The sequence below is a fragment of the Thamnophis sirtalis genome, unplaced genomic scaffold (assembly GCF_051295495.1).
Source record: "Thamnophis sirtalis isolate CommonGarterSnake01/CBP01778 unplaced genomic scaffold, rThaSir2_p1.2 scaffold_10, whole genome shotgun sequence".
In the NCBI taxonomy this organism is placed as follows: Eukaryota; Metazoa; Chordata; class Lepidosauria; order Squamata; family Natricidae; genus Thamnophis; species Thamnophis sirtalis.
Window position 1 is genome coordinate 11,672,903 of NW_028261390.1, and position 209,563 is coordinate 11,882,465.

General features: G+C 41.6%; 2 protein-coding genes across 4 annotated transcripts; one reads left to right on the forward strand and one right to left on the reverse strand.

The window, feature by feature from the left end:
• The first annotated feature begins 3,344 nt into the window (after positions 1–3,344).
• PTPN13 (protein tyrosine phosphatase non-receptor type 13) lies at positions 3,345–184,555 on the forward strand. Of its 3 annotated transcripts, none has more exons than XM_087724069.1 (47): positions 3,345–3,595; positions 52,854–52,973; positions 73,062–73,231; positions 76,650–76,715; positions 80,399–80,584; positions 84,696–84,789; positions 86,729–87,283; positions 93,382–93,477; positions 96,290–96,392; positions 108,228–108,447; positions 110,133–110,207; positions 112,337–112,511; positions 113,569–113,722; positions 115,291–115,429; positions 118,503–118,655; positions 120,007–120,189; positions 121,122–121,284; positions 127,476–127,899; positions 129,857–129,954; positions 132,163–132,258; positions 134,469–134,576; positions 137,338–137,469; positions 140,197–140,642; positions 142,948–143,085; positions 147,808–147,901; positions 149,027–149,112; positions 151,274–151,436; positions 152,500–152,714; positions 153,939–154,037; positions 154,574–154,926; positions 155,803–155,977; positions 159,266–159,424; positions 160,806–160,977; positions 161,399–161,609; positions 163,434–163,504; positions 163,815–163,870; positions 166,657–166,780; positions 168,638–168,769; positions 169,844–169,923; positions 171,560–171,615; positions 173,274–173,380; positions 175,066–175,214; positions 177,196–177,286; positions 178,726–179,063; positions 181,511–181,726; positions 182,634–182,696; positions 183,674–184,555. In XM_087724069.1, the coding sequence occupies exons 2-47, from the start codon at positions 52,859–52,861 to the stop codon at positions 183,752–183,754; spliced, it is 7,380 nt and encodes a 2,459-aa protein (XP_087580195.1). In that variant the 5' UTR covers positions 3,345–3,595; positions 52,854–52,858; the 3' UTR covers positions 183,755–184,555. The 3 variants fall into 3 exon arrangements, with proteins under 3 accessions (XP_087580195.1, XP_087580196.1, XP_087580197.1); XM_087724070.1 differs by having other exon boundaries at positions 171,563–171,615; XM_087724071.1 differs by having other exon boundaries at positions 142,948–143,070.
• Positions 184,556–186,822: 2,267 nt separating this feature from the next.
• On the reverse strand, positions 186,823–198,985 carry CUNH4orf36 (chromosome unknown C4orf36 homolog). The gene is made up of 4 exons (XM_087723767.1): positions 198,490–198,985; positions 194,466–194,592; positions 190,883–191,040; positions 186,823–187,801 (listed from the first exon to the last, which is right to left on the reverse strand). Exons 2-4 carry the CDS (start codon positions 194,528–194,530, stop codon positions 187,659–187,661), a joined length of 366 nt encoding a protein of 121 aa, XP_087579893.1. The 5' UTR covers positions 194,531–194,592; positions 198,490–198,985; the 3' UTR covers positions 186,823–187,658.
• Between the last annotated feature and the right edge of the window lie 10,578 nt (positions 198,986–209,563).

Genomic DNA, 209,563 nt, shown 5'->3' on the forward strand with positions numbered 1-209,563 from the left:
ATGTATACTATTACATAGCCAATATCATATTGTATTAATTAATAATTACATCAGTTCATCTTGCCATCAACTCCCGGGGGGGGGGGGGGAACTAAACCAATTATTGGCTCTTCTGCTCTCCATACACCACTTTCTTCTGCCTCTCTCATCCCCCTCCTTACCTCCTTTCTTCCCTCCATCATCCTTTTCTACTCTACTTCCCCTTCCTTTCTCCTTCTCCTCTCTCCTCATTCCACTCCTCCTTATTCTCATCTTCCCCCCTTACCCTCTCTCCTATCCCTCTCTTCCTATCTTTCTTCTCTCCTCTGCTTCCCACTCTTCCTCTCATTCACTTGGTGTATTTCAGCTTCTGAGCAAACTCCATTCTACGTTGATGGTATTTATGCTTCCATATCAATATACTTAACATATTTTAGTTTTAAAGAAAAAATAAGAGAAGACAGTATACATGTGCAATCATATTACTTTAAAATCTCAAGTTCCATTTCTAGATGTGGCTGTGTATTTTGCACTACAATTCTGAATTCTGAAACTGCATTCCCTTTTCTTGGAAATTTCAATGAATTCCAAATAAAGACATTTGTCAGGACACCAAACAAGGATACTTAAGGAATCTGGATCCTAGATGATTTTCCTACTGGTGGCAAATCCGTTCCTTGATCCAGACCACAATTTTAGAATGATCTGGATATAAACACAAACACATAGACACCCACCATAAACTGGCAAGAGTGAACTTTGTGGCTGCAAACACAGAAGAAACTAGACAATGAATTCTCCATTTTTGATGCTTGATACGGATATAGAGTCTAGTTTCTAGGAATCCAGAACAGTGCTCTCCTTTCTATGTGGATGAGGATGTAAGCAAATGTTTGTTAGGGAACCATATTCAATGGAAGAATTATTTTGCGTTCTGAATGTCTCCACTGAAAAAGAATTAAAACTGGCAATAGTGCTCTTACCAACATCTAGGGAAATATCCAGCAGTAGAGATTAGCAAATATCATAATCTGATCAGCTGGTCCTTCAATGATCATTTGCTCCGTTACCACATATTTTAAGGGTCTGTAGGTATTAAAAAACAGAAAAACCAACTAAACTCAAAATGTTTGTGAACCCATCAGTCAACAAACCATGTTTAAATAAATCACAGTTTAGCGTGGTCTGTGAACTGATTCACTAGTTGAGTTCACATGTACAGTAGACCAGAATGTTAAATGACAGCTTATTTTTAAAAAACCCATAATGTTTTGTTTTGTGCAACATGTTACACCATTTTGAGAAAGACATGCTAAAAACAAACAGCTATGGCATCATGTAATATATAAACCAGACTCTGTGATTTAAATTTGCTCTAATCTTTTCAAGGCCAGACCCTTTCATGCTAAATGCTTGCCATTTTTAATTTTACAAGTTAAATCAAATGAAAACAATACAACACCCCTCACACCACCTTTCAATCAACTCATGGACATATATACCAGTTTGTAGGTGCTGGCCTAGAAACCAGGAGACTTTTAAGACATGAAAGTCATCTGGGTAACTTTGGGCCAGGCACTCTCTCAGTCCAACCCACCTTGCAGGGATGTTGAAGGGAAAATGGGAGGAATATTGTATGTGTTTCCTCTCAAAAGTTATTTATAAGAATAATAAAGGTGGGATAAAAAAAGGCTAATGTAAGCAAAATAAAATAAACTGAGATTGTGAAACTTGTATTAAATATTATAAGCGGAAAAGAATAAAAACGGTCACCAAGAAAGGTGGATATAAAAAAATGACCTTGTTTATGCAAAGTTGCTTAGAGGAAGGAAGGAAAGATGGAGGAAAGAAAGAAGGAAGGAAGGAGAAAGAAAAGAAAGGAAGGAGGAAAGGAAGGAGAAAGAAGAGAAAGGAAGGAGGAAAGGAAGGAGAAAGAAGAGGAAGGAAGGGGAAAGAAGAGAAAGGAAGGAGGAAAGGAAGGTGAAAGAAGAGGAAAGAAGGGGAAAGAGGAAGGAAGGAAGGAAGGAGAAGAGGAAGGGGAAAGAAGAGAAAGGAGGAAAGGAAGGAGAAAGAAAAGAAAGGAAGGAAGGAGAAAGAAGAGGAAAGGAAGGAGAAAGAAGAGGAAGGGGAAAGAAGAGAAAGGAAGGAGGAAAGGAAGGAGAAAGAAGAGAAAGGAAGGAGGAAAGGAAGGTGAAAGAAGAGAAAGGAAGGAGGAAAGGAAGGAGAAAGAAGAGAAAGGAAGGAGGAAAGGAAGGTGAAAGAAGAGGAAAGAAGGGGAAAGAGGAAGGAAGGAAGGAAGGAGAAGAGGAAGGGGAAAGAAGAGAAAGGAGGAAAGGAAGGAGAAAGAAAAGAAAGGAAGGAAGGGGAAAGAAGAGGAAAGGAAGGAGAAAGAAGAGGAAGGAAGGGGAAAGAAGAGAAAGGAAGGAGGAAAGGAAGGAGAAAGAAGAGAAAGGAAGGAGGAAAGGAAGGTGAAAGAAGAGGAAAGAAGGAGAAAGAGGAAGGAAGGAAGGAGAAGAGGAAGGGGAAAGAAGAGAAAGGAGGAAAGGAAGGAGAAAGAAGAGAAAGGAAGGAAGGAGAAAGAAGAGGAAGGAAGGGGAAAGAAGAGAAAGGAAGGAGGAAAGGAAGGAGAAAGAAGAGGAAGGAAAGAAGGAAGGAAGAGCCCCCTTTCTTCTCCCTGTAACCCCATAGGGGGAAAAAGGAGCACAATTTTCTGCAGGTTTCCTTGGAACTACACCTCATACATGTTTTAAAAACTTTCAAATAACTTTGTCCCGGATTGGAATGCAGCTGGTTGTTTTTTTCCTCTCCTTCCCGCCTGCTTTATTTTGGGGGGACTCCATGCCTCAGAGTTACGGATGCCCTTTTCGCCTTTTGAGCCGCTGGACCTTTTCTGAGGGCGGCCTCAAAAATAAAATAAAAATAAAATCCCAACGTTGAAGCCGAAGCCGGCGGAGGCCAAGCTTCGCGCGTAATCCGAGGAGGCCGAGGGGTTTCTCTCCCCCCTTCGCCCCACACACACACCCTCTCCTCCCGGAGGCCGAGGAGGCTGCCGTGGGCGCGGCAGGAGCCAGCAGGGCAGGCCTTGCGGTTGGCTTAGTAACCCAAGAGCGACTCGGCTTGCCAGGGCCCCAGCGCGGGGCGGGCCAAGCGGGAGAAGGGCTGCTGCCGGCGAGCCTGTGTCAGCAGCTTCCCCGCTGCCAGGGAGGCTGCGCCGGTCCCAGCACTCCAAGAAGCCGCGCTCGGAGCCAGCTAAGGCGGAGAGCCCAAAAGCCGCCCGGTCCCGGCTGCGGGGAGGGCGAAGGGGGCGGGGGGAAGTGTCTCTTGTCTCGGACCTTCTCCGCCTGCTTGGTTGTTCTTGAAAGGAGCCCGGCTTGCAAGGAAGGGAGGCTGGGCGCGGGGGAAGCGGTTGCTGCTTCTTCCAAGCCGGGCGAGGGGGCGTCGGAGCAGCCGCCGGGAGATGTTGCCGCCGCCCCCGCTGCCGTCGTCGCCCCTGCCCCTCTGCTCCCGGCACTCGCGCCCGGTTTCCACCTAAGCTCTTCGCCTGACTCGCGGGGAGCGTTCCCACATTCTTCCCACCACCACGCGCGTTCCCGGCACAGGATCCGTCTCCCGGCTGGTAAGTGCGCCCTTCGCCGGGTGGGAAGCATTGCGGAGGGGCGGTTAGGAAGGGGTCGCTTCCCTTTGTGCGCAAAGTTGCGGGTCGGGGTAGGGGCAGAGGGGATGTGGACCGCGTTTGGTGGCCGGGGGGGGGGGGACGACTTCGATGGGCGCAGAAGCCCTGGCGCTGCTTGCTTGGCTTGCAAGAGGTTTGCGAGCTTTTCAAAGTTTCATGAAAAGTTGACTTTGGGTTTTTAACCGATCCGACGGATAGATGATCTTCATAGGAACGGCTTGTTCATATTGTGGTGAAAAAGCAAAATATATATATATATATATATATATATATATATATATATATATATATATATATATATATATATATATATATATATATATATATATATATATATATATATATATATATATATATATATATATATATATATATATATATATATATATATATATGTTGTGATTTGATGTTAATGCCTTAATTTTACTTCCGTTTTAAATGGCTTCTATCAAATTTTAGTAATCATTTGTTTCTGGAACTTCGCACTTTGATGGTGCTAATCAGTAAAGACTCAGTGGCAATGCTTTATTGTACTGTAACAGAGAGAGAGGGAATCGGAAGCCCACGCTTCAATTTCTTGTCTTTCCTCTCTTCTTCTTTCCTCTCCCCCCCCCCTCCACTGTTTTTCTATTTACTTTGCATTTTATAATACTTTATAATTCAATTTAAAAAATTGGGAAAGTTTCCCAGGGGTTGAATTTTTCCCCCTGTCTCCTCACCCCTCTCCTAGTTGGGATTGCTGTGCATGAATTCCCAACACAGAGAGAGAGAGGGAGGGAGGGAGGGAGGGAGGGAGGGAGAGAGAGAGAGAGAGAGAGAGAGAGAGAGAGAGAGAGAGAGAGAGAGAGAGAGAGAGACCCCTCCTATTTTATTTTTTGAAAAAGCTATTGGAAATGAGAAGAGATGGGTGGTGGGGTTTTTTTTGGTAAAGCATAAAACTGGAGCTGTCTTCAGACAGGTTGGACCTACGGTGTAAGTCCTCATCTGGAGAACATCAAGACTTAAGGGGAAAGTTGCAACGTACAGGGGTGCCAAGTTGTACTTTAAATGGGATGGGCTCTTCTCCGCCATGGGAAAACCATCTCATAAGGGCGTTTTGTTGTTTTGACAAGGTGAAATGCACTGCTGTGCTGACCTGCCCAGGGTGAATGTGTGAATGCGTAATTCTGTCTCCCGGCTGTCCTAAGGGTTTCAGAGGTCAAGGTAGGGAGAAAAGCACTGCCTGCCCTCTGCTTGGCATATAAAGGCTGGTTATGTGCCTGTAAATTGCAAATAAAATGGTTTTGCTATGCTGTAAGGAAGCTTTGGTTAAGATGAAAGTAAGACAGAGGTAAGGATGAAATTTCAAGGCACTTTCCTTTTAATTTCCTGATCCGCTTTTTTTTGGGGGGGGGTGTGTGATCATCCCTTCATGCATTCAAATGGTTGTGGAAAGTGGTGTCTCCATAGAACAATGTGAGAGAAGAAAAATCCTAACTGTTTTGCTGCTGTTGTTGTTGTTGTTGTGGCTTTTGACTCTTTCCTGTGCAAAAGCCTCAGGACTCTGGGGGCAACAGCTTTGCAAAGCAGCAAATGCAGAAAACATTTGGAAAGAGACTTTGAACAGTGGTGGGTTTCTGGAGGTACGTCGCGGTACGGGCGTACCGGTGGTAACTAGGAGCAGCGGCCACCGTACCGGAATGGTGGCTCGTTTGGCCCACCCGCCTGCCCGCGTTCCTTACCCGTTTTTGATGCAAACGGGCCAATTGTGCACACACGCACAGCGTGCGGCGCCTGCACGACCTCTGCCGAGCAGCTGGGTGTCACAGGGCAGTGGTGTGTGCATGCGTGCACAGCGCGTGTGCCCGACAAGGATGACCAGCCCCATGCACAGCATACTGGCTGCGACGGGATCCGGAACCCACTACTGGACTTGAACATGTGCAGTTCAGTTCTTGGGAGAGATCAAGATGTCCCAACTTCTGTTGGGAGAATGGAGTCTCAAGTCGTTGACATGTGATGCTTCATTCCACTGAGTAATCTTGTTGAAGTTGGTTAAGAAAGGGAGAAAGAGGAGAATAAAGCAGGGATAATAGTAAGAGTAGTAAGAGCAGGGAGGGAATAAAACTTATTGAAGATAATACTCTATGCTTTGTTTGATATTTCTCTAATTCCAGTCAACACCTCCACAAAGCCACACCAGAATCTTTCCCGCATTGGTGTAGGTGTCATTCTCTTTAAATTAAATATTTAAAATAACAAAGGCAGTTTTCACAAGAAAACTGCCAAGAGCTTCTCTCTTTACTGGTTTGGTTTGTTGGGCATAAAAAAGAGATAACCGGTTTTCTGTGCTGGGTGGATCTCAAGCATCCAAACTCTCAGCTGTAGCTCTTTGGGGAGTAAATACGATGCTTTTCTCCTGTGGTTGAAATAGGATATGCATGTTGCTTGCATCATAATGAACTTTATTGGAGGGAGAAGGAGATAATTTCCAAGTGGAATTTTGACCATTTGTATCTGGAAAAAATCCAAGGTGTGCTTGTTGCAACATGGAGAGGATCCATATTGTCCCAATCAGACTCACATATAGAGATCTCAATTGAATTGATTTATTCAAATAAAGAGCCGTATTATATGTGAACTGGGATGCGGTGGCTAAGATGCTGAGCTTGCCGATCGAAAGGTTGGTGGTTTGAATCCCTAGCGCCGTGTAACAGGGTGAGCTCCTGTTACTTGTCCCAGCTTCTGCCAACCTAGCAGTTGGAAAGCATGCAAAAATGCAAGTAGAAAAATAGGGACCACCTTTAGTGCAAGTAGAAAAATAGGGACCACCTTTGGTGGGAAGGTAACAGCCTTCCGTGCGCCTTCAGCGTCTAATCATGCCAACCACATGACCATGGAGACGTCTTCGGATACTGCTGGCTCTTCGGCTTTGAAACGGAGATGAGCACCGCCCCCTAGAGTCGGGAATGACTAGCACATATGTGCGAGGGGAACCTTTACCTATTATATGTGATTTTTAAATTCTGACTACACACGGAATATATTGTTTTAATATAAAAATCCCAATAGGTTGTTTTGTGTAATATGTGGTCTAAGGTATTGATTTATATCTTTTATTTATTATTGACATTCAAATAATAAGTGTGTTTTGTATTCTATCTGTGAAGCTCTGCAAATACAGGCAGTCCTCAATGTACGACCACAATTGAGCCCAAAATTTATGTTGTTAAGTGAGAAATTTGTTAAGTGAGTTTTCCCCCTTTTTTCCCCCACATTTGTTAAGTGAATCACTGCAGTTGTTAAATTAGTAACACAGTTGATAAGTGAATCTGGTTTCTCCATTTTCTTTGCTTGTCAGAAGGTTGCAAAAGGAGATCACATGACTCCGGGACACCGTCATAAATAAGAGTCAGTAGTCAAGCATCCAAATTGAAATCCTATGACCATAGGGATGCTGCAATGGTCGTAAGTGTGAAACATGGTCATAAGTCACTTTTTTCAGTGCTGTTGTAACTTCGAAAGGTCACTAAATGAACTGCTGTAAATCAAGGATTACCTGAACTCATATGTGTTCATATTTAACATTGTGCCCAGCTCATTATCTTTTAGATCAGTGTTTCTCAACCTTGGCAACTTGAAGATGTCCGGACTTCAACTCCCAGAATTCCCCAGCCAGCATTCGCTGGCTGGAGAATTCTGGGAGTTGAAGTCCGGACATCTTCAAGTTGCCAAGGTTTGAGAAATACTGTTTTAGATCATTCGTGCCTTTTAAGTCAGAGCTGCAAAAATAGTGACTCATTTTTCTTACTTTAATTCAAGGAACTAAATTCATATCTTAAATATCTGCAAACCTGAAGCCTTCCATTTCATTCCTTAATTTGCTCCCAAGGTCTCAGAAATCTTGATTCCCAACCATATCCTTTGCTAGTTGCCGAGAGAGTAAAAGCAGCATAAGGAAATTTTCCAGTCTTTCTTTGGTTCTAGAATCAGCATCCTAATTTTCTCTTTTCCCCTTAAACTTTCTGGAGTAGAATTTTGGAGCCTGCTACTCAAAGCTTTTTACATGCAATCTACTGCACATTCCTGGCAATAGGAACACGGCATTTGATATACTCTTTCCTAACTCTTCCCCTACTCACCTTTGCAGGTTGTATAAAACTAACATTGATTTACCATATAAAATATTACAGTTTTGGAAAGCGTAGTAAAAGCATGTTATGAGCCAGGGTAAAGGCTGTGAAATGGTCCAGTCCATAATGATGATGATTCTGTTCATTTCCATTTCACCGTGATCTAAATACTGAGAAAAATCTTATGATCTGCTAGTAGTGGGAAAGATTGCCAAGGACTTTAGCATTATAGTAAGCTGCTTTATCTTAGGTGAGATCATCGGTCCATCTGTCCTGACATGGATTGTCTTCCCATTGCCTACCTGCTGAGATGGGCCGTAAGACAAATTCAGAATAAACTCATGTGGCACATGAAAGTGTTTCCCTTTTCCTTCAACAGTGCACTAAAAATTGATCCCAGTCTTGTCCTGCCTGAATTGCCTTCCTGCAGCAAGAAACAGTTCATTCGCTTTCTCTTTTTTTTCCCCCATGTATAAAAAAATGTGGAAGAAATAACGGTGGTTCAGGAGAATTTAAAGGTTTGCCTCTTGAAAGCATTTGAGTAGAGTGGGGAGAAGCTGAACATGGCATTAGAATCTGATCAATAGATTAGATTCTGTAAGACCTCCAAATATAAAATGGTTGTTCAGCTGTAATAATAAGCCACATAACTAAGACGTAGGGACGCGGTGGCTAAGACGCTGAACTTGTTGATCAGAAGATCGGCAGTTCATCGGTTCGAATCCCTAGCGCCGCGTAACGGAGTGAGCTCCCGTTACTTGTCCCAGCTTCTGCCAACCTAGCAGTTTGAAAGCATGTAAAAATGCAAGTAGAAAAATAGGAACCACCTTTGGTGGAAAGGTAACAGCGTTCCCTGCACCTTCGGTGTTTAGTCATGCCGGCCACATGGCCACGGAGAATCTTCTTTGAAATTATTGGAAGCAAATTAAATCAAAAGACCCTTAACGACAGATTGAAAGCTGGCGTAGTTTGAGAAAGTAACTTCAAAAGAGATTGATTCTTTCTGCCGGCATTTTGCTCCATCTAGAATTTATCAGGACGAACTTATGTCAGGGGTGTCAAACTCAGGGCCCAGATCCGGTCCGCCGGGCGCTTAAATCTGGCCCGCGGGGCTACCCTAGAAACAGCCAAGGACTGGCCCACAGTACCTCTGCCAGCAAAAACGGAGCTTGGAAGGCCATGCGCGACCCTCCCAGGCTCCTTTTTTTAGCTGCGATGGCCTCCTGCCGCCCTCTGCCAGTGAAAATAGAGCTCAAAACACGTCTTTTCTTTCACTGTAGGAATTAAATGCATGCAAGAAAATTAGAGTTAATGCATTACCACTAATGAATTATGCTTCAAATATTCACTGCATTTTTCCGAATATACCTGCTTGGGATTTACTAACAGTCTTCGTAGACTGGAAGCCTTTCATTTTCATGGCCAATTAGTTCAGTTGATTGTATTTCTTAACACAAGCTCGGCTCCATTTGTGTTTACCTGCTGAAAATACTCTTCTGTGAATTTGACTGACGAAGAGGACTCTGGTTCCTGTCACATTAAACCTGTTAATCTTTCTGGTATCCTGAGGCGCCTTAGTAGGGATTTCAATTTAACTTCCTAAGTCTTTCATGCATTCCACGACTATCCTAGTATTATACAGATGTTGCACAAGGTATGATGCCAGTTCCTAAACAAATGAGAAGTTGTCCTATTCAACTCCATTTATTTTTTTCCTAGAAAGGAAACAATAGCACGTCACAAGCCTACCTGTGTCACAAATATAGTTACTTCCAGTCTTAGAGAATGAGTAATAGGAGAATTGGGGGTTGGCGGCGTTGCTAGCAAATAGACCCTATGAGCTCTGAGCTCACTTTGAAGTAATCCAGTTGAGGTGAACTGACTTATTTACATATAAATGAGTGTCATAAAGCCTCTTGGTCAAAGGTGCAAGTAATCCAGTATTTTAGCCAGGCATTTGGAAACCCACAGGACTTAAGATGCAATTTGCCATTTGTTGTAAGAGGCCAACTGTTATATAGCTCAAGAAGGACGACCACGAAGTTTTTATCAGTAAGCTTTCAACATATACTTCCTTTGATGCACAAAATTCTCTTTCAGGCATTACTTTCCTCTAAAGGAAGACCGTCCCGAATAGAATAGAATAGAATTGTCACTGCCCCTTCATTTAGTAACCAAGAAAGAAACCACTCAACTCCATGTTTCAGAATTAAGTGTACTTTTACTGATTACAAACGATGAGAAGCAAAGCAAAGCTGAATCTGAATAAAAAGGTGCGAAAGCAATAGATATCAATACATGATTCATTCCCCTCCCCTTGGTGCCCCAGTCCATAGTCCAATCATAATTCATCCAACTGTCGGGTGGGAGATATCTTCAAAAATCATCATCAGGGTGGAATGCTGGACAGTTGGCCTTGGCGGGAAACTCCCTTCCTTCCATATGCGCAAAGAGACGGTGAGAATAACTCCCAATAAACAGTCCTCCAGTACAGAATGATTCCCACCCCAAATACCATGCCCTCCCTCCCCGTTTCAATGGCAGCCAAAAAGCAGCAGCAAAGCAGAGGGTGGCAAGAATAGAGTAGAATAGAATAGAATAGAATTCTTTATTGGCCAAGTTTGATTGGACACACAAGGAATTTGTCTTTGGTGCATATGCTCTCAGTGTAGCAGGGGTGGGTTCCTGCCAGCCGGTTTTGCGCGCAAATTTTTTTGCTCCGTGCATGGGCGCATTTGCACCTTAAAAAGTCTGCACATGCGCATAACATTAGAAAAAGGGGAAAAAATTACATTTTTCCAATGAAGATTGTTCTGCGCATGTGCAGAACAGAAAATCAAGATGACGCCGCTGAGCATAGAACCGGTTTAGGTGCGTGTCCGGCTGAGTTATTACCTACTTGGCCGAACTGGTAAGAACCCACCTCTGCAGTGTACCTAAGGAGAATAAAATACGTTCATCAAGAATAAAAAGATACAACGCTTAGTGATAGGCAAGATTACTAATAAGCTATCAAATCCTACTAGGAAACGAATAAAAACAATATAAATTGAAAGATACAAACAACACGGTTATAGTCATAAGTGGGGAGAGATAGGCACTAGGAAGGAAGAGAAAAATAATTCATTTGAAATGTAATTCTTTTAATAGCAAATGCTAAAAAAATTATTCAAGGAGATAAAAGTTGCAAGCAATTTTTGCAAAGTTGCAGCACTTTGCAGAGTCTAACATGCCTTGATGAAGCATTGGTGTCACACAGGTTTTAGAGCAGAGAGGTTGTGATTTGGGGCACAATTATACCCATAGTTGTTCTCATGCTTACCTGTAGAAGACAAAAGTGGTGCTTTAAAATCAAACATGGCTAGGGAGATTATGCTGCAGGTCCCTTACAACTTTTACATTCCAAATGATCATATTAAGGGGAGGGTCTCCTCCAGAGGAACGTAAAACCAGCCAGCCCTCTTCAATCAAAAAGTGTGAAGAAGTCAATGCAGTTGTCTGTGGTGTGGTATTGAGCAAGCCACATTGTTATTCAGGCAAGCAGATGAAAGTTTTAAAAATCCACTCTGACTAAGGTAGTGTTTCTCAACCTTGGTAACTTGAAGATGTCTGGACTTCAACTCCCAGAATTCCCCAGCCAGCGAATGCTGGCTGGGGAATTCTGGGAGTTGAAGTCCGGACATCTTCAAGTTGCCAAGGTTGAGAAACACTGGACTAAGGGAATGCGATGGGGATGAGCCACTATTTCGGATCTAGTTCCGCTTGATAAACCTGATGTAAAAATAATAATAAAAAAAGGTACACCCCACAGAGCTTAAGGAGGATTATTTTGAATGCATAAATAACAGTTAGAGGTAGTTCTTGACTTACAACAGTTCATTTAGTGACCATTCAAAGCTACAATAGTACTGAAAAAAGTGGCACGTGACCAGGAGTGGGATTGAAAAATGTTAGCTGCCCAGTTGCTGGGTGGGTGTGGCCATGGTGGGCGTGGCCTACTCTGCCTCCTGCACCACAGGGAGGGGGTGTTTTTGCCCTCCCCAGGCTTTGGAGGCTTTCCTTGAGCCTCCTGGAGGGCGAAAACAGTATCCCCTGTGCTCCAGAGGCCTGAAACAGGCCAATTTCAGGGAGGCCCGTTTTTCGCCCACCCAGAGCCTCTACGGCCTTGCACTTACCAGGCATGATAAACAGGCCGCATGGAGACTACTGGGAGGGGTGGGCATGGCCAGCCAGTCCATGAAATTACCGGTCCGGTGAACCAAATGTAAAATTAACATCCGGTTCGCCCGAACTGGTCCAAACCAGCTGAATCCCACACCTGCACATGACCATTGTTCATACTTACAACTGCTGCGGCATCCCCATGATCACATGACCAAAATTCAGACCTTTGGCAACTGACTCATATTTATGACGGTTGCAGTGTCCCGGGAAAATGTGATCCCCTTTTTTCGACCTTCTGAGAAGCAAAGCCAATGGGGAAGCCAGATTCCCTTAACAAGCAGGTTACCAACTTAGCAACTGCAGTGATTCACTTAACAACTGTGGCAAGAAAGGTCGTAAAATGGGGCAAAACTGGCTTAACAAGTGTCTCACCTAGGAACAGAAATTTTGGGCTCAAATGTGGTCATAAGCCGAGGACTACCTGTATTGCTTGCTCTTAGAATCTGTAAAGGAAAAAAAGAAAGAAAATGTGTCTTCAAACACTCTTCTTTTTTAAAAAGGAATATTTCGGGGAAAGGGTTCATGGATGGTTAAGAAATAACGTTTATCCCGCCTGATAATGTGAGAATGTCGCAGCTTAGATTGTAGCTTTACTTAAGAATAGGGTCCAAATGCTATGCTGCAATATTTTTTGATTCAGAAGGGAGATGGGAGACCTGTCAATTTGAATGGTCAAGTCTATGAATCTATGAGTTTAATATTCTTTATTTTGATTTGTTCCGTGGAGCAAGCAAGTACGATGACAGAGAAAGTATGTCTCTTGGGTACCACTAGGTGACATTGTTTCCCTAGGAGGACTAGGTCATGCCCACCTTAAGAGACTTAGTGTGACAGGCACAGATTTTGGGAAGCAACCATTCCCACCAATAATCTAGTCCTGTGTTCTGTAAAGCTTTAAAGACAAACCAGCATCTTGGATTGCATCCAGAGACTGACTGGTAGCGAGTACATAAAATAGCTGTCCTATATGGATGAACTCTGGTGTACTCCATATTGTTCACACTGCTGCATTCTAGACCAAACGAGGTTTCCAAATGTTTTTGAAGGGCATCCTTATGTAGAGCACATTGTAGTTGTGAGAAATGACTGCGGCATGGGTGACTGTGATCAGAGCCTCCCAATAAAGTATTTAGGATGGCCAGAAAATGACTTGAGCAAGAGTCATTAGTCCAAAAAGGGGACAAGTGACCCACCAATTCTGCCTGGGGAAGTTCTATCCCAGGGGTCAGCAAACTGAGGCTCTGGAGCTGCATGTGGCTCTTTTCATTCCTCTGCTGCGGCTCCCTATCATCAGTCAATGCCGCAATTTTGAGAGGAGCTTCCGGTTGGGAAGGGGGAGCACAGCGCACCAGGAGGAGACTCTATGGCAAGGACCAGGTTTTCTGGTCAGCTCCACAATTGATAGGGCTTTTGGTTAGGATAGGTAGAGGAAAAAGGATGCCGTGCTAGGAGGGGAATCTATGGTGGGGGAACTGGACTTTCGGATGGCTCCAGAATTGAATGGGGGGGGGCTTCCGGTTGGGACCTTTGTGGCTCTTTGGGTGTTTAAGGTTGCCGACCCCTGGTCTATCCCATCTAGCGTTAAACATAGATGCTCCCCAATACGAGGGAACTTCAAGTCCACAGCTCCCCAGTCTTGCCAATCTTGAGTTGTAACCTAGTTTCCCCCTTCTGGACCTTTACCACTTCTGGGTATTGGATAATAAAACTAATGGCATCACTTGTATAGTCGGTGGCAGAGATTTATAATTAAATATCATTTGCCTACTGATGATATCTTACTCCCTGATTGCAAATGACCTTAGCCAGTGATTTTATGCAGATGTTTAATAGAAGTAGGGAAAAAGTTGAACCTCAAGGCACTCCATACATCAGGGATCTAGGATTGGATGTTTCCTCCAACTGGTACTAGCCATGACAACAACCACTGCAAAAATGTGCTACCCAACTCCCAACCCCTCCGATACTTTGTCCAGAAGAATACCAGAGTCAGTAATACTAAAAATGCTGATATATCCGTGAGGACAAGAGTGGATAAATCACCCCCATCCCAAGTTCCGTAAAGCAATAGCAATAGAACTTAGACTTATATACCGCTATATAGTGCTTTTACAGCCCTCTCTAAGCGGTTTACAGAGTTATCCTCTTGCCCCCCAACAATCTGGGTCCTCATTTTACCCACCTCGGAAGGATGGAAGGCTGCATCAACCTTGAGCCTGGTGAGATTTGAACTGCCGAACTGCAGCTAGCAGTCAGCTGAAGTAGCCTGCAGTACTGCACTCTAACCACTGCGCCACCTTGGCTACATAATAATACTAAAAATGCTGATATACCCTTGAGGACAAAGGTGGAGAAATCATCCCAGTCCCAAGTTCCGTAAAGGTCATTCACAAGTGCAGTCAACGTGGTCTTGATATTATGACCTACTGGAAACCTCTGGTTTCATTCTTTCCTAATTCATCTCATATTATATAGTTTTCTGTTGATAATCTTTTTTTGGGGGTGAGTTTTTAATTGAAGGTTTAAAGCAATTTTGGCGAAATAACAGTTTTTCAGTGGAATGTCATCAGCTTTGTGTAACTCTGCAATAAAGAATATTTACACTATCTCTAATCCGACTCTTTGTGTATCTGTCTCTACCTATCTACCTACCTACCTACATAATAACTTACCTCCCTCTTCTATCTATTAAATTATCTGAGTGTATTAGTTAGTCACAGTCATATTTTTCAGCATTCTTTGTCTTATTCATAGCTCATTTGGAGCACAGGTTCTCAAAATTTTGGACTCAGATCTTTAACACATGCTTCATTATTCCTACACCTTCTTATCCCTTGGGAGATACACCTAAACTCATACTTGCAAGGCATTAAAACCACTCCTAACAAGAGTTTCATCTCTGCCATCATCTATAAACAGTTGGCCAGTTTACTGGTTCTACAGGTATGGCAGCTGTAGTTTTCACCTCACCCATCACCCAAATTTCTTGTTTCTGTTCCCATTCATATTATGTTAATTTATTGCATATCATTACATATGTTGCCTAATGATATGGGAAGGAGTAAGGACCTGCGCATAATGGGAAAGTTCTGGATGTAAGCTCCTGGCACAATTGCTTGTCTCTTTCCCTCTTCTCTGTATTAAGTTGGGGAAAAAATAGTTTTATATAGTTTTATCCTATCTTATCATTACCACAGTCCCTCTGTCAGGGAGATGAGTGGTTTCTAAATCTGATAAATACATAGTATTTCAGAAATAACATTTGATTTCTTGGTAAGATTTTTATTATTCCTTTCTTTTAAAAAAATATTTTCATTGTAATATCATCAGAGAATTAAGATGTACGTGGAGATCAGTATATGAACAGATCAAGTAGCAAATGAAACCTTACAGCCACAACTAGTAGCTAGTAGCTAATTAAAGCCACATTACTGGGATTGTTGCCTTAAATAGTTAGACATCAGCTTGGCAATCTAATTTTTACCATGTGTCTTACTTTTGGGTTGGCCAAAAGTTTTTTTGTTGACCCCTGAAGGTAAGCAGATGTTCAACCTCAGGTGGAGCAAACCAGCGAGAACAGGCAATTAAGGAGATGGACAACCAAGTGGAGAAGAATCTTAGTCATCCTGAGATGAGAAGTTCAGTTCATAATGGAGCCTACCTCATTGCCTTCTTACATTGATCTCTTCCAGTAAGGAAACAGCAATTCAGTTAGTTCTCGACTTACATCAGTTCATTTAGTGAACCATTCAAAGTTGCAACAACAGCGAAAAAAGTGACTCACGACTGTTTTTCACACTTACAACCCTTGTAGCATTCCCCATGATCATATGCTCAAAATTCAGATGCTTGGCAATTGACACCAACTATGACCATTGCCAGTGGTGGGTTTCCAAAATTTTTGGAACCTCTTCTGTAGGTGTGGCCTGCTTTCCGGGTCCACTGGTGGAACCTCTTCTAACCTGTTCCTTAGATTTGATGAACTGGTTTAGTTTAGTTTAGTTTAGTTTAGTTTTATTTGTCTTGTATGCCGCCCACTCCTGAAGGACTCCAGGCGGCTCACAATAGACAAGGGAAGGGGGAACACTAGACAAAGACAACACTTTAAAAACAAAACCGCAACATTCACAATTTCCGCGGGGCTGGATGTCTCACAGGCCCCCCGGCCTGCTGGAGCAGCCAGGACTTGGTGGCTTTGCGGAAAGCCGGGAGGGTCGTAAGGGTCCGGATCTCGACAGGGAGATCATTCCAGAGGGCTGGAGCTGCAACAGAGAAGGCTCTCCCCTGGTTCGGTTCTACCGAATAGGTGCGAACTGGTAGGAACCCACCTCTGACCATTGCTATCTCCTGGGGTCATGTGGTTACCTTCCGACAAGCAAAGTCAATGGGGAAGCCAGGTTCACTTTAACAACCTTGTTACTAACTTATCAACTGTGGCGATTCACTTAACAGCTGTGGCAAGAAAGGTTGCAAAATGGGGCAAACTCATTCAACAACAAAATATTTGGGGCTCATTTGTGGTCGTAAGTTGAAGATTTGCCTGTACTAATGTCCGTCCATCTCTGGCTAAACAAGGTAGCCCAATAGGATGGTACAACAAACACACATTTTTTAATCTCTAATTCAGTAGTAAAATTTGACACTTTTATTTTCGAAAAATTAGATAGGTCCCAATGGAAACAAGGCTTACCACCAAACTACATTATATTCCTAACAATTAGGAAACATGCAATTTTAGAATAAATGGAAGGGGGTCTTATCCAGGGGGGTATAATTTGGATGAAATGAAGAAAGTCTTATAGGCCTGAAGTGGGGTAATATGATCTGGTCTTTCAAAAGTGATTCACACGCTGTTACTGTTTTAAAACCTGCTTCTGGAAGACTTGATAAATGAGAGAACTAAGAGCATGTCTGAACACGTTCAGCATTAGTGTGAAACTGTCCTGTTTGAAAAGGCATTCTGGATGGCTGGTCTGCCCTTTTATACAGCATAGGTGAACTGCTTATGAGCTGTACACTGAAAATAGATGCAAAGTTTAACTAGAAAAGATTTCCCCGGTTTTTTTTTCCCTTGTTAAAAAAAATCTTTTCAAAGTCTCTTTAAGGTGAGGGGGGGAGGTTGGACGATTTCACACAGCACAAAGTTCTACGTTGAATTTTTTTCTCTTGGCTCGCAGAAAATCATGATGCAGTGATTGAAGAAATTATCAAAGCATGAGCTGGCAAAATTTCTATACTATTATTGAATGTCCCATATATTAATTACCGTGTTTCCCCGAAAATAAGACAGGGTCTTATTTTCTTTTGACCCCCGAAATAAGCGCTTGGCCCTATTTTTGGTGAGGTCTTATTATTTTTGAGGTGCAGGAGCCCCCCTAACCTCGACCCGTTGATCCAGCTGATCCAGAGTGGGCTGGACGTTCTGTCCCTGTTTCTGGCACATTCTTGCCAGCCCTAACGTCACTGGGCCTGCTGCTCTTTTTGCGGCCGCCAGTAAGAGAAGGGGCGCGTTAGCTAGAGTTTGCATGAGCGGCCTCCGCGAAGCCGTTCCGTGTGGATGGCGAGTGCATGTGGGGCACGTGGGGCATGTTCCCCCCATCCCCCCCAGGAAATGGTGGGGACCGGCTGCGCATGTGGTTAAATATTTTAGGGGAGGGCTTATTTTCAGGGGAGGGCTTATTTTAGCGCATGAACTCAAAAGCCCAATTGGGCTTATTATCCGGAAAGGTCTTATTTTTGGGAAAACAGGGTAATAAAAAAAGAAGCAAGCAGGCTCACTGGTGTGGAAGCTAACTCAGAAACTAGGACAAAGCTCCTGGTATGGATTTCTCGTGTAGCCTAGGGAAGCTTTGCATCCAATACCACACTGCAACAATTTTGTGTGGGGATTAGGGAAATGTTTGCTTAGAAGGGCTGCTTTTATATCCAAAGCCCAACAGCCATTCATCGCTGCCAATCACATTTCCCATCACGTGGGAAATACACGGGGAACTAGAAGGCTTCAGTTCGCTGTATATTTTTTCCTATTTGAAAGTAGAACACATCTATCATTTTTCATAAACTTGGACAAGGAATAATGGATAGAAAACTGATCAAGGAGAGATTCAACCTGGAAATAAGGAGGGACTTTTTGACAGTGAGAACAATCAACGAATGGATCAGAAGTTGTTGGAGCCTCAACATTGGAAGCTTTCAAGAAGGGACTGGACTGGCATCTGTCAGAAATAGTGCAGGGTCTCTTCCAACTCTGTTAATCTGGTTACTATCTGTGAAATGCCTCTCGTTGGGGTGGGGGCCCTGTGGCTGTGCCTCATGAAAGCACTGCTCTCAAATATAGGTAGTCCTTGACTTACAACCACAATTGAGCCCAAAATTTCTGTTGCTAAGTGAGACATGACACGTTGTTAAGTGAATCACAACAGTTGTTAAGTTAGTCACATATTTGTTAAGTGAATCTGACTTCCCCGTTGGTTTTGCTCGTCAGAAAGTATCAAGGGGTGATTAGATGACCCCAGGATACTTCAGCTGTCATAAATATGAGTCAGGTACCAAGTGTCTAATTTTTGATCATGTGATATTATAGATGCTGGTCATAAGTGTGAAAAATGGTTATAGGTTCACTTTTTAAAGTGCAGTTGTCACTTCAAACGGTAACTAAATGACCTGTTGTAAATTGAGGACTACCCATACTATAGATTAGTCAGTAAGGGGTTTGTTTTAAAACAAAAATTAGACTGAAAAAGTGCGTTGAATTCTGTTGCCCTCTTGGCTTCTGTTCTGTTTTGATCATGTTTTGGTTCTTAACAAGAAATACGTTGCTATTTTAAGAACTGATGAATAATTCTGATTTTGTGCCAGAAATTGAACAAAAGTCCTTTTGGTGAGCATCTTAAGTTTATAGGCAGTGTGTGCGGTGTTGTATCCCATTGTAAAAAGAAACATTCCAAGAGATTTTTTAGAAAAGAGACATTTTATTTAAAATGACAGTTGTTGCATCATAGGTTCAGTTGCATTATGAATAGTTTTATCCCTGAATTTATTTAGGTGATTAAAGCCTGGTGCCACAGGAACTCCAATGGACACCAAGAGGGTTGATTTTGGCATATTTTAATAGGTTGGGTTTTCTAGAGAAATTTCCTAATAATTTCCCTCTTCGCAGTTATGATAGGACTGCCATAGAAAAACCTCCTGGTAGGAATTTTCTCATGAGATCTAACAACAGGGCTAGTTTTACAAATAGCGAATGAAATATATGGAGCTAAGAAAAGGGAAAGCTAAGGAAAGTGCTATGAAAATACTAGCTTTTCTGAAGGAGGTGGCTTAAATTCTCCTCTAGATGAGGGCAGAAGAACAGCGGGAGCCTGTTCCTGATGTGCACATGCGCAGAGCTGCCAGGACAAGGGAACAGTCAAGGAACAAGGGACAACTTGGGAGTAAAGACACAGGTGGACGGTGAAAGGCCCCTCCCATAGGGGAGTTTGCAGGAGGGGAGTTTGCAGGAGACAATTAGTTCAATTCAATAGGGTGAAGATCTGTTCCTGACTTCTGGCCAAGTAATTGCTGCTACAGCGTGGCGTTTGGACGATATGGGCCTGGCAACTCTCCAAGCCTGATAAAGGTTATGAAATCTCATGAAAGACAGTTGGCTGGGACTTTGCTGGAGAGGAATTCCCTTTAACTTAAATAAAAGAGGTTTTATCTGGACAAGGAGTCTCCATGATCTTGGGAAGCCCAATTGGCTTGCTTTAGTGATTATTGCAAAGCTGTTGGAATCTGTGCAATTTATGTGTTTAAGTCTTTTCTAATGGTAACAGATGCTAAGGAACATTTTCCAAGAGTGGATGGATTCCTCCTCCCCCTCAATAATGGGCAATCTGATGAGTCTGGTTGTTTTGTATAGGTAAGGATTCTGAGAGTAGTGCCACATAAGTGTGTTTTTGTCCCAAGCAAATTGCTTTTTAGCTTGTTTTAATAATTTCCAACATTTTAAATAACGTTGTTTGAACTTCATTTATTTTTAATATTTGTACTGCGTTAACTTGGCAAAGATATATTAGTGAAATAAACAGATGCAAGAAAAAGTTATATAAAAAAGTTATATAATGGCAGCAGTATAATAAAATGATAGCAATAGCAATAGCAGTTAGACTTATATACCGCTTCATAGGGCTTTCAGCCCTTTCTAAGTGGTTTACAGTCAATAGGCAGCCTATTGCCCTCAACAATCTGGGCCCTCATTTCACCCACCTCGGAAGGATGGAAGGCTGAGTCAACCTTGAGCCGGTGAGATTAGAACTGCTGAACTGCAGATAACGGTCAGCTGAAGTTGCCTGCAGTACTGCACCCTAACCACTGCGCCACCTCGGCTCTATATAACAATGATATATAACAATGGAAAAATACTGTGGGGATAAGACATCCCTAACACCCCTCGGGGAGGGGTGTTTTGTTAAGAAACAGCCTGTTGTGCCTTAAAATGGCTTCTACTGTACTGCCGTAAAATGGCTTCTACTGTAGAGTGCAGTGGAGTTGCCATGGTAACAACTTCACAGTACTCCACAAAGGGGCTCCCTCCGGTAAAGGGAAAAATCCAACATTAGAAATTATAAATAAATAAATACCGGGGCAACACCAGGTTATCGGCTAGTATATAATGAAACAAGGGAGAAGAATTTTCATATAATATTAATATAAAAGTAGTTCAGCCATTTAACAAATTGTCATCAAGACCACATTTTCTTTTTTTTAACATTATGTTTTATTTGATTTTTAGCAAATTGTATTTCTAATATATTATGGGATCCAGGAAATGTCATTAGAGGGAGATCTCTGATACCTTTGGCCAAACATTTTGCTTTCAAAGTCTTATTTTGGGGATGGTTGTCCCCATTCCATCACATCACAGCTCGGTACACAACTCTCGTGGCTGTATGCTGTTGGAGCCGTTTGAGTGTGCAACATCATCATCATCAACAACAACAACAACAATAAAATCTCTACTGGAGCCACAGTTCTTATTCCCACTGGGGAAATAGGTTAAACAGTTCTGTGCTTGCCTATTCTTGTGCTTGGAAAAAGATGCATGTATGAACCTTTCAGACTGCAGGAGGTGACCTAGCAGTTGAATGGCTATGATACTTTGAGGAAACATTATTTGACTTAGCCTATGATCACCAAGATTATAGGCACGGTGCTGTGCAACTCCTTATTTCTGTAGTGGAACTTGTTCCCATCTATTAATTCCACACTTCTCTTGGAGGCTTTCCCTTCCTTACTACCAGATCTCTTCGGTATGCAAGAGGAGGAACACAGGTGTCCTTCACTGACAAAGGTATGGCAGAAATACGAAGATGAAACAATCCAGGTGATTGATAGACAGGAGGATGAAATGAGATAAAAATGAGGATGCCCTGTATGTAGTTAATTACATGAATGGCATTTTCTTTGCACACATGTAACAGTGTGCAGGTGGGCATTGTTTAGCTGAGGCAATAGAAAAAGGAAAGGCTCTGAGTTGCAAAATTAGAATAGCAGAGTTGGAAGGGACCTTGGAGGTCTTCTAGTTCAACCCCCTGGGAAAGAGTAGAGCAAGGATCGTTGTTCCTTTTTTCCCCATGGTATTCCTGAAGGAGCTGAACAGTTCCAGAAAAAGATGTCAGTCAGTCTGATTACAAGGATCCGTGTGACAGATGTGTCTAAAAATGCTGAATTTCTGTGTAGGGTGTATCTGAAATGTCTATAAATAACATCTTTTGAGGTATCTGTGAAAATGGTCTCTTCATCTAAGTCTTCCCTGAATGCCAAAATAGTTTTGTTTTCAGCTTGTTTGTACTGTTTTAATGTGCTAGTTTCATTTTAGTTATTTATGGTGAATCACTTTGAAATTTCCAAATAGCATGTAACTTGTATATAACATATATTGTAATGATTTCCCTTTAGGGTAAAACTTTAGAATAATATTATGCGTTTTTCTTGATAAGCATTTTATTCTTGAAAAAAACATGGAAATTGGAAAGAAAATGAAAGAAGCACTAAAATGAATACTGGAATAATGGAGTTGCCTGTGATGAAATGGGCAACAAATAAATAAATTAATAAATGATAATTAATAATTAATAAATAAATTCATCTAACCCAGTCTTTTCCAACCAAAGATATATAGACTTCAACTCTCAAAAGTTCACACCAACGTGGCCAATGCTGAAGACTATGGGAATTGAAGTCTATGCAGCTGGAGACAACTCAAATCGAAGGCTAATTCATTCAACCTTTATTGTTTATAGTTGATAATTGCCCTAATTTTATTTAAACATGTTTAATGAAGAACACTCTACCATTTCCTCAATCTGCTTCAAAGCTTATCAGCGCTTATAATTAGGAAATTGCTTCTAAAGTTTAGCTAAAATTTGTCCCTGAATTTTTTACTTGAAGAACAACAAATTTGCTCCATTCTCTTATTTTTTCATCACATTATTTGAAAACAGTTATTTCTCTTCTTAATCTTTTAATCTTAGACAACAAGACTTTTGTTGTTTTAGACCAAATAAATTCAACCTTTTCATTAAGCTTTGGCTTCCTGACATTCTAAATACAAATTCTTGACAATTCTGCTCTCTGGATGTGACCGCATGTACAAGGAATTCTGTAGTCTTCCCTGTTAAGGATGTACACATGTTTAAAGTTTGAAAATAGATTTATGCATGTAAAGGGTTCTCTGCCCGGTTGATGGGTGGGCATGGCCATGGTGGGCATGGCCTAACCAGCCTTCTGCACCATGGTGGGTGGGGCTATCGAGCCTCCGGGAGGGCGAAAACAACCTCCCCAGGCACCGGAGGCCCTCAATTTCCCGCCTTCCCGAATTTCTGGTAGGACCGTTATTCACCCTCCCCGAGGCTCCGTGCGTGTCCTGCACTTACCTGCATCCAAAACGGGCCGTGTGGGGACTCCTGGGAGGGGAGAGTGGGGTGGGCGGGGCCAGCCAGGAGTAAGATTTGGGGTTTCTCCAAACTACACAGAATCTTAGCTAGAGGTTCTCTTGAACCCCTGCAAACCCCCAGCAGCCTTCCTCCTGATGCATGTCCTATTCACCTAGCCCTGGTATCTGGATCATGGGGAAGGGGGCAGTGGCATTTTGTACAAATTCCAAAACTGTGTTGTCCACAGCCAACACATGTCTGATTTTAAAAATGCTAACTAGAGTTAGGTGTAGCTCGGACTTGGATGGATAGAAGATGATGGGAAAAAAATCTTAGGCTTAGATTGGAAGTAAAAAATTCAATTCCTGAAGAAACGAATGGCAAATCACTTACGTATTGTTGCCATGAAAACAAGAGGTTTACATCAATAACCAGGGTTTCAGCCCAAGGATTAACCCAAGAGCACCACAAATATATCCAGTTAAGCCAAGTGCCTTACTCAACTAATTCCCCCATCCCATGTTGTGCAAACTACTTTTACTCACGTTTCATTAATGTCTGTTATTGAGGTCAACTGCTAGGGAGATCTTACAAAAACATGGTTTCTCTAGACATTGTGTCCTCACAATTTTTGTTTCCCCACACCCTCTCACTTGCTCCCGGGGAGGAAAGCTAGAGCAAATCTAGACAGAATACTAAAAAGCAGAGACATCACCCTGCCAACAAAAGTGTGTAGAGTCAAGGCGATGGTTTTTCCAGTTGCAATGTATGGATGTGAAGGTTGGACCATAATAAAGACTGAGCGCCAAAGAATGGAGGCCTTTGAACTATGGTGCTGGAGAAGACTCCTGTGAGTCCCTTGGACTGCAAGACGATCAAACTGCTCAGTTCTAGAAGAGATCAACCCTGGCTGCTCTTTAGGAGGCCAGATCCTGAAGAGGAAACTCCAATATTTTGACCATCTAATGAGAAGGAAGGACTCACTGGAGAAGAGCCTAATACTGGGAAAAATTGAGGGCAAAAGAAGAAGGGGACAACAGAGAATGAGGTGGCTGGATGGAGTCACCAAAGCAGTCAGCGTGAGCTTAAATGGACTCTAGAGGATGGTAGAGCACAGGAAGGTCTGGAGGAATGTTGTCCATGGGGTCACAATGGGTCAGACATGACTTTGCAACTAACAATAACAACAAACACCCTCTCACATGGCCACACATGGCCAATTTGTCTGAAGAACCATTTTTTTCCTCTAGAAAGAAAATAACCTCGGATATCGATATCTGCAAGAATTGAAAACAGGGCCTCTGATTAACCAAATGAGTCATCCAAGTTCTTATGGTTCTGGCATACAAAAGTAAATTGTTTAACTGGGAGAAGGAGTGGCGAAGTTGATTGTGTCATACAAACAAGGCAGTATTTCCCCACCCAATGATGCATCAATCCGTCTCTCGAAGCTGCAGAGATGAGCTTCCTCCATTGGGAGGTTTTGTGTTTGATGTGATCATGGGTAAGAAATCTCTACAAATGGTGACATAGGCCGTTGTTGATCAAAGAGAGTGAATCAGACTTGACAGGGTTGTACCAGGAAATAATTCTGAGGGTTTTTCCTGGGCAAAGTTCTAAAAATGAAATCTTTATTTTTCTATTGAAATGAGTCTATTGACAACCTGTTTGTAGGTCCAGATTCTAATTTTACTCGAGCATGTTGTTACTTGAGCTTATGGTTGAGTCTGCATCTCAGAAGCATGGTGCAGATTGTGTATCGTTTGTGTTCGGAACCTTTGAGGTACTGTGCAAAATCAAAGCTGCCTTTGTATTCTCTCTCATATTTTAGCATAAACCTAGTTGTTAGTGAGATTTTTGTTTTATTTTATGCTGCTGGGTTGTTTTAAAAATAATGATTAATAATGTAACCCAGTTATTGTCAAATCATCTTGTCTTGCTAGTTTTATTTGGTGTGTCAGAATTAAATGCAAGACCCTTGGTATGCAGAATTGGGCCTTGCCTGTGAACTATTTGTTGTTGCTGTTAGTTGCGAAGTCGTGTCCGACCCATCGCGACCCCATGGACAACGTTCCTCCAGGTTTTCCTGTCCTTTCCTCTACCATCCTCTGGAGTCCATTTAAGCTCCCGTCTACTGCTTCAGTGACTCCCATCCAGCCACCACATTCTCTGTCGTCCCCTTCTTCTTTTGTCCTCAGTCTTTCCCAGCATTTGGTTCTTCTCCATTGAGTCCTTCCTTCATATTAGGTGGTCAAAGTATTTGAATTTCATCTTCAGGATCTGGCCTTCTAAAGAGCAGTCAGGGTTGATCTCCTCTAGGACTGACCGGTTTGATCACCTTGCAGTCCAAGGGATTCGCAGGAGTCTTCTCCAGCACCATAGTTCAAAGGTCTCAATTCTTTGCCGCTCAGCTGTGAACTATGCCTCTTCCCAAAACATTGCACTGTTTGTATAGAAAGCATGGAACTGCATGGTATCCTCTTGATGATAAGATAATGTCATTTCAGGAGCACAAAAAAGACTTAACAGAAATAACAGATCTATTGCTTTACAAGTAACTTTCTAAAAATCTTCCAATTCCTGTTATATTTGGTTGTAGCTTATGATTCTCAAACTGTGGTGTGCGGACCATTGGGGTGCCCACAATGTCATCACAGGCAGTCTGTGAAGGTTTGAAGAAATGTTATGATTTGGATTTTGAGTTAAGCCTTGGGGGGGTCCATGACCATGGCATCAAGAGGCTTTTAAAGGGAGGGTCGGAGTGAGGAAGAGGTTGAGAACCACTATAATATGGCATTATGGGAATTCTGTGTCTTCTACCATTTGCGGGAGCTAAAAATGATGGTGTCTTAAGCATCTGCAAGGTGGACCAGATGAAGGTGGAGCCAAACACAAAGTAATTATCATCAAAATAAGCACAGTCTGGATATATGAGGGACTTTTAATTAAGAAAGTCAATGCATATTATTAAGAAAAACCATTAACATATACATCTCTTCCTTATTTTTCCAGTATACCTTTGTCATTTTGCCTTTAACTTCATTCTCCTCAACTTTCTGGAGGCATGTAAAGGAGAAATTGCTGAAACACCAGTACTTGGGAACTGTCTATCCACTGCTTATCACTCATCTTTAGATCTTGTTCTCCTCACCTACATCTTAATTTCACTTATGTCAAACCTGACCCAGCAATCATGAATTGCCATTGAGTGAGAAGTATCTAAGACCACTGTAGAACAAAACTGGAAACTTGATGATTGGTCCAAAGGCAGAGTTTGGTCAATTCTGGGTTACAACATACCCCGTGGTGGGCTGCAACCGGTTTACGAACCGGTTCAGTGATTGTGCTCTTCGTAAGCACCTAACGCGCTTGTGAGCAGCGTTCAAAATACAGCAATTCGAAGCTCAGCTGCTTACTTTCTAAGGCAACCCCTGGAAGTAGAACAGCAGAGGCGTGGAAATCAGCTGTGTTGCGCGAATCAGCTGAGCCAGAAAGAAGGAAATATAGGACAAGATAGGCTGGGTGCAGCTGAACGTCAGAACTACCGGTTTCCTTGAACCGGTCCAAATTGGCATCAGCCTACCACTGAATATACCTTCTCTCTGCTGTTTTACTATGATACATCTTCTAATTTACTCAAATAATTGCATCAAAAGCTTAAGTTACCGCATTATTCTCATAGTATACAACAGGGGTGGGTTTCTCGCCCCGTTCCAACCGGTTCGGTTGGAACGGGGCTGGCGGCGTCCTCGTGCACGCGCACGGTGCACGCATGCGTACTAGCGTCTGTGCGACGCTCCAGCTGCTCCTGGATGATCGCGCAGGCGCTGTATGCGTCCTGCGCATGCGTGGAAGCACAGAACTCGTCAAAACCGGGTAAGGACTGCGGGCGGGTGGGTGCGCCCTTTGCCGTTCCCGGAAGTTACTTACTTCCGGGTTCGGCGACCAACCGGTTCGCAGGGACCGCTGCGAACCGGTTGAAACCCAACCCTGGTATACAAATAGCATTGGTGATTTTAAAAATGAAAGAAAGTTCACCCTTCATTTGGCATTGTTGAATGTTTCCTCAGCAATCAATTTGAGGCCCAGGCTTTTTAAAAAAAAAGTAGAACGCTGTTATTTTAATTAGAATGCCTCTTGGGATAATCTACTTAAGAATGTGCATGAAAACGATAGTGGGGCAAAATCAGAAGACTTTGAGCAGCTTCCCAAAATTTTGCTTTAAAAGACAGTCTGTGGAAACTGATAATTTCTATACAATCCAAGCAACCCAATATTTGCTGTATTTAAGGATATGAATGAATACAATTGTCCAAAATTAATGTTCTAATCTAAATCACTGAATGCTATGTTGCTCTATTGATGCGCCTGACCTTTACCATTTTCGTCCTTAATAATGAATGTGAAGATAATTTGTTTATAAAAGAGTGATCGATGGGCAATCTTGAGTGCTGAATTCATCAACTACAAAGAATTGCCTCTTACTCGGTATCTTTGGTGCTAGATAATTGTGTCCTCCATACATCTACATCTACCTAAGGTTTAACTCAGGGAGCAGCATCGCAGAGACAATCCAGATTATATAAATTGCGTACGCTGAATGATTGTCCGTGGCAAGGTTATCGGTTTCATATTTTCTCTCTTTGGTTCATTCAACTTTGTCATTCAACTTTAGCTGTCAAATATGATCTGATTCCATAGTACCCTTAAACAAATTGGCTGATGGCTGATGATTCATTGTGGTGTGAAATGCCAAGTTCGGTGTGATTCTTTGTGGAAACCTTAGATCCAGTCCCAGTCTTCAGTGCATTAAGGATTGGCAAGAATTCTCAGAAATACTATCTGTTCCATGTTCAGGTCTGTCTACGCCGGCAAGTGTGAATGATATGATGGTGTCAGGTAGAAGAATTTAGATTTGCTATGCACTGTAGAACATTTTGGGGAACAAGCTGAACCAGTACAGGGGAAGATGGATTTCTCTTGTACTGAAACACAACCAGATTGCTGGCAGATAACATCAAAAAGGTAGCAGAGTAGCTTTTTATAAAGTCTGTGAATCTCCCTCCCACAAAGCATTCAGCAGATAATTGAAAATACTTTTATTCCATCAAGACTTCAGGCCTAATTAAGGGTCATTGGCATCTATCTGGAGAGAGGGAGAGATGTATGTATTATAATAATATATTATTATAATTTTTAATGTGTTCTTACTTGCCCAGAGTCTTCTACTGTGTAGGTTGTAAACTGTAAGATTAATAAACAAAAGCACAAATAATTGGTTTCTGAGAATGAGCATCCAGTTTGAAAAGCTATAGATATTTCAGGAAATACAAGTAGTCCTTGACAACGACACGACGTGCGATCTTGGAGCTCCAAGATCGCAGTCGATGGTTTTGCCGCTGGACGGTTCTTTTGGACCTAAACCATCCCGAAGAGATGGTGATAGGGTGATAGGGTGATGGTGAAGAGTACATCCTGCTGATCTCAGGGACACCGCAAAGTCCCTGATTGATCCAGGAGAATCTCTTTTTGCCGGCGACAGAAGCGTAGCCATTGAAGCTGCTGAAGTTGGGACAGCTCCGGAATGGGAGGAAAACAGAAAGAGAAAGTGTGTCCATCTTTTGAGGAAATCTTCTTATTATAAAAGAGACTACTCTCAAAAAAATTAAAGCTAAATTAAATTTGAAAACAGAAGAGAACAAGCGGTGAAATTAAGCTACATTAGACAGTGTGTTATCCTTTTTTAAAAAAATTTCTTTTATGGATGGAACTTTTTAAAATGGTTCCTATTCTTTAAATTGAATGAATTAGTTTTTCTTCTACTTTTTATATTCTTTTTTTTATACCTATGGATTAAAATCTTTTTTCCTTATTTTTATAATGCTGGATTGGATGGGTTTTTTTCTCCATTTAAGAATTTTGTTTTCTTTAAGCCTGGAATATAAAGACGATATAAAAGGAATACAAAGAGAGCTGTAATAACAGAGGGAAAGGAAGTAACACTGCCACTTGGAGGCTGGAGGCTTGGAAGGCTTGGAAATATTGTCTTTTCTTTTTTCTCTTTGATCATTTGACTTTGCATTTCAAGGTTCCGCAGCTTGTTTACAGAGAGTGATAGTGAGAAGAGCATGGGTTGTTTATACAGGTGCTCTTTGGGGACTTTATTGGCAGCTGGAGTAGAGTGAAAACAAAGCTTTGTCTTGAAAGATTATAAATAAACTTGCTTTAAATTTAATAAAAAGTTTTGAATGCTAGAGTGGCAGTGTTTACAAGTTGGAAGAATGGTGCAACGTGAAAAAGAAACCTTAACATTGCAAAAGATTATGTTTGAAATTCAAAAAATATTAGAAGTAACAGAGAAAACTGAGAAGAGATTGGAGAACATAGATCGTACAACAGTAAAATTTGATGGAAAAATTGAGGATGTTCATCAAATGAAGAAAGTGGAGGTCAAAGTTCTAAAAACTGAAGGAAAAAATAGACAAAGAGACAAGAAAATTGTTGATACTGACAGTGAACTGAGCATGGTTGAAAATGGAAAGAGTGGAATATGGAAAGGGGAGATAGATGGACTGGAGCTCTACCCCAGATTTCAAAGTATAGAAGAAGAAAAGAGAGAAGAATTGATGGAACTAAGAGAAATTTTGTCAGAAGCACTACCACGTTTCCCTGAAAATATGACCTGTTCTGAAACTAATGCCTTGCCATATTTTTTGCGTGGGCAAAAATATAAACCCACCCCTGAAAATAAGCCCCCTGGGCACCCCCCCTCCGGCCAGGCAGCACACCGCTCACCGACCTAGCAGTATCCCGAAGGCGCCAAGGCACGGGAGCCGGGGGGAAGGGACTCACATTGCTTGTTGCCTTTGGGGTACCGCTAGGTTGGGGAGTACGTTTTGCCTGGCCGGAGGGGGAGAGTTGTCCAGGGGGCTCCCTGCAGGGCCAGGGCGGCGGCGGTGCTGAGCTCCGAACATAATTTCTTCTCTGGCTTCCAAACTCCAAAACTCAGCTGCCGAGTCTTCCAGAAGCGGCTGCTCTAGGAGTGCACTCTATGGTTGTGGGCTGGCTGCTGGAGGACTCTCTGTCCAGAAGACTCTTTGTCCGGCAGCCAGCCCACAACCATAGAGCACACTCCTAGAGCGGCCGCTGCTGGAAGACTTGGCAGCCGAGTTTTGGAGTTTGGAAGCCAGAGAAGAAGTTATGCGTGGTGCAGGCGCCCTGGCGCTGCAGGGAGAGCTGAGCCAGGGCATGGTGAGGCTGGGAGACATGCTTGCTGTGGACGGAACAGGCGCTCGCGCAACCCCCTTCTCCAACCAGGCAGAGCTCCATGCACTGACCTAGGGGGTATCCGTAATGTGCCAAGTCACAGGAACTGGGGAGGCAGAACGCCACATGCCTTGATGCCTTAGGGATACCCCCTAGGTCAGTGAATGGTGCTCTGCCCGGCTGGAGAGGGGGTTTGCCTGGTAGCTGCTCATGAGAGTGGTCACCTCATTGCTGCTTCGCCCCTGAGGCTGTACCCGGCTCTTCGGGAGCCAGTTCACAAGGGAGCAGCTGCCTGGTAACCCCAAAACAATAAGCCCTCCCCCTATAATAAGCCCAAGGCCATATTTTGTGGGGCAAAAGAAAATAAGACCTTGTCTTATTTTCGGGGAAACACGGTAGTGATAACCAAAGATAAGCTGATCGAAGAAGCAGATGGAGGGTTTCAAGCTTATACAAGATATGCAATAAGCAATAAGTTGCGAAGAGAAGTCCATACAAAACTTACTAAGGAAATAACCAGAATACTAATGCCACAAATGGCAAGAGACATAAGACTGCACTATTACTGGAAAGACACAGGTTGATGTAATGAAAGCTTATAATAAAAAATTAAGTCAAATTTAGTTAAATTTGGAGCATTATGCATAAAATGAAGTGATAATGGATAGTTAAATAATTGATTGATAAATGATAATAATGCATATATATGTATTGGTTTGATAAGAGGAAATTTGATATAAATTGCAAATTGGTGACTACGAAAGGAGGTTTAGAAACTCTGTTATTAAATATAACCAGTTTTTATTTAGAACATGTTATAAAGATGTAATGTTACTGGATGATATTGGGAAGAGCTAATGGAATGCCATTATGTGGTTTTGCTTTAAATCCGGAATATTTTATATAAAAGGACGTAAAAACAATTATGGTCAAATGAAGGTTGAGGTATGATGATAGTAATATATATATATAAATATATTTGATTTAAAATATATGATTTGATATGTGAATTGTAGGTGATGACTATGGAAGGGATGCACGGAAGTTTTTGTAACCAATCGACACACTTTCTACAATTTGTAATGGAAGATGGTTTTGTGTTTTTTGTGTATGTGTTTTGTCTGTTTGTGTTTATTCAAAAATAAAAAAACTTTATAAAAAAAGTAGTCCTTGACTTACAACAGTTCATTTAGCGACCGTTCAAAGTTACAATGACAATGACAAAAGGGACTTATAGTCATTTTTCATAGTTACAACCTTTGCAGCATCCCCATGATCATGTGATCAAAATTCAGATACTTGGCGACTGGTTCATACTTATGACCGTTGCTGTGTCCCAAGGTCATGGGCCTTTTGCAACCTTCTGACAAGCAAAGCCAATGGGGAAGCCAGATTCACTTAATAACCAGGTTACTAACTTATCAACTGCAGTGATTCACTTAACAAATGTGGCAAGGAAGGTCATTGGGCAAATCTCACTTAAGAAACAACATCAAATTTGGGCTCAATTGACTTCATAAGCCAAGGACTACCTGTACTGTAAGGGATAAGCCTAATATTGCAAATGGGTTGCTTGTCATTGTTGAGACACAAAACGGCTCTTTAAAAGACTCATTCCAACAGCATTTGAAAAAATATTTCTGGAATAAGAGGACCTCACTAAAAATAGAGTGGAAATAAATGAACAATTGTCTCAGTGAATTACTCTAGGGAAGTTAGATCTTTTAAAATTATTTTTCAGGGAAACAATGAAGTCGTTTCAGCCCCATCAAGCTTTTAACGTTGCGCTCTTATTTTATTTTTTTCTCTTCTGCTTAATTTTTCTGCCTGGAAAATTCCTCCATCATGCCATGTCTCATTTTTTATTTTTCTGTGCATTTCCTTAAATGTTTTTAATTTGGGGAGGCAGAAAAGTATCCCTTCTGTTAGCAATTTGCTAACACAATAAAATGGCAAAATGGCAAGGCCAGATAATTAAAATAAATCTAGCCAAGATCTGCAGAATTAAACTGGATTTTTACCAAGCGTAAAAGAATATCAGAAAATGTGCGTAAACGATATCATCAGCCCTTCTGATGAGGAGACCATTCCTCATGAAGACAGTAGATTCTCTAAAATTGGCAACCACAAATTATGAGCGAGGTTTCTCAAATGGGAAGGAAATACACACCAATTTCTTAATTTTGAACATCCCTTAGTTTGCTGTTTGATGCCTGCTTCCCTCACTCACCAGTGCAAAAAAGAAAAATTCCAATAATGCTTTGATTTACTCTGTTTTGCCTGTAAGATGGTTTACTTACAGATTGAAGAAATGTGAATCCTTTTAACATTGTATTGTATTCTCATGTATCTAATTTGCTCTCCTTTCAATATTTTTTGGGGGGGGAGGGGGGGCGTACCTATATTCTCAGTGATGTGCCTAAGGAAAAAATGCAAATACATATCTTGGGCTATACAGCATATTTTTTCTCCTGTTGTGTTGTGGAAATGCTAACCCTGGCTAAGATTCTTTTTCACTGAGATAGAAAGTTCATAGCCCCTTCCAGATTTTAACATTAAGGCATATGAAATCTAATTTCTAGTCCAGATAAAGGTTTGCCTGTCCAGTTGTCTCTAGAGCATGGTGCTCTTCTTCATTTCATTGTCCAAAGGCAATTTCTGTGGTCACATGGTCAGCATGGCTATATGCCAAAGGCGCAGAGAACCGTGTTGCCTTCCCACCAAAGTGGAACCTATTCATCTACTCACATTTGCATGCTTTCGAACTAGTAGGTGGGCAGGAGCTGGAGCAAGTAATGGGAACTCACCCTGTTGTGCAGAACGTGGGTCTCAAACTGAGGCTGTCAGCTCTCCATTTGACAAGTTTGGCGTCTTTAACCAATGAGCCGTCGATAGGAAATGTAGCACAGAATAATTAAAAAGAGTACCAGATTCTTTCACCTTGTAGTATGTCTACATCTAGATTAAGGAGTAAGTAGCAAACAGTGACTTTTATAATTGGTTAACAAGAAATTTGCCTCTGTATGTGTGTGAGAAGTCTTCACCCTTAAACCTGGGAATTAAACCAGTTTAAATACAGAAGGATTTACAGCTGATTCTGCCCATGAGGTTGCTACAACAGTCATAATTGTGAAAAACTGCCATAGGTTACTTTTTTTCAGCACTGTTGTAACTTCAAACAGTCACTAAACAAATGATTGTAAGTCAAGGACTACCTGTATGTTTGGTTTCATAATGCCGAAGAATTTTGTTTTGCAGGAAAAAGTTCATTTTTGTCTGAGTTGTGGTTAACCTAATCTCTCTTCCCGTTGCACCAGTGGTGGGATTCAGCCAGTTCGCACCTACTCGCGAGAACCGGTTGTTAACTTTCTAAGCAGTTCGGAGAAGCGGTTGTTGGAAGAAATCTCCTTTTGGTTTTTTCCCTCCACTTTACAGTCCTGTAAAGAACGCAGGAAGGAAACATTCTGGTGTTGTTTCTAGCCTAATCTTTATTACCCTGCTTACGGAAACTGCCTCTCCAGTTAACCCTTGTTACATTGTAACAGCTAAGGCGAAGCGCCCATCGACCTGAGTGATGTTGAGTTGGCCACGCCCACCCATTCACATGACCACTGATCCCCACTTACCCAGCTGGTCATCAGGGCAGAGAACCGGTTGTTAAATTATTTGAATCCCACCACTGCGTTGCACCCTGATGAGTGGTAACTGGGCAATTTACTCACAGGGCTTTCTGCCAAGTATCTGTCTCCCCATGGCTCTTTCCCTCCAAATTGACATAGCCATTTCAACCCTAGTAACCAGATACAGATTAACAGAGTAGTTTGAGAAACTTAGAAAGAAATAATTTTATCCTTCTTTATTTTTACCCCTACCCCTGTAGCCGGACGATTGTTCAGCTATGCTCCTGCATGTATAATGCATTCCTTTGTCCAGAGTTTCTAATAATATGAAAGGGTTTGCCGTCTATACACTGTGAAGTATTCCATAAACTCTGATTTCTGGGTCAGCAATTCCCATGGCAGATACGACCTCCACTTTTGAGGAGTTGCCTTATTTCTCCTCCATGTATGTTCTTTCTTCCCCGTTACTAAAACTGTGAAGTATATTCTGCAGTTCTGGTGTTTTGAAGTATAGAAATATTGTGAATACATGCATGGAGTTGGGAAGAAGGTATCCCCCCCCCCCCAGGATATTTTATTTAATCAGTAAAAACAGGAAGGAGGAAGAAGGAGAATCAACATCCGTCTGCCTTCTTTCTTCGCCTTAGATACAATTGCTGGTGTTAAGCCCTGAGGGATAAGAAAATAAATGTATATTTATTTTAATTGGGCATTTCTAAACCATGTTTGAAAGTCAAATGAAAAAATATATCTGGTGCTACAAGTCACCAAAGATGGCTATATTGATGTGCTGGAAGCTGTGAGATGTTCTTTAGCATCTGTTCTTTCCTTTCAGTTGGTGGGAAATTGCTCTGAGAAAAGGTGTATTGTTAACGTTCATGAAATGGAAACCTTCAATAAGTACTCATCAGTGTGCCTTAAGCAATGCGCCGTAATTGAATGTTGGATCGCCTAAGGAGTCCCTCCAATTGAACTTCACCACAAAAAAGCAAGTTGCTTATGGTAATGACTATGTTGACATGAATATTGTGGATTCCTGGGTGGAAAAACTCTTCCTATTGATGAACTAGGAAGAGCCAAGAACAAAGTATGATCGCAATCAACTAGTGTCACAGGAGAAAGGTTGAGGACAATTGGTGGATCACTTAGAGCAGGGGTGGGTTTCTCGCCCCGTTCCAACCGGTTCGGTTGGAACGGGGCTGGCGGCGTCCTCGTGCACGCGTGCAGTGTACGCATGCGTACTAGCGCCTGTGCGATGCTCCAGCTGCTCCTGGTGGATTGCGCAGATGCTGTATGCGTTCTGCGCATGCATGGAAGCGCAGAACTGGTCAAAACCGGGTAAGAAACACGGGTGGGCGGGTGGATCCTTCGGCGTTCCCGGAAGTTACTTATTTCCGGGTTCGCCGACCAACCGGTTCACGGGGACCGCCGCGAACCGCCTGAAACCCACCTCTGACTTAGAGAGAAAAATTGCTGCCCCATTTGGCATTTCATAGGAATGAATGGATCCCATTTTTGATGTTCTTCATTATTGGACAAGTTGTGCAACGTGAGTCCTTCAAATGCTGCTTGCAGAAACGAATGCTGCAAAAATTGGACTTTGCCGATAATTGCCATCACATCACGAAAATGAAACTAAGGAATTACTTTACAGCATCAGGACAGCTGATGAAACATGGCCATATAATTATATATAATAATAATCCAGAAACAAAGTCATAGACTGTAGAATATCATCACAAAGCTTCATGTGCAAAAGATTATTGTTATTATGTGCAGGTAATCTATTTTTAGATTCACAGTCTTAAGACCTATGGAAACTTAATAATTCAAAGATCAAAGATTTATTAAGGTAGTGTCTTAAGACTATAAAGCAGTTCCAAGCAGGGTGGAGATTTTTGTAAAATTAGAATGCTCTGTTCTGATAAATTCAATATTTCTAGATATTAAGGAAGTCCTTTAGGTGTCACTCCAAGGGCTTCAATCATGATTGGTATAAAAATAGATTTCTTTTTTCATAAATGTTCAACTTTGATCTGCAAGTCCATATTATTATTACATATAGACAAGGCTGTGAAATCACAGCTGCCAGTTCTTTAGTTGCTATTTGCTTTCATATGCACTCAAGAACCTAGATGTCCCATTATATTAGTATAATATGTACAGATCCAAGTAATGGGGCTTTTTGTAATTAGCAAATGAAATGTCAATGCATAGATTATCTAACTGCTGTCCAAGATAATGTGTGCCAATAACCACTGGGACCACCAAGGCTGGTTATGCCGTAATATTTAAAATTTGATTTTCAAATCTTGATCTTTTCTGATCATCTCCAATACTTTTTCTTCTATTCTACTATATCCGCTGGTATTGCCGCATTAATTATCCCAGGGGTGGGTTTCTCGCCCCGTTCCAACCGGTTCGGTTGGAACGAGGCCGGCGGCGTCCTCGCGCACGTGTGCGGCGTCCTCGCGTGCGCACGCAGCGCGTGCATGCATACTAGCATCTGCACGATGCTCCAGCTGCTCCTGGAGGATCGCGCAGGCGCTGTATGCGTTCTGCGCATGCGTGGAAGCGCAGAATTCGTAAAAACCGGGTAAGGAGCAGGAGCGGGTGTGCGGGCGCGCGCGGGCGCGGGGGGGGCTTCGCCGTTCCCGGAAGTTACTTACTTCCGGGTTCGGCGACCAACCGGATCGCAGGGACCGGTGCGAACCGGTTGAAACCCACCCCTGAATTATCCACACTTTCTTCTTTTCAACCATAGTTAAATCTGGTTTGTTATGAGCCAAGACTTTATGAAACTATATTTGGAAATCCCACAATATTTGAAACTGCTCATTTTCAACTGCTTTTTCAACTCCTATGTTCCTACCAATTTTTCATTATTGACCTATGATCATTGTAGTGATGTTCCAATGAATCATATTAGCAACTATTAACATCATTGTTCCTAGTCAGTTTATGTGATATTCTTGCATGAGCTGAGTATCTGATCTAGTGTTTCATCTGCTGGTTTGCACAATTTGCACAATTTACTATGGTTGGTCGCATTATCAACCCAATGATGGTGATGATGATGATGATGATGGTGGTGATGACGACGATTCAAAAAATTCAAAACCCAGGCTTTGGCAGGAATCATCATGGTTATAGTTTTTGGACACAAATAGTGTTATTCATGTAGATCCGGTGAAGCTGGCATCACTGTCTTATTATCAGAATACCAGCTTGCAAAACTCACAGTTTTGAAACAACTATTAAGCAGAGTTGTCACCCAGAAGGTCATTGTGTTGTTGGATCTCGTCCCATCTGCCAAAAGATCCAGACATGGTACCATCCAATTTTTACTTTTACCCAAAATTGGAGGAATAACTTCATCAGTATCTGCTGGTGGAGGGAAGCAAGATTAGGCTTGAAGCGCAGAAGGAAAAGTGACTACCAAGGCAGTGGTCAGATAAGAGAAACTTGAGCCCAGGTCAAGAAAACAACATGAGAAAGTATCTCAGATAAGCCCTTCCCTAGTTCATAAGAAATTAAAGTGAGGGACAGGAGTTTTGCATGATTCTGTTACTATAACTAATAAAACTAATCTTTATCTAGCAGGCCTGCCAAACTGGCGGCCCATGGGCCAGATACGTCATGCGTAGGCCACACCCACCCTGGCAAAAAAATGTCACAATACTTCACGATCCAACCCATGACGCGATTGAGTTTGACTCCGTGTTATATAGCATTGATTTCTTAGTCTGATCTAACTTGTTGGCCAGACACTGTCTGACTCAAATGAAGAGGTGGAAATGTTAGGGCCTGATTAAGATTGTTAATTATATCTTCAGTTAAAAGTGTGGAAGTTGTGATAGCTTTAAGAAGCTTACCCATTGTTGGCAGAAGCATGTAATGAATAGTGGTGCTTATGTGGAGAAATAAATACAGGTAACAAAAGAGATTCCCAAAGATTATTTTTCTTTTTTGTTGGTTAAAATATCTCTTTATTTAAATTAAGTTCCGGAGGTGGAGGCACTCCATTTCCTTCAGCACTTGTAAAGATTAAAATCCATTTCACACAACCTAATTTACAAAAAAACATATTAAGCAGTTCAAATATTTTAAGGTGATAAAACATAGAGAATATATAAACCAGTGACTTTAAGCAATAAAGGAGTACCATCAGAAGTTGTAACATGGTAAGAAGTAACCAAAAGGTATTATTTTCTAGCAAAATTTAGCAAAATTCTGAAATTGAGATTATGGCATAAACCGGCTATAAGTCTGTTGTAATATAGTTCCTTGTGTAGGCGTAGCGGTCACCCATGGCCCAGTGGATAACGGGGCATGCAGAGCCACGCTGAACCACACAGGAGAAAACAAACTCCTAAAACTCCATAACATCCTGATAGTTCATAACATAACATCCTGAGATGTGCCCTACCAATGACGCCCAGGATTTGACCATATATAGACAGAACTTCCCTGAGCAGTAGATTAGAAATTGTAGTTTTACAGGCTGTTTTTAAGCACATGCTATTGCTCCTCCTGCCTTTGTCCTATCTCAATAAAAGGGGCTCTCAGACCCCCAATCTGGGTCGCTCCATCCCGAGAAAGATCGTGTCCTGTCTTTTCTCCACATTGGCCTCATGGACGACCCACGGGAACATCACATTTGGTAGCAGAGGATGGTTACGTTACATAAGTCTCAGGGGTTATTGGTACACTGAATGCCATCTCCCAAAACCTTTCATGGCACATTGAAAATACGGCAAGAAGTAACAAAAGATAAGATGACATGGGTGGTTCAGTGGTTAGGACACTTGACTGATCAGTTGGAAAGCCGACAGTCTGAGTATGAGACCCGAGTACCACGCAACAGAGTAAGCTCCTGTTCTTGCCTCAGTTCCTGCCAACTAGCAGTTCAAAAGCAAAGAAATGCGAATAGATAAATAAGTACCACTTCGGTGGAAAGATGATAACTTCCCATATGTTCATGCTGATGATGGAAACATCTCTCAGACAACACGGGTCCCTCGGCTGAGAATTGGAGATGAACACCACCCCCTCGAGTCAGTCACAACGGGGCAAGGCAAATCTACCTTTTAACAAAAGTCACGCAAACAAGATATTTCCAGCATGGAGAATGTTGGCATAGGTTCTGCAGATTGGATGCCATGAGAGTATATATTCCATTCATGCTCGGCACAAAAAGAGGGCAGCTTTTCAAGAAACAGTTTGGAGAACTGCATAAAAGTTGTTTATGGTTGAACTTCTCTTTCCGATGTCCTCCTTTGAGAAAACCTATTTCTTTTATGTATAATACATTACTCTTCCTTCTGCCAGTGAGTGACCCACTTGCATTCAGGGATATGATTTACATTGCTATATACACTACATAACCAGCTAAATTATAAATATCAGATTTTTTTTAATATTCTTTCTCAGTAATATATAATCTAGACATCAGCCATGGGCACTAGTATAGTCCCAGGAACTCGTTTTGATGCCCACGAGGATTTCTATCTTCCTGACTATAATTTTTTAAATTAAAATAATGGGAAATTCATATACCAGTCTCTTGTACATTCTTTATGAACTAGTATACTGGACACCTGAGCTCTGCCCTTACCTCATTCTTAATGAGAGCCGAGGTGGCACAGTGGTTAGAGTGCAGTACTGCAGGCCACTTCAGCTGACTGCTATCTGCAATTCAGCGGTTCAAATCTCACCGGCTCAAGGTTGACTCAGCCTTCCATCCTTCCGAGGTGGGTGAAATGAGGACCCAGACTGTGGGGGCAATATGCTGACTCTGTAAACCTCTTAGAGAGGGCTGAAAGCCCTATGAAGCGGTATATAAATCTATCTGCTATTGCTATTGCTATCTGCTATTAATAAATAAAAAATATTAGATGGTTGGTTGTCTATGCAGATTGTCAATCATTCAGGTCATGGTTGTCTGCTGTTGTGTGCTGTTCTGTTCATAACAGTGGTTTAGTAGGTTTATTAATATTTCCAAGTAATTCCCTTCACCAAAAACCTAGAACTGTTCCAATGTAAAGGTAAAGGCTCCCTTTGCATATAAGTGCTAGGCGTTCCTGACTCTAGGGGGCGGTGCTCATCTCCGTTTCAAAGCCGAAGAGCCAGTGCTATCCGAAGACATCTCTGTGGTCATGTGGCCGGCATGACTAAATGGAATGCACACGGAATGCTGTTTTGGAAGCTTTTCCAATTATGTCCAGCCAAAAGCAGGCCAATGGTTGTCCGCAGAGCAATGGCCCATGAGTCCACAAGGCACTTGAAAGTTTCCCAAGCAAGAAAAGTCCGCCAGGCAAAATTAAAACCACAACAGAAGAGGGTTCACAAGGCAAGAAAAGTCCAGAATTCACAAGGGACGATCCAAATCAAGTACGGTGTCAATCCAACAACCAGGAAATACGCAGCTAGGAAATGAACACATTCCCAGCATCATGTCGCTCTGTCTGCTGTGCTAAATAGCCAGCTTCTGGTGCAGCCCATCAAGAAGGACAAAGCTGCCTTCTGGCAAGCCTCCTCTTTATGTTCTCTTTAATCCCTTCAAATAATGTTCTCATTTTCATTTTTTTTGTCCTTTCCCACAAAATTCTTTGAACCTCTAATAAGTATCTTTTGTATAGTCAATATAGGAAAGTTATCCAGGCCATTCTTTCGTTTGTTATTTCCATTTTAATTATGAAGAGATCAACTTTTTTTCAATTGTATGTCTGGTATAGCATCTTTTTCATTCTTGTAGTCTGTCATTTTTAATTCCACTTTCAAATCGGTCTCAATCTTGTTCAGTAAAACCAGTTCTTATTCCATAACTTATTTTAAACATAGTCTGTCTCTAATGACAGGCATCCTTAAAGTTAATTTCTAAGTCCATTGTCCACAAATAACTTTCATTACAAGCAATATTAAACTCCATTCCGTACTAGTAAGTCAAATTTAAGTGATGCTCTTCTTTAATTGATATCTTTAATTGCTTCTGGTTCCCTCTAGTGTCCAACCTTCAAAGTCCCATTGTATTTTTTTTTTTTTAAGAATTCCAAACATCAGCATTTCCTCGGGAGAATTAATTTCAAAATCTTATTTCAAATCCATCTGGACCAGAGGTGGTATTCAGCAGGTTCTGACCAGTTCTGGAGAACCAATAGCAGAAATTTTGAGTAGTTCAAAGAACCGGTAAATACCACCTCTGACTGGCCCCACCCCCATTTATTGTCTGCCTCCCGAGTCCCAGCTGATAGGGAGGGAATGGGGATTTTGCAGTATCCTTCCCCTGCCACGCCCACCAAGCCATGTGACGCCCACCAAGCCATGCCCACAGAACCAGTAGTAAAAAAATTGGAATCCCACCACTGATCTGGGCCCTTAGTCCATTTGTAACTTTCCAAAATCAACATTCTAATCACCCTTTTGCTGTTTATTTTTTTTTTAAGAATTTGTAAGTCCTTAAACTTGTATTTAAAACTTATTTCATTAAGAATTGACCTTTGGTGTACTAGTTAAAGTACTGTCTTAGAAACCAGGAGACTGTAAGTTCTAGTCCCACTTGAAAACTGATTGGATGACTTTCGGCTGGTCACTCACTCTCTCTCTTTTTATGAATTTGCTCTTTCATTTATGCATAAATCTACACCTAAAGTTATATTCTACTATATTTAAAAACAGTTCTTACTTAATACATAAGAATTTCTCTCTTTTTTAATATCGCTGCATATCTCATACACACACACACAATGGAACTCACCAGTGAGATTGGGGAAGAAACAGTAAATTGGACTCAGCTGAACAAAACAATGAGAAGATCAAAGGTGCTTTTTCAAGAGACAACTGGACTTTCTGGTTTTCTTTGAAGACGTTTCACTTCTCAACCAAGCTCTGACTTGGATGAGAAGTGAAGTGTCTTCAAAGAAAAACCAGAAAGTCCAGTTGCCTCTTGAAAAAGCATCTTTGGGACAACCATGACCTGGATGACTGAGAATCTCCATAAACAATGAGAAGACAAGTATCAAATATCGGAGAATTTTGGAAATCTAGAAACAAGACTATTATTCTGTCTTTGTACTTATATGTGAAGTACTTTTTCTAACTCATGTTCTTAAATGCTTATGGTTTTTAACTTCATGAAATTATGACCGAATCTTTTGAATTGGGTTGAAGAACCCCAAAGTGCATTAGAAGATAAGATCTCTTTTAAGTTAACCTCAACTCCTGGTGTTTTCAACCACACATCCATCACATTTCCTTGGCAGACATATAGAACTGGTTTGGCATTGCCATATTATGAGATGGTTTTCCAGCTTCACCATCTAATCTACCCCTGGGGGGGGGGGTCTTCTATCCAAGGAGTAAAAGCATTTAACCCTTCTTAGCTTCTAAACCAAGTGCTGTCATTTGTTGACCCTCTTCTTTGGAGTTGGCTTAGGGCTGTTTTTGCCCATTTTTTGCAAAGAACATTTAGAAAGCAATTGTAGGTAGCCCTTGACCACAGTTGAGCCCAGAATTTCTGCTGCTAAGCAAAACAGTTGTTAAGTGAGTGTTGACCAGTTTTACAACTTTTCTTGCAACCGTTGTTCAGTGAATCGCTGCAGTTGTAAGTACTAACTGTACGTTAGTAACATGGTTGTTAAGTGAATCTGGCTGCCCTATTGATTTTGTTGGTCAGAAGGTCACAAAAAGTGTTCACAAGACACTGCAACTGTCATAAATAGGAGCCAGTTACCAAGAGTCTGAATTTTGATCATATGAGCATGGGAATGCTGTAGTGGTTGAAAGTGTGAAAAATTGTCATAAGTCATGTTTTTTCCAGTGCTGTTGTAACTTCAGTTACTAAATGAATGATTGTAAGATGAAGACTACCTGTTTACCGTAGTTTTCGGAGTATAAGACGCAGTAGAGTGTAAGACGCACCAAGGTTTTGAAGAGGCAAATTTAAAAAAAACCTCCCAAAAACGGCCCATTTTTTTACGAAAATGAGCCCGTTTTTTTAAAGGCATGAATAGCCTTTAGGAGGCTTGTAGAGTGCTCTTGGGAAATGAGGCAAAAATGAGCAAAAAAGGCCCATTTCTTGTGAAAATGGACCCATTTTTTGTCAAAAAAATGCACGCATAGCCTTTAGGAGGCTTATAGAGTGCTTCTGGAGGGCTGGGGGGCAAAATTGAGCAAAAAATGGCCCATTTTTTTGCTCATTTCTGCCCTTCCCAGCCCCCAGGAGCACTCTGGAAGCCTCCTACAGGCTCTGCATGGCCATTTGGGTGAAGGGGACAGGGTTTTGGGAGGCCAAAAATGCTGTATTCAGTGTATAAGACGCACCCAAATTTTCAGTCTCTTTTTTGAAGGAAAAAGGTGTGTCTTGTACTCTGAAAAATACAGTATATGCAGTTTTAACTCAACTGTAGCTTTTTTTCCATTTATATTGTGGGTGAAAATATGGTGTGTGCTACTATCTCCTTGATGCCTTCTTCCCAAGTCAGTATATGCTACTATAGGCTTTTCATGTCTCTATGCTAACTATAGAACACTAGTAGTATAAGAACTCTGGAATGTTTTTCTCTTGGTGCCAGTATGATAGGCATCAGAGAGAAGGGTGATTAGAGTTCTTCGTGAGACATTTCTTTGGTGAACCCTTGGGCTATTTGCAGATACCACGATGCCTTTAAAATCTTCTTACGAAATTGTCACTAATGAGGATGAAAATTTCAGATATGTCTGCAGGATTACTCTCCCAAGCTAGTTGCAACTTGCAAGAATGAGCTGTTCCGTCTAAGATAATTTTATACGTGCCGTGTTGAAAGGACGCGTTGATAGCTTGGGTTCCCTTGCAGAAAGGGAGAGCCGATGCCACAATCTTAATTCCGTCTGGCATTATTATAACCCGTGTTGTTTTAAAAGACATGTGGATTCTTGACACAAAGCTGCCTTTTGCCCCAAAACCTCAGTTGGATTTCTAGGATCTCTGTTAATTGATAAGGGCAACCTTTTCCAGGATCTGTCCTTCAGAAAAATCTCAGTTCTTAATTAACCAGAAAAAAAGGGGAAAAGTCTTTTGAATGGGGCCGAAAGATCTTAAGTCTGCGGTCTCTGTAAGTGTTTCGACAGGTTAAATGGGAAGGAAAGTCCATTCTTATTGTTCTGTTAAGAACCATTTATAAGAATCCATAATTTAATGTTGTCAGGTAGAAGTGAGTCAAGGCCAGGCACTTAATCTTCCTTGGAGGCATACAGCATTTTTTTCCCCCTAGGAAGCTGATTCATCATAGGTCATCTGTGGGATACACAGAGACCATTCAGGGAAATATCTGATCAGGAACAGCAATCGGTTTTTGACTGGGAGGCACATTCCGAATTCTGAGGTCATGCCAATTATCCAAAATGGCTGCCATAGAGAAGGTGGGACTTTACAAAAAAAGTTATCAACAAAGCAACTATTCTCGATTTCTCTTTAATTTCTCCGTAAAAATAGGACAAGCTGAATACATTGACATATAGGAGAAATACACCAAGGGGAGGAGGAGTGGGATAGAAGGAAGAGGGGTAGAGAGGGCGGGAGAGAGGATGGGAGGGAGGGTGAGAAGGAAGGGAGGGAGTGGACTGGGAGAGAGGAGTGGTAGAGGGGGAGGGGAAGTAGGGTAGAGGGGAATGATGGAGGGAAGATAGTAAGTTGGAGGGGAGGGGCGGAAGAAAGAGGTGTATGGAGAGCGGAAGAGGTATATTGGGTTTCTATTTGAGTTTGAGTTTTATTTTATTTATATTTCTGGGGGTATTGCTGACAAGAGGAACTGCTGTGATTATTGTTTAATGTTGTATGGCCCCGGTTATGCACAGTATATATGTGACTGTATGAAAATGAAAGTGGAAAATGGAAAAAATAAAAACATTTTAACGGGGAATCACTTCAAAAAAAAATAAAAATCAAAGCAACTATTGACTAGAACAGTGTTTTTCAACCTTGGCAACTTGAAGATGTCTGGACTTCAAGTCCCAGAATTCCCCAGCCAGCGAATGCTGGCTGGGGAATTCTGGGAGTTGAAGTCCAGACATCTTCAAGTTGCCAAGGTTGAGAAACACTGGACTAGAAGAGAGACATCTCTCCCAATTTGTCAGCATCCCCTGTTGCTTATCCAGATGCTTTCTACCATCCTTATTTTTCCTGAGCAAGTAGGGTTTTAAAAAAAAGCCTCTGGTTTACAGTTCACTACCTTTTGAAGAATGGACGCAGTGGTTCAATGGCTAAGACGCTGAGCTTGTCAATCAGAAAGGTCGGCAGTTCGGCGATTCGAATCCCTAGTGCCGTATAACAGAGTGAGCTCCCATTACTTGTCCCAGCTTCTGCCAACCTAGCAGTTCGAAAGCATGTAAGGATGCAAATACAAAAATAGGGACCATCTTTGGTGGGAAGGTAACAGTGTTCCGTGTGCCTTCGGTGTTTAGTCATGCCGGCCACATGACCCCAGAGACGTTTTCGGACAGCGCTGGCTCTTCGGCTTTGAAACTGGAATGAGCACCGCCCCCTAGAGTCAGGAATGACTAGCACATATGTGCGAGGGGAACCTTTACCTTTACCTATCTTTTGAAGAGTATTGTATTTGGGATGCTTATAAATATATAAGAAAATAATAGTTATTCTGGGCTTAGCAACCATTCGAAACTCCAACAGACCTACTAGAGGGTGCTTAAAAACCTGGATTCAAAGTTCTGATGGTCAGGGCCTCCCCCATGGTCACTCAGTTTGGACACTCAGAATGAGGCTGTGTTTGTAGCCGTTTGCAGCATCCCACAGTCACATGACCATGTTTTAAAATGGTTTTTGATGAAAACTGGCATTTGGCAAAAATATTCGGCCATAGGAAATCTTTGGTTTGCTTAACAATCATGGATTCAGTTAATAACCAACACAGACAAAAATGTTCATGTGAGAAAGCTGCTTCATGACCGCCATGAGTTTACGTCATGATGGGTGTAACTCAAGGACTCTATGTAATTTATTTAAAATAGAGATGGAATAAAGAGTATGATGGACACTATATTTTTTAGATACAGTGGCAGCATGTTGTCAGTTCCAACTCTGTTTTTCAGATCTAAGTGTCTTCCCATTGACCGTCCTAACCAGACACATAAATATTTATTTATTAATTTTATTTGCCACCCATCTCCTACCTAGAGGCAACTTATACAACACGTCTGATGAAATAAGAAACGGCTCATAAAAATTTGCCTTTCAATCATGTTAGTTAGTCTGAAATGTGCTAACCAGACTCCTGTTTTTTTGCTACCCTAAAGCTTTCTTCATTAGTTTGAGTAAATGACATTAGTTTGAGTAAATCCATGAAATATATAATGACAGTACCAAAGGACACTGGGCCTTCTAATTTAAATTTCAGTATTTTACAAAAAAATAGTTTCTTGTTAAACAGTATTGTGATTTTGAATTGTCAATGACATACAATCGGTGAGAAACGAAGTGAAATCATTATTTTTGTTGTCTTGTCCAGAAATCCTCACATCTAGAGAGGTGAACAGATGGGAGAAAGCTAGTTTAGAATATTTTAAATGCTTGTGGCATATTAAACAAAGCTTTGTTACATGGGTGAATCAAGCTTCTTTGGTTCAAAACTCAGTTATGCGCAGAATCAAGAATTAAATATTACTAAACAAGCAAGACATCCTTGTCATAATTATTTATTGACCAGGGGGGGAAAAAGCAGTTATTAACGGTAGTAAAGAAATGGTAATAACTCTTCAGGTCATCCATTTATTTGAAAAAGAGCTACTGGTGATTATGAGTCTGAGAAATTCTGCTCATCACTTTTATTAATTATCATTTTTATCATTGATTCTATTCCATATCATTTAAAAAATGAAGGTTGTAAGGAGCAGATAATGCATCTAAAAGAACAAGTTGTATGGAGAAGACTAGTTAGATGGCCTATTTTTACACTGAAATCAAAGAATCCATCTCTTAATATAAAGTACATGAATCCAGAATTGTAATTATTTAAGGACCATTCTTGTAAACAGAGATTACAGTACAATACAAATCTTTATTACACTCAAAGCTGTGCGTAAGAGGGATATACTACAAACAATTAATTTGAAGAGTATTTCACTTGTTAGTCAAGTAATTTTTATTACAATAGCTTTAGTTAGTTAACTTTGTTTTTATTTTTAATATTTTTATCCCATTTTATAGATTTTGTACGTGGTTTTTATAATGTTTTTATTCAGTTTTATAGTTTTTAAACATGTTTTTTAACTTTGTGCACTAGCTTTTAAAATTATTAATTGTCTTAATAGATCTCTTAATGCTGGTTGATGATGGTAATAAAGATTTGTATTACAGGGATTAAGCATTCTTCACATCTTTATCTATCAGGCCTGAGCAAGGAAAAGTGCTGAATCCATCCTCTGAAGAAGGGTGTGTTCCAAATTCTCTCTTTTTTTTTCCCTCTTAAAAAAGTTTGATTGCCATTTGTGCAATGGGAGATTGGTTTGGTTTCACACCATACATCAGAGAAACAAGTTCAGCTGGTTGAATCTGGGAAGGGAAGAAGAAGAGGTGTGGCTTGTGGAGGAGAAAAAAAAATCCATTGTGAAATCAGTTTGGTGTGAAAGATTGAATGGTGTGAATCAGTTTGGTGTGAAAGCAGAAAACATGGTGAATTTTGACAGGCAAAAGTTGAGCCATTAATTGGAGTGACCTCACTAATAACATTTAAGCCTTTCAGGGAGAGAATAGGGCATTCAAAGTCTGTTTACATAATACACAATTTAAGATTAAGGAAACTAGCTAATCTACTATATAAGAATAAGTCAACATACTCATCTAAATGCATGAGGTCTGCAGTCCTCTTTGATTGATTTTTTAAAATTCCAGTGGACTCTAGATTCAATCTAGGTGTCAAACTCAATTTCATTGAAGGTCGCATCATGGTTGTGTTTGGCCTGAGAAGGTCGGGGGTGGGCGTGGCCATCTTAGTGTCACTCATCTCTGGGGTACCTGTGGTGGCCAAGTGTTAAGAAAGGACTTCCCTGAGACCCTCCCTCACTCTCATTATAATATTCCTTCCTTCCTTCCTTCCTTCCTTCCTTCCTTCCTTCCTTCCTTCCCTCCCTCTTCTTTCTCCTTTCTTTTTCCTCCCCCTTTCATTATTTTCCTTCCTTCCTCTCTTCCCATCTTCTTTTTCTTTGTCCTTCCTCTTTCCCTTTCTCCTTTCCTGTCCCTTCTTGTATGCTCAAATGCAAAAGGGGAAACGTTTCTTATTTTGTTTTTAGTTTGTTTTGAAAGCCCTCTACCTGCAAAAACAGAGCCTGGGGGCCACACGTGCCCCCAGTACCCCATTTTTGGCCATTATGGCCTCCTGTAACCCTCTACCAGCAAAAACAGGGTCAGGGGGCCATGTGTGACCACCTTGTTTTTGACTGCAACGGCCTTTTGCAGCCTTCTGCCAGCAAAAATGCAGCTTGGGGGGGGACATGGGGGAGCCACCGCAGGCCAGTCCTTTGTTGCTTCCAAACAGGCCCCTTGGGCCAGACCTAAGTACCTCATGGGTTGGATCCGGCCTACGGGCCTTGAGTTTCACACCCCTAATTTAAACTTTGGCTACAAGAGAAAGCGAGAGAAAGGTAGAATTGTGAGAAGGAATTCTAACTTCTAATCTGCCACAGTCAGGAGGCAACAGATCAGGGATCTTAGTGTGAGCATGATGTTTGACCAACGATGAATGGATTTCTTTCGTTACTCCCATGGTAGGTCAGGTCTAGATTAGGGACCAGTGTATGAGTTCAATTTTGAACCCTCCACTCATTACGAAACCAGCAATCCAGTGGCTTTTGGTATAACTAAGGGAAAGATAACAAGGTGGTCATAGCCAGTTTTAAATTTTAGATTGGAGAACATCTTTCAAAATTGAAAGACCAATGGCACAATGAGATTTTTATTTCTTTTGGGGTTGCTTTCAAGAGCAGAACTCCGTGGACAGCATAAATATGAGTGACTGTCGGCTCGCTTTTAGTTCCTTATAGTCCCCCTCAGTGGTGGTATTTGACTGGTTCGCTTGAACCGGTAGTGGAAATCACGTGCCCACCCACCTCGGTTCTATGTCGTCCTATTTAGGCACAGTTTCAAGCTGTGCACGCTCAAATTTGCAAACAGGTAAGCAAAGTACCTCATTTTTCAGAGTATAAGACGTACCAAGATTTTGAAGAGGTAAATTTTTTTAAAAAAGTTTTTGCACTCTGCAGGCCTCCCAAACCCTCTGCACGCCTCATTTTTTGTGAAAAATGGGGCATGCAGAAAGTTTGAGAGGCCTGCAAAGTGCTCCTGAGGGCTGCCCACCCCAAAAATAAGCAGAAAACGATTTATTTTTAGCTTGTTTTTGCCTTCCCCAGCCCCCAGCACTTTGCTGGCCACCCAAAGCCTATGTACATCCATTTTTGCGAAGGGGTTGGGGTTTCGGGAGGCCAAAAATGCTGTATTCAGTGTATAAGACAAACCCAGATTTTAACCCTCTTTTTTGGGGGGGGTGTGCATCTTATACTCTGAAAAATATGGTAAGTGAATACCGCCCCTGGTCCCCCTTCTTTGTACTCTTTCTAAAGCCATATAAGAGCCGAGGTGGCGCAGTGGTTAGGGTGCAGTACTGCAGGCCACTTCAGCTGACTGTTATCTGCAGTTCAGCAGTTCTAATCTCACCGGCTCAAGGTTGACTCAGCCTTCCATCCTTCAGAGGTGGGTGAAAAGAGGACCCAGACTATGGGGGCGATATGCTGACTCTGTAAACCGCTTAGAGCGGGCTGAAAGCCCTATGAAGCGGTATATAAGTCTAACTGCTATTGCTATATATTTCATATTTTTGGGAACTAAACTAAACTACATTTGCTATGAATTGTGTAAAAACAATAAATGTCCTCTTTGGAAATAAGTAACCATGAATGCTTTTTAGCCCGGGTAAAACCCACGTGATCATAATATATTTTTTGAGCAACAAATCCAGTTACTGGCATCGTCGGTTCTTCTGGAATTCCACAAGATTTGGAAGTCCCCACGACGATCATCCTGCTTTAATCATTTCCTCATGTGCCACATGTCCTACTGTAAACTACTTATCCAGCAATAATTAGCTTTGGGAAGGAATTCCTGCTGACACCAGCAAAATCTTTCTTCCTCTGGCTAATAACAGTTTGGGTAGCATACACATTTCTGAAAGGATTACAGTGGATGGGGAAAGAAGTAAATGGACCCAACATGCCTTGGTCATAATCTTGTTCCTTTCCTTTCCACCGCATCCTTTTAAAAAGTGCACGTGAAACGTTCACATACAATTAATATTGCATACAGTTTGGACCCGCTGACATTTTTCTAGGAATCATTTCATTACCTTTCTTACAGTAGGGCATTCAGCCTTTTTTTCCTGGATTTTTCTCTTTGGTTTGACTTCCCCTGATTCACTTGCCTTTCAGGTCCCTTATAATAATTCCACGGGCTATCCAAATGTCAGCTAATTTCTGGAATCCCGAAACCATGTTATGAAATTACAGCATCACAGTGCCTGTCTTTGTTTAAATATCCTGGAAGGAGTGGGGAAATTCTTGTATCTATGGGGCATAAATTCATGTAGGGGGAATAGAATACAATTTCATGACCTATTTGTGGATTTGACAATGATGAGGTTGTGCTTTGGAGATCAGAAATGGCATGACTGCAATATTCTGAGGAACATTATAAAGATAACACACTCTTCTCATTGCGCAGTCTGATTGATTTAGGAGCGCAAGAATGGGATCATACTATCCTCCTCCTCTCCATCATCATAATTTTCAAGTCACTTTTGCTCTTCAGTTTTCCAGTGTTTTCCTTGTTTTTATCCAATAGCATCTGTAATAGCTGAGATTGTATTCTACTATCTGTAAGGTAAAGGTAAAGGTTCCCCTCGCACATATGTGTTAGTCATTCCCAACTCTAGGGGGTGGTGCTCATCTCCGTTTCAAAGCCGAAGAGCCAGCGCTGTCCAAAGACGTCTCTGTGGTTATGTGGCCAGCGTGACTAAACGTCGAAGGCGCACAGAACGCTGTTACCTTCCCACCAAAGGTGGTCCCTATTTTTCTACTTGCATTTTTACATGCTTTTGAACTGCTAGGTCGGCAGATGCTGGGACAAGTAATGGGAGCTCACCCTGTTATGCGGGCGCTAGGGATTCGAACCGCTGAATTGTCACCTGATCAACAAGCTCAGCGTCTTAGCTACTGAGCCACTGGATCCCATTCATTCATTCATTTATTTAGGTACCTACTATCTGTATGTATTGCTTTTCTTGAATTCACTATCAGAGCAAATAAAACATTGTCAAAGTAAATTTATGGATTAAAAGGAAAGGTTCTTAAGTGGCACTGTCAACTTGATGTTTTATCTCCCAGACATCTGTACCACTACATAGTTCTTTCTGCAGGTCTACATCTGTGACACACAATTCTTGGCAGTTCATATTGATGGGATTACAACCAAGTATGAAACTGCTTCAGGCATTTTTAAGTGAGCTTGAATTTTTAAACAGAAGCTTTTACTTGTATTTTGTTACATGAGCTTAACCTTTTATGTTGAGAAATACCAGAATAGTAGGACCAGCCCCAGATTCAGACAGATTAGATAGAAGCCTCTCACTCCCACACTTGTGCAAAAAAAACCAGAAAGGTACCTTCAAGTTGTATCAGTTTTTACAAAAGCCACTGTGATAACATTTTCACTGTTATGTGTCATTTTTAGAATATTCGAATCCTCTCAGTATTTGATGGTTACAGGCAGGTGCGAAATCCAGCAGGTTCTGACAGGTTCTGGAGAACCGGTAGTGGAAATTTTGAGTATTTTGGAGAACCGGTAGCAGAAATTTTGAGTAGTTTCTTCAACATATAACTACAAAAATACATTTGCAAGAATGTACATAATGCTTGATGATAGAAAATGATGTACAGGTGATCTTCAGGTATGACCATTCATTCAATGACCTTTCAAACTTATGATAGTAAGTTGCAACAACGTGCCCACGGTATCATGAGTGTGACCCATATCCTACTACTGGTTTCAAATATACATAACACATGCAGTGAATATTGAAATTAGCAGCTTACTCAAGGTCAAGGAGGTAACATCAGACAAGGAATGTAAACCAAACAGAGTCTCTGAAAAATGAAGCTTGCCTGAATGGCTTTGCTTTTAACAGGAACATGCAGAAGAATAGTCACAATCCAGTCCAAATGTCAAGAGCCACGTCAGGGTTGTTGGCCAGTGCAGAGATCAGAATTTCACAAGCAGAAGCCTCACAAACGTCACATAAGACCCAGAGATCAGATGGTTGATTCCAAGGAAGAATCATGGATCAGGTCTACCTCTTAAATCCGGCTGCACATTTGTGATAATTGTAATATTATAGTTTTTGAACTTACGTGAGAGCTTTGATGGGAGAAAGACCAAAATATATATGTAATGATTTGTTATAAATTTAGAGTAGAGAGAGTTTAGAGTAGTTTATTTATCTGCCGCCCTTTTCCCTAGGGGGACTCAGGGCGGCTTACAATTCGAAAGGAGGGGAAAACAAACAGATTAATACATAAGACAGTACATCATTAAAAGCACAACATTCATACAATTCGGGCGGGTTACGGTCTTTAACCCCAGGCCTGACGTGATAGCCAGGTTTTAAGGGCTGTGCGGAAGGTCTGGAGGGTGGTGAGGGTACGAATCTCCACGGGGAGATCGTTCCATAGGGTCGGAGCTGCCACCGAGAAGGCTCTCCTCCGCGTGGTTGCCAGTCGACATTGACCGGCAGATGGAACTCGGAGGAGGCCTAATCTATGGGATCTAATTGGTCAAGTGGAGGTAATTGGCAGTAGGCGGTCTCTCAAGTATTTAACGTGGAAGCAAGGCAAGTTGGCGTTATAGTTGTGTCCATCATAATGACTGTTGCCTTAGAATAAAATTTGTCCCACATTTAGTACAAATACTAAATGAAAAGAAAGTACTGAAGCCTTCTTGAACAAGGGTTGTCTTGTTTTGCTTTCTCAGATAAAATGCATGTGTCATTAGCTGAAGCCCTGGAAGTTCGGGGTGGACCGCTACAGGAAGAAGAAATATGGGCTGTGCTGAATCAAAGTGCTGAAAGCCTTCAAGAGTTACTCCGAAAAGGTAAGGCCTAGATTTTAGCTTCAAGGTGTGTGTGTTGTAGTAAAACAACATAGGGTGGAAAATAATACAAGGCTTCCCCAAAAAACACAAGGCAGAGTCCTGGTCCCGATAAAACCCCTTTTATTAAACGAATGTGAATTCCTCCCATTCGCATTCAGTAAGGCTTGGCAAACAGTCTTTCAAAGGAATATTTATGACTATGGACTTCATCTACCTTGGAAAGCTGCCATGTAAATATTTTCCAAATAAGGTGCTGTACAAGAAAATACTGGGCACACAGTCTCTGAGATTCACAAACAGATCTTCACACTCCTGAAACAAATCTAATGACCGAACAAATTGTTTCTTGCAAAAGTCCACTCCCCTTTCGCTCCTCTTTTATTTCCTCTGGGAGGGGCCATTCACCGTCCACCTATGGCTTTACTCCCAAGTCAATCCTGATTTCTGAGTTGTTCTTTCCTTCTGTCAGCTCTGTGCAGGCTCCAGCTGTTCCTCTGCCTCACTGCTGTCTAGCTCCATAGTCACCTGATCACTGCCAGACAGCCTTGGTCCCGTCGCTGCCTCCGATTCAGAACCCTCATCTGAGTCTTCCGCAGCCTTCAGGACTGGCCCATGTTCCTCCTCAAAGTCCTCAGTATCTGACTCTGTTGCCAGCTCCACTGGTGGGCCACAACACTCTGTATTAACCAGGATTTGGAATAGAACACATTCCTCTGAACCATGTTGATACCATTCTTTCTGATTATCTGAGACCTTGTTTTGGCTTTACCTTCATTGATTCCTACCACACATGGTCGCTTAATTAAATAGGTAATGTTTAAGAGAGATGTTTGGATAATCATTTAGGAGATAGGTTCATTTAACCTACCACTGTTTGAAGATCTGAATATATTAGGGATAACATGGAGGTCAAAGGATGAACTACTGGTAGTAGCTTTTAGTTTCAGCATTTTAAAAAGGTGCATTGCGGGGGGGGGGGAAATGAGGTTGTGCATTCCCATCTAAAGCCTTTGGAAATCTGACACACTGATGACATGTTTTGGAACTGTTTCAAGAAGCCAAGCCTGAGGCAACCACACCTTCTTTATTTAAACTTTGTAATGTAAACTGAAGTCTCAGCGGTCAAACTCTCCTTTCTGTCTTTCCCACCTGCCCAAAACTGAAAACCCCAAACCTTTATCATCGTCTGTCTGAATGTAGAGGTGAAACATCGAGGAATCTGTTCCTTATGCATATAAACACAACTGTGAACAAATAACAGAACAGAATAGAATAGAATTCATTATTTTGTATTTGTATTTTATTATTTGTATGCCGCCCTTCCCCGGGAGGACTCAGGGCGGCGAACAATTCAAGGGGGAAAAAAGGGGAAACATAAAAAGACAAAATACAAATAATAAAAGTAGACAACAGTCGCACAACCATACATGTCGAGAGGGGAGGGAACTCATCACCCCCAGGCCTGCCGGCAAAGCCAGGTTTTAACGGCTTTTCGGAAGGCCTGGAGAGAGGTGAGGGTCTGAGTCCCTGCGGGGAGTTCATTCCAGAGGGCCGGAGCTGCCACAGAGAAGGCCCTCCCCCAGGTAATAGCCAGGTGGCATTGGCTCGTAGATGGCACCCGGAGGAGGCCAACCCTGTGAGATCTAATGGGTCTGTGGGAGGTAATTGGCAGCAGGCGGTCTCTCAAGTACCCAGATCCAATACCATGAAGGGCTTTATAAGTTACGACTAGCACCTTGAAGCGTATCCGGAGACTGATCGGTAACCAGTGCAGCTCGCGGAGGATAGGAGTAACGTGGGTGTACCGAGGTGCACCCACAATCGCTCGCGCGGCTGCGTTCTGGACGAGTTGAAGTCTCCGAATACTCTTCAAGGGCTGCCCCATGTAGAGCGCATTGCAGTAGTAATGGCCAAGTGTAATTGGATACACTAGGAATTTGTCTCCGGTGCATAAGCTCTCAGTGTACATAACAAACATGTATTTTGCTTTGTGTACTGAGCATACAAAATTAATTCCTAGTTGAACGTTTTATTCCTCATTTTTTGGTTAATTTTATGCTAATTTCTCTATTAAAAGTTGGCATTGTGCCAGCTACTGTACCTGCTTTGAAAAGAAAGAAATATTTAGAAATATTTCTCTAGGTTGTAGAGAGGAGAGGTAGAGTAATAATACTGTACAACACGGGGGTCCCCAACCTTTCCGGCCTGGCGGGGGCGGGGGAGTAGGGAAAGGGGGAATGGTTCTGTTACCTGATATTTCTTCAGAAATTCCCCCTCTGATAAGATCCAGCAGGGATAACATCCTCCAAATCCTCTCAATTAAGCCATGTCATTTTAAGCAGTTGGTGAGGTGCCATCCCTGTTAAATTCAGACTTTGCTTGCCTTTCATAAAACCCTGAACGCCTGTTTTTTTCCCAGGCACTGGGTCAATTTTTGTGAATGATTTTTGTGAATGCGAAGGTGGCGCAGTGGGTAAATGCAGCACTGCAGGCTACTTCAGCTGACTGCAGTTCTGCAGTTTGGCTGTTCAAATCTCACTGGCTCAGGGTTGACTCAGCCTTCCATCCTTCCGAGGTGGGTAAAATGAGGACCCGGATTGTTGTTGGGGGCAATATGCTGACTCTATAAACCGCTTAGAGAGGGCTGAAAGCCCTATGAAGCGGTATATAAGTCTAACTGCTATTGCTATTGTTATCCAACATTTTCTTAAAAACTGCCAATGTTGGAGCATTCACAACTTCTGGAGGCAAGTTGTTCCACCGATTAATTGTTCTAACTGTCAGGAAATTTATTCTTATTTCTAGGTTGCTTCTCTCCTTGATTAGTTTCCACCCATTGCTTCTTGTCCTGCCCTCAGGTGCTTTGGAGAATAGCATGACCCCTCTTGTTTGTGGCAGCCCCTGAGATACTGGAACACTGCTATCATGTCTCCCCTAGTCCTTCTTTTCATTAAACTAGACATACCCAGTTCCTGCAACCATTCTTCATATGTTTTAGCCTCAAATCCCCTAATCAGCTTTGTTGCTCTTCTCTGCACTCTTTATAGAGTCTCAACATCTTTTACATTGTGGCAACCAAAACTGGATGCAGTATTCCAAGTGTGGCCTTACCAAGGCATTATTAACATTATACGTTTTTAATTGAATCACCATCCGATTGGATTGTTTTGTGGGTTGTTTTGATTGCTGAATTGCCTCTAATATAATTGTTTTATGCCTTAATATACAGTATATTTGAATAAGGTATTTTTTAAATAATGTTATTTCTGTTTTAACCGTATGCCATCCTGAATTGGAAATCAAAAGGCTGGCTATATCCAGTAAATAGACTAAATAAATAAATAGCCAAGTGCACATTAAAGCTATCTTTCTCTAGGAGAACTTCATGCAATTTTGATTTGATTTTGGCTCAAGCTTTGGCTCAAGCTTCCTAAGTCAGAGGTGAAATCCAGCAGGTTTTGACAGGTTCTGGAGAACCGGTAGTGGAAATTTTGAGTAGTTCGGAGAACTGGCAAATGCCACCTCTGGCTGACCCCAGAGTGCGAATGGAGATTTTGCAGTATCCTTCCCCGGGAGTGGGGTGGGAATGGAGATTTTGCAGTATCATTTCCCCTGCCACGCCCACGAAGCCATGTCCACCAATTGTCATCATGCCCAACAAGCCACGCCCACAGAACCCGTAGTAAAAAAAATGAATTTCACCACTGTCCTAAGTCCAGAATTTTCAGTATGCAAAGCAGTATTAGATTGACAGGAATGCCTCTTCAGTAGATATGCCAAGATTTAATATGTAGTGTAGATGAGTAAATTCACAGTATATACTACAAATCTTTCCTTAAAACTTCAAAATGACTCTCAGAGAGGTTCTTTTCATCATGGTTTGGGCATTTATACCTGGAAATTTCTATCAGACGTCATTATTTGTAGCAAATAAGAGTATGAGCCAACTTCTTCACAAGTTTCTGAGACCTGCTCTTGAGTTAATAAAACAGTTGCTTATTACTCTCTTCAAAGATCCAAGAGATAAGAATAAAGCCAGCCCTGGCTTTTGCTGTAGTTCTCAGGCAACACCTCACAAAACTGAGATTTTGACATATTTGATGTTCATAATTATAGATGTGGCTTCTTGCCCAGTATTGATGGTTTATGTCAAATTAGATTGATTTGTCTCTTTTTCACTGAGATGAAACTAGAAGTTTCGAGTCTTTTGCTGTTAACAGGAAAACAGTTTTCATGCATGATTGAGTGAAGCAAAATCAGTTGTGCGTTTTAGAAATAATAAAAGTAGGCCTATAATTCTTTTTAAATGAGAAAGTGTCTCAGGCATTGATTTTTTTTTTTCATCCTGGTTGCTGCTCAGCCATGAACCTCTTAAGGTATTTTGGCCATTCAGCTTCTATTCTTTCACCTATAAATGAGATTTCTTGGTAGCTGTTTGGAATGAGATCTTAAATCACCTTTTTCAGCCAGGTGTTTTCCAATTATGATGAAGAATTCCAGTTCTCATAAGGGTTGGAAATGGCTAGAAATTCTCAACTGTGATAAACATCCAGTCAGTTTTAATTCTTTAGTATATTTGGAGATTGGGCAATCTGCCTTAACCTGTGGACAGGCATCATTAGTTCGTAAAGAATTATTTTTGGTGGCGCGGTGGTTAGAATGCAGTATTGCAGGCTACTTCTGCTGACTGCCGGCTGCCAGCAATTGCAGTTCAATTCTCACCGGCTCAAGGGTGACTCAGCCTTCCATCCTTCCGAGGCGGGTAAAATGAGGACCTAGATTGTTGGAGGCATTAGGTTGACTCTGTAAACTTCTTAGAGAGGTGTGTGAAGCACTGTGAAACGGAATATAAGTCTAAGTGCTATTGCTATTATTAATTATAAGGGCGCCTTTAGGGACAGTTGGCGACTTCAAAATGGCGGGCTCAACTGGGTAGTCAAAACCCCACTCCTCTTTACATCCATGTGATGTTACGAAAGACTGTACATCTGGTCTTGGGAAGTGGGAAGCGAGCTGTGCAATGTTAAAGGAGAGGGAATGGCAGTTGTGAAAAAGTAAAAAGTGTGAGAAAGGAACTCAATCTGTCCCTGACATGTTTCTGTTGGGCCTAACAAGGAACAGAAGGCCTCTTGACAGGCTTTCAAGGTTCTATCAAAATACAGATAATCCTTGATTTATGACCATAACTGGGAGGGGAGCTTCCACCATTAAGCGATGCAGTTGGGTTGATCTGAAATGCCTTTCCTAGGCCAATCTTCGTGTTCCATTTGTAAGTCGCTGCTTTAGCACTTGTCATTCAAAGCATGTAGACTTCATCTTTTACTCTTTGTGCTACATGGAGTTGCAAGCTGAATCTTGCATTCTTCCACCATCTGAGGTCACAAGCAACAGGTCTTTCCAGGTCTTTTGCATGTAATGAGTTTCTGTATATGTAGAAGACTGGCCTTCCCTTTTCATGGAATTTTTAATCATTTCTAAAGTGGATAAGTAAAACATGTTGAAGCTGGTTACTTTGCAAAATGGTATCAGTCTCTAAAGTTTGTAAGGTCTTTTGCAAGATCAGATGGGTATCAAGCCTCAGTCACAGTCCTTTATTCATAGTGAACAAGAAAACCCAATTAAACTGAGACAGTTAAGCCTAAGGTAACAATCATCTAACCCAGGGGTATCCAACTTGATTTCATTGAGGGCCGCATCAGGGTTGGGTTTGACCTCTGGGAGGCTGGGGTGGGCATGGCCAGCTTGACATCCTCAGGGGCACCTGTGGTGGCCTGAGCGTTCTGCCAGTGAAAATGGGCTCCTGAGCTCTGTTTTCGGCTGTGACAGCCTCCTGCAATTCCCTGCCCATGAAAACGGAGCTCAGGAGGGCCGCACAGAGCTCTGCCAAGCTCCGTTTTCACTGGCAGAGGCACCACAGGCTGGTCCTTTGCTGTTTCCATGGCGGCCCTATGGGCCAGATCTAAGCATCCCATGGGCTGGATGCGGCCCATGGGCCTTGGGTTTGAAACCCCTGTCCTAACCCAATCTGGTGCTTCATGGGTGCTGAATTTCAGCCCCCTTTATTCAAACATAATCCTGGCTGGAGTTAATGGAGTTTGATATAGCACGTCTAGAAGCATCAATCAGATTGGAGAATGCTGCCATAACTCTTCGTTTGAAAGTAAGCCTCATGGATCTCATGAGAATGTATTCTGGGGTAAGCAATGCTTTGTAAACCTTTTTTTTTTCAAATGGTAACTGGATTTTCTTGGGTTTGTTTTCCTTTGAAAACATTTCACTTCTCATCCAAGCAGCTTCTTCAGTTATGAACTTGGATGAGAAGCAAAACGTTATGAACCGAAGAAGCTCCTTGGATGCGGGGCGAAACATTTTCAAGGAAAAAAACCAAGAAAGTCCAGTTACCTTTTGGAAAAAGCATCTTTGGGACAACTATGTCCTGGATGATTGATAATCTCCATAGAAAAGGCCTTGCAAAGTAAATATAGTGCCTCATCTGCATGTTGCTTGCTACATGGAGCTAAGTAAGTGTGGATCTGATCAGTTCTTTGGAAAGAAGATCAGCAGAAATCCTAAATAAAGTTAGAGTAAAGGCATAATAATTAATATGTTCATAAGAACATGCAGTGAGTGCAGTGTTCAGGAATTAATAGTGCTCAGGGGTGAGTTGCTACTGGCATTACTGCCGGTTCGGTGCGCAAAAAAGTTTGCGCAGTGGACACCTAAAATAGTCATTAGAAAAGGGGAAAAAATTACATTTCTGCAATGGAGATTGTTCTGCCCATGTGCAGAACCAAAATTCAAGATGGCGCCGCCGACAATAAAACCGGTTCAGGTCCGTGGGCGGCCAAGTTACTACCTACTCGGCCGGACTGGGCCAAACCGGTAGGAACCCACCTCTGATAGTGCTGGAAAGATTACAGAAGATGCTTGATTAAGTAGCATTAATACAATAATCTATTTATAATGTTACATAGGAGGTAAAAATAATCTTATGTCAGCCACTAGTAACCATCAACAGATCTTTTAGGAATCCAAAATCTTCCTCTGTTCATTATGCAAGTATATAATTGTTGGTATGAACAAGACAGTCAAATTATATTGCATATCACAAACTGTATATTTTGGTGACTTTTTGAATGATAGCGAATCAGTGCGTAATCATTACAGTTGAACTTTTGTCAATTAGATAAAAGGTACTACGCCACCCCACCCCACCCCCGTCTAATGAAAGAGAAGATTCTGCCCTATACATTTACACCAGGGGTGAAATGCTACCAGTTCGGACCAATTCGCCCGAACCGATAGTAAAAATGCTACTGGTTCGCCCAAACCGGTAGTAAAAAAAAAAATTAACCATTTCGGGTGAACCAATTTTTCTAACTATCAGCTGTGAAACACGATTTATAGTAGCTAGAAAGCAGAATTTCCTGCTTTATAGCTAATGTAAATCGCGTGGCACAACAGATCCCCCCCCCATTGCTGTTCGCTTACCTTTGCAGGCGCTCAGTAGCAGGCTCCGCCCACCCGCCCGGACGTCATCACGTCCATTTTTGACACTCTTTGCATGTGCGTGCACTAACATTGCTACTGAATAGGTATCAAAGGTAAGTGAATTTCACCCCTGACTTACACATCTAGTAGAACAGAGAGATCTGGGCAACCAAGTCCTAATTAAGGAGTGAGAAAGAATAATAAAATTGAGTTGGTCAAGTTTTATTCAGGTTTGGTTTTTTAGTTCAAATGATCTAGTTTGGATTGTTTCAGAGTTTATTTCTTTGGGACGAGTCCAACCTCAGTAAACAATCTAGCATATTTAAATGTGTATGAAGACACAATTAGCTTTAGCACTGGGCAGATGGTGAATTACCCTTGGCCATAAGGAAGCTAACAATAGTGGCATTATTTTGGTATATAAATTGTATTAGCAATTCTCTCGATTAAAAATACATTGAGAAAATAGTTAAATTAAACCAAACTTATTGAAAACTTTTCAGTCAAGCAAGCCAAATTAAAGTTTTATTTCTATAAGCCATAAAGTTAGCAATCTGGGTTCTATCAGTATTTCTGATGAATAGATATGTAAAGATACCGTATTTTTCGGAGTATAAGATGCACCAGAGTATAAGACGCACCAAGGTTTTGAAAAGGCAAATTAAAAAAAAGGTTTTGCACTTCACAAACCTCCCCAAAATGGTCCGTTTTTCATGAAAATGGGCCCATTTCCCCCCCCCCCCAAAAGGGCATGAGTAGCCTTTAAGGGGCTTGTAGAATTCTCCGGGGGGGGAGCAAAAATGAGCAAAAAACGGCCCGTTTTTCACTCATTTCTGCCCTCCCCTGCGCCTAGAAGCAGTCTGAAAGCCTCCTAAAAGCTATGCACGGCCATTTTGGTGAAGGGGGCAGGGGTTCGGGAGGCAAAAAATGCTGTATTCAGTGAATAAGAGGCACCCAGATTTTCAGCCACTTTTTTGAGGGAAAAAGGTGCGAAAAATACGGTAGATATGAAGGGGGGAAAGAAAGACATGAATGTATGAAAATATATGATGAAAACTATTGGAGAATACTGTCTCAGAGGGCTCAAGTGGAAAATTAGTCTAGAATCATAAATATAAGAAGGTTGACACCCCACTCCAATGCCTTTGAACCATATTAAGTGTTCCTCAGGCAAAAGTTGCCAATCTGAGGAGATTCCTGTACAATAGGCATAGAACAATAAAGCAACAAATCCAGCATATCCAATGGGTAGGGGCTATTTTGAGGTTTTCTGCTAGGAAACCTGTTACCCAATTAGATATTTGTTGCAACTACAGTTTTTTTTTTCCACCTCCCCACCTACTCAGCCTCCGTTAATAGAGAGAACAGCTAAGGATTGTAGTCTAATGATCTGATGAACTCTCTCTCTCTGTGTGTGTGTTTTGATTATGTGCCTTCAAATTGGTGTCAAATTGGTGTCAATTTTTAGTACCCAGGCAATTTTCTCCAGGATAAATACTGTATGTACTTAAGCTACAGTAAATGAATTTATTTATAAATGCCACAACCTTTCTCATCATTATTAATTGCACTATCAAGTCATTTCAATAGTAAACATAATCCTCCTCCTCCTCCTCCTCCTCCTCCTCCTCCTCCTCCTCCTTCTTCTTCCCCTCCTCTTCCTCCTCCTCTTCTTCTTCTTCCTCCTTTTCTTCCTCTCCTCCTCTTCCTCCTCCTCCTCCTCTTCTTCCTCCTCCTCCTCTTCCTCTCCTCCTCTTCCTCTTCTCTTCCTCCTCCTCTTCCTCTCCTCCTCTTCCTCTCCTCCTCTTCCTCTTCTCTTCCTCCTCTTCCTCTCCTCCTCTTCTTCTTCCTGCTCCTCCTCTTCCTCTTCTCCTCTTCCTCTTCTCATCCTCCTCCTCTTCCTCTTCCTCTTCCTCCTCTTCTTCTTCTTCCTCCTCCTCTTCCTCTCCTCCTCTTCCTCTCCTCCTCAAGAGGAGTTTTTTCCCCGGCAGAATAGCAATTCAGAATAGCAGCGTATTGCTTTTATAAGAGACTATTTAAAAAAAAAAAAACCAATAGAAGCCACGCTGCCAGTTTTGCTTTCTGCCACTCCACACTTATGTTCTTTTGACCAGGTGGCACAGCTCTGGATACAGGTCATCAATTTGCCAAAAAATGATACAGAACTTTTTTTTTCTTTTTGGAAAGGCTTGAACATTGATCAACATTAGAGGAGGGGAGAGAGAAAAGGAATTGTGACTTCTCCCTCTTCAAGATGAGATCTTTCTGAGAGAGTGGGAGTCTCTTCCTGGAGGCAGGAGGGTTGGGTTTTTTTATTTTTATTTTTAGGATTGGGAGGATTCAAACGGCGAAGTCATTCGGCTTGACCCCAGACACTTCTGAGGGTGTGGTGAGGCAAGGTAGAAAAAAAGAAAAGAAAAAAGCAGATGGCTTTTCAGACATATTACAAAAGAAACGTCCCAAGCTTCATTAGCTGAGTTAAAAAGTACCGTCTTGTCTGTAACTGTAATAGGGAAAAGGAACCGTGGGTGGTTCTTTGAAGAGAGATTTCTTTTGGGGGGGGGAACAGGAAATGGAGGAGGAGACGAGAATCTGGCAAGAAAAGACCAATGCAGGGCCAGGAACATAAACTATGGTTATGGCAACTTGCAAATCATTCCTTTGCTTGAGATTGCTTATTAATATATTAGGCCAGAATGGATTTGCTGATGGGAGATTGTAGTTGGAACATAACCTACTGAAGACCGTTTTTATTTATTTAGTTAAGTTAAAAATTGGAGAAGATCCCTTGTGTGCTCCCTCCCTCCCTCCCCCCTCTCTCACACACACAGACACACAGAAACACACACACACACACACACACACGCTAAAGCAAGGAAGTTTCTGGGATACTTATATTGTCCAAGACTCATTTTGTGTAGCCTGTAGAGATTTCTGAGAACTTGAAAAAAGTCAGTGGTAAGCACCCTTCATACAAATGAGTAAGAAATAGGTGTTTTTAAGTGCTTCGCCATATCGAAGGGACACCGATGATGCCCACAGAAGGCTTTATCCAAGTTTGTTCTCTTATATGGTAACTTTTTTATATGGTAACTCCGCATAACGGAGCGAGCTCCCGTTACTTGTCCCAGCTTCTGCCAACCTAGCAGTTCGGAAGCATGCAAAAATGCAAGTAGAAAAATAGGGACCACCTTTGGTGGGAAGGTAACAGCGTTCCGTGCGCCTTCGACGTTTAGTCATGCTGGCCACACGACCCCGGAGGCGTCTTCGGCTGGCTCTACGGCTTTGAAATGGAGACGAGCACCGCCCCCTAGAGCCGGGAACGACTAGCACATATGTGCGAGGGGAACCTTTACCTTTATGATAACTTTCTATATACGAGAGTTATGCAATGTTCACTTCGCTGATTATGCCTTGATTTCATGCAAGTCTCCTGTCTCAGACTCCGTATGAGTGAATTATGAAAGAGTTGGTTTTCATGCTACTTCCCCCGCCTTGTCTTTCACATTTTTCCTATTAAGATTCTTTGTAGTTGTTTCTCAAGAAACTTGGCACTCGGTTGTGTTTATTTGGCTGATTTTAGTTTGGCAAAGAGAAGAAACCTCACAGTGCAACTGCTGGATCTCTGAATCCCCAAAAGCTTTTGTCGTCTTTGTTGTTTCTGCCAGGTGTATTTAAAAAATAATAATAATCCATGTCTGTATGCAGTTTTTCGTAACCTTTAAAATGTTTTCCTCCAGTATGTCTTGCAGACACTGGTTTTCTATACCCTTTTCTTTTTAGATGAGTGGCCTAGATCTGATCAAAGGGCTAGGATGCCATTTTTCAGCACAGGTTTTTTTTTTTAAAAAGTTTTATTGTTTTAATTAAACAAAAACACAAAAAAAAGAATCATCCTTTGTTACATCTTGTAGTAAGCGTGTTGATTGGTAACAAATACATTTCGTGCGTTTCTTGCACAATCATTACATATACTTCAATTCAAATTGAATTGTACATTTTAAAATTTATGTATTTTACTATCACTGTACCACAGTTCTCGTTTGGTTACAGTTATTTAAATGTGCTTTTATCTAAAATGATTTGTATTTAAAGACACAGCCACCTACTGGCATGCATTCGCAATCTCAATAAACCTCCAATGACTTTACACCTTTATAACATATTCTAAAACAAAGTCAGTTAGTAGGATATCTAAGCATTCCCTCCCGTTTCCCCCCCAAAAAACTCACAAATTAAAGCTTATGTCCAATTTGCTTTTACTGGTACAACACACCTGTATATATCATTAAACATTATCCATTAACATTTCCTTGTATTTATTGTAGTTAACTAAAAATTATTTACTATTTATATCACCTCTCCTCTCATCAGGCCAACACAGTTTTTTTTTTATTAAAAAGTTTTTTTTAATTTTTAATTTAAAACAAATACAACATCTTTCTTTACATGCTATAGAAAGTATATCAGTTGGTTACAAATAGACTTTCGTGCATCTCTTCCACAGTCAACAAACATAATTCATGTTAACTCGAGCATTTTAACTCAAATATTCATACATATCACCATCATCATATATCCGTTTTCATTTGACGTGGATGTGAGGGCGATATGGCTGCGACATCTGTCACCCCATTGATCGCCAGGGTTGATTCGGCTGATCTGGCTGCCTAGGCGGGTGTCCCCTTCCTCCCTCACCGCTCCATGTGCGTCCCTCCCGAAGCTGCGCGCTCAGTGGAAGAGGACGACCATCCCAGATAGAAGGAGTGTACCGATCTTCGGTCAAGGGTATACGATAGCTGCGCTCCCCTGCTAGAACCTCCAAACAAGCTCAAGGCCAACACAGTTTTGATATATGCTTACGGAGGGGCAGAATACAGAAGAGTTTAGCTTATTTTGTGGCCTCCCTTTGTTGCTTCACAATCATCTCCACACTTGCTGAGTTGACTTGGGTCCAAACCATCCTCAAATTTGAAGAGATGTTTACAGTGGAAAACAGAATCACGTTAACATACTTTGTGGATTTACTTAGATGCCCGTTTTACAAAATATCATCCCAAAGGCCTTGAATTCTATAACCTTTCCATCTTTGCTTGTTTGAGACAACAAAGGGACTTTGTTAGTATTTATGTGTGAGTGTATGTGTGTGTGAGTGAGTGTGTGTTGACAATAATTGAATCAAGCAGGTATAGACTTTACTGTAGTGGGCCCATTTGAAATTTGGAAGCATGTTGTTGGTACAAGTATTCCTTGACTTACAACCCCAACTGAGCTCCCGTGACTTGTCCCAGCTTCTGCCAACCTAGAGGTTTGAAAGCATATTAAAAATGCAAGTAGAAAAATAGGAACCACCTTTGGTGGGAAGGTGGGAAGCCTTTCGTGCAGCTTCGGCGTTTAGTCATGCCGGCCACACGACCACGGAGACGTCTTTGGACAGTGCTGGCTCTTTGGCTTTGAAACGGAGCTGAGCACCGCCCCCCCCTAGAGTCGGGAACAACTAGCACCTATGTGCAAAGGGAACCTTTTACCTTTACCTTAAATAGAAATAAAATGGAAAAAAAATCAAATTATATATTAGGTTGGGTTCAATGTGTGAGGGCGCTGGAAAGTTATTTTTGGTAGCCCCTGTATAAAACTGATTGGATTTCAGGAGTAGGTTTTAATTTATTAGATTTTGTTATGGATGCGTCTTCTGATGATTAGAACTGTCCTGAAAAGACAGCCTGGGCCATAAAAACTAGCCAAATATATAGACAGTCCTGAGTTTGCCAAAATATATATGGGGATTTGAGACTCTTTGATTCCCTTTGGCCTTTATTTTAATGTTTTAAATTATACTTTCATGTGGTGTTAGAAATATCAAATGTGTAGCAAGTCCTTTCAGGTGAAAATAACAGTTTAAAAACGCCACTCTTATTTGTATACTTTTTTCCATCTTTCCTACAGTTTGGCATCCTATTCGACATAGGCTACTTCCCTAGGACAGCAAAAAATTAAGTTGCACAACAGTAGTTTGAACCTTTCTGTGCACCTCCATGAAGTGATGTGGTTTTACCGTTAAATCAGCATCCTGTTGTGCAATACTCCTTTTTCCTTTTTCAGTCCATCACCATCAGACAGCAAATTGACTCACATCAGTGTTCTGATTTAGGTTAATTGATTTAAAAGCATTAACTGACCTCCAACAGAGGGGGAACAAAAGTTATTTTTATAAACGTTTTTGGAAAAAATATAAAGGTCAGCAGTAAAAGTGCTATTCCCTTTTTCCTCAGATACAGGAACATGGTTATTATCAAGCAGGCTGCAAGTACAACTTTTGCAATATATAGAAGTGGACAATTAATTATCACAGAGACATACCATACCTAAAACCAAGGTTGACTCAGCCTTCCATCCTTCTGAGGTGGATAAAATGAGGACCCAGATTGTTGGGGGCCATATGCTGACTCTGTAAACTGCTTAGAGAGGGCTGTAAAAGCAATATATAAGTCTAAGTGCTATTGCTAAATACTATAAGAGAACATAAAAACAGCAGAGAAATTGACAGCTCCCCCAAGATAAATTACGTGATCTTAGAGGTCTTTATAAAGTTTTTACTTCGTGGCAGAAATTAGAAGTTGCCTAGTGGGTATTGGTGTTGTTGTTAGTTGCGTCCAACCCATCGCGATCCCTTGGATACTACTAAGCTGTATCCATTATCATTTCATTATTGTTATTATAGTTAATTAATTGTTAGCAAATAAACATTTGATAGCAATCTAAAACAATCTAAGAGTTACAAAATTCCTACTTATTAATCACCAAAATCAACTAATTTTTTATTATCAACTTTCATCGTCAACCTGTATCTTTCCAGTAACAAAATAATCTTATCTCTCTTGCCAATTGTGGGGTCAGTCTTCTTTTTATCTCCTTTATAAGGTTTTTATAGACTTCTCTCCGCACGTTGTTGCTTAAAGGATATCTCAGGTAATCACGTTGCCCACCAGCTGCTACTAAAATTAGCTTGTCTTTGGTTATCAATCTTGCTTCTGATAAAAATTCTCTTCTTAAGTCCATCATCATTACTATTTTTTCTTCTTCTGTGTCCTGGAATCTGGAGTAGAGGTCCAATTCGTTGAATTCCCTTTTCCATATTCCCTTCTTTCCACTTTCACCCACATTTGCTCCATTAATAAATTCATCTATTGTCTTATCTTTATCTTCTATATCTTCATTCTCCCCTTTAATTTTGGGGGCTTCAACCCATCATCTTTTGCTGTGAGGAAGACTAGTCTTTCCAACTTCTTCTCAATTCTCCCATATCCTTCCAATAGATTTTGAATTCCACCCAAGATATTTTGGAATTTTAAGGTTTCCTCATCTGAATATTGATCTATGTTTTCAAAACAGAAGAAAGAAAGAAAAAAACTAATAGTCACTGCCACTCTAGCCTTCCAGGCCTCTTTTATTTTTTATTTTAGATTGACTTGAACACAAATTCTTTTATGCTCTTCAAAGGAGAAGGGTTCTGTTCCCCCACTTCTTTCCCCTGCCAAAATAGTTCTCAAAGGCACCTGTGAAAACAATTCCTGCCCTTGGCTCTTTATCAGTTTCTGTAAACAAGTTGCAAACCCTTCAGCTACAAAGTCAGTGAAGTCAAAGAAGGAAAGAAAATAGATACGTTGTTTCAAAAACCCCAGCCTCTGACCTCTGAGTCACAGTGTACTACTTTTCACTTTCTAATATTTATCTCTGGCTTATAGGAAACAAAGTTCTTTAGATTTCTTTTAGTGAAAGTAGTAGGAAGAATTGTTAAAATAAGAAGGAAGGTTTTAATCCAGAAGTCAAAAAATAAAGCAACAAAAATCAGAAGAAAAAAAAATCAATCCGTTCACTTTAAGAGGAGAAATGAGAAATGTTGCGAGCACTTCAATCCACAAAGAATAGTTACAAAGGAAAAAAAGCTTTCCACAGCAATCCAATTAGGGTTAATTTTGCCACTCAGTTCTTTTGCTTAAGGATCTAATTTGATTTAAAAAAAATTCTTTGGGTAGTCTTTCGCAAAATAGAAAAAATACCTCACCAGATGGACTCACTTTCTCTTTTCACTTCCTTCCTTCTGGAGCATCCCAATTTCATCAGCCTGGGGGCTGCCTGTTTACCGCCAGCTTGAAGCACTTCCCTTGGGTTAATCAGGGACTTTGCGGTGTCCCTGAGACCAGCAAGGCTTCGTCTTCCTGATCACCATCTCTATGGGACAGTTTAGGTCTCAATGGACCATCCAGCGGCAAAAGTGTCAACGGCAGTCTCAGAGTAGCGAGATTGCACGTTGTGACATCACGATGTGGCTCCTCCTTCCACGGAGTGGGTAGTCTTAAGGAGGATATTTCCTAAGAGCTTCATACATTATTACCTAGGATTAAAATGATATTATGAGCCAAGCTATGGAGGTTTGATGTCACTTGAAAGCCTTTCTGTGTAAATGCAGAAAGAACAACCTTTCTAAGAGAAGATCACAATGTACAACTAGTCCTTGACTTATAATCATTTGTTTAGTGACTAAAGTTTCAACAGCACTGAAAAAAGTGACTTATAACCATTTTTCACACTGATGGCAATATCTCTATGGTCACATGATCAAAATTTGGACATTGGGCAACTGGCAGGTATTTATGACGGTTGCAGTGTCCCGGGGTTGTGTGATTCCCTTTTGCGACCTTCTGACAAGCAAAGTTAATGGGGAAGCCATATTCACTTAACAACCATGTTATTAGCTTAACACCTGCAGGGATTCACTTAACAACTGTGGCAAGAAAGGGGTAAAACTCACTTAACCACTTTCTTGCTTAGCAACAGAACTTTGGGGCTCAATTGTGGCCTTAAGTCAAGAACTACTTTTATCTGTAGTTGCCTAGGAAAAGAGATTCATCACAACATAATACAGAAATGGAACTTACACAGTATTTCCAGTTTCAGGTTCTTTGCATTCACTATGATTCTTACTGTAAGGGGCACGGTAGCTCAGTGGCTGACCTTGTCGATCAGAAAGGTCGGTAGTTTGGCGGTTCGAATCCCTCACCCCAAGTAAACAGAGTGAGCTCCCGTTACTGGCCCCAGGTTCTGCCAACCTAGCAGTTCGAAAGCATCTTAAAATGTAGAAAAATAGGGACCACCTTTGGTGGGAAGGTAACAGCGTTTCGTGTGCCTTCAGCATTGAGTCATGCCGACTACATGACGTCTTCGGACAGTGCTGGCTCTTTGGCTTTGAAACAGCGATGAATACTGCCCCCTAGAGCCAGGAACGACTTGCATGTATGTGCGCGGGGAACCTTTACCTTTACCTATGATTCTTACTATAACCTCAGATTCAACCAGTGCTATAATGGAGTTTCTTGTACATGGTTCAGGAGGAAGAAAGTAGAACTTCCTCCTCCTGCTATAAAATGGTTTACATCTGGCTATTACCATTTACCAGTCAATAAATCATATATAACCTGACATGAGTTTCTCAGTACAAACCATCTGTTCGATTAAAATTCAAGGATATTGCAAAGATCTCTGCTGAATCAGAGCAAAAAAGAAAGACTGGTTCAGTATTTTGTTCCCCCAATGAATGAGTCAAGTCTTACAAGAAGTTTCCCAGCTGGAATATGAATGAAATGCTAACTTCTTAGTGATTTTCTCCAGAAACCTGTATTTAGACATATATTGCTTCCAAACCTTGGGATGGTAAAATTCCTCTGAGGCAACTGTTAAGAGTCTTATCTCTGATTTTGTCCATTCGCTTTAAAGCCATTCAAGCTGGCCACCAATTCATTTATTACAGCAAATTTCATTCTTTAACCATGTATTATGTTAAAAAGTAGTTTCATTTATACTGATTCTACCATCAATTATCTCCTTTTGATGGACCAAGATTCAATATTATGAAAAGAAGAAACTTTTGGCATGTCTCAACAATGGATCACATCATTCCTCTAGTACAGGGATGTCAAACTCAAGGACCGTGGGCCAGTTCCGGCCCGCAATGTGGTCGGATCCGGCCCATGGGCCCTCCTCATCTATCCAGTGCGAAGAGGAAAGATCAGGCCAGTGTAGCTTCAGCCCAGTCAAACCAATGTAAAGAGGAAAGATCAGACTAGCAGTTTGGGGAGTGGTGCCAAGATGGCCACGCCCACCCAGTTGGCCACACCCACCCAGTCAGCCATGCCCACCCAGCCCCCTGAGGCCAACCACAGCTCTGATGTGGCCCTCAATGAAATTGAGTTTGACATCCCTGCTCTGGTACAATCAGGCACAGGGTAAACATAAATGCAACATAAGTAATATGTTTGATAAGTTCTATCAAAGAGATTTTATTACAACAAGAATAGCCATTTTTCATGGTAAAATATTGCCTGTCTTGAAAGGTCAAATGTAGGCTGCATTATTTTAGCGTTTGCTTTTCTTTATAGCAATATTATTTATGGAATATGAATGGAAGTTCTTGTATCTTTCTTCCTCCCATATATCGCCATCGCTCCATCAATTAAATTCTTTGTTTTAACAAAGAACATCTCAGAAGCACCATTTTTATCATTTTTAATTAGTAAGTCAGTGTTAATCAATTTAATCCCCAAGATGATTAAATACGCCGTGGAAACCTACTGTATTAAATGCATATTATCAACCTTGTTAATGAAGAATTCTGTGACTATTATTTACTGAAGACAAATAAGCTGACCTGATTTATAAATAAGAGTGTCAGACTGAAGCCATCTTTTACATTTGGGCCTTCAGACCTGCCATATTTTCTACTGTGGGAAAATGGGAAGGGGGGATTATATAGAATGTGGGTGATATATAGTCAAAATAACATTCTTTTCTCAGAAAGTCAAGGCCACCATGCCCGGCAGCTGCGATGAGATGACTGTGAGTCATCTCCAGTTTGGATGGTGCCTGACTGGATCATGTGACAGACATGTGGGTGCTGGGGCAAGGATTTGGACTTTCTTTTGGGTGGGGAAAAGCCTGGAAACTTTCAGATTCGGGTTTTCCCAGATGTGCCATATGGCATCTCTAACAAAATGCCTGATTTTGAGGAAACTCGAGCCTCTGAGTCTTTTTTCGTTGGAGGTGTTACTTGGAACCCTGACATTGGGTACAAGACTATAAGGATTTTAGAAGTCATCCTAATTCGCTTTACGTCCAAATGAGCAAAAAGTCTAGACTTCTGTGGACTTCTAGGTGAAATGAAACACAGTTTCTTCAAATGTGTGGATGAAAATAAATATAGGTAGCATAGAGATGTATGCGTTTTGAAAAAGGAAAGAATTTATCATCAAAACAAATCAGCATTCCCCAATATCCCCAGAGCCGAGGTGGCGCAGTGGTTAAATGCAGCACTGCAGGCTACTTCAGCTGACTGCAGAGCTGCAGTTCAGCTGTTCAAATCTCACTGGCTCAGGGTTGACTCAGCCTTCCATCCTTCCGAGGTGGGTAAAATGAGGACCCGGATTGTTGTTGGGGGCAATATGCTGACTCTGTAAACCGCTTAGAGAGGGCTGAAAGCCCTATGAAGCGGTATATAAGTCTAACTGCTATTGCTATTGCTATATCCAGTCAGAGTTGAAGACACTTCTTGGATGAGAAGCAAAACGACTTCAAAGAAAAACAAAGTCCAGTTGTCTTCTGAAAAAGCATCTTTGGGACAACCATGACCTGGATGACTGAGAATCTCTACAGATTTATCGGCAGCATATAAATAAATAAATTTTAATACAACCCTTCTTGTCAATCTGCGCAAATTTAGTGTTGGCTGTTAATTGATGAGATTCTTGTGTATAGGCATGAGCAATAAATCAGTTTAACTGGAGCTTAACATGTGGTCTTGATTCTTCCTGGCAGAGATTTGCTTATTAGATCTAGTTTTAACTTGAAAATTCAGCATGCTGAAGAATCTGCAGATGTTTCCAGATCCTGCATTATAGGTCATATCCCATTACGTTGACCTGATTCCAAGTTCATTGCCTGTTACTGATGTATCACAAATTATTATCAGAATTTAGATTCAAAGAAGCCAAATGGGTTTGTTGAATGGGTGTTGAAAAATGAATAAGTCCTGAAAATGTTGGTAGTGAATCGTTGGTCTATGTCAGGGGTGTCAATTTCAATGCCCGTGGGCTGGATCCGGCCCGCAGGTTGCTTAGATCTGGCCCGCGGGGCTGCCCTGGAAACACCGAAGGACCAGCCTGCGGTACCTCTGCCAGCAAAAATGGAGCTCAGGAGGATTGCACGCGGCCCACCCGAGCTCCGTTTTCGGCTGTGACGGCCTCCTGCAAGCAAAAACAGAGCTCCGTTTTCACTAGCAGAGCATTTGAGCCACCACAGTCGCCCCTGACACAAGTGATGCCGAGCTGGCCATGCCTACCTTGACCACGCCCACCCAACCTCTCAAGGTCAAACATAACCCTGATGCGGCCCTCAGTGACATTTGAGTTGCCCTGGTCTACGTTTTGGATAAGAAACTCTTCTTGTTTATTTTAATTTACACTGTCTCTCTTGAATGAATACATAAAGGGAATCTTGATCTGCTATTTGAATTGCTAATTAGATATTTCTGTTTTCCAAATACAGCTGATCCAACTGCTTTGGGCTTTCTCATATCTCCGTGGTCTCTTCTGCTGCTTCCATCCGGCAGCGTATCATTTACTGATAAAAATGTTTCTAATCAAGATCTGCAAGCCTTCACGGAACCAGGAGTTCTCCCTAATCAGTCACTTTCATCGGTTTCTGATTTTGAAAAGGTACAGCTTTCCCACTCATGATTCATTTCTTTAGACTGCACTTAGAAAAATGAGAAAACACTGATAATATTTGTTAGTTACGCCAGGGGTTTTCAAACTGCTCTCAAGCCATGGAACTTGATAACCTCTGATCAAGAAGTAATGCTCTAGTAATAGAAAATTGACTGAGGGTGTCTTAACTTTTTTGCCATTCGTCAAAAACAGCAAAAACGTGGAACACCAGCAAGTTCTCACACAAAATCTAGTTGGAAAATCCTGCCTCTTATATTACCGTATTTTTTTGGAGTATAAGATGCACCTTTTTCCCTCAAAAAAGAGGCTGAAAATCTGGGTGCATCTTATATACTAAATACAGAATTTTTTGCCTCCCGAAGCCCCGCTCCATTCACCAAAATGGGGTTCCACCACAAAATCGCGGAGGACAAAATCGCGCTCGATGAAAGCGCGCATTTGACGTCATCACAGCGCGACGAAAACATCGTGCTGTGATCGAAAAATGTAAAAATAAAGCTAAAACCTTACCCTAACCCCCCAAACCTAACCCTAAACCTAACCGTTAACGTAACGCTAAACCTAACGCTTAACCTAACCCTAAATCTAACCCTAAACCTAACCGTTAACGTAACGCTAAACCTAACGCTAACCCTTAACCTAACGCTAAACCTAACGCTAACGCTCTAAACCTAACCCTAACCCTTAACCTAACCCTAACCCTAAACCTAACCCTTACCTTTATGTGAATCGGCTTGCTTTAATTTTAATTTTATTTCAATTTTTAATTTTTTTCATCGCGCTGTGATGACGTCACATGCGCGCTTTCGTTGAGCGCGATTTTGTCCTCCGCGCTTTTGACGGGTCATGCAAAATGGCCGTGTATAGCCTTTATGGGGCTTTCAAAGTGCTCCTGGGTGCTGGGGAGGGCAGAAATGAGCGAAAAATGGGCCATTTTCGCTCAGTTTTGGCCCCCCAGGAGTACTCTATAAGCCTCCTAAAGGTTATGCATGCCCTTTTTTTTTTAAACAAAAAAATGTGCCGTTTTGGGGAGGTCTGCAGAGTGCAAAACCTTTTTTAAAAAATTGCCTCTTCAAAATCTTGGTGCATCTTATACTTTGGTGCATCTTATACTCTGAAAAATATGGTACTTTTTCTTCTTCTGTGACTGTTAAGATCTGTTTTATATAGGAGTAGCCATCGTGCACAAGAGTGAAGTTGAAAACCCTCTTGCATGCTAAGCATGGAGAAGAAATCTGTTTAGTTAATTTTTAGATTGTGAGTCTGTGGCCATCTACTATCTCATTTTGAATAAATGCATACATTTAAACAATTGTTATTCAAAATATACCGTCCTTCAAATGTTGCGATATGGTTTTCCAGCATTAAAAAGTGTATTTTAAGGAAATGTCTATAAAATGAACTCATTTATGAAACCAATGCACAGTTTGCATAACTGTATATATTAGGCAAAATGTTTACCTAATAGCTTATGCAAATTTTCCTAAAATGGGGAACATTTTACATGTATTTCTTTGGATAAATATGCATCAAAATCCATACAGAATTTAGAACAGATTTTAAAGGGGCTTTAAAATCTTTTCAAGTTCAACCAAATTTGTGAGAATTACAAAAATAAAAAGCTGAGAAATTTAAGGGCATATACCCTAAATAAAAAAAAGAAAGAAATGGAAACTATAAAGTGCCCAAAACTACCTTAGGTAATATAAAAAGACATTTGCAGCAATTCACTTAACAACAGTGGCAAGAAAGGTCAGAAAATGGGACAAAGTGCATTTAACAAATGTCTCACTTATCAGCAGAAATTTTGGACTCCATTGTGGTCACAAATCAAGGACTACCTATAAATTATTTATTTACGATATGTACTTATATTGTTTTGAGATTTGGGGATCGGCAAACAAATACATTTAATTAATTAACTAATCATGAAAATGTGTAAACTTGTGTGACAGTATTTGTAAGGCCAACTTGGCCTTTGCAACAAGCAGTCCTCATCATAATTTTTATAAGCTTAGGTCATAGCTAGGATGTGGGACATGCATGCTGCAGATTAAGTTCTGTGTTTTTAGTGTGGCTGTTCCACCAGCAACTTAGGCAGATTATGATAGCCAAGCCATAATTTAATCATTACATGCCAACTAAACCTTTAACTGGGCAAATTACATGTACATTTCCATTCCTGGTCTTTTATTTATTTGCATATTTTTCCACTGAAGTAGAAGTTTCAGAAAAACTATAGAGTATTTTTTTTCTAACACTTTCCCAACACTTTTCAAACTAAGATAAAATTCATTATTCTAAGACAGAAATTTTTGGTTTAGCAAAATTAATACTATACCTCCAAGCGAACTATATTTTGCATTTAGGTTTTTTTCCAGTGAAAAAATAGATTTCAGCAGAAAAAAATGCACTTATATGTATATATGTGTGTACCAGAGGTGGTATTCAGCAGGTTCTGACCAGTTCTGGAAAACCGGTAGCAGAAATTTTGAGTAGTTCCGTGAAATGGTAAATACCACCTCTGACTGGCCCTGCCCCCATCTATTCTCTGCCTCCTGAGTCCCAGCTGATTAGGAGGGAATGGGGATTTTGCAGTAACCTTCCCCTGGAGTGGGGAGGGAATGGAGATTTTACAGTATCCTTCCCCTGGAATGGGAAGGGAATGGGGATTTTGTAGTATCCTTCTCCAGCCACGCCCATCAAACCACGCCTACCAAGCTATACCAACCAAGCCATACGACACCCGCCAAACCACACCTACAGAACTGGTAATAAAAAATTTGAATCCCACCACTGATGTGTACCTTATACATAGACGTGTGTGTGTTTGTGTGTGTGTGTGTGTGTGTGTCTGTGTGTGTGTGTTTTCAATCGTTTATCAAATAATCTTCTCAGTAGCTTTGTTTTCAGCTTTTTTCTTGAAATCTGAGCATGTTCCACAAAAATGCTAGCCACCAAAACCAATTCCCATTTATAATCACCTCCAGAAACACAATGACAGGGTTTGCATGAGTCTTTTGGTCCGATTCCATCTCCAAACCAAAGAAGTTGTGTACTTGAATATTTTTTCTGGCATCGAATGCTAGAAGACAGACAAAAGAATGCGTTTATGGTCACTCTCTAAATTGGAACCGAAAGATAATAGGTTTTAAAATCAGTAACTTTCTTGCTCCGGGAAAGAGAAAGATTTTTTTTTTTTTAAAGTGAAAACATTTATGTAAGAAAAACGTTGCAGCAGCTGTTTCACATGATTCAATGCTCATGTTGTTAGAAGCCTTGGTGCCTTTTCAGAAACGCTCCATTTTTTTTGTCTACTTCAGTCCTGTCATAAATGAATTGCTTCTTAGAATGTTTGCTACACCATGAATTCCACTGGTATCATTTTGGCTGTGTTGTGTTACAGGTCCACATGTATTCTCTTGGAATGACCCTTTATTGGGGAGCTGACTATGATGTTCCAGAAAGCCAGGTAAGTAATGGACAAATAAGATAAGTAGTCCATGACACAGAAACTCAGGACCCAATAATGTCTAAGTTAACACACTCCCCCCCCCCCTCGCTTTGATGCGAAGCAACACGTCAGGTTTAATAGCCGTAACTGTGAGAGGGATCTTGGAGTCTTAGTGGACAACCAATTAAATATGAGCTATTGATTAAATATGATTAAATATGAAATTGGCCTTCTGCCAATTACCTCCCTGCGACCAATTAGATCTCATAGATTGGGCCTCCTCTGAATTCCATCGGCCAGCCAGTGTCGGCTGGCAACTACAAGGAGGAGGGCCTTCTCAGTAGTAGCCCCGACCCTTTGGAACGAGCTCCCCGTGGAGATTCGTACCCTCACCACCGTCCAGGCCTTCTGCACAGCCCTTAAGAACTGGCTAGCCCGTCAGGCCTGGGGACAAAGATAGCCTCCCGAATGATGAATGAATGTTGCTTATTATTTTTATTATATGTGTCTACGTCATTGTCTGTATTCCCCTTCCTGATTTTATGTGAGCCGCCCTGAGTCCCCTCAGGGAAAAGGGCGGCCTACAAATGTTAATAAACATTCCAAACAAACAAACATTCCAGCTAACAGTGTGTGGTGGCAGCCAAAAAAGCCAATGCAACACTAAATTGCATTAAAAGAGGGATACAATCAAAATCAAGTGAGGTACTAATACCACTCTATAAAGCTTTAGTAAGACCACACCTAGAATACTGCATCCAGTTTTGGTCACCACACTATAAAAAAAGATGTTGAGACTCTAGAAAGAGTAACAGAGAAGAGCAACCAAAATAATTAGGGGACTGGAGGCTAAAACATACGAAGAACGGTTGCAGGAACTGGGCATAGCAGTGGTAGGTTGCAGGAGGTACGCCCCGGTAAGGGCATACTGATGCCTGCGGGGAGCACCAGGCCTGCGGGGAGCACCCACCCTCTTTACCTTATTTGAGCATACGGCGCCTGCGCAATGCTCCACCAAGCACCTGGAGTGTCGCGGAGCCGTCGCAGGAAGTAAGGATGCATGCGTGTGCTGCGCATGTGCGTGCGCATGCTGTGCACATTCATGTAGTGGACGCCAGGTCCCTTTGCACCCTACCGGTTGCACTGGGATCCGGAACCCACCACTGGGGCATGGCTAGTCTAGTGAAGAGAAGGACCAGGAGAGACATGATAGCAGTGTTCCAATATTTGAGGGGCTGCCCCAGAGGAGGGGGGTCAAGCTATTTTCCAAAGCAAGGCCTTTCCTTAAGGCTGGACAAGGAATAATGGATGGATAGTGGTCAAGGAGAGATTCAACCTAGAAATAAGGAGAAATTTTCTGACAATGACAGCAATCAACCCATGGAACAGAAGTTGCCTTTGGAAGTTGTGGGAGCTTCATCACTGGAGGCTTTCAGGATGAGACCGGACTGCCATCTGTCAGAAATGGTGCAGAGTCTCCTGCTTGGGTGGGTGGGGGGACTAGATATCCTACAAGGTCCCTTCCAACTCTGTTAATCTGTTAGAAGATTAATGAACAAAAGGAGAAGATGGAAGAACAATGATTAACATTTCTCCCGATCTTTGAACTCTTGAATAGAAATGGGAAGAACTGGTTCCAAATCTGGAAGTGGTTAAGGAAAGAAAGATGGGCTTATTCAAGAATAAAAGGAAAGGATTTCTTTAAAAAATTATACGGCTTCCAAGGAAGAAATAGATTGGAAAAATAGCTGTCTAGATAAGGAATACTTTCAAACTTGACAGTGAAAGGTTGTATCCAAATTTTAAATACTGTACATGCATAAAAATATTACAAGCTCATAAAAATATCAGTTAAGGATACAAAGGGTTTGAATGAGAAGATAAATGTATATACTATATGTATTGCATTTTTCCAACAGAAAATACAAAGATCAGCTACTAATTTCAGAAAAATATATTAAGTAGTTCCGATGAGTATGGGAGTTGTCCTTTAATTGTAAACTCAATTTCCTACAGACATCATCCTTAAATTACAAAAGAAAGACTTGGTTAAAAATTATAAACAACTTAGAAGCTAGTTGAACAATGGAATCCATTGCCTAGGGCAGGCATGTCCAAAGTCCGGCCCGTGGGCCAATTGCGGCCCGTTTTCAAATTTCGAGCGGCCCACCACAGCCTCTTCTCCCCACTGGAGTTATTTCTTTAGTCTTTCATAAAATAGTTCATTTGCATTTAATGTTAATGGTTCAAAGAATGTGAGGCTGAATGGTCGGCCCCACACATTTTCACGTTACCAAATCTGGCCCTCCTTGTTGTTGTTTTTTTGTTTTTTTGTTTTTTGTTTTATTAGACATTTATAGGCCGCCCTTTTCCCTGAGGGGACTCAGGGTGGCTTACAATCAAAAAGGAAAGGGAGTGTAGGACAATACAAAAAGAAGTGTGCACAAAAGTAAATTAAACAGTAAAACTCAACATTCACTCAGCATTCGGGAGGGGAAAAAATAAACTTATCCCCAGGCCTGACGGGCTAGCCAGTTCTTGAGGGCTGTGCGGAAGGCCTGGACGGTGGTGAGGGTACGAATCTCCACGGGGAGATTGTTCCATAGTGTCGGAGCCGCAACAGAGAAGGCTCTCCTCCGAGTAGTCGCCAGTCGGCACTGACTGGCGGATGGAATACGGAGGAGGCCAACTCTATGCGATCTGATGGGATGCAGGGAGGTAATTGGCAGAAGGCGGTCTCTCAAATAGCCAGATCCACTACCATGGAGCGCTTTATAGGTGGTGAGTAGGACCTTGAAGTGCACCCGGAGATCGACAGGTAGCCAGTGCAGCTCACGGAGGATCGGTGTTATGTGGGCGAACCGTGGTGCGCCCACGATCACTCGCGCGGCCGCATTCTGGACTAGCTGAAGTCTCCGGATGCTCTTCAAGGGCAGCCCCATGTAGAGCACATTACAGTATTCCTTGCAAGGAGATCCTTGCAAAAAATTTGGACACCCCTGGCCTAGGGTCAGTGATGGGATCCTGCCGGTTTAACAACCGGTTCGGTGACTGTGTGTTTCACTGCACGTGCATGCAGAATTTTACCAAAACTTACCTTCCACGTTACTTCTGGGGTAGTAATACAGCTGAGGCGTGGCAATCTGCTCTGCCGCGCTAATCATCTGAGAGGATACAGATGAGTAAAGCGCAAGGGCGGGTGGGCCAATCTGTTCGTTTAAGCGAACCGGTTCGCTCTCTCAGCTGATCGTCAGAACTGGTCTAAACTGGCTGAATCCCACCAGAGTGCTCCTGGGGGTTGGGGAGAGCAGAAATGAGCAAAAGGGGGGCCATTTTTTGCTTGTTTTTGCCCCCCCCCAGCCCCCAGGAGCACTCTATAAGCTTCCTAAAGGCTATGCGTGCCTTTTTTTTTTTGACAAAAAACAAAAAAAAAAGAAGGTGTTCAGTGAAACTCTTTTTAAATACAACTTTCAGTTCCGTTGAGAATGGAGAGAGGTTTCCAAACTCTCGTAAACTAATTTGGTTGAGTGTTGTCTTCCTCAGTCTGATGACTTCCAGATATATTGGTCTAGATGAGGGAAGTTGAAAACAATATATCTCAGCACACAGTTTTGGGAAGGTTTCGATGAAATGTATGAAAGAAAGACAATCAGACTAAGAGGAGACTAACTGGATTTTTTTAAATCACACATGTATTTCAGCCAATCAAACTTGGAGATCATCTGAACAGCATTCTCCTTGGTATGTGTGAAGATGTTGTTTATGCTCGAGTGTCTGTGCGGACCGTTCTCGATGCCTGCAGTGCTCACATACGGAACAGCAACTGTGCGCCTTCTTTCTCATATGTAAAACAGTTAGTCAAACTGGTTCTGGGGAGTTTGCCTGGGGTAAGTGTTTACATTTCCTTCTGTCTCCTGGATGGAGTTATTGAAAAGTTTGCCTTTCATTCTAAGGATGCTTGACAAAGGGACTTAAATTAGTAAGCCATTAAATTATTGTACAGACAGTGAAAACACTGCCACTTAACTTTGCAACCCTTTTCAAGAGCCAAGGCAAATAATTCCAACTAATAGGAGCTAGTCCTGTCAACATTCTGATCAAGTTCCCCCTTTATTTATGTTAAGGAATCTGTCACATCCCGTTAGTAGCTCTCACCACTTTAATTTCTCTCAGCTGCCTCTTGAATTTTGCCGCTATTATCTTTTTCCTTTTCCTTCTAATTATACGTTCTGCAAAGATGTGAGACTCTGGGAAAGAACTTGGCAGAAGCTGCGATTAGAGCCCCACCTTTCAGATAAGGATTGTTCTTACAAGTTTTGGCTATGAGTCACTGCTGTTCTGGACAACTGGTTTCTCACACCTTCACAAATCATTCTTCCCTGGAAGTTCACCTGCTCATTTTGGTTAACTGAATGTGTGGTTGAAGGAATGTCCCCAAGAATAACATTTTTCTATTAAGTTGTTTGTAGGAGAACGACAGGCAGAGCTTGGGGGTGGCGTTAAGAGAGGAATCAGCCTAGAGCCGTGATGGTGAACCTATGGCACACGTGCTGGAAGTGGCACACAGAGCCATCTCTCCAGGCACGTGAGCCATTGCTCTTCCGGGTTCCAGCGCACTGGCCAGCCGGTGTTCACTCATGCGGGAGTGCCAGAAACTGGAAGAGCAACTGCCTGATACACATGCACGCCCTGGGAAGATGATCTGGCCGGTGCGCATGTGCGTTCCGGAAACCAGAAGATCATCTTCCCAGCACGTGCATGCTCAACGGACAGCTGCTCTTCTGGTTTCTGGCACACACGTGCGAATGCGTGTTCCCGTTTCGGCACTCAGTGCCAAAAAGGTTCACCAACACTGGCTTAGAGTCATTATATTTCCACAAGTGGTCTAAATCCAGTCTCCCTTGAATTCAGATTACAATAGAGTTGGAAGGGACCTTGTAGGTCATCTAGTCCAAACCCCCGGCTAAACAGACCTTACGCCATTTCTGACATTCCATTAACTCGTATCTAGCGCCAATTTAGTACTGACATTGGTTGATGAGATTCTTGTATTTCCCGAAATAAGTCAGCTTAATCAGAGTTTATTGTATGGTCCTGATTCTTTTCGCCTGACATTAATAAAGCAAATCGCACTTGTATGTTCCCCTTCTTGATTTAATTTGTTATATTAGACTTATGGCAGTATGCAATATAAAAACATAATAAAAAGACACATAATGTATTTACATAAATTTGTTCTGATCTAGGCTTCCTGAGACAGTAAAAAGCACATGCTTAGTCCCAAAAAAACCTCTTTTTATTTAAATGGCTGTAAATTATATTCATTTACAGCCCGTAATGAGTCACAAATACCGTAGTTTGTATCGAATAGAAGTCTGCTAAAGCTTTTAGGAATAAAGCTGATAAGCACCCATCTTTATCTCCCTTGAAATGTTGCTAGAGACCTAATTGGCAATTAGCTTTGCAAGGCCACATGGAGCACAGAGTCAAAACAGAGCTTCATAATTTAAACTGACCAGAACAAACAAAGTTGCTTCCTGCAAAAGCTCATGTGCCTTTGCTCCTCCTTTATGTCTTATGGGAGGGGCCAATCATCCCCAAGTCTTACTCCCAAGTTGCCCCTTTTGTCTTAACTGTTCTTGCCTTCTGGCAGCTCTGCGCATGCACACACTGGGAACAGGCTCACACTGTTCTTCTGCCTCGTTGATGTCAGACTCCGGAGGCTCCGGAGGCAGCAAATAACTAGAAGATGGCCTTGGTGCCCTCTCTGCAGAGCCCTTGTCAGAGCCTTCCCCAGACTCCAGGACTGGCCCATGTTCCTCCCCAACCTCCTCACTGTCCGACTCTGTTGCCAGCTCCGCAGGCCGCCAGCAGACCCCAACAAAATTAAGCAAAAACCACAACATAATGTCTAATACTAATAAAATAGCTAACATAATCCCATTCCAGATGGTGCACAATCTCCCCATGACCATCCAGAAGAACGTAGTTTTTTACTATATTCTGGAGGGTCCATCCCAAGGACATCAAACTAGCTTCTACAGCAGGGGTTTCAAACTCAAGGCCCATGGGGTGTTTAGATCAGGACCACCCTGGAAACAGCGAAGGACCGGCCCACGGTGCCTCTGCCAGTGAAAACGGAGCTCCGGAGGGCCGCATGTGGCCCTCCAGAGCTCCATGTTCATTAGCAGAGGGTTGCAGGAGGCCATTGCTGCCAAAAACGGAGCTTGGGAGCCCATTTTCGCTAGCAGAGCACTCAGGCCACTACAGGCATCCCCAATACAAGTGACATTGAGCTGGCCACGTTCATTCTGGCCAGGTCCACCTGTTCCCCCCCACCCCAAGGTCAAACACAACCCTGATGCAGCCCTCAATGAAATCGAGTTTGACACTCTTGTTCTGGAGGGTGACTGTTCCAGATTTTAGATGGAAAAGTGGCACCTTGTGTAGCACAAATAGCTTTTACCTGGAGCATCTTTTCAGATAGCTAGGCTTTGATAGGAGAAGGCAGTCCTTTAGGTGCTAGTGCTTAATAAGTCAAAAGCAGCACTTTGAGTTATACCCAGAAACACTTTCCAGAATGTCTGTTGACATAACTAATTGATTCTCACAAGCCTGTTAATTGCTGCATAACACTTTCCCTAGATTTATATCTGCAAAAGTCACTGAAGATAAGTATCATGTCTTTCAGTTGAGCTGGAAACATGTATCTAATATGATCAGATAACTATATACATTACTTTCTGTTTGTTTAATTAGAAAATTAAATTAATTTTAATTTAATGTCTAATTTAATGTAATTTAGAAACTTACACCTTCCAAACTGCAGTCATAGCTCTGTCTTTGTAACAGGAATGTTACATTCCTTGTTACATGGTACACAGAAGTGTGTCACACTGAAACTTGACAAAAGTTGGTGTCCTTCCAGTTTGCAGTTACCCTTCTGTTTGTTTCCTCAGTAGCAGATCGTATTTTTTGTTGCTCGATAATTCATTTTAATTTAGACTCTTATTTTAATTTATTTTTGTATTCTATTTTAAACTCAATTCAAAGTAGAAAGGCAGGGAGTGATTAAATAAATGAACAATAAACAAAAGGGATTAGCACCAAAGGGTATTCTTTGTCAGTTTGTTCACTTTTTTAGATTTTTATATTTCTTCCAAAGACTCAGGACAGCTTTCTTGGTGGTCTCCATTTTATCCACAGTCCTTCAGTCAGAACTGAAGAAGCTTCTAGAATAAGTAGCAAAATGTCTTCAAGGAAAAACAGAGCCCAGTTGCCTTTTGAAAAAGCACATTTGGGATGTAATTTAGGAAGGAGTACAAAAGGAAGGCAGACTGTGGCTAAATTCACTTATGCTAAACTACAAACCAGCTCACTGTGGTTAAAGTAAACCATAGGTCAGGAAAAATCCTGCTGTTGCACAAGCCATGATTCCATGGTTACTGAAGTGCACAAATCATATATCTGTAGGATAACGAAGGATAGTTTTATTAGGCTACCTGAGTTTTAACCGTTTTAAGTTTCTACTTTCAGTGGAGGGAAGAGGGTTTGTCTATTGCAGGGGTGTCAAACTCAAGGTCCGTGAGTTGGATCCGGCCCATGGGGTGTTTAGATCTGGCTCGCGGGGCCGCCCTTGAAACAACAAAGGACTGGTTGTGCTAGTGAAAACAGCAGTGCCTCTGCCAGTGAAAATGGAGTGTGGCCCTCCCGAGCTCCGATTTCGGCTGCGATAGCCTCCTGCAGCCCTCTGCCAGCGAAAACAGAGTTTTGGCCGAGCTCTGTTTTCACTGGCAGAGCACTCAGGCCACCACAGGCTCCCCCAACACAAGTGACATTGAGCTGGCCATGCCCTCCTTGGTCACACATCCCTCCCCAAGGTCAAACACGACCCTGATGCGACCCTCAATGAAATTGAGTTTGACATCCCTGGTCTATTGAGTTTATGCTAGTCTGTCTTTTTCAGCTGTTAATGTTCTTCCTTTTTTGTTGCAATAGATAGACCAGCTTTCTTGCGTAGGGGAGAAAAAGCTTCACACAGACAGGAGCCAGGCCATTCGAGAGAGGCTGAGAGGAAAACGACTTCCCACAGGTAAAGGTTTATTTACAAAAGAAGGAAACATTAATGGAGTGGAAATATGGCTGTTATTTAATCTTCCACCTCCCAGATTAATCCCATTAAAATAGCAGAGCTCCTCCTTACGATATAACCAGCATCCTAATAAATGGTCTGATGATACGGTAACAATCTGAGCATACAGGAGGTAGGGGCCATGAGTTGGGAAAAACTGGCTATAAAGCATGTTTATTGTTTTTCAGGGAGATAACTTGGGGAAAAAAATAGATGAGATATTTTTCTGATATATATTTTGTTAAGATAAAAAGGCCTCTGGGAAAAATGAGATAACCTTTTTCACAGTTAAAAAGGCAAAGGATTCCCCTACCAGTCCACCCATGTCTAATTCTAGGGGGGCAATTAATTAATAGGAAGAAATAATGAACGTAGAAAGTAGGTAGAAAATTCTAGGGCTTTTTCAATTCTACTCTATTGCAATATAGGATGTTCCATTCTTACTCATTTGGAGCCACTTGAGATGGGTGGTATAGAAATGCTTTAGTGTAGCTTCATGGAGATCCATTATTATTTTTTGCCTAAAACAGCTGTTGTGTTCATTTTTAATGTGGCAAAACCAATTTATTAAGAATATAGCTTTTGCTTTTTTCTTGAATTTTTAGTGGTGTTTTCTTTTACAGGCTAACTTAAGATCCACACTGTCATATAGCTTCTACTACCCAAATCCTTAATAGCCTTTTGATAATGTTTTATTTTTATCTTCAGATGTCCCAACCTCAAAATATTGAGAATATTTTTTAACCCTATGACTTATCCTGAATTTTGTAGTAATATGAATCCTCACCCTAATGCTACATAAAAAGCACATCAAACAAATTGCTTACTTACACATACCACCTTTTCCTTCATATGTTATATATTAATTTGGATCTATCTATCTGTCATCCATTCATCCATCCATTTATCTAATTTATCTAGAATATTAATATAATAAGCTTTTAAGATAAATTAAAATGGCATATCCTACATCAGTATTTCTCAAACTTGCAATTCTTAAGAAATGTGGAGTTCAACTTCCAATATTCCCCAGCCAGCATATTTTTTCTGAAGAAAATTAAAATATAATCAATACAAACAATTTCATGAGCTGAAAGTGAAATGCGCTGAAACATTAGCAGAGAAAAACTTGATAACGTCCATTAACTTCATTGTGATAGTCAAATTAATATGAGAATTTTTCTATCATTGGTTGTTGCTAACATGTACTGTAATTTATTAAGTGTTAGATAACAGCCTCCCTGTTGATGGGTTTCCCTGCTGACACTTTGTCAATAAAGCTATATTTATCTCTTGGGCAAAATTGCATTTTGTCCTTCTAATGTATCCTTTGACTCTTTCCTATTTGGGGCAATATGAACATTAGCAGTTTCTATTTCTCTGAAACACTGCTTGTTATGAAGAAGCCATCAGAATGAGATTAGGAATGCCAGGTACAATGTGGTACTGCTTGACTAAATTCAAATGTTGTGAGCTGGTCCATTTAAGTACTTTGTGGAGAACTTTGATACTTTAATGTTGACACGTGAAAAGATCAAGAAGCAAAACAAAGAAAGTTGAGTTGGCCCCACAGGTTGTTGTCAGGAAGGAAGGAAGGATGGACGGAAGGAAGGAGCATTTTGTAAAAAAAAACTGTGTTCTTCATGATAAAAAACATAATTAAAAATGTCATAGTTAAAGAGAATATTATTTTAGATGCTACAGTTGAACAGAAGTAATGTAATTTCTTTTGTTTATTTTCATTGTTTTGATATTCAGCTGATTAGAACCTAAACTAATTAAAAAAATCTGCTTCCTTTAAGAGGAGTGTATATCCAATCCAATTCTAGAATACATAAACAATTAGGAAGGGTCCAACTATAGCCATATCCAAGAGAGATTCTTCTCATTCTCATTACAGGAAGAATGACTGATGTAGCACCTGATTACCCGGCCCCATTTTCTCGGCAAATCCTGCTTAACAAAGGACTTAGTAAGTCATTTGAGTTCTTGTCAACCAGCAACTCACGTGGTGAAAAGGAATTTTCTCAAAATATTGCCTCTGATTACAATTCTGGCCATGAAGACAGTACAGATAGTTGCTGTCCTTACCGATTCAGAGTGTCCAACCTGGAGAAGAAAGCCAACGGTGATCCCAAACGCAAAGTATGGGCTTCTTCCTCTGATTTGTTGTGCGCAACTCACCAAGTCACAGAGAGGGACTATGTTGCAGATTCTCACAAGCACCATCATCAAGGCGGAACCATTTCAGGGCGGACTTCAGGAGCTCCCATAAACAAAGAAGGCAGATATTCTGATGGGAGCATAGCCCTTGATATATTTGGCCCTCAAAAGCTTGACCAAGTGCTTCATGTATCAGAGACGTCAACATCGGCGGCCTTATTATGTGCCTTTGACAGGATCAAAGAGAAGCAGAAGAAATTACAGTTGCTGAGAGAAGCCATGAACGTAGAAGGTCAGTAGATGTTTCTGCATATTATGTTTGACATGTGACATCTTCACATTGTCAAAATAATAAATATTTGTGTGTGAGAAACATTTCCTATTTTGCAAATTTGGTACTGAACTAGTAAAGGTTTCCCCTATCCAGTTGTTTCTGGGCTGGTGCTCATGTCTATTTCTTAGCCAAGAGAGGCAATGTTGTCTAAAGACACTACCATGACCATGTGGCCAGCATGATCTTCCCACCAAAGTTTATGATGCTCACACCAAAGTGGTACCTATTTACCTATTCACATTTGCATGCTTTTGAACTACCATATTTTTCAGAGTATAAGATGCACACATTTCCCTCAGAAAAGAGGCTGAAAATCTGGGTGCATCTTATATACTGAATACAACATTTTTGGCCTCCCGAAACTCCTCCCCCTTCACCAAAATGGCCATGCATAGCCTTTAGGAGGCTTTCAGAGTGCTCCTGGGGGTTGGGGAGGGCAGAAATGAGTGAAAAATGGGCCATTTTTTGCTCAATTTTACACCCCCAGCCCCCAGGAGCACTCTATAAGCCTCCTAAAGGCTATGCATGCCGGGGGGTTTTGGAAAAAAATAACAGGCCGTTTTTGGGAGGCCTGCAGAGTGCAATTTTTTTTAAAAATTTGCCTCTTCAAAATCTTGGTGCGTCTTCTACTCCAAAAAATACAGTAGGTGGGCAAGAACTAAGGCAAATAATGGAAGCTCATTCAATTTTACATAACTCAGGACTCAAACCTGTTAGCTTTCGAGTTGAGAATCTAAGTGTCTTTAACCATTGAGCCATTGTACCCACTTAGTGGAAGGTACCTAAAAAAACAAAAACAGTTTATAGGTTTCCAGATTGCAGTTCCTCTTGGACAAACTAGGAAGACCTATGATTCGGGGTGGTGGGATTTCAATTTCCCACATCTGAATTAAATGTTGCAGACATCTTAAGTTAAATGTGCTTACGTTTAGATACAATCTAGTTGAAAGACCATTTGCAAATATTGTGTTCAATGCCTTGAATTCAACTTGGGGGGTAGTGTGTGCAGAATCTTGGCTAGCATGAACAAATGTTTATTTCTTGACATTGCCACTAGAATCTCAGTTACGACTTCATCTAAACTCAAATGCAGCAAACAACAGTTTTCCCCAGCTGATAATTCAACCCAGCTGATAATTCAAATGAAGAATAGTTTTCCAAGAACACAAGAAACTCAAATAAATAGGTATATTGTAGAATATATGTGAAACTGTCAGAAAAGCAAGTACTGTATATCAAATGCAAGCTCTGTTTATAATAAAATTAATACTCAAAATTTTTGTGCCCAAATAACAGAAAAGCCTAAAAATGTTATTTTTGGAGTAGGAGGCCTTGTTTCCAGCCACCTCCCTTTTTGTTAACAGGCAGATTTTGGCATTAGGCTATTTACTTTTTACCATGAGCCACGGTGGCACAATGGTTAGAGTGCAGTACTGCAGGCTACTTCTGCTGATTGCCAGCTGCCTGCAATTTGGCAGTTCAAATCTCACCAGGCTCAAGGTTGACTCAGCCTTCCATCCTTCCTGGGTGGGTAAAATGAGGACCCAGATTGTTGAGGGCAATAGGCTTTCTCCTTCCAAATGTGATAATAATAATAATGACTTACTTAAGTTTTGGTAAGTTCTTTTGGAGTTGTTTATTTTGAGATTGTCCATTCTGTCTATTTCTCTGTGCCCATCATTCTCTTGTGCCTTGCTGTTTATGGAGACTTGATAATCAGTTCACAATCTAGTTTGGGATAACATTAGTATGCTAAGCTTAAGAATTGCTCTGTGTGTTTATATGTACACACAAACACACACACCCCAGAGGTGGTATTCAGCAGGTTCTGACCAGTTCTGGAGAACCAGTAGCAGAAATTTTGAGTAGTTTGGAGAACCAGTAAATATCACCTCTGACTGGCCCTGCCCACATCTATTCTCTGCCTTCCGAGTCCCAGCTAATTGGGAGGGAATGGGGATTTTGCAGGAACCTTCCCCTGGAGTGGGGAGGGAATGGAGATTTTAAAGTATCCTTTCCCTGCCACGCCCACCAAGCCACGCCCACAGAATCGGTAGTAAAAAAAATTGAATCCCACCACTGACACACAGATCCCATTCATGCAGTGCTAGGACTGTATTTCCTAGATCGACTTACTTGTTCTGTAAAGACATCCGCACTAGCTTTATGTAATAATTATATAATTGGTAACAATTACATTCTGGAAATATGCTTGATCAAGGGTGTGAAAATGTGTCCAGTTACACACTTACAAACCTCTTTTAGAGCTTTCATACAATTGTTAAGGAGCACTACTTGGGAATATGGTGGAGAAAGAATAAAGGTAAAAGTAAAGATTTCCCGTGTTCAGCTATGTCTGACTCCGAGAGGCTCATTTTGGTTTCTTAGCTTGAGGGAGCTAGCATTGTCTGAAAATGCTTCCATAGTCATGTGGCCAACACGGAATGCTGTTATTTTCCCACTGAAGTGGTACCTATTTATCTACTCTCATTTGCATACTTTCGACTGCTAGGTTGATTGAATGATATAAGAATCTGGATACGAGTCAAATTAGCCACTTAGCAAACCGAAAAGCAACTCGTTAAAACCAGAAATCAAAATGTAATCATTATCCTGTTTTATAATACTTCTGTTCTATACAGTTTTCATTTGCGATTGGCTCTCTAAGGTAGATAGCTACCTCAGAATCTAAAATCAGCCCAGAGAGATTCAGAATTATGAGTTTAAGTTAATCATGTTTTCACTGATTAACAACCTCAATGTCTTCAATGACTTTCCCCCATAATTCTATGCTTATCTGCAACCACATGCCTGTCAGGTTGACCATCCCATGTTCTGATAAATGAATACATAAATAATGTGGTCTTGTTTCCATTGTCTACCCTTGTTCAGGGGTCATAGATAGAGCTTGATGTTCCCAGAGTTAAGCCAATCTCGTAACATCACCATCTTCTTTGTATCGCGAGAATAATTTGGGACACTTGTATGTTAGATCCAGGATTTAGCTAAACAGGATGCTGAAATTGTTATTACTGTGCTAATTACCTCTTCCCAATCTTTCATGCGAGCTTCACAATGCCGAATTACATCTGTAATTGCTGTCTTTCTATATGAAAATAATGCATGGTTAAACTTATAATATTATAATAATCACTACTCTGCAACTGGGAATTAAAAAAAAAACAAATATTACTATTTCAGCTAGGCTTCCCTCATCTTCACCAATAATTTAAATGCTTTAATTCTGTTCTATTTTAGAAGAGAAATTCTTGCTTTCACAACATGTTTGTGGTTTTTTTTTTTTTTTTTTGCATGAGCAAACTTGACACTATATATTGCTTACCAAGCCACATTTTTCTCATTAAATCCAGTGGTTATTAGATCTGATTTAATGTGGTTTGGGCAGCTGTAAAACTTTAGACTTGGAATGTAGTATCTGGCTTACTGAACAAGCTAGCAAGATTGGGGGTTGTTGCTTCATTTGTTTGGGAAGGATTTGGTTTGAGAGAAAAGAAGCGGAGGTGGTGTTCAGCAGGTTCCGACCGCTTCTGGAGAACCGGTAGCGGAAATTTTGAATAGTTCAGAGAACGGGTAAATACCACTTCTGACTGGCTCCACCCCCATCTATTCTCTGCCTTCCAAGTCCCAGCTGATCTGGAGGGAATGGAGATTTTACAGTATCCTTCCCCTGGAATGGGGAGAGAATGGAGATTTTACAGTATCCTTCCCCTGGAATGGGGAGAGAATGGAGATTTTACAGTATCCTTCCCCTGCCATGCCCACCAACCCATGCCAGGTCCACCAAGCCACGCCCACAGAACCGATAGTAAAACATTGTGAATCCCATCACTGAAATGACATTGTTTTCTTGGTCAACCTCTCATAGTTCCATGTCGCAGAAATTTTATATGATTTTGGCTTCATTATAATATGACATTTATCATTAGAATGGATTTTTATAATATTTTAATTAACTTTATAACATTTAAAAATAACATCATTACTATGCTTTTATGAACACATTTTTCTTCTTCTGCTATGTAAAAAAAACCCAAATGATTTAAAGCTTCATTAAACTACTAGCTCTATTTATCTTCACTAGGAAATATATCCAAATTACAGCCAAAAGGAACCATTCTTCACATTTGTTAAACCTGGATTGTAAACTGGGGATCCAGATGGATTTGAAATGAGATTTTGCAATTAATTACAAGAATCCCTCCCATAGGAAAATGCTTTTGTTTTGAATTCTTAAAAGTAACGTAACAAGATAAGATTTTACAAATTGGACATTGAAGAGAAGTAGAAGTAAACTAAAGGCCATAATTAAACAACACTTACATTTGGACATATTGAAGGATATTTTTGAATAAAGGACCCAGAAGTTTATTTTAAAGGGCTTACCTCTCTAGATAGCCTGTGTTTAAAAGATGTTATAGAATAGGGATGAGTATTACCTTACAAGATTGAAATTGAATTTAAAAATGACTGGCTAGAAGAGTGACATACAAAACAAACTGAATAGAATAGAAGATAATTTCTGGATAAACCCTGGATAATTTTCATATTCAGACTTTGTATATGATTTACAACAGAGGTTTGTTAAAACTTTGAGAAATTTTGTGTGAAGAGACAACAGAAAAATTGAAAAAAATTCTAGGGCATTATTTGAAGGGAGTAAAAATCAAAAGTGTTAGAAGTAAAAAGAAGGAATATAAAGTTGGTTTATTTGAAATATATAATTTGTTACCTCTGGTAACCAGAGGTGGGTTCCTACCAGTTTGCACCTATTCGGTAGAACCGGTTCATCAAATCCACCGAACCAGTTAGAAGAGGTTCCACCAGTAGACCCGGAAAGCAGGCCACACCTACAGAAGAGGTTCCAAAAAAATTTGAAACCCGCCACTGCTGGTAACCCTTAATGTACTTTTGCTGATACCAGGATTGAAATGATAAGGTTTTTAGAGTTTGTTTATAGATAAGAGATGGAATATGGAAAGAATAAATAATTTGCTGTATTTTAAGAGAAATTTATAACTCATTAAAATTGTTTCTACTTGTTTCAATGAAGGCAAAAAATAATTTATTATTTTTCTTCAGTATGTTTTTTCTATTTTTTGCACATCCTACATTTTTCTTTTTCTTCCTTTTCAGTTTATATTTATTTTTAATTGTTTCAATTGTAATTAAACAATAAAATTACTGTAAATAGAAAGCAAGGGAAGGGATAAATGTTTTTGCAAAGGGTCTTCCCATTACTTAGTTATTTCTATGTGCCTCTGAACCAGTGGTGGGATTCAAAAAATATTACTACCGGTTTTGTGGCCGTGGCCTGGTGGCGGTCACCGTGGCCTGGTGGGCTTGGCAAGGGGAGGATTCTGTAAAATCTCCATTCCCGCCCCATTGCAGGGGAAGGTTACTGCAAAATCCTCATTTCCTCCCGATCAGCTGGGACTCGGGAGGCAGCGAATAGATGGGGGCGGAGCCAGTCAGAGGTGGTATTTACCGCTTCTCCGAACTACTCAAAATTTCCACTATTGGTTCTCCAGAACTGATCAGAATCTGCTGAATACCACCTCTGCTCTGAACCTAGAATTCTAATTCTAATCAGGTTTGAGAATGCGCTGTCACTTCCTAAGGCTTCTGACAATTGATTAACTTAAATAGGTAGGAAACCTATCTCAGAAATTATTCTTTTAAACTTCCACCAAAGACGTGACATGATTTGCATTTACAATGCAAATGTTAGCGACACCAATTTGAGCCAAGTTCCTTCTTAGTTTCCTTTTTGTTTAACTGGGTAGCCTTTTCATCCAAAACATATCTAGTGAAATGCAAGCATCGTTTGTGAAAAAGTCACTGGGAAATATTTTCATTTTGAATAGAATATTATAACCCGTGGAGTCCAGAAACAGTTTTCAGCACCACTAATAATGGGATGTACAATGCAACCCTCTACCTACCAGGAAAAAAAAAAATTACGCATTCGTATTGTGGAGGAAATCGGTGACTGCATTAAACTCTAGATAAGCTTTGTTCTCTTCTGTTTCTTTCAGAGCACGTACGGAAATATAAATCTTACCATAGTGATGTATGCAGCACTGACAGTGAGGGTCCATCATTCATTTCTTCCGAGACAGATTTTAGACAAGGTAAGAATTATGCAGTAATTGGCCTTCAGTTAGTGGACTCTATCTGTACTAGAAATGATGCTCCATTTTCATTGGTGATACTGACAATATTTTTTTCCCATCTCTAAAAGTGGTTTTCCATGGTTGCTGCTTAAGAATGGATGCATATAGATAGTACTCACTCAGGCAGAAAAAAGAAAATTAAAATAGTTATTTCGTCTTTCTCAAGCCATGCTTAATATTTTTGGGAGCCTGAGGTTAGCAGTAGATTGAATGATAACGCAAACGTGAGGCTTCATTGTTATTATTTTATTTTTATACTGCCATTTCTTCTGCACAAGGTCAGAGCAATTTATAAGAATGCCGTATAAGTAGGGCCAAATTAAATCGTCAGTAGATAAAATCAACAGTAGTACAAAGAAATGCAACTGTGTAATTGAAAAAAATATGTCAGCAGGAAATCTAAAAGATAATCTGGTCCTTAAATTGACTGGTATCCTATAAATGTCCGAGATGAAAGTGAATTTGCTAGGCAATTTTCCCATCATGTTCTGGCATTGAAAAGGCTTTTCCAGGTGATCTTACTCACATCTACTGGAGGAGGAGGTTTTATGTCCTAAAGCTGTAGCATTATATAGAGCAGGGGTGTCAAACTCGTGACATATTGTCATCACGTGACATCTCACAACTTTTTTCTCCTTTGCTAAATCAGGGATGGGTGTGGCCAGTGCATAACGCATCCAGCCCAAGGGCCGCAAGGTGTTTTTTTTTTTTTTTTTTAAAAAAGTTTTATTTGCAGTTTTCACACTGTACATATTTTGTGGACAGTGTATTGACTGGGTCAATTTTTAAAAAAATAACATTAACAATAATGATACAAATATGTGTGATCCTAATCTTCCAACTTCAACAATGCTATTCTCCTTTTAGAATCCTTTATCATTTTCCCATTGATTCACTTAGACATAAATAACATTTCTATACGTCTTGTATTTGTTATCCCCTACTAAATGCTATTATTTAATATTTTAAGAATTGCTCATTATTCCATCATAACTTCAATGTTCCAAATGTGTAGGATTAGTAATAACGCCGTATTAACAATATTTAATCAATCTCGGACTGTATCTCAAAATCTCCCCAATTTCCAGTCCTTAATATTTTAAATTCACAATATATTTTAACACATATTAATGTTAATAATACAATTAAATTACCTAATTCTAAATTTCCATCTACTAGTCTTAATTTATTTTTTATAAACACACACACACACACACACCAATCTGGGTGTGTCTTATATACTAAATACAGCATATTTTGTCTCCCGAAACCCTGCCCCCTTCACCAAAATGGTCATGCATAGCTTTTAGAAGGCTTTTAGAGAGCTCCTGGGGCTGGGGAGGGCAGAAATAAGTGAAAAACAGCCCATTTTTTGCTTGTTTTTGGCCCCACCCCAGGAGCAGTTTACAAGCCTCCTAAAGCCTATTCATGCCCCCCTTTTTTTGGAAAAAAACAAATAAACAGGCTCGTTTTCACAAAAAATGGATAATTTTGGGGAGGTTTGCAGAGTGCAAAAACTTTTTTTTTAAATTTGCCTCTTCAAAACCTTGTTGCATCTTATACTCCAGTGCGTCTTATACTCCGAAAAATGCAGTATATATGTGTGTGTGCGCATGAGACGTCTCTGTGGTTATGTGGCTGGCGTAACTAAATGCCAAAGATGCATGAAACACTGTTACCTTCCCACCAAAATGATCCCTATTTTTCTACTTGTATTTTTACGTGCTTTCGAACTGCTAGGTTGGCAGAAGCTTGGACAAGTAACAGGAGCTCACTCCGTTAAGGGGCGCTAGGGATTCGAACCGCTGAACTGCCGACCTTCTGATCGACAAGCTTAGCATCTTAGCCATTGAGCCACCGTAACCCTCCATTTTGAATAGATAGACATAATTTCAAATGAAACATTGGGTGCACATTCTATAGTATGGATCCTCACAATATTTGTTGAAAATGAATATGATTCAGGAAGTTAGCCTTTGGAAGCATGACCATTTCCCTATCTTCCCCTTTAATTAAAAGAAACTGACTAAAATAAAAATTATGAAAACACAAAAGTTACTGGTGCCCCCCAAAAAGGTATCTATGGGTATTTTGATGGGCATGAGTGCCACGTTCCCAATCTCTGCTGGGTACTATTATTGAACAAAATTCTTGTAAATCTGCTGCAGACATCTGTAAGATGTAACAAAAGATATAACTTTATTTCCTTACTACACTTTGCCTAGAATTTTTTTTTTTGCTTCTTGAGATAAACAGTGTCCCATCCAGAAGTGCAATTAGCCCATATTTCATTGTTTCTTGGTTAATAAAGTTTACGTTTCTGTGGAAAAAGATGCAATATTTTTAGGAGTCATGGTGGCACAGTGGTTAGAGTGCAGCAGTACTGCAGGCTACTTCTGCTGATCAGCAGCTGCCAGAAATTTGGCAGATCGAATCTCACCAGGCTCAAGGTTGACTCAGCCTTCCATCCTTCCGAGGTGGGTAAAATGAGGACCCAAATTGTTGGGGGCAATAGGCTGACTCCACAAACCCCTTAGAGAGGGCTGGAAAGCACTGTGAAGCGGTATATAAGTCTAAGTGCTATTGCTAATGCTAATATTTCTAAGAAACATTGGTCACCAGAAGATTTTTTAAAAATCTAGCCACTGTGGACATAAATATGTTTGTGGTTTCTTCAAAAGTAACTTTTTTTCATCAGTGAATATTTTATGTGCCAATAAAATATCATCATCCAGCCTTAAATCATGAATTTTCTTGTTTCTTCTTTAAGTGCCAGCGAGGAGGTATGAAGCTCTCAAAGATGAATCCACTAGCTCTTCCTTAAGAATAGATGATACCTCTTCATCAGGTCAAAAACCAGGACAAAGATCAAGGTAAAAAAAAGAAAAGAAAAGAGTTAACATGCTAACAGTTTGTCTCCTGATCTACAGGTATGGTTCATAATTGAATGCATTTATATAAATAACAAGGGATGCAGTGGCTCAGTGGATAAGACTCTGAGCTTGTTGATCAGAAATGTTCAGCAGTTCAGTGGTTCGTATCCCTAGGGCCACGTAACAGAGTGAGCTCCCGTTACTTGTCCCAGCTTCTGCCAACCTAGCAGTTCGAAAGCATGTAAAAATGCAAATAGGAAAGTAGGAACCACATTTGGTGGGAAGGTAACAGTCTTCCGTGTGCCTTCAGCATTTAGTCATGCCAGCCATGGAGACGTCTTCGGATAGCGCTGGCTCTTCGGCTTTGAAACGGAGATGAGCACTGCCCCGTAGAATTGGGAACGACTAGCACATAGGTGTGAGGGGAACTTTTACCTACATAAGTAACAAACTCTTCAAAAAAAGGTACTTAGATATTTATCTTAAAGAAAGATGATTCCCCTCTCAAAAGAAGTTGGATGTTGCAACAGTCGTAAGTGTGAAAAATTGCCATAAGTCACTATTTTTAGTGCTGTTGTAACTTTGAACGGTAACTAAAATAATGTTTATAATTTGAGGACTATCTGTATGTTGCTGGAAGCTGCTGGAAGAAAGATTGAATATACATATAACAAAGAAATATACTCAACTGATATATTCTATAACTGAGATGGCTAATCTTTTTCGGGGGGTCATGTGCAGGTGGGGTCATGCGTGGGTGTGCCCACAAACATAATTCTATGCACGTGACCCCCCATGCACGCGCAACCCCCATGCATGCACGTGTGACCCCTGCGCATGCACACACGACCTCCCGCGCATGCATGCACAACACCCACTTTTTGCACGTAATGGACCAATTTTTCACACTCCCCAGGCTCCAGAGGCCTTCTAGGAGCCTGGGGGGGGCAAAAATGGCCTCCCCACCCCCCCAGAGACCGTCAGGAGGCTTCGTTGAAGCCTTCGGAGGGTGAAAAACGGCCCTATGGGCACTCCAGTAGTCTGTTCCCAAAATTCTGGGGTGCCCATAGAGCTGTTTTTCTCCCTCAGGAGGGACAAAAACGGCAGAAAATGAAGGCCGAAGTCAGCTGGTCAGTGCGTGCATGCCTTGCGTGCCCTATCAAATGGCTCCACGTGCCACCTGTGGCACGCGTGCCATAGGTTCGCCATCACAGGTCTCTAATTTACAGTACTAGACTGGTTTGTGGCCTGCCACAGAAATTATATGAATTTCTTTCAGAACTCCAGGCAGAAGATTCCACCACTTCACAGACAAATGTGTTATATTTCCCAACTTTTTCACAGCTTATAAACGTGTCTCGCTATCTCCCCTGCGTTGGCTTTGCTCAGACTTGAAGTTGTTCCTCGTTCCGCCAGTCTGAGGTAGAGACTAAGGCAGAAATATTTGTGACTCATTTCCTAAGAAATGTGTGGGAGAGCATGGATTTGTCTGCTACAGAATAAAGAACATTTATTCAGCCCACTTCCCTTCCTCTCAACCCTTGCAATGAATGGGCAGAAATAAAATACATGCCTGGAATGTGTAGCAATGGATCACCTGTCCCGAATATTAGAGGGAAAGCTAGAACGATCTACGATAATTGCTCTGTCACAGATTATTCACTCAGCTCGTTGTGAGCTTCTCTTCAAGTCTGCGGTGTGCTGTCAGGCTTCTGCTCTCAGGACTGTCTTTGCATTTGAACCTTGTGTCGGCAGCTTTGGGTTCTGAGCCAAGTCAAAATAAAAGTAAGATCCTAATTATGAATGCACACTCAGTGTTCCGTGCAGTGTTGTTCCTAAGTGTTTTTGAGCACCCAATGCAATTTACTTCCGTTGCTAAAGCCGCTTCTGGAATGAGGCTTTGTTTTTAGGCCTTCTACAAACAACACCATTACCAAATTACTGTTCTGACCGAGGTTTCCAAAGAGCATGAAACAAACTCCTTGTCCCGACAAAAAACGCTTTTATTAATTTACTGTGAATTCTGTTCATTCACATCCAACAAAGTCTTTCAAAGGAGGATTTACAGTCACAGACCTTCTCTGGCTTGGAGAGCTGCCAGGCAGATATCTGCAGAACTTGGCAAGGAGTCTCGGAGAGTCACGAACCAATTAAGCGAACTAATTGTCTCCTGCAAACTCCCCTCCCCTTTTGCTCCTCTTCTATTTCCTCTGGGAGGGGCCATTCATCGTCTGGCCTTACTCCCAAGTCGACCCCTGTTCTTTAGTTGTTCCCTTTGCCTAGCAGCTCTGCGAATGCGCACACTGGGAACAGGCTCCAGCTAGTCGTCTGCCTCACTGATGTCTGACTCTGAAGGCAGCTGATAACTGGTATACGGCTCTGGCCCCCTCTCTGCCTCTGACGCAGAGCCCTCATCAGAGCCTTCCCCAGACTCCAGGACTGGCCCATGTTCCTCCCAAACCTCTTCACTCTCTGACTCTGCTGCCAGCTTTTCTGGCCGCTGGCGGGCCATAAAAGAAGAGAAGTTATATGCTAGTTGTTGCCTTGAGGGTTTTTTTTTGCTCCCTCAGTGGGCAGCAGAATAGAGTTTCTGTTCTCTTTTTTGGTTCTTCTCCGCCCTAGCGAGGGGTAGTGAAGAAGCTCAGAGAATGTGGCAAAGGTGATACCAAGTGAGAAGTCAACCTCAACAATTATGTGGATGTGACATAGACATCTTTACTGAAAGAATGTTAGAAATTTGTTCTGACCCCCCTCGTTCCACACCAAAGTACTCCAAGCCAAAGATACTTTCCGGAATTTATTAATAAACAGACAGGTCCTTGGCAGCAAACCGGCACAGATAAGCCTTGGCAGCAATCCAGCCTGCCAAGCTAACATGACAGTTCTCCAACATTAGTTAATGCGTTGATTCCTGCAAAAGGGGCGTGTGCACAAGCATTCCTTTTATAGTCTGGAGAGGAGCCTAATTACCACCAGCTGAGTGCAATTACCTCCTGTAACTGTGTAATTGTTCCTTACGCCTATTAGCTCTCTGGTGCCGGGCATCTAAGAACAACTCCCTTGGCTTTTCCCCACTGCTGACGTCCGGATCACACTCCCTTGTCTCCTCCCCACTGGTCCAAGGCTCAGGCACTCCTGGTGGCCAACCAGCCTCTCTGCGCCTTACTCGGAGTCGGAACCCTGTCCAAGATCCTCCAAAGCCGACTCGTAGGGTCCCTCGCTGTCAGTGTCTGGTGGCAGCTCCAAGGGCTCCTGCTGGGCCACAACATATATTCATCCAGTGTTCCAATATCTCAGGGGTTGCCACAAAGAAGAGGGAGTCCAAAGCAGCTGAAGGCAGGGCAAGAAACAATGGGTGGAAACTAACCAAGGAGAGAAGCAACCTAGAACTAAAGAGAATTTTTCTGACAGTTATAACAATGAACCAGTGGAGCAGTTTGCCTTCAGAGGTTGTGAATGCTCCAACACCGGACGTTTCTAAGAAGAGATTGGACAACCATTTGTCTAAAATGGTATAGGGCTTCCTCCCTGAGCAGGGGGTTGGACTAGAAGACCTCCAAGGTTCCTTCCAACTCTGTTATTCTATTCCATTCCATTTTCCCTAATTTTGTTCATATCATCCTGTTGCAATAGTAGTAAGTGTGAGGTCCGGTTGTAGGTCTCTTTTTCAGTGCTGTTGTAACTTCAAAAGGTCGGTAAACAAACAGTTGTAACTCTTTAACTACCTGAACCAACTTTACAAAGTTTTCAGTAAAATAAGCAAAATCTCCTTTCAAATATCATACTCAAGATTAAAGCCAGATCAAGCAGCACTAAAAGTTCCTTTCCAGTTAATGCAATACGTTTTTGAACTCTTTTTAAAGAGAATTGTCCTTGATTGGTGCAAGCCAAATAAAACAGAAAGAATGTAGAGATGTCATTAATTTATTTCTTTTTTCTCAATAGATTTTAGACTGTGTTTGTTAAAAATCCATACCGTGTACGGGTTCTGGGAAGTCGGGGGGGGGAGGAGGAGGGGGGTTGGGGGGGAGGGTAGAGGGAGGGAGGGGTATACATTAGGCTAGACAAGAATTTGGTGGTAAACTAGAACTATTTTGACACACAAAAAATTGTACTTCGATGTCTTACTGATTGAAGAATGATGAAATGTTTGTTTTAAAAGAAATAAAACTTTTGAACCGAAAAAAAACCAAAAGAGAAAGAATCAAACTGAGACAGAGATGGGTGTGTGTGTGTGTGGGAGTGGGGGGAAACCCTTGTCTGTTTTCCAGGCTTGTGATTGCTTTTAGAGGAAAAACTGTGTGGTGGGGTGGAAGGTTGCGTTGCGTTAAAAAACAGGAGTATTATCAGTGTGGTAAATTTCAAGTTGTTGAAATCTCTGTGCCAACATAAATAGCTTTAAGCAAAGGAGACTGCAGGGATGTATTTCCCCCCCCCCCCTAACATGCTGCACCTTCTTGTATTATAAATCTCCCCACCCTTTATCCACCCACAGGAAACTGACATATTGGCCGCAACCTTCATTCCAGTTCTTAATCATTTCTTTGCCATTCAGCTTCAAGACGACTGCAGCAGATGGCTTATGCTCCTTCTGCCACACTTTGAAACAGAAGGTTATTTCTTTCTTGCTCCGGTTGGCGATATTCTGAGATAAGATCAGCTAATCAGAAATGCTAATGTTCTAGTCTTAGTCACCATATAATATTCACCATGCCCCCCTTGGCCTCAACTGGTTTAATAAGCCCACGAAGGCTGCTGTGCAAAAACAACTTTACAAGCCATATTGAAAGGAAAAAAAAACAACAAGTAATAGGGGAGTGGGGGGGAAAATGAAACCAAACAAATTAGTTTGGAATTGTGTGGAATATATCCCCCAGCTGTTATCCATTTGCAAATTCATTTTTTTTAAAAAAAAGACACTAGAGCAATATATTTTATTTTTAAATTTAGCTTATTGAGGCGTGCCTTCAGCATTGCATGCAATTCATACAAATATGTATTATAATATTTGTTCATTTCAAGCACAAAACTTCTCAGGCCGTTTGGGAAATGGAAAGATTAGTTATACATGTATACATAAAATATTAGATGTAATCCCTTGGCTCGCTATAGGTTTTTTTTAGGGCAGTTTTCTGGAAGACAAGGAGGAAGAGGAGGAGGAGGAGGAGGAGGAGGAGGAGGAGGAGAAGGAGGAGGAGGAGGAGGACTAGGTTAAATTAGAAGGCAGATAAAAATGTACAGGTCTAATTGTATGATGTAAAGGCTTTCTTACAGTTCATTTTTCATGATAAATTGAGCCTCTTTTCTTAAAAGGTATCTTTGTTCACCTTTGTACTATTCAGATATATTATCGGATATAGTTAATGAGGTCCAAAACGTGGTGGATATTTTAAAATATTTATTTATTTAACTTGCATGACTGATTTGGGCAATCCATGTGGATATATTCACATAATATGTTAATATTAAGTATGTCCCACCAGCTGTCAGCAGATTCGGACAGTGGGGAGGGGCCAATCCTGGAGGCCGGGGAAGGCTCTGACGAGGGCTCCGTGTCGGAGGCAGAGAGGGGGCCAGAGCCTTATGCCAGCTATCAGCTGCCTTCAGAGCCAGACATCAGTGAGGCAGACAAACAGCTGGAGCCTGTTCCCAGTGTGCACATGTGCAGAGTTCCCAGACAAAAGGAACAGCTAAAGAACACACTTTGACTTGGGAGTAAGGCCACAGGTGGACGATGAATGCCCCCTCCCAGAGGAAATAAAAGAGGAGCAAAAGGGGAGTGGAGTTTGCAGGAGACAATTAGTTTGCTCAATTTGGTTCGTGACTCTCCGAGATTCTGCCAAGTTTTGCAAATATCTGCCTGGCAGCTTTCCAAGCCAGATAAGGTCTGTGACTGTAAATCGTCCCTTGAAAGACTTTGCTGAATGTGAATGAGCAGAATTCACAGTAAATTAATAAAAGCGGGTTTTGTCAGGAGTTGTAAGGAGTTTGTTTCATGCTCTTGGGAAGCCTCGGTCAGAACAATCATTCTAAAATGAAAAGTCCCAACAGGCAAGAGTCTACTCTGCCTTAGTGTCATGGGCTGTGAGAATAACTTGGGAGACAGGAGGAAAATCTGCAGCTAAGGCAGTGGTGGGATAAGAGAATCTGAACCCACAGAAAACATTGCCATGGAGAAGAGTCTCAGAATGAATCCTCCCAAGATCTCCAGATAGCAAAGACAACGGTGGGAAAAAGTGCTTTCAAAGTTGCACAATAAAAGTAGTGTTAATACTCACGGCCTTTTTGTCCCTGGACTACTCAAAGGGATTTTATTGATTTATTTGGCGTGTGACATCTATAGAGGTCATGCAATCACTGATATACAAATTTAGTTTAAGCAAGGCGTCAGCAAATGTACATATGTAAGATTTGCAGACAATATAATGTAAGAGATAAAAATATTCAATCAAGAATCAAAGAATCCATTCAATCAATTCTATGGCTCCATTTTACGGTGATTTTTATTATGGTAATATAATAAAATCACCGTAATATGGAGCCGTAGAATTGCAATGGGATGGGTGTTGTTATTCCATATCTAAGAAAGCTAACCATCTAATTGCTTCCGGTGTGGCTGCGATGACAAAGATCTCAAAGGCCTGAGCCCCCCACAGTGACAGAGTGAGCGAATGGTCCTCTTTTTACAGTTTTAATACAGAATAAGTAATATGTTTGAAGGATTCCACTGGTTTCATTTCTTTTCCCACTGTCTATCTTTTCTTGCAACCATCAGTTGTTTTCCTTAATGCATACTGTGTGGGGAACAGACACAGTACTTAGAACAGTTCATTTAGTGACTGAAGTTACAGTGGCACTTAAAACAAGGGATCTATGACCATTTTTCACACTTACAACCCATTGCAGCATCCTCGTGGTTATGTGGTCAAAATTAAAACGTTTGCCAACTGGCATGCATTTGCGATGGTTGCAGTGTCCTGAGGCAGGGGTGAAATGCTACCAGTTCGGGCCAGTTCACCCGAACCGGTAGTAAAAAATACTACTGGTTCAGGCGAACTGGTAGTCAACTGTGCAACAATCAGCTGGGCCGTGAGATTTAGAGTCGCTAAAAATTGCGCGGCACAGCTGATTGTCACACAGCTGATGGTCAGAACTTTTTTTTAAAAAAAAGTAAGCATTTTTTTTAAACTACCAGTTCGCCCGAACTGGTAGTAAAAAAAAATGCTTTAAAAGGGTAAGAAAAAAAGTTCCAACGATCAGTTGCGAGACAATCAGCTGTGCCGCATGATTTCTATTCACTAGAATGCTTTCTAGTGAATCTAAATCGGCAACACAGCTGTCCCCCCTCCCCCCCCGATGTTCTACTTACCTGTGCAGACTCAGAAAAGGCTTCTTAGAGCCTGCGGTGCAAATGCCTGCGTGAAGCAAACCGGTAGTAGACTTCAGAGCATTTCACCCCTGTCCTGAAGTCTTGGGATCACCTTTTGTGGCCTTCTGACAAGCAAAGTCAATGGGGAAGCCGGATTCACTTAACAGCTGTGTTACTAACTTAACAACTGCAGGGATTCACTTAACAATTAAAAAAAGGCAAGAAAGGTCGTAAAACGGGGCAAAATTCACTTAACAACTGTATCACTTAGTAATTGAAATTTTGGGCTCAGTTGTGGTTGAGGACTATCTGCATGGCAGAACCAGCGATATATAGCTGGCAGAACCTGGCTCTAATTCTCAATTTAAATCCTTCTTGAAGCACAGAACAAACACTTTCTCTACAACCAATCCTCCCCCCCCCCCCCAAGCAGAACTTTAGTATTCTTTTCAAAAGAACACTAAATCCATATTTGGAATGCTGGCTTAGCACTATTCCAGAAGAGCGTTAAATTTACCTCCATAAGGAGCCTGGGTAAGACCTGACAAGCACTTGGGTCAGTTATTACCGTGGCATGACAAAACCGCACTCGTCAAAATAGCGGTGATAAAACCGCGTCGCTAAAGCCGCGACGTCATCACCGTGCGTCATCACCGCCGTGACAACAGCGCGGCGACAGAAGGGCACTTTAAAACAGCGCGGCGGCAGAAAGCCGATTTAAATTAAGGTAGGGGTTAGGATTAGGTTTAGGGTTAGGGTTAGGGTTAGGTTAGGCTGAGTGCTTCGGAAGGCGCGGATTTGCCCTTGCGCTTATGTCAGCGCAGTAAGGTCGCATTACACTGTCAAAAGCCTCTGAGGAAACTCCTGCCGCCAAACCAAAGTAAAAGTATTACGGGCAGATCTCAAATTTTTGACTCCATCATCCACCACATCACAAGCAAAGCAATGATAGATCATGTCCACAGCTGAGATCCTGCTGGGAAAAGAGGAAAAACACAACTTTAAAACCTAAGGAAGATTTTAAATTGCCTCAAATGTGATGAACTGAGAGCAAAATCTGGGTTAAAAAACATGGCATAAAAATGATTACTGAGCATTTTTGTGCTGTGGTTGGAGGGCCATAATTATCTTTTCAGTCTAATATCCTCCCTTTTTCTACAAATCTGAGGAAACGGGCCCTTAACCACCATAACTTAATATGTCACTCATTTATTTAACCTGTCAGGTTACAATGCTTGAACCCTAGATTTTTGCATGTGTGTAGAGTGGAGAAAATCTGAACACGCAAAGATTTTTTCTGCAACAGAGTAAAGTTACCATATTTTTCAGAGTATAAGACACACCAAGATTTCGAAGAGGCAAATTTAAAAAAAAGTTTTTGCACTCTGCAGACCTCCCAAAAACGGCCCAATTTTCGCAAAAATGGGTCTGTTCCCCCTCCCCAAAAAAGGGCATGAATAGCCTTTAGGATGCTCCTGGCAGGTGCCCCTCCCCTCAAAAAATGAGCAAAAAACAGCCCGTTTTTCACTCATTTTTGCCCTCCCCAGCCCCCAGGGGCACTCTATAAGCCTCCTAAAGGCAATGCATGGCCATTTTGGTGAAGGGAGCAGGGTTTCGGGAGGCAAAAATGCTGTATTAAGTGTATAAGATGCACCCAGATTTTCAGCCTCTTTTTTGAGGGAAAAAGGTGCATCTTATACTCCGAAAAATACAGTATATGCCCAGAGCAGGGATGTCAAACTCAAAGGCCCTCGGCCGAATCCAGCCCCTGGGGTGCTTACATCTGGCTCAAGGAACCACCCTGGAAATAGCGAAGGACCAGTCTGTGGTGCCTTACCAGAAAAAACAGAGCTCAGGAAGGCTGCATGCGACCCTCCCAGGCTCCATTTTCACTGGCAGCAGGCTGCAGGAAGATTCACCCAGGCCTATCTGGCGCACCATAGGTGCCCCCTGACACGAATGATGTCAAGCTGGACACGCCCACCCTAACCATGCCCATCCGCCCCCCCCCCCCAAGGTCAAGCACAACCCTGATGCAGCCCTCAATGCAATCGAGTTTGATACATCTGGCCCAGAGTGATTGATTTTTTTAAATATGTTTTTTCATTATTATGGTTCACTGCACTGTCAGCTAGATGTTCAGACCGGATTTGGCATTTTTATCCACCCGTTGAATCCTTCTTAAGATCCTGGGATAAGCAGATGTTTTTTGATGGTGTTAAAGGTATGGTTTGCAGGATGTAAGCTGTTCCAAGTAAAACTGCTTTTCCCAATTGATCGATGATCATTTTGTCGATGCTGATGGCATTCAAAAGGTGTCCCAGATTGTTTGGGATTTCACCCAAGGCACCTGGTACAGTCTTTGCTTTCTTTTGCCACAGTCATTCTACTTCTATTTTCGGGCTTTTTTATTTTTCTCCAGTTCTTTCTCTTCTCTTCTATATATAAACATGAAATCCCATGCAGTTGGTGTTGGCCTTCAAAAACATCAAATTCTTCCCAGGAAACTAGGATGTTGTAATAAATTGGCGTAACATATGTGCAGATCCAATTAGTGTGAATTATGATTATGGTTGGTTATGTAGTCAGCCAGATGTTGAGACTGGCTTTGGCATTTTAATCCACCTATCAAGTCCTTCCCAAGGACCTAGGATGGACAGGTATTGTTGTTTAATCGTGTGAAAAGTATCATTGCACGGTGTAAGGTGTTCTAAGTAAAGCTGCCTTTTGCAGTTGACTGATTTTTGTCAATTCCAATGGTGTTCAAGTGGTGCTCCAGTTGTTTTCGGATAATACACCTATTACTGCTGATACTATTTTTGTTTTCTATTGCTACCATTGCTCTGCTTCTGTTTGGAGGTCTTTGAGTTTTGTAATTTTCTCCAGTTCTCCTCTGCTGTCTCCATGTTCTGCAATGTCTACTAACCAGACTTTTTAAAAATCTAATGTTATTGTTTTCCCACCCAATTGTTGGGAAATTGCCAGCTAGGCTGGAGTGAGGGGTCAAACGGGGGCCTAGCTTGGAATCGCTTTATCTTCTCCATCATAAATCCATGAAGCCTTACTTGGGTATTTCTGGAGAGATTCTTGTAACATAAGTAGAGGCAATAAACATGCTTATTCTAACTGTTTATGGCTAGCCCTGTTTGCTTGCTTGCCCCTGACACAAATAATAATACTATTAGGGCTGTAGGGGAAAATACTCAATGTAAGAAATAAAGGATATTGTATAAGGTAACCTTTGGTTAATGGCAACGTGCTGTTGAATCTTCTGCTTAAAATATTTCTGCCCCGAAAGCAATTGGTCTCTGGGATATTTCATTCTGTAGGTTAAATTTGTACCTTGCTGTTCTGATATTTTGTCTCTCTGCTCTCTAAACCTTTGCTTCATTTTTTATTCTGCATTTACCCAGTTCATTCCTTAGCCCTGGTAGTAACAGTATATGCAACAACGCTTCAGTAAGTACAAGAGACAAATATTTCTTCTGCATATACTCATTTTCCAATTGAGTGGTAATCATGCCAGCACCAAGTTAATAAGTAATTCCTGTCCCCATGATTTAAGAAGGCAAACCAAGAAGTTCAGGGGTTGAGTTGCACTTGTAGGATGATCTAAAACCTTAATCAAGTAAAGGAAGGCTTTTGAGAGAGTCTTAAGAGTTAAAATTTTGTGTTTAAATAGAAGGAATTTCCATATATTAATTAGTTTACAACCACAGAGTGGATAATAATCTTAATCTTAATCTAATCATCTTCTTCTTCTTCTTCTTCTCTTCTTCTTCTTCTTCTTCTTCTTCTTCTTCTTCTTCTTCTTCTTCTTCTTCTTCTTCCTCCTCCTCCTCCTCCTCCTCTTCTTCTTCCTCTTTTTCTTTCTCTTCCTTCGCCATCATTTTAGTTTAACTCTGTATATACATGTTGCAGTGAAAAAAGCCACATGTACAGCTGTGGGATTCAAGGTATGGATTTTGTAACTTCTTAAACCACCAGAAGTTGAAATATTGCATCTCTCATCCCGACTCTAAAAGCCCTTTGTCCCAGGATCTGGAAGGTACCCCTCTTCTTACTAAGCAAAGATGCTTAAGATCTGCCTTTGATCAACTGAGGAGATGAAGGAAGGGCAAAAATAAATAGTTCTTTCCCCGGTATTTATCTTCATTTCCAAAGTTATTTTGTTCCTTAAAATAAAGGAAAAGCTTCCAGTAAGGTCCGAGCAATGGAACAATCTTTCTGCAGGATTGTGAGATCTCCATTTCTGGAAGTTTTTAAGAAAGACTAGACAAGCTACCTCTCAAAGATGGTTTAATTGTCTTTCCTGCACATTGTCAAGGCTTGAAGTAGATCATTTGTATGGTCTCATTCGACTCCGCAGTTCTATGTATCTATAAGTGGGGTTTTCTGTTAAATTCTGCTACAGAGCCATTCATTCATTGTTGTGGCAATCCGTTCACTTTCCTTTTCATCCACAGGCAGTATGAAGCAACTCCTGAAGACAGCCTGTTGAGCCAGGAAGTAATGTTGAAGCGCCAGGAGGAGGAGATGATGCAACTGCAAGCTAAAATGGCTCTCCGGCAGTCTCGGCTCAGCCTCTATCCTGGCGACATAGTGAGGCCGACTGTGCTTGATATGACAAAGGATCCACTTAGGGAAATTGCTTTGGAAACAGCCATGACACAAAGGAAGCTAAGGGTAATGTTAAGACACTGATGGGCCAAGGATTGCATCTTTTAAAAAAGCACCATGCTAAGCAGATTGGAGAGGTTAAAACACCTACTCAGCTCCTTCCGTCCGTCCGTCCTTCCTTCCTTCCTTCCTTCCTTCCTTCCTTCCTTCCTTCCTTCCTTCCTTCCTTCCTTCCTCCCCCCCCCTCCCTCCCTGTATAGCAATGTTTTGCTTTTAGCAACTGATTGACAAATTTCAGTGGTCCGGTTTTGGGCAGTCCCAGAAGCCCCAGACAATGGTGAGAAACAGATGTGAATTCATCAGTTGCCAACTCTTATTTTAAGCGGTTGAGCAAAACACTTGGCTGAACACAAATTAATTATTTATAAAGGTTGATAGTCATTTCTAACAATACTTCAGTATGTTCTGATGTTAGCACGTATATTTCGTGTGTGTACTTAGAATAAAGTGTGTGTGTGTGTGTATCTATATATCTATGTCTGTCTGTCTGTATATTTATTTATTTGTCAACAAGTACAAGGAAACAAGTATGAAAACACATGAAAAAATGGCACAAATAAATGGATATAAATAAGCAAAACAAAACCATAAACACATAAAAAGAGTACGTATAAATGGGGACAGCAGGACAGGGACGGTAGGCACGCCCCCTTAGGGACCTCTTAAGAAATGCATAAGATCCATGGCAGACTGTTTAAGGTAAAAAGGTATGGGGGGGTTAGACGAACTGACAACAGGATCGGGTAGGGTCTTCTACACATTTAATCTTCTATTGCTGAAATCGTTTTTCCTGCAATCAAGATTAGAACGGATTACATTTAGTTTGTGTCTATGGATAGCCCTTGCGTTATTATAAGTAGTTATTAACAGGCAGGATGTTATGGCAGATTATCTTGTGCACTAAGCTCAGGTCGGAATGTAGACAGCATAGTTCAAGATTATCCAGGCCTAAAATTTCAAGCCTGGTGGTATATGGAATTTTATTACGAGCAGAGGAGTTGAGTACTCTCCTTGTGAAATACCTCTGGACTCTCTCTAATGTTTTAATGTCCGAAATGCAGTGTAGGTTCCAGCAAGGTGAGCAGTATTCAAATACAAGTCTGGCAAAGATTTTGTACGCCCTAGTTAGCAGCATAGCATTACCAAAGAGAAAACTACGTAAAATAAGGTGGACAACTCATATATGTAGATGTGTATTTGTGTGTGTGTGTGTGTATTTATATTCCATGGTGCCCACACCATGCTGCAACTATGTTGCCCACCCATGTCTGCCCAACATGCCCAATGTGGCAGAACATTTCGTACCCACTATGGGTACCAGTCACCTGCGGATACAATGGTGGACATCCGTTGGATGAATATCATCATAGTTCATAGTTGATGTTCTGATAGGCCATTTAAGCCATCCTGTCTTAGAAAATGTTATCCCTCTGGAGATTCCTGAGATTTTTACTACATGCCTCAACAGTAGTAGAGATAGTTTAAGCAAGTGTACCTAATCTATAGTGTCTAGTTTGGACACCAACATCGTGACCAATAGGAAACCAATGACTCAATTTTGAAGAGCTATTTCCAGTCGTCAATTCCCCCCTTTAATAACTATGAGCTTTATTCCTGTCAAGTCTTCAGTTGCTTATCAGTTTTTAATGGCAAGAATGCTGAATGCTAAAATGAGTTTCTCTAATTTGCAGAATTTCTTTGGTCCCGAGTTCGTAAAAACTACCATTGAACCCTTTACTTCCTTGGACCTGCCAAAATCAATTTTGGTAAGACCTTTGTTGTATATCAAATATCTATGTATAATCTATATGCTACTTATCAGTAAGTAGCATATAGCAATGATCTGATGGTATGTGAGGTGATGATCTTTAAGGGTTTTTTTTTCCTCCTATAAAATCCTTCCTATGCTCTTAATAGGGACGTGGTGGCTCAGTGGCTAAGACCTTGAGCTTGTCAATCAGAAAGATCGGCAGTTCGGATCATTAGCGCCATGTAGCGGAGTGAACTCCCATTACTTGTCCCAGCTTCTGCCAAGCTAGCAGTTCGAAGGCACGTAAAAATGCAAGTAGAAAAATAGGAACCACCGTTGGTGGGAAGGTAACAGCGCTCTGTGTGCCTTTGGCATTTAGTCATGACCACGGCGATGTCTTTGGACAGTGCTGGCTCTTCGGCTTTGAAACGGAGATGAGCACCGTCCCAGGGGTGGGTTATTACTGCCAGTTCAGTGCGTGCGCAATTTTGCCAGTTCCGGTGACTCAGGCCAGAAAACCACTACTGGTTCAGCCAAACCGGTCTGAACTGGTAGGAACCCACCTCTGCACTGCCCCCTAGAGTCGGGAATGACTAGCACATATGTGCAAGGGGAACCTTTACCTTTATACTTTTAATCTGCTTGATTTCTCTTAGTGGATTCTTTGCTCTCTTTTTTTAAGACAATCATTGTTTTAACTTTCTCTGAATTTTAATACTCCACATGCTATATTTATCTGATAAGTTGTGTGACAATCACCATGAGCGTTCAACACCACCGCTAAAGATTGGGAAGTTTGGCTTGTCTATCCTATTGTCCAATTCAGATAACGCCCTTCCCTTGCCTTCCCTCTTTCAATTCTATTTATTCTATTAAAACTACTTCATGAGGATGATATTATCTTGTGCTGGGTTACAACTTTTGGTTTCATTTCTGACTACATAACTGACCCTTCATTCCCAGTGTCAGAATTTTCCACTTTATGTAGATTAATGTCTTCTTTGACATTGTTAACAATGCAAGGAGATGCTGTTTTTTTTAATGGGGGGGCGGCTCTCTTTGTAGGAGATCATTAGATTATCAGCCTGTAATCTTGCAAACACTGTACGGTAATACATTTTTTTAAAAAAACTTCTGAAGTTTAGGTCTATGTCGCTCCAACATAACTCGCTTGCTTTATACATCGTTTTTTTAGTACTTTGAAGTTATTGGAATTTGGAAGTTCTTAATGGTGTTTCTATAATGCAGATGATCTATGTGGTTACAGCTTTCCTTTCATCACGCATTCTGTCTTAGCAGCAGCTATGTGGTACATTTTTTATAGATTATGTTTTCTGACAGCAAAGTAACTGAAATAGAGAAGTGATATCATTTAGTTGAACATTTAGTGTTTGAGTAGCTGACAGTGCCTTGGTTATGTCCTCCTGCATATATTTAAAAAAAAGGAATGTGGCAAGCAAAACTGCATATAATCCTGGTTGATACGAATTCCACATTGCAGTATTGTATTTCTCTGCGTGCAATTTTATTTTCAAAAAATAAAATGGACATTCCCTTTACTTTCCATTTCCTCTGCCATATTAGAAAAGTGGATTTTTTTTTTTAAAGGCTGCTTTGGATAATTTATGGTGCTGTGTCAGGGGGTAAGCTGCTAAGGGTTTGCCCGGGTTCAGGAGAACCCGTAGCTAACGTTATGGCCAGTTCAGAGAACTTCCAAATCCCATCCCTGGCTGGCCCCCTCCCACCCTGCCTCGCCCCTCCCACCCACCCCCCTCCCAGAAGTCTCCACGTGACCCATTTTGGATGTGAGGTAAGTAGAGAGAGGGGAAAACGGGCCTCGCGGAAGTTCCAGAAGACCAAAAATGGGCCTGTTTCCGGCCTCCTTAGGGCTTCCGGAGCCTGGGTGAAGCAGTTTTCACCCTCCCAGAGGCTTTCGGAAAGCCTCCGGAGCTTAAGGAGGGTGGAAATGTGCCTCCCGCCCCCACCATGGTGCAGGAGGCCGACTAGGCCACACCCACCATGTCCACATCCACCCACCCAGTAACCGGGCAGAAAACCCGTTGCTGAAATTTTTGAAGCCGACCCCTGTGCTGTGTATGCAGTTTTGTGTCATGGTTGATATTCTGGGTTTGTTTTTTAAATCAGAACAAGAAAGGGAAGAATGAAGACAATCGCCGGAAAGTCAACATCATGCTTTTAAGTGGCCAAAGACTAGAACTGACTTGTGATACTAAGACCCTATGCAAAGATGTATTTGATATGGTGGTCGCCCATATTGGTTTAATGGAGCATCACTTGTTTGGATTAGCTTCTTTAAAAGGTGAGAAAAATATTGCATTTGCTCTGGATGTTTTTCCTTTGATATCAGATGGTAACTGTCGTGTTTGAATAAGTCATTACTGACCACAAAAATAAATTCCATATTTTTTGGGGGGAAACAGACTATCCTTTATGACAGAGAGATGCAAATTCATTTGTCTCTCTAAATTTATTTCCCATATTAGAGACAGCTGGTTTGAATTGAAACAGATTTGTAGAGAAAGGGGAATAACGATGCCATTTTCAATTAAAAATCCCCTGCTATTTGTACTCATAGCAAAAACATGCATGCCCATGATTCAATTAATATTTTCAGAAGAATTTTAAGTGGGAAAAATGAAAGGGCTTGGAAGGATTATTTTTTTCCTTCTTTGCCCCCATGTGAAGTCTGGCACGATTTCCTGATCCAGAAAGGTAAATGTGGAATGAATATTATATAACCTAGAACTAAGGAGAAATTTCCTGACGGTTAGAACAATTGAATCAGTGGAACAAATTGCCTCCAGAAGTTGGAAATGCTCCAGTACTGGAGGTTTTTAAGAAGAGATTGGACAACCATTCATCTGAAATGGTATAGGGTTTCCTGCCTGAGCAGGGGGTTGGACTAGAAGACCTCCAAGGTCCCTTTCAACTATTCTGCTCCTGTTCTGTTCTAGTCTATCAGTGATGGCTAACCTTTTTCTCCTCATGTGCTGAAATCAAGCGCATGCCCACACCCATAATACAATGTGCCCCGCCCCACTGTGCATGCACGTGAACCCTCCTCCTTCCCCACGCATGCATGTCAACCCCCCCCCGCCCCACCCCATTTTGGACCTAGCAAGCCTCCCTGAATCCTCCTGGGACCAAAAATGGTCTGCAGGGGGGCGCCACACCCCACCCTGCTTCCCCCACCCCCCACGCATGCGCGCAGTTAAATTCCTCTGATGGAAACTGATTTCCTTCTGTTGAACAAATAGAATCCCATGTTTGGGAGACTGTGGATATATCATCAAAGCAGACCAACTGAAGTGCAATGTCTTATGAATGTTCTATGTTGATTTACCTTTTGATGACAGAAAACGAGTATTTCTTCATCGATCCAGAGCTGAAGCTAACTAAAGTAGCCCCTGATGGCTGGAAAGAAGAATCCAAGAAAAGGAACAAAAACACAGTAAATTTCATCTTGTACTTCCGGATTAAGTTCTTTGTGGATGACATTAGTCTGATTCAGTGAGTATATTTGGGTCATGTTTTAAAACCATTCTTCTCCCATGTCTGTGTTTTACTGGGGAAGTCAACATACTCCTGAGTAATCTTGCTTTTCTACAAGTCACATACAATCATGACAATCCTCTTCTAATTTCTACTCCTTAGCTCTGGAGCCGCATGTGGCTCTTTCATCCCTCTGCTGCGGCTCCCTGTTGCTCAAAATATGTATCAAAACCACCAACGTGCGACACCCACCGGCTTGCAGTTTATTGAGCTTTTAGACCCCCGGTATGCCAACCATGGATAAATCCAAGAAAAGAAAAGTTTCAGAAGAAAACAGAATATTTAATTCAAACTACGTATGCTAGTTTTGTGGCCGCACAGGAAATAGTCAGCACAGGAAGGGTTTTGTGGTTCCTGGTGTTTTCTTCTCTGTGGGAAATGGGTGATTGTTTATGGTTGCTGACCCTGCCTTAGTGGGATAGAAGGGTAAAGGTAAGAAAGGGATGATCCCAACCTGCTATTCTGTTAACAATATCCTGACTGTCAGGAATTCCATTCTAGTATGTGCATAAATTCCATACAGGCAATAGTGGTGGAATAGCTAAATATTTCTCTTCCAGCCCAATGTATTTTCATGCTGATTGTTTATTGCTATTGCATTTCAACCAGCTACCAGGTAGAGTTAAAAACCTAGTTCTGCTCTGGAGAGTCTAGCCAGAGTAATCTCTCTTGGGAAACATGATTATAAAACGAAGGTTATTCCAAGTTTTTCAAAGTGGCATCATGAAAACCTGGAATTGTTGAACTTCCCTACTCTTTGTTATGTGCTTTGAACATCCTGCAATGCTGTAGAAATACCTGTTAAAAGATCTTGATTGATTCATTCATTCATTCATTTGCTAATTCATTCATTCATTCATTCATTCATTCATTCATTCATTCATTCATTCATCCATTCATTCATGTAATTTATAACTCAGGTTTCTGCTCAAGCGTGCACTACAAGGGTTTGGCAACCTTAAACACTCAGAGCCATTTGGACTCGTTTCCCACAGAAAACACCGGGAGCCACGAAACCCTTCCCATGCCTGACTATTTCCCGAGCGGCCACAAAACTAGCATATATAGTTGAATTAAACATTCTGTTTTCTTCTGAAAAATTTCTTGGATTTACTCATGGTTGGCCTACTGGGGGTCGAAAAGCTCAATAAATTAAGTGCTGGTGGGTGTCACACATTTGGTGGTTGTGACGCATATTTTGAGCAACAGGGAGCCACAGCAGAGGGATGAAAGAGCCACATGTGGTTCCAGAGCCACAGGTTGCTGACCCCTAATCTAACCAAATGTAAAAACAATATAAAGGCTGAGACATAAAATTAAAATTAAAATCAATTAAGATTTAAAATCCTGGCAATCCCTCCCCCCCTTGACATATGCATTCAACCTGTTCCCCGATGATCCGGTTAACTGTGTCCTACAAAAGGGCCATAGTATAAAAGGGAATCGTTGCCATGAGCTAATCTGCGTACAGTCATTATTTCCACATCACATGACCTGTTTATTTCTTTTTTCTTGATTTGCTCCAGGCACACGCTGACATATCATCAGTACTATCTGCAGTTAAGGAAAGATCTTCTGGAAGAGAAGATACATTGTGATGACGAAACAGCCTTATTGCTGGCCTCCTTGGCCCTCCAGGCAGAATATGGAGATTACCAAGATGAGGTAAGGAGATCTTTTTCACTTGTTAGCCACCTCCTAATTCTATCCTTCTTTTATAGTTCAATGCAGCCCAGTTGGTTTGGCTACTCCATAAATGTCAAGGTTAAGTACCATGTTTCCCCAAAAATAAGACAGGGTCTTATTTTCTTTGTCTCCCCCCCCCAAAAAATAAGCACTTGGCCTTATTTTGGGGGGGGGGTATTTTTGAGGTGCAGAAGGCGGTGAGCGTGGTCACCTCATGGCTGCTGCTGTGTTGCAATATTTTTGGGGGAGGGCTTATTTTCGCTGGGCTTATTTGAGCGCATGCGTTCAAAAGCCCGATTTGGCCTATTATCTGGGGAGGGCTTATTTTCAGGGAAACGGTGGATGTGCAGTTGGGAAGCAGAAGTGAAGAATTCAAATGTTTTCCAAATTGAGTTGGTTTGTAGCAGGGGTGGGTTCCTGCCAGTTCTAACCGCTTCTATAGAACAGGTTCCACAAATCTACAGTGCCATTTAGAACCGGTTCCAGCTCCTTCCCCCCCCCCCCCCCCCCGTCCGCACATCATCAAGATGAAGAGCGAGAGGAGGAATTCTGGGAGTTGAAGTCCACAAGTCTGAAAGCTGTCAAGTTTGAACACCCCTGGGGTTTTTTTTCTAAAGGGTTAGGGGTGCAAGGGTCTTGTAACTTGACAGCTTTAAGACCTGCACACTTCAGTGCCAGAGTTCCTGAGCCAACATAACTGGAAGAGGAATTCTGGGAGTTGAAGTTCACAAGTCTTAAAGCTGTCAAGTTTGAACACCCCTGGGTTTTTTTTCTAAAGGGTTAGGGGTGCAAGGGTCTTGTAACTTGACAGCTTTAAAACTTGCATGCTTCAAATGCCAGAGTTTCTGAGCCAACATTTTGGTTGCTAAGCAAGAGCGTTGTTAAGTGAGTTTCACCACATTTTAGAAGTTGGCCACGCCCACCCAGTCACATGGCCAGCAAGCCACTCCCACAAAGCAGGCCACACCTACAGAAGAGGTTCTAAAAAATTTTGAAACCCACCACTGGTTTGTAGCCATAGAGCTCAGATCAATATCTTCTCCTAATTATGGTCTTGAAGCCAAGGTAATCCAGTTTTATGGAAGAGATATAATGGTTAAAAGGTCTGGGAGGCTTGTAAAGAAATTCCACAAATGATCTCTTTCAAATGAATGAAAAAGATCTAATTTTGGAGGTAGACACAGAGGTATGAGCAGTTTTGTGAATAAGAGGTATAAATAGAGATGTTCATTCAGAGATTTAGCCTTCTCCCTCTGTTGAGGATACCTATTTTGAATTCACCCATACACTCTGAAAATATGAGTTTCTTACCCCTACAAGTTATGCTTTAAGTGATGATCTAGATCAGTGATGGCTGACCTTTTTGTTTGTGTGCCAGAAGCATGCCCGCGCGCCCACACCCATAATGCATTGTGCATGTGATGTGTATGTGTGCGCCCCCCCACACCCTATTTTGGGCCTAGCAGGCCTCCCTGCAGCTTCCTGGGACCAAAAGCGGGCCGTGGGAGGACGCACCGCAGCCCTCACTCATGCACTCATGACACCCCATGCGCATGTGATTCCCCCACCCCCGGATATGTGCCTGTCTCTCACATGCACCCCGCTTCTGCCCATGCGCAGTAGAGACCAAAAAAATCAGCTGGCCAGCGGGAAGCCTGCGTGCATGCACAGTGGAGCCGAGCTGGGGCAACGACTCGCACGCCATAGGTTCGCCATCACAGATCTATATAATCAAGCATGTGGGTTCTGGCCTGGCCAGAACATGACAAGAAATTCTAAAGCTAAATTAAAGATTTGTTCCTACCATCATGCACATACTCAAGTACACATGGTTTTGTTTTCCTGCTTCATTTAATTATAACCACCACAATGGTATACAAAGGAAAACAGAGCAACCATGGAAGATTCACAACTGCCTTGATGACTGTTCAAAGAATCCTAGCTATTGATAAGCATTTTGTCTACGATCTCTGTTTAGTTACATCTGTAGTTTGATTTGCTAACTTCCTAACAAGAGAAAAGACTATTTATTACTGACTAGAGAAAAGTCATTCCAAAGGCCACAAGCATCCTGATTCTGTCATAAGGGTGAATTAAATTTTGTGCAAATAGCATAAATACAAAAACATGGATTTCTATAATAGCTCTAGTAAAGTACACTCAGGAAGTTTTGCCAACTATTAACAGATGTGAACAGTTGAAGAAAGATATCAGCCATGCTGCTTAAATGTAGAACAAACATTGCACATAATGGTCTATTAATAGAAGACTTATTTATTCATTGCAACGTACTAGCATCTATTTATTTACTTATTCAAGTAATAAATTGTGCATTCTGTTGAGGATTTTTAATGTCCCTACAGTCAGTGTAAAAAATAAGTTCTTAAAAAGCCCATGCTTGCAATTTGCAGAAAGATCTGATGACCTTTTGATATCTGGATCTTATTTAATGCTATAATCATTATCTAGGAGTGATGATTGAACATACAACATAGAATAACAAAGCTGAAAGAGACCTTGGAGATCTTCTAGTCCAACCTCCTGCTTGAACAGAAGACCTTGCATACCATTTTTGGACAAATGATTGATAGGAAGGTTTTGGCAGTGGTGTGTGTCAACTGGCAAAGCATCCCTGGCCTGCTCTCGAATTGCCATAGGCAAGAGGGATGGGAAACCGATGAAACAGCAGGGCAGCCAAAGACAGATGCACATTCCAGACTTATCTTTTTCAAGGCTGTCTCCCAGGGTTACCCACAGCAACTGGAGGGGAGTGATCTCTACAACCCCCGAGGGGTCATGATTGGGGCATAAATTACGTGGGGTCAGAGCTGGCTTCACTTGGGAACATGCAGACATGAAGCTCCTAATAAATAACTGGATTTCTTTTGAAGCTTGGCTCAAGGTTCATGATTTAATTAGGGCATCCGTCAGAACCCTGACAGCGTGGAGAACACCAAGGAAGCTGTCTTAGATTCTGTGATTATGCTACTTAACCATTATTGAACTGGCACAGCATCCATTTACAGTGTTACTCTGGTGCTTCTCTTTGCAGGTACATGGCTTATCCTACTTCAGGACAGAGCACTATTTGCCAGCAAGAGTGATAGAGAATCTGGAGCTACCTAATGTCAAAGAAGAATTGCCAAAGCTGCATAATACCTATGCAGGTGCTTCTGAAAGCGAAGCTGAAATAGAATTTCTGAAGGTTAGAAATTCTGTGTTTTCATAAAACGTTTTCCTATCCTAATGAAATGGGGTGCGGGGGGGATCTTACTCTTTCCAGAAAGCTGGGAACCCCCCAAATTAACAGGGCTCGGAACATACTGTACATTTGTAACAATTGTTGGGGATATCCTTGTGTACAAGTTGTTGGTCACCCTGCCTGATGTGTGCAGTTAACGAGGAGTCTCATATATATATATTCATTAAGATCTCATTATAAATATTGAGCACACAAACCCTCTTTTTCCACAACATATTTTACTGGGTCAGGACCCGCCCGAGCTCTGTTTTCACTGGCAGAGGGCTGCAGGAGACCCTGGCAGCCAAAAACGGAGCTCGGGAGCCCGTTTTTGCTGACAGAGCGCTCAGGCCACCGCAGGCGCCCCCAACAGTGACGTTGAGCTGGCCACGCCCACCCTGGCCACACCCACCTCGGCCTCCTGAGGTCAAAACCCTGATACAACCCTCAGTGAAATCGAGTTTGACACCCATAATCTGAAAGAAAATAGCAAGGAATAAAATAAATCCAAGAGAATAACAGAAATCCTTAAACCGGCCCAATTGTAGAAAAGGTCCTACACAATTTGTCTCATTGCCCTGCATACTGCTGTTGTCACCTTCGTGGCACGCCAAAACCGCAGTAGACTACAGCGCGCCCGACGAAAGCGCGTACATGACGTCATCAGCAGCGCGACAAATAAAATTAAAAATAAATTAAATTAAAATTAAATTAAAGCAAGCCGATTCACATAAAGGTAAGGGTTAGGTTTAGGGTTAGGGTTAGGTTAAGGGTTAGGGTTAGGTTTAGGGTTACGTTAAGCGTTAGGGTTAGGTTTAGGGTTAGGTTAAGGGTTAGCATTAGGTTTAGCGTTATGTTAAGGGTTAGGTTTAGGGTTAGCGTTAGGTTAAGGGTTAGGTTTAGGGTTAGGGTTAGGTTTGGGGGGGTTAGGTTTAGATTTACGCATTAATTTTAAGTTTACCGCTCACAGCGTGCTGCTTTCGTCGCGCTGTGATGACGTCACGTACGCGCTTTCGTCGAGCGCGCTTTAGTCTACCGCGGTTTTGTGGTGGAACCGTCACCTTGCCCCCAAATATTTAGATCTGGCTCTCCGTCACTAAAAGGTTGCATATTCTTGTTCATCGAATCTAGGAATTAAGCAATAAAATGTGTAACCCACTTCATTGTAATGTAAACTTCAAAGACCACCTGTGATTAGTATCCTGTACTGTAAAACCAATCTGAAAAACGATTTTGATCTCACGGTCTTCTCAAAATACGTATCATGCATTCCTTTCTCTCCCTCTCTCTTGACTTCTTCTCTCCTCTTGGGTAGATTTGCCAAAGACTGACTGATTATGGTGTACATTTTCATCGTGTGCTGCCAGAGAAAAAATCTCAGACTGGAATTCTGCTAGGAATTTGCGCCAAAGGAGTTCTGATTTTTGAAGTTCACAATGGTATCCGAATGCCTGTCCTTCGTTTCCCATGGAGAGAAACAAAGAAAATTTCCTTCAGTGTATGTTGGTCATTTTTTTATTTTTGTGTGTGTGTAGAATCGCAGACTGGATCGTTAAATGCCTTTCTCTTTCCTCCCACTCCAGCTGAGTTACCTACGGTATTGAAACAATGGTGTGCCAAAAATAACAAAAACCAGGATGATACAAGATGCTCCATAGTGGGCAGTAAATATGTTAGTAATAGAAACCAGATGATTCAAACTGTGATGAAGAAGCCCATTTTTCAGGAGAGGAGAAATTTTGCCAGGATTGCTAGCTATTCGGACAGGATATGGTTCCAACCAGGAATAGGATTCAGCCGGTTTGGACTGGTTTGGGCAAACCGGATACTAATTTTACATCTGGTTCGCCAAACTGGTAGTTGCAAGGACTGGCTGGCACTGCCCTCCACACACTCCATACAAAAAAAATATCTACTATTCCTAAGCCTACTCTCTACAGAACTAAGCTATGTAATTGCAAGTGTTTGTACCTTGTTCTGAATGGTAAAGTAAAGGTGATTGTCGGTTGCCTAGCAGCATCCTTGAGTATGCTGACATGGGTATGTGATGGATTGGAGTGTTGGGCTTTTGTAGTGTGGTACACTTCCGTAGGGTGATGACCACATTAGATTCGATCAAATCTGGAAATGGATGTGTTTTTGTACTCCAAACAGCTCTGTTTTAGCCCAGCACGACTACTTAAAACATTTCCGAAACATCCAAATTACGTATTTTTGCATATTGAGCAAAACATTTCGTTCCCTAGGCATGAGTGTATACGCAAGAATCTCATACCTCAGGTTTTTTTCTGTAATCAGTATTTTCAATACATGCTCGAGCTTGAGTGCTTTGTCTCTGCAAAGCAATTTCTTCCACTTGAACGACGTATCTTCCCCAAGCTGGAAATCAGGTTCTTTTCCCCATTTTATTCTGTATTTGTCATATTGCAGAAAAGAAAGATAACGCTGCAGAACACATCTGATGGTATAAAGCACACGTTCCAGACAGATACAACCAAGACCTGCCAATACTTGTTACAGCTTTGCTCTGCTCAGCACAAATTCCAACTCCAGATGAAAGCCAGGCAAAGTAACCAGGATGCTCAGGAAATTGGTAAGAAACAGCAGCTGTGTACCTGTTCTCACTGCAGTTTTCCCGGACCTTATTACAGAGATTTAACCTAAGGCAGGGGTGTCAAACTCAAGGCCCCCGGGTCGGATCCAGCCTGCAGGGTATTTAGATTTGACCCACTGGGCTGGCCTGTAAATAGCAAAGGACCGGCCTGCGGTGTTTCTGCTAGTGAAAACAGGGCACGTGCCCCGTTTTGACTGGTATAGTATTGCAGGAGGCCATCCAGGCTGAAAACAGGTGCAGGGGGGGGTGCACAATGGTTCCCCGCACCCCATTTTGGCCAGCAGAGTGCTGCAGGAGGCCATCCAGACTGAAAACGGGGCTGCGCACAGGGGGGATGCATGCTCGGCCCCCGTGCCGCATTTTGGTGGGCAGAGTGCTGTGGGAGGCATCTGTCCCATCTGCCATCTGTCCCATCTCCCCTTCCCCCTACCCCAGGCCGGCCCGCAGAGGACAACTACAATTCTGATCTTCCCCTCAAAGAAATCCATTTTGACCCCCCTGACCTCCCTAAGGGATTCTGATTGGAGAGAGCAGGTTCCAAGTGGGGCAGGAAGTGCTAGGCCTCACAAGGCCTCTGCCCCTCTGCTCCAGTTAACAACCCATGTGATTGCTTAACAACCACAATAGGTGGAGCAGGAATTAAAAGTCATTAAGTGAGGCAATCACTTGGGCGCCTCTCTTAACAACTGTCATGTCTTGAGACCGTAATGGACAAGCTCCATTATGGCTGTAAGTCAGGGACTATATCCTCTTGAGCCGTGCATTTTTGTCAGAAAAAAAGAAATTCAGGTAGTCCTCGACTTAGCGGCCACAATGGAGCCAAACATTTCTGTTGCTAAGCGAGACAGTTGTTAAGGGATTTTTAACCAATTTTGCGACCTTTCCGGCCACCGAGTGAATCACTGCAGTTGCTAAGTTGGTAAAGGTTGTTAAGTGAATCTGGCTTCCCCATTGACTTTGCTCGTCAGAAGCATGACCGTCATGAATATGAATCAGTTGCTAAGCATCTGAATGTTGATTATGCGACCATGAGGATGCTGCCATGGTCGTAAGTGTGAAAAATGGCCATACGTCACTTTTGTCAGTGCCGTTGTAATCTTGAATCGTCATTAAACGAAATGTCGTCAGTCAAAGGCTATCTATGCAGAGCAGTATTTTCTGCTGAGTTGTCTTATCAGTGGTAGATCAATCACCATACAGTTTACTTGAGAAAAATTAATTCTACAAAAGAAGATTTCATAGGTTCGTGATTCTCTATCTGTGATTTACAAATCAGTTTTTTGTTCCAAAACAAATATTTACAATACAGATCAGTATTTTATTTTGTTTACTCCTATTAGAAGTTTATTGAAAGAAATATATTGTTGGAAGAAGTGTCCTTCTGGGTTCAGTTCCAAGTGGGGGAAAAGACACTGGAAATATGGAGGCTGCTTGGAAAGATGGTTTAATGGTGGACAGGACCGCATGGCTTGAGTCCTGAACAGAAAAGGGGGATCACATGCTTCCAGATGTTGGGTGAAGAAGAAAAAGAGAGCGGGATCCTGAAAGTCCCTGGTTTTTGATCTTGATCTTGTATTCTGATTGGTTGTCAGATTCCCATGGGGCAACTCTGTAGGCTTTGCTTTGAGTCCAGGTTTGATTGAACATTGCCTATTCCCGGGTGCCCTGTTGTGAGATGGGTAAAGGGCTAATACTATCATGCCTTAATCCCATCACCCTGGAGCTGAAGGGGGAGATCTTTGCTATGTAGAATAGACTGACCCAGCTTTTTCCCCCCATGGCCCATTGACAAAGATGAGGGCTATTAAGAGTGAGTCTGCTTCCTGCCTAAAAACATGTTTCTCCATTTCTGATCCAGGGAAATATAATATTCTGCCCTTCCAATATTTCCCAGGATATTTCATTTTTCTAGGAGAGGGGTGAGCGTTTAACTTCCTACAATATCACCTAAAGTAGTTGTAAGTTTTGTTAATATAATCATTTACCCCAAATAAGAATTCCCTGAATCCCCTCACTTACTCACACGTTCAAAGGGTGAAGCAAAGAGATTTAAATTAGATGAAAAGAGGTTAAATAAAATTGAGTGCCATTTCCCTTTCATCTTCAGATTAACAACATGCTGAAATAGTGATCTGTTTCTGAGCATATCTTGTGGTGTTTTTTCCCCCCCTTCCTCAGTGAATAATGCAAAGTGACATCCACGGACTCCTTAGGTGGTCTAACTATTAACCAGAATAGACCTGCTGAACCTGAGAACAGCCCCTGTAAAACAAACCTTGCCTAAGTCGAACTGCCTACAGTCAAACTGCTGCTACATCTAATCCAATATTGTCAATCAACTGTCAGCAGCTTTGCAGAGCCTCAGGCTAGGATCTTTCCCCACCGTGCTATCAGGAGTGCCTGTGAGACTTGAAACATACAAAGCATCTTCTCAGCTCTCAACTGAGTTGCAATTCCTCTCTGTAAGACTTATTCTTAAAATATGCACGACATATTTCTGGGAGGTAGACACTTGCGAAACCATAATTGCTTGACGTAGCAATGTCTGGCATGGTTGTTAAAAGATTAGGGCAGCTGAAGTCCAAAATTTCTGGATAGTATCTATTGGGAAAGTAGCCCTAGTCCCTGAAGACCAGATGAAGTAATGACTCAGAACTTGCTAGATCAAGCTCACTTTTCTTTGGAGATAGAACCGAACTAACATGTGACATCTTGTACCTGAAAAATATCAGTATTCAGTGAAGTTGATATAGATAACCCTTGGCATTCACCCATCACTAACTATTGGCACATATTGGTACGGTACATATACATGTGAATAGAATAAGAATAGAGTAGAATAGAATAGAATAGAATAGAATAGAATAGAATAGAATAGAATTCTTTATTACCCAAGTGTGATTGGACACACAAGGAATGTGTCTTCGGTGCATAAGCTCTCAGTGTACATAAAAGATACAAGTGATAAATCATGATCAAAGTCATCACAAATACATTCATCACGAAACATAAGATACAACACTTAGTGACAGTCATAGTATACTAAATAAACAATCAGAATCATGCTAGGAAATACAAATGACACCTGTGACATAGTCCCGTGATGGCGAACCTATGGCACACATGGCCAAAAGTGACATGCAGAGCCATGTCACTTGGCACACGCGGTGTCGCCCATCCCTATTCCGGGTTTCTGACTCGCACGCGCATGCGACGATCAGCTGGCCTCGGTGTGTGCAGCAGTGCCAGAAAGTGGAAACAGCTGGTCTTCCATTTTCCGGCGCAAGCATGCGCAACAGCCTGCTGATCGTTGTGCGTGTATGCACACCAGTAACCGGAAGTCTAGCTGTCCGGCGCACGTATGCCTGCCAGAAAACGGAAGTGCCTTTTCCAGTGCACGCATGCCCCCTGGGCAGCTCCTCTTCTGGTCGCTTCCCAGAGGAGCGCATATGCTAAGCACGCGCACGCTCCCTTTTCGGCACCTTTCCCCAAACAATCTGGTCCTCATTTTACCAACCTCGGAAGGATGGAAGGCTGAGTCAACCGTGAGCCGGTCTGGATAGAACTCCGGGCAATAGTTAGCTTGCAATGTTGCATTCTAACCACTGCACCACCACAGCTCCCACTGCGCCACCACGGACACAATATGGACATGAACAGGCAGTATTGAGGAGGAGATGATGGTTAATTTTTAATGTCACTTTTTATAAGAAGAAGTGTGTTACAGCACTGTGTCTGCTCTGGAATTTTGACTTTAGCCAAGTACTGCTTACCCTAAAATGTGCTGTGCCATAAACTATATTAATGTGTTTTTCAACCCAAGCTGTTTTTTAGCCCAATTTGAGGCCAGAGCTGCAGGAGTTAGATTGCTGAAAATATATCAGATTTGTGAAATCTTTTGATTTAACAGTTGTTATCTTGCAGCATTGGCAAGCCATTTTATGATGCTTCCCATCATCATTTCTGGAACCTGAAAAATGACAGCCTTTCGCTTTATAAGCTGTCGAAGGATTTAAGAACTTCAGCAAGTTCATCCTTGCCAATAGATTAAAAGTTTTCCCACATATTTTTAACATACTAAAATGTATGGTATTTTCATTTGACGTATTCTTTTTATTTAAAACTAGCCGATAACCCAGTGTTATCCTGGTATTTATTTATAGGGGGGAAATGTCCGGACCAAACATAATTTCTAATGTTGAATTTTCCCCCTTACTGAAGGGAGCCCCCTTCAGGAGTACTGTGAAGCCGTTACTAAGGCAACTCCATTGCGCTGCACAGTAGAAGCCATTTTACGGCAGTTCAGTAGAAGCCATTTCAAGGCACAACAGGCTGCATCTTAACAGAACACACACGCCGAGAGGTGATAGGGGTGTCTTATCCCCACAGTATTTTTCTCCAGAGAGTAAGTCATCTGTGTATCAAGTTTGGTTGAAATCGTTCAAGGTGTTCCAGAGTTATGTTGGAATATACACATACACACAAACACAGCCATTTTTATATCTAGATAGATAATATTTCACGATGCTTTCAATAGTGACAGAACCTCTAATGTACTGCATTCACGGGAAAAGTTGGGAAACATTCACAGATGTATTTGCCTTGCAAAGGGCACAGTCAAAACACCAGCACAGGATATTTTTGTGTAATTTCCTTTTGTATTACATCACGAACTATTTTACGATCACGTTTACATCATAAAATGCTTCATAAAAAATTGCCAAATTTCAGTTCTATGAGAGTTATGGGTCCCAGAGTTTGGACACATACTTTAAAAAAGCCCAATTGAAGTACCTTGGTTTAAAAATACTTCCCCACTTCAACGGTAAAAGTTTACGGGAACCAGAGTTTTAGTAGTATATAGATTTGCCAAGAACGAAATTAGTAGCTAGTCTTTAAGTATTGGCACTACATTTTTTTGTGCTTGACCAATTGGTATCTCAGTGGCTATATTTTTGATCATTTGTAATAATACACATCCCAGCAGACTTTCAAAGTGACTTTCTCCTTCACTTCATCCAGATTTGGGGATTGGGGCAAGGGCTTGCTTTCCTCAAGATGAAGAATAAAGGGGTTCTAAGTATACTTTTCAAAGTATATATTTAGTATCTATTTGTTTATTAAATGTATACAGATAGTCCTCGACCTACGACTACAATTGAGCCCAAAATCTCTGTTGCTAAGCAAGATAATTGTTAAGTGAGTTTTGCCCCATCTTATGACCTTTCTGGCCACATTTGTTAAGTGAATCATGCAGTTCTTAACTTAGTAACACAGTTATTAAATGAATCTGGCTTCCCCATTGACTTGGCTTCTCAGAACGTCGCAAAAGGGGATCACATGACCCCAGGACATTGCAACCATCATAGATAGCAATAGCACTTATATTCCACTTTGCAGCTCTCTCTAAGCAGTTTACAGAACCAGTATATTGCCCCCAACAATCTGGATCCTCATTTTCCTGACCTCGGAAGGATGCAAGGTTGAGTCAACCTCGAGCCGGTGAGAGTGGAAATGCTGGCAGCCAGCAGTCAGCAAAAATAGCCTGCAGTACTCCTTTGTAACCACTGCGCCACCACGGCACTTTATATGAGCACATTGTCAAGCATCCAAATTTTGATCATGTGATCATGGGGATGCTACAGTGATCAGGTGACCATGGGGATGCTGTGTGAAAAATGGCCACAAGTGAAGGACTACCTGTATGCTGGCCCCTCTCACTATTGAAGCAATTCTGGGTGCAATATAAATTTAGGAGAGTGGAGTTTGCAGGAGACAATTAATTCACTTAATTGGCTTGTGACTCTCCGAGACGCCTTGCCAAGTTTTGGAGATACCGGCCTGTCAGCTCTCCCAGGCAGATAAGGTCTGTGACTGTAAATCCTCCTTCGAAAGACATTGTTGGATAAAAATAAGCAAAATTCACAGTAAATAAATAAAAGGTGTTTTTTTTGTCGGGACAAGGAGTTTGCTTCATGCTCTTGGGAAGCCTCGGTCAGAGTAATTACTAGCAGACCTCCCTCTCTTTTTTGCGTTTTAGTGTCCTAGCATTGAATCTCTGTGGAGGGCTGGGTTTGGGTTGCTATCTAGATCTCTTCTGATTGGTCTAAATGACAGATACGTCATTTGTTTAATGTACGGCATGCATAAACCGATTCCATCTCCTGCAGAAAGAGCTTCCCTTCGGAGTCTCAGCCTCCATCCAGACTCCGTGAAAGGATTTCACATGGGACGTGCCATCAGTACCAACAGCCTGGCCAGCAGCACGTTGAACAGGCTTGCCGTCCGGCCGTCGACCGTACAAGCTGAGATTCTCAAGAGACTCTCCTATTCGGAATTGTCCCTTTTCCAGCCCACCCAAGGCTATTCCCGAGACAAAAACGAGAAGACGTCGTGGGAGGAAAGGCCCAAAATTATGAGCAAATCTTTCCACGACTTGACCCAGAGTCAAATGTTGGTCAGCCCCCTTCGGAAAAATTTTGTCAGCCCCGGGAATTCCTCGTCACGGAAAATGGAGGAATTGATGGAGAAGATCTTTCAAACCGCGCCAAAATCTGATCCTGAATCAGTGGTTGGTGGAGCCAAACTCAACAAGTAAGAATGTTTCTTCGGGATGGATTTTAACAATATGGCCGTCTTCACGGTAGTTGCTGGAAAAGTCCATTCTGCAGAGGATATAAAGATGGCTGCTCTTCGGTTTATAATGCATAATTCTGAACTTTGTGATGGGATTTCAAGCATTATTTTTACTTTGGTGTGATTTTAGACTCCTTTACTTAATATAGATTAGTGTTTGGGTTATAATTTAAGAATTTGATTAAATAAGAAGCTATAATAGCAATAGCACTTAAACCTCTATACCGCTTCACAGTGCCTTACAGCCTTCTGTAAGCGGTTTACAGAGTCAGCCTATTGCCCCCAACAATCTGGGACCTCATTTTACCCACCTCGGAAGGATGGAAGGCTGAATCAACGTGATGTTAACATGATACGTTATTTTACAAATGTATTTTAACTCTATCCTAAATTTCATTTGTCTTATTATCTACACTGGTCTTTGACTGCAATAAATCAAATTGAATTGATTTCAAGGGAATATCTGGGGGAAATAAATGATATGTGAGAAGACTTTTCTTGTAAAATACAGATAGTCCTCAACGTACGACCACAATTGAGCCTAAAATTTCTGTTGCTAAGTGAGACAGTTGTTAAGTGAATTTTGCCCCATTTTATGTCCTTTCTTGCCCCAGTCAATCACTGTGGTTGTTAAGTTAGTAACACGTTCAGTTAATCTGGCTTCCCCATTGACTTTGCGGGTCAGAAGATCGCAAAGGGGGATCACATGACCCTGGGACACTGCGGCCGTCATAAAAATGAATCAGTTGCCAAGCATCTGAATTTTGATCACTTGACCATCAGGTTGCTGCAACGGTCATAAATTTGAAAGCTGTAATAAGTCGCTTTTTTTAAGTGTAACTTTGAACCAACGCTAAATGAACTGTTGTAAGTTGAGGACTACCTGTACTTGCAATGGAACCATGGTAAACATTTTTGAGGAGCCTCCCACTGTGGAAGTGGTAGAATTTGAATATATTGTGTGTTAATGGGAAATTAATATAGGGTCGTGGTGGCTCAGTGGCTAAGACGCTGAGCTTGTCGATCAGAAAGGTCGGCAGTTTCAGCGGTTCGAATCCGTAGAGCCACATAACGGAGTGAGCTCCCATTACTAGTCCCAACTTCTGCCTACCTAGCAGTTCGAAAGCATGTAAAAATGCAAGTAGAAAAATAGGAACCACCTTTGGTGGGAAGGTAACAACGTTCCATGCACCTTCGGCGTTTAGTCATGCCGGTCACATGACCACAGAGATGTCTTCAAGACAACGCTGGCTCTTCCGCTTTGAAACGGAGATGAGCACCGCCCCTTAGAGTTGCGAAGGACTAGCACATATGGCAAGGGGAATAGATACTCTTTTTTTTAGGAAGGACAATTAACTGCAGATATTAAACACAATCCAAGGTTTCTTTTATAGATATAAAAGCAGGAGTCTGTAAATTGTATTAAACAGCTGGTATTGTTAGGCCAAGGGCAAGGAAAGTTTCCTTTTAAGACTCATTTTTTTTAGTAGTAAGTAAGACATTAAGCACTTCTGCAGCACTATAAAACCACCCATTTGTGACGGAAGTTTTCCTGATTGTAAGAATAGGAGCCACCGTGGGGGAAGCAAGAACTGCATTCATAAACATTGCAGGATCCATTTTCATTCCACCATACTAAAAAACTTCTTTTTGTGACTGCCTTCCATATTATTTTTTTTCCATGTGCTTTGCTCCCACGCACGTAAAACAAAACTTATCCACATTTCACAGATCTCTGCTAGCATGTTTTTTTTTTTTGGTGTGAGGTATGCATTTTTATGCCAGTTTTCTGTTTTGTGTGCCATATATTAGCTTGTATCTTTATTTTATTACATTTTCCTTTGTCCTCTTCTGCTTTCTATTTTCCCCACTGGTTCCCCCCCTTTCCCCCGTTCCTTCAACCATTTTTTTCTAGTTCACACTCCCATGCAGGTTTAAATGCCAGCCTAGAAAGAAAGAAAAATGAATCTGAGGCTCCATCCGCAGAAGATGCAGGCCAAGCCTTTGTAATAGGTCAGCATTGTTTCTTTGAGTCGAATGGTAGTGTGCAATTGAGAATCCTAAATGAGTTTCTAGATGGCTATTAATATCTAGCAGTAATACTGTACGTTGTGAATTTGTTCTAAGTTATTTGGGAGAATGCTAACGTTATTTTATGCCTTGTATAAAATGCTCATTTTATTGGGGGGGAATCAATATTAATTTATTCTTTTGCCCACCTCAAGAAAAAGTAACCAATGAGAGTCCCAAAAGCATCACAGCTCTTTCTTACCCAAAAAAAAAAAAGAGGACAACCGAATCAAAACGACAAATTTATTACAGTGGTAATTTTTTAGTCTTATATTTTAGCCCCATGGATAAGCTGCATTGTTTATTTCCTTAGCTTCTCTTTGCTACAATAAGTATGAAGGCTCCAGCTTGTTCATGGGGCTGTTGTAAAAGATAAAAAGATGATATAGATCCGTGTTGGTGAACCTATGGCACGTGTGCCACAGGTGACCTGGAGCCATATTTGCTGGCACGGCAGCTGTCGGAGGGCCGGGAGATGCCGTTTTCGTCCTCCCTAGGCTTCAGGGAAGCTTCCGGGGGCTGTGAGGGCGAAAAACGGCCCCAACGGAAGTTAAGGAACAATCCGTTTCTGGCTTCCTGAGGGCCTTGGGGGGGGGGGCGTTTTCAACCTCCCCAGGCTTCAGAAAGACTCCGGAGCCTGGGGAGGGGTCATGCACCCATGTGCGCAGGGGGTAGGATTTAATTGGTGTTGGCACGCGCATGCGATAGCCCGTGCACAATTTTGGCCCACCGTAAGAAAAAGGTTCACCATCACTGAGATAGATGATAGATAGATAGATAGATGATAGATAGATGATAGATAGATAGATAGATAGATAGATAGATAGATAGATAGATAGATAGATAGATAGATGCACCTTTATTAAACGCCATTCCATATCACTACTAATTACAGAGAACCCTGAAGCATCTCAATAAATCTTAAATAATATTTCAGAATAAACATGGAATAAAATAAAATCCAGAATATTTCTACAAAGAGTCAGTTGATATGAGAAATTGGTGGCTGCAGAAGGACAAAATTAAACATTTTAAAGGTGTCTAAAACGCTTGAGATGTATAGTTATTGCACGAGATAGAAGAAGCCATGGAGAAAGCTCTACTTCTAGATCTTGATGATACCAGTTCTAGATCTTGATGAAAGCATTCTAACTAAATACTAACATTGTTAATATATTTAAGAGCAGCCTACATCAGCCTGCTGCTTTGCATACGTGCAAAAAAAAAAAAAAAATCCCCATCATTCTTTGTTCCTAATACCAAATGCCATACTTTCTTAAGATAATGGGACATCTCCTACACACCAAGAGTGCTATTGGATAGAACAACATTCAGAAGTGTTGTGGGTTCCGCAGAGAAGCAAGGGGTTCAAATTGTAAAACAGGCACCGTAACACAAACTGCTTGGTGGTTGTTGTGTTGTTGTTTTTGAACTGAAGTTGTAACCTTGCACCCAAGAACTGTAGATAAGGATCAGAGCTGGTATCATGAGGTTATGAAATATTTCATCATTTTCTTACTCTGGACCAGTGGTGGGTTTCCAATTTTTTTTACTACCAGTTTGTTTGTGTGCGCATGATGCTTCCACACATGCGCAGAAGTGTCCGGGCAGGTGGACAGAGTCTCCCGCCCCCGGCTACTACCAGATTCCCAATCCGGGACGATCTCTGAGAAATGAGTTGTCCTAAGAGTGAGTTCTCTCCACTTACCCATATAAGTAGTACAGTGACTATTACATTGATAAAAAAGCAGGCAAAAAACAATATTGTCCCTCTTTTGACATGCTCCCAACCCTAAAATGGGAAATATATATATATAAAATAGAGTGTTCAAATTTTTAAGTTTCCCTATATTGCAGTCAAGCAATTCATTCATTTTGCATGCTGTTCTGGATAAGAATGACTCAATTTCATTACTTTCCTAATATTTCATGTGGAAAGAAGATGTTTAATTTCTACAAATCCATTCTGAAAATGTCAGTGTAGAGTTGAGGCTTATCATTAATTCCTTTTGAATTTTTAGAAGAGTCAGGTTTAATTATATAATGAAATGAAGCTTGATTTCTTTTGCATTACTCTCTAAGAAATACAATTTGACTCATATTTCAGCATTATTTTTTTAAAAAAATATGTGCTGTTGCTTTGGTCTGCAGATGGTCTCCAAATAGAGAAGAATATACCGGTAGTGTCTTTACCAGAAAGGGAGATCAACTTGATCAATTTGAAAAAAGATGAAAAATATGGCTTAGGTAAGTAGATGTTACTTTATGAATTACATATAAATGCAGAAATCAAAAGAGCAAGTGGATTAAACAGTGTATTGAAAGGAGGTTTTCACTGTCAAAACAATCCCTGAGATTTGAAACATTAATACAAACTTATTGTTGTGATGGGACTATATATATATATATATACCCCGCCCACTTTGCAAAAATGGCCGTGTATAGCCTTTAGGAGGCTTCCAGAGTGCTGCTGGGGGCTGGGGAGGGCAAAAATGAGTGAAAATGGGCCATTTTTTGCTCATTTCCCCCCCCCCCCAGCCCAAGGAACACTCTACAAGCCCCCTAAAGGCTATTCATGCCCTTTTTTGACAAAAAAACAGGCCCCTTTTCATGAAAAATGGGCCTTTTTTGGGAAGTCTGCAGAGTGCAAAAACTTTTTAAATTGCCTCTTCAAAATCTTGGTGCGTCTGATACTCCAAAAAATACGGATGTAATCTGCCCAATCTGACTGACTCTGGATGGTGTGCACAAGGAAACTGAGACAAATTCATCTTGATAAATAGAAAAATGCAATAACAACAGTATAAGAATTATAGTATACTAGTTCAAAATTAGTACAAATTAAAAAGCACTTATGAATTTGGCCTGGGAGCATTCTAGCAATCAGTGAAGCAAACTCAAAAGTAGATTGAAATATCCATAATATCCAGCTTGCCCAAATAGCTGCATTTTGTTTCTTTGTTTATTTAGATGTATTTCCCATCACATCATAAACAGAGTCTCGGTAGCTCATAAAAAAGACAATAACACCCCAAATGATAAAAAAATACTTTACATACAGACCCCCAAAATTACATCAGTACCCAAACATCATCCAGAAAATGTCCATCTTCAGCTGCTTCCCGAAGGCCAATAATGTTGGAGTTAATCAACCCCCGATGAGAGGTCGGTTTCAGAGGTCCAGCCCCAATAAGGAAAAATGGTTGCCCCCGGGCTTCACTTCTGCTTCGAACACACAATCAAAGCAGTAGGGTTGAGTCCAGTGGAGAGATACAGTTGTACATTTTGTAACAGCTACAGCTTCCAAGTCATCTTCAAGAGCATGTTGCAGTAGTCTAGCCATCAAATTATGATTTTCTGTTCTTTTCATTGAGAAATTTGAAAATTGTGTTTCCCCAGTCAAAGCTCCTTCCTACTGTTGTGGATTATAATTTCTATAATCTCTGGCATCTGAATTCTGATGAAGGATATTGAGAGTTATGCTCTAAAAATAATCTGGATTAGGGGTGGCTGTTCATGTCATGTTTTGAAGAGTAAAGCAGTTATGGTTGGCTTGTACCCAACACAAAGATTTCAAATATATTTTGCAATTGGAATTTCTATTCAGACTTCAATGATCAAAACTTCAATAAACATGTCTAATAGCTGATATAAGCAATATTTGAACAGTCCAGTACTACATAGAAAGGTGATGTCTCAGATAATTTCCTTTGTTCTTTCAATCATTATCCAAACAAGTCCTAAATTATTCTTAGATACCACCTGATAATGGTTGTTATTATATTTGGTGTTGGTGGTTTCCACAGTTCTGTGTTGTACAAAGAGCTAATATATAACAAACCCAACAATCCAGAGCCAATAAAATTAGAATCCAGGTGTTTCAGTCTAGACATTCCCCAGTATGGTATCTTCCAAATGTGTTTGGAATGCATCTTTCTAAAACTCTTATTAAATTATTAAAATTATTAAACCTAATGAGAAGGAAGGACTCACTGGAGAAGAGCCTAATGCTGGGAAAGATTGAGGGCAAAAGAAGAAGGGGATGACAGAGAAGGAGGTGCCTGGATGGAGTCATTGAAGCAGTAGGCGTGAGCTTAAATGGACTCCAGAGGATGGTAGAGGACAGGAAGGCTGGAGGAACGTTGTCCATGGGGTTGAGATGGGTCAGACATGACTTTGCAACTAACAACAACAAAAATTCTTGGCCCTAGTGTGGACTATGTAGTCTCTGGGTAACTGAAGAGTTCTACATTGGGGGAGGAAACTAGAGATCAACTTTGGGCACTCATACGAGAATTCCCTGCTAGGACAATTCAACTGTGATCCATTTTAGTCTTAAGATATTTGAGGACAATATTTTACCCAGAAAAATATCCTAGCAAACCACCAGTAATAAATCAGTAAGCAATTAGATTGTAAAATATTGCTATGAATAACCAAAAAGTTATTTTTAACAGGGTTTGAGATAACTGGTGGGGAGAAGACTGGAAAATTTGATCTTGGAATTTTTATCCATTCAATCACTCCTGGAGGACCAGCTGATTTGCAAGGATCATTGAAACCAGGTGATGTCCCACAAAATAAGTATTGATTACACCCTTTGGTGGTTCTTCTTTTAAAATCAAAATAGAAGGATAAAATCTGCAATATTTTAATATATTTTAATTATTTTTCTATTTGTCTTATAACCTGTCACCCAGTTGCCTTATAGGGGAGATGGGTGGCATAAAAAGTTTAGATGGATGGATGGATGGATGGAATGAAATTGACCTGAATGTTTCATATTGAAATTTCCAATACCATCTCTAGTAATATTTTTAGTGCATAACTTGAACGTTGGTTATTTGTTTGAAATTTATATTGAGTGATGCAGATAGTGATGGAGATATAGAGACATGATAGAAACAGAGATTGAGACAGAGATCAAGATATGTGAATAAATACTAGGGTTATTACAGCTCTAAATCGCTTTACCAACTACTTGATTCACGGTGATTTGGTTAAATAACGATGAGAGAATATCTGTAAGACAAAAATAAATGAGAATTGAACTATTTAAGTCTGTAGTCATGTCTTTGTTAAAGTTTTCATTATATTGCTGGAGACTAGAATAGAGTTTATTGTTAATAGGGTAAGATTTATAATAAATACAATGTTAAGATATTTAAATTTAGCGTCTGGAACAGTGAGGTTATACAATGATCCAGAACACACCGTTATAGTTGATTGATTGAAGAGTGCTGGCTCCTGCATGAGGCAATCTGCACTGTGATTGGTTGCTGTGGATGTTTCCCTTTTTCCCTGCCTTTTTTTTTCTGGTCCTATGTGTGCCCTGAAGATTTACCTCAGGGTGTAGTTTTGTGCCTGACTCCCTTGCTTTGCTGTATATGTAGATGTAAAATATATTTATTTATATAAAACTACAAGTTCATGTCAACATCTCTGACTCCATTTGAACTGCTGCACAATTGCCTGACACACAAATATATTAAAATGAACTCCAGCTTGCAGATTTGGTGAACCTCTTCTGAAAACACTGAACACTAGAAATCTGCAAGATATATTCTGTACTGCTTGTTCTTTCCGGCTTTGTGGCACGACAAAACCGCGCTCCACTAAAGCGCGCCCGATTAAACCGCGTCGCTGACGTCATCAGCAGGGCGACAACAGCGACCGCGGAGAAAAAAGGGCGCTTTAAATAGCGCTTTGAAAGCAAGCCGATTCACGTTAAGGTAAGGGTTAGGTTTAGGGTTAGGTTTAGGGTTAGGTTTAGGGTTAGGATAAGGGTTAGCGTTAGGTTTAGCGTTAGGTTAAGGGTTAGGTTTAGGGTTAGGTTTAGGGTTAGGTTAAGGGTTAGGATTAGGGTTAGGGGGGGGTTAGGTTTAGGTTTAGGGGTTAATTTTAGCTTTAGCGTTCGCAGCATGCTTTTTTCATCGCGCTGTGATGAGGTCACCTACGCGGTTTCGTCGAGCGCGCTTTAGTCGAACGCGGTTTTGTGATGGAACCTTCCGGCTTTACCATTCTTTGTCAAATTCCGTGATAAAAAGCGACAATGTCTTTAGAAGGACGCAAAGTCTGTAGAGATTGTAAGTCATCCAGGTCACGGTTGTCCCAGAGGTGCTTTTTTTTTTTCAGGAGGCAATTGGACCTTTTTGTTTTTTTTTCTTTGAAGACATTTCGCTTCTCATCCCAGAAGCTTCTGCTTCTTCTTGGTCGTTGAAACGTCTTCAAAGAAAAAACAAGGAAGTCCAGTTGCCTCCTGAAAAAAGCACTTTTGGGATAACCATGACCTGGATGGCTGAGAATCTCTATAGACTTTTAGCTATACAACTTGGGATCCACACCCTTTGAATGGTGTGGGAGTAGGAATGGATTTCCAGAGAGAAAAAATTGCAGACTGCAGGAACCAGGAGTGCTAACTCAAGTGATCCTGATGACACAGATAAACTTCCAAGTGCTTCAATGACCCTCTAAAAGGATGCAAATGACCAGCTGTCTGCAAAACAGATAAATCCTTCCATTCCCCACTATCCTGTCAGAGTTGAAGAAGCTTCTTGAATCAGAAGCGAAACGTCTTCAAAGAAAAAAAACAAGAAAGTGCACTTGCCTCCTGAAAAAAGCACTTTTGGGACCACCATGGTCTGGATGACTGAGAATCTCTACACACTTTTAACTATACAACTTGGGATGAACACCCTTGGAACGGTGTGGGGGTAGGAATGGATTTCCAGAGGGAAAAAATTGCAGACTACAGGAACCAGGAGCACCACTCAGGTGACCCTGAAGACACAGATAAACCTCCAAGTGGCCTCAACAACCCTCTAAAAGGATACAAATGACCAGATGTCTGCAAAGCAGATAAATCCTTCCATTCCCCACTATCCTGTCAGAGCTGAAGAAGCTTCTTGGATGAGAAGCAAAATGTTTTCTTCTTCAAAGAAAAAAACAAGAAAGTCCAGTTTCTTTTAGAAGGACATAATTCTACTAGTCTCATAAAGAGAAGTCATTCTGGAGTCATACCAAATGTTGGTCCTAGTCACTGCCCTTTTGGAACTCTTGTTCTATATAAGATTGGAGAATTTCAAATTCTTGTAAGGGAAATTAATCTTGTGCATTTGGTTCTTCCTGTTATTAGTTACTAGGGTAATACATTTCATAATGAGTTTACCATGTTTTGCTGCTCCAGTTTAATAACATTTATGCTTGGAAGAATGTTTCCTTGCACAATACAATCAGTGATAAACTTTGCAGATATCGGTAGAGGATAGTAAATTTTAGAAACATCTATTCTGGATTGTTAATTTTTGATTTAATCCATCTACATAGGAGATCGTCTGATTTCAGTAAACAATGTGAGTTTGGAAGGGGTCAGCCATCTTGCAGCTTTAGAAATTATTCAGCATGCTCCAGAAAATGTGACCCTTGTCGTTTCTCAAGCTAAGGATGGATCTGTTAAAGGTATTTCCCGAAATAAAACTTTTTTTCCAAGTTAACAATTCATATATAGCAACTAGCAACTGGCAATTCTTTCTGTTCCATTCCTTATCTTGCTTTTTCCAGATGCTTTTCTGTACAAGGGTGCTTAAATAAGCCACTATTAGCACTGTTTGGCTTAGAAAGTGTAGTGCAGGAACATAGCACCTACCTGTTCAGGTAGTCCTTGAGTTACTCAGTGGTAAGATGGGCAGCCAATAAATTTGATAATAACATAAAGTAAAGCAAATAACCATAATGTTATATATATATATGATTGTTATGACTTACATTATAATGTAAGTCATAACAATCATAAAATATGATTGAGCTGATTTTTATCAATTTTTGGCGGTGATCATTAAATTAATGCAGCGGTCGTGAGAATACCACAGTCATCAGTGAGAATGCTGCCATTGTGAACCCAGTGTTCACTATGGCACAATTTTGCAAAACACTAGAAGTAAGTGCCAATTTTTGACAAACCTGTCATAAGCCACAGTCATGTGACTGTGTCACACCCAAAATGTGTGACTATCTGAACTTCAGATCCAGATCATAAGTTTCCTTTTTCAGGTAGGTCAGTCCCTAAGTGACCAGTTGTAAGCTGAGAACTACCTGTAACGCCAAAAACAGCAACCGCTTGAAAAGGTTGTGTGGCTGTTCTCCACAGCTATTAACAATTTCGGGAAAATACAGACTTGCATTAAGGAATTTCAGGCAAGGGCAATATTTGCACCATGTTTTCCCGAAAATAAGACAGGGTCTTATTTTCTTTTGGCCTTATTTTTGGGGTGGCCTTATTTTTGAGGTGCAGGAGGCAGTGAGAATGGTCACCGCATGGCTGCTGCTGGGTTGCGCATCGCTGGGCCTGAGGTTCTTTTTGCAGTGGCCATTAGCGTGACAGAAGGGGTGCAGTGGCTAGGGTTGCAGGAGCAGCCATTAGGTAAGGCCGTGTGGCAGTAGTGGGTTTCAAAAAAATTTAGAACCTCTTCTGTAGGTGTGGCCTGCTTTGTGGGAGTGGCTTGCCAGCCATGTGACCAGGTGGGAGTTGCTTGCCAGCCATGTGACTGCATGGGCGTGGCCAACTTGTAAAATGTGGTGAAACTCACTTAACAACGCTCTTGCTTAGCAACCAAAATGTTGGCTCAGGAACTCTGGCATTGAAGGGTGCAAGTCTTAAAGCTTTCAAGTTACAATACCCTTGCACCCCTAACTCTGTTCAAACTTGACAGCTTTAAGACTTGTGGATTTCAACTCCCAGAATTCCTCCTCTCTTTCTTCATCTTGATGATGTGCGGACGGGCGTGGGGAGGGAGCTGGAACCGGTTTTAAACGGCACTGTAGATTTGTGGAACCTCCTCTATAGAAGAGGTTAGAACTGGCAGGAACCCACCCTTGGCGTGTGGGGTGAATGGGGCATGTTCCCCTCTCCCATTCCCCCCCTCCCGGCCTCACCTCCTCACTTTGCGTTGTTTGTGCGGCAAGCAACCAGAGGAAATGGCAGGGACCAGCTGTGCATGCATTTAAATATTTTCAGGAAGGGCTTATTTTCACGCATGCACTCAAAAGCCAGATTGGGTTTATTATTTGGGTAGGTCTTGTTTTGGGGGAAACAGGGTACCCCCCCCTCCCCCATGTCCTGAAGTCCCTTTTTGTGTTCAGAAGCACTGCACAGCCTTTGTTACCATTTCTATAAGTGGCCCCTTAGCTATAGTCTCCACAGTACAAATCTTGCCAATTAACAACTGGCATAATCAACTGATGAAATTGGTTTCTGATAGAAAAATAGAGGGAGGGGGAAGAGCAAGAGCAATCTGAAAGGACAGTCAGGGGAAGACCAATTTCTTTCAAGGTGATGGAATCATTCTGTGGCTGTTGTTTTTCTTCGTATATCCAAATACTTGAACTCAGGTCTAGACTAAGATGGCTGAGGTAGGGATGTGGCATTCCCAAGGCAGATTATGATAATTTGAAACAGACAATACAATTCAAAATAGAAGAAGAATGGAGCTAATAAAAGTAAAAAAAACAAAGACCTAGAACTGTAGCAGCTAAAAACTTCATATCAAGACAAAATAGACAAATTATTTTCACAACCAGCTGAAAGGCCATTAAGGGAAGAATCCCATGGGCTTTCTGAGCACGAGGGGCTTAGTGTTCTCTGAGTTTCCAAATTTGTGGGGAGCTCTAATTTATATTTGTTTTCAGGCTTATAAATTCTCTTATTGACCTTTCCTTTGAGAACGATCATTTTGGACTCAAAAACTGAAGCGTGGGTGGGATTTATTTGGCTGATTCAGAGATATGTGCAAATATGTACATTTTTATTTCGTATAGAGACCCTTACTATCATACAAGATATAATTATCCTGGATTAGTTATTACAGTGAATGAACAAATAATGGCTAGCAGGACCAGAGGGGAAAAAAACCTAAACCAAACCAAGTCATGATTTCGGATCTTCTATTACTAATAACCATAGTTCCATAGTTAGACTAAAACAGAGAGCTTTGGTTAACAGTTGCAGGAAATAAATAAATCCTAGAATAACAAGATGTAGAGAAGGAAACGAATATATTGGCTGGGGAATTCTGGGAGTCAAAAGTCCACCCATCTTAAAAGTTGCTGAAGTTAAGAAATACTGTTCTCTGTCGCATCTGTGTCTTTAAAAGTGATAAATTTATTATTGGTGTTTCGATTTACCCTTAGGAACATCCAGTCTCCAAAGAAAGGGATATTTTAAAAAGCCTTCCTTGATGACAGACCATGAGGCTGAGTCCTCTTCAGAGGAGCAGAACTGGCCAGTGAGTCAATGGAGACCCAACTCTGGAAGTTTGCCCGGTATTTGCTCGGGCAAATGGGGTGGGAGTCTCAGCTCCCAAGACTCCAGGACTGAGAGTGCTACTCTGTCTCAGACCCAAACCAACCACAGCTTTGGCCACCATGTCAATGACCAGCAGGATTTGCAACGTTCCAGTAATCCTCTCCTGGGGGCCCCCAAATGCAGTGAGAGGAATGGATCTTCTTCAGATACCAACCTGATCAAAACCAAACTGACTGGCATGCCGGAGACCCCTGACTATTCTGACCGAGGGGATTCCGACATGGATGAAGCCACTTACTCCAGCAGCCAGGAGCAAACTGCATTGAAAAAGGTAACATTCATTTCAATTGTATGGCTCTTTTCCTCTAAACCGGGGGTGTCAGACTCGTGGCATCATTTTTATTTTTTTTTATTTATTATTTAGTTTGTCAAACATGTACAAGACAACAGGTATAAGTATAAACATGGACATGAACCAAGGAGATGAGTACAAATAAATGGGAAATACAAATCATGTGACTGACTGATGTCTAATGGATGTTGTTATAGCAATAGCAATAGCAGTTAGACTTATATACTGCTTCATAGGGCTTTCAGCCCTCTCTAAGCGGTTTACAGAGTCAGCATATTGCCCCCAACAACAATCCGGGTCCTCATTTTACCCACCTCGGAAGGATGGAAGGCTGAGTCAACCTTGAGCCGGTGAGATTTGAACAGCCGAACTGCAGAACTGCAGTCAGCTGAAGTAGCCTGCAGTGCTGCATTTAACCACTGCGCCACCTCGGCTCTTGTTACAAATTCTCTACCCAATACTCATATTAATACAGAACAGATAAATGAAAATCAGTCTGATAAAATCCAGACTAACTATAATTAGCACAAAGAATAATGAAAAAAGCCATTAATTTGGAGAAGTCACATTATAACTGATATGCACCTGTAGGATAATAAAAATGAATGAAGCATGGAGTAGACTAGGAAATATCTAGCCACATTATGGGCACTAATGCACTTTCAGTGACTCAACAACGAATCCAAAGGGGGAAAAATACTAACAGCAGTTCAGTCGGGAAGACATAATCACAGGTTAAATACTATAACTTCATATGCAGGTGAGCGAATACTTTTGGCAATGTAGTGTATCACTTTCCATGTCCACCTAACCTAACCTTTCGCATTCCAACTTCTACCTCGTGTTTCTAACAATTGATAGAATCTATTTCATGTAGCATAGTATTCTGTATCTCCTTTATTTTTTATTTTTAGCATTAGTCTATCCATTTCAGCACAGACTAGTGTCTTCCTTATCATCTCCTTCTCTGAAGGGGTGTTTTCACTTTTCCACTGCAGCGCATACACCATTCTTGCTGCAATCAAGATGTATAATATTAGGTATATATGTTTAGCAATATGTCCCCAAACTGTTGGAAATGTAAACAAATACCTGGCACATACTACCACATGTGGTGGACCTGCATAAAGGCAAGGAAATCTTGGATACAAATTCATACGTGGTTAGAAAAAAATGGTTAGACAACATATAGAGTTTAAGCCAGAATTATTTTTAATTAGGCATTATATCAGATGGCTATGATAAAGGGACAATATACGTAATATTACACATCTTGAGCTGGTTAACTTTCTGGCTACATGATGTTATGTTGAACATCTGTCCTTGTGTAGTGGAATTGAGTCCAGATTCCCAGGAGAAGAGGATGAATTCCAGAGGAGCAAGAGACAACTCAGATATTTTTTTGTGAAAAAAGAGAGTATAAAGATGGCTCCTCCCCAGTAGTTCCCAGAGCATAGGCCTGGTGTTAGCATGCTTTAATTTGCCAAGATTCTGTCTGTGGAAAGGAATAATAATAATAATAAATCATTTAGAAGAATCACAATGCCTTTTTTGGTTGTTGTTTTTTTTCAGGTCATCTCCTTGTAATATTTTTTATTTTTTTCATTTTCATACACTCACATGTATACTGTGCATAGCCAACACCATACAGTATTAAACAATAATTGCATCAATTCCTCTTGTCAACAATACCCCAGAAAATAGAAACCCAATATATTTCTTCCACTTTTTTGGTTTTTAAAGTCTGACCCTATGTGATTATAGCATGCTAAACTGTTCAGCAAAGTTTTCTTCACCTGCACATATATTGGCATATTGATTCCTTCGTTGTAAAAATCAGTTTGTGTAAAACATCTTATCTTTATTACATGTAGATGAAAATTACATGGGGGTAAAAATGCTTATATTTGATTATAATGCTTTTTTGATATATATCTTTGTGTTCTATTTTATGTAGGATTTTTTTTTTCTGTTTCAATCCCTTGGTTATCTCAGTACAGATAGATAATCCTTGTTCAACAACTGGTTCATTTAGTGACCATTCACAGTTGATGAAAAAATAACTTTGCCATGACTTCTCGCATTTATGACCTTGGCAGGACTACAAACCAAAGGAAAGCTAAAGTAAAATTGTAAGCAGCTGTGGTTTTACTTAGTCAGTGCTTCACTTAACAACCAAGTTACAGTTCCAATTGCGGTCATTAACCATGGGCTACTTTTAAATACATTGTTATCATAAATTATTTTTTAACAGGGTAACCTTTTTGCCTTTTTTTCTTCTTAGATAAAGGAACCTTCCTTGATGAATTTCTTCAGCTCCCTGAATTCTAAAATGCCTCTTAAACCTGGAGATATCTTTGAAGTCAAACTGGTCAAAAATGAGAATGGCTTGGGCATAAGTGTTACGGTACTGTTTGACAAGGTTTTTAGCTGGTTTATCTTTTTCTCCACTCAAAATCACCTGTTCTAATTTATGATTTACAGAGAAGCAGTGGAGCTTAAAGACACACTGTCAAGTACTTGCTTGCTGCTAATCTTTATCTTTCTTAACCATCCTAAAAGTTATGCCAACCTGAATGTAGTTACAGATCTGTGTAGGGCAAGTGAATACATAAAAACAAATCAGTTTTAGGCTCGACATTTTCCCCTCCCGCAAATAGCAAAACTTAATAAATGCAGGCTGTGTAGACTTCAGCCATCAACAGACACATAAAGATAAACAAGATCTACATACCATTCCAAAGAGACAATCAAGAAGCCAAAAAAAAAGGCCAAGGGGCCTCCTTTCCAGCAATCAACCCCGAAATAAACATAGGTTAATAGTAGACAAATAATCATTACATAAACAATGACATAATCAAGAAATTACTAACTCAGAAAAACAAGTTAACAATAAAGAGCAGCTTAATCAAGCAACCACCAAGACTGCTCCCAGCAACTCTGACAGGGCAAGCCACTAGTGCAGAGGTGTCAAACTTGCAGCGTCACATAATCATGTGACGTATCATGACTTTTTTCCTCTTCACTGGATGGGCATGGCCACCATGTGATACATCCGGCCTGCAATGGTGTATTAACAGAGAGCAAACCCTACTCCCTTCCATCACTGATGATGTTACCTAGCCAGGTAATAAAATGTTTGCAAGAAAAGAAACAACTCGGAGAGATCATCAAGGATCCCCCCCCGCCCCCCAGTGTAGCCTTTGTAATGTGCATCTTTAAACACACACATATGTACAGTATGTCAATCAGAAAGGTCACCGGTTCGAATCCCTAGCACCACGTAACGGAGTGAACTCCCATTACTTGTCCCAGCTTCTGCCAACCTAGCAGTTCAAAAGCAGGTAAAAATACAAGTAGAAAAATAGGGACCACCTTTGGTAGGGACGTTGCAGCATTCTGTGCACCTTCGGCATTTAGTCATGACCATGGAGACGTCTGCGGACAATGCTGAATCTTTGGCTTTGAAACTGAGATGAGCACCACCCCCTAGAGTTGGGAACGACTAGCACATATGTGCAAGGGGAACCTTTACCTATATGTATGGGGACATGGGCATACATGCATATATACCCGAACCCCTTCCAACCATTAATTGGAGATCAAAGTACTTTCACGTCTCCCATGGTCCTCTTCTTCTCAGATCTTCCTTTCCCGCCCCCCACCCCCCCGGCCACCTACCGTGATCAAAATGTCATCCTCAATTGCAACCATCTACACTTCCACCCTACTCTGAGTTGTGCCATCCCCAGCATTAACCAGGGAAGACATCCCTAGTACTTTTTCTACCCTAAAGAAAGCAGATGTCAAGCTTTCTGCTAGCTTTTGCCTTCTTCTGTTGGTCAACTGTCTGGCTCCGTAAAAGAGCTGAGCACAGCAAAAGGGACAATTGTGCGGTGCAGCAAAACCGCTGACAAGGAAATAACAGGCAAAGCCAGTGACTCCCATGGAAGGCTGAAGAAGACATTATTATTATTTTCATTGAAAAAAAACGGTTTCTGCATCATAAATAAAATAGTATTCCTGTATATGCGAAGAAGCTTGAAAATAGCAAAGGGGGGGATGTGTTGATGACAAAAATGTGTCGCAGAAAGAAACAAGGCACATCCACAATTGTGTAGTAAGTTAAAAGAAATCAAAAGTAGAAAACAGGGGCAACAAATATTTAAAGCCAAGACGAAGGATCATAATAAAAATGTATGTTTAGAGCAAATGCATCTGCTTCCTAACAGCTGGAAATACCAATTTGCCCAGGATAAAACCAACAAGGATAATCTTATAGCACCTTGAAGGTTAATCTTTATGGCAAGGGAGAATGTAATTAACTCCCCAAAATGTTGGCAAGTGTATATACATGGCCATAAGAATAAGGGAGAAAATACCAGGGATAAGGCAGCTAGGAAGGCAGCCTAAGAGGATTCAGTTAAACAATGAAAAATAAACAGTGCCATCGTAGTTTGCAAAGGACATATTAATTTGCCAAACAGGGGTCAGAATTTCCATTTGCTTATGTATGACATCCTCATTCTTTGCTAGTGTGAGTTTCCCACAGCTGTCCTAACATACAGAGCTAGTTTAATTTACATGGAGATTATGCTCACGATTACAGTCCCCTAACAGATTGCTCAACTTTTCATCCCTGCAGTAAATCCATCGAGACCTGTAAGTTATTTATCTAGGTTTACAGTGTTTTTAAGGGCGGGTTATATGCAAGAAAACAAAGGGGGCTAAATGAATTTCTCAGGCATCCCATGAGCGCCCTCTGGTGATCAGAAAGCAGAGCATCCGTAATAACGTTATTTCTGTTTGCTACATAATCAACGTCAAAGATTCATTGGTTGCAAGGCAGAGGGCTTTAAACTTTTTAAAAGGATGATATCGTTCCCCTTTGACTTTCTTGGCATACAGGAAGTTTTTATATGGCATTTCTGGCCTTCCATGTTATTTTATTGTATTTCACTTTGTATTTGATGGCGCCATAAGGAATTGCATGCCAAAACATCTAAACACAGTATTACCCTACTGTAGTATTATTATTCATCCTTCTTATTCTTTACTTCTTTACTTCTCCTTTTATTGGCATTATTATTATGTTGCTTTGCATGCACATTGAGTGCTTCTGTACCAGAGACAAATTTCTTGTGTGCCTAATCACACTTGGCCAAATAAAGTATTCAGTTCAACTCAGCTCATTCTCCTGTGTGCTGCTTGGGGAATCCAAGCATGGGTTAACTTTGTCCATTAGCCTAGAGACTGAGTTATGTAAAACTCAGCTCAATTTGTTTCCAGTTTTAGAAGATTGTAACCAACTTATTTTAGATGTATGCACTGTGTGTAGTACTACTAGGCAATGTCTCTTTAAAGAAAGTTCTAATCTAGAAGATGATGCATGATGATGGCTTCTTGCATTGATTGCTGCTTTCGAGTATCAGAAACTGCTTTTTAATGGAAATATTTGGATCAGAGGTGTTATTCAGCAGGTTTTGACCAGTTCTGGAGAACTGGTAGCGGAAATTTTGAGTAGTTCAGAGAAGCGGTAAATGCCACCTCTGGCTAACCCCGCCTCCATCTATTCTCTGCCTCCCGAGTCCCATCTGATCAGGAGAGAATGGGGATTTTGCAGTATCCTTCCCCTGGAGTGGAGAGGGAATAGAGATTTTACAGTATCCTTCGCTTGCCATGCCCACCAAGCCACACCACGCCTTTACCTTAAGTATATTTATAATACTTACTAGCTGAAGGACCAGTTTGATATAGTAGTTATGGCACTGGCTTTGAAACCAGAAGATTGAGTTGTAGTCCTGCTTTAGCATGAAAGCTGGCTGGGTGACTTGGGTCAGTCATTCTCTCCCAGCCCAACTTACCTCACAGGTTGTTATAGGGAAAATAAGAGGCAGGGGCATTACGTATGTTATCAAGAGCCATGGTGGCGCAGTGGTTAGAGTGCAGTACTACAGGCTACTTCTGCTGCCAGCACTTTGGCAGATGGAATCTCACCAGGCTCAAGGTTGACTCAGCTTTCCATCCTTCCCAGGTGGGTAAAATGAGGACCCAAATTGTTGGGGTCCATAGAGAGGGCTGTAAAGCACTATGAAGCGGTATATAAGTCTAAGTGCTATTTGCTATCTTGAGGCAGGATATAAAGCTAAATACTTGCAGAACGCACCGCTTATGATTAGACAAAACATTACTAAGAAATAATACATACAACTATGCCTAAACAAAGATATTTTGTAAAATTTGAAGTTAATGTCTAATATTCTGCCCACACATGAATGACTGGCTAAGAATAAGTCAGGAAAACATATCAAGAATCTATAAAAACATAGAAAATAATGAAGAAACTATAAACTTGTAGCTATTGAATATTACAGGTAGCCCTTGACTTTTGTTTTAATGAACGTTCAAAGTTACAAGGGCACTGGAAAAAGTGACTTATGACAATTTCTCACATGAGACCCCATGGACAGGTGATCAAAATTTGGATGCTTGGTGCTGACATATTTATGGCAGTAAAAATATCCCAGGGTCAGGTGATCACCTTTTGTGAACCTTCTAACAAGCAAATTTAATGGGAAAGCCAGATTCACTTAACAACCATGTTACTAACTTAACAACCGCAATATTTACTTAACAATTGTGGCAAGAAAGGTTATTAAATGGGGAAAACCTCACAACCACCGTACTGTGTAGCAACAGATATGTCGGGTCAGAAGTGGTCATAAATCAAGGACTACCTGAACATACTCACCTGCGTAGGTTTTTAGATAAGCTAATCTTAACAGTCGTGACTATTTCAGTCCATGTCTAAAGTCTTTATAATGAGATCACCTTCTTTCTCTTTATCTGTATTTTTTCAAATTGGTAATTTCAAGGTGTATGAACTTCAGTTCCCAGAGTTCTCTAACCACCCATGCTGCCTGAAATTGGCCTGTATCTTTAATTTGTGTGTAACTCAAAAACCATCTGTTGTCCTTGGGAGGTTTAGTTTGTCTGCTTCTTATTTCTGCTTGAAACGCTTGCACGAGTTGGGCAATTGCATGGACTACTTAAGCCATCGGATTTAGCTATCAGTATTTCAGTTCTAGTCTTCTGGTAAGAACATATATTTTGTGTTAATGCCTTTTTTAAAAAATGTCTGTAGGGTGGCGTGAACACCAGTGTGAAGTATGGAGGACTTTATGTGAAGGCAATCATTCCTAAGGGAGCAGCCGAAGCTGATGGTAGGATTCAGAAAGGTGAGTATCAGGGTAATTTGGTTGCTGAAAGTATCAAAATGTGGAAGGCTTAGGCCCGTAATGGCGAAACTATGGCACACCTGTGAGAGCGGGCACACAGAGCCCTCTCTGTGGGCATGCATGCTGTCGCCAGTTGCTCCTCTGGTTTCTGGAGTGTGCTTGCATGCCGGCCAACTGATCTTTGTGTGTGCCAAAGCCCCGGAAATCCAAAGACAACTGGCCAGTGTGTGCTGGTCAGCTGGTCTTCAGGTTTCTGGAGCTCCGATGCTCACGAAGACCAGCTGGCTGGCAAGTATGTGCGTGCCAGAAGACCAGGTGCCCAGTGTGCACATGCGCACCAGACAGCTGGTCTTCCAGTTTCTGGGACTCCGGCACACATACATGCCCACACTCTGGCTGGCCTGGCCTGAACAAAATAAAATAAATGATTGATTTAATTGTTGATTTTAATCTATTTTTAAAAATGTTATTGTTAATATTAATTGGGTTTGTTTTTGGATACTCTATCTAATTTCCTTTTTAACTTTTGTAATATGTGTTTTTTTTTCAATGTTGTACGCCGCCCTGAGTCCTTTGGGAGAAGGGCGGCATATAAATCCAATAAACAAAGAAACAAACTCCAGTTTGGACACTCGGTGCTGAAAAGGTTTGCCATCCCTGGCTTAGGCTTTCAAGAAAAAGGCCTTACTGCGGAGAGAGTAGGAGAATTGGGGTCAAGAGGCCAAGTGTCTTCAAATGCTGTAAGATAAATCAGTGCTTCCAGTTAGCTTTAGCAACGTTTCTTTAAAAATCTAAGTATTATATTTTACATTCTTGGAACCAGTTGAGATTATCATATTCATGTCTGCTTGTAAGGATGGCTGCCAAATTTGGCCTGCATATATTTGGTTGAACACTAGATGACAGCAAAGCAGTGAGGTTTTCTGTTTTTCTGCCTACCTTTGCTGCTATCTAGTGGTGATTTTGAAGTGTTGCAGTCCAGCTTTGGTTATGAGGGTTCAGAAGTACTTCTTGATCTGTAAATGTCTTGCTCAAATGAATGGCTATTGAATTAAATATTAGATTGTGGCAGGCCTATCTGTTTGCTTCTCTTTGTTGTTATAAATATCTCTTATTGGCTATTAGGTGACCGAGTGCTTTCTGTTAATGGGATCACATTGGAAGGAGCAACACATAAACAGGCTGTGGAAATCATGAGAAACACTGGCCAGGTAGGAAATGACAGTCATCTTGACTTTGGGCCCTTTACGTTATTATAATCCCGGGAAGGAACAAGAAACCATATTGAAACTTATCCTCAGTCATATCAGCAGTGCTTACTCTAGTTCCATGATGACGAACCTATGGCACCTGTGCCACAAATAGCACGCAGAGCCCTCTCTGAGGGCACGCCAGCTGTCGCCCCAGCCCAGCCCCACCGCGCATGTGCACGTGCCTCCTGCCGGCTAGCTGGTCTTTGGGTCTCTGCCACACATACGCAGGGGGCAGTGCCTTCCCTGATCTGCGCAGGTTCCCCCTCTCCGTGCATCCCCCCCCTGTGCGCCCTACCTTTCTACTACATTTATGCTGCCCGTGCCTTCCCGACCTCGGGAGGTTCCCCTACGCCCAGCACGCCCTTACCTTTCTCCTCCATTTCTGCCACTCAGACCAACCTGGAAGGCAAAATGGGGCACAGGGATGCTGCGCGAGGGCCCCGCGCGCCCCATTTTGGGCCTGGAAAGCTTTCTGCACCAACGTGAAAACAAAAACAAGGCATGGGGAGGCAAGGCGCATGCGCGGAGGTGGGGGTGCATGCCTGCTTTCATGCACATGCCTGCTTTAGGCACTTGGCACCGAAAAGGTTAACCATCACTACTCTAATTGTTCCCCTTGAAAAGGCAATTCTGTTTAAAAATATATCTGTGTATGAGCACAAAGGCTAGGCTGATAATTCAGAGATTCCCGTTGATTTACCAGTTTGATTCAAAGAGTGGATCAATTGAATCAGCCATCGGACTGAAGCCTTTTTTAACTTTGGTGTTTTTAGGTTGTCCTCTCCAGAACTGTACACAGGCAGTCCTTGATTTATAACCACAATTGGGAGCAGAATTTCCATTGCTAAGGCAGGTGGTTGTTAAGTGAGTTGCGCCTGGATTTACAACCGTTTTGCCACGGTTGTTAAGTGAATCCATTTGGACATTAAGCAAATCTAGCTTCCCCCCATTAACTTTGCTTGTTGGAAGCTGGCTGAGAAGTGTTGACAATGGTGATCACATGATCCCCGAACAGTGCAACTATTGTAAATATATGCCAACCAAATTTTGATCTTGTGACCATGGAGATGCTACCATGGTCATTGGTGCGAGGACTAAGTCATAGTTCACTTTTTTCAGGGCTGTTTTTTTTCCCAAACAGTCGCTAAGCAAATGATTGTAAGTTGATGGCTATCTGTAATGAAACCCTTCATCACTTTTTACCTCTTCTGGCAATAGCAATAACAGTTAGACTTATATACCACTTCATAGGGCTTTCAGCCCTCTGTAAGCAGTTTACAGACTCAGCATATCGTCCCCAACAAACCGGGTCCTCATTTTACCCACCTCGGAAGGATGGAAGGCTGAGTCAACCTTGAGCCGGTGAGATTTGAGCAGCCGAACTGCAGAACTGCAGTCAGCTGAAGTAGCCAATGAGAGGTTTTTCTGTTGTTTGGAATTATGGAACAAATGGAGAGAATCTCAAATGTTCTCACTATGTAATACAATACAATAATACAATAGCAGAGTTGGAAGGGACCTTGGAGGTCTTCTAGTCCAACCCCCTGCCTAGGCAGGAAACCCTATACCGTTTCAGACAGATGGCTATCCAACATCTTCTTAAAGACTTCTAGTGTTGGGGCATTCACAACTTCTGGAGGCAAGCTGTTCCACTGATTAATTGTTCTAACTGTCAGGAAATTTCTCCTCATTTCTCAGTTGCTTCTCTCCTTGATTAGTTTCCACCCATTGCTTCTTGTCCTGCCCTCAGGTGCCTTGGAGAATAGCTTCACTCCCTCTTCTTTGTGGCAACCCCTGAGATATTGGAACACTGCTATCATGTCTCCCCTAGTCCTTCTCTCTATTAAACTAGACATACCCAGTTCCTGCAACCGTTCTTCATATGTTTTAGTCTCCAGTCCCCTAATCCTCTTTGTTGCTCTTCTCTGCACTCTTTCTAGAGTCTCCACATCTTTTCTACATCGTGGGGACCAAAACTGAATGCCGTATTCCAAGTGTGGCCTTACCAAGGCCTTATAAAGTGGTATTAATCCATCTTCAATTAATTCTGTAGGTCGGCCATCACACCTAAGTGCGATCTGATGATTAAAGCTCAAGTCAATTGTGTTTCCCTCTGTAGGAGGTCCATCTAGTTCTAGAAAAGGGCCAGCCTCCAGCCTCCAGAGTCCATGCTCCCACAACGTTGCAGTGCACACCTACAAACGAACCCGGCCATAGTGCGCTCTTGGAGAAGCCTGTGAAGAAGACTTCAAGTGCCAGAGAATACAACTTTGTCACTGATGGTGAGATTCTGTCCAAATACAACTTAAAAAGGAGAGATAAGAAATAAGGTTTGGTTAGAGCCATAACAGTCTAATATGTCATAATGTGGTTTGTTTCGCTCTGCTGTACAAACTCTATTTGCAGTTTATTGAATAAAACCTACGAAACCAAATAAGACTAGGTATGCGTCCGATCTTTAGTTTTAGAATATCAGACAATAAGAGCAGAAAAGCTGTACAAGAGACATCGTAGAACCGTCTTTATTCGATTGGTCTGCATTTCAGAAAAATAGTGCTTTGCTTATCAATTCCTCTTCCCTTTTTATTTTTCTATTAAAGGCGTGCCTTTTTGCTTCTCACTCTGTCTTGCTTAAACCACAAAAAAGTACGCTCCGTCTTTGTAATACTCATCGTGTTTCATTTTTGCAGGATCGAATCTGGGTCAGTCCCGATCCTGCAACGTTATTCTGGGACACATATATTGGCCTTCATTCTTGTTTCATATTTACACTCTACATCCCTATTGCAGAACCAGATTGTCTAATTCTATCGCCAGCCTGCCCTCTTCAAATTGAACTTGGTTAAATAAATAAATAGATGTTTGCATTTATGGTTTTAAACATTATTGCTTTTATTGGAATGGTGCTACTCAAGACCGGTCCCCTGGGGGGAAAAAGAATGGCCTAAAAACAAGTTAAACAATGCTTCAAACCACAATAGTTTAAATCATAATCTATTTTTCACTGAACATCTATAAACTACTTCTTGGTTCCTGCATTTTTTTATCTGTCCTGGAATCCTAACACTATTTTCAGATGGATCTCATTCTCCAAGTGTTTTATACTGTTTTCATGCCGTTTTCATACCGTTTTCATACCATTTTCATTCTGTTTTCATACCGTTTTATTTCATACTGTTTTCATACTGTTTGCAGCAACCTAGGTTACATACCAAACAATGTTCAGCTTTTGGATTGTTACAGATACACTTTAGCTTATTCAGATTCAAGGTGTAGGATGAGCGGATACAGATTGAACTGTCAGCATCTTCAGTTGCGCAGTAACATGGTTCATTTCCTTTTCAGACAATACATTTGAAGTGAAACTCGTGAAAAACAGTTCTGGCCTAGGCTTCAGTTTCTGCCGTGAAGATAGCGTCTCCCCAGAACAGCCGGGTTCCAGTATAGTCAGGGTGAAAAAGCTCTTTCCGGGACAACCAGCTGCAGAGAGTGGGCAGATTGAGGTCGGAGATGTCATCATGAAAGTCAATGGTTCTTCTCTAAAAGGATTATCTCAGCAGGTTAGTGCCTTCTACCCTAAAGGTGTTCTGACCTAGGCTTCTCCAAAAAGCACGAAGCAGATTCCTGGTCCCAACATAACCCCTTTTATTAAACGAATGTGAATTCCTCTCATTCACCTTCAGCAAAGGCCTGGCAAACAGTCTTTCAAAGGTGAATTTATGACCACTGGCCTTATCTAGCTTGGAAAGGTGCCATGCAAATATTTTCCAAACGCAGTGCTGTGCAAGGAAAGACTTGGTACAGAGTCTCAGATTCACGGATAGATCTTCACACTCCTGAAACCAATGAACGAACGAATGAATGAATTGTTTCCTGAAAAAGCCCAATGCCCTTTCGCTCCTCTTTTATTTCCTACGGGAGGGGCCATTCACCGTCCACCTATGGCTTTACTCCCAAGTCGACCCTGATTCCTGAGCTGTTCTTTTCTTCTGGCAGCTCTGCGCATGCGCACACTGGGAACAGGCTCCAGCTGTTCCTCTGCCTCACTGCTGTCTAGCTCCGTAGGCAGCTGAGAACTGCCAGACGGTCTTGGCCCCCTCTCTGCCTCCAACACAAGGCCTTCGTCCGAGCCTTCTCCAGCCCCCAGGACTGGCCCATGTTCCTCCCCAACCTCCTCACTGTTTGACTCTGCTGCTAGCTCTGCTTGCCTCTGGCAAGCCACAACAGAAGGTGAAGGTTCATTCTCTGAGTTTGTGGATTGGTTTCTGAACATTTCATTGTCAGGATAGGTAACATCTTCAGCAGAGTTTAGGGGATGTCCTTCCATTTATAAGGACTTTGTGTGGTCAGTAGGTTTTGTAATTGGTCAGGTGGGGGGGTGTCAAGTGAGGGTCTTGTAATAGGTCTTGCGATGGATCAGGTTAGGTGTGAATCATCAGTGGGGGTCTTGTGATGGGGAGGTTACATCAGGTGAGGGTCATTGAGAGGTGACCACACACAAAGCCCTTATAAACACAAGAACAGCCTGGGTAACAAAATATTTGGAAACCACAAGCTTGGAGAATAAACCTTCACCCTCATCCTACAACTGAGCTTACAGATATTTGCCACTATTGCAAACCACCTACTGTGTCTTGAAATCAGTCCTTGACGTATGTGTGGTTCAGTCAAAGTTCAAGTGTGGCCTTCAGCCCAAAAAGATTCTTCCTCCCTTCTTTAAGTGTTACCCTATTCGTTGCAGGCAGTTGCCAAATGTAGCTTACGAATCATGTTTTGCCCTTCAGGAAGTCATCTCAGCTCTCAGGGGAACATCTCCCGAAGTCACCCTTCTCCTCTGCAGACCGCTTCCTGGAATATTACCGGAGATTGATCCTACGTTATTGGTAAGAATTAAGAAGTATACTTGGCTTTTTGTGAAAACAGAGTCATGATGGTTTCCAAAGATTTAACCTTTACAGGATCACCCCAAAAATATAATAGTTCATGAATATTATACAATACAATAGCAGAGTTGAAAGGGACCTTGGAGGTCTTCTAGTCCAACCCCCTGCCTAGGCAGGAAACCCTATACCGTTCCAGACAAATGGCTATCCAACAACTTCTTAAAGACTTCCAGTGTTGGGGCATTCACAACTTCTGGAGGCAAGTTGTTCCACTGATTAATTGTTCTGTCAGGAAATTTCTCCTCAGTTCTAAATTGCTTCACTCCTTGATTAGTTTCCACCCATTGCTTCTTGTTCTACCCTCAGGTGCCTTGGAGAATAGTTTGATTCCCTCTTCTTTGTGGCAACCCCTGAGATATTGGAACACTGATAACATGTCTCCCCTAGTCCTTCTATAAGTCCTTCCTATATTCTGACAACCTTTTGGGGATCATTTGCCATTTTGTCAAACAATTATTTTCTTACCCTTATTCTAGACCCCCATCCATTCCCCACCACAAATATTCCCCAAAGCGGGCAAAGAAAACCTGCCTCTCCCTAATGGAGAGCAAGATGATAGCTCTGATGAAAACGAAGCCCTTGGCCAGAGCAAGAAGATCAGGTCCCCTTCTCGGAGAGACAGCTACAGTGACAGCAGCGGGAGCGGAGGGGAGGAACCCACCACAAACCCAGCCAGCCCAAGGTGGAATTCTGCTTTGTATCAAACCCCAAGCCAACCAGCACCTCAAGCGCCTAGTCCTTATGAGACGTCCAGCAAGCAAAAGGAAGCGATCCACGCAGCGTTTTGCTCTCCCCACGAGTCATCTAGGAAGCAAGACATGGAGAACAGGCATGTTACATTGGTTGGCTTCATGGCATGTGGTTTTGCTTGTGTTTTATTTGTTCAGTTGTGTGATTCTGAGACCGTTCAGACTTCCCGAAGGCAACTGGCAAGTTGCATGTGTCTTCTTTGTGCATTTATCAAAATAGTGAATTTTGATTGCATTTTTGTAACAAGAGGCATGTTTGTTGTTGGCAAAATGTTCCTAGCCCTTGTCTAATACACTTGTCCTCCAGTTCATTTCTGATAATGCAAACGCAGTGAGCTAAGAGAAAAGTCTTTGGGCAGGGGTCAGCATCCTTTAACACTCAGAGCCACAAAGGTCCTAACCAGAAGCTTCCTGTTCAATTCTGGAGCCAACCAGAAGACCGGTTCCCCCACCATAGAGTCTCCTCCTAGCGTGGCACCCTTTTTCCTCTATCTGTCTTAACCGAAAGCCTTATCAATTGTGAAGCTGACCGGAAAACCCACCCCCTTGCCATAGATCCTCCTCCTGGCGTACTGTGCTCCCCCCCCCCGCCTCAACTGGAAACTCCTCTCAAAATTGTGGTGCCAACTGGCGACAGGGAGCCGCAGCAGAGAGTTGAAAGAGCCCACATGTGGCTCCAGAGCCACAAGTTGCTGACCCCTGCTTTGGGCTAAATAATAAGAGATAGAATGGAAAACTGCCCTCGCCACACTCCTCTGGGAAACATTATGCCCTCTTTCTCCCATATGAAGATAATAAGGGTGGCTTAACTGGGATGGAGTGTCCTGAAAGCCTCATTTCAAAACTGAAAATTTAATACAATTAATAAATCCCCGTACCTCTGGAGCTGGCAACTATATCAACTCTTGTCAGTGACACTGGAAATAATCTTTTTCCTCCCTTTTTTTGTCTTGTAGCAATCCTCCATCACCTCTGTTAATGGAACTGTCACCCATAGCAAACCAAAGAACCGTCACGCTTAATTCTGCAGAAGAAAAATTCAACTCTTCTATCTCTGACTTCACATCTCCACAAGGCAGATTGGCACCTCTTTTCAATCACCTTGAAAAGCACGCAGATGAATATGAACCAGTAATTCCTACTTTTTTCCTGATTGTCGATTGTGGGTATGGGTATGGGTAAATTGCACAAATTCAACAAAATTCAGGTTACTTAGCTGAAAAGCTGACTAGGGAATTCTGGGAGTTGAAGTTCATATATCTTAAAATTGCCAAGCTTGAGAAACGCTTATCTGGCCAATTGTTCAAACCGAGGCTTTCCAAGAGCATGAAGCAAACTCCTTGTCCTGAAAAAAAACCCAAACTTTTATTAGTTTACTATGAATTCTGCTCATTCACATCCAACAAAGTCTTTCAAAGGAGGATTTACAGTCACAGACCTTATCTGGCTTGGAGAGCTTGGCAAGGAGTCTCAGAAAGTCGCGAACCAATGAAGTGAACTAATTGTCTCCTGCAAACTCCCCTCCCCTTTTGCTCCTCTTTTATTTCCTCTGGGAGCGGCCATTCATCGTCCACCTGTGGCCTTACTCCCAAGTTGACCCCTGTTCTTTAGCTGTTCCCTTCGTCTGGCAACTCTGCGCATGGACACACTGGGAACAGGCTCCAGCTCTTTGTCTGCCTCACTGATGTTTAACTCTGAAGGCAGCTGATACTGGCATACGGCTGTGGCCCCCTCTCTACCTCTGACACAGAGCCCTCATCAGAGCCTTCCCCAGACTTCAGGACTGGCCCATGTTCCTCCCCAACCTCCTCACTGTCCAAATCTGCTGCCAGCTCTGCTGGCTGCTGGTGGGCCACAACACCAATAGCCATGGAGCTTCCAGATGGTTCTCCATCCAGTTGTTAACCATACCAACCTTGCTTTGCTTCTAAGATCAACCTGATTTGACTATGAGTGGGATATTCCCTAATGAGCTCTCTTTTTGTCAGTGTTAATTTGAAATAGGGGAGGAAAGAATTCTATATTCTTGTAATAAGAACGTTAACTCTTTTATATGGAGGACAAAAGTCAAAGAGAAACTTAGTAGAATGAATAGAAATGGAGTGAATGGTCAGAAGCTAAGCTGATGAAGATGGAAACATAAAGTTTCATTCACCTTTAATCCTCACAAATGTCAGTGTAGCTCTTTTCGATTTGAAGAGAATCTATTTTTTCAAGCAGAAAATTGAAGCTTGATGTCTCCAACCTCATTGTTGAATTGGTCCCTGGGAAAATACCCCAACATCCTGATTTGCATACTTACAAATAAGTACGCTTTGCGCTGGTTTTCCCCTCCCTGCCGAAAGTTACTAATGGTGCAGTATGAAGATGGAAGTCTCTAAATGTGTACAAAAACACAAGGAAAAGAAGAAGGAAAAAGGATAGGATATCAAGCAAAACAGTAATAGTAAATATTAGAAAGTAGGAAAAAATGAATAAAATACGTTCTATCAGAGAGACAGAATTATGTGAAGGTGCCGTTAAAGTTAAGCTAAAGTTAAAGTTAAGCTGTTAAAGTTAAAGCTAAAAGCCAGCGTGATTTAAGTAGTAGACTAGGGCAGGGGAAGCCCAGCTGAAATCCCCACCTCCTACTTGAAGTTCATTGCATAATACTGAATTATGCATCACTCCTTAGTTCCTGCAAAATTATTTGAGCCAATTGTTGGGTGGATAAGTTTCGTGAAAGAGAAATTATGTTCACTGACTTGAGTTTTTGAAAAGATGACGAGGTATAAAGTCTCTTCTTAATAAATAAATGGCTGTGTTGCACGACAGCTGTCAGTTCACAAGCAATCGGTTAAGCTTCAAATGTTTCTTGTGGGATCAAGATACCCATCCAGAAAGATAATTGCCTACTGCATTACTGCTATTTATTATGCTGGCTTATCAGACCTTCTGGTGTAGATATAACACCAGCCTATAAAATTCACCTTATAGAGGACCGAATATCTTCAAAAAGTATCACAAGAACCCTTAAAACATAATTGTTTTGACAGTACAAGTGAAGCATGCCTTCAGTTTTAATCTTAAAAAGCTTGTTCTCTTGGGTTGAGAGATGCCTAGCAGGGATAACACCACCACAGACTGAGATGTTGCTGAAGCAGCAGATTCTGTAGAATGCCTCTCAGAAGTAACGTGAAGGGCATGGTAGGTCCTTCAGGTTAACATTGACGGATGGAAAGTCAAAATCAACATAGAAGATCCATGATTATCTTCCGGATTCAATGTAGGACGCCCAACACTGATTTTCCCATGCTTTATTTTTATTTACTGGAGAAAGAGAACGATAGGAATTTCTTTTCTTGTTATTAATATACTACTAAATGGAAGAAGAAGAAGTAAAGAAGCTTCTTGGATGAGAAGCTAACTGTTTTGAAGGAAAAACAAAGTCCAGTTGCCTTTTGAAAAAGCCCCTTTGGGACAACCATGACCTGGATGACGGAGAATCTCCATAGATACTGAATGGAAGGAGTTTGTTTTTTTGCATAAGTTAATTTACTCTTTACTCTATTGCAAAAACAGAAGGAAGAAAGCTACTATGCAACTAAGAGAAACTTTGGGGAGGAAGATTTATTAAATCAATGATGTTTTTTACTCTACCTACATTTACATTTTCTATTACGGTCAGGTAAAGGTTCCCCTCGCACATATGTGTTAGTCATCCCGATTCTAGGGGGCAGTGCTCATCTCTTGTTTCAAAGCCAAAAAGCCACTGCTGGTCCCTAGGGACGCGGTGGCTCAGTGGCCAAAACGCTGAGCTTTTTGATCAGAAAGTCCAGCAGTTCGGCGGTTCAAATCCCTAGTGCCGCATAACAGAGTGAGTTCCCATTACTTGTTCCAGCTTCTGCCAACCTAGCAGTTCGAAAGCATATAAAAATGCAAGTAGAGAAATAAGGACCACCTTTGGTGGGAAGGTAATCGCGTTCTGTGCCCCTTCAGCATTTAGTCATGCCGGCCACATGACCACCAAGATCTCCTCGGACAGCTCTGGCTCTTCAGCTTTGAAACGGAGATGACCAATGCCCCCTAGATTCGGGAACGACTAGCACATATGTGCAAGGGAAGAATCTGTACTTTATTATGGTCAGATTTAGAATCTCTACACAGAATGTTTTAACTAACAGCAGAAAGGTTTTTGGATCTGAACTTCCCATCTTATGTACCTTTTCCATTTTATATATTTTTTAAAGTCTGGAAGAAAATAAGCTATTTTTCCTATATCCATATACAGATTTTATGTAAACCACCTGTGCAGATATTGACTAAGCTGTATTATCTCCTCTTTTATGTTTTCCTGCTAGATGCACATTAGATGCTAAATGTGTACAGCACCATCATGCTTTTCACCCTGGTATATAATAAAAATCTCTTGTTCTTTAGGAAGTGGAACTCCATGTAGTTCTAACTAAATCCGAGAAAGGTAGCCTTGGCTTCACGGTGACGAAAGGCAGTGACAATATCGGCTGTTACATCCATGATGTAGTACAAGATCCTGCCAAAAGCGATGGGCGGTTGCGACCCGGAGATCGTCTAATCAAAGTGAGAAACATTTTCAGATTTAAAACATAAAATCTGTACAAGAGAAAAGGATTTGGAGCAGTGGTGGGTTCCGGATCCCGGTGCAACTGGTATGGTGCAACAGGGCCGGGCGTCCACCACATGCACGCGCGCAGCACACGCACAGCGTACTTACCTTCTGCGACACTCCAGCTGCTCGGCGAAGCATTGCGCAGGCACCGTATGCTCTGTCTGTATGCGCGTAAGCCCTGATCAGTTCAAATACAGGTAAAGAGGGCGAGTGGGCCCTCCAGAGCACCGTACTGGAACTGTACCTGGTGCTCCCAGCAGGTACCGTTACGCCCGTACCGGGGCATACCGTCGTATCTTACCACTGAGGGAACAGAGGTGGGGTCCCGAGCTGCTACCAGAGCTCTTTAGGTTATGCAAATATGGTGTCAACTCGCAATGTTGTCATAGTCGGAGAAGGGGAGGAGTGCATTCCACGCATACTGTCGGCTCACATCGGATCTCAGATTACTGCAGCAGGCTTAGGAGTGACCTCATTGGGGATGTGATTTATGACACAGACTGAGGGGAAGGAAGGAACAGGGTTAAAGTTCAGCTATAACGCAAACATTGTGCATCACTAACTCAAAATTATTGTTTGATAGCATTTTTCTGAAGTGCATATCTGTTTGAGAACTATTGGAATGGTTCTTTGCAATGGCTTTAACTGGTGGTGGTGATTATTATTGTTTATTCAGCTAGTATCTTATGAACCTGACATCATTTTCCCCTTCCATTCAATCATACTTGATTCTCGGAGACTGCCTGGACAGGTTCTTGCTGTTTTTTTGGCAATGTTTTCCAGAAGTGGTTTTGCCATTGCCTCCTTCCTGGGGCTTAGAGGAAAGTGTCTGGCCCAACGTCACCAATGCTGGCTTTGTGCCTCAGGCGGAAGTAGAATTCATGATTTGCCAGTTTCTAACCTGTGCCATGACTTCTACGCCGAACTGGTTCTCTATATCAGTGTTTTTCAACCTTGGCAACTTGAAGATGTCCGGACTTCAACTCCCAGAATTCCCCAGCCAGCATTCGCTGGCTGGGGAATTCTGGGAGTTGAAGTCCGGACATCTTCAAGTTGCCAAGGTTGAAAAACACTGCTCTATATGACTATAAGTTTGTGTTATAAAACACGACAAGTATCTTTAATACTGTGAACTATTTGACTAATGTTTCTTAGTTTCAATTATTTTTTTTCTTCATTTGTGTTTTCTTCCTTCTTTATTAGTTAACAATCATTTTTATAGTTTACAAATATCTATTGACTTCGTTGAAATGTATATAAGCCCCACATCTTCTCTTCTCTCTCTATCTCTCCCTCTCTCCCTCTCTCTTTCTTCGACATTCACATCTGCAGGTTAATGAAATAGATGTTACTAACATGAGCCACACAGATGCGGTCAGTTATCTCCGAGCTGCTCCGAAGATGGTCATGCTGGTGCTTGGACGTGTTCTGGAACAACCTAAGATCCCTATTTTTCCTCATATGTTGCCTGACATCAGCCTTACCTGCTCTCAAGAAGAATTAGGTAATCCCACATTTCATCATGCTTTTTTTTTGAGGACAGCGGTGTCATCCTCTGAAGCCTGCTACCGAGCATGTGCTTTGCGTGCGCATGTGCACTTTTCATGCATGTGCACCTTTGACACACCTGCGCAGCGCTAAAAAAGGAACATCTTGAAGCCTCCCAAGTCTGCAAAGATAAGTAGAACAGCTGGGGGGGGGGGAAGATCCGCTGTGCCAGGCAATTTAGATTAGTTAGAAAGCAGGAAATCCGACGATTTTAGCTAATATAAATCGTGCATCCCAGCTGATCGTCACCCAGCTGATTGTCAGAAATGCCGGTTTGCCCGAACCAACATTTCACCCCTGCTTTGGGATTTTGGGATCTCCTTTTGTTGCTTCTAAAGTTCTACCTTTGCAGCTAAGTTTTTCTCCCTTTCTTTCAGGTATTTCCCTTGCTGGTGGTCATGACAGTCTTTATCAAGTGTTATATATTAGTGATATCAGCCCCAAGTCTGCTGCAGCCATGGAGGGAACGCTTCATATTCTGGATATCATCCATTATATCAATGGGATCAGCAGTCAGGGAATGAGCTTGAAAGAAGCCAAGAGGGCGTTGGAAATTGCTCTTCCAAATGTGATCCTGAAAGCAACAAGGTATTGCCTGGAATGCTTACCTGTGCAATTGGTCCAGTGGTGGGTTGCAGGCGGTACGCCCAGAGCACCGGATAACGTTCCAGTACGGTGCTCCTGAGGGCCCGCCCGCCTGCCCGAGCTCTTTATCGGTCTTTTAAGTCTTCGGCACCTGTGCGACACTCATTTGAGCAGCTGGAGCATCGCAGAGGGGCTAAGACGTATGCGCGCGCCATATAAACATCGGCGGGCCCGTTCCAAGCGTACCAGTTGGTACGGGATCCGGAACCTACCACTGAATTGGTCTGATTCAGTCTTGCCTTTATTCCAGAGTATGACCTGATCATACTAAGTGAAGTTTGTTTGTTGAGTCATGTCTGAGTCCTCGTGACCCCATGGACCAGACCATGCCAGGCCCTCCTATCCTCCACTGGCCAAAGTCATGTTCACTGTTAAATATCTCTGGAGATCCAAGACAAGATGCAATTTGCTCACTACCAAAAAAGTATTTGGGTTCTTGTACTTCTGAGCAATGTCTGTCCATGGAAATCAATGGTGCTTAAGTTATATTTCTAGTAATTAATGACATTTTAAATATGAAATAGATAAAATTCAATGCTACTCCTGGAAAATTTTAAGCCTCTGATGGTTTAACCTTAAGACTTGGAAATTATCAGATGAAACTTTACAAGGCTGGGAAGGTTAAGAAATAACAATCACTTGGATTTCTCGAATTTTTTTTACTGCTAGTGGGGTAGTGACGTGGGACGCGGTAACTAAGATGCTGACATTGTTGATCAGAAAGGTCGGCAGTTTGGCGGTTTGAATCCCTATCGCCACATAATGGAGTGAGCTCCCGTTACTTGTCCCAGCTTCTGCCAACTTAGCAGTTCGAAAGCACATAAAAAATGCAAGTGGAAAAATAGTAGAAAAAAACTTTGGCGGGAAGGTAAACAGCACTCCGTGCACCTTCAGCATTTAGTCATGCTGGCCACATGACCATGGATAAGTCTTTGGACAGTGCTGGCTCTTTGGCTTTGAAACGGAGATAAGCACGGCCCCCTAGAGTCGGGAACGATTAGAACATATTTGTGAGGGGACCCTTTACCTTTACCTCTAGGGTAATGAAGCCGAATCTTGAAAGTCTACCAATGTAATTGTCCCAAACAGTTAATACCATGTGTATTTAAGGCAGACTTACTCCGAATCTCTTTCTCACGTTTTCCTGTTCCTGAATCTCTTCTCTAATGGTCCTATTTCTGTCAGCACCTCTCCATTAGATAATTAGGAAAGGAAGACCACGAGTCTCCATGTGTGGAAATCAAATGTACTTTTACTAATTATAAATGATTAAAGGCATAGCGAAGCAAAATCTGAATATTTAGGCGCAAAAGCGATTGATATATAGAATAGCCCATTCCCCTCCCCTTGGCATCACAGTTACAGTCCAATCATAATTCTCCCAAGTGTCAGGTGCGAGATAACTTCAAAAGGCATCGGTGCCGTTAGTCCTGGCGGGAAACTCCCACGCATGCGTAGTCCGATCAGCAGCTGAACTCCAGAACCTTCCTCCAGCACAATGAGTAACCCCTCCCAAATACCATGCCCTCCCTCCCCGTTTCATGGCAGCCGAAGCAACAGCAAAGCAGAGGCTGACAATTTCCTTTCTTAACTTCTTTTGTTCCGAAGACTGTTAGGCATTCCATGATACAAGGTATTTCTGACAGGACCTGTCTCTTATGAAAAGTTGGTGAAACATCACCAGTTTTAAATATATTTAGGGGGGTAAAATCCATTTGTATCCGAGGCAAAAGCTGTATGTAAACCTTTTTTTTAATCTGATTTCAGAGATGGCCACCCGATATTTCCAAAAGCTAAAGAACATGAATTCATTGGTCTGAAGTCAATCAAACAGAATGGTAAGGGCATAATTTTGAACATGCTGACCCTCTCTGCAGAATAATATCCTAAGGTAATGAATGATTTTCAAGAGAATGTCATGTTGGGTTTAATTGAACTCCTTTGCCAATATAAATAATTACTCCATAGGTTTGATCTGAATGAGAGTTTGGGGTTAGGGGGCAGGCATATTTCAAATATTTGACAATGTTTACTTGATACCTGAAGGAAATAATATATTTTTCATGGCCAGACAATTTTATCTGTTACTATAAAATTAAAAATAATAATAAACCAATCTTGTTTTCTCTCCTGCCTTCTTTTTGAAAGGCCACTTCCAGGGAGAACATTGTAGCAAAACAGAAAGTGGACCTGATCATTGCAAAGTAAGTAATCATGAGCATTATTTATATAATTTGCATTTATAAAACATGAAGCACAATGATGAATTATAAGATTATAAAATTACAGTCAAAAACACTTGAAAGAAATACACTGAACACTATTAAAAAGTAAAATAAGGAGATGCATTTAGGAAGCTCTGGATTATAGAGCTCATTCAGGTATTCAGGTCATTCATTCATCCATTTATAGTTAGCCTGTTTCTTGCTTTCTATGGGGAGTCAAGAATGAATGGGTATAATTAACTGAAAAAGAGAAATATTTCATTACTACAGTCAGTCAGAAAAAAATACAGATAGTCCTTGACTTTCGACCCCAATCCAGCCCAAGATTTCTGTTGCTAAGTGAGACATTTGCTAAGTGAATTTTGTCTCATTTTATGACTTCTCTTGTCATGTTTATTAAGTAAATCACTGCAGTTATTTAGTTAGTAACACAGTAGTTAAGTGAATCTGGTTTCCCATTGACTTTGCTAGTCAGAAGGTTGCAAAAGGTGTAACATGACCCCGGTACACTTCAGCCATAAATTCGAATCAGTTGCCAAATGTCTGGATTTTGATCACGTGATCATAGGGATGCTACAATGGTTGTAAGTCATAAGTCACTTTTTTCAGTGCCGTTGTAACTCCGAACACTCACTATACAAACTTGTACGTCAAGGACTGCCTATACATGTTGTTCACCTGTGAAATTAAGAGAAAGGATGTGCATACATCTGAAGTATGGATATAATAAGCTGAATGATCGTTTGGGTTGGAATTGAATTCAAGCAGGGAAAAGTAGATTTAACCATGAATGAAAAGGCTATGAATTGGTGTCATCTAGTTTTTTTTCTGAAAACGTACATGAAAGCAGAAATCTATCCATTGGTAGTTATTGCATGTTATACTCTAGTGCAGGGGTCAGCAATCTTAAACAGTCAAAGAGCCACAAAGATCCTAACCGGAAGCCCCCCGTTCAATTCTGGAGCCGACTGGAAGTCTGGTTCCCCCGCCATAGAGTCTCCTCCTACCGCGGCATCCTTTTTTCCTCTACATGTCCTAACCGAAAACCCTATCAATTGTGGAGCTGACTGGCGACAGGGAGCTGCAGCAGAGGGATGAAAGAGCCTTGCACTAGTGTATGCTAATAATAAGTTTGGAAAGAAAAGTGTGCCACGCTCTGATTTAATGTGATCTAGAAATATGTATTGTTATGTGATATGACTGGGTGAGTGAGAACAAGACCAAAAAGTACAAAAAAGTAATTGAGCTACGAATGAGAATGGTCCCAGATAGCATCTGCTTAAACAAAATATTGTTTTAATCATGTTTATTAGTTCATACAAATGGCAGTGGAATGAATCAAAAACCATAACTGCTCTGCGTGTTTATAATGAAAGATAGAAGGACTAAGTGGTGGATACAATGGGATAAGAGGCTTGGTGCGTGGATAAATCAGTTTTTGGAAATTACAAGAATAGATCTTAGAAAAAAAATAGACATAAATCTGCAAAGAAATAGAAAAAAAATGTGAAGGGGGAAAAATCGTAAGAAGAGAAAATATGACTCCTGTATACAAAAGAAGATAATGACTGGAATAAATAAATGGAAAACAGGCATAAAAGGGTATGAAAGCTCCTTGGAACACAAAGCAAAGAGTTATGTTGTAAAGTGCCAGAGATATGTGTGGTTATACCAATGGAAGGTTTGAAAAGAATGATTGGATGTGAAAAATCTCATATAAAAGAATGTTGACAAATGAGGATGAAAGATGTCACATAATGTATAACACAACATATAGAAAGTAAAACAATAGTTGTCAAATAAGTAGTAAAAGATAAATGTGCATCTTGGTAGAATGTTAGTAAAGATAGGAAAATGGACGGATAAGTAGCAACAGCACTTAGACTTATATATCGCTTCACAGTGCTTTTACAGCCCTCTCTAAGCGGTTTGGATACACTGATCCAATTTTCAGGCTTTAAGTCACCCATTTAATGCTCAACTAATGCAAGTAGCCATGTCTTATCTCAGTATCATGTGGAACTCTGAAAAGAGACGCAGCTGCTTTAAAGAAGTTCTGCATTTATAGGCTTTCAAAGAAGCTTTTGCCAACTGTGGTAATTCTTAGGATTTAATTGAGGTTTTTTGAAAGTAAACTAATGTATCTTTTGAATCCTTCTCAGAGGTGGCGCAGTGGTTAGAGTGCAGTACTGCAGGCCACTTCAGCTGACTGCTATCTGCAGTTCGGCGGTTCAAATCTCACCGGCTCAAAGTTGACTCAGCCTTCCATCCTTCCGAGTTGGGTGAAATGAGGACCCAGACTGTGGGGGCGATATGCTGATTCTGCAAACCGCTTAGAGAGGGCTGAAAGCCCTATGAAGCGGTATATAAGTCTAACTGCTATTGCTATTGCTACGCCAGTGATGGCAAACCTTTCCGGCACCGAGTGCCCAAACCGGAGCGTGTGTCACAGCCCTGGAAACTCAAAGACCAATTGGCCAGTGCGCCTGCATTCGCCGCCCACCTGGTCTTTGGGTGCGCGCTGGCCAGCTGGTCTTTGGGTTTCTGGGGCTCCGGCACATGCAAAGATCAGCTGGCCAGCACGCATGCGCACACCAGAAACCAGAAAAGCAGCCGGCAATGGGGAGTGTGCCCACAGAGAGGATTCTGCATGCCACCTCTGGCAGACCTGCCATAGGTTCGCCATCACAGGTCTAAGCAGTTAATCGTATATCACAAGGAGTTCTTCAATTTAAAAAAGCTTAATTCGTCTCGGTTGTTCTTAGATTAATGGTGAAACAAATAACAGTCTTCAACTGAAAAGCCTAACCCAGGATCTCATCTCTAAAGAAATGCCTCCAAGTGATACAGTTTTCCAGGCCTCAGATTTCCCCAACAACAACAACAAAGGTAATGACACTGGGATAAGCTTGTCTGCTTTTCTAAGTCTTAGGAGTTTTCTGGAATAGCATCCAAATTAGACAGCCTGTTTGGTATAATGGTTAAGATGCTGACCTAGAAACCAAGAGACTGTGTGTTAGGAATATAATTCTAACGGTTGGGTTTGCAATGTATAAATCATGTAACAAAGTGGTACCTGTTTCTTTAAATCATACTGTAAAATGTGATTGATTGCTGTTTTCCTCAATCGGCCATAAGAGGGAGCCAGAATGACTTTTAGCTCTCTGTTCGTTAGATGCTGGGCTGATCTGATCTGAGTGTTTTGGAAGCTGGCTGTTAGAAAGTGCTGTGAGCTAGTGTACGTTTTGCAACTGCTAGCAAACTTTGAGTACTGAACTGATTATATGATACTGGACTATCCCTTAACTGAAAGACATTGATGACTGACTGTCTTATCTGACTTGGACTGTTTGATAGACTCTGATACCTCTATTTCCACGAAAGTAAAAGCCTATTTAAACTGCAGTGTCTCTGTATGCTGGTTTGTGCGTTCTCCAACACAACTCTAACAACGCTTCGCTGAACGTACTCGCTCTCCCAACACTGTGAGCTCTAGTCCTGCCTTATGCACAAAAGCTTAAGTGACTATGAACAAATCACTCTCTCTTAGACAAGTCACTTCACAAGGTGGTGGTTGTGGGGGGGGGGGGGAGAAGAAATATTACATATGTTCCCAACCTTGAGTTTCTTACAAAGGCAGGATAAAAATATAATAAAGAAACAACGTTATGAGAATGATACTCTTTTTGAAGGATTCATCCTATATTAATGTATGTTGCCACTACAAATGTTTAATCATACGCACCACTGTTTTATGCATTAACTTTGGTAGTGCAGAAAATGTTAGTTCAAGCAACCCCCAGATGTGCAGGCTTCAACTCCCAGAATTCTCAGTGATGGTCCTGCTTCCTAAAAATTCTAGGGGTAGAACTTTAATCATATCTTATGAAGTGTGCACCCAGAGAGGCAGGGGGAGCTGGAGTTTTGGCAACACACAGCATTCCCAGAGAGAGGCCCAGTTTAGGAAACTATCCTGAGCTGGATAGCAAAGGGAAGAAGGGATGAAGGATAGCCGCATCCTAGAATCTCTCAGGATGTAGGGTAGAAGGTTATGACTTTAGTTTGACAAGGCGCTGTCAATTGGGTGTAAGCAAATTAAACTTGAATTGAATCTCATTGTATCATCTTTGGGCCAGGCCCTGACATCGTCCCCTTAGGATGATGTAATGCAAAACTCATACATAGCACATCAGAAAAATAGATTCATTCCAGGGGTGGGTTCCTGCCAGTTCTAATCTCTTCTATAGAAGAGGTTCCACAAAACTACAGTGCCGTTTAGAACCGGTTCCAGCTCCCTCCCCCCGCCCGTCCGCACATCATCAAGATGAAGAGCGAGAGGAGGAATTCTGGGAGTTGAAGTCCATAAGTCTTAAAGCTGTCAAGTTTGAACACCCCTGGGTTTTTTCTTTCTAAAGGGTTAGGGGTGTGAGGGTCTTGTAACATGACAGCTTTAAGACTTGTACACTTCAATGCCAGAGTTTCTGAGCCAACATTTTGGTTGATAAGCAAGAGCATTGTTAAGTGAGTTTCACCAAATTTATGTTGGCCACGCCCACCCAGTCACATGGCCGGCAAGCCACTCCCACAAAGCAGCCCACACCTACAGAAGAGGTTCTAAAAAAAATTGAAACCCACCACTGATCCATTCCCAAGAGAGAATCACAATCAGTCCTTAACTGAAACTTTTTGTATTATCTTGATTTCTCCCCACCAATAATATTAATGTTCGGTTTTTCTTTATACCAGAAGTCCAAGATGAAGATTCTTACGATGAGGATGATCACAATCAAGTTATTCAGTACCTTTTAGATGTTGTCGACGAAGAAGCTCAGAATCTGCTAAATCGTAATAATTCTGCATCTGAGACCCATCATGCAGGTATGGCTAAGTTAAAACCTCAGAAAAAAAAACAGGTTATAAGGTCTGCACACCATAAAGTACGAGGAGTTCCATATTGATGTGATTTTGCAAGAATTATTTTTTCTGAGAGTGGAGCATTTATCAGATCATTAATATATACATATGGAGCAGATGTCTTTTCAATGCTAATTTGGTTTGCAAAAATGTTAAAATCCTGGGAAGCATTTTTTTTCAGTATTTGTGATGAATAGAACCAGAGTTGCTTCAAGAAATCTTTGTTTTAAGTTTTTTTGTCTTGAAACAGCTGCAACCCTTTGTCATTTGGCACTTCAGTTACAGATGGGAAGGCCCAATCTAAAAACAAATCTGGAAAAGCAAATATTAATGTATTGTACGTTGGAAGGGCTCTTCTGCACATACTTTTTTATTCTTGAAAGAAAAATGACTTTTGGGTAATGGTGTCTGAATTTTGAAGCATCTTTCTATTGGGAATTTAAGAAATGTAAATTTCAATAGTCATTTTGACTTTCTGTGGTTTCTCGCCACCGTGTACTTGAACTTTTAAGATACTTGAAGGGACTTTTGATTGAGATTTCAGTTGAGCACCATTATGCATGGAATTGTACAAAGGTCTATATTTTGTTGCTCTTCACATTGTCTTCTTGTTTTTGCACTTCTTTGTTTTGTCTTTGTTTTTAATCACAAAAAAAACCTTCACGGAACGGATGGGCAGCCTTCAGCTTGTCTGGCAGTCTGCACCTTCTAAAATCCTCCAGGATTATCCTGTTGCAAAGCTGGTGGCAAACTGTTGACTAACAACAACACAATTTCCATGTTTTTTCAGTGGGAAACAAGAGGATTAAGTCTCCAAGACTAATGTGGGTTCCTCCCCCTCCCCCAACAATCCCATCCATATTGTCCCTATTTATTTTCCCAGTTCATCCCTAATTGGGAGTGACTGTCTGGGTTTCCAGGCCTTTGTTATTTTACAACAGATGGGTATGCATGCATTTATATTTGGTGTGCAAATTAAAGTCAGTCTGTACTTTTCATGTTGGCGTTTTTTCCTACAGTGTGTTTCTCTTTCTGCAGAGACCAATGGGAAACTTTTGGAAGAGAAATCAGAGGACACAGATTATGATGGGTCATCTTTGCCGGAAGATTTTTCTGAGGTATCATAATCATTTCTATACTTTTTTTCTTTTTTGCAGACCCAGATTTTTTTCTACCCAGCATTCTCCTTGTCTTTGTTGTCTGAGCTCTCATCCTGTCCAATGTAGGGGTGAGCTAAATGTGTATTTGATATTAAAAAAACAGTCCTCAATCGAGTCCTATCTCACTGTGCCCCATAAGACGAATGCCAAACAAACAATCAATCAAAAAAATACCCAAACAGACAGAAAGACAGACAACCAAGTCCTTAATTAATCAAAACCCTAATCCTCACTTCTTTATATTCCAATAGAGAAGTTCTTTGCAAATAATCTCATCCATAATCTAACTACCACAGAATGTAAAATGAAGACCTACCGTATTTTTCAGAGTATAAGAAGCACCTTTTTCCCCCAAAAAAGAGGGTGAATATCTGAGTGCATCTTATACACTAAATACAGCATTTTTGGCCTCCTGAAACCCTGTCCCCTTCGCAAAAATGGACGTGCTGAGGGTTTGGGAGGCCTGCAAAGCTTTCCTGGGGGCTGGGGAGGGCAAAAATGAGCAACGGGCCATTTTTTTGCTCATTCTCCCAGCCCCCAGGAGCACTCTACAAGCCTCCCAAAGCCTATGCATGCCATGTTTTTTGCACACAAAAAAAGGGGGGGGGCTGTTTTCATGAAAAACGGGCCTTTTTTTGCTCGTTTTTGCCCCCAGCCCCCAGGAGCACTTTGCAGGCCTCTGAAGCTCAATGCATGCCCTGTTTTTTCTTTTTAAAAAAACTCGAGGCATGCAAAGGGTTTGGGAGGCCTGCAGAGTGCAAAAACTTTTTTTAAAAAATTACCTCTTCAAAATCTTGGTGCGTCTTATACTGTGGAGCGTCTAATGGTCCGAAAAATACAATTTGCCCTATTAATTTGTCTTCAGTAAAGTTGAATCCTAACCTTAACTTCCTCATATCTCCAGTCAAAATATAACCTGTATAACCAAATCATAAACTCTACTGAAACTCTAATATAAACTCTTGAAGGAACATCCTCCTGCGAAATGGTCCTACGAAACCAAAAAATACATTGGGGCAGTTGTCTATTCATCATATAATTGAGCCTGGAATTACAGCCATTCGTTGTTGCGGTCATAAGGCAAAGCATTATGTGACTGGACCTGATTTTTTTTAATTTTTATTTATGTTTTTATTTTTGTGATGGTCATTAAGCAAATGATGCAGTCATTGGGCAATGGGTGGGGTTTTTGTTGCCAGATACAGGAGGCAAATGCTAAAACTCAGCCAAAAAAAACCCCATAATTTATGGTCACATGACCACGGCCATACAGGTGCATCTGTTTCCAAGACCCAAAAATGTGATCATGTAGTAGCAAGGGAGGGGCAGCCATTGTAACTTTGAAAACAGGCTGTAAGTAACTTTTAGGGCAGGAGGTTCATTGTAACTTTGAACAGTTGTTGTAAATAGAGACTTACCAGTATGCAAATAGGCTATGTAATTAAAATATTAGCACTCTTCCAGCACCATGTCAGGTTGGCTGAAATTTCACTAAGGAAACCTCTATTGCAGAAAGGCAGGGAAATTTCTTATAGTCTGGAAATTCCCTCTACCTTATTGATTGCAAACTCTTCCTGATCTGCCTTTTCCCCAGCAGACCCAAATAAATGGCTGTGAAGAACACTGCAATGGCAACAGAATGTGCGGACGGTGAGTCCTTGGAGATATACATAAAAGTTTATAATGGGAACGGTAGGTTATACCTTTTGGAAATACCCAGAAAACTACAGAGATTTTGAACACAAATTCTTCCAAAAGAGGATGGGGCAGTGATGATGATGATGATGATTATTACTGGTTAATCTTTGGTGAGATTCATAGCCTTTGGGGCTGGTTGGTAGCTCAACAGGTCGAGTCCTAAGCAAGGACCTAGGAACAGTTAAGGTAACGTTGGAGGATAAAAGCTGTTCCAAGAAGGGTGGTTTTTTGTAGAAAAAATGTTCAAGTCCGATAAATTTGTTGTTGTTGTTGTTATTTTGACTAACAAGATCATCAACTGAAGCCTTTCCCAAATCTAACTATGATTACTCTTTTTACAAGACTCAAGACTGTTTTATCTTCACTGTTCTAATATTTACTTGATGGCTACAAACCAAAACAGTATAAACTTCTTGAAATCAATGAGCTTGCTTACCTGCCTGGGATTATTGCCTTCTCAGTAAGAAATCACAATTTTTCCATTTGAGGATTTAGCGGCCGCAACCCGTTCACTAAAATACGATGCAATCCTTTTAATATCAGTAATTGAGGTGATGGATTTATTTCATTGGATTTCAGATCTCCTGCTACTTTTAGGTTGTTCTTTATTTATTTTTGATATCCTTTCATGAAACATCCAGTTTCCAGGGCTGTCATTCAATTTCATTGAGGGCCGCATCAGGATTATGTTTTACCTTGGGGGGGGCAGGGGGTGTGTGGCCAGGGTGGGCATGCCACTCATGTTGGCTCACCTGTGGTGACCTGGGCTGGAGGGATCCATTTTCAGCCACCCCGGGCCTCCCTCCGGTATTCTGTCAGTGCAAACAGAACTCAGGAGGGGCGGGCGCAGCTCCGTTTTCAGTTGCCATGGCGTCCTACAGCACGCCAGATTGTAGATCAGTGCCCAGTCAGCCTGGGCTGGGCCAAGGCACCGTATGCCGGTCCGTTGATGTTTCCATGGTAGCCAGATCTAAGCAAACCAAGGACTGGATCTGGCCCACGGGCCTTGAGTTTGACGCTCTTGAGTAGGGTGATCTGTTAGAACAGGATTGTAGAAGCCCACAGGCTGGATAAGTCACACATAGGCCATGCCCACCCTGGGTTCGCAAAAACAAAAAACATTGTAATACATCACAATCCGGCCCATGAAACAATTCGAGTTTAGCTATAGCAATAGCAGTTAGACTTATATACCGCTTCATAGGGCTTTCAGCCCTCTCTAAGCGGTTTACAGAGTCAGCATATCGTCCCCACAGTCTGGGTCCTCATTTCACCCACCTCGGAAGGATGGAAGGCTGAGTCAACCTTGAGCCAGTGAGATTTGAACCGCTGAACTGCAGATAGCAGTCAGCTGAAGTGGCCTGCAGTACTGCACCCTAACCACTGCGCCACCTCGGCTCTTTGACACCCGTGTGTTAGAATGTAGGTGACGTATCTTTTTCCAAAAAAAGAAGAAAAAAACCACTTTTTTATACCCATCATTCTGATTAAGAAAATAATTCCATTATGCTTTGTTGCCTCTGTCAATTAAAATGAACGCTGTCTTTTGGAAAAGAGATGTCTATTTTTTTTTGTCTTAGAAGAATGTATTTTTCATATTTTTTTTTCAGGTTACCTCAGCAACCTTTGATAGCTCAGGTAGATGATGATGATGATATTACCTGGGGAAGTGAGGAGTTGCCAATTGAATCAATAAACCAGCCACAGCCTGTTAAAGGTAGGTAGCCATTATTGTATTCTCTAAATGGATAACTGCTAAAACCCCAGCATTTGTCATGTTTTAATGTCGGTCAGTCCTGGAAACAGTTATATTGATAGTAACAAACTAGATTTCTAGTTGTAGAGTTTTCCAAAGAATAAATTTAGTCTTCACCTGGCAGCAGAATCCCTGAGGATTAATTTCTTTCATATTCAAGAATGATCTGGAACTCTCGTAGCTAGAAAGCTACCTTAAACCAACTATTGTCATCTTCAGAGATGTACAGAAGAAGACATAACTCCAAAATATCTGCAAGATCAAGACGGAGAACTATGAAATGCTGAGACAAATTAAACTGGATTTGACGTACATTTAAATGTCGCCAATGACTCCGATCACTTTTCAAATATTTAATCTCTTTTCTTGTTTTCATGTTAAAAATTAGAATTTGTTGACAATTTGGAGGTCTCTGAGAATTCCTCCCAAGTTGTGACTTACTGCAGTCAGAAGTGTTTGGGCAGGTGGACTCTTCCCAGCCTACTGCTTGACCCTATAATGCATTGAGGCAGGAAAGATCTTCATGTCAAGTCTGTAATCCTTGTAATGGTTGCATGTGTGATCAATGTGTTGATGTGTCACTTGACAAGACTTGAGGCATGGAACGTTAAAAAACTGGAAGAAATGTAGGTCTACCTGTCTAGATTGCCACTGTCAATGAGAGGCAGACAATTATTGAAAGTCGAGATAATTTAGATAATTTAGTGACAATGTCCTATTTTTCTGGGCCACTTAATATAATATTGTCCTATTTTTCTGGGCCACTTAATATAATATTGTCCTATTTTTCTGGGCCACTTAATATAATATTGTCCTATTTTTCTGGGCCACTTAATATAATATTGTCCTATTTTTCTGGGCCTTTTAATATAATATTGTCCTATTTTTCTGGGCCATTTAATATGATATTAATAGGGCTGGAAAAATTCTGGATGACTGCTCTCACTCAATACTTATCTGATTTGTACAGCTAGCTCAAAGCTGATAGCTCAAGTTCTCATAAGAGAAATGTTCCCTTACTCTGGGATAAATCTCCTAAAGTGATGGACAAGAAGAGGTTTCCTTACAATGTTCACAACAAGGCAGCCAGAATCAACTGGCTGGTGACAAAACATCCAATTATTGAATGAAGAGTTTCCTGTATCGTCTGCTTCCATCTAGAGGTTGCCCAAATGTTGACAGCTCAGATATGGCAACTCTACATTTACAAGAAGGCAAACTAATTAGACCGGTCCTTCCTTAAATTGGCCAATTACGTCCTTTCAATTTATGGATGTAATTGAGGGTTTTCATTGTGAAAGAGAGAGGAAAAGGATTGTGATAGATCAGTTGTGGAAAGGAACGGCTTTTTTTGTAAGTATGAAGTAAGTTTTTAGGTGTTGTAAATGGAATGAAAATCCCAATGCCGTAGTAAGGGTTAAGGATTGAATGTGGAGGTTTAATGCTTAGGAGTTGTTTACCACTTGGGTTATTTATGGGAGCCTTTATAAAGGTTGTCATCATAGTATGTTTTAATCAGCCTCTGACAGCCTGCAAACTATATCATGGTGACCACTGTTGCTATAGTTCGTAAGTTAGCAGCATCGTAAGGAGTTTTTATGTGGATTTTTATTGACATCCATACATCTATCTACTTTCTGTTCCAGACTGCCCATTAATCACCAATGAAGAACTTGCTGCTCTTCCAGTAGTCCAAATTTTTCCTTCGGGCAACTACACAGGAACCAAATTAAAATCAACTATTCAGAAGCTGCGGGGCGTCCTGGAACAAGGGGTCCCATCTAAGGAGATTGAGGTGCGCGGAACTTCTGTAAAGGCAACCCTGAAAACAGGAAAAATGTTCTCTGTTGTGATGGCAAAATAATAGTTTTGTCCACCCTTTGGCTTCAGTGGGAAACCTGAGGATATTTATAATTAATGCTTCCCCCCCCCCTTTGTTACCCTGTTTTCCCCAAAATAAGACCTCCCCGGATAATAAGCCCTCTCTGAAAATATTGCAACGCAGCAGCAGCCAAGAGGTGACCACACTCGCCACCTCCTGCACCTCAAAAATAATAAGACCTTCCTGAAAATAAGGCCAAGTGCTTATTTCGGGGGTCAAAATAAATTAAGACCCTGTCTTATTTTGGGGGAAACACAGTATAGGTTACAATTAATTTTTTTTTCCTCCCTTAATACAGGTAGCCCTCAACCATAATTCAATCCAAAATTTTGGTAATAAGTCATGAGGGTCGTAAAAGTCACCATGTGACCACATCCAGTTTTATGATCCTTTTTTTGTGATGGTTTTAAAGCGAACGACACAGTTGTTAAGCAAACCCATCATTTGCTATGGGGCGATTTTTACTAGAAACCAGAAGTAAATGCCAGTTTCCAGCAAAACAAATAGTAAATTACGGTTGTGTGATTGCAGGGCCCTAGTTGAGCCATAAATGCAGGCTGGTTGCTGAATGCCTAAATTATGGTCGCATGATTGTGGGAGGCGCCCGGATGTTGGAATTTCAAATTTGGGGCATAAGTCACATTTTGCAGATCCATCATGATTTTGGAGGGTTGCTAAAGGGTCCAGTTGTAGAAGAGTATATTTGTAGCTCAGACTTGGTGATGATGATGTTGGCTAGCTGGATAATTGAATATCTGTAAGCAGACCACAAGTAAAACTAGTTAGTCCTTGGCTTACATCCATTTGTTTAGTAACCTGTTCTGACTCCCCTCATCCCACACCAACACACTTTGAGCCAAAGATAAGTTACGGCATTTAATTAACAGACAGATAGGTCCTTGGCAGCAAACCGGCACAGACAAGCTTGGACAGCAATCCAGCACAGATAAGCCCTGGCAGCAATCCAGCCTGCCAAGCTCACAATAATGTTCTCCAACATTAGTTCCTGCGTTGATTTCTGCAAAAGGGGCGTGTGCACAAGCAGTCTTTATATAGTCTGGAGAGGAGCCTAATGACCACCAGCTGAGTGCAATTACCTCCTGTACTTGCGCAACTGTTCCTGACGCCTATTAGCTCTTCGATTCTGGGCATCCAGGAACAACTCACTGCTGATGTCAGGATCACACTCCCTTGTCTCCTCCCCACTGGTCCAAGGCTCAGGCGCCTCCTGGTGGCCAACCAGACTCTCTGCATCCTGCTCGGAGTCGGAACCCTGTCCAGGGTCCTCCAGAGCCAACTCATAGGGCCCCTCGCTGTCGGAGTCTGGTGGCAGTTCCAACAGCTCCTGCTGGGCCACAACAGTAACCATTCGAAGTTACAACAGCACTTTAAAAAGTGACATGGCCTTTTTCACACAACAGTTGCAACATTCATGAATATCAGTTTGATCAAGGATCTATTGGGCACCAAACAAGATGTCCATAAGTACTTATCTCGTAGAGATAAGATTTTCTGACACTAGAGAAATACAAACATTGTTGAAGTTATTCAATCATTTTATAAAATATCAATTATTTTCTACATTTGCTACTCCGCTAAATGATCCCAGATTTTATTGCCATCGTTGTTTCCATGGTTCTTTGTCATTTACACCTTGCTTAATTATTTAATTGCAAGATCTATTCAGGAGAGTATTAATCTAAACCTCTAATTAAATAATATAATTGTCCATTATCAAGCTATTAAACTAAACCTTATCTCACACTTCAAATCTCTCAGTCATCTGTGTTGATCTGGGTGATATAGACCATATTTAATGTAATATATTCTTCTTTAAAGGCAAAAGAAGATTTATACAATATTTCATCCATTTAGGAATATTTTGTCATTACAGAGTCTTCATGATTTAAAGCCACTGGATCAATGTTTGGTTGGCCAAACGAAGGAAAACAGAAAGAAGAATAGATATAAGAACATTCTGCCTTGTAAGTCTTCATTTCCAAAAGCCCTCTTATTATTTAATTTATTCTTTTTAATTCTTGTAGTCATTAATGACTGCCTTTGAGACAGCAACAGATGGAATATTTATGTCAATAGATTATCTGTAGAAGTGTGGCTGAGTTCTCTTAGAAAATTAAGCCATTTATTATTTAAAAAAATAGCTTGTTGCAAAGTCATCATGCTAATTCTTCAGTTTAGTATAATAGTGTCATATTTTTAGGGTGGACACTCACCGGGGTGGGGGGGGAAGGAATAATTCAGCAGGAATCATATCCTAGGGCTGGGGTGGCAAATCTATGGCATGTGTTGCATGCGCGCACTGGCCAGCTGACTTTAGCCTTTTTTTGAGGCCATTTTTCACCCTCCCCAGGCTCCAGAGGCTTTATAGGAGCCTGGGGAGGGCGAAAACAGCCTCTCCCCCCCGGAGGCGCAAAAAAACAGCCCTACAGACAAACCAGAAGTTCGGGAACAGACTTCCGATTTGCTTGTGGGTTCGGTTTAAGCCTTCCGGAGGCTTCCCTGAAGGCTCCGGAGGACGAAAAAGGACCCTAGAGCAAACTGGAAGTCTGCCATTTTTTTGCGCTCCAGAGGCTTCAGGGAAACTCCTGAAGCCTCCAGGGAGGCGGGGGAGGCTGTTTTCGCCCTCCCCAGGCTCCTCTAAAGCCTCTGGAGCCTGGGGAGGTTGAAAAAAGCATGCAAAAAATGGGGGGTAGTGTGTGTCATGCGTGCATGTGCGCTGGGGGTCACGCATTGCGTTATGGATGTGGCACGCCCACGCACGACCCCCCCTGCGCTCCCCCCGCTTTTGGCAGGTAAGCCAAAAAAGGTTCGCCATCACTGTCCTAGGGAAATAATAATAATTTAGCAGTCAGTGATATTGTTGATAACTACAAACTCTACATCCAGCTTTATATCATCTATTTCTTAATTGCACACGTTATATGAAAGCAAGCTTAAGATGCCCCATAGTCCGTGAGATAAGTGTACACACCTTCAAGTCAATTTTAACTCCTGGTGACTGCCTGCAGAAATCTCTGCAGTTTTCCTGACACAGTTTTTCAGAAGTAGTTTGCCATTGCCTCCTTCCACGGGCTGAGACAGGATGACTGGCCCCAGGTCACCCAGCTGGCTTTGTGTTTAAGGTAGAACTAGAATTCACAGTCTCCTGGTGACTAGACCAAACTGGTTCTCATAGTTAAGATATAGGGATGGAAATAATACTATGACTATAAGTACATTGAATTGAAATGTTAGCATATTCTCCCCACTTTTCTATTGTCCCCTGTTTCCTTCCTCTTCCTTTTTGGTTTTACCCAGTTTAAGATTTTAAATTGGTACAAGGTAAAATTCCATCCTTATTGCTCAGTTGATAATAATAGTGACAACGAATGAAGACCATGTCCTTCTCTGTTGGGAACTGCAGATGACACCACAAGGGTGCTCCTTGGGCCTGAAGGCGGCTATATCAATGCCAGTTTTATCCGGATGCTGGTGGGGTCAAAGGAATATCTGTACATTGCATGCCAAGGACCTCTTCCTAATACGGTGGATGACTTCTGGCAAATGGCTTGGGAACAGAAATGCACTCTTATAGCCATGATGACCCAGGAAGTAGAAGGAGAAAAAGTCAAATGTCAGCGGTACTGGCCCAGCGCTCTTGGCAAAACCACAATGGTCAGCGATAAACTCCGTCTCTCTCTGGTGCGGCTGCAGGAACTCAAAGGTTTCATCATTAGGATCATGGAACTCGAGGATATTCAAGTAAGGCCCTTGTCTTGAGGATGGTATTATGAGAGACCCAGCCCGAGATATCGGGGGTGGGGGGGATGGGGGACTCACTTCTGCTCCTCTTTCTTGCTTCTATGGTTCCAAAATTGCACAGGAGATGTGTGTGTGTGTGTGTGTGTGTGTGTGTGTGTGTGTGTGTGTGTTGCATTTTACATAACAAAAAGGCAACATTAAAAATAATGGCTTTCTGTCTGGATGGTCTCTTGAGATGAGCCGATAGACAGAGAAAGGAAGCAGTATGCCTCCTCCCATATTTGGGCATATCAGGGGTTGTGACACAATAAATAAATATATATATAATTTGTTTAAGCATGTATTAGACAACATATATATGTATAAACATTATGAATACAGGAAATGGATACGAATGAAAGGGAACATTAGGACAGGGACGACAGGCACACTGGTGCGCTTATGCACGCCCCCTTTACAGACCTCTTAGGAATGGGGTGAGGTTGCCAGCAGACAGTTTAAAGTTAAAGTTTTTGGGGTTTGGGGAAGAAACCACAGAGTCAGGCAGTGCATTCCAGGCATTGTCCACTCTGTTGCTGAAGTCGTAATTTCTGCAATCGAGTTTGGTACGGTTTACCTTAAGTTTGTATCTATTGCGTGTTTGTGTATGGTTGTGGTTGAAGCTGAAGTATTTGTATTTGTATTTTATTATTTGTATGCCGCCCTTCTCCGGGAGGACTCAGGGCGGCGAACAATTCAAGGGGGAAAAAGGAGAACATAAAAAGACAAAATACAAATAATAAAAGTAGACAACAGTCACACAACCATACATGTCGAGAGGGGAGGGAACTCATCACCCCCAGAACATTGTAACTGATAAGTTTATGTACTACGTTTAGATCAGACCGAAAGTGGCATAGTTCTAAGTTGTCTAAGCCCAAGGTAAGGTATTCTGTTGTTGAAAATAAATTCAGAAATACATAAAATACTCTAAGTCCTTGACTTACGACCACAATTGAACCCCAAAAATTATGTTGCTAAGCAAGACATTTGTTCAGTGAGGTTTGTCCCATTTTACGACTTTTCTTGTCACTGTTGTAAAATGAATCACTGCAGTTCTTAAGTTAGTAACATGGTTGTTAAGTGAATTTGGCTTCCTCGTTGACTTTGTTTATCAGTAGGTCACAAAAGGGGATCACATGACCCCAGGACACTGCAACCGTCGTAAATACGAGTGCATTGCCAAGCATCTGAATTTTGATCAGGTGACCCTGGGATGCTGCAAAGGTCATAAGTGTGAAAATGATCAGGAGTCACTTTTTTCAGTACCGTTGTACCTTCAAACAGTCACTAAATGAACTGCTGTAATCAAGGATTATCTGTAGAAGTGTTTAATGTTTAAAGAATGAATAATAAACAATTATGATGAGCCAAAGTCTTAATTGAACATCGAGGTGTTGCTAACTTTAGCAAAGTTCTAGAGTTTAGCCATGTTTTTACTTCTATTGTATTTTGAACATCTGTAATACGGGTAATAAGTCCTCAACCTATTACCATTCATTTAAAAATGGTTCAAAGTTAAGACGGCCTCAGAAAAAAATGACTTACGATTGTACTCGCACTGATGATCATTGCGCCACTCCCAAGGTCCCGTGTTCGCGATTTGGGTGCTTGGCAACAGCTCCACATTTATGAGTTGGAGATCCTGGTCTCATGATTTTTTGCTGATTTCTGGCCAAAAAAACGCCCACTGGGAAAGCTGGATTTGTTTAATGACCGCATGATTTACTTAATGACTGTGTGATTCATTTACCACCCCTCATAAAAGTGATTGTGCAATTGGCTCCAACTTAACTAATGGCTTACGATAGAAATTTGGCTCCCAGTTGTGATCATAAGTCAAAAAACTACCGTTGTTACAATGCTTGTTGTCTTCCAATTTGAGGAGATTCCATTTGCTAAACCTACCATTAATCTTTAATAACTACTAGACCAGTGTTTCTCAACCTTGGCAACTTTAAGTCCTGTGGACTTCAACTCCCAGAATCCCCCAGCCAGCTGTGCTGGCTGGGGGATTCTGGGAGTTGAAGTCCACAGGACTTCAAGTCGCCAAGGTTGAGAAACACTATACTAGACCCTAAAATTTCTGCTTTAGTCATGGTATTCTTTCCCCTTTGTTGGAACTCATGGCTAATATCCATGTTAAGTTTCACATAGTTCAACATAGGAGTGATCTGGAACCATTCTAGGTTGACGGTAGCTGAGAAGTTGAGGAGTCTCCGTACATCTGGAAGATGCTAAGTTGAAAGAAACTGTAATGAAGGAAAGAGAACTCAGCTATTATGGATTTGATTTTTTTTTTTAATTAGATTGGCCTGTTCGTCCTTGTTGTGAGATTCGTTCTCTTCAGGGTACTCGATGGTCTTAATTTCTCTGTATGTGTTCTTGTTTGAATTTCAAATCGACAGACTGGTGAACTCCGGCGTATTTCCCATTTAAACTTTACTGCTTGGCCAGATCATGACACACCATCTCAACCCAATGATCTGATAACTTTCATCTCCTACATGAGGCACATCCACAAATCGGGACCCATCATTACTCACTGCAGTGCAGGAATTGGGCGCTCAGGGACTCTTATTTGCCTTGACGTGGTCCTGGGCTTAATCAGCCAAGACCTCGAGGTGAGTAAACCTACATGAAACTTCCTCCAATCCTTTAAACTTGAGATTGTAATTCACGAAATTCTGGGTGGCCATTTATGGGAATTCTGGTCATCCAAACTCATCTGAAGAATTCCAGATTGGGGAAATCTATTTTAATTATTCTTACAATGGATATTGAATTAGTTTATTGATTTATGTACATCTGGCTCATTGCACTTTAGTCTGTTTTTAAAATCTCCATTGGCTGCACAGTACAATTTTAATATATTACCCAAGAGAAATTTTTCAGAAGTTTCTGATTTTATTAACATAAGCTCCTTGTCTTCTGAGTCAGATTCCTTGTCCCAACATTGGAGTAATATCCAAATCAGAATACAGATTTTTAAAAGATATGAGTATTCATATCTTGGGATTAAAATTTTTTAGCAACCGGTTCTCTGCCCAGTTGCTGGGTGGGTGTGGCTATGGTAGGCATGGCCTACTTGACCTCCTACACCACAGCAGGGGGGTTAGGGTTAGGGGTAGGATTAGGGGGTTAGGGTTTCCCTCTGGCCTTCTGGAACTTCTAGGAGGCCCATTTTTCGCCTTCCCAGAGCCTCCACGCGGACCCTGCCCTTACCTGGCATCCAAAAAGGGCCGCATGGAGACTCCTGGGAGGGGTCGGCGGGTCCAACCAGCCCTTTCAACTACCAGTTCAGCGAACCAGATGTAAAATTAACATCCGGTTTGCCTGAACCGGTCGGAACCAGCTGAATCCCACCCCTGCAACTGAGATGGCTTGCATCCCTTGGGATGCCCTCTGCTTTGTGAAGGCCAAGAGTCATATTTGGTGCTGAGCATCGTTCCTAAACTTTGGGAGGGATGAATTCCATAAAGATTTCACAAAGTGCAATTTAGAGTGGGTGTTTTTTTTCCCCCGTCACAGTTTGATATCTCCGAAGTGGTGCGGCTGATGCGTTTGCAAAGGCATGGCATGATACAAACTGAGGTATGTTTATCCTGAATGCAACACATGATCCTTCGTCTCAGGTTTTCTAGTTTCTTAACGTGCCCCAACAAAGAATCCTGGGAAATGAAAGCAAAGGAGAAAATGGAAAGTGTATTATTATTTTATTGGATTTCTGTATTTCTTAGTAGCTGAGACTCTCTGGATAGTTTTATAATCATGAAAAATAAGAATAAAACCATTTGTGGGGGGGAGAGGGCTTTACAAAGTGAGGGCAGTAAGAAGATAAACCAACATAAAAGCAAACTGTAATTCTGAGATCTATAAAATGCTGAATTTTTTAAAAAGGGGTCAGAAAAAAAAGTCTTCGTATTACGTTGTAAAATGTGTATCAATGTGCAAAACATGATTGAGTCTGTCACAGCTTTTCAAAGCCACCATGTCTGCGTTACGGAAGATGTAGCTGCTTTAATCTTCTTTGCGCTAAGCTGCTTTGCACAGAACTTGTTTTCAAATATTCTGCATAATTTTAAAATAATTCTTTGTATATCATATTTGGAAACCACCCAGACCTGTTCCATAAGGAAGATGGGCGGTTTCTAAACATGATATATTAAATAAATAAATGTTTATAGTCAACTCCCTCCGGAAGGAAAGGCTGAAATTCCGAAGATAAAAATTAAGTGATGAAAGGAACTTTCAGGCATGCAAATTTCTCACACTTCCTCCCCAGTGGCTTTTTTTTTTACAATGTTCCTGAGGCTACACAGTTTTATGAGATTGGAAACTGAAGTGAGAAATGCCTTGCACTATTGCAGCCAAGAGATTTTATATATTGGCTACCCATACATTTTGAAATACATCCAAAAGATGCAATCTGTCTTTTGCTGAGGGTGAAAAATGTTGTGTAAGGAAGGGTGGGAATCCGTTAAGCAGAATTTTCTCTATCACAGCCAAACCGTGTCTCTGTTTGACATTTGTATTCTGTGAGAATATGCAATAATTCCTCCCTTTTACAGGACCAATACATTTTCTGCTATCAAGTTATCTTGTACGTCCTAAGACGTCTTCAAGCAGAAGAACAGCAAAGAAGCAGCTAAAATATTGTGCCATGTATACATTTAAAAATACCCCCTCGGATACTTTGGGGGTATTCACATTACAGATTGAAGCTGGTTTAACATTTGTACCATTTCCATGGAAGATGTAGATCAACAAAAGAAAAAAGAATTGTGATTGACAAATGCTTGCACACACTTTCTTCAAACTGCAATTCCCAAGATTCTTTGCGAGTGGACTATAAACAGCTTTTGCCAATATTATTCCAGCGCCAGTCTCAATTAAGCATCAGGTACAACTAGGAAGGCTTCTTCCTTTACATAGGTGTAGGTAGGCACTTAAGCATCATTTATATACATTTATATTTAATTGTGCTGCACTTTTGCAGCTTTTTCAAATCATTGAAAGTAATTGACATGTTAAAAACATTTTTTAACATATATTCATGCTTCTTGCAGATTATTTTCCAGTTACTTACAGTATATAATGTGGAAGCTATTTTTTGGGGAGGGGAATAAAACAGTATTTTATCCTGATGGATTTTCTTACAGTACATTTTTATTTGGCTGGTTTTTCAAGTGTGTTTATAACAGAGCTATCTTTTTCCAATTGTAATATTGTAGAGATTTCTATAGAAAATACTTGAAATCAGTATTTAAGCTTTACTTATTCATGTATGGGAAAATAGCAAATATTTACTGTATCACACTTTACAATGTTTATATAAAGGCTTGTGTATATATTTATATACTTTTACAAAAAAAGGTGAATTATCAAATATCTAAACTTCTAACTGCTGAAACATTTCCCCCGGTGTAAATAAAAAGTCACTTTTTAAAATATGTCATGTAATAACTGTTTTGTGTCCATTAGATCTGATTTTTTTCAGCTTCAAGCAACTTCTACCCTTGTTTTCAAGAAAACTTCAGTTGAAATCACTTCCATCCTTGTTTTCAAAGTATCTGAATTCTATAAAACTTGGACATTGCCATGGAATCAATCATCCCCCCCCCTCATTTTTTACACTGCTTGCTATGTGATTTATAGCTCTTGAAATACCACTAGTAATTGGCTGCAGTCTGTTACCTTTTTTTTCCTGTGCACAGAAACACAAAGGGCGAACATTCATTTATCCACCGTTTCTATTACTTAAGAATGCTACGGGGCCAAAATATGGTACAAATAAGTATTTAGTTGATGTCCAAAAGAACTAAGTGCAGCTAGTTCAAGTTTCTTGGAACAGATATTTCTAATATGGGTGATGCCACTATAGCATGAGTAGAAAATCTTGTGGACTATAAACATTTTTTTCCAGCTGATCTTAATAGAAATAGAAGTCTTAATCTGACAAGTTCTTCTTTTTCCTAGTGTAGTCCCACATGTGCAGGGTCAGCTTTTCAGATCATTGAATGCCACTTTGCATGGTCAGCTGTGTCTCCAGGGCGCAGGCCAAGAGTGAAATCTACTTACCTTCGCTACCGTTTCACAAATGTGAGCGCACACCGAAGGTGTTGTTCAGCAGGTTCTGACCATTTCTGAAGAACCAGTAGCGGAAATTTTGAGTATTTCGGAGAACCGGTAAATACCTCCTCTGACTGGCCCCACCCACATCTATTCTCTGCCTTCCGAGTCCCAGCTGATGGGAAGGGACCGGGGATTTTGCAGTATCCTTCCCCTGCCATGCTCACCAAGTCACGCCCACAGAACCGGTAGTAAAAAAAATTTGAATCCCACCACTGTTGCACAGGTCACCTCTGCATGCGCAGGACCTTCCGCACGTGCGCGAAGCATCAAGAATGGACATGACGACGTCCAGGCAGGCGGGTGGAGCTTGCTATTGAGCGCACCTGCAAAGGTAAGTAGAACAACGATGGGGGGGGGGGAATCTGCTGTGCCATGCGATTTAGATCAGCTGTGATGCACAATTTATATTAGCAAGAAAGCAGGATTTCCTTATTTCTAGCTAATATAAATCACGTGTCACAGCTGATCAACGGAAATACCAGTTCATCCGAACTGGTAGCATTTTTTTACTACCGGTTCAGCCAAACAGGTAGCATTTCACCCAACGCAGGCCCATGGCTTGCATATCTGTGTTAATGGTGTCTTGCCATCTTTGCTTTGGGTGCCCTCAAGGTCACCAGCCATTGACTTCTAGTTGGCAGGCAGTCTTGGCAACAGTAGAAGGTGCTGTTCTCACGATATGTCCATACCATAGAGCCGAGGTGGCGCAGTGGTTAGGGTGCAGTACTGCAGGCCACTTCAGCTGACTGTTATCTGCAGTTCAGTGGTTCTAATCTCACCGGCTCAAGGTTGACTCAGCCTTCCATTCTTCCGAGGTGGGTGAAATGAGGACCCAGACTGTGGGGGCAATATGCTGACTCTGTAAACCGCTTAGAGAGGGCTGAAAGCCCTATGAAGCGGTATATAAGTCTAACTGCTATTGCTAGTGCTATACCAGCAGAGCTGGCCTTAATTTGATAAACCCTTGATCCTTATATTATTTCATACATGAAATTAGATCCAGTAAATTAAAAAAAGCAATGCAGGTCTTCGGGTCTGGGATTATAGTATGTCTTTTTTTTTTTATTGTTCCTTACAAATGAAGCAAATGTTCCGCATCCAGAGGGAACATGCTAGCCTTTTGAAAGAAAAATTACACAAAGCATTTTGACATCAAGGCAAATAGATTTGTTACTGCAAAGCTTTGGAGGCTGTGATCAGCATGAGTGCAACAATACATTTGTTAGTCATAGTCATAGTCATAGTCATAGTCACTTTATTTGTATGCCGCCCTTTTCCCTGGGGGGACTCAGGGCGGCTCACAGTTCAAAAGGGGGGGGGGGAAGGACAAACAATTTACAACATAAAGACACTACATCATTTAAGAACACAACAGTCATACAATTCGAGTGGGGTTAGAGTCTTTAACCCCAGGCCAGCCGGGACAGCCAGATTTTAAGGGCGGCGCGGAAGGTCTGGAGGGTGGTGAGGGTTCGAATCTCCACAGGGAATTCGTTCCAGAGGGTCGGAGCAGCCACCGAGAAGGCTCTCCTCCGGGTAGTTGCCAGTCTACACTGGCTGGCTGATGGAATTTGGAGGAATTCGTTAGGTCTTTTAAGTACCCAAAGACTCTTTGTTATAATTAGAAAATGTCATCTTCAGAACTATGCTGTAGTACAAACAAATTTCCATCAGTCCTATCTTCATTTTCAGAAAAGTGTACATCCACAGCTGAGTAACACCTTATCAACCAAGCAAAAAGCCAAACTGGATTTTATATAGTTTATTCTTATAGAGTAACATGATTCTCTCCCTCTCTTTGTGTCTGTGTTTGTGTCTGTATGTTTCTAGCAATAAGAGACAATAATATACTTGGTTCAAAAACAGATGCTCCTTAATTAACAAGAGAATATGGTATTGTTTTAAAATATATTCAGTACATATATTCCATTAAAACAGCCTTGATTTTTTACATTCTCCAATCTCATTTGTTTCATTTTAGCCAGAAGCAAAATCCAAAAACTTTTGCTTCTGCTTTAGGTTCATCAATTTAACTTAGAACTTTTTGTTTTGTTTTGTTCTTACAGGGTACTGAGCCATAATGCAAATCATCTGCTTTTGCAGAAGCAGAATGTATCCTGGTGTTGTAAAATATTTAAAAACTGAGTTATTCCAAGAGATCTATGGTGAATGATAAGGCATCCACTCGGAGTGATTGTATAACATTCATAAGGTAAAGGTTCCCATCGCACATATGATGCTGAAGGTGCTTTTGTAATGTAACATGATGTTAATAGATACATGTGATCATATTACGGTTGCAGAAAATCATTTTGCCAGCCTGCTCATGTTCATTCTGCTATTATATTGATTCAATCCCCGGCTGGACCACAGTTACTCAGAGAAATACAAGACAAATGCATATACAGAGGTAAACAGGTTCTAATGAAAACCACTAGGGGGCAGTGGTCTTCTCTCCAAAAGGACCTTGCTTTTTAGTTTAGTCTGCCCGCTCCATGAAAGCTTGTGTTGGAGTTCAGACTTCTCCAGTCTCTGGCGTTCCAAAATCCTCTCAGCCTCTAATGCTGCAATGCAGAAAAGTGCAAAAGATAAATCAAAGCATAATTAGTCAGTTCAGAGATTATCATCTTCCGAAGTTTGAGGAACTACTTTTTCGGAGTATAAGATGCACCAAGGTTTTGAAGAAGCAAATTAAAAAAAAAGGTTTTGTACTCTGCAAACCCTCCCCCAAACAGCCCATTTTTCGTGAAAATGAGCCCGTTTTTTTTTCTTTCAAAAAAGGGCATGAATAGCCTTTAGGAGGTTTGTAGGGTGCTCCTGGGGGTGGGGGCGGGGGGGAAGGACCAAAAATTGGCCCATTTTTTGTCAAAAAAAGGGCATGGATAGCCTTTAGGAAACTTATAGAGTGCTCCTGGGGCGGGGGGCAAAATTGAGCATAAAATGGGCCATTTTTTTGCTCATTCTGCCTGGCCCCAGGAGCACTCTATAAGCCTCTTAAAAGCTATGTGCTGTCATTTTGGTGAAGGGGGCTGGGTTTTGGGAGGCAAAAAATGCTATATTTGGTGTATAAGATGCACCCAGATTTTCAGCCTCTTTTTTGAGGGAAAAAGGTGCGTCTTATACTCCGAAAAATACAATACCTTTTTTTGTCTAATGGTGAATTAAGGATCTATTGTCTAGCCCTCTCAAATGTTGACCAAGCAGACAGTCACTACTTAAGTTGAAAACTCTTAACTCGATTTAGAGTTAAAGCTCAATTTAGCTGGAAAACTAAACCATTAAGATTATATTGTGCATCTAAGCCAGTGTTTTCCAAACATGGCAACTTTAAAAGAATTGGACTTCAACTCCCAGAATTCTCCCAACTAGCATGAATTCTGGGATGTCCACACTTCTTAAAATTGCCAAGTTTTGAAAACACCATAGCTTAGACTCAGGTAAATATTCCATGCACTTTAAAAAGAGAGGTGTGACATTAAAATGAGGTAAAGGTTCCCCTCGCACATATGAGCTAATCGTTCCCAACTCTAGGGAGTGGTGATCATCTCCGTATCAAAACCGAAGAGCCAGCACTGTCCAAAGACGTCTCTGTGGTCATGTGGCCAGCATGACTAAATGGCAAAGGCGTATGGAACACTTGCATTTTTACATGCTTTTGATCTGCTAGGTTAGCAGAAGCTGGGAGCTCACTCCGTTACATGGCACTAGGGATTTGATCCAGTGAACTATCGACCTTCTGATCAAAAGGTCAGCATCTTAGCCACTGCATCCCCTTTAAAATAAAAACATTAAAATGGAAAGTACCCATTTCTTACCAATTGAAACATAAAGCATTCTGCAGCCAAAAAGGCATCACACAATAGCAATAGCAATAGCAGTAGACTTATATACCGCTTCATAGGCCTTTCAGGCCTCTCTAAGCGGTTTACAGAGAGTCAGCATATTGCCCCCAACAATCTGGGTCCTCATTTTACCCACCTCGGAAGGATGGAAGGCTGAGTCAACCCTGAGCCGGTGAGATTTGAACCGCTGACCTGCTGATCTAGCAGTAGCCTGCAGTGCTGCTTTTAACCACTGCGCCACCTTGGCTCAAATATATCACACATATTTGCACTACTCAAATGACCCTGTGGACACAAATAAACCTTCAAGTGGCCTCAACGACTCTCTAAAAGGAGGCAAATGACCAGCTGTCTGCAAGGAATATAAATCCTGCCATTCCCCAGTCAGAACTGAAGAAGCTCCTTGAATGAGAAGTGAAACGTCTTCACAAAAAAAAAACAACAAGAAAGTCCAGTTGCCTTGTGAAAAAGCACCTTTGGGATATCTAAAACATGACTTTTCCTTACCTGAGGAACCATCTTATTCCCATCACATCAGCCCAGCCCACCCAATCAGAAAAATAAGTTATGTTATGGGCCCCATCATTAAAGATCCCCACTGTTAGGATCAAGGAAGAGAGCCTTCTTTACTGTTGCCCCTGCTCTCTGGACTATCCCCCCCCCCAATTCTCCTAAGCTTTTGAAAGAATCAGGAGACCTGGCCATACCACTTCACATGGAGTTCACCAAGGGGCATGCAACCCTAGTGGTGGCGAGTGCCTTTTAGCCAGTGGTGGGATTCAGCCGGTCCGCACCTATTCATGAGAACCGGTTGTTAACTTTCTAAGCAGTTGGAGAACCGGTTGTTGGAAGAAATCTCCTTTTGTTTTTTCCCACTTCACAGGGCTAATCCTGTAAGGAAGGCAGGAAGGAAACATTCTGGTGTTGTTTCTAGCCTAAACTTGATTGCCCTGCTTACAGAAACTGCCTCTCCAGTTAACCCTTATTACATTGTAATAGCTAAGGCGAAGCGCCCGTCGATGTGAGTGATGTTGAGTTGGCCACGCCCACCCAATCACATGACCACCGAGCTCCGCCTATCCAGCGGGTCATTAGAGCAGAGAACCGGTTGTTAAATTATTTGAATCCTACCACTGATTTTAGCCCCTCTCCCCCTTTTGATTTTTAACTTAATTTTATCTTGTTTTACCTGGATCCTTACACTGAGGTATTGTATCTTTATGTTTTTATGCATTTAATTGAACACTGCCTAGAGTCACTCTGAAATAAATAAAAGAACATGAGAGCTTTTATCTTTTCAGGACCTTCACAATGCATCTAACGTTTGTTTCCTGCCACATCATTTTGATGTTTTTGAGGTGCCTTTAAGCTACTCAGGCTTCCTCACAGTTGGTCCCCACCAGGGGTGGGTTTCTCGCCCCGTTCCAACCGGTTCGGTTGGAACGGGGCCGGCGGCATCCTCGTGCACGCGCGCGGTGCACGCATGCGTACTAGCGTCTGCGCGACGCTCCAGCTGCTCCTGGAGGATCGTGCAGGCGCTGTATGCGTCCTGCGCATGCGTGGAAGCGCAGAACTCGTCAAAACTGGGTAAGCACCGCGGGCGGGCGGCCGGGCCCTTCGCCGTTCCCGGAAGTTACTTACTTCTGGGTTCGCCGACCAACCGGTTCGCAGGGACCGCCGCGAACCGGTTGAAACCCACCCCTGGTCCCCACCATGATTGCTGAATAGCACCCTGCCTCTGTGCATCCATTCTATTGTCTTCGTGGAGTCTGTCACCCACTTCCACTAAATACGTCAGCTTACATTCCACAGAAGGGACTTGGACTTTCAAAATAGTTGTCACATGCCGCAGCTTGAAAGGAGAACCCCAGCAGATTTCAAAATGAAGAGGGTTGGTTACTTTTTCCTTAAAATCTTTAGAGAAACGCTTTGTAAGCTCAGCAAATTCAACGCGATCATGCCTGCAAGATTAATAGCAATAGTTAGTAATAACTTTGCAAAACATTTTGTCAAAGCCTCCCAAGAAATGTGCAAAAAAACCTGTAGTAGGTGTTCATCAAATGGGTATCGGTCACTAGGCATGAAATAAAGTTAAGGGATAAGGATCCATGCCCTCATTCTTGTTGTGGCGCAGCAGCAGCCAGCGGAGCTGCCAGCGGAGTCGGACAGTGAGGAGGTTGGGGAGGAACATGGGCCAGTCCTGGAGGCTGAGGAAGGCTCAGATGAGGGCTCCGCATCGGAGGCAGAGAGGGGACCAAAGCCGTCTGGCAGTGATCAAGCGCCTTTGGAGCTAGACAGCAGTGAGGCAGAGGAACAGCTGGAGCCTGTTCCCAGCGTGCGCATGCACACAGCTGCCAGAAGAAAAGAATAGCTAAGAAATCAGGATTGACTTGGAAGTAAAGCCACAGGTGGATGATGAATGGCCCCTCCCATAGGAAATAAAAGAGGAGCGAAAGGGGAATGGGCTTTTGCAGGAAACAATTCGTTCATTTGTTCGTTCTTTTCAGGAGTGTGAAGATCTGTCCGTGAATCTCAGAGAGACTGTGCCAAGTCTTTCCTTGCACTACACTGTGTTTGGAAAACATTTACATGGCAGCTTTCCAAGCTAGATAAGGTCTCTGGTCATAAATTCACCTTTGAAAGACTGTTTGCTAGGCCTCTGCTGCAAGTGAATGAGAGGAATTCACATTTGTTTAATAAAAGGGGTTTTGTTGGGAGCAGGAACTGGGGAAGCCTTGATCAGAACAGGTCCCTCATTAAGAGGCTGCCACAAAGAAGAGGGGGTCAACCTATTATACAAAGCACCCGAGGGTAGGACAAGAAGCAATGGGTGGAAACTAATCAAGGAGAGAAGCAACCTAAAACTAAGGAGAAATGTCTTCTGGTACCAAGAGCAAGAAATCACTTGGGAGAGACAAGAAGAAACATCATTGGTTCATCTCATGATCATCGTCTTTTCTCTTGGCTAATTTCAAACTCAGATTCCTAGCCCCAATATCTTTCATGGCAAACACTTAGCAATCGGTTCCAGCTTCATTCATTTCTCCTGAGCTGCAGTGGTTTATTATTTATTTAGCATATGGTATATCAGACATATAGGATAGATTAGATAGATAGATAGATAGATAGATAGATAGATGAATGATAGATAGATAGATAGATAGATAGATAGATAGATAGATAGATGGAGATAGATAGATGATAGATAGATGATAGATAGATAGATAGATAGATAGATAGATAGATAGATAGATAGATAGATAGATAGATAGATAGATAGATAGATGATAGATGGAGATAGATAGATAGATAGATAGATAGATAGATAGATAGATAGATAGATAGATAGATAGATAGATGATAGATAGATGGAGATAGATAGATAGATAGATAGATAGATAGATAGATAGATAGATAGATAGATAGATGATAGATAGATGGAGATAGATAGATAGATAGATAGATAGATAGATAGATAGATAGAGATAGATAGATGATAGATAGATGGAGATAGATAGATAGATAGATAGATAGATAGATAGATAGATAGATAGATAGATAGATAGATAGATGATAGATAGATGGAGATAGATAGATAGATAGATAGATAGATAGATAGATAGATAGATAGATAGATAGATAGATAGATAGATAGATGATATAGATATTTATGTTTGTGTGTGTGTATGTACGTACACACACACACACGTATATATCGGTGAAATTCATTTTTTTTACTACTGGTTCTGTGGGCATGACTTGGTGGGTGTGGCTTGGTGCGAGTGGCGGGGGAGGGATACTGAAAAATCTCCATTCCCACCCAACTCCTGGGGCCAGCCAGAGGTGGGATTTGTCAGTTCTCCGAACTACTCAAAATTTCCGCTACCGGTTCTCCAGAACCTGTCAGAACCTGCTGGATTTCACCCCTGATATACATCACAAATGTGTGTGTGTGTGTGTGTGTGTGTGTGTGTGTGTGTGTGTGTGTGTGTGTGTTAAAAAGAGCTGTGTTCAAATACCAATGTCTAGGGCAGGGGTGTCAAATTGGCGGCCCATGCACATAGGCCACACCCACCCCAGCATTGTGAACGGTCATGTGACGGCAACGTAATCTGGTGAGTTTGGCTAGGCCGTCTAACCATTGAAGCGCAGCATCATTCATATTTTTAAAAATCAGCTATTGGAGCAGTATATGCACTCAGCATACAAAGCCGGTCACGATGTGATCTACAGTTTGACGTGGGATATCAAAGTCACACGGAGGGGAGGATACTATGCCCCATTTATGCAGAGTCCCAAGAGATGCTGTGTGAGGTGCAAATCTTAAGTCAGGATTGTCCATTGCTGACATGGTAGTTCAAAGCTGGAACCTTGTTTGTGGGGTCGTTTATATGTCTTCCTACCTCTGGGTGTTCAGCAACCCATTTGGCTTTCCATTGCTGATCAGTGTTAAAGTTGTTGGGCAGATATTGTACAGGTGTCAGTGGGGATGCCTTGAATTTGAGTCTTCCAGCTGATAAACGAAGAAAGTCAGCATGCGCAAGTAGGACAGTGGTGGGTTCCGGATCCCGTTGCAACTGCTATGGTTGCAACGGGGTCTGGTGTCCTCCACATGAACGTGCGCAACACACGCACATGCATCCTACCTTCCAGCGACGCCTCCGCGAGCCTCTGCAATGCTCCAGCTGCTCAGCGGAGCGTCGTGCAGGTGCTGTACGCGCCATGTGCGTGCGCGGAAGTGCCAAAGAGTTTAAAGACAGGTAAGGACAGGCGGGTGGGCCCTCCAGAGCACCGTACCAGAATGGTACCCAGTGCTCCGGGCAGGCACCGGTACATCCGTACCGGGGCGTACCATCTGCAACCCACCACTGAAGTAGGAGTGAGCTGCTAGTTTTGTATTTTCTACATTCTGTATTCTCTCACTAGCGCATCTTGCCTTGCAGGGATGGGCTGCTATGGGGTTCGCCCAGGTTCAGGAGAACCCATAGCTAATGTTATGGCTGGTTCAGAAAACCTCCAAACCCCACCTCTGGCCACCCCTCCCCTCCCACCCTGCCCCTCCATTCCCAGAAGACTCTACGTGGCCCATTTTGGATGCGAAGTAAGTGCAGGTCCCACATGGAGGCTTGGGGAGGGGCTCGAGGAAAGCCTCTGGAGCCTGGGGAAGGTGAAAATGACCCCCCCCCGCCATGGTGCAGGAGTACAACTAGGCCACGCCCACCCAGCAACCGGGCAGAGAATCCATTGCTGAAACTTTTGAAGCCCACCCTTGTTACTTTCATAAAGTTGGGTGTGCTATATGGGTTGCAGTGGTATATTAAAGCCTCCCAAAATAAATAAATCCCCACCTCCATTATATTTCTAAAGCATAGTAAGAAAAACGTACACTGTGTAAGGGCTGGCTTTCAAAACAGATGTGATTTTCTTCTTCCTGTGCAAGTCATATTCCATCGCAGGGGGTATCTTTACACACACAAATCCAAAGTAGTTGGGTAGCCTGTTGTTGTATTTACCTGGACGTGGAAAGTACATAAAATGTTCAGTCCTGGATTTGATCACCAAGTTCTGAATGGTTTCATCCAAGAAGCAGATTTGGAATGATGATTAAAAAAAAACAAGATTGTATTTGGATTTTGCTAAACAGTGGGCCAAGAGATGGCAATTCCATAGGTGCCCCAAAGAAGTCCTGCATATATTTATCCATAAACATATGCAGTGAGCATGGAAAGTCTCAGCCATCCAGGTCATGGTTGTCCTAAAGATGCTTCTTCAAAAGGCAACTGGACTTCCTTGGTTTTTCCTTGAAGACCTTCGTGACCCGTCAAAAGCGCGGAGGACAAAATCGCGCTCGACGAAAGCGCGCATGTGACGTCATCACAGCGCGACGGAAAAAATTAAAAATTGAAATAAAATTAAAATTAAAGCAAGCCGATTCACATAAAGGTAAGAGTTAGGGTTAGGTTAGGGTTAGGGTTAGGTTAAGGGTTAGGGTTAGGTTTAGAGCGTTAGCATTAGGTTTAGCATTAGGTTAAGGGTTAGCATTAGGTTTAGCGTTACGTTAACAGTTAGGTTTAGGGTTAGATTTAGGGTTAGGTTAAGGGTTAGGTTTAGGGTTAGGTTTGGGGGGGTTAGGGTAAGGTTTTAGCTTTATTTTTACATTTTTTGATCACAGCGCGATGTTTTCATCGCGCTGTGATGACGTCAAATGCGCGCTTTCGTCGAGCACGATTTTGTCCTCTGCAATTTTGTGGTGGAACCGAAGACCTTTTGCTTCTCACCCAAGAAACTTCTTCAGTTCCAGATCCAGAAGCATCCAAGCAGCTTCCGAATGAGGTGCTTCTTGGACGAGAAGCGAAACATCTTCAAGGAAAAGAATCAAGAAAGTCTATGTTCTGACCCAGGCGTCCTTAAAAAGCAAGAAGCAAGGTCTTGGTCCTGGCAAAACCCCTTTTATTTGCACGACTGTGAATTCCTTTCATTCACAGTCCACAAGGCTTAGCAAACAGTCTTTCAGAGGAATGTTTATCCACACGAACCTTATCTCGTTTGGAGAGCTGCCAAATAACTAGTTTCCAAACTCAGGACAAGGCAAACTTGGCACAGAGTCTCTCATAGTCACAAACAGAACTTTGGCCTCTTGAAATGACCGAAGGAATGAATCGTTTCCTGCAAAAGCCCACTCCCCATTCGCTCCTCTTTTGTTTCCTATGGGAGAGCCCAATCCCCTCCAAGGTGTGGCTTTACTCCTAAGTTGACCCTGCTTTCTCAGTTGTTCTTGTCTTCTGGCAGCTCTGCACATGTGCACACTGGAAACAGGCTCCAGCTGTTCCTCTGCCTCACTGCTGTCTAGCTCCCTTTCTGCCTCCGACGCAGAATCCTCGTCTGAGCTTTCCTCAGCCCCCAGGATTGGCCCATGTTCCTCCCCAACCTCCTCACTCTCTGACACTTCTGCCAGTTCCGCTGGCTGTAGTGAATTTACTGCTGAATAATAAATTTAGGACTGTTGCCTTAATATCGGTTATAAATCCAGGCTACAAAAAGCATGCACTGCCCACAGAAATCCTCATTATTTGACCCTTTTTATAATAATCCTATTAATCTTTAAAAACCATTCTTTGACTTTTAAAAATAACGTTGTTTTCTCCCACTTACTTGCCAGTTGGTACAGACAACAATTGTTACTTATATTTTCATAATGTGACTTCTGCCTTCCTAAATCTCCAGGAAAAAAAAATTAGTAATTCTTGTTTCCCCCTTTGGAAATCAAATGGATATGAGCCCAGTGGAAATTGCTTTTTGCTTAACCCATCATCATTGGCCCTGGGTGCATATCTATTTGTCTCTGACATTTCTCAACACGTTTGCTCCTGATGTAATAAAGAGTATTATAAAGCATCATTAGCATTTCTGGCTGAACACAAGTGTGTGGAGCAGGCTGTATTTTATCACTTTGGTATATAGAGAATCTTTTTCTTTTTTTAATTTGTCTTGTATGCCGCCCACTCCCGAAGGACTCCGGGCAGCTCACAATAGACAAGGGAAGGGGGAAACTGGACAAAGACAACACTTTAAAAACAAAAACCACAACATTCACAATTTCCATGGGGCTGGATGTTTCACAAGCCCCCCGGCCTGCTGGAGCAGCCAGGACTTGGTGGCTTTGCGGAAGGCCGGGAGGGTAATAAGGGTCCGGATCTCGACGGGGAGATCATTCCAGAGGGCTGGAGCTGCAACAGAGAAGGCTCTCCCCCGGGGGGTCGCCAGCCGACATTGGCTGGCGGATGGAATCCGGAGACCTAACCTGTGAGATCTAATCGGTCTATGGGAGGTAATCGGCAGGAGGCGGTCTCTCTTAACTTTAGAGGGAGGCAAGAAGGCTACTGAAAGTTTTGGGAATTTCCTGTCCTAAGCAAAATATTTCTCAGGCATCCACAGAGAAAGTCTGGCCCGCTCCCAATATTACGGCCATAGATCTGTAGCTGGTTCCAAAATAAAGGATCAGCTACCCAGAGTCATTTCAGCAGTGAAATGGATGGTGAACCTGTGGCACGCCGAGCCATTTCTTAGGACATGCGAGGCATTGCCCTGTCAGATCCAGCGTGCATGCTCGCACTGGCCAGCTGATTTCGGCCTTTATTTTCGGCTATTTTTCACCCTCCGACTTCCAGTTTGTGCATTGGGCCATTTTTCGCCCTCCAGAGGGCGAAAAACGGCACTACAGGCAATCCGGAAGTCAGAAAACGGGTCATTTCCGGCCTCGAGAGGGCCTGTGGGAGTCGGGGTAGGCTGTTTACACCCTACCCAGGCTCCTAGAAAGCCTCTGGAGCCTGGGGAGGGTGAAAAATGGATCCACCGTGCTATCACGCACCAAAAGCGGGGGGAGGGTGGGGGTCGCGCACACATGCGCGCATCCAGAGGATGCAGAAAGCACAAAGCCTTGTATCTATAAGCATATTGATCTCCATAGACAGCAGACTGAGAATCTCAAAAAACGCATGCGTTTTAGCATCAAATGATGCTTCCGCAAGCCCCCGCAACGCTCCAACTGCTCAGCGGAGCATCGCGCAGGGGCTGTACGCGCCATGCACGTGCGCGGAAGTGGCAAAAGCTTAAAGCACAGGTAAGGACTGCGGGTGGGCCTCCCGGAACACCGTACTGGAACCGGGGCGTACCGCCTGCAACCCACCACTGCCTCAGGTATTTCTGCTACAGGAAAAAAATGATAATTTTTTAAAATTCAGGTTGTTGTGTTTTTACAAACATATGTATGCATGAGCAGTGGGGCACCTGGGTGTCATACATTCTGATACAAATAAAACTAATAAAATAATTATGATAATAATTTCAAAGGAAGACAGGCTTAAGCAGAAATTTTGGAAACTAGGCGATGGAAGAGGGTAGAGATGGGAGAAATACTCAAATTGAACAGCCAAAAAGTGGGTGCAGCAGAGAGAAAAATCCAAGAGAGGAATATGGGAGGCAAGTAAAAAAAAAAGAATAGCAATTAAAGTATTGAAGTGGGCAAGAGATGATGGATAGATGATTTCTCTTTATTGTTGTTATGGTTTGCTTTTCATTTTCTTCTCTTTCCTTTCTTTTTTTAGGTAGGTGACATGACTAGAAGCTAGGTAGGATAGAAAGAAAACATCTTTTAATAAAGGTGGCATAAAGTTAGAATAAGCGATAGAAATAAGAGAAAGGGAAAATATTATTGTATATACTTTTACATAATAAAATAAGAACAATAATAAGGGAAAACATGGAATAATTGAATAATGACAGACTGCAACTTAATATAAATATGTATTAATATTAGAAATATATAAGTTGGCTGAATGTAATAACTATGATTAAGTTTATAATTTTATTAGAATGAAAACATGTTAATGTAATAATGTAAAGTTTCTTACCCTAGCCTACTCTTATAATTCCATGAAATTCTTGCTCTGTTCAGAAGTTTTCAGGAGTAAAGCTGACCTTTTAGTCCCCCTCTCCAGAGTATTTACTAGATAATTTAAAAGGCCAAGAAATTATACTATTCAGAAACCAGGAATGTGAAGTTCTATAGTTGCTAAATTGAGGTTGTAAACAAGACTTCTCCTAAAATTGAAGGCAAGACTCCATCTAGTGGTGGTGTTTCAACCGCAGCATTTAGTAATGATAGGTAATTAAAAGATGTTAGTGGTCTTGACTTCTATTGCATTAAAATTTGGCAACTTTAGGATGCATGGATTCCACGTTTCAGGGCTGACTGGGGAATTCTGGCAGTTGAAGTCCACCCATTGTAAAGTTGCCAAGTTTGAAAAAGACACTGCACTAAATTCCAGTGGTGGGTTCCATTTGCTGCTACTGCCGGTTTGCTCGGGGATGTGACGGGCGCGTGTATTTCCGGCGCATGCACAGTACTAAAAAAAATGCTTCCGACATGCACAGAAGCCAAAAACAAAATGGCACCGAAGAACTGGTTCGGGGGCGTGGCAAGCCTGAGTCGCTGCCGGTTCCAGCAACTCAGGATGCCAATTTACCCCCTATTCGGCTGAACCGGGCCAAACGATAGGAACCCACCTCTGCTAAATTCTAATCTGAGCTGGTTTGGTATTTTGTTTAAACTCAGGTGCAATCGTTGGTACGAGGAGTCCTCAATTTACAACCATTTGTTTAGGGACTATTTGAAGTTACGATGCCACTGAAAAAGTGACTTAGGATTGATCGGTTTTTGGACTTACAATAGTTGCAGCATCTCCACTGTAAAGGGATCCAAATGTGGGTGCTTGACAACTGGCATGTATTTTACAATGGCTGCAGGGATCAGGGATCAGGGATCAGGGATCAGGTGATCACCATTTGCAACCTTCCCAGCCAGCAAATTTGATGGAGGAAGCCAGATTTTTTTAATGACTATATGATTCACATAATAACTGCAGCAATTCACTTAACAACTAGGGCAAAAAAAATCATAAAATCTGATCTGACTCGCTTAACAACTGTCCTACTTAGCAATGGAAATTCTAGGCCCCAATTGTGGTTGTAAGTCGAGGTCTACCTGATAATGCCTTGGTCTAACTTTGGTAATACACTCACTATCAGTTTAGTGTTGCCATATTTCTTTCCAAACCAGAATCAATGCTTATCACTAGTAGCATCAGTACATAGTAGGAATGAGGAATCCTGAGGATTTTATTCCACTAGTCGACTATAGGGGGCAGTGTTTGTCTCTGTTTCAAGGCCATAAGCCAGTTCTGTCTGAAGGCAGTTCTGCGGTCATGTGACCAGCATGACGTCAAGGAGCACTGTTACCTTCCCACCAAAGGGCTACCTATTTATTTACTCACATTTGCATGCTTTCAAACTGCTAGGTTGGCAGGAGCTGGAGCGAGGATGGGAGCTCAACCCACTACGTGGGGCTCGCGGCTCGAACTCGGGCTGCTGGCTTTCCAGTCGACAAGCCTTGTGTCTTAACCGCTGAGCTACTGCATCACACTATATCATAGGAAGAAGGAATCTAAAAGAAAGAAAGAAATGGCAGGTAGAAAGGGAGAGAGAGAGAGAGGGAGGGAGAGAGGAAGAGAGGGGGGATAAGAAACAGAATGTAAGGTCTTAGAGCTGTGATGGCGCAGTGGTTAGAATGCAGTATTGCAGCTAATTCTGCTGGCTGCCTGCAATTTGGCAGTTCGAATCTCACCAGGCTCAAGGTTGACTCAGCCTTCCATCCTTCCGAGATGGCTAAAATGAGGATCCAGATTGTTGGGGGCCATATGTTGATTCTGTAAACTGCTTAGAGAGGTCTGTAAAAGCACCGTGAAGCAGTATATAACATAAGGCTAAGTGCTATTGCTATCTTAATTTCTCCTGTTTCTACCTGTGCTGTCCTTTCAAGAGCCAAGAATGTGGTGGTTAGGGATAGACGGCTTCTGAACACTCCTGTTCATTTGTGTCTATCAGCTTCAATTGTTTCACACTGAGCTCTCCAGTTTAGCCAAGCACTTAAGTGATGAATCATTTCCTTTTGCTCATTTTAAAGGAGGCGGCCTGCAAATTATTATAATTAGACTATATCAATGCTGTGTGGAGTGGATGCTGTTTGCAACAAGCAGAGAGATTTCTATTCAAAGAAAGGACATTAATCCCATAATATGGCCTTCTGAAGTCCAATACTCCATAGTTTCCAAAGAGCCGCGGTGGCGCAGTGGTTAGAGTGCAGTACTGCAGCCTACTTCTGCTGACTGCCGGCTACCTGCAATTTGGCAGTTCAAAAAAATGTCATTAAAAATTGATCTGGTTCAGGAGTGCAATGCTCTGCTACCAGTTCGCTTTGCTACTGGTTTGTTTGGTGCGCACATGCGCGCTGTTCGCCCAAACCGGTAGTAAAAAAATGCTACCGGTTCGGGCAAACCAGTAGTTCTGATGATCAGCTGTGCAACAATCAGCTGTGCCGAGCAATTAGTAATTGTGAGGCACAGATGAACGTTGCACAGCTGATCGTAAGAGCTACCAGTTTGCCCAAACCAGTAGAATTTTTTTACTACCGGTTTGGGCAAACCAGTAGCATTTTTTGCTACTGGTTCGGGCGAACTGGTCCGAACCGCTAGCATTTCACCTCTGATCTGTTCATATGGTGACTCCCTTTGCAAATGTCCTGACTTATGACCATAACTGCCGGTTCAATAACAGTTGTAAGTCAGGGACATAATTTAAAAACAAAACAAAACCAATGTAACGTTCCAGTAAATGATGGCCTCTGAATAGCCATAGAAAAATATTTCACCGATGTGTAACCATTGTCTGTCTATACATTATTGAAGTTAACACCCTGAGTTCTGGAGTCAGACGATTCATCATGGTGGCAGCCCGTTCTGTTCCTCCACTAATTCTGGCGTTCTGTTTTTCATCTCAGCAGTCATTGTCCCAAAGCCAAGGAATGTCCTCAATTCCTAGTGTTATTTCCCCCTTAAAGTTATTTCTTCTGCAAAAGTACAACTGCCTGCTGATCTATCCTGCTGGCAATGGTGTGATGTAATTTTGGCTTCATAAATAATTCCACGGCCTATGAAGGCTGGAAATAGAGAAAAGCGAGGCTGGGACACCAATGGTTGATTTGCAAAGTAGCCAGTTACGGCCACAATGATTTCTTCCATTTGTATTGGAACGAGATCAGTGTCTTGTTTTGTCCCCACGTACCCAGGGAGTTGTCGTCTGATGGCAAAGTTCGCTGCAGACAGCCTGAGATGGAGAAAGCTGGGTTACAGAGGAACAAAATGTTCACCAGATGCCTCATTTTCAACCTTGCCAGTCAAATTTTTAAGCAAGCCAAGAACTGGGTTTATTTAGTTTGCAATGTTATTCCAGCAAAGGGACAGCATTGGCCGAAGCAACTGGAAAGGCAGAGTTAAATTCCAAAGGAAAAACAGGCTTGAATAACTTTATTAAGTTGAGGGAGCACCCGCCCTCCAATCGTGGATTTCACAGTAAACACGTCTCAAAATATCTCCTTCCTCCAAGCATTTCTTTTTTTTTGCGGGTGCCGAGAAACAAAGTGGTCAAAAGCAGAAAGTTAAAACGTGGAAGCAGAAAATGTCAGAAGGGTATTTGATTCCACTTGAAGATCACAATCGGGCTAAAAAAAAGAGAGAGAAAGTGGGAGTTTCATTTTTGAAGAGGTTTCTTCACTTTCAAGAAGGCTCTCCCCTCCAGAACTTGAAATAGGTAATCTATTTATTAATAGTTAAGCCATTTGACATTAAAAAAAAAAAAACTTGCAACAATTTGCAACTTCCCATCATGATGACTAGAAGCGGGAAAAGGAGACTAGGGGGAAGAGAAGAAAGAGACACGACGCATCTCTAGGTGTTGTTGTTAGAGGGAATGAGAAAAGAGTTTGCGATTTCTCACATACACCGGCAGGATTTTATTCTATTTGATTTTTATCCCACCACTAGCTGATAACTCAGCGTTGCCCAGGTTTTTATTTATAGGGGGAAAATGTCCGGACCAAACATAATTTCTAATGTTGGATTTTCCTCCTTACCAGAGAGAGTCCCCTTGTGGAGTACTGTGAAGCTGTTACCATGGCAACTCCACTGTGCTGTAAAGGAGAAGCCATTTTACGGCAGTGCAGTAGAAACCACTTTAAGGCACAACAGGCTGTATCTTAACAGAACACACACCCCGAGGGTTGTTAAGGGTGTCTCCTCCCCAACGTATTTTTTCCCAGAGAGTAAGTCATCTGCGTACCAAGTTTGGTTGAAATTCTTCGAGGCGTTCCAGAGTTATGCTGGATACACATACACATCAGGGGTGGATTCTAGCTAGTGTAACTCCGGGTTTGCTCATAGCTGTGCTTCACACATGCGCGTGCGCAGTTCAATAGAAATTGTTCTGTATATGCGCAGAACTCAAAAACAAGATGGCAGTTGTGACTGCGGCGACTGGGTAACTGGTTCAGAGGCATAGCCAGCCTGGGTCACTGCCGGTTCTATGACCCAGGCTGGTATACCACTACTGGTTTGGTCAAACCGGGCCAAACTGGTAGGAACCCACCTCTGATACACATACACACCAAGCCATTTATATAGATTATTATTGTTTTTATAAATAACTCAAGGTGGCAAGTGTACCGAATTCTCCTTCCTCCTCCTATTTTCATTACAACAACACTCCTGTGTGGTGAGTTGGGCTAAGAAAAGGCCCCCAGCTCAAGTTCGACCAACCAGTTTTTATGCCTGAGGTAACACTAGAACTCACAGTCTCCCGGTTTCTAGGCCGGGACCTTCATCCCTAAACCAAACTGGCTTTCCGAAGACTTGCGGGCTCCATCTGATTTTCTATATTTTTGACTGACAGCGATTCTCCAGAACGATGAACCGCAGTGTTCCCCGTGCGAATGAAAAGGATTTTCAAAATAACAAATGTTTAAAATCTCCTGAGGTGTGGAGTGTGTTTAAATTGCACTAGGGATGCAGCCAAAGCTTGCGGTGAAGAATATACAAACAGGTTTATTAAATTCCTTGTTTAGGGAAATATAAATTCCAGCTGTTTGAAATCAAAACCATTTCCATTCTTCGTCACAGACACAGATTTTTGGGTGAAAATGGAAAAAACATAAAATTCAGCAATCTTTCTTTTAACAAGCTGGATGTCACTGAAGCTATGAATCTCTTCAACAGTTTTGGAGACATGTTTTAACTTCTTTTTTTTCAAATCCTGCTCAGTTGTTACTTTATTAGGGAAATTGTAGAAATCTTCTGCTCTAAATCCATTCTAACTGGAAATTAACAGTAATCCACGTTTGCTAGAACTAAGGAGAAACTTCCTGACAGAGAGAACAATCAGTGGAATGGTTTAGAAATTCCGCTGAAATTGTGAGAACTCCATCATTGGAGGTTTTCAAGAAGACACTGGACATCCATTTTTCTAGAATGAGATAGGATCTCCTGCTTCAGCAGAGGGTTAGACTAGAAGATCTCCAAGGTCCCTTCCAATCTTATTATTCTATGTTCTATGCTAGGATGGCCAACAAAGATATTCCTTGTTGAAAGAATAGTATAAATAAGCAATAGTAGAATAATAGCAAGCAACCAGAAATGTCTTTTGAGCTGATCTATTGAGAGATTTATTTATAAAAGCAAACAAAATGACCTCCTTACCAGAAATTTTGGGAAATTGTGCAACTGTGCAACGGGAACATCACATCACTGAAGGGCTAGGAGCCAACCATGAAGTGATGCTTATGCTTTCTTCACTACAGGCCTGTGATTAAGATACTGATCAGGCTTGCACCCCAAACTAAGCCATGGGGATTTGTTATTGATTTGGTTTTGAGCTCAGGTTTCAGGCAAACTCAAATCACATAGACTTACAGACAAGGCCTTGTGGCTTATTCCATGTGGAGCTACAATACTGTGACTTATCAAACCATAATTAAATTGCAAATTGATGTGCAGTGGGAAGTCAGTTATTGGTTTAGAGAAGTTATAACTTCTTTTTTTTTACTTTTTCAAACAAAGTTTTTTTTTGTTATTTGGGGTTTTCATGAGCTGTAAGCCATAATCATCACAATTAAGACAAATCATGGCTTGAACTATCTTGCTTTGCATGTAATGAGTCTGTCTCGTATATTAGTTTCACCTTTTAAGTTGCATTACTGAAATAAATGAACTTTTGCACGATATTCTAATTTTTCGAGTTTCACCTGTATATCTTCAAATTCAGTTTTTGTATAATAAGCATTTTACTTAATTATTTTCCACAGTTAATAATGATTAATATAATTCCCACACATCTTAATTAGCTACATATCATTGCCAGGATTAACATATTTCAGTTTCTTCTACTAATCCCCTGTTCCTAGATTCTTTTTTTTTCCTTTTTATATGTATTATGTCTTTTCTTCTGAATCTTTTCTATCATTTTTAGATAGATAGTCTGGATAACCCTCCCAGGGATTTCTCTCTTTTGCTTCCCACTATTTCTCTCTTTTATTTTTGTCTAATTCCTTTTTTGGATACCTTCTTCCTCTCTGCTCTTTCTGTGCCTTTGTCCATCTCCATAAAATTGTCTAACTGGTTTTTATTTTCAGCTTCTTTTTCTACAATGTTAACCAGAGAAGTTATAACCCCTGTGGCTGTTTATACTCACATTGGCAGTATCAAGAACCCTGATAATTTGTAACTGGCATGATTCTGTGATGATTAAGGACCATAGGAAATGGAAGATTGGGGAAGTCTTCCTTTAAAAAGTTAATTTGCCTCATGATTATAAGACTGTCTCTCTAATATGGAGATCTCAGATCACCCAACATCCACTGGTGTGAAGTGCCTGATTATTAGCGCCCAGATTAGATGGGTGGGACAGGTCATCAGAATGGTTGACCTCTGTATGCCCCACCAGTTGTTCTGTAGTCTGGGAAGAGACCTCAAGGTTGACTCTGCAAGCACTACTAAGACACTAAGGGAAGACCTTCTTGAAAGAATGAAATATTTTGGGAAATATTAAAAAAAAGCCAGAGTATTGTATCTCCCTAAAGGAGAAACATGCTCTTGGAAAACAGTTCCCACTTTTCTTAATAGCCCCAGCAGGACTAAAACAGCCTATCTACAAGACAAAAGACCTCCAGCTTCAGGGTGATGGGATTAAGATATGACATGTCAGGACATAATAGGATTAACCCACTAGCAGCAGAGCTCACTACATTGTATAATCTCCTAAGGACATTGCATCATCCAAGCTTCAACCAAACCTGGGAGCTCAGACAACCTCAGGGATGACCCCTGCATAGCCCCATGGGAGTTTGACAGCAGACAATAGAATATATGTTCTTGCACAGGGAGTTCAAGTTAAAGCCCAAGAGAAGGTATAAAACCCTCTCACTCTCAAATTCATTTTTATCAGCTGCCCAGAACCACAAACCATGTGGTTCTGCTTCATCAATAAACCATCTTTCCAATCAGCTTCCATGTTTCCAGTGTCCTGGCTTGGAACTGAACCAGGTGGGTATTTCTCCCAACAACACTGTGAAAGAAATTCTACACCACGGTGACATTCCACCCAGGGAACTTCAAACTTGCAACTGCTGACAGAACCCTCTGGCCAGCTCTGTGTTATGATGCCACCATCAGTGTCATAGACTAACATCCACAGTTATTACAAGAATGGACTTTCAATGTCCCCATTGTGTCACATTTCCAGCAATTTGGTGATGAATTTCTAAGCATTTTAGCGATCCTTGCAGGCAAAAGGGACCACCTATAAAACATCTTATACAAGTTTTTCTTATACGGCATTGACAATGTTGTTTTCCTGTTCCTTTCCCAAAGTTCTTGCCATCTAACTACAGTTTATCGCCCATGCAACCATTGTCTCCTTGACCTGCTCTTCTTCCATCTTGTATTCCAATAAAAATGTGTAAATCTTCTTTATCAATTTATCATTTGTCTCCGAAAGAATGTGGTCTATTGCCATCAACTCCCCACTAATGCCCCACTCCCTCATATCTTTCCCGTAGCGTGACTGGATTTGGAGGTAAGACTACCATTCCAAATCTACCCCCTGTTCTTTTAAATCTTGCCTCTGTGATCTCCCTTTTCTGTTCAGGAGCTCAAGCCGTGTGGTCCTGTCCACCATTAAACCATCTTTCCAAGCAGCCTCCATGTCTCCAGTGTCTTTTCCCCCACTTGGAACTGAACCCAGAAGGACATTTCTTCCAACAGTGACTAAACCAAAATGATGGAAAACTTACAAAGACAAATCCATTCATTTGGCACATTTGATCTTAAAACTATCTTTTTCTGATGTGATTAATTTGCATACCTGTCTTCCAATGGTGGGTTTCAAAATTTTTTGGAACCTACTCTGTGGGTGTGGCCTCCTTTGTGGGAGTGGCTTGCCGACCATGTGACCTGGTAGGAGTGGCTTGCCGGCCATATGTTCTCTCTCTCTCTGTCTCTCTCTCTCTCCCTCCTTCCTTTTGTCTCTCTGTCCCTTTTTTCTTTCAACTCTCTCTCACTCTTTTTCTTTTTTCTTTCTTTCTTTCTTTCTTTCTTTCTTTCTTTCTTTCTTTCTTTCTTTCTTTCTTCCTTCCTTCCTTCCTTCCTTCCTTCCTTTCTTTTTCTCTGTGTCAGTCTGTCTGTGTGTGTGTGTGTGTGTATGTGGCAGTGGTGGGTTTCAAAAATTTTTGGAACCTCTTCTGTAGGTGTGGCCTGCTTTCCGGGTCCACTGGTGGAACCTCTTCTAACCGGTTCGGTAGATTTGATGAACTCGTTCTACCAAATAGATGCGAACTGGTAGGAACCCACCTCTGCTGTCTTCCCTTCTTCCTGATTCACCTGTGGATTTTTTTAAAAATACTGCTGAAGACTGAGGTTGATGTGGAGAAAGTGATTCCTCACACACACACACACACCCAAATAAAGTTTTGGATAGCAAAAGCTTTGACATATCATTTTGCCTTTCTTGGAAACAAGAGATTATTATTTTTTCTTTCTCCCAAGGTTAGTTTGTTTTGGTATCCTGATCAGTTTGTGAAAATCTATCCCTGGGCAACAGCTGTTCTTTTCTCAAACTTTCTTCCTGGCTCCCATTTTTCCATTCTGCCATTTATGAAAACCCTGGGAGTGAAAGGGCAAAAATCATATTAAGCCTGATACATTGTTACAGGGGTAGAATATTCCTTCAAAATAGAAAATATAACTGGATGGATTTTAAGTCTTTTTTAATATGATGCTTCTTAGTAAAAACAATAGTTCCTATCAGGGGTGGGCTTCAAATTTTTTAGCAAGGGTTCTCTACGAGGTTGCCGGGTAGGAGTGGCCATGGTGGGCGTGGCATAGTCAGCCGCCTGCCCCATGGCAGGGGAGGGGGGCATTTTTGCTCTCGAGCATCCGGGAGGGCGAAAACAGCCTCACCAGGGTCCGGACACCCTCTAGAGGCCAGAAACGGGCTTGTTTCCAGCCTTCTGGATCTTGCGGTAGGCCCATTGATCACCCTCCCCCAGCCTCCGTGCACCCCCTGCACTTACCTGCATCCAAAACGGGCAGTGTGAGACAGTAGTGGGTTCCGGATCCTGTTCCAACCAGTATGGTTGGAACGGGCCCGTCATCGCCCACATGGATGTGCAGGGCGCGCGCATGCGTCGTACTTGCCAGCGACGCCTCCACAAGCCTCTGCGATGCTCCAGCTGCTCGGCGGAGCATCACGCAGGCGCTGTACGCACCTGGCTGAGGGCATTTGCCTATGAATAGACCTAGCTAACAATTTATCCCTTAAGTGCGGACATCTGCTGTGGGCTATTGAGGAGAGGGGGGGCTATTACGAGCGAGTCTGCTTCCTGCCTAAAAAAACATGTTTCTCCCTTTCTCATCCAGGGAAATATAATATTCTGCCTTTTTAATATTTCCTAGAGTATTTCATTCTTCTAGGAGAAGGGTGGGTGCTAACTTCTTACAGTTTCAATAAATCCTCTTTTCCCCAAATAACAGCTTCAAGCGAGTAATTTGGTGATGGCAGAGGTGCAGATTTTGCCCTTTAATTTTTTTAAAGGTGTTAATTCAACATTTCATTGCATTGTTCCAATACAATTCAATTTTATTGTGGTGGTAGACCAGTATAGATAATAAACAAAATAATATTTAAGACAAAGTATATTTGAAAAACAAGCTAACATCTGTGAGATCCAGGATACACCCTATGTTAAAGTATAACATAAACCCTAACATAATAAATAATTTAATAAATAATAATAATAATAATAATAATAATAATAATAATAACATTGTATTAAATGGTACCATCTGAAATTACAACAAAAATATCTAAAAATATTAAAAATCAACCAAGTAATATCTAAAATTTAAATAAATTATAGCTACAAGAAAATGCATTGCGGGAATATTGGCACATCGGGGTTCAACAAAGTTTCATTGTATTGTTTTCATTGTTCCTTTTGCTGTTTGCAGTTTTAAGGGATATTAAGATTCTTCTAAAGGGAGATTTGATAGGAAAAAAATATGGTCTTCGTGAAGATGAGCCAATGCTTATGAATTCACAATCCTCTTTTCTGCTGGAACATTTCCTAGAACAGAGCGCAACAACCTTTCAGATCTCAGGGACCACTAAATTCATAATTTGAAATCCTGCGGACTACTAATATGATCTGCCTAATGACTGGCTGGGTGGGCATGGCTAGGTGGTCATGTGGCTAGGTGGGTGTGGCCAACTCGATGTCACTCACGTCAAAGGGTGCCTCACCAGCCTCTACTTGCCCCTCCCTTCCCAGCCACTCCTCCCCTGCCCACCCGGGTTCCTTAGGGCCCCAACAGGAAGCAGTTGTTGGCGCTAAGCAGCCACCATGAGAAAGAGTTGGCAAAACAGCTCAGTTCAAATTGGATCTGACCGAGAAGGAGGCTCAGCAGAAGCATCTCACTCAGGACTACGAGCAAAGGCTTTCCAAGCAGAGAGAAGACCTGTAGGAGTGCAAAGCCAAGTACCGGT

What these genes read in the sequence shown, in the direction of transcription:
- PTPN13 (XM_087724069.1), top strand. Translation starts at nt 52,859, where the DNA reads ATGCATGTGTCATTAGCTGAAGCCCTGGAAGTTCGGGGTGGACCGCTA. An exon ending in TGGATTAGCTTCTTTAAAAG is followed by an intron (nt 112,512 to 113,568) that starts GTGAGAAAAATA and finishes TTTTGATGACAG; the next exon opens with AAAACGAGTATTTCTTCATC. An exon ending in ATCTGAGACCCATCATGCAG is followed by an intron (nt 168,770 to 169,843) that starts GTATGGCTAAGT and finishes CTCTTTCTGCAG; the next exon opens with AGACCAATGGGAAACTTTTG.
- CUNH4orf36 (XM_087723767.1), bottom strand. Translation starts at nt 194,530, where the DNA reads ATGGAATATGACTTGCACAGGAAGAAGAAAATCACATCTGTTTTGAAA. An exon ending in AAAGCCAGCCCTTACACAGT is followed by an intron (nt 191,041 to 194,465) that starts GTACGTTTTTCT and finishes TTAATCTTGCAG; the next exon opens with GCATGATCGCGTTGAATTTG. An exon ending in CCAAGTCCCTTCTGTGGAAT is followed by an intron (nt 187,802 to 190,882) that starts GTAAGCTGACGT and finishes TCTGCATTGCAG; the next exon opens with CATTAGAGGCTGAGAGGATT.